Source organism: Heterocephalus glaber, unplaced genomic scaffold (assembly GCF_053883595.1).
Source record: "Heterocephalus glaber isolate CG9 unplaced genomic scaffold, H.glaber_assembly_v1.0 deba00001538, whole genome shotgun sequence".
In the NCBI taxonomy this organism is placed as follows: domain Eukaryota; kingdom Metazoa; phylum Chordata; class Mammalia; order Rodentia; family Bathyergidae; genus Heterocephalus; species Heterocephalus glaber.
This window is the reverse complement of record NW_028258333.1, coordinates 29117166-29364898: the sequence shown is the minus strand read 5'-3', so window position 1 is coordinate 29364898 and position 247733 is coordinate 29117166. Positions and strand designations below refer to the sequence as shown.

At 41.6% G+C, this 247733-nt stretch overlaps 6 protein-coding genes, 3 long non-coding RNA genes, 1 other non-coding gene and 2 pseudogenes across 24 annotated transcripts; 8 read left to right on the top strand and 4 right to left on the bottom strand.

The window, feature by feature from the left end:
- Positions 1-1616: 1616 nt before the first annotated feature.
- Positions 1617-4139, bottom strand: LOC147824542 (DCN1-like protein 1 pseudogene; annotated as a pseudogene).
- A 12927-nt stretch (positions 4140-17066) lies between these two features.
- On the top strand, positions 17067-37186 carry Hmgcs1 (3-hydroxy-3-methylglutaryl-CoA synthase 1). 6 transcript variants are annotated; one of them, XM_013073523.3, is made up of 12 exons: positions 17118-17249; positions 21785-21843; positions 21988-22017; positions 28906-29363; positions 29704-29829; positions 30322-30486; positions 31601-31766; positions 32741-32911; positions 33406-33512; positions 34092-34217; positions 34420-34583; positions 35454-37186. In XM_013073523.3, exons 4-12 carry the CDS (start codon positions 28916-28918, stop codon positions 35541-35543), a joined length of 1563 nt encoding a protein of 520 aa, XP_012928977.1. In that variant the 5' UTR covers positions 17118-17249; positions 21785-21843; positions 21988-22017; positions 28906-28915; the 3' UTR covers positions 35544-37186. The 6 variants fall into 6 exon arrangements, with proteins under 6 accessions (XP_004848619.1, XP_004848618.1, XP_012928977.1 ...); XM_087189354.1 differs by lacking the exon at positions 17118-17249 and adding an exon at positions 17309-17435; XM_004848561.3 differs by lacking the exon at positions 21988-22017 and having other exon boundaries at positions 17097-17249.
- A 7461-nt stretch (positions 37187-44647) lies between these two features.
- Nim1k (NIM1 serine/threonine protein kinase) lies at positions 44648-102930 on the bottom strand. Its single transcript, XM_004848563.4, has 5 exons — positions 102805-102930; positions 88028-88151; positions 65127-66131; positions 47272-47540; positions 44648-45514 (listed from the first exon to the last, which is right to left on the bottom strand). The coding sequence occupies exons 3-5, from the start codon at positions 65416-65418 to the stop codon at positions 44765-44767; spliced, it is 1311 nt and encodes a 436-aa protein (XP_004848620.1). The 5' UTR covers positions 65419-66131; positions 88028-88151; positions 102805-102930; the 3' UTR covers positions 44648-44764.
- Positions 63426-63542, top strand: LOC147824541 (U5 spliceosomal RNA). Its single transcript, XR_015442314.1, has one exon. It is a non-coding gene; the product is annotated as a U5 spliceosomal RNA (small nuclear RNA).
- A 94-nt stretch (positions 102931-103024) lies between the features above and the next one.
- Positions 103025-114573, top strand: LOC147824540 (uncharacterized). Its single transcript, XR_015442260.1, has 2 exons — positions 103025-103363; positions 113799-114573. It is a non-coding gene; the product is annotated as an uncharacterized LOC147824540 (long non-coding RNA).
- Zbtb35 (zinc finger and BTB domain containing 35) lies at positions 112611-156003 on the bottom strand. Of its 5 annotated transcripts, none has more exons than XM_087189348.1 (8): positions 155843-156003; positions 155193-155331; positions 153863-153964; positions 143271-143415; positions 123767-124127; positions 123442-123664; positions 115501-115631; positions 112611-114435 (listed from the first exon to the last, which is right to left on the bottom strand). In XM_087189348.1, the coding sequence occupies exons 1-8, from the start codon at positions 155942-155944 to the stop codon at positions 113749-113751; spliced, it is 1890 nt and encodes a 629-aa protein (XP_087045474.1). In that variant the 5' UTR covers positions 155945-156003; the 3' UTR covers positions 112611-113748. The 5 variants fall into 5 exon arrangements, with proteins under 5 accessions (XP_087045474.1, XP_087045477.1, XP_087045473.1 ...); XM_087189351.1 differs by lacking the exon at positions 155843-156003 and adding an exon at positions 155547-155796; XM_087189347.1 differs by having other exon boundaries at positions 123442-124127.
- Positions 155820-156611, top strand: LOC147824539 (uncharacterized). Of its 4 annotated transcripts, none has more exons than XR_015442261.1 (2): positions 155820-155994; positions 156323-156611. It is a non-coding gene; the product is annotated as an uncharacterized LOC147824539 (long non-coding RNA). The 4 variants fall into 4 exon arrangements; XR_015442263.1 differs by having other exon boundaries at positions 155957-156027; XR_015442262.1 differs by having other exon boundaries at positions 155968-156083.
- Positions 156612-191625: 35014 nt separating this feature from the next.
- On the top strand, positions 191626-193271 carry LOC147824538 (non-selective voltage-gated ion channel VDAC2-like; annotated as a pseudogene). Its single transcript, XR_015442259.1, has 2 exons — positions 191626-191978; positions 192729-193271. The product of XR_015442259.1 is annotated as a non-selective voltage-gated ion channel VDAC2-like (transcript).
- Positions 193272-215533: 22262 nt separating this feature from the next.
- On the top strand, positions 215534-219049 carry LOC147824537 (uncharacterized). Its single transcript, XM_087189221.1, has 2 exons — positions 215534-215639; positions 217647-219049. The coding sequence occupies exons 1-2, from the start codon at positions 215534-215536 to the stop codon at positions 218861-218863; spliced, it is 1323 nt and encodes a 440-aa protein (XP_087045347.1). The 3' UTR covers positions 218864-219049.
- Positions 219050-222426: 3377 nt separating this feature from the next.
- Positions 222427-230014, top strand: LOC147824536 (uncharacterized). 2 transcript variants are annotated; one of them, XM_087189346.1, is made up of 7 exons: positions 222427-222665; positions 225130-225261; positions 225817-226287; positions 226407-226505; positions 227439-227582; positions 227968-228078; positions 229031-230013. In XM_087189346.1, exons 4-7 carry the CDS (start codon positions 226478-226480, stop codon positions 229696-229698), a joined length of 951 nt encoding a protein of 316 aa, XP_087045472.1. In that variant the 5' UTR covers positions 222427-222665; positions 225130-225261; positions 225817-226287; positions 226407-226477; the 3' UTR covers positions 229699-230013. The 2 variants fall into 2 exon arrangements, 1 of the variants encoding a protein (XP_087045472.1); XR_015442258.1 differs by lacking the exon at positions 227968-228078 and having other exon boundaries at positions 226407-227582; positions 229031-230014.
- A 9914-nt stretch (positions 230015-239928) lies between these two features.
- On the bottom strand, positions 239929-241103 carry LOC110347633 (uncharacterized). The gene is made up of 2 exons (XR_002392373.2): positions 240931-241103; positions 239929-240423 (listed from the first exon to the last, which is right to left on the bottom strand). It is a non-coding gene; the product is annotated as an uncharacterized LOC110347633 (long non-coding RNA).
- An 814-nt stretch (positions 241104-241917) lies between these two features.
- Anxa2r (annexin A2 receptor) lies at positions 241918-244888 on the top strand. The gene is made up of 2 exons (XM_013069578.3): positions 241918-241988; positions 243225-244888. The coding sequence occupies exons 1-2, from the start codon at positions 241948-241950 to the stop codon at positions 244546-244548; spliced, it is 1365 nt and encodes a 454-aa protein (XP_012925032.3). The 5' UTR covers positions 241918-241947; the 3' UTR covers positions 244549-244888.
- Positions 244889-247733: the final 2845 nt, after the last annotated feature.

Here is a 247733-nt window from a genome sequence, read left to right as displayed (position 1 = left end):
AGATGCAGATTTTCCAGGAAATATTCAAGTATTGGTTTTTCAATTCTAAAGACACCCAAGCGATATCTGACAAGAAGAAAATCTCTTTTTTCAGCTATGTGAAAAGAAGAAACTTTCCCATTTTTTTTATGGGAACAACAGAGCATATAAAAATTTACTTTTGGTTCTGCTGCCTGCCTCGAAAGCGCAAGAACCCGAGTTCGATCCCCGGTACAAAAAAAAAAAAAAAAAAAAAAAATTACTTTCAATTCTCAGAAGCCTTTGGGTAAGCACAGATATTCACTACTTTAGGACTGAGTTACATGGAATTTTCAAGAGCAGTCGATGGTGTCAGAAAATACAACCAAAGCCACACAGGGTAGTGCACATCCATAATCCCAGCTATACAGGAGGCTGAGGCAGGAGGATCACAATTCCCAGGGCAGTCTGGGAAATTTAGGGAAACTCAAAAAATAAAAATAAAAGGACTGAGGATGTAGCTTCATGGTAGAATGCCTCTGGATTCAATTCCATGTATCTCAAAAAACAAAACAAATTTTAAAAACCAGTCAATTTGATATCAGCATGAAATACATTCAAGTAACATGTAAGTGTTGCCTGGATTCCAAATTCACTCTGAATTTTCCTGCTCTATGAAAATAGGTCTGGAACTATCACTAAACAGGGTCTCAGGAGTGTCCTGAAGCTGGGATAAGGAACCTAACTCACACTACTTGTAGAATAGGTTTACAGGTTCACTGACTTCCTTTGAAGTTAAAGAATTTTCAAGACTAGTCAGTGAGAGGCACAGGAAGGATTTTATTAGGCAGAAATTTTAAAAGTACACACTCAAAGATTTAGAGCACAGGCCCTCAAAAGAGGGAGGCACATTATTTCCTACAACAATGAACATTTATGCTGCTCTTGAGGAGGTGACCCTAGGAAAAACTGACCCACCTCCCAGAAGGCCCATACTGACAGATATAAGTCGTTTTTTTTTTCCAGTTCTCTTTTTGGCCCTAGTAATAGCTTTGTTTAATTCTAAGATGCCATCATAGTGAACAACCTTAACTTTTATGCTACATAATTATATTCAAAGCTTTATGTATTTTTGTATATAATTACACAGTAATTATAAATGTTTAGTACCAAACTGATGACAAGCGCTATTTTGTTGAAAAGGTTTTGCATTTAAAAGAAAAATCTGTAAGACCCAAGGCATTAGGCCATAACCAATATCAGAATTTTATGAAAACAATTTATAATGGGGAAAAAATGGGATCTCATTTCAAAACACAGCATACTTGAAATAATCTAAAAATAGTATTGTAACTCAAAATCTTCAAGACAGGAAATAAAAGTACATATATTTTTATATCTTTTAAAAATTTTTCATAATTGAAATTCCTCTTCATATGTACAAAAATGTAATCAGGAAACACTGAAAACAGCAGGATTCTTCTCCTTTTTTTTCTTTTAATAACTAATTCCAATAAACTGAATAGAAATTTTCAAATTTTTCTTTTGGTAAAATTACATTCTTGAATTAAAAGTTATGACTGGGATATTAATAAAATATATCATCAATTTCAAAATTATGTAAATAAAAAGCAATTTTAATAAGTTATTGTTTCTTGAAATCACTTCTGCATCAGCATAAAAAGTACTGCTATTGTGAAGTGCATTCCTTTTTGATATCAATACTAGGCCCTAAAGAGTACCTGGATACACCAGGCAAAATCTGTTCCTAGTAAAGACCATGGTGATCCAAAACTTGAAGTTCAGCATTTTTTAACTTGCCTTTCAGAAATGTTTAAAAAAGCAATTAACCCTTCTTCACATGACAGTAAGTAAACAAAAATGAGCAATTTAGGCAAGAAAGCTGTTTATGGGCCCCCTAACTAAAAAAATAAAACCAAAAGCCCAAAAACGGTAGGGAAGGAGTTCCATACAAGACAGCGTTCTGCTTTGATGTGAAAACGGCGCTAATGTGAGTAACCCAAAAACAGTGGAGACTAAATAATTTACAAAAATAGAAGGCAGATTGGTATTTTTTATCAAGTATATGCTTGTTTGAAAAATCTTTGCTCCTGAAGTAAATATTTGACAACCACAGTGGTTAACAGCTAAAGCAATTTCAACAAAATAAGAAGTCATCAAAAATGGACTACTTGTCTGAAAGAGCAGTACCTATATTACATAGATTGAACTTCAGAGCTCATCACAACCATTTCCAAAATTTAATTCATACTATCCTTTCATAAATTAAGAGAATTTCATTTGTGTTCCATAGCGCAATGACCAAAAAGGAAGAAAAAATAAATAAAAACAAAAATAAACCCTCATGCCTAAATTTAGGATATTGTATTGTATAGCAATTAAAAACATTCAAAACAAATTAAATAGTTTAACTTATTTGATAGACATATGAGCATTTCAAAAGCATAATGAAATCCAATTATGTAGTGCATAATATAGACAAGAGAAGAATCTAACATTATGCAGACATCTGCTAAATAAAAGCTCCCTGTAGGACCATTGGTGAGTGCAGACTATTTCTGTGGAACCTTTTTGAAACTGAGAGTCTAAAACACAAGACATTTTTCAAGTAGGCACCAAGTTATCCTAAAAAATTTTCATGATGGTTGTTTTGACATTTCTCTCATCAGATATTCTACTTACGTCAATAATATATGTGATTTGCCAGGAAAAAAAAAAATCCTTCCAAACCAAAACACCATTCCAGATCCCATACACTTAAATATATCACTCTCATTGGAACTGCTATCAGCATAGTCTTGGCAACTAGCCCAACGCATATATTTAAGAAGTTTTTATAAATTGTTTGTGATGTTCATTATGTTTAATTTTTATGCCAAACTTTTCTGATGAAGACAGCATTGTGTTTTATGCAAGAATGGAAGCCTCAAAATAATCACCATAAAGCTTCTAACACTTATGGGAGAATAAACTAGGATGGTACACAGATATGAAGATGAAATCCACAACGTTGGAATTATAAATGTTTAGAGGAGCCCAGACTAGAAGACAAGCCCAAACCATCATTTGAAGAATGACATATGATATGGTCCAAAATGTATCCTTAAAGTTTTGTCTCAACCCTTAGTCTGAATAGTGAGGATTGATCTTCAGTTCAGTCCAGCCAGCAGAAATTGACTGTGCAATTTTCCTGTGGATTTATTATACATACTATGTACATTCTAGAAGGTTCTTTTAGTGCTACACTGTTGTACTTTTTGTCCCAGCAATTTGAGGGTGTGCAAATTCCACAAGGTCATCAATGAGAACAGGCCATGCTCCTTCTTCATCATAATTAGACATGTCATCTGCAATCATTGTACTGAAGTCTATAAGGAGATTCCAAGTATCTTTTGGTATTGATTGTTTATGATGTTCCAACAAAAATTTATTCCATAAGTCTAAGAATTTAAATCTTCCATTAAGCACTAAGTTCCAGCAGGCAATGGCCATTTCTAGATCTAATCCTTTTTGTCCTGGATTCTTTGCAAAACTAAAAGTAAACTGGTAAAAATCCTTAAATTGTCCTGGTTCTTTCAATTCTTGTTCCATCTTGAGTATTTGAGCCTTTAGTTTTTCTATGCTGTCACATCCTAATTCTGTCATGCCATCAATGAACTCCCACTTGGAGAACTCACACTGTGTTGCTGCTCTGAATTTCCATGCAATGATCAAAGCACTAATGCTGGCTGGATCAAGTGCCAGGTCATCACAGGATTGCTATATACCATCTATTTCAATTTTATTTTCATCTTGAGGATCTTTGTATCTCTTGTATAGTTGTTCTAACTTCTTCCTGTCCAATGATCCTTTTACACTCTCTCATATATACAGTTCAGGATTTTGGAAAAAATTATCTGTTGCAACATCTAACTTTCAGTCATTTTGAGAAAGACAACTTACTGCAGTTTTTTCACTAGATTGTGTGACGATCATAAACTATTGAACTTTATCCTTCTGCGATGATTTCAACTTGTTCATGTTGGTGTCCTCCAGACCTCTCCCCTCCTCCGGCTCTGCAGCAAATTATAAGTCGTTTTTAAAAAGATGGATAATTTAAGCATTCTTTGAAGTTTCTCAACCTATTCCTTGATCTTAAGATCAGGTTCCTGTTCTTTACTTTGTTGATTAAGCCAATTTATGGACTTTCAGTATTTCTGAAGAATTTTGGGTACAATGAGTCTGGAAGGAAAAGAGCCTAAATTTAACCAAGGGAATGCTGATATGCACTGCCTTTGGTGACATCAACTGGTTATGGAAGTTGCAGGCTTCTTAAAGTATAGGGCTTTTGGGCCAGGGATTTAGCTCAGTGGTTACAGTGCCTGCCTTGCAAGTGCAAGGTCCCAAGTTTGATCCCTGGTACCAAGAAAAAAAAAAAAGTATAGGGTTTTTAAAGTTATGATTTTCTTATCCCCTCTCTACCTAGCCTTTATTTCTTTTACCCTACTTTAGAATCTTTAAAGAGTTTTCTTTGTGAGCTTTGTTAGTAGGGAGGTATTAGAGAGACATTGTGAGAGGAAAGACAAGGTTTTTGCTTACTGATTGTGCTTTCCTCTCAACAGCAGCTTAGTGCTGGAAGGCAGGAGTGGGGTGGTAGGACCCAAAAGTCAGCAGGTCTCCACCTCCCCCTACACAGCTCCCACCCTTAGCAGATTTGTAGCCCAGTGCACTAGCGAGTCCTAATTGCTTTCTCTGGTTTCCAGCAAATTCCAGAGCACATGCAATCACAGCAACTTCCATGCCTTTCCGTGGCCGTAGTGAAGCTTTCACCAACAAAGTCTGGACTCATCATGGAGGGGCTTTTCTGGATGTTCTATCTCATTGGTGGAATAGTGTCTCCTTATACCTGGTATTCCTACATTCTGCACAGTTTTCTTTTTAACTACTCAACCCTTTCCTGTACACCAAGCCCCTTATTTATTAATTCTTTTTTTTTTAGTTTTTTTTTCAATCTTTATTAGTACATGTTTGCAGTATGTAATAGTTACATTCCTCATGGGAAGTTAGTATGTGTACATAATACAATCTTAATTCTGTTTTTACTTCCTTCCCCCCTCCTCTACCTCCCACCTTCCTCTTTACCTCCCTTTCCCTTTTACAAAAGATCTATCTTCTATTTCCTATTATCTACTTTTATTTTGCTTTTTATTTATAATTTGGGTATAAGATATAAGAGGGACCATGTGATATTTAAGCTTGTGGGTTTTATTTATTTTGCTTAACATTTATGATCTAAAGGTGCATCTGTTTTTCTACAAATGACTCAAGTTTATCCTTCTTTATAGCAGAGTAGTATACCAGTGTATGTAAACACTACATTTTCTTAATCCATTTATCTGTTGATGACATATAGGCTATTTCCAAGATTTAGCTGTTATGAGTTGTACTGCTATAAACATGGGTGTGCATATATCATTGTGGTATGATGTCTTTAACTCTTTTGGGACAATACTTAGAAGGGGAAAAGCTAGGTCAAAAGGAATTTCTATTTTTAGTTTTTTGAGGAGTTTCCATACTGATTTCCATAGTGATTGTATTAGTTTACATTCCCACCAAGAATGCAGAAGTGTCCTTTTTGCCTCACAGCCTCTCCAGCATTTGTTATTGTATGATTTCAATGATACCTATTCCTTAGTAATTCTTTTTTTTTTTTTTGGTACTGGGGATTGAACTCAGGACCTTGCGCTTGTGAGGCAGGTGGTGGAACCACTGAGCTAAATCCCCAGACCTCCTTAGTAATTCTTTATATTAAACTTTTTCTGCTTAAATTACTGTGTGTTTTTCTCCTCTGATTGGATCCAGGCTCAGATAAGAAAAAATTCCAGAAAAATAGATAAATATTAACTTTTTAGAATTTTACTCTGAAAGTACCTATAGAACAATTCATATAAATCTATCAGAGTTCAAGGTAGCGGGCTAAAGTAAAAAGCCAGTCTTCTCTGTCAACTTCTGAAACAGCTGAAGAGTTGTATTAAAAGTATTGCCTTTATTACTGCCAAGAGTCAAGGTAAAGGTCATTGTCTAGGTTACAGTGGTGGCAAAACTATGGCATGTGTGCCACAGAGGGCTGTTTGTTGTCACTGAAAGCTCTAAAAGTTTCACCATCACTGTTCTAGGAGAATGAATAGTAACAGTGGGCTTCTGACAATGTTGCTATCTGGCTGTGAGGCTAGGACCTGATTTGTTCCAGACACTCAGGGTGCCTCCTGCTGGTTGGAACCTGGCTCCCTGTTGGATGGAACTTAGCTCCTTGACCTCTTACCATCTTAACTCAGCAGCCTCTCCCTGATATTGGCAGTTGCTAGATGGAGCCAGCCTGCAGCTGCTCTGAGCTGTGAGCTCAGTTGGCCCCTCTCCAAGATGGCTACCAGCCAACTGCCCTTTCCTGGGAGACATCTGAACCTGAATAACTCACCAGCCACTGCAGCCTGCTGCATCCACTGCTCCATGCCACTGGAGCATTTCTCCATGGAGATCCTCTGGGGTCACCAGCAGCCACAGTTTATCTGTAAGTCTGAGCCATCCCTCCCTCGTAGTGAGTCAGGGATCAGTGGTGAAGTACTGCTTGCCACCTCCTTCTTCATTGCAGTCTCTCTCTTTCCTATCCCTATGGGCTTCAATCCTCACTTCAAATCCTTCCTGGGTCCTAGGGACCCATGCCTTTCCTTTTTCTCTTCCTCACATTGCTATATTCCAGTATCTGAACACCAAATCTTGGACAGGCTCTTTCTCTGTTGTTCACCACTCTGTCCTGGACATAGCCTTTTCTGTGTTCATTGATCAGGTTCTAGAGAAAGATAAGAGAAGGAATGAAGAAAAAAGACAAGTCAAAATTATAGCTGTCACAACTGGCGATACTTTAAACACACCCAAGTCATTTAAAGGATGACCCAAAGACAATCATAAAAAAGGTTTCTTGTTTAAATGCAAGAAGACTGGACACTGGGCACACAACTATACCAAACCGTCACCTAGGCCCTGCTCCAAGTGTCGGGCAGCTGATGTGCCTCACTCGTGCCACTAGAGGATTGACTGTTCCTGCTCGAAGAGAAGTGCTAGGCTGGCCAAAACCCTCATCTCCTCCTCTGATAAAGAGGACTACCTTTATCACAGTCAACCCTCAATGCCCTATTCACAGACATCTAGGAACCCCCGTGACCCTGGACATCATGGACAAACAAATTCAATTGCTTTAATTTCCTTCTCTAGAACATTTTCCTCTGGATCTATAGCCATAATTGGGGCCAAAGGGAACCCTAGACAAAGCTCCTTTACACCTGTTCTGACATTGCAATTCAAAGGTCAAATTTCTAAATATTCCTTTTTGGTGCTATATGCCCACACAACAATCTGAAAAAAAGAAAGAGGGGATTTCTTTTCTTTTCATTTTTCTTTCTTTCATTTAATTTTTAAATTTTTTTTGTACTAGGAATGAAACTCGGGACCCTGTGCTTGCCAGGCAGGGAGTAGGGAGCTTTCCAACCACAACTCCTAGAGGTAGTCTATCCTCCCAGGCAGGTCACGGTCATTCATTCCAAGGGACACCGAAGGGACATGTCTACAGTTTCTTTGGGAAATCAAAAGGCTGACATGGAGGCAAGAAGAGGAGCTTTGCAGCTCTTCAAATGTCAGTCTTTTTTCCAGTTCCTGAGGAACCATTCTAGTCCTTCCTCAAGGGATGCAAGGATGCAGGGACAGGCTATAAAAGCCCTACATAGGAAATGATCGCCCAAATTTTCACAGGATTAAGACTATAGTGTGAACCTCTGGAAGATCTGAGGCTCTTCTTCAGAAAGCAAGACTCCAGTTCTGCTTCGAGGACAGATAAGTAGAGGCACTATACATAGACACTGGTAGCCTAATATCCCTCTTTGCTTCTATAGGCTCCTGACAGGTTCATCAAGCTCTCTTCCATTAACATGTTCATGATGGGGCCATAATTCATATATCTTGCTCCTGGGTGGCTTGAACTACCAGTGGTACAAGCATGACTGTCCCATCAGGACAGTAAGAGGCTGTAAAACATTACTGGTTACTACACTAGTAATAGTGTCTTCCTATGTAGCCCAGGCTGGCCTTGAACTCACAGCAATCTTCCTGCCTCAGCCTCCCAAGAGCTGGGATTACTATGCTATTGAGCCTGGTCCTGATTTTTTTTTTTTACTAAATTCTTTTATTGGTACATTGTAGGTATACAACACAGTTACATTTCTCACTGGGAATTGTACCTTTACATGATGCATCTTGGTTCTTATTTTTTCCCCATTCCTAGCCCTCCCTTCATGCCCTCCACCCTTCCCTATTTACAAAGACTTTATTTCCATTTTTTCCATTTCTCAGCATTTTTTCCTTTCCCTTCCTTCCTTTCCCCTGCCCCTCCCACTACCCCTACCCCTTTGGACCTTTTCTTCCTATTTTACATTATCGATTATTCATTCTAATCCTTGGTACATTTTAGGTATACAATATAATGACATTCATCATTGGAAATTTGCATCTTTACATAGTCTCTCTTGGTTCTTATTTTTCACCCTTGCCCAGCCCTCCCTTCAACCCCTCCAGTCCTCCCTATTTACAAAGATTTTGTTCCTGTTTTCCCATTTTCTCATATTAATCCCATTCCCTTCTATCCTTTCCCCTAGCCCTCCCACTTCCTTCCCCTTTGCCCCTTTTCTTCCTATTTCACATTACCTATTATACATTTAGTCCTTATTTACACTTTCAGTTTCTCACAGCAGAGAAACTATTCGATATTTACACATGTGTGTCCTATTTATTTCACTTAAGAGTATTGCCTCGATGTGCATCCACTTAGCTATAAATGTCTCTAATTTCTCATTTTTTATGGCTGAGTAGTACTCCATTTTATAAAAAAACCACATTTTCTTTATCCAGTCTCCAGTTGATGGGCATTTGGGCTGTTTCCAAGTTTTAGCTATTACAAACTGCGCTGCTATGAACATGGGTGCACATATATCACTGTGGTATGATTCTTTTAATTCTTTGGGGAAGATCCCGAGCAGTGGAATAGCGGGGTCAAATGGGACTTCCAGTCCTAGTTCTTTGAGGTATCTCCATACTGATTTCCACAGTGCTTATGTGAGACCAAAGCGACTCCATTTTGCTAAAATCCACCATTCCCCTAGCCTCTCAAATTAATGGTTAAAATGTGTTTGCTCTGGGACAAAAGATACAATCTGTAACAAACCAAAGTTCCTAAGTTAATTACTCAGCCATCTGTTTGCCCAGGAAATAAACGTTCTGGGCCCCCTATTTGTAAAACAATCTGTCAATGTGCCGACCATCAGTACATAGTGGTCGTGACCATTAGCCATTGTGTCTACTGACTGCCAGTACTTGACAGTCAGCCACTAACCTTTGTCCCTCTTTTCCCTCGTAAAACCTATACGTAATCACCCCTCAACCCCCAATGGGCCTAGCCAATCAGAAGTATACACTTCATGCTTGCTAAATGCCAACCAATCATGTGATTGCTAAATGGAAAATCCCCAAACCTTGCTGTAACTTTAGTAAAAACCCCGCTAATTTGAAATGCGGGGCTCTCAATTCTGATCCGCTGCGTCGGTGATGGTTGGGAGCCCCTCCTCAAGCTTGAATAAATAACCCTCATGTGCTTGCATCAGAAACGGCTTCCTGGTGGTCTTTGGGGACTTCCCAATCTGGGCACAACACTTGCACCAGTCTACACTCCCACCAGCAGTGGAGCAAGTTTCCTCTTTCCCCACAGCCCCACCAGCATTTGTTATTGGTTGATTTCATGATAGCAGCCATTCTTTCTGGAGTGAAGTGGAATCTCAGCATTGTTTTCATTTGCATCTCTTGAATGACCAGTGATGTTGAACATTTTTTCATGTATTTATTTGCTATTTCTACTTCTTTGTCTGAGAAATGTCTGTTCATTTCAGATGCCCATTTTTGGACTGGGTCTTTAAATTTGGGAGGTCTGATCTTTTTAAGTTCTTTATAGATTCGAGATAGTAGACATTTGTCTGAGGAAGAGCAGGTGAAGATTTTTTCCCACATTGTGGGTTGTCTCTTCACACTGCTGGTGGTTTCTCTTGCTGTGCAGAAGCTTTTTAATAAGAAGAGATCCCACTTGTTGATTGTTGTGCTAGTTAATGGGCAACTGAGGTTTTGTTCATAAAATCTTTTCCTACACCGATGTCTTCAAGGGTTCTACCTAACCTCTGTTCCAACTGGTTCAGAGTTTCTATTTTAATATATCGATCTTTAATCCATTTTGATTGTAGTTTAGTGCGCGGTGAGAGATATAGGTCTAGTTTTAATCACTGGCAAGTTGAAGCCCAATTTTTCCAGCACCATTTATTAAAGAGGCTATCTTTCCTCCAGTGAGGGTGTTTGGCTCCTTTATCGAAGATGAGATGGCTGAGTGTGTCTGGCGTTGTTTCTGCATCTTCTAATCTATTCCACTGGTCCTCAAGTCTGTTTCTTTGCCAGTACCATGCTGTTTTTATCACAGTAGCTTTGTAGTAGAGTTGCAGGTTGGGGATTGTGATACCCTCTGCCATGTCTCTGTTACCTAGAATTGCTTTTGCTATTCTGGGTCTCTTCTTGCTCCAAATGAATTTTTGGATTGTTTTCTCGAGGTCTATGAAGTATGCTGCTGGGATCTCAATTGGAATTGCATTAAATCTATATAGCAGTTTTGGAAGTATGGCCATTTTCACTATATTAATCCTTCCTACCCAGGAGCAGGGGATGTCTGTCCATTTTCTGATATCATCTTCAATCTCTCTTTTCAGAGTGCCATAGTTTTCAGAGAAGAGATCTTTGATTTCTTTCGTTAGGATGATTCCTAGGTATTTCAGTTTTTTGGATGCTATTGTGAAAGGAATTATTTGCCCTATTTTTCTCTCAGTGAGTCTGTCATTGGTGTAGAGGAAAGCTATTGATTTTTGTGTGTTGACCTTGTAACCAGCTACTTGACTGAATTTGGTTATTAAGTCTAGAAGACTTTGGTGGAGTTCTTGGGGTCTTCTATATAGAGTATCATGTCATCCTCAAATAATGACAATTTGACTTCTTCATTTCCTATCTTTATTCCTTTTATTTCTTTCTCTTGTCTAATTGCCGTGGCTAATGTTTCCAGAACTATATTGAACAAGAGTGGTGATAATGGACATCCTTGTCTTGTTCCTGATTTTAGTGTGAAGGATTTCAGTTTTTGACCATTTAGTGTGGTATTGGCTGTTGGTTTTTCATAGATGGCTTCTATCAGTTTGAGGTAGAGACCATCTATTCCATTTTTTTGTAGGGTTTTTATCATAAATGCATGTTGGATTTTGTCAAATGCTTTTTCTGCATCTATGGAGATAATCATATGGTTTTTGTCCTTAGAGCCTGGTCCTGATTTTAATGTTGTTTTTTGAGGTACTGTCTTGCTTTATAATTCAGGCTTGTCTTGAACTTACTATGTAGCCCAGGCTGGCCTCCATCTAGTGGTGATCCTCCTGCTTTAGGCTCCCGAGTGCTGAGATTATAGGTATTAGCCACCATGCTCAGCTTGATGCATGCAGTTTAAAAAAAAAAAAATCTCAAACTGATAGCTTGAAAGAAGTACTTTTCTAATTCTCTTTCCAATTCCATATTTATCAATGTTTTGAACATGACTTGGCTTCCTTGTAGGTTAATCTAGAAAGTGACTCATGTAGGCTTTGGGGGTTGTGGTCCTTTTTGTACTCTAAATAGTAAATTGGCATTCTATTTTATGTACCATAAACATGACTGATACAGGCTCCTCAGAGATCAACTTGTTTTTAGCAAGCTGGTAAAAGAAGTTTCTGAGCCCATGAGCTGAGCAGCAGCCTTTTGTGTGGTAAGATTCTTCAGAGTGACACTTTGGACCTCTGAGCCTCTGAGGAGGTTTCCTACCTCCCCTCATTCAGCATCTACTGTCCCCCAATGGTCTGCCGTATCTTTGAGCAAAACAGTGTTTTTGTACATAGAATACTGCAAGATAGGGCCAGGGATTTAGCTCAGTGGCATGCCGTGCCTGCCTTGCAAGCGCAAGGTCCTGAGTTCGACCCCTGGTACCTGGGCAGGGGGGAGAGAATAGTGCAAGGTACATGAGATTTGACAATAGGAGACCTGAATTTGAACCCTAGCTTTGCACCTTAGTAAATGAGTAACTTGGAACAAGTAACCTAACTTCTCTGTGTCTCAGTTTCCTCCTTTACAAATTGATGTTTACTCACTGGGGCTGATAGGTGGGCTAATAGACGTAAAATGCCACAATCCCTGGGAAATAGTAGATGCTCAGGAACACTCATTACTAATGTTGACAAGTAAAAGTAGATTGCTCTCGTGACCGCAGTGTGGGGAGTGCACTCATTGAACTCACTCCTTTTCTTCTCAGTGGTACAGAGAAATATTGGATCCTACTCCATCAATATTCTTTCTCTCTGAAAAACCAGTAAAGGGAGGATTCACTCTTACTACACATTTGACTTCATTACTCTAGATTTACATTTCAGTTCCTACATTGTGTAGTTTATTGGTCCCTTTCCTTGCAGTGACTCCTCATCCCCTCCTCATCTCCCTGTCACCAAACTTCATTACATAGAAAACTCCTGTTGGTACTTCAAAACTCAGTTCAGACACATGGGCCTTTGATTCCTGTTCCTTACACTCCTCAAGCCTGTTCCTGTCTCCGGACCTTTGACCTTGCCCATCCCTCCCCTTGCCTCATTCTGCCACCAGAGCTTCATAGGTTGGCTGCTTCTCATCCTTGAAGACACAGGTTAAGAGTCACTAGTTCAGGATCTTGCTGAATCTTGCCAAGCATTTCCCCATCCCTGTCATTTCCTATCTCATTGCTCGGCGTTATTTTCTTCATAGTAACGTCACTACCTGAAGAAACCTCAGCTCATTTATTCTTTTTCTTACATAATGTTCTGCCTTCCTTCAGTAAGATGGATTAGGTCCAAAATTATATCTTATTTACCACATAGAACACCTGCACTTGGTACACAATAGTGCTCAATAGAGATTTATGAATGTGATAAATGAATGACTATCACCTGCCCTGGGAACTGGATTAGATGCTTTTCCTTTGAATTTCCACTATCCTTTTGGCATGCTTCTTTGTTGGGCTAATTGTACCACTTGAAAAATGCTTTTCATGGGCTGGGGATTTAGCTCAGTGGCACCGCACCTGCCTCGCAAGCTCAAGGTCCTGAGTTCGATCCCTGATACCACAAAAATAAATAAAATAAAACAAAATGCTTTTCATGCATACTGCCATGCAAGGATTTCCAGGGCAAAGTGGGAAGGAAGAAGGGCAAGTCGTAAATTCCTAGACAGTAGTAGTGTTGGAAACAATATTGGGTGTGGGCATGCTCAGTCTGTAGGGTTTTCAAACCACTTCCCACTTAAGAATTTTCCAGGCATCTAGAGAGAAGTTACTTCCCTAGGAGCCACAAGCCTGCTTTGGGGTTTAGCAATAGGGAAAAAATATTGAGTTCCAGGTACTAAGTGGGCCTGGAGCCTCCCTTAGCTCTGGAGTTATGTGGAAGGACTACAGAAGCTCCCCATGTCATTTGGAGGAAAAAAGTTAGATGGAATTCTGGTTGGTGGCATTGAGAGGGTTTGTTGCAAAAGGAGCAAAAGGAGCTATAGCTGTGAACTGTTGTAGGGCTGCAGAGGTTGGATTATGGATAAAGAATCAAGTGAAAGCTATGGTCAAACTTAACATTCTGTAGCACTAGAGAGAGGCAAAGCAGTGTCCTGGTCAGCAAAGGGACAGTAGTATGAGAACCACACGTAGGGCTGAGCCTCCTCTCCTGCTATCATGTCAACCAGTAAACTCCGTAAAACCCACATGACAGCTTACCAAGTAGAGGAGTGGTGGAGAAATAGACCTGACAGGGGATTAAACTTTAAACTGACTAAATATTTAAGTAAATAAATCTATTTAAACTGGAAGAGATGGAGATTCCTTTAATTGGCAAGTTTAAAAGTTCTTCCCACCTTGCCCTTCCCACTCACTGTCCAATGAGATACAGGCTATAAAGTTTAGATTTCTTACCAAAAAATCCCACAATGACTAGTGGCTCTTTACCTTTTGCTTTTGAGTTACAGTATGAAACCTAGCCCCTTGCTATATTCATTTTTCTCTTTTTTCTGCTCTCCTACTCTTTAGACTATGCAGTATTTGACCACAGAGTCTGTATTTTCCAACTATGTACTCCTACTGCCCAGAACACATGGGAACCACAAATGAAAGCTGTATAGCTGTATATGCAATTTTACATTTTCTAGTAGCTATATTAAAAACTAAAAAGAAACAGGTAAATTAATTTTAATAATATATTTTCTTTAATCCAACATAAATAAAATATTATCATTGTAATACGTAAATTTATATTATCAATGAGCTATTTACATTGTGTGTGTGTGTGTGTGTGTGTACTAGGTCTTTTAAATCTGGTGTGAATTTTACATTTACAATACATGTCACTTTGGAATAGGTACCTTTTAAATCCTCAATAGCTGTGTGTAACAAGTGCCTGCCTTACTGGACAACATAGGTCTAATGCAATTCCTGCCACAGAACAGGGAAAAGGTAAATATTTGCTCAATAGATGGATTTATAATACTAAATGTTATAATTATAATATCTTCCTGCTTCTTAAGAAAAATTTTCCCCTTTAAAGTAGTATAGTACAGCAAATTATACTCTACCATTGGTTTATGATATCTATAGTGTTGGGCCTATAATATTTAGCATTAACTTTTTAAACAACATAATGAAACGTGATATTTTAACATGCTTAGGTGCACATTTAAGTATGACACTGGCTTCCTTGTGCTTGGGTCAAAGTCAGGGCTTAATTTGCAATTACTTGCATTATGAATATATATATACATATATATAGACTTTGCCCTCTGTAGCATGGCCATAGCAGGTATTTGTGAAGGCTGATATATAATCTACTATAATATTTCATGGATTTGAGTCTGTTTTTAATTCAATTAAGATGCTCTATATCTAATTATTAACCCATTTTTAAAAATTTTTATTTTATTGGTACATTTTAAGTATACAATATCATGACATTATCATTGGAAATTTGCACCTTTACATAATCTATCTTGGTTCTTCAATTATTAACCCATTTTGTTGTCCATTACTCAGCTTCCCAGTAATTAACAGCCATGCTCACTTTGCTTGATTGAAGATTAATTTAATCAAAAAAGACAGTCTTTTGTGGGAATTTCTGGTTACACACGATGATCATCCTCATGGCTATCTCTCTAATCATTTTGTATTGTACACTGCTCGAGTTGGAATTGTTATCCCTAAGGACAAAACTTTATCGTTTTTCTTGCATTTATCCTCACAGCCTTTCTCTTTCTCTTTTAATATGACAAGAATTTTAATCCGCTATGGAACCCCAAAGTACTATCAGAACCAGGCAATGTCTCTCTCTATTTATTTTCTAGTAGTAACTTCATATAGCTATGGAATGACATTGACTCTAGAATAGAATGAATGTCATAGGCAATGTTGTGGAGTGATAAACATTACTGAATAGTCCTAAGTAACTTATGCCACTGCTTCACAGTGATTCTATTTCTAATGCATTTTGTCACTTTGCTGCTAAGAATGTCTTTTAGTAGGTAAGCATCTATAGTGCATAATAAACTTCACATAACAGCAATTGTAAATTATCAGCAGTTGTGTATTCACAGAATTATCAATTACCCCTTATTAACAACACTTCTCATTGGTAATGAAAATGAGAAGGGAAGAAATGCAAACAATTTGGAACCTCGCTCACAGGTCCCCCACTAAGGCTAAGTATTACAGTTTCCCTATCTGACTGACTAGGAGGAGTCCAGGCAAAGACAGAGTCTATTGTTTTTTGTTTGTTTGTTTGTTTTTTGGCACCGGGATCAAACTCGGGACCTTGTGCTTGCAAGGCAGGTGCCAGAACCACAGAGGTAAATCCCCAGCCCCAGACAGAGTCTATTGTGAGGCCATACTTGTTTTCCATTGGATTTCCCCCAATAGTATTTCTAGTGATTTCCTCCAGCTTGAATTGCTCCTCTGTTTCATGGGTGACTAAGGCAGTCCTTATCCTACTGATTCGCTGTGAAAAGAATTATAGGGCCTCTTCTCTCTTTGAACAACTTTTCCTACTCTTTTTTTTTGGCGGGGGGGGGGGGGGGTTACCGGGGATGGAACTCGGGTCCTTGAGCTTGCAAGGCAGGCGGTGGAACCACTGGGCTAAATCCCCGGCACTGAACAATTTTTTGTTTAGCACCTACTACATGTTAAATTTAGAAGACACAGCGAGGATGGCCCAGGCCTGGCAAAAATATTTGAACTTCGGGTCAACTTCCTTTTTCAGGTAAAACTTGCATCCTTCTCACTGATCCCAAACCCCTAAAACTTGTTGTTTTTGGTTTAGTTATGAAGATTCCTCCAAGTTGCAGGGTTTTTTTTTTTTAAAGTCAAGGTAGTTTTAACTAGAGGTGGCAATATTAGATATTTACAAATCAGAAATTTAGAATATTTACAAATTCTAGGTGAGGTATTTTGCACCAATTTGTAATCGTGACGCATTTTGCTGCTCTGGAAATTAGAAAACGTAAAGATTGAATTCAAATCAAATATTTCACAAATCTTACAGGTGAAGCCTAGCTCTGGTTGCTAGGCAACTTGACAGACTCCCAAGCAAGGACCATCTCACCTCCCACACTTGACGATCTCTCCAGTGGTGGGACGCGGAGTTCCCATTGGCCCCCATCTCCTCTCACTGAGTTCCAATTGGCCGAAGAACCTCTCACTCCGCTCCCGTTGGCTCTCGCCTTCTCTCGCCGTTCTGTCATTGGTAAGTGGGCTCTCGGGCCACCTTACGTCACTGTCTCACCCCACTTCCTCGGCCTCCAGACTTTGTTCCCGCCCTTCACCACGCCCTTCCAGCCACGAGGGAAAACCCTAGCGAGTCACCGACTCTAGTTTCCTTACGATTGGTAGAAATCGGACTAGGGGGCGGGCGTTGGTGGGCTACACTGCCGGCTTCGATTGGCTGCTGGAGCCACTGTCCCGCCTTCCACCGGCTCCCGGCGGCGCCGGAGTCGGGTCGGCCGGCGGCTATAAAGCTGGCCTGGGAGGGAAGGCGCCGCGTCCTGTCCTTTTGAGGCTTGCTCTTTTTCCCTGGTCACTTCCCGGTAACGTCTGGGTGAGTGTCCCCCTTGGGGGAGGAGAGCTGGGCTGCTGAGGCGCCAGCGGATGTGGGCCGAGAGGAGGCGGTGTCCTTGACTAGGCCCGAAGGAGCTCGGGTTCGGGCTCCGGGTCAGGCCTGAGGCACGGATCTTGCCTGGCCCTGGAGGATGCGGGGTTTTGGTGTCGACGGAGGCGAGTCTGGGTAGGAGTCGGGGACTCTGCTGTTGGCCAGCGATTCGCCGAGGGGAGAAGGAGAAAGGGCGTTGAGGCCAGGAGTTCTAATGATTTCGGATTGGAGGGGCCAGAATGGTGTCTGTGACAGCCGTGAGCAGGGGATTGGGGGATGTTACGAAGGGAAGAGGGAAGCTGGGCTGCCTGGGAATCCCCGGAGCATTGGATTAGGGTAGAGATGCCCTTTTGATGGGGGACGGTCAGGTTGGAGGCTTGCAGGTTGGCAGGGGGTGTGTCTTCCTGCTGTCACAGAACTGATGGAAGAAAGGGGAGAGGGCAGCATTATTTTTCTTCCCCAGCTCAAGTGCAAGAAATCACAACTTTTATTTAGACCCTAAGAGGTACCGGTGCCCTGGATACTTTCAGTGTGTGCCTGCTTGGAATCTAACAAGATTCCTGCGCGCTCTGTCTCTGTCTCTCTGTCTGTCTGTCTGTCTGTCTGTCTGTCTGTCTGTCTCTCTCTCTCTCTCTCTCTCTCTCTCTCTCTCTCTCTCTCTCTCTCTCTAATATAATGTCCACCTTCATCAAAAACAGATTTCCTCGCTATTCTGAAATCTCACATCTCTGTCCTGTTAATAGCTTCAGGAGCAGCCTTAGGTGATAGAGTGATGTAGAGAGCAGGCACCCACAGAATCTGCACGCAAACGGATTTTAGGTTGTATCAAGGACATTCCCTTTGAAAGCTATGGAGTTGTGAAAACAGTTTGCGTTTTAGGTGTTAATCACGAAGAGAATGCAGGGTTTTGCTTTGACCAGATAGAAAAAGAATTCCTCTAACCTACTTGAAGGAGGGATTTGGGGAACAGGTATTGTGAAGTTGTTCCTCTGACATAGTTGCCTTACTGTCTTGGCCTTAGGACCTCTTTGGCTTCTTTCTCGCCCATTGGTGCTATAGCAATGCCCTCTCCCCCAGCCTGACCAACCTGCTGCTTAGTAGGATGATGTATTCTGGTTGCTGCTAACATATACTGTGTTTTAGGGATGAATCATGAAAAATACTAGCAAGGTAAACAACAAAATCCAGATCAATGGAAGTACTCCTAGATTTTTATTAGAGATTTAGATCTAGGTTTACATTTTTTTTTTTTTTTTTTTGGGTACTGGGGATCGAACTCAGGACCTTGGGCTTGCAAGGCAGGTGGGGTACCACTGAGCTAAATCTCCCACCCAAGTTTAGATTTTTATTGCACAGATTCTGTTCGATGAGAAGCAGATTGAAAGGCCTTGACATGTATCTGTGCAAGTGGTTCTTTGCAGCTTGAGACATCTAAGCAGTTTATTTTCTTTAATCAAAAATTTAAATGTCAGGTTTTGCCGCCTGCTGCGCAAGCACAAGGACCTGAGTTCGATCTCCGGTATCAAAAAAAAAAAAAAATTTAAATGTCAGTTGTTTTTGTGTGGAGATGCAGGGCAGGGATAGCATCTTTGGAAAAGGGGGAAAGGTTGTCTTTTGTGTCTAACCTATGTAGGTATTTTTCACCTAAGTTGGTAAGTCTGGTGTTTTAGTTCAGTTCAGTTGTAGTGTAGTAATGTCAGCCCCCACAATGCTGGGAAGAGGGATTGTCAAACAGCATAGTATGAAAAAAAAAAAGGCATAGTATGTGTGAAGCCATAGAAGACCATATCATCTGTGCCTTACTTTTAATTTTTCTTTTCCTAAACATTCCTCCTGATTGCTTTTATGTCTTTTAATTATGGGATTGAGTGTCAATTTTTGACTTAGATTTTAGATAGATTTTTCTCAGAAGAAAGGCAAAATGCGAGATGTAACATGGGTTTCCTGTGTCTTCTAGAATAATTTAAAACCTTGTCCGATCTTCCACAATCTGGTGGAACTGGATGTGAGATGTGATTGGAGGAGCTTGATGGGCTGTATATTAGAATCTATAATTAGTTTCTCTTACATTTGATCTTAGCAAAAAGGTAGAGAAGCAATAATAAGTTTCAGGTAGAAAGGAATATAGTCTTAAAATTTAATGTTGAGTTACTACAAAACCAAATATCCTGGAAAGGTGTGTTACTTTGACCTTTCTCAAGAAGGTAGTACAGATTTAAAAGGCTGAGAAACATTTTGCCTAATCTAATAGGAACATGCCGGCACTAGATTCTTAAATCTGTTCTTCCTAATGCTTGGCCCATGTTGATGTTCACTTAACTGAATTAGAGTAGTAGAACGGAAACTGATCTTTCAAAGCTCACAGTCTTCTCTTTGGTGGTTTTGTGGTTGAGTGTGGGTGTGTTTGTAACAAATATTCTTCTGATTTTGTTTGGACTCTGCATTTTTTTCACATTAGGACCTGGGAACAAGTGAAATTTATCCTTTGCATTGAACAGTAGTGGTAGAGAGCAAATTTTCTTAAACTTCTGAACATTTTTTGGTTGTATATCTCATCTCAAAATGGTAGCAAAAAGAACTTACTAGTAAGGATTTTTATGAGTATTTGAATCTGTTTAGACAATTTGCCCTTTAAATTTGGCCACTCAAAAAATGGAAATTGAATGCCTTTTACTCCAAGATCTCAAAGGGAGATTTCAAAAGAATCAAAAGACAATGTATCTCCCAACAGGAGTCTAGGAATCTGATATGGATAAGAAGACTCCCCATAAAGTAGTTTTCAGTTAGAGAATAGGGGAAGACGAGTTATGAAGACTTGAGTGAATCATATACCTTATTTAGGGGTTGGGTTCCTGATTAGAAAGCTCACATTGTGTGTGATTTATCAGAAGCCTTCCAAGAAGAGGTCACTTAGAATAGGACTTGAAATATGAATAGAATGTCGGATAGGTCAATAATTAGAGGGGGGGGGGTCGTGTTCCTTTACTTTGAGGACTACGCCAGAGTGTACAAGTGAAGGCAAGAGTTCCTTAAGTACTTTTGTTTGCATCATCCTAAAGAAGAAAGATTTCCAATTCTTTCTCAATTTTCTGAATCTCTCTAGTAATAGAGAACAAGATCAGTAGGTAACTGCTTTAAAGTTTATCATGTACCGAAATGTGTGCTAGATTAATTTATCTGACCACTTCTTTGAGTGAAGACTAAGTAGGGAAAACAGAAGGGGAAATTTTCTTAGTGCACATTGTCTCAAATGCATTCACATACATGGGTTCAAGTTGTCTCAACATGGAGAGGGGATTGGGTTTTTCTCTCATTACTGAGCACTGGTGACTTTGATCCCCTTAATTAATAGAAGACAAAAGCATAATTGAGACAAAGAATTAGAGATAGTCATTTACTCAGAATGTGTGTATTTACACAGTACTGTAACTAAAGAGACATTTTTGGGGAATGTAGTAATCTGTCTTTAGCTATAAAATTCAAGATTTATTTCGTTTTTTGTCTGTGGAGGGTGGTAAACTTTATGGAGTAAAGGAACTAAAGCTGTGAAGAGCTCTTAAATTATTTAAGATAATTTAGATGTAAAATTTTACCAAATATCACAAGGGAGAAAATCATTTTCTCAAAGGATGGGGAGGGTGAAGGTGGCAGTATTAAAATAGTGTGAGATTAAATAAATGAAAATGATTAGGCCTCATTAGAAACTTTTATTTTCTTTAAAAAAAAAAACAGGATAATTGGGCCGGGCATTTAGCTCAGTGGTGCTGACTCCTGCCTTGCAAGCACAAGATCCTGAGTTCAATCCCCGGTATAAAGAAAAAAAAAAACAGGATAATTGTAAAGCACTGGTACTTTTTCACAAACAAAGTATTTTTCAAATATTTCCTCTTCTCCATGGTCCCTCACAGTGAGCTGGGGAGGGTACATTAGCTTTATTTTATAGATAAGGAAATTGAGGATTGAAGATACACAAATTGCTGCTGAAGTCACAAGCTCCCATGTGCAGAATGACCTCTTGAATGTATAGATTTCTTAACTGCAAAAACTTACTGGTCAGTGCAACTTATTTATATTCCTTTCTCCTTAATTTTTTTTTGTTTGTTTGTTTTGCTACTGGGATCGAACTTAGAACCTTGTGCTTGCAAGGCAGGCGCGATGCCACTGAGCTAAATCCCCAGCCCTCTCCTTAATTTTTGATAGCCCAAATTAAGTAAAGAAAAGTAGAACTCTCTTAGTACCACAGTTGATTTAAAGCCTGAATTGATGATATGATCTTTATTATCAGGATTGAACCTACCATTATAAGGGACAATAAGGGGAAGGTTTTATAAGCCTTAAGAACCATTTTTCCCCCAAAACACATGTCAAATTATTTTCTACGTAATGTAATTGGATAAGGAACTACTTATTTTAACTTTGACTTTAAGTCATATTACTTGAGTTGGTGTAGTGATTTAAAAGAAGTTCTTATTTGAAATTCCTAGTGCCGGAAGGAGGAAGCAGTGACGGACCTGGAGACTGCATTTCCCTGTCCTTCCTACAGGTATGGCATCATGTCATGCTGCTCACAAAGAGTTCTTCGTTAATGAAAAATGGGCATTTAACTTATCTTGGAGCAAATAACTATTTGTGTGTGCATATATATATATATATATATATATATATTTTTTTTTTTTTTTTGGTACAGGAATTGAACTCAGGACCTTGCGCTTGCAAGGTAGGTGGCGGCACCACTGAGCTAAGTCCCCAGCCCTGTGCTATATATTCTTAAAACCCTTTTTAGGGTTATTTATACTTTTAAAAAATAATGCTATAATGCTTTAGGAGACTGTCTGATTCTATGTTTATTAGACTAATGTTTAAAATCTAGAAACCAATTTAAAAAATTTGTGTTCAGTCATAAAAAATATAGTTAATAAGATGAAACCACATAAACTACTCAATCAGAAACAGCGCCAGACATGATAGCACACACCTGTGATCCCAGCATTCGGGAGGCTGATAGTGATTGTAAATGTGTTTGAACCAATGATATTTGCAGCTATTTTCACATTACCATTGACTATCTCTCTTATGGTTCTTCTTTTTCTTGTATTTCAGTGTTATAATTTCCTATGGTTGTTAATAGATTAGAAAGCTAATAGGATTTCATTTATTCAACATTCAGCATCTATCATATGCTGGCCAGTGAGCTGGGTTCCAGGGACACAAACATGAACAAGGCACAGTTCCTGTTCTCCAGAAGCTCCTTTCCTAGTGTGAAGTGACTGAGGCCAAGCAATAAAAGAAACTCGGAAGAGTTTGAAATAGCATCTCAATCATCAGGCATGCAATTTTAAGAGACAGCTTGGCCTAGGACAAGGAACAGAGTAGAGGCAGAGAGCTGTTGGGAGGGTAGCATAGTAGCCCAGGGGCGGATGCTTGAAGTCCCTCCCTTGCTTACCAGAGAGGAGGTGGATGGGGACCACCCTTGCACCAATGACCTCAGCTGCCCGCCCCCCTTTATGTTTCACTTACATATTTATTCTCGGGTTTAGTGGTCCTTTTCCTGCCCTTGGCAGGAAGCCCTTACAGTACAAATTGCAGTAAGTTTTCTTACCATGGTTCGTTGACTCTAAAAATAGATTGTGAAGCTCCTTTTGTCCACCAGAGGGGGTGAGCAGTCCCTTTAAGGAGAAAAGACTTCTGTCTTCTCTCGTTACTTTACTGTTGGAAGATTTAGGTTTACAGAGTTGTGTGGGAAACATGTACCTTTTCAATCCTTTTAAAAGGATAGAAATTGGAAATTGGAAAATAAAATTTGTGTATTTTATTTTAAATAATACTCTATTATGCTGCTTAGATTTTTCATTGCAAATATAACACTGAAAAATAATAAAGTATTTTACTGGTAAAAAAATGTCTTTAATAAAAAGTGTCATTCTCAAAATTGTATTCCATTTAGAAAAATTTATTGTGTTCATTTGTTTTATTTTTTAAGAATAGTGAATTAACCATAATTTCCATTCTCTGATAGGACAAAGTTGAGATACAATGTTAACATCTCAAACCTTTAGCTAGGGGTTCTCCTGCCCACCCATCCCCCCCCCCCCCCCCGCGCTCCCCCGTTTTATCTCTGGCCTACTTTAGAGCCTTTGAGAGGACAACATAGAGTAAATGCTTAATAGGCTATTTTGTTTTGTCTTGTTTTGTTTGTTTGTTTAAGTTTTTTGAGACAGGGTCTCACTATGTAATTCAGGCTGGTCTTGACCTCACTATGTAACCCAGGCTGGCCTTGAATTCATGATGATCCTCCTGCCTCAGCCTCTCCAGTGCTGGGATTACAGGCGTGCACCACCATGCCCGCTTTAATAGGATATTTAAAAGCAGTATTTTAGACCAGAAATTTTATCAATTTTATGTTCTTGTAAGTGGCATGGATGTAATTAACTTTCCTGTATTACTTTTCCTCTTCACTTAATCACACTGTCCCTCAATTTCAACCAAAAACTGTATTTTAAATTGGAGAGCTGTTTACCAAAACCATAATGAAAACACATTGACTATCCTCAAAGAATAAGTAATACTGACCAAGTTAGGAATGTAAAAAATTTTTTTCCACATCAAAATCATAGCAATGATTCAATTTGATGTCTGTGAATTATTTTAGCTAACTTACATTTTTTGTTTTGAAATGAAACAAGTCAAGGTGCATGGTCAATTTCTGTTGTGGGCTTCTTTCCTGAATGACAGATGGCTGCCTTCTCACTGTCCTCACGTGGCAGAGAGAAAGAGTAGTGACACAAGAGGATTTGAGCAAACTCCTGATGTCTCTTTATAAGAGGACTAATTCTGTAATGAGGGACTCATTTCATGACCTCATCTAAACCCAGTCACCTCCTAAAGGCCTTACCTCCAAAACCTTCACGTTGAGGGTTAGGTCTACAACGTGTGAACTTTGGGAAGACACATTTAGTCTGTGGGCTGAATATTTATTACACCGATAGATACAGTGGACCCTTACAAACTCAATTGATTCCCAAAGGCTGATTGTAACTAAGTCAATACAGCTGAGATCTGGATGTTTACATGGGTACACACTATAGATAACAAGAGGCATGAATCTTCCATTAACCCAATTAACCAAAGTTTTTTGTATGTCAGGCTGGTCATAACTTGAGGGTCCATTGTATTTGAAAGTAAAATAGTAGAAACTATTAATAAATTTAGAATACTTAAGTGCCAATTAAGATATAATGCTTTTTTGAATACTTATTTGTACTTTTTAGATTTAGACCGTAGGTTTTTGTCACGTTTCACTTTGCACATTTAATGAAAATGAAAATACAAATGATAACACACTGAGGAATTGGTGGAATTTGCTATAGTCTGCCATTTCTGAATTATTCTTTGATTCAGAGTTATCAAAATCCAGCCAGGGATTTAGCTCAGTGGTTCTGCTGCCTGCCTCAAAAGCGCAAGGACACGAGTTGGATCCTCGGTACCAAAAAAACCCCCCCCAAAAGTTATCAAAATCTATAGATTTTCATATAACATCTAATGCCACTAAGAGTATTTGTAATACCACATTCTTTTGATGATTTCATAAATGAACAAAAAGGTTTTAGTGCTGTCCTTTGACTTCTTACTTTTGTCTCCTGCTTAGGTATTCACCCCCTTTCCCAGGCCATTTGTTTCCTAGAGGTGAAAAGAATATTTTGGTATTGTTTCTGGGACTTTCTTTCAGGCTGTTGACTGTCAAAATGTGACTCTTAATTGATGAAATGTGATAGTATAGAAGGATAGGCATGAAATGCCAGAGATAATTAGCAGTTGTCTGGGGAGTGGTGTAATGAATTTAGGAGGGAGTAAGAACACCAGGTTAATTAGATTAGAAAGATTTCATGGGTGAGATGTGATCTGCCTGATCTGGGTCTGTGATGGATTTGAATAAGCAGAAGTTGTTGAAGAAACCACTCACTGTTTTAGGATAATGGATAGATTAATTGGCGAATAAAGGGAGGATTATATAGGTAATTTGAATATAGAGAAAAATTGGATGATAGTCAGCATTTATCTCAATTACTGACTTTTCTACTGTAGATTGCATAAACCAAAGTTAAGAATCTTGCATAAAACCCTATGTAGGGTGAAAGTAGATGATGGCAAGGCTTAACTGGCGCAAATGTGTAGGTGTTGGTGAAATGAAAGAAGCAAAGGCAGGTAGTTTGAGTTTGTTCTCTTCACTTCCTCATTGGCAGTTCTGAATGCTGGTTTGGTTGAACATTACTTTACCAGGGGAAAGAACAGAAGGAAATAGAGCTTGCGTGAAAGAGGGGAGTGACAGAACAAGGTGGAAAGGTTCTTCCTATTCACTTAGAATATATGATAGTGACCCTGTCAGGTCAAAACAGTTGACTTTGAACATTCTTTTTTCTAATATCTTGTCAGTCACAATTCCTGCCAGTTTTTTTATTTTTATATTTTTGAAGTTGTTCCTTCTTAACCCCTCATGTAGCAATTGCTCTAGATCATGACTTATATTTTATCTGGACTGCTATATCAGCTCCCTAACTCAAATCCATTCTCTGCACAGTATCTGTGACTATAAGAGTGACTCAGACTTTTTGACTATGATCCCCCCCGAAGAATTACACTTTATATTGCAATGAAGTATATTTGTGAGTAATTGAAACATGTTCCATGGGGGAGGGGATATTCTTACATTTACTATACCATGCATCTGATATTTCCTATTTTTTTTATTCATTTTTAAAAAAATGTTTGCCATCCACTAACTGGATTCTAGGGTTGGGAAAACAATATGATCCTACTATTATCATTATTATTATTATTTTTTTTGGTGCCAGGGATCAAACTCAGGACCTTGCACTTGCGAGGCAGGCAGCGGAACCACTGAGCTAAATCCCCGGCCCTTGATCCTGTTATTTATTTATTTTCGCATTAAGTTTATTGGTACATTTTTGGTATAAAATACAGTTACATTCATCAATCCTATTATTTTTTAAAAATCTTTTCATGGTAAAGTTGAAGCTTCCAATATCAGCATATCAGAACCTTCATGACCTGACGCTTGTCTAATTCTTGTGACCCAGAATTTGTCTCATCTACTCACTGGGGCTCTGGTTTTATTCTAAATAGATTGGTAAACACTTTTTAGTTTCTTGTAGTGTGTCTTTATGTTGTCCATAAATAAAAGTGAAAACTTTTCCCCACCATGTGTTTCTGCAGTGCTTTACTGTTTTTTCCTACCTATTCTTTTGTTTTGTTTTTGTTTTGTTTTGTTTTTTGGTACCGGGAATCAAACTCTGGTCCTTGTCCTTGCAAGGCAGGCCGCAGAACCACTGAGCTAAATCCCCAGCCCCTCTCCTACCTATTCTTAAGACTGAAGTCAGGCATTTATAGCCAGGCAGCTTTTCTTCACACTCCATTCCCTGCCAGCAGGCCGAGTTAGATAATTCTCCATAATTTAATGTGACTGTATGTTGTTGCCTGTTTATTATTATGTATTTGTAATCTTACAAATAAATCTTACAAATAAATAAATCCACGAGACAGTGAATATTTGAGAGGACACAGATGTCTCCCACTAAACTTACTCCAAATGTTTCAATATGTGGTATGTTGGCATTCTTTAGATGAATCAAAAAAATGAATATAATTCTCATGTTTGGAAGGATAACTGGTGTTCCTTAAGATCTTTAGCTTAGATTTGTGATTATATTTATAGGCGCTTATTTTTTAGGGTTTTTTTTTTTTTTTTTGTACCAGGGATCGAACTCAGGTCCTTCTGCCTGCGAGGCAGGCAGCGGAACCATTGAGCTAAATCCCCAGCCCTTTTTTTAGGTTTTAATATGCTCATAATTTGATCACCTATGGGCTGTAAAAGGTAGGTTTTGTGATTTAAGGACACAGACTTTCTGCTTTAGGTTTTTTCTCAACATTTTATTAACTCACTATGGCAAAAGTTCATAATTTCACTATATCTTAAGATTGTGCCAGAATTTCCAGAATGCCAGAGAACAAGTGATTTAGGAATTGACTTTTCATTTTTAGGCACCAAATACTGAAGAAGGTTAGTGGATCAGTTTTTACCCTAGGTGAGTCATAAACCAAGATATCTAGATCAATGAAGAGCTAAAATTCTACCACCTAAATAGCATCATCCAGTTATGTCCTACATAAAAAGAAAATGGAGCTGCAGAATTTTAGATATGTCAATGGGTCTTTTTCTAAAACTGATGGACTGTACCACTCTTCAAAGCCTAATTACATTTCCCTGACACCTATTCCAGCTGAGTTTGGGTTAGAAGGCCAATAGAAGATCTCAAGTGAAATTAGAAGGTTGAAAGAAGACAGCTACCTTGTTCTTGTCAGTGGCAGCAGCAGCAGTGGGAGTGTGGGTCTTGGGGTTCCTTCTTAGTAGCAGAGGTGCCTAGTACTGGTAGCTTCAGCAGTTTCAATATTAAGTGTGGGCTTGTGAAATCTGAAGAGCTACCATTCCCCTTTTGTTCCTCTAGCTCAGCCAACAAATTTGTAACCATTTCTCTGGATTAATCTCTTCTGTTGATATTAAATATCCTTCTAGAGCAATTTCTGATTTCTTGACTAATACAACCTTTTTAAAAGACACTTAAGGCTTTGGTTAGTTATTGTGCCTGGGCACGTAGGAGTGGTCTTGAGGGTTAGCAATTTTGATAAGTTACTTTTGATAATTAAATCTAGATAATACTGAAAATCTTCAGTGTGGCAACAGTCCAGATTTTTAGTCCCTTTTTTAAAAAAATGCATGGTTTTTAGAAGCTAAGAATTAGTTGCCTCACAGGTGCAATATACATCATCAGTTTTCAAATTATTAGTTTCTTTCCACCTCAGCCTACAGATTTAGAAGGTAAGTGATCTAGCAATTTTGTGCTCATTGATTACCTGTACATTAGCATAGAAATAGAATATTGGCATTTAACTTTGATGGGTCCTGGAATGTGTCTTTGCACAATGTGAATTTAGCTTCTTTGGTGGGGATAAAATAATAGCAGGGGCCTTGTACAGATTGGCTTGGTAGACTTCCATATTGCTGCTTTTCTTCTTGCTGAGATTGTTATCAATCAATAAGCAATAGTGTTTGATCTAATAATTTTTAAAGTTCTACAGAGTGAATAGCTATGTATAATCAATACTATATCTATGATTGGTCTATTTAAACTATTTTAGGTGGTCAGGAATATGTCAGACAATTGAATTATGATTTGTTTGCCATATTTTTAAATTACCATTACGTTTTATGTCATAGTTCTTTATCATATAGGAGAATCTTACTTGAATGTTGCTTACCTGTAACACTCATGTTTCAAGGGTAAAGATGCCCAATTTTGAATAAAGTAGAAGCCTTTCTAAAAGGCTATAACTTTACAGAATAGCATTCTACTTGTACAGTAATTATTACTTTTTCACATATTTATATTTGAATTCCCTAAATAAAATGTTTAAGCTTGAAAAACTAAACTAACCCTTTAGGTCATTGTTGAACTCGTAACATCTATTTCTCAGTGTTGATCTTGAAATTCAGCAATTTATAACCTAAAACAATGTTTGTTTCTTTCTAAAGCTCTTTCACCATGCCTGGGTCACTTCCTTTGAATGCAGAAGCTTGTTGGCCAAAAGATGTGGGAATTGTTGCCCTTGAGATCTATTTTCCTTCTCAATATGTTGATCAAACGCAGTTGGAAAAATATGATGGTGTTGATGCTGGCAAGTATACCATTGGCTTGGGCCAGGCAAAGATGGGCTTCTGCACAGATCGAGAGGACATCAACTCTCTTTGCCTGACTGTGGTTCAGAATCTGATGGAAAGACATAGTCTTTCCTATGACTGCATTGGGCGGCTCGAGGTTGGAACAGAGACAATCATCGACAAATCAAAGTCTGTGAAGAGTAATTTGATGCAGCTGTTTGAGGAGTCTGGGAATACAGACATAGAAGGAATAGATACGACTAACGCATGCTATGGAGGCACGGCTGCTGTCTTCAATGCTGTTAACTGGATTGAGTCTAGCTCTTGGGATGGTATGTTACATGCCTATTCTAAAAAACCAAAAACTATGAAAGTACTCCTTGGATGAATAGACCAAGTGACCTTTTAATTAATACTGTGTGCACACTTTTACTAGTTATAGTTGATTAAATATATTCAGAGAGATAGCTGTGCCTTTCAGCTTATCTAAATTGTGAATTGGTTATCTTTCTGTAGGACAAATGATTTATTCAAAATTAAATTAAAATGTTTTTCTTCTTTATTAAAGATGGAGAAAGCTTATTCTGAGAAAAATATAAGACCTGAATGTAAATGTATGATATATATAGTGCTAACCAACTTGTGAAATGACAAAAAAACCATGTTTTTCAGGACGGTATGCTCTGGTAGTTGCAGGAGATATTGCTATATATGCCACAGGAAATGCCAGACCTACTGGTGGAGCTGGAGCTGTGGCTCTGCTAATTGGACCAAATGCTCCTTTAATTTTTGACCGAGGTGAGTGGGAAAGCAGTTATTTACTTCTTATTCATTTAATTGACATGGTCGGTCCTGGAAAATTTGAAAGTAGAAAGAGGCTACCATGTGCTGAGTGCTTATTAAATGTACTTGCTAACTTATTTCATCTTCTTGGCACTTTTATGAGGTAGGTGGTATCATTCTCTCTTTACAGAGGATTGAAATAGGTTAAAGTAAGGGTTAGGCAACGATATAAAAGGAGTAACTTGCCCATGATCACTGGCAAATTTCATTTGTATTCAAGATAGCACTGTGATCTTCCTGGTGCTTTTATGAAACTTGTATGAAGGGAATCTTAGGACTGTCCATGGTTACTTTTGTGTTTCCTTTTAATTATATTGGCTTTATCTTGTGTTATCTATAGTGGTAAGAATTAATTTTTTGAGGAAGATCCTTAGATAATGCAGTATACTCACTAATATGTAGACATCAAGAAGCAGAAATAGACACCTTTCTTTTTGGCTCTAATAGGGCTTCGTGGAACACATATGCAGCATGCCTATGACTTTTACAAGCCTGATATGCTCTCTGAATATCCTATAGTAGATGGAAAACTCTCTATACAGTGCTACCTCAGTGCATTAGATCGCTGCTATTCTGTCTACCGTAAAAAGATCCGTGCCCAGTGGCAGAAAGGTGAGGTTTACCCTTTTACACTTTTTCCTATGATTTAGTATCTGTTGATGGTGGTATAATGTACTGGGTGTCTTTAGTGAGAAACTACTTTATGAAGACCCTTCAGCAGTATTTTACTATTTCTTCCTCATCTACCCAATAGCATTTTCTCATAGTTTTTAGGAATGTGTAATTTAGCTAAAGTGGTAAGTTTTGGAAATCCAATATATGTCTGCAAAAATACTTAGATTGATTAACCCTTGATTAAAAAGGAAAATGAGACAAATTTTGTTCATCTTTTGAGAGTTATTTTTAAAAAGTTTTAGTTTTCAACTATGTTTCAGAGAAAACTGTAAGGATAACGAATTATTTAAGAGATCCCTTTGCTTAATAATCTGGCCCTTAACCCATGAATTTGTATTTTAAGTGTCATCATTAATTTCTGTCTTTAACCTTGAAAAAGTTTTTTGTTTTTTGGGACTAGGAATTAAACTCAGGGCCTCTCGCTTGCCAGGCAGGCACTGTGCTACTGAGCTACTACGTCCCTGGCAAGCCTTGAAAAAGTTCTTAAAGCACTGAAAGGGGGTGGTACTTGAATTATTACTATTATAATACATAGTATTGTAGAAAGTATGCTTTCTCTATAGTACAACTTTGTACTTTAGAGGTGGTGAGACAGGATTAAATTTCATTTCCATCTCCGTAATTGTATGCATGAGTGTGTATTTAACAGGACAATGATATTCTTACTTTTCTATCAGGACCCACAGTAAGACTTTACACTGTACATTGTATACATGTCCTCCTCGTACCAAAAAAAAAGCATTGTATGCATGTCTAGTTTGCTATGTTTCTATTTTATTTATTTTTTTAAAGCTGACCCTGACCTATTAAATTGATAACCTTCTTGTAATTTATGACTTAAATTTGGAAATCAGTGATGTGGTACTGTATATTATTCCATGTCTCAATGTCTTTTTTTAATACACCTTTTATACTATAAAGAGATCTCAATATACAGGGCATTTTGGTTATTACCTAAGGATAGAAAAACATCCTGACCTTGTTCTAAAGTCAAGCTATGAAATTTCTTGGATTATGTGAATGTCACAGATTCTTTGGACTTCTCTTTCAGAGGGAAATGATAAAGATTTTACCTTGAATGATTTTGGCTTCATGATCTTTCACTCACCATATTGTAAACTGGTTCAGAAATCTCTAGCTCGGATGATGCTGAATGATTTCCTTAATGACCAGAACAGAGATAAAAATACTATCTATAGTGGACTGGAAGCCTTTGGGTAAGAGGAACTATTATGCTTTTTTTCTTACATATTAAGAACATTTTGTTTTTTTGTTTTTGTTATTTTTTTTTGTTTTGTTGGGTTGGTTTTTTTTTTAACTCATTATGTAGCCCAGGCTGTCCTTAAACTTGAAGTAATCCTCCTGTCTCAGCTTCTCAGTGCTGAGATTATAGGCCTGTGCCACTTACTGTACTTGGACCTAAGAACATTTTTTAAAATTTGTACAGATGTGAAAATTTTAGTCGAAAGGATGTTAGAAATCCTCTAGTCTAATCTCAATCTCAGCAGTGTCCCAGAAAGGTGGTAGCTTACTTACACAAATTATTTAGTCATATATTTCTACCTAAGATTTTCTGATTTCTTCCCTGTTAGCTGTTTTCATTGTCACTAAAATAACTGCTGAAGTGCCCATATTTACTATACCAGTCACTGAACTCTTCTCCCTGCCTCTCTCAAGTCCCTGTGCCCACATCCATTGTGCACACTGCCACCACTGAAGAATGGCATACTCCATCTTTTTCTCAATTTTTAAGTTCTCTAGCATGTTATTCATATTAAACTCATTGTATTTCTCCCTACCTGTGTCCCTTCTCCATCTAATAAAATTCAACTTAACTTTTAAGGCTTAAGTGCTCTAAGATAATTTTTCTAACTAAATAAACATGACTGAACTTTGAAATAGTATTACATTATGTTTGGTGATAACAAAGTTTTAGTAGTCAATGAACTCATTAGTATCAAGTTATATTTACTTAGTTAAAAACCTTGAGAAAAAGAACCATATTATATATATATAAAACTTTACCTCTTTTATAGCAATTAGCATGTTGCTACTTGAGTTTTTAAAAATAGAGAGATAATCATGTAAATTTAAATATTTGACTATTATTTAGGCCCACTATCATTTTATATAATAAAAATTAGAATCTTTGAACACTGTAAAATTTTACCTTTTTAAATGAATCTTTCAGGGATGTTAAATTAGAAGATACTTACTTTGACAGAGATGTAGAAAAGGCATTTATGAAGGCCAGTTCTGAACTCTTTAATCAGAAAACAAAGGCTTCTTTGCTTGTATCAAATCAAAATGGAAATATGTATACATCTTCAGTATATGGTTCCCTTGCTTCTGTTTTAGCACAGTAAGTATAAATTTCAGCTATTTAACTTCCCTTTTCTGGTGGTGTTAGATTTCTAAGACCAAATCCAATGTCAGGCATGTTGATTTATTTTATCTTCTGTTGTACTATTGTCCGTTAACATAAAGGACATATAGGTTACAGTTCCTCCAGAAGTGTTGCATTTCATAGATTCCTGGCCTCTGTTTTCATGCTTTTATTATTTTTGATGTGCAGTTGAATACAAATCCTTGGTTGACACAAAGTAACTTGTCTTGTGGTATAACTTCTCTAAGCCTCACCATTTCCCCAAAAATGAAAACATCCTTTTAGTCTGCTCACTGTAATACTAAAACTTTAAGTTACATTTCCTACTGTATATTAAAACACTTAAGCTAGATCCTTAAGAATAGGAATAGTGCATACTTTGACCTATTGTACAATTTTTATTCCTTCTTATATGGCTTCCCACACATTATAGGTATGGATCAGTTAAAACATTTTTTTACCTTACACAGGTACTCACCTCAGCAATTGGCAGGAAAGAGGATTGGAGTATTCTCTTATGGTTCTGGTTTGGCTGCCACCCTGTATTCTCTTAGAGTCACGCAAGATGCCACACCAGGTCAGTCCTGAGTCAACAAGAATGTACTGTATGGAGAACCCACTGTGTCATCAGGCTTCTCAGATGAGCACCTGAATCTGTCTTGGAAATTTCAGCATAACTAGGTTGTTAGTCTCTGCCTTACCTAGGTAAAGGGTACACTAATTTTTACAGGCTTATGATCTTGGCTATATTTAAAGAAACTTTTGTGACTTCCCTGAGCAGGAGGAACAAAAACTTGGCATTATTTAAAAGTATATCATGGAGGCCCAGGGGCTCAGTGGTTCTGGCGCCTGCCTCACAAGCACAAGCTCCTGAGTTCGATCCCTGGTACAAAAAAAAAAAAAGTATATCATGGACTGACTTCAGAAAAGTTATTTATTTTCATTTTTTTCCTACCTTATCTACTAGCTGATACTGTGTAAATATCTAGTCAGGGCATAGGAAGCCGTGTTGAATACACACCGTCTTATTTTTTAACTAAACAGTAGCTAGTTGGTCTAAAAGAAATGAGATTATTTTCATTTGGCAACATTTTACTTAGGCTTCTTTGGCACATACTGTTTTTAGTCTTTAATGTTGAAATTATTTGCATTTTAGGGTCTGGTCTTGATAAAATAACAGCAGGTTTATGTGATCTTAAATCACGGCTTGACTCAAGAACTTGTGTAGCACCTGATGTCTTTGCTGAAAGCATGAAGCTCAGAGAGGACACTCATCACTTGGGTAAAATATTAAATTGTGCTTAAATAAAACCCATTGGAAGGCTATCGTAACATTGAACATGAAACTTAAGACTATCAAGGCTTTAATTAGTACTATTCTGATGTCAATGAAAATTGTACAGATACATGAAAATTCTTTAGTTTTATTACGAGATGAGTTGTATATCATAACTGATTTTTAATATCCTCTGCCTTCCCTTTAGCCAACTATATTCCCCAGAGTTCAGTAGATTCACTCTTTGAAGGGACATGGTACCTAGTTAGAGTGGATGAAAAGCACAGAAGAACTTATGCTCGACGCCCCTCTCCAAATGATGACACTTTGGATGAGGGAGTAGGACTTGTTCATTCAAACACAGCAACTGAGGTAAATAAAGCTCATTTTGCTAGTCCTGTTCCGTGACAAGCTTAGAAGTTTCCATCCTCCTATCTCAGGGTGTAGGGAATTCCATGACTGAGACTGAGCAATTTAAAGGAATGTCAGTAAAACAGTATTTCAGAGGATGGGCTCTGGTATTATATTCCAGCTGTGCTATTTCCTCTTGTATAAAGTACATACTAAAGGGTAGATTTTATTAACAATACTAGAACTTAAAGGAAGACTGATCTAAAGAAAAGGCTCATTTGTAGTATGTGTCTTTAGAGAGAGATGGAGTTAGGGATATGATGCTGAGCTGTATCTATTGCTCAGAACATTGTCAAAAAGTAACAATAATAGCCATGATTCAAATTCCTATTATTTGCTAGGCACTTAGATTTTATTTAATTTTTACAACAGCCTCCTTAAGGATTATTAGTGATGCTATCATTGTCTTGGCAATGAGGCTCCAAAAAGTTAAACTTACCTGCCCATAGTAAGTGGTGAAGCCTGTTTCAAACCAAGAACTTTATAACCTTGAAGTTATTTATTTTTCTGCTTAACACAGCTTTGATAAGTGCATAGCCTTGCTTTTATGCCAGTTAAGTAGCAAGTCAAGCTACCATTGTTTGAGTTAACAAATGTAAGATGTAATAAGAAATGTTTTCTTCTCTCTTGCCGTATGGGTGACTATATTGTAAGGTGAAGAGTGTATATTTAGTTTCCTCCATGGAAAGCTATATAGAATATGTATTTAGCACAGACCTCTCCAGAGTCATCCTTTATTAGTTTCTCTGTAGCTGCTGTTACCAGTGCCATGATTCCGGGGGTGGGAAGAGGGTGTCAGAAGAGCCAACAACTATTTTCTTTTCATTTTAGCATATCCCAAGCCCTGCTAAGAAAGTGCCAAGACTTCCCACAACAGGAACAGAACCTGAAGCAGCTGTCATTAGTAATGGGGAACATTAAAATACTTTGTGAGGTGCAAGACTTCACAGTGGGGTAGGGTTGGGGTTATTGGAAGTTTTGGAGGAATGGGATGTCTGAGGACAATTTTAAACGATTACATGTTGCTTAAATTTTATGTGACTGACAAAGAACCTGTGAAATTATTTCTTTTCTTGGAAAAGTCTTTGCTCAATTTGCTAACATGCTTCCTTTTGTGGTCTAGCCAGTGCTAAACTTTATACCTCTATGGCCATTTATATGCATGAAGTCTAGTTTTTAAACATGATGCAAATCATGTGCTTCTGTCAGAAGACAGCAGAGGTACTAGTCTCCAATTTAAATTTCTTTTTTAAAGATAAAAGAATTTTATACTTTGAACAAATGAGATTAATGAAAGTACATGTGGTTTTTGAAAAACTTTTCTAGGTTAGGAAATGGGGTCTTAAAATGTGATATGAACAAACCTTGTTTGAAAATGGTAAGACAAACATACGGTTTTTCTAATACTATACATCCGAAAGAGCAAAAATAGGACAGTAACAATGGTTCTGGACTGTGGAATATTGCTTAATGTCCAGGCTGGCAGTGACAAGTTACTGTAATGACCTCCAAACAGAGAGATGCTAGCATTGAGCAGGCTTCTGCATAGAAAACATGATTCGTTTGGGAACTGTGGATATAGCTCTAGGAATTGATTGCTCCTTATCAGTTCACGGTGGATTCCCATGCTCACAACCTTGATGTTATTAGAGGTATGTATGAAGAAGCTTGTTGTTGCAGTCTTTCTTTGCACCTTATTTTAAAAGATACTGAAAACATTTTTTGGTTTCCTTTTAAAAAATTTAAAAAGCAAGGATGGGGTAGGGCATTATTAGGTTACTTTTGCTTCAGTGTTAAATAATTTTTAGACTGACAAATTCATGGTGTAAGAGTTCTTTTGTTTATTGTGTTTTGTTTTTTGTTTGTATGTGTGTGTCCAATGAAACAAAGAACTACCCAAGTTTTTACATAATCTGACTAGCCAAAAAGAGTATTCTACTTCAAGGTCTGGAAGTAGGATTTATAAAGCTTTTCTTAGACTTTCAACCTTAAAAAACAAAAAATAAAACTCTGTCACATGGAATGAGTAAGAAGATTGGTTGGGAAGTTTTATAGATGTTTTTGGTGCTGAACTACGACACGAGCCTTATAGATTGTAAAATAGAGATAGTTGGAACTAATGTACAGAACTAAATTTTTTAAAACTTTATTTGAATTAAATTCTGTGAAGTTTCAGTTATCTCAGATAATCATTCACAAGTATGAAATGTAATGTTTCAGATTGCAAGTTTATATGTAATGTAGTGTTTGTAAGATACTTGTCTAATATTAACTGTAGTATTTTGATTTGTACAGTCATTTGTTAAAATGACTTCATTTTAACATCCACTGATGTAGATTAATGTAGGAAGAATGGTGGGAAAATGGTGCATGTAATACTTTTGCAAGTGTTGGGAGTTCAGTATATTTTGAAAAAAGTAATTTAACGTTTGGATGCCAAGAAATGGTTTTCTCAAAGTCCATTGCCGGCAATGGGCAAGCCTGGTAATACTGGCACAGAATATTAACTATACACCTTATCATCAGTGAGGTGAATAACTTTGAAATAAAGTTTTAGAGAAATATTTTGAGTATTTGAGTATTCTTTGTCCCTTCTGAACTAATATTTAGGTCAGAGATCAGTTTATATGTGATTTGAAACATGGACCTTTATTTTAGTTCATTCACTCATTCTCCACAAATATTTGAAAACCTTAAATAACCAGGGCACTCAGCATATATCAGGATTTTTAAAATGTACCAGATTTCTAGTCTTCTTTTTTAGGAGCTATTTGTCTAGTATGGAAGAATTTATTTTAATAATTTATTCTTAGTTCAAAGAAAGAAATTAATTTCCAAATTGGGTGGTAAACATGTATAAACCTTTACTATAAAAACTAAAGCCATGAGTTAACTGTGCTTTAAAAATTCACACACACACACAACCCTTAGTTTTCTAAGGGTTGGCAATTCAAGAAAAGCAAGTTTTATAGCCAATAGAGGACAGCCTACTATCAATGAAAGCCTCTATTCTAAAAGTCCCATGTTACTAGTGATCACCTGGGGGCTTTATGGAGAGAATTCTTGCATTGGCAGCTATATTGGATTATTCAGATTATTTTCTTAATATTAATGAGCTCACCGGGGATTTAGCTCAGTGGTTCCGGCGCCTGCCGCACAAACGCAAGGTCCCGAGTTCGTCCCCAGTACAAAAAAAAACCACCTCTCACCCTAATATTAATGAGCTCATCTTTATCATCATGTCCTGTCTGGATTTGATGCATAGTAATGATTTGTTTTATTTTTGGGGCCAATGTTCTCTATGGTCACTTCTGCAAATTCTTGTATCCTAATATAAGCCATAGGACTTTAAGAGTAATATTCTTCCCTGTCTTCATGAAATTTATATTCTTATTTATGTACTTGACATATATCTTTCTGGCTTTTTTATTTTTTGTATTGGGGGTTGAACCCAGGGCCTTCACACAGAGTTATATCCCCACTTCTTTTTTTTTGGTACCGGGGATCGAACTCGGGTCCTTGCGCTTGAGCAGCAGGTGGCAAAACCACTGAGCTGCCCAGCCCCCCAGTTCTTTTTAAAAAAATATTTTGAGAGGGTCCTGCTAAATTGCCCAGGATGGGCTTGAACTTGTAATCCTCCTGCTATAGCCTCCAAGAATGTAGGGTTATAGGTGTGTCCCACAACAGTGGGCTTTGGCTTTTTATATTTATCAACATTAGTGACTATGTTTGAGATCAACACAAGACATCAAACAGTTGCTTTGAATCCTCCTGTGACTTGGCTGGAACTTATCTCTTCTGCTACTTGGAGTCTCCTGAGGAAAAAAAAAAAACCTGAAGCGGAAGTCAACAGAACAAAAAATACAGCAGAATCTTTAATGTAAAATTATGTCATCTTGACATAAAAGCAAACCCTTACATTTCTAGGAATTGCCCTCAAGTTACAGGTTTCTCATTTTTCTTAATTGGTAATAGGAGAAAGTAGCTGACCTGTGGTTTTTCACTCACCAAAAAATTATTTCTGTAAAGGCAATAATGTAATCCTGAATATTAAATAGAAATCAGCAGATGGATTTTTAGAAGGGCATTAATGAAAATAATGCATTTCCTGGACTACTTTACTCAGATGTAAGCACTTCACCATATATCAAATTCCTTATTCAGACTTAGAGACTCCTGTGGCATCTGGTCCCTTCCTACTTCAAACTAGGTACCATATTCTCACCAGGGTTTAATGTGTTTTCTTCTATTCCACAAACATGCCAAGTTTCTTTGGGCTTTGGGAGTCTTTGATCTATGCATCAAATATCTTGGGCCCCACTTCAAATCCCCTCCGCTTTGCCTTTTACTCCAGCTACTGCTGTTAGCCATTAATTTCATGAAGTCTACTTAAGTTCTTGGAGAACATGATAGCACTTCCCTTTGGATTCTTCCTACATACCTTTTGCCTCATTGATATGGACTACCTGCAGAACTTGGTACCCAAATTTCACATCATAGAAGTACAGGGGAGCTAGGTACCCGCGGTGGGGAGCACCCTTGACCAATAGAGGAAAGTTGCCGGTAGACCACTGCTTCCTCCTTTCAGCCCCAAGGCAGACAGTTCTGAAACACATTTCATAAGGTTCTTTAAAAGATCCTGTGGAATCAATTACCAGTTAACCTTGGCTAAATTGGTAACACATCATTATACTGGGTTTCCTCTTTGGTTTTACTCCTGTGGATCTCTTCTGCATCCTAGAATCTTTTCAGATGACTTTTAGGCAAAGATTTGTGTCGGGCGCTTGGAGAATCCGGACTAAGATTGTTTCTAAAATGGCTCTGTCTCAACACAGGAGGTTGGAGCAGGTTCACTCAAATGGCACAAACTCCCATTTGTAGCAGGCAGAATGATGTCCCCACCCCCTAAAGATAACCTTCTCTAGAATCTGAATGTTTCCTTACGTGACAAAATGTGGTTAAGGTTAAAGACCTTGAGATGGGGAGGTGATCCTGGATGGTCAGGGTAGGCCCAGCTTAATCATGTGTGTTTGTATCTTTAAAAATGACCTTACGTGGCTGTAGTCAAAGGAAGGTGTGACTACGGAAGATTGATGATGGAGGAAGGGGACCATGAATTAAGGAATGCACAGAACAAAACAAGGAAGTAGGTTTTCTCTTAGAACCTCCAGAAAAGAACAGTCCTGAAAACTCCTTGATGTTAACCCATTGAGACCCATGTCAGGCTTCTGTCTCACAGGATTATAAGATAAATATGTGTTGTGGTAATTTGTCACAACATTCTCAGAACACCAGTGCAGCATTAGTAAGCAGGGTGGTAGTAATGCATGGCGAGCAGGAGCAGTGCAGTGACTACTGGGACTCAGCAGTAGGTATAGTGGAATGTGAAGCATTGAGTCCTGGGGCACCTGGGGCACTTGAGCAATATGGAGGCAGTGGTAAGGGTTGGATTTGGCCAGCTTTTATTAACTGCTTAAGCCTGGAAAACAAAATGACAGGGTCAAGTAAGCAAACAATTCAATTTCAATGAAAGCCAGAGTGTCTTTAAGATAAGGTTTAATTGAGCTTTATCTCCTGCCACAGAAAGAAACCAGAAGAAGCCCAGATAGGCTTTGAAGACCTGAGACCTAAGCATGGTGGATGAGCCAGGAAATACTACAAAACAGGATTCCCCTAATGTGGGGCTTGCAGGGGCAGCTCATTCTTCCTTGCCTAGATACCTTGCCAAGGCTTCTAGTGAGACTGATGCTGGCAAGATGATGCTTGGTCTCCTCCAGAACCTTTTCTGTTGCTTTCATTGTTCTTCAAAGCAAGACCCAAAGTGAGATCACAGCCCAAATGGAAAAATACAGCCCCTGTCTGTGTGGAAATGGCATAGACACTGAAGGAATTGAAGAACCTGGCTAATACATACTATCAGTGGATCTTTAGAAGGTGTTGGGTTAGAGGTGGAGGTTGAGGGAAGAATATATGGCAGAATAAAGAACAGTTTATTATGAGAACGCTCACCTATGGCTTGGAGTGGAGAACATCTGAAGTGGGTCCTAGTATACTGTTGGATGGCTGTTAAGGCTTGGGCATGGTTATGGCAAACAGTAAATGAGGTGGAGATGGTAGAACTGCTTTGGTATAGCACTGAGGAAAAGGTTCAGTGATTCCAGGAGAAATTAATATTAGAATGGATTCCTTATATGAGGCTGAGCAACCACCTAAAGGTGTTCTCTTGGTGGACATTTCCTTTACTAAGGTAACCCAGAATGCACCAGCACCCGTGAAAAGCTCAATGGCAGTTGGCCATTGTGAATAGGGGTTGACAGTAGGAGATGCTGCTCTGAAGCTGAGCCTGCTATTATAAGGGAAATGATGGGATTCTAGAATGGCACAGGAAAGGTGAACCCAATATAATGGATAATAAGATTGGAGTAGTACTCAGAGTGCCTTGATCTGCCAGCCTTATTGACAATGGCTAATAATGGTATTTTGAGAGACAACTGACTATTGTGTTATGTAACTTACATAACCACGAAAGGGATGGAGAGAATAAAAGGTGGTGAGCAGAGGGCAGAGGTAATCTGTCATAATGGGAAAGTCATGGTCCCTTATCTAACTTGTAGATTTAAATCTATTTATAGATCTAGTGCACAGTGAAGACAGGACTGGTCTTGAGAAAAAGCTGGTATTACACATGAATATACATGTCTAGAATGTTAAAGGACTCTTGGGCACCATTGTGGCTGTATGTGTAAATGGGAGCTTTTGTGAACCAGGTGAAGAAGGGAGTTCTGGCCAAAGTCTATTTCATAATGGGTCCTACTTTAGGATCATTTCCCCAGTCTTCAAGTATATATTTAGATAAATATACATAGACCCATGTTTTGTGGAGGAGTCATGGGATGAGCCAAATAGAAATGTCTTCCTGGACATGTTAACAAATCATGAACAATCACATGAAAGAATGCAGCCATCAGTGTCACCATCTAAAATTGTAAGGGATGCAAGGATAATGAGCTCCATCTTAGCCATCAGATAGATGCCTGAAACCAAGCAGGTGGATGAAGGATGATGGTGCACCACTGTGGTTTACATGTGGTATCTTCACTGACATTTGATGTGTGGCTATTGATACGGCAAGTGCATTTTTCTCAGTTTCCATCAGAGAGGAAGACCAAGAGTGGTTCACATTCCTCTAGGGCACACAGTGATTATAATTTATTGCTCCAAAAGATGTTAAAACTTCTGTGTCACAATATAGTCTAAGGACCTTGACCATTTTAACATTCTGCACAACACCATGCTGGTCCACTATATGGTGATGTCATTTGGGATGACTAGCTACCAGTAAGTGGCCAGTACTTCAGATGCCCTACTCAGACTTGCATGTTTCAGGATGTGAGTGATAAACTCCATGAACAACCAGGGGTGTGTCAGATTGGTGAAGTATTTAGAGAATCATTGTATCTAGATATTCCTTCTACAGTAAAGAACACTTTAAAAAAAAAAATCCCCAATCCTTAGCACTAATATAGCAATATAAGATTTAGTGGGTTTCTCTGGGTTTTGGAAGTAGTTATTTATTGAGGATGCTATTTTCAAGTGGATTTCAGAAAAGAAAGATCACTGCAGTTGTGAGTTTTAGTACAAATTGAGGTGCCACTGAGGCCACGTGCATGGCAGCTAATACTCTATGGAGTCCTTGGTGAACCCCAATAGAAGGTTCCAGCATAGTCCTGTGAGATCCTAGAGTAAGACCATGCCTTCAATAATAGAGAACTACTTGGGCACATGGTGTGCTACTGACCCAACAGACTGAGCACCTGCTTATGGGATACCCAGGGACTAAAAAACAGAACTGTTTACTTATGATCAGGGCATTATCAGACCCACAGAGTCATAAAATCCCAATGAGCACAGCAACGGTTCATCTTCATTGGAACTGACAACTAAACAGCTTATGGGTTTACCTTTCCTGCCTGCAAAGTGTGCTCTGTTCCAGTCATACTAGAGAATGCTTGATTCTTTGTCATGGTGTCTCCCATAACCTTGTCCCAAAGGACCACTTCTTTGATAAAAGAGGTGGGGCAATGGGCAGAAGACCACAGGGTCCTCACGTCTTCCCATAAATCTCAACACCAGAAGTAACCAGTATAATAGAATGATGGAATGGTTCAGCTAAGGCACCAGATATAAGGCAGTAACCTGCAGGGTTGAGTGGTTTCCTCCAGGATTCAGAATACATGCTTTACCTATGGCTCATGTATGTCCCATACTGTTAAAATACACAGGTCTGGAAACCAATGGGTTGAAGTAGGATTGACTATATCTTCCTCATAATCAGTGGCTCATTTAAAAGTTTTGTATTCTTCTTTCCTACAACCTACACTAGAGGTTTGGATTCCTAGGGAGCAGAAGGATGCTTTCACCAGGAGACCCAGTAAAGGCTCTAGTGAATTGGACCTTATGACTTCTATATGGTTACTTTGAGCTCTCCATGCTAGTGGATGAACAGGCAAAAAAAAAACCAAAAAAACAAAGCATTATACTGGTTGAGATTATTGACCCTAATAACATAGGAGCTAGAGAGGAATATGTCTGGAACCCAGGAGTTTCATTGTGTCGCTTTTGAGACGCATGACGATGAATAGGCAATGACAGCAATTACAGCTGGACAAGGACAAGGCATCTAAGGACTCAGATCCTTTGATGGTGAAACTAAATCACACTACCCAATCTACACCAGGTGAAATGTTGGCCAAAATGGAAGGAAATTTAGAATGGGTGATGAAGGAATGAGATAGATGTCCAAGTGTAGCCTCAGGATAAGCTGCAGTAATGACTGAAGCTCAGTGAGTTTCAAAGCCTGGCCTCCAACCAGCAGCATTGGTATTACCTAGGAACTTATTAGAAATACAAATTCTTGCCTACGTCCCAGAGGCACTGAATAAAAACTTTAGTCTGTGATTTAACAAGCTCTGTAGATAATTCTGTGCTCTAGAGCATTCTGGGCCCCTGTGCCTTCCCCTAACCTACTGCATTGAGTCCTTCCAGGCCCTACCCCCTCAAAGAGCGCACTTAACGGGGTGATCTGAGTGGAGCATGGGTGGGGCAAGGGTGTCCTGTGTCAGATAGCTGTGTGTTACTTCAGGTCCTTCCACCATGCTTCCTCTAGACACTGATGCAGTGACTGTTTCTATGCGAGTTTAGACAGCTTCATGCAGGTCCTGTTTGGCCATACTTTGTCTCAAGCCAGTACTGTGTACTTTTTTCTTCCTGTTCCAAGGCTTCTCTGACCCAAAAGTAGAAGCAGCACAGGAAACTCACTTGGCTTTCACACAGCATAACCTTGGGATGTAGTTCAGGTGGCACCATCAGTTAACCTTGGCTAATAGACAGAAGCTGATGGCTAAATGCTTTTCCCTTTCATACTCTAGGAAGACAACTGAGGTCTATTTCATAAGGCTTCTCAGAGGACCATGCAGGACTGAACAGCAGTCCCTGTACCAGTAGCTATCTTGGTAATACACAATTTCCCCTGTTCCTCACACCTGTGCTCTGGCTTCACTTCCCTAATAAACTACTATACATGAAACCCTTCGCCTTAGGCTGTGATTTGGGGGAACTCTGTCTCAAACCTCTAGCTGACTAGAAGGCTTGTGGCATTTTTCAAAAGTCACTCTGCTTCTCCTTCAGGTCTTACACTCTCACTTACACAAGTGGCCTTCCGTAAAGATCTGATCCAAAGTAGCAAGCTTCTAATATCAGATTATTATATTGAATTAATATAATGCACATCCTATACTAGGATCATGTGTTGAAAGAGACAGTTGTTAGTGCCTTTGTCCTGTACTAGAACATGCCAGCTTGTTTTATTCTTTGCTATTTCCTCAGGACCTTAAGGAGTACCTGGCACATAGTGGGTACTGAATAAATTATTTCTTGATTAAATAAATGGATGCTGGAGTTTGAGAATAAGACAAGAACCCAAAGCAAGCCAAAATGTGGACTAATAGACTTTTTGGAGAAAAATGCATATCTCAAATTTAAATTTATTTAAAATTACGAAAATGTTTCCACTCAGGTTGTCCATGAAAAAATTTAAAAGCAGCAGTAATGATCTTGGTTAACTACTGGGAGTCCGACATAATTTATAAAATTGAACAAAATTTAGATGTGTGTCTTATGCCTTTGTAGAGTCGGGACCCTTTCTTTAGGTCTCTTTCTTTAGGGTCTGGTAATATCATTATTGGGACACTTTCCAAGGCCTTTTTCCTTTGCACTCTATGTAAAATGATTCTGTAGACCCCTGTAATTGAACTTCGAGCATCTCTCCCTTGGTTATTTCTAATATGCTCTTCTGTAATACCTAAATGTTCTAAAGTGCTTTTCACCTCATTTTCTTCTTCTTTGAGGGTGCTGGTTTCTGACAAATGTTTGGGATCCAACTGGAAAGGTTCCAAGGGGGTGGGATATGGCACCCCTTGCATCCATTCATTGTTCATGATGTAGCTGATCCCATACCTCTCCGTGGGTATGGGCTGGAGAACTCCTCGGATGAGCCGGTGGCAGGGCTCTGACACATGTGGGGGCACATTGTAGGTGCCCTCGAGGATGCTCTTCTTTAGTTTGGCCACAGTCTCTGCCCGAAATGGCATCATGCCAGTCACCATGAAGTACAAAAGCACCCCCAATGCCCAGATGTCCACATAAACGCCAACATAGTGCTCGTCTCGGAAAAGCTCAGGTGCAGCATAGGGAGGAGACCCACAGAAGGTGTTTAGCATTTCACCTTTCTTACTCACTGTGCTGAATCCAAAATCACCCACTTTCACACAAGTACTACTGGTATAGAATACATTTTCTGCTTTCAGATCCCTGTGAATAATTTGGTTTTCGTGCTGTGGAAGAAGACGGGGAAAATCAGTTTCAAAGTAAAATGCCAAACATAAAATGTATCAATTGCTCTGAAACACTGAATAGATAGTGGTGAAACAGAAATTCAATAGAGGGCCGGGGATTTAGCTCAGTGGTTCCGCTGCCATCCTCGCAAGCACAAGGACCTGAGTTCGATCCCCGGTACCAAAAAAAAAAAAAAAGAAATTCAATAGAGACCAATTTAAATCAGAAAACCTTGTAATAACCTTTTAGCACAATGTAATGCCGCCCCCCCCAAAAAAACAAAACCCAAAAGGTTTGATTCTTCTGTGGGGTGAGTTTTGGAGTCAGTTCCACATGTTCAGTGGCCAGGAATAGTGCCAGAAGTAAGTCTTAGGTCTTAAAAAACTACACACTGCGAATCACAATCAAACAATAATCCTTAGAGATCACTCAGGTATTTAGGATTACCTGAGTGATCTCTTGACTGGGATTGAGAACAGGAAGATTTGGAGTCCTCCTCCAGCCTCCCAGCCATTCTCCTTTGGGTGGATTCCTTCATCTTTATACAACTCAGTGGAAGGGAGGGGGCAAGTTTCTAGCAAGAGGTCCCACTGTGGGGTGTGAGCACATGACCCCTCCCACCCTTACACTTGATCTAGACCGTCTTCTCAAAACCCTAGACCTGTTAAGTCCCAAGGGCTCTTGGGAAACAGTTTAATGTTACTTTTCCTAAAGGATCTATTGGGGTAAGAATTCAGAATGTGGAATCTGACAGCTTGGTCAATTTTAGGTTCAACTATACCAGCTGTGATAATGTATGAATGTCAGTCTCCTTTGTAAAATGGGATCCTGATAACCACTGCAAAGGCTGCTGTAAGAACTGGACATAATTTTGAATCAGTAGTGCTCACATGGTCCTGGTACATAAATAAAACAAACACAATTTGGATCTATGTCTATGACTAACCTTTGCTCTTTTTGGAGACCAGATTACTGGGAGAAATGCCAAGGTTTAGGGCTTCTGAGGACTTAAATTTGTATTGTCTACTGCTGCATTCTCTTCCACCCTCCCACCAAGTTACCAGTAGTAGGAGCAAGTCAAATCCCCCTCCGTGCCACCAATGGGGCTGATAATAGAGACGGCACAAAAAGACTAGCTTGTGGATAAACTAGGTGGTATGCCTTAGGAATCCAGATTGATCTAAGGAAATGATCAGAGAACTACAATAGGAATGACATAATCTAGTGCTAACGTGCAGGGCACAGAGGCAGTAAGAATTAAGAGACCTCACTGAAGGGAAGAAAGTTCAGTGTGAGCTAACACAAGACTGAAATAAGTTTCAGAGAGAGACAGACACAGACAGACAGACAGACACACAGACAACTGAGCTGGTCGTGAAGTATGAGTAGAATTTGAAATAAGACATGTTATGAGGGGAAAGAGCATCCTATATAGAGTTAGGATGGCAAGGCTAAGAAACAGTGAGGAGCCAACTACTTGAAGGGTAGAACACAGTGAGTAGATGGTGTTCACCTGGCTGCTCTGGGTGACCTCTGGCAACTTCTAGACAACCCAAGAGGCTCCCGTGTAACTGGAGATTCCTGGATGTTGCTTCAGGGGTAAAGAACATCATCTCAGCCAGACTTCTGAGCAATGGACTACTATGTGCCCACACAAAACCAAAGCCCTGTGAGGTTCTTATGTGATGGTAAACAAAGCCTCATGTTCCCAATGTGGATGGAATGGCAGTAAGACTCATTCCTCACCCCTGCTCACCATGTGCTTCACAGCCGACACAATCTGGGAGAAGATGAGCTTGCTTTCTGGTTCAGAGAGCTTCCCTTCAGTGTTAATTTTCCCGAAGAGCTCCCCACCCCCTGCATACTCCATCACCAAGTGGAGCTTGGATAGGGTCTCTACAACTTCGTAAAGGCGGATAATGTTGGGATGGTGCAGTTTTTCCATGCTGGAGATTTCGCGGGATAGTAGCCTTTGGGTTTTCTGGTCTAACTTGGTCTTGTCCAGGATCTTAATGGCAACTTTTTCTGGAAAAAAAAAAAAAGTCAAAGAATGTGCCAGAGTTTATATGTTTTTAGCACTAGGAGAGGATTCAGGCTTTGGAGCCTGACAGCTTGGTCAATTTTAGGTTCAACTATACTAGCTGTGATATATAAATGTCAGACTCCTTTGTAAAATGGGATCCTGATAACCACCACATACAGCTGTTGTGAAAACTGCACACAGTATTGAAGCTCCTTTGTTTTCCTAGACAAAGAGGTTGAGTGGTGGTTCCCAAATCCACAGAGCCCATCAATGGGAGTGGTAAAGCAATTCTCAAGATGAATTTCAGTGGTCTTCTCTTGGAGGAGTGTGGGTCTTGGTGCTAACTCCTGCCTCCCAAAGGAGTGTTCAGTTGTTATCTTTATCTGGTTTTCCAAATAAAGTCAAAGTTTCTTTCTTTCTTTTTTTCTTTTGGTACCATGGATTGAACTCAGTACCTTGTGCTTTTGAGGCAGGAAGCAGAACCACTGAGCTAAATCCCCAGCCCCAAAGTTTCTTTTTTTAGTTCAGAGATCAGACCTGACCTATCTCTTCCCACGTATCCTTTAGTCCAACTATTAGGGAACTGTTTGTTGTTTCTGAAACAACAGACACTCATACCTGGGGCCTTTTCTTTATCTGTATCATTCTATCACTCCTCTTCTGTCTTTTATTCAGTTAATTCCAGATGGATGCCTCAAGTTTAGACTCAAAATTAGCCTATTCCAGGAAGTCTTCCATGACACCAGTTCTAGGACGATCGTGGTGTCCATATTCTGAGTATTTTGATCTCCAATATACTATAATCTTTACACACTGGCCTATAAATATTGACTCCCCATCTTCCCCCTCTTCCTGAATGGACTATGTTACATTTAACTTTGTCAGTGCCTGGTATGCACAGTAGTTGGCAGAGCAGTATTCCACATTTCAGAATGCTGGTGAAGGCATGAGGAAATCAGCCCAGAACTGTGCTAGTAGTTCTGGACTGTACTTTGGTGTTATGTATTAAAACGCTTAAAGATGACGACACACTTTAAGGCAGCCATTTATTTCACCTTAGCAATTAATCTAAAGAAGCAATATGACACATAAAAGATGCATATGTTGGAAGACTTCTGTGATAATGGGAATGGGTTAAGTAGCCAAAAAAGGTGGTCGAAGTACAGTTCATTGATATAATGGCACACCAAAAATAATGATGTTAATCTTTATTCATTGGTATGAAAAGATGGCAAATATACAAGTGAGAAAAAAACCAAATATACATGTGCATAGGAAAAACCTCACAGGATATTCATAAGCATGTTTACAAGAGTTATTCTCTAATTGGGGAACCATAAATGGCTTTCCTTTAAATTTTGTTTTGCTAATTGGTACTTTTTCATTTTTCTATAATAAATATGATTGATTGTGTAATGAAAGTAGTTACTGTTAGAAAATGAATGAATCCTGATTCTATAAGAAAACATCACACATGTTTTGGCTCAAACCGGGCAAGACTTCTATTAGAAAAGAAAAATAAAGTTGTTAGGCAAGTAAACAGAGCAGGATTACTGAGTGCCCATTTGACCTACTTGCAAAACAACTGCCTTCAGAACAACATTGGCACGGTGGTTATTGGCATGAAAATACATGCCAGTAGTTCAAAACAGAAGTGTTATTGGCATATTAAAGAAAGCCAGATGGAGGATGTGGCCCAGTGGTATAGTGCTGGTTTAGCATGCACAAGGCCCTGGGTTCAGTTCCCAGCAGAGGGAGAGGGAGAGGGACGGGGCGGGTGTCCCAGGCTTCTGGAGTTAGGAGCATGGATAATCTCAGCTGGCAGTCAGCACCAGCAAATAGACCTCTAGTGTCAATCTTTGGGACATTCTTTCTCACTGATTTAACTTTTCAGTCTTTAGGATTAAGATTTTCTTCAGCTGTTTATCGAATGGAAGCTCCTGGTTTTGTTTAGCCTGTTAGGTGAGCTGTTATTATGAGGACTAAAGTAAAGAATTCCACCCTTCAATCTTGAATATTCCCACAGAAGAGCCTTCTTAGTTCCCCTGTCATGGACTCAGATTTCTATTCTAGAACCTATCACACAGTTTGCTGCCCCTTACCTCCCTGCAGCAACTATACACAGTTCCATACATCGTGAGTATTCAAGAATCAGGCTGCTGTCACAAAACTCCCTTTACCACAATCCCAATATTCCCTCCCCTCCCCTCCCCTCCCCCTCCCATCCTTCTCATTTGGATGACTCTTAGCAAAGGATTCCCTTCCAGCACAAGGAAATTCCCTTCTAGCAAAAGGAAAGAGAGTTGTAAGAATAAGTGCCTCTTCCAGTTCAGTGCTCTGCATTTGTTCATTACCTTGCTTGTGTGAAATCACATTACAGCCATGCCTTAAATATACACGTATAATTACAGAAGACATTCCATGTCTATAATTATAGAAGGCATGCCAAATTGTTGCTCAGTAGTAGAACTGCTACTCTGTAAAGAACTCGGTTTCCATGGGCCAGGGATTTAGCTCAGTGGTTTCGCTGCCTGCTGTGCAAGCACAAGGACCCGAGTTTGATCCCCGGTACCAAAAAAAAAAAAAAAAATAGAAAGAATAGGCTGGCTTCAGTAAGGGAGGTCCATGGAAGAGCAGCCAACTGTAGTGTCAGCAGTGGATCCCAATCCAGATAGGACTTCTTGGTGGTGGTAAGGGAGAGAGGTAGAAGTAGGCAGATTGGAGAGGTTGACCTTCCTTCTCCCCATCAGATGAAGAGCCAGACACAGGTCTCACCTTTGGTAACATATTCTTTAAGCCAGGACTTGCAGACTCAAATGTCCTTCGGGCCAAATGGTAATAGCAGTAGGGAGTGTTGTCAGGATTGTGGAGTCTTGAGGTGTACCTACCCTGATATGAAAGGGAAGCTGCTACTCAACTACAAACAGTGGTAACTATGGAGGAATGTGGGCCTAAGGTCAATTTTTTGGATTTTTAATTATTTATTTATTTGGGTACCTAGTCATTTAACCACATTCCTAACCCTTTTTATTTATTATTATTACCCTAATATATGAGTATAATTGTCTATAAGCTTTTTGGATTGGCTTCTTTTATCAATAAAACATTTTTGAGTACTATTTTAATACACACATATTTAAAATTACATGCATTTATTATCAATATATACATTTTAAGTATGTATAATAATAGAAAATTTAAAATATCATGACAAATGAATACAAAAGGAAGTTCCAATATTTTTTTCCTCTTCCCACCGAATCATCTTGGAAACTCCCTGGGTATGTGCACCCTACTCTGGAGGGGAATCAAAGAAGAGAGTAGGGTTGGCACATGGGGAATGAAAGAAAATATAAGCCAAGATGAGGTTGGAGAACTACCCAAGCCAGGGTCTTTTGAGTCATATTTGGGAGTCACATTAAGAACAATGAGAAATCATTGGAAGATTGTAAGTGGGGCTAAATGGTCAGCCTTATATTTTCTAAAAGTTCACTTTTGACTGTAGTGAGAGGAATCATAAAAGAGTGGAGAAGGAGAAAATTACAATATAATCCAACTGAAAAAAAGTGAGATATTTAGGAGGCAAAGTCAATAGGACTTGGGATTTGGCTGTCAAGGAGTGAAGACCAGGCGAAGGTTTTTGGGATGAGCAATCAGGTGGATGGCTTCATCTCCTGGAGGAAGGTCTGTATTGCTGTCATCACAGTTTTGTGTACTCTCTCAATTCTGCTAATCCTGTCTCACATTGTTGGGCTTCCTCAGTTAAACCCAAACCCTGGTCAAATCCAGCTCTAAATACTTGCTTCCCGTACCTATGCAGCTGAATATGATGGCTTGTCTCACTTTGCATGTGTGATCATGAGCCTCAGGTAGGCCTTCAATGTTCCTGGTAGACATACTCTATTTCTAGATGAACAACCATCTTACATGTGTATTCTTTAGATTTTAATTAGTATATATTTGTAGTACATAATGATTCATTCATTGTAGGGAATTGGTACATAGACACAACACATCTTAATTCTTTTGGAGGGGGGGTACCGGGGATTGAACTTGGCACCTTGTGCTTGCGAGGCGGGCGGCAGAACCACTGAGCTAAATCCCCAGCCCTCATCTCAATTCTTTTTACTTTGACCTTCCATGGGTTCTTCTCTCTTATCAACAACCTTCTCCCTCTCCTCACTCATAGCTGAGAACCTTGTTTCCTATTTTGAATAAAGAAAGCATTAGACAAAAATTTCTTCACCAGGTGTGGTGGTGCACATCTGTAGTCCCAGCAGGAGGATAACCATGAGTTCAAAGCCAGCCTGGGCTACATAGTGACCCCAAGGCCAGCCTGAACTACATAGTGAAACTCTTGTTTCAAAAAACCAAAAAAAAAAAAAAAAAAATTCTTCAATGTCTTCCCACTGTGTCTTCCAATCTACCTCAGTCTGTGCCCAGAAATTTCTTCCTTTCTGTTTCTTTGGATAAAAGGTTCCTGCTCCTATCACACTCTTTTACATACTGAATGGATTCCATATACTCATATATTCAAGGACAATCCTCCAAAACGTTTTCCTTCTCTTTGTGTTATCAATTTTTCCCTTTCTACTGGGTTATTTCCATCCCCACACCCATGCTATTTACCTGTTTTAAAAATTTTTCCCAACAGAAATGCATACATACATTTACCACAAGACTTGTGCTAAAATATTCACATCAGCTACTATGGTCCAAATGTGTCCTCCAAAATCCATGTGTTGGAAACTTAATTCCAATGCAACAATATTGGAAGGTGGGGCTTTTGGGGGAGGTGTTTAGATCACATGGGCTCTGCCCTTGTGAATGGATTAATGCCACTATAAAAGGGTTTGGACAAGTGGGTTTGCTTTCCCTTGCCCCTTTCTACTTTCCATCATGGATGCAGCAAGAAGGCACTCCCCAGATGTCAGTACCTCAATCTTAGGCTTTCCTATCTGTAGAATTGTGAAAAAGAAATTTCTGTTCTTTATAAATTATTCTGTCTCAAGTATTCTGTTATAGCAGCATGAAACAGAGGAAGGCAACAGCATTATTCACAGTTGCTTAGCTCCAAACTCGAAACTATCCACATCAGCAGCAGTAGAGTGGGTAAATAAATTGTGGTGTATATATACACACAGTATATCAGTGAACACTGACATTTAAACTTCATAAAATAATACTAATTTTTTTCCAAAACGTAATATTGAGCAAATGAGAAGACCAAAGAATGTGTACTATATGTGCTGGCAGACATACTCCACTTCTAGTCCAATGACCCTCCTACACTTTTAGATGGCACTCTTTAAAACAAGCCAAAGCAATCCGTGATGCTGGAAGTCAGGATGGCGGTTATACTTCCATCCCTACCTCAGGATCTGTTCCTGCCAGAATCAAAGCCGAAACAACATCCAAGTGGAAAGGTCACCGTGGTAGGTGTATTTATATACCTGGAACCTCCCAAACAGTGATTGAGGGGAAAAGGCCCCCAAATCAAGCTATGTATAGAAGGAATTGGAAGGGAGAGCTCTGAGGCTCTGGTGGTATCTTTTCTTGGCCTTAGTGGTGGTTACATGGGTCTTTTCAGTGACCTGCATACTTATAGTTTTCATGCTTTTTTTTGACTTGATGTATGTTAAACATCAAAAACTGTAGGTCACGCGGAAGACGCCGAATCAGGCCACTGCAGACAGGCAGGTCTGTGCATGCCCTACCGAGGTCCTGAGTCACACGGAAGACACCGAATCAGCCCGCTGCAGACAGGCAGGTCTGTGCACGCCCTACCGAGGTCCTGAGTCACGCGGAAGACACCGAATCACCCCACTGCAGACGGGCAGGTCTGCCCACACCCTGCTGAGGTCCCCAGTTGTGCGGAACACACGCCGAATCAGCCCGCTGCAGACAGGCAGGTCTGTGCATGCCCTACGGAGGTCCTGAGTCACGCGGAAGACACCGAATCACCCCACTGCAGACAGGCAGCCACCTGATTCCGCATTACCAAGGCGCAGAGGACACCAGACCACCAGACCAAGGTACTGAGTCCCACTGTTCCCGGCCCAGAGGTAGGGGCTTCTGAGCCATCGTCCCACTGCTCCTGGTCCAGAGGAAGGGGCTCCCCAGTCACCATCCCTCCCGCTGCTCCCAGCCCAGAGGAAATGGCTTTTGGGCCACCTTCTGTCCCGCTGCTCCTGCCCCAGAGGAAGGGGCTTCCGGGCCACCATCCCTCCCACCGCTCCCGGCCCAGAGGGAGGGGCTTCTGAGCCACTATCCCACTGCTCCTGGTCCCGAAGAAGGGGTTTCCCGGCCACCATCCCTCCGGCGGCTCCCAGACCACAGGAAAGGGCTTCTGGGTCACCATCCCTACCGCTGCTCCCGGCCCCTGTCCCACTTCTCCCAGCTCAGAGGAGGTAATCCGGGCAGGCGCTAACAGTCCCCCCGCCCCAGTCGAAATGAGAAAACACATAAATAAGTCTCAAAACCAGACTTCCAGATCACCTACAGCAACCCCAAAGGGAAATGAGATGGAACACTCTGATACTCAACCACCTGGACCCACTGAACTGGCAACAAAAGGGGATCTGGAAAAAATGAAATCAGAAATAATTTCTCAGATAACAGGAGAAATTGTGCCCTTAGTGCAAGACATGATTAATAAATCTAGAGAGGAACTGAGGAACATGATGGAATCCCAACATAAGAACCAAATGGATTCCATAAAACAGATGCAAATAGATTTCCAGGACATGAAAAACTCCATTGAAAGTCTACACATCAGAATGAGCCAGTGTGAGGACAGAATTTCAGATATAGAAGATAAGATTGCAATTAGTGACCAGGAAAAGAAAAATTGCTTCAAAATTATAAGGGAACATGAGAAATCAATCCAGCAGCTGCTAGATGATGCAAAAAAGAATACCATAAGACTGATTGGGCTCAATGAAGAAACAGGAGAGAGTGCAGATGACATAAAAAATCTCTTCACAGAAATAATGGCAGAAAACTTCCCAAGCAGGGGAAAAGAACTTGACATACAGATAAGTGAGGCATATAGGACTCCAAATAGCCTTGATCAAAAAAAATCTACCCATAGGCATATAATTGTTAAGATTCCAGAAACACAACAGAAGAACAAAGTTCTCCAAGCAGTCAGAGAAAAGAAACAAATCACATACAAAGGAAGGCCCTTGAGAATCACAGCAGACTTCTCAACACAAACCATCAAGGCAAGAAGAGCTTGGAGTGACATATTCCAAGCCCTAAAAGAAAACAGCCTCCAACCCAGATTGATGTACCCTGCAAAACTATCTTTCAAAATTGATGGAGAAGTAAGATACTTTCATGACAAAGAGCACCTTAGGAACTTCATGAATACCAAACCAGCACTCCAAAGAATTTTACACAATATCCTAGGAACAGACATTGAGGATCACAACCCCAGGAAGCAAAGCAGAATGAACCCATCTGGCATGACAAGAAATTAAATGTAAAGGGGGAGAACCCAACAAAAAGAAAAAGTCAAGGCAATGACAAGTCAGTATGTTTCAGTTACAACCATCAATGTTAATGGTCTCAATTCACCAATCAAAAGAAATAGACTGGCAGAATGGGTCAAGAAGCAAAATCCAACAATATGCTGCATAGAAGAAACACACTTCATTCAAAAGGAAACTCATAGACTGAAAGTTAGAGGGTGGAAAACAATACTGCATGCAACAGGAACCCGAAAAAAAGCAGGAGTAGCTATCCTCTTGGCAGATCAAGTAGATTTCAAACCAACACTAATTAAGAGAAATGAAGAAGGACACTACATCCTTGTAAAGGGAAGAATCCAAGAGGAAGAGATGACAATCATAAATATCTATGCACCAAACACTAGTGCACCCAACTATATAAAACAAATACTAATGGACATGAAAAGCCATATATGCACTAATACAATTGTAGTGGGGGACCTCAACACCCCACTGTCACAAATAGATAGATCAACTGGACTAAAAATAAGTAATGAAATACTAGAACTCAATCGAACTCTTGAACAAATGAACTTAACAGATGTTTACAGAGTCTTCCACAACACAAAATCAGAATACACATTCTTCTCAGCTGCACATGGGTCATTCTCCAAAATTGACCCCATACTCACACATAGAACATGTTTAAGTAAGTGCAAAGGAACTGAAGTTATCCCCTGTATATTATCAGATCATAGTGTGATGAAATTGGAGATCCATAGCAGAAGAAACTCAAAAAAATTCATAAACACGTGGAAATTGAATAACACACTTCTGAATAACCAATGGGTCACAGAGGAAATTAAAAAAGAAATCAGACAGTTCCTTCAATTAAATGACAATGACAGTACAACATATTGGAATCTATGGGACACAATGAAAGCAGACTTATGAGGGAAATTCATAGCAGTGAATACACATATTAGGAAAACAGAACGAGCCCAATTAAACAACCTGATGCTGAACCTCAAGCTTCTAGAAAAAGAAGAACAGGACAACCCCAAAGCTCATACAAGGGAAGAAATTATAAAGATCAGAGGAGAAATCGATGCAATGGAGACTAAGAGAATGATACAAAAAATCAATGAAGCCAAGAGTTGGTTCTTTGAAAGAATCAACAAAATTGATAAACCTTTAGTCAACCTTGTCAGAAAAAGGAAAGAAAAGGCCCAAATCCATGCAATTAGGAATGAAAAGGGTGAAACTACAACAGACCCAGCAGAAATCCAGATGATCATCAATACCTACTTCCAGAATCTATATGCCAATAAGATGGACAACACAGAAGAAATGGACAGATTCCTAGATACATATGAATTACCAAAGTTGAATGAAGAAGACCTAAAAATTCTGAACAACCCAATATCAACCAATGAAATTGAAAATGTAATTAAAACCTTATCACCTAAGAAAAGCCCGGACCCTGATGGCTTCACTGCTGAATTCTACAAGACATTTTAGAGAGGAACTGCTGCTGCTACTGTTTAAACTCTTCAGTGAAATTGAAAGGGAAGCAATACTCCCAAATTCATTCCTGGAAGCAAGCATCACCTTGATCCCCAAAGCAGAGAAAGACCCAACTGAAAAAGAGAACTATAGGCCAATCTCACTAATGCACATAGATGCAAAAATCCTTAATAAGATACTGGCAAACAGAATGCAGAAGATCATCAAGAAGATCATACACCCTGATCAAGTGGGATTCATCCCAGGGATGCAGGGATGGTTCAATATACGAAAATCAATTAATGTAATACACTATATCAATACAGCCAAGGACAAAAACCATATGATTATCTCCATAGATGTAGAAAAAGCATTTGACAAAATCCAACATGCATTTATGATAAAAACCCTACAAAAAATTGGAATAGATGGTCTCTACCTCAAAGTGATAGAAGCCATCTATGAAAAACCAACAGCCAATATCATACTAAATGGTCAAAAACTGAAATCCTTCACACTCAAATCAGGAACAAGACAAGGATGTCCACTATCACCACTCTTGTTCAATATAGTTCTGGAAACATTAGCCACAGTAATTAGACAAGAGAAAGAAATAAAAGGAATAAAGATAGGAAATGAAGAAGTCAAATTGTCATTATTTGCAGATGACATGATACTCTATATAGAAGACCCCAAGAACTCCACCAAAAGTCTTCTAGACTTAATAGCCAAATTCAGTGAAGTAGCTGGTTACAAGGTCAACACACAAAAATCAATAGCTTTCCTCTACACCAATGACAGACTCACTGAGAGAGAAATAGGGCAAATAATTCCTTTCACAATAGCATCCAAAAAACTGAAATACCTAGGAATCAACCTGATCAAGGAAATCAAAGACCTCTTCTCTGAAAACTATGGCACTCTGAAAAGAAGGATTGAAGATGATATCAGAAAATGGACAGACATCCCCTGTTCCTGGGTAGGAAGGATTAATATAGTGAAAATGGCCATACTTCCAAAACTGCTATATAGATTTAATGCAATTCCAATTGAGATCCCAGCAGCATACTTCATGGACCTTGAGAAAACAATCCAAAAATTCATTTGGAACAAGAAGAGACCCAGAATAGCAAAAGCAATTCTAGATAACAGAGACATGGCAGGGGGTATCACAATCCCCAACCTGCAACTCTACTACAAAGCTACTGTGATAAAAACAGCATGGTACTGGCAAAGAAACAGACTTGAGGACCAGTGGAACAGATTAGAAGATGCAGAAACAATGCCAGACAGACTCAGCCATCTCATCTTCGAAAAAGGACCAAAACACCCTCAGTGGAGGAAAGATAGCCTCTTTAATAAATGGTGCTGGAAAAATTGGGCTTCAACTTGCCACAGATTAAAACTAGACCTATATCTCTCACCATGCACTAAACTAAAATCAAAATGGATTAAAGATCTAAATATTAAAATAGAAACTCTGAACCAGTTGGAACAGAGGTTAGGTAGAACCCTTGAAGACATTGGTGTAGGAAAAGATTTTATGAACAAAATCTCAGTTGCCCATGAACTAGCACAAACAATCAACAAGTGGGATCTCTTCTTATTAAAAAGCTTCTGCACAGCAAGAGAAACCACCAGCAGTGTGAAGAGACAATCCACAATGTGGGAAAAAATCTTCACCTGCTCTTCCTCAGACAAAGGTCTACATCTCGAATCTATAAAGAACTTAAAAAATCAGACCTCCCAAATTTAAAGACCCAATCCAAAAATGGGCATCTGAAATGAACAGACATTTCTCAGACAAAGAAGTAGAAATAGCAAATAAATACATGAAAAAATGTTCAACATCACTGGTCCTTGGAGAGATCCAAATGAAAACAACGCTGAGATTCCACTTCACTCCAGAAAGAATAGCTGCTATCATGAAATCAACCAATAACAAATGCTGGCGGGGCTGTGGGGAAAGAGGAACCCTGCTCCACCGCTGTGGGAGTGTAGACTGGTGCAAGCACTGTGGAAATCAGTGTGGAGATACCTCAAAGAACTAGGACTTGAAATCCCATTTGACCCCGCTATTCCACTGCTGGGGATCTTCCCCAAAGAATTAAAAGAATCATACCACAGTGATATATGTGCACCCATGTTCATAGCAGCACAGTTTCTAATAGCTAAAACTTGGAAACAGCCCAAATGCCCATCAACTGGTGACTGGATAAAGAAAATGTGGTTTTTTTAATAAAATGGAGTACTACTCAGCCATAAAAAATGAGAAATTAGAGACATTTAGAGGTAAGTGGATGCACATTGAGGCAATACTCTTAAAGTGAAATAAATAGGACACACATGTATAAATACCAAATAGTTTCTCTGGTGTGAGAAACTGAAAGTGTAAATAAGGACTAAATGTATAATAGGTCATGTGAAATAGGAAGAAAAGGGGCAAAGGGGAAGGAAGTGGGAGGGCTAGGGGAAAGGATAGAAGGGAATGGGATTAATATGAGAAAATGGAAAAATAGGAACAAAATTTTTGTAAATAGGGAGGGCTGGAGTGGTTGAAGGGAGGGCTGGGCAAGGGTGAAAAACAAGAACCAAGAGAGATTATGTAAAGGTGCAAATTTCCAATGATGAATGTCATTATATTGTATACCTAAAATGTACCAATGATTAGAATGAATAATCGATAATGTAAAATAGGAAGAAAAGGTGCAAAGGGATAGGGGTAGTGGGAGGGGCAGGGGCAGGGGGAAGGAAAGAAGGGAAAGGAAAAATGATGAGAAATGGAAATAAAGTCTTTGTAAATAGGGAAGGGTGGAGGGTGTGAAGGGAGGGCTAGGAATGGGGATAAAATAAGAACCAAGATGCATTATATAAAGGTATAATTCCCAATGAGAAATGTAATTGTGTTGTGTACCTACAATGTACCAATAAAAGAATTTAATACAAAAAAACCCCCAAAAAACTGTAATCACAAGAAAGCCTCACTAAACCCACTTTCCCTCCAGCATCAGACTTTCTCTCATTCCTCTATGGTAAAAATTGAAAGAGTTGCTTCTGCTTCACTATCTCCAATTCTCCCTTCATTATCTCTTGAACTTGAGAGATATTTTTACATTAACTCCTGCCAGTATTTGGTTGCTGGCTATTACTGGGGAATTTTTAATTCCCCTGTACTCCTGATCCATCATGTTTGTAAGTAGAACAGGCTCCAGCAGCTAGAGAAAGCCCAAGACACAAAGAGATGGACAGAGAGGTAGTTGAAGGTCAGGGCTGCATGCACTGAAATGGTAAGACCCAAGGAGACCTGGATGAGATGCCAGTGGCATCTCCTCTGTCATGTAACAAGTATGTAAAAGGCATGCCAAACATGACATGTTCAATAGCATGCTTTTGATTCCCTCCACCCAAACCTGTACCTATAAACCTTTACTGTTTCAATAAACAGAAACTCTTCTTGTAGTTGCCTGGGTCTTCAGGTATTGGCTTTTTTTACATTCCATGCTCAAGTTGTCAGTAAATCCTAGCAGCCTCTGACTTCTCAATATAGTTAGAATCCAACCACTTTCTCAGGATTCCACTGTTACCTTCCTGGTAACGCTAAGGTACCACTGGGTTTTGCCAAGATTATTTAAATCGATTCCCAACTGACCCACCACTCTTGGGCTTTCATGAAAAGTTAGTGTACTAACTTGATTCATCAAATGTTTGTCCAGTGTTTGTTATTTATAATGCATGTAGGGGAATTCTGAGTTTGATATGATATTCTTTCTGATGTCAGGTATTGTAACTAGTACTCTTCACTCTACCTTGGAATTTAAGTCCCACATTTTTACTTCTCAGTCATGACCTCCATATACTTCCAAGTCTGTGCTTCCAAATATTTATTCTCAGATTCATTTCGTCTTCTGAAATTTATTATTCACTGATAAATCATTAAACCTGAAAACATGGAAGTTATCATCTGCAAATCTTTCTTCTCTTTGGTTTTCCTGCTCTTGCCCATCCAATAGGTCACAAGGTTTTCCAATATCTTAAAACATTTTTCAAATGCATCCCCTTCTCTCCATCCTCACTGTCACTGCCTTAGTTGTGGTAGATAAAATCATTCATCTGGACCACTAAATTAATATTTTTTTCTGGCTTCCCTGATTCTCATCACTCCCCAACTCCAATTCACCTTCCTCACTGAAATCAAATCACATTAATCAGTTAAGTATTCATCACTTGACTAAAGCTTTTTATTTATTTATTTTACTTTATTTTTTGGTACCGGAGATCGAACTCGGGTCTTTGCACTTGTGCAGCAGGCGGCACAACCACTGAGCTAAATCCCCAGCCTGACTAAAGCTTTTTAAATGTCTCCCTAATACCTAAATGACAAAGTTCAAATATGCAAAATATTCTCTGTGATTAAGTGCTTGCTTCCATCACCTATGTTATTTCTACCATTCTGTGGGAGCTCCATACTCCAGCTCTGTGGAAATACTTTTTCATTTTTGTTTTGTGATACGAGGATTGAACCCAGGCCCTCACATATGCTTCGTAAATGCTCTACCATTGAGCTACATCCCTATCCCAAATTACTTTTAAATTTCCAAATACCCCCCACACTGACTCATACCTTCATTAACTTTCAATTCTCTCTTCCTAGAATTCTCTTTCCCCTGTGTCCTGTGAAATGTCTCCTCAAACTGCAAGATCTAGTGCAAGCCTTTTCTGCTCAACAGGTCCTTTCTGGATTCCTCTCCGCACAGGTGAATGAGCCTTGGTGGCTTACTCTTCAACTGCTCTTACCAACCATTTCCTCACTGTCTCCATTAAACTGCAAGTTCCTATCAGGCAAGAAGTACACCTAACTCATGTCCCTATCATCCAGAACAAAGCATGCACTCATGAGATGTTTATTACATATGGTTGTTTTTAAAAAGCAATAAATGAACACATGAATAAATAAACTGAAAGAGAAGAAAGGATTCTAGAAACATGAGACTAGTGTAAGAAGAGGTCAGAAAGGGCAGCAGCAGAGAAAAGCACAGGGGCTCGTTGCCTCTTTCATTGGCAACAACAGATGGGGTATAAAATATTCAGAAGGCGAGTGTACCATCCTTTTTGAGAAATTTCTAATTGCCCTAAAAGGGGGCTCATGATCGCTCTCAGCATGCCCTGTCAGCTTGCAGAGCCCAAGGGAATCTAAGCCATTAGCTACATAAATAAACTCTAGCCAGAAGAGGTCCATGTTGAAGCCTTCTTTCCAGAGATCAGAGCAGCTGGTGCCCTTTATTTTTGCTTATTTTACTACCATCCTGGGAACTGCCCTGACAATGAAATGCTCTGCATCCTGGGAATAGCCTCCCTTGTCTCATCTGGACTGTTCCTGTTTCCTAGAAATCCTGCTGGTGATACTGGACAAGTAGATTTTGTGTCGGGCCACATTTGTGGAAACCGCTATCACTTTCCTACCCTGTTTGTACATACTATCCCATGAGCAGGGGTGACACTGCACCTTTGACAACTGGGCTACTCAGTGACAAGTTTGGCCCAAGGAGAATACACACAAAGCACCCATCTAACAGCAGGGAAATGCCATGTGCTGTGAAATTCAGGAGGACTAGTATGAAGACAGTTTTATAATACAACACACAAGAAACTTTGGAACTCAAGTCACCATATAAATACGGTATCAGTGTTATTATTGTACCTTTTTCCCCCTGTTCTTCTTAAATAACAGCGTTTCTACAGAATGAACACGCTCTTTTTCGCATCTTGTAGAAATTTGACAGCTTAGCTGGTTATGCTGTCTGCAGTGGGCACACCCATCAATTTTCTGCCTTCTCCATACTCCTTTCTCATAGTCACTTCCCTAGTCCGAGGCCCTGCTGAGAGTAGCAGGTCTGTGACCTACAAGGCAATAGTCGCTTTGATGCAAAAAGAGACCATCATTGCTGATCAGTGATGAACACATTCTGTCTTCAAAATCTAAGCTAAAACACAATAAAACTAATGGAAAGGTGAGGGGCCATGTAGGCAGGAGACTGGCAACAACCACAATGTATTCTTGAATAAAACAAGTATATGAAGTCACTCTGCACAAAGAAGTAGAAAGGTGGAAAAGTTATCACAGGAAGAAGAAATCCAAAAACAGAAGCCCCAGAGACAGTAAATAAAGTAGAGAGCATAACATCTTCAGACCTGGCCCTACTTTCCTGCTGTGGGTCCACAGAGTTTCCTGGTGCTCAATGGACCCTTTTCACATGAGCTAATTGGAGTGAACTTCTGTTTCATGAACCAGATGATGCATGACTCAGGCCTGAAGAACCCAGACTTCTTTGAAAGGAGAGTACTTACTATGTTCTCTGTCCTAGGCACATGGCAGATATTCACTATTTCTATTTTTGTTTGCCCCTCTGAACAATTCTATGTAGTTGATATATTTAACTTATTTTATAATGTAAATATAATGTGTAAACTGAGGCATAAAATGGTGACATAACTTGTTTCTGTCAAAAAAGAACTGGAATTACACTTGGGTCTGTCTGACTCCACAGCTGATACCTTCCCTCAATATTGCACTGCCTCCACCAGGTAAAGACACAGTGGCAGGTCTTTCCTATTTTGACCAGGGAGGACAGGGAGGAAGTTGGCTGCAAGAATAGCTCGGGCTGCTTTTGTGAGTCCTGGTTACTGTTAGAGTTTGGATATGAAACATCCCCCAAATGTCCATCTATTAAAGGCTTGGTCCCTAGACTGTGGTATAATTGAAATGTAAAATCTTTAAGAGGTGGGCAGGGCGCACCTGTAATCCCAGCACTTGGGAGGCTAAGCAGGAGGATTGTTTTGAATTCAAGGCCAGTGTGGGCTACATAGTGAGTTCAAGGCCAGCCTTAACTACATAGTGAGACCCCGTCTTTAAAAAAAAAAAAAGTATAGATACTCTGGTTTCTCTTCAGATCGTATAAATCTTTCGCCTTTTACTAAAGATTTCCATGGAGAGGAACAATTCTGAGTCTTAACCCAATTTTTTGAGGCCTTGCTTTTAGCAGGGCTAATAAAGCTGTATAATGAAAGAAAAAAAAAGTATGTGCAATTTGCTTAGCCACTGTTCATTAGCTCTGTGTCTCTTAGAATCACCTGGAGAATTTCAACATCCAAACCTAGTCCTATCCCAGCCCAATTAAGGAAAAAGTTTAGCACCAATTTTCTGGGTAATTCTGATGGGCAGTCAGAAATGAAAAGCACAGGGGGTAGGGAATAACAGCTGAGTCAGTCTTGGTTTGCGTGCAGGAATGAACGTCTGTTGGTAAAGAGACTTCAATTGATCTTTTCTGTACAAAGGCAATGCAGGTTTAAGTAACTGCAAAATAATACCAAACAGCTAACATTTATCAAGCACTTACTCTTTAAAATCTTTCTGGTACCCTATGAGGTAAACATTTTTATTGGTTGCATTCTATGAATGATGAATCTGAGACTCAGAAGTACTGTAATTGACCCAGATAAGTAAATAAAGGAGTCAAGATACAGAGATGTGAACTGTTACTTGAGCTCCAGTGCAAGATGGAAGGAGACTTGGGCTGCTGTGACTTGTGAGTTTATGTGCTGGTGTGTGTGTTGGGGATGTGGGGTGCGTGTGTGCCTGTGTGCGTGTGTGCATGTGTGTGTGTGTAAACAAAAGACAACTGTAATACAAGAAAAGGGGGCCGTTGGGACATGGTATCAGTCTGGGTTCAAGGAAAAAAATGTCAGAGAACTCTTGGAAGAGGGCAGAGCTCATGGGCTTCTGACACTGGATGAATTATGCTGATTTGGATGGTTATTTTTTTCTGTCTTGTAACTCCCTTATAATACTTGGCAGGTTTCAGCTAAGTTAGGGGTCCCTTGGGGAAGAATCCTCATGGGGTTTGGACAGTAAAGGGGTGCTGGGCTGTCCATGCAGTCCCTCCCCGAGACCAGCATGGGGTGGGCTGTGCTGGTTCAGAATCCCAGAGAGACCAGTAGCCAAGCAAAGATGGAGTGAGGAAACCAGCAACATGAGAAGAACTACAGGGCCGAATGAGGCAGAAAGATTTCTGAGAATCCGTCCCTTTCCCCAGTTATAACAGAGGTAGCAGCCTCTGGTTAGAAGGCTATCCAGACAGTGACATCAGTACTGTGTTCTTGCGAGGCAGGCACGGTGCCACTGAGCTAAAAACCCTGGCCCTGCACCACTGTTCTTGAAACACATAAATGAAATGAAGCAAGGAATGTGGACTCAGGACATGAGCTGCCTCGGAACCAGGCCACACCCCACTCTGCTTTCCCAAGGCCTATCTGGAGAGGCCACTTCCCCTTCTGTGAGTGAGCAGTTTGCAGAGTGCACTGGGAATTGTTGGAGTGATAAACATCTAAGACTGAATGGCAGAAGCCATACTTTTATTTCTTTGGATCTCAATATCCCTGTCTGTAAAATGGAAATAAAAATACTGAGTTCAAAATGTTCCTGTGGACAGTAACTGAGATGCTGAGCAAGGCAGCTGGCACAAGGATTCTGCTAATGTCAATTTATTTGCTTCCTTGGCCAGGCTCCTAACCTGCCCCCAGTTAGGTCCCAATACCTCAGCAGCCAGTGGTTCTTGAAAAATGAGATCCTACCTTTGGTTAGGGAGTGAATCCCGAGCTTGACTTGGGAAAAGTTTCCACTTCCGATTTCCCCTCGAATTCGGTAGAACCCGATCCGTTTGCCCAGGGTGATCTCTCTCACCACCTTCTCATCCTGGGACATGTCCTGTGTCAGCTTCTCAAAGGGCGTCAGCTGGTGGGACTGCCCCTCCTCACCCTCTTTGCTGCATTCTGTCTGACAGTTGCTTTCCACGCTGTCGCGCCGATCCCACCTGGCATAGTGGGGGTTCACCAGGCCGCCTCCATTCACGCAAATGGCCGTCATTGTCCATGCAGGCTCACATCTCCATCTCAGCCAGAGTCACCGATTGGGGCTGATTGTAGAAGAGGCAGAGGACCAAGGATGACAGATGCGAGCTGAGGTGTGGCAGAGCCCAGTGTCTGCCGCAGAGGGTGCTACTGGCTGGGCAAAAACTCCCTGCTAGGCAGCCCCCTTCCCTGTCTTGATGAAAGATGGCAGAGGCTTCCCAGCCCAGCCTAAGGCTGCCAGTATCACTGAATGACCTTCCCACCTTCCTTCACCTTGAACTTCTAAACTCTGGCTGTGCTGTTAGACACACACCCAGTCACCATAGGACTCCCTGCCGGAACTCCAGGAACTTTCTGGCCCAATGCTCTGTGGCAGATGGCTGGTCCCAGGATAAAGGCCCCAGCTTGCTATTTCAGTTGGTGGCCAGGGAATCTTGCATGCTGATGTGTAAAGGCCCCTTGGAGGTCCCCAAGTCCCTGCAGCAGGTGCTATCTTGGACAGTCTTCATTTTGTGTTTCACTTGGTGTCAAGGCACAGGGCACAGGAACCAGGAGATGTAATAATCTGGAGCCCAGGAAAGAAAAATCTTTGTGACCAAATTGGCCTTTGGTCACATGGGCAGCCAGAGAAAGACCAAATCCCTGCAATGTCACTAGCTGGCCTTTATTTAGATGAGCCTTCCTCTAAGAACTGAGCTGTCTCAAAAATTTGATAGGTGCTGGATCCTCCTAAGAACAAAGAGTAAGAAAAGGATTAGTCCATGCTAATGCATTGTTCTCAGGATTTATGGTGACTGTGAAACTTTTTTGTAAACATGTATTAAGTGCATTCTATAAATTTATAACTCATCAGTAGTAGATGCTTGATTTTTTGGAAAGAACAAGAATGTATACACTCATGTGGAGGGATGTGTACACTCATCCCTCAATCTACATTTTAAGAAAGCCCTTAGGTCTATAAATCTTTCCAGTGAAACAGTTTTCTGTTTCCTGAAGTATAGGAAAATATGTAAATCATGTTGGGTTGGTTCAAAACTAGATTTTTAAAAAATATATAGCAATGATAGCAATAAAGGTTCTCTATCAGTTTTCAAAAATTTTTATATTTATGCCAATAGTAGTTACATCTCCTTTAATGCCTTAATGTTCTTGTACAAGTTTTCCTACACTAACTGCTTCCTTTCTTTCTTTGTTATTGTATGAGAAAGGCTAATTTTTCACTTGGGCTGATCAAGATATCTGATCAGGTGTCAACCTCCAGGCCCAGTGCTTTAGTTTGAGGATGGGGAAATGGAGGGCAAACAGGACTACAGCATCATCAGTTATAAGAAATACTGCCCAGCTAGAAAGTCTCCCCTGCACTGTCTAGTAGAAATAATCTGTTTCTCTGCACATCCTACTCCCCAGCACTTTTTGCATTTCCTTAAATGTCTCATATCCGTGAAGGTGGGAACTAGGGTTAATCCATCTGAACATCAGGCTCCCCTTCTCTCTCCTTCAGCATGGACTGTGATGTCCCGCACATATAAAGTTTTCACTAAATGTGAGTTGAACTTGGTGTTTGGGCTGGAGCATTTTTAAGCCCAAAATGGTTGAAAAATTTAGAAATTATCTTGGAAATGTGGATTTCCAACTCTCCTTGATGATATCACATCATTAGAGTTAAGAATAGGTTTGCCTATATTATTATCATGGTTAAGTATGGAATTGCCAAATAAACATAACCAAGTAAAGTTAAGAGGAGGCTAATACCCAGGATGGTTTCTATTTCTGGATACAGGAAGAAGCTGGAAAGAAAGATGGGCTAAATAAGGGCCAGGGAGTAGTAACTGAACACATCTCTACTGAGATCAGTCTGCTTAGGATGTTTAAAATATTGTTTTAAAAAGATCCTTAATTGGATTGAAGAAATCTGAGTCACTAACTAATACTTGCTCTGGAGTCACAGAGTCCAAGGATATTCTAACATAACCTACAATCTTATCCCTGGGAAAGAGCACAGCTATATAACTGGAATCCAGTTTTAAAGGGTTCACAGACACTCTGAAACCAATCTCAGGCTAAGAATCTCTGCGAGGGTCGAGTGACACTAGATGATCTCAGATTTCTGGCAGAAAGGGACAGTGCACTTATGAGAGACTGGAATGAGAAGCATTAATGGTAATTCTGAAAGAAACTTTAACCTATGCAAAAGAGAGCAAGGACTGTAGATGGATTCAGTGCTCAGTCACCTCACGACCCACCAGACCATGAAGAACTTCTTGGCTCTGTGTCCCTTCAGAGTTCCTCACACTATGCTGTCCTTGTCACTTACTTGTACCCCAATCACACAAACAATGGTGGGCAGGAACCCGTGCTTTCATTCGTCTGTCTCTCAGAGTATGGCACAATGCCTGGTACTTCTTAGATAAAAGTTTACTAGAGGAAAGAACCAACTTACCAGTTTATCCACTGTTACTTGTAGGTATGATTTAGTAGAGGTAAATATCTTTCTCTGTAAACTAATAACATTATCCCAACACTGAATTATCTCAGAAAATTCATTTCAACTCACATGTTCAAGCCTAGCGACCCTTTACTAGCTGTTATAATCCCTGGCCCGACTTTCATGTGTAGGTGAAAACTTAATCCAAATTCCACCGTCTGACTGAGATTATATGTGCTTGGCCTCAGCAATTCTACACCTAGATTTTATCTTGCACACACATATGGCAGATATATGTATTTCTGACATAAAGATAGATATATACTGCCACATTTCTTTAACTAGAAAGTTTAAATGACTATCAGTAAGGAACTAGATAAATATCACACACACACACACACACACACACACACACACACATGCACGGTGTGCTCATGCTAAAGAATGTATTACAATACCCAAGATATTTTCTTAAGAGGTCAGGTGAGTATGTATAATGAGATATCAGAGGTGTAAGAAGGAAGAGGATGTATCTAAGAAACTGATGTATGTATTACCTTTGGAGAGGGTAAGTATTGGTAGGGAATGAAACAAGAGAAAGGTGTACTTTTCACTATGTACTCTTTTATATGATTTACATCCTCCCTACAAGCATGTACCTGAAAAAAGAGAAGAATTAAAAATAGGTAGTGTGTCCCACCCTTACATATTTGCTGTGCAATAAAGTTGCTTTACTTTGGCTATACAGGGAAATTAACACACTTGAGTCTAACCAGTTACTTTTCAAATCAAAAGATAATTAGGAACTTCTGGTTAAATGAACAGAATTTAATATTGTCATTACAGCTACTTCCTTCCATTGGGAAAAAAGGAATAGGACAGGAGGAGAAAAGGTATAAATGGACAAAAACAGAGAATAAGAGAGAAGATGGCAGCAGATGTGAGATGTTAACACGTTTGGGGAGATGGAAAGAAAATTGAGAAGTGCTGAATAACTTAGCAAAGACAGCAAAGGAAATTGTAAGACCATGCCAATGAGATTCAACTTGCTAAGTGCTCAAACTCCAAGAAATTGATTATCTCAAAGGTTGGAGGAAGGTAGTGGGACCAAAAGCCTGGGAGCTGTCTGCGTGTGAATTAGGGAGAGCCCCAGGCCTTTCCCTCCCCAAGCCAGTTGGTTACTTTCTCTCCTCACTTCCCATCCCACAGCCCTGCTCTCCACAGGAGGCACTGGAGAGGGATCACTGGTTATGGAATCCCTGGCTCCCTTCTCTCTGCACTCCAAGCCTCCAGAATGGAGGGAGTCAAGCATAAAGACCTCCACATGGGATTTCTAGTTCAGAAAACCAGACCCCCTAAAACTTACACGTAGGGGTTCTCTAGCACAAAGTCACCCAACTACCTACTGCATGATCAGCAGCATGCTGAGCCACACACACAGAAGAGGCTCCCATCAGATCTGAGTGCCTCCTTCATAGGATGAAAGTCCAGGCAAGAAGGTGCCAGATACCAGACAAAGGTTCCAAACTGAAACTAAGAAACTGTGTCCAACCCAAACCACTACCACTACAACCAGGAAGAACTTAAAGGAAGCAAAAGATAAAGCACCCATAAAACTAGGACAGAATGCTAAAAAAACAAGAGAAAAGCAAAACCACAAGTAAAAAACAAATCAGACAAGAAAGAGCTCTCTTGAAAATTAAAGTATTTACTTGAAGAACTGTTTTAAAAAAATCTAGAAGCAATGAACATTTTAGAAAAGATAAGAAAACCAGATAATCAATTCAGAAAGCTCAACATCGAATTATTAGAATTCCCAGACATACAATTACAGTCCCAATAACAGAATCATATGGTTTCTATTGTACTCCAATTGCCAACAAATCTTAGAAATTTCAAAACCAGCAATGAATGAGAAAAAACTCTGGATTTCCACACATTCTAAAAGAATTTAAAAATTAAAGAAAAAGGACTAGGAGGGTAGCTTGGTGGTAAAATGTTCACCTAGCACATGTGAGGCCCTGGGTTCAATCCCTAGCACCGGAAAAAAAAAGCTTTTTGAGAAAAAACTCTTAAAAGGAAAGAAATCCTGTACAGATATGTATGTCTATGGGTGTATACACACTCATTTTGCAAAATACTTTTTTTCTATAGACTTTTTTTTAGATGCCTGGAAATAGAAGTCCTAATTACAGGTTGTGGGATTACTAAAAATAGTGTATTTTTATTATTTTTTAGTAGTACCCTCAAAATATTATGCTATATCATGTTAAAACATAAGCAGATAATGGAAGTTACAACATACCCAATTGCAGATGAAATCTACTCTTTCTCAGATGCAACTGGGGTTTTCGTTGTTGTTGTTGTACCTTTTACCCTGCTGACTTTGACCAATTTTTATGGGCATTAATGAGCATTTAGAAACCCAACAAGACAAAAATATGGAGTCATGTCATTATAGATCAAAGTCTCTGGAGGAGGCAGAATGGTCCTTAATTACTAGCTTACTGTTGCTGCATAGCAATGCATTAAATAAGATTAAAGCAAACAGAGCTTACTTGGTAATTTATTTTCTTGACTTGCAACCCACTGTGAAAATAATATTAAAGGAAACCATCTTGCCTTTGTTCTCTTTGTCTGAGTTTAAATTGCAAAACTTCTGGGTAAGGCTTTCAGACAACCTCCTCACTGGCTGCCAAGGCCAGGCATTGGCTTGCTTAGAGAAAAATCCGGGCTGTTTCCATGTGTAGCAAAGGAGACTCAATGACAGCCAAACCTGGCTGCAATCCTCCTCAAACACGGTGCATTCTCAGGGGGAATCTTTAACAAACACACTTCATTTGGAAGAGTTTATTCAAGCATTCAGACATCATTTGCATTATCTATCTAGCTTTTGGCCTTAATTCATTCTTTCTCAACACACACGTCAGAAGCCTCACAGGGAACAGCGGGAGAATTCTGAAGCAGTGGAAAGTCAGTGCCTGCTAGCAGGGGTACTCTTTAACGCGACCTCTCCCCGCACTGGTTATCACAGGCTGCTTTCCCCAGCCACCTGGCCCACGTCTTCCTGAATCCACTCACCCTCACCATCCTCGGCTAGTCTGCCCATCTGACCAGATTACATCAGTTTTTCCCAAGTCAAGCTCTACCACACTAGAGGATCTTTGATCATCAAGGTCACAGACTCAAATGCCTAGAAGTTGTGCAGGTGCTCTGCATGGATGGCCCAGGAGAGCATCCAATCCCAGCATGGTGAGGCTGCCCTTGCACAGCCCAGGCCAAAGTAGCCATGCTGGAACACAGGCTTACTCATGTCAGACTTGGCATTTCTTGAAAAGAAACTAGCATTCAAGAATTTTTTGGTAGGCTGGGTGTGGTGGTGCATGCCTGTAATCCCAGCATTTGTGTGGCTGAGGCAGGAGGATCGCTGTGAACTCAAGGTCACCCTGGGCTAGTTCAAGGCCGGCCTTAACTACATAGGGAGATGTCAGGGATTTAGCTCAGTGGTTCTGCCCGCCTGCCTCGAAAGCGCAAGATCCTGAGTTTGATCCCTAGTAAAAAAAAAAAAAAAATTCCTAAAACTACATAGGGACAGCCTGTCTCAAAAAGCCAAAAAGCAAAAAAAAAAAAAAAAAAAAAATATATATATATATATATATAGTATATATATTGAGAGTATTGAGAGTTGAACCCAGGAAGTGCTGATGTACATCTTTACCCCTTTTATTTATGTATGTATGTATGTATGTTGGTACTGGAGATCGAACTTGGGTCCTTGCACTTTTGAGGCAGGCGACGGAACCACTGAGCTAAATCTCCAGCCCACCTTTTATTTTGAGACAGGGTCTCACTAAATTGCCAAGGATGTCCTCCAACTTGCCATCCTCCTGGCTCAGCCTCCTGAGTAGCTGGGATTATAGGCATATGCTACCATCTCCAGAAACTGTTCCAATCTTTATGAAGTAATTAAATATTTTTAAAACACTGTGTGACCAAGTGAAACTAAATTGTCAAGCTGATTTGGCCTTCAGGTTGCCGATTTACAGACTAGATTTTATAGGAGCATCATTCAAAAAGGGGTGGGGGGGCAAACCATAGGTTAGTAGTTAAATACATCCAGGGATGCTGTGTATTCTGTCCCTCTCCGATGTTTGCATTGGTACCCTGCAGTCTTGTGGTATTTAAGACACATAAACAAATACACAAATGTCTATTTAATTCAGTGTTCTATGAGTTTATTTGGCCATTTCATTCATTCTTACAGAATAACTTTTGTCACTGGCATTTTTCTTACAACTTTGACCTCAGAGTTTGACAAAACTACAAAATATTAAACTAATCATCAATTAGATTTAAGAATTTGGACCCTGACAGGAAGATGATGAAAAAAATTCAGTATGGAATAAAATAGAAAACAGATAAGCTGAATTTAATTTAATCTACAAATACAGCAGACTGGGTGGCAGCTGCTTACATCTGTGGGTCTGGGATGATGCAGCAGTTCTTAGTGATTAGGTATCTTTTAAACTTGGGAGGATTTATGTTAGAAATGTTTAAAAGACTCAAGCTCCACAATTATTCATATTTTTGTTTTGATAAGCTTGTGCAAAACCGGTATTTTCATATACTTGTTATGTGAAGAGGATTTCACCTAATAAAATAACAAAATATCTTTGTGATTCTGGTTTGAAATGAGGAATTGAGCAGAGGCTTCTCAACACAGCAGCAGCTCAAAATGGAGAACTGGTATTGGTTTGCAGTTTAAACTGTAATATTGTAAAGTAACCCTAAAGTGTATTGAAGAGAGTTTAAAATTTACACTGTTTATGTGTTTAGTCATGTTTATAACAAATACATATATTTTTGTTAGTCAAAATTCTTTAAAAGGAAATGAGATAAAAATGCAGTTTAACATGCTTAAAGGTGTTTATTAGGTTTTGAACAGGATCAAACATTAGTCTTTAAAAAATGACTGTCAGATGAAATGATGTACCTGGAATTTGCTTCAAAATAACCAGGAGTGGAGGGAGTGGTGGGAATTTAAATGAAACAAAACTAAAAGGGAACTGATAATTTTTAAAGCTGGATAAACCCAGAGGCTTATTATAATATTGTTAGCATCATTTCATAGATATTTAAATTTGGTAATACACTGTTTAAATGATTGTTTAAATTTGCTTCATCAAAATATAATATTTGTCATTTTTAAATGCTAGGCTTTCTGTAACTGGCAACAGTGGCTGTAGGATGCACACATGCCTGACTAAAGTAATATATGATATGACAGTCCTGTAAAGAGAGACAATGTCATTCCCTTTTCACAGATGAAAACAAACAAAAAAAGTCCAAGGACAAATGAAGTTAAGAAGGTTGCTCTCGCTCTTTTGACTATTAGCTCCTGGTTGAAGAGTGTGTGTTTTGGTAACCTCAGGACGCATGAAACAGAATTTCAAACACACAAGGAAGAGAATGGAGCCAAATTCCCTTAGAGATATTGCAGGAACTCAAATCCATCCTCACAAATATTTCAATCTCATTTATAATTCATTTCCAAAGCATAAATATTCCCATCTTCTATGAGGGGCTAAGTTTGCCTTCTAACAAGCAAGCATTAAAGATACTGAATGGAGTCATCCATTGAATCACAAGCAGGTAGCCCTGAGCAGAAAAACAAAATTTAGGAAGCAGTGTGGGGATACTCATGCCTATTTGAAACTCATGATCTATTTTTTGAGAATTAAAAATATTTGCAAGTCAAAGCAAAATGCACTTTTGCTGCCTTGTAACTTTCTTCAGCTCTAATGTAGTGTGCTCACAAAGAAGCAGAGAGTGACATGTGAGTGATGGCCTTAGTGATGTCAGAAAAAGCTCTTCTATTTGAGCAAAATTCAGGAAAGTGTATAATATAGATGGGCTTCAAGGCAACCATCATGGGTGAGGAAAGAAGGCTGCAGAACAAAATCTCTTAACTTTTATCACTGTAAAAAGGTGTATTTTTAAAAAACTTTTACGATTAGGAAGAAAAGGGGCAAAGGGGAAGGGGAAGTGGGAGGGGTAGGAAAAAGGAAAGAAGGGAATGGAATTAATATGAGAAAATGAAAAAATGGAAACAAAGTCTTTGTAAATAGGGAGGGATGGCGGGGTTGAAGGGAGGGCAGGGGAATGGGGAAAAATAAGAACCAAGAGAGAGTATGTAAAGGTGCAAATTTCCAATGATGAATGTCATTATATTGTATACCTAAAATGTACCAATAAAAAAGAAAAAACTTTTACCAGGAACCTCCCATGCCCCATAAATGGTCCTGGCACACAGAACAGGCAACATGTGAGATGTCCTTCCTTGTACTAGGCATGGAACCCAGGGCCTCATGTGTGCTAGGCAAGTATTGTACTCCTGAGCATAGCCTTTCCCCTTATTTGTTCTTAATTTTCCCAAACCATTCTGATGTGTAGTCATTTTTGAAAACCACTATTTTATAACATTAGGAGGGCACGTTACTTCCTGACTGAAGACTGTATTTCTCAGTTTCCATATAGTTAGGTTTAGCTGTGTGTCTAAGTTGTGGTCATGGGCTGAGAGCAGAAGTGATTGAGGCAATTTCCAGACTGGTGCCTTAAAAGAAAACAGGCCCCCCAAAAAAGGAAACAGGTTTACCCTATTCTCTTTCTTCCCATATTCATCCTGGTTGGAACGTGTATACAGTGGTAGAAATAACCATTTTAGGTCAAGACACAAGCCATACATTGACAATGGTGCCATACACTGACAATGGCAGAACCACAGAGAGCAGGAGCTTGGGCCCATTGTTGTCCTATCACTGAATCAGTCCTGCCTGTTTCCTTGTAGATTATGATGTGAGAGAAATAAGATTCTGTTGTGGTTTAAATCTTAAATGCCTTCCACAGACCCATGTGTGAATGGCTTAGTTGCCAGCCTGTGGCTCTCTCTACTGGTGGAACCTTCAGGAGGAAGGGCCTAGTGGAAGAAAGGAAGGTTGTTGGGAGCACAACCTGAGGGGGAAGTGGGACTTTAGCCCCTTCCTCTCTTTTTTGCTTCCCAGCCACCATGATGCGAGCAGCCTTCTTTAGTATGCATTACTGCCATGATGTGCCACAGGCCAAAAGCAATATGGCCAAGTGGCCTCTGAAACTATGAGCCACAACACACTTTTCCTCCTTTTACGTGGTTTATCTCAGGTATTTAGTCACAGAGACAAAAAGCTGACTAGTACAGATTCTGTCTCCTTTAAGCAACCTAGTGTTTATATAAGTTTGCATTTCTTCAGATGTTTCTATATTGTTTGAATGGTTTACAAAATCTACACGTAGATATCCATATCTATAGATAAATAGATACGGGCATAACACACAATGGGGCAAAGATAGAATACCAGTTACAGAGAGTTTAGATTTTAGTTTTCTGATACTTTAAAATTAGTACCTTCATGGGAGTCAATGTACAAATCCTTATTGAGGACTGGTCATGTTAAAAAAAAACTAATATGATACAAATAAGTATGCTATTGTTTTAATAAGTACAACATTCACTTATGAATAATGAATTAATTTCAAGAAAATAATACCATCCATACTTTTCAGTTAATACTATTAACCTAAATTTCATTGGCTTGAAGTTTAATTTGTACTTGGTAAATGTGTTTTGCTTTATAATTCTATACAAGTTTTAAGGAAAAGGAATTTGAATGGAGTTCTATATATTTTTCAGTATCTCTACTATAAAATTTATATTTATTTATAATAAAATAATTTCAGTCCCAAGCAGAACATTTTATTCCTTTAAAAATTATCAGTTGGGCTGGGGATTTAGCTCAGTGGTTTCACTGCCCGCGGCGCAAGTACAAGGACCCAAGTTCGATCACCGGTACCAGGAAAAAAAAAAATTTATCAGTAGATGACACAAGTTTGAGAGGCTCTGTCTTTGAGGGAGATTCTCCCAAATCAAACAATTAAATGGAGTTATTTCAGTAAGTACTAAGTCAGCATCAGAATCAGGTTAGGGGCTTGGCTTTCCCACTAAATGTTTGTATGACCTTGAGCAAGTCCCTTTGCCTCTCTGAACATCAGTGCTTTTACTGGCATGTGGGAATACTGAACTCCATGATGCTTTCAGACCTTCTGGGAATCTGAAATTAACAATATAGGGTAAATTCCAAAACATTTTTGAGGAAAAAAACCCTGAAGTTCAAGAGTCACATTGCCCCCTTCTGGACTATTGTTGTACCCACATGGGAGAGATCATTAAAAAGTCATAAACCTAATTGGACAGGCTGAGATATTATCACCCAATTCTCTTTTCCCATCACAAACAATTTAGAGCCAGATGCCGAATGTTCAAATAGAAATGTTAGAACAACTGTCAACACAGAAGGTGGGGTTCTGGAGAATTTTATACACAATTTTACCTTCATCTATTCCCCAATATAAGAAATACTATCCATTCTTCTTTATCACAGTTACTTCTCAGGAACCTTCCTCCACCCATCATAAACTGTGTGGAGTTCTCTTTTATACTTGCAACATCTGTGGATAGCTGTGTGATTTTTCTCCACCACTTTGCAAAATTAAGGCTTACATTTTAGGCTGTCTCATCAGATTGTAAGCTTCTTAAGGGCAGTGATCATGTTGGGACTTATTTAAACTATGTTCCCAGGAGCCACAGAAAGCAAGACAGCATTTAACGATCAACAAATAGATCAATGATCAGAACAGAGTCCAGAAATTGACCTGCACATGTATAGTCAAATCATTTTGAACTAAGATACTAAGCTAATTGGATAGTAAAAGGAAGTATTTTTTAACAAATGATGGTGAATCAACTGGATATCTTTGTGAATAAAAACTGAACCTCAATGTTTATCAAAAGATAAATTTGGGGTAGATTACAGACTTAAACACAAAACCTAAGTAAAGTTTTTAGAAGTATACAAAAGAATATCTCCAAGATCTTGAAGTAGGTCAAAGTTTTTAGACTAAATACAACAAGGACAAACCTAAAAGGAAAAAAAAACAATGAATTTGACCTTATCAGAATTAAAAATTTCTGTGCAGCAAAAGACATTAAGCTGGACATAATGGTAATGTCTGTAATCCCAGCTACTGAGGAGGCTGAGGGAGGAGGATCTCAAGTTCAAGGCCTGCTTAGACAAATTAGAGAATCTATGTCTCAAAAAAAGAAAATAAAAAGGCCTGGGGATGCAGCTCAATGGTAGAGCACTTGCCCCACATGCAAGGGGCCCAGGATTTAATCCCCAGCACTGCAAAAGTAAAATAAAATTTTAGAAAGACACCATTAAGAAAACCAGTAGGTAAATTATAGAATAGACTACCAAAGCCTCTAAATAATATCTAACACACAATAAATGCTCAGTTAATATCTGTTGAACAACTGTAAAAAAACCTGGGTCTTTTCTATCACAACAGCCACCTATTCTACTGCAAACAGCCATAAACAGTGCTAGTCAGATGAGAAATAAGTTAGATTGGAGGAAGGAAAGAAGCAAGTTTCATGAGACAAAATAAAATGTGTAAAACCAGTCAATTCTACAGAATGTGAGCAGATCACCAGGAGCCCTAAAAATCAGACTAAGCAGGAAGTGGGTAGCTGTAAAATATCCACTAGACTTGAGGTTACTATAAGCCCTGAGCTTGAAGAAAGGCTCTTTGCTCTTTATATTTTCTGTTCTGGGAGCAGCATCTGCCACTGATAAATTAATGACTAATAAGCTCCAATCAGACATTAATCAATGAATTCCCAGAGGCTGCCAATAAGACGTGGACAGAAATATGGAAGAGTATAAGAAGGTTCAGTGAGTTGTGATTTTGGAGGGGAGGTGATATTCAGTGTGAAAAGTAAGAAAAGAATCTGTTCCTGTAGCTCCTTGAAGACAGACAGGGACTATGTCTTTTGCATCTTATGCTCAGCACAATGCTTGGCATGTAGTAGCTGCTCAATAGATGCTCAATGAATGAGTGAAGGATCCATCCTGTGGTTGGTGCAAATTTTAAAGGACAAAGCAAGAGAATTTCAGCCTTAGAAGTCCCAGTGTATTATGGCTTGTATTTCGATGTCCCCTCAAAGTCTCATGCAGTCATAGGTGGGGCTTTTCAGAGGTGCCTGGATCTAGGATGAGCAATGCTTGGATCAAGGATGTGATGCTTGGATTGATTCATAGTGTGATGCTAGGATTAAGATTGCCCCACCCTGGGTGTGAGTGCTACTTGCCCTAAGGGTGTGTAGCATGGATAGAATATAAGGGACAGAAAGAAGATTGCCACTTATTTTCTTGCTCCTTTGCTGCCTCTGCCCGCCACGAACTGTTTCTCCTCTGAGCTGCCCCTCTGCCATGCCACCCTACCTTGGAGACAGCTGATTATGAACTGAAACTTCTACAAATTGTGAGCTACAATAAACCTTTCCTCCCCCTTGAATGTCAGGTATTTTGTCACAGCAACAAGAAAAGCAAGACACCGTGCTCCCAACAAGCACTCTTCTCTGCCTCTTCTCAGAGTCTATGACTTTACACTAACTTAGAATCAGCTATGAGCAAACACAGAATAAACTCTCAGTTTCCAAATAGGATGGTCCTGTTAGTTCACCTTGCAGAGAACCAGCCATGGCAGTGCACACTTGTAATCCTGGCAGTTGGGGGGCTGAGACAAGAGGATTGCTGCAAGTTCGAGGACAGCCTGGGCTACATAGCAAAACCCTGTCTCAAAAAAAAAGAAAAAGAGAAGAAAAAAAGCCTATTTTGTGCATATAAAACATAACATCTTTACATTTTAAAATGGTACTCAGGAAACAAAATGAAAACAAAGGATATTTACATTTCCTCATAGTACTATTCCTATGGGTATTGTAGGATCAAAAAAAAGTATGTAGGGCCGGGGATTTAGCTCAGTGGTTTCGCTGCCTGTTGTGCAAGCACAAGGACCCAAGTTCGATCCCCGGTACCAAAAAAAAAAAAAAAAAAGTATGTGGTTTTTTAGAAATAAAAAAATTCATTTGATGGAAACCAGAAAAGCCTCTGGAGAGGTAGAAAATTCATAAATCATGCAAGTACAAGTAACCATTCTGGACTGTACATGAAGAAAGACATGTCATCCCCAAATGTGCCTTATATTTGAAGGGAGCCTTATAAATAATGATATACATTCATTAAAGAATGTGAATCATAGAGTCAGAGATCACACAGGTCTATCTGGCTGGAAAAACAAAATAAACTGCCCTTTAAAAGGAGAGAAGGAAAAAGAAAAAAAAAGGAGAGGAAGAAGCAGGGCAAGGTGGCAGATACCTGTAATCCCAGCACTCAGCCAGGCTGAGGCATGAGGATTACAACTTCAAGCCCAGCCTGGGCAACTAAGCAATTTAGGGATACTCTGTCTCAAAATTAAAAATGTTTAAAGAAAGAACAAGGGCTGGAGATGTAGGTCAGTGTGAAGGTCCTGAGTCCAATCCGCAGTACTACAAGGTAAACAGGAATGAATGAATGAATGAATGAATGAATGAATGCAGTGGAAGGGGCTTCTCCTGTCTGGCTGTACTTTTGCTGCTCCAACAGCTGCTGGGTACAGGTGGCTGAACAGAGGACCTTGGTGACAGATAAAGAGAAAGGGAAATATAATTAGAGACATTTTCTTCCCCAGAGCGGGAACTGATTTGGGGCTGATTGAAGAGGTGATTACACACTGTCAGAGAGGCAGTTTAAGTGATGCCCACCAGGGAGCCAGCAGGCTTTCTGAGCCAGTTTTGAGAATTACACACTGCTCCATGGTGCTTGCTAATTGACCCAGTATTTCTGGCTGAAAAATTTTCCCCGGAGAGACAAGTAAAAGTAGATAATGAGCATCTCTCATCTCACAGGACAGCTCTTGAAGCAAAGCTTAAGCCCTACAGACTAGATGTTATTTAAATGTAGAAAACTGCAAAAAGATCATAGACTGAATATGAAGAGATTCAGAAGTATGCATCGAGGGTTTTGCTGTGATTCTCACCCCTCACTGACTTCCCTCCCTGCAGTCCATAACTACATTAGCTTGAATTTGACGAATTACTTACAACTGTGAACATAATGAGTGTGCAGTGCAAACAACTATTGGGTACACGGAATAGGCTTCATAATAGTAGTCATTATTCACTTAAGTGGTGTGATATTTAGATCTAAAATGTCCCCCCAAATCCTCATGATTGCAGAAGGTGACTGGATCTTAGTGGCGCTATACTCATCAGAAGATTCATCCATTGATGAGTTCAGTAGCTAAATGTTCTGTTAGCAAAGAGGGTCTCATTGGAGGTGGCTCACTGGGAGCATGACCTAGAAGGGTGTAGTCTTGTCCTTGGCTTCTCTCTTTGCACTCTGCTTTCTGGCTGTCATGGATTGAGCATCTTTTCCTCCACCATGCCCTCCCACCATGTCATTTCTCCCTTGGAACCAGCTGACCATGGACTGAAACTGTGAACCAAAATAAAGCTCTTCTTTTTTAAATTGTGGGTGTGGGATATTTTGTCCCAGCAACAAGGAAGTAACTGAGACAAGTGGAGATCTGGTGTTACATATATGCTAAAGATACTGTATCTGCAAGTTCAGGAAAAGTTCTACATGTGTGAATTCTCAACTCTTGTCAGGGTGGAGGGAAGCAAAATTAAAGTGGTGGTGGAGAAATCAAGATGTTCCACATTTTACCATGCATACTTCTGCATATGGATTTGTTATTGTTGTTGTTTTGCCTATCATTATAACTGAGATTTTCTTGGCTTAAGGGCTAAGGATATATATTAATCTCTCCTGATATCTGCGAGTGTGCCTGTCTCTGATATAAAAGTGTCTCTTCCCTGATACAATAAGCTGGCCCCACCTGCCTTGAACAATTTTGTCCAACACTCAAAACTGAGATTTTCCAAAGTTTTGAATCCAGATATAGGATGACTGGGAAAGAAATACTATTAGGCACCAAGTCAGTGGCATAGTTATCATGACTATAGAATACAGCCCCCAGCAGAGGTGGTTGGTCAAATACTGGGGGAGGAACACCTGAAATAGCATGTAGGGGTGCCTGCACCCTCTATGGGGCCTGGGGAGAGAGAGGGGGGAGATTAAGCTATAATCAGGAATATTTGGGGTAGGCTCTCTACATTTGTTTTTGTTTCTCTTGAAGTTAGACCTTTGAGAAACCTGGAAGAAGCATAATGCACACTCCCCAGTGGAGTCTTTGATGTTCCAGAAGCTTCAGGAACAACCCCCAGAAACCTGTTTAGCTGCTACCTGAGTCTTGTTCCAAGATGGATGGATTTTCAGTCTGGAGGTGGGTCAGTTATGCCTGACAATGGGATAAATCTCTATCAGGCTGCATCCTCTTCTTTTGTCATTGAGCCATTGTCCCAGAGTTACCAAGGAGACTAGGGACCCTGCTGAGCCTCTTATCTTAAATCAAGTTTGAGTCACAACAGAGCTATGCAGGAGCCATGTCACAGACTTAATCTTATCCTAGGATTTATGGATATGGAGGGATTTATTTAGGGCCCTCCAATGAGGGTGGTTAAAAATGCCCCTTGGAGACTGGCTGGCCAAGTGCAAAGGATGGAGGAAAGGCGGGCCTGCCACCTTCAGTGATAGAAACCCAGGTGGGAAGGAAGCTCCCCCGCTGCCATCCCAAGCTCCTAGGGCAGAGAAGGTGAGCCACGTGGGCGCCAGAAGCACCCCCTCCTGTGGAAATGAGAGGACACATACACAAACCTCAAAAACAGACTTCTGGATCACCTACAGCAACCCCAAAGGGAAACAAGATGGAACAATCTGATACTCAACTACCTGGACTCTCTGAACTGGCAACAAAAGAGGATCTGGGAAAAATGAAAACAGAAATAATTACACAGATAACAGCAAAGATTTTGCTCATGGTGCAAGACATGATTAATAAATCTAGAGAGGACACAGATAAAAAAATAGAGGATCTGAGGAATATGATGGAATCCCAATACAGGAAACAAATGGAATCCATAAAACAGATACAAACAGATTTCCAAGAGATTAAAAACTCCATCGAAAGTCTGCGCAGCAGAATGAATTGATGTGAGGATAGAATTTCACATATAGAAGATAAGATTGCAATTAGTGAGGAGGAAAAGAAAAATTGCTTTAAAATTGTAAGGGAACATGAGAAATCAATCCAGCAGCTGCTAGACGATGCAAAGAAGAATAACATAAGACTGATTGGACTCAATGAAGAAAAAGGAGAGAGTGCAGATGACATAAAAAAACAGTTCACAGAAGTGATGGCAAAAAACTCCCCAAGGAGGGGAAAAGAACTTGACATACAGATAAGTGAGGCATATAGGACTCCAGCTAGCCTTAATAAAAAAAAATCTACACATAGGCATATAATAGTTAGGATTCCAGAAATCTAACAGAAGAATAAAATTCTACAAGCAGCGAGAGAAAAGAAACAAATCACAAAGGAAAGCCCATCAGAATCACAGCAGACTTCTCAATGCAAACCCTCAAGGCAAGAAGAGCTTGGAGTGATGTATTTCAAGCCCTAAAGGAAAACAGCCTCCAACCCAGATTGATGTACCCTGCAAAACTATCTTTCAAAATTGATGGAGAAATAAGATACTTTCATGATAAAGAGCACCTCAGGAACTTCATGAATATCAAACCGGCACTCCAAAAACTTTTAGACAATACCCTAGGAAAAGACAATGAGGATCACAACCCCAAGAAACCCAGCAGAATGAATCCATTGGGTGTGACAAATTAAACCCAAAGGGGGAGAATCCAACAAAAAGAAAAAGTCATGACAAGGCTTTTAAAACTTTTGATTTCATCTCCCTAATGAGTGTATACTTCAATCTTATTATTGTACTGATTAGTATTTTTCTGATTCTAGAGTTGCACACCATTCCTTGTGCTATACTGGCTATTTATCATCTTCTTATGTCTACATTTTAATTGGGTTGTCTATTAATGAGCTGTAAGAATTCTTTATATATTCTGGTCATAGGTTATATGCATTGTAAATATGGTCTGTTTAAGGACTATTTTTCATTTTAATGATGTCATTTAAAGTTCTAAATTTTGATGGAATCTCATTTACCAATTTTTTTCTTTTATACATCATGTCTTTTGTATCCTAGGTAGTTCTTGCCTACCCTGAATTCATAAATATTTTCCCTTATAATTTCTTCTTAAAGTTTTATACTTTTAGGCTTTCTTATTTAGGTTCATAGATCCCTTCAAGTTATTTTCATGTATGGAAAAAAAGGGTTGAGGTTAATTTTTTATATATGGATACCAGGTGTTCTAGTGCCATTTGCTGAAGACACTATCTCTTCCTCAGCTCTTGAATCGAGTTTATATTCTATAAAATGCTAATGTTAAATAATCTTTCAAAACTCAGTGGACCATATATGTGTGGTTCTAGTTCTAGATTCTCTGTTTTATTCCAATGATCTATATGTCTTTCCTTACACCAACACTGCCTTGATTACTGTAGCTTTAGAAGAAGTCTTAAAGTTGGGTGCTAAACGTCTTTCAACACTGTTTTTGTTTTTATTTTTGTTTTTGGCTTTTCTGGGTCCTTTCTACTCCTACATAACTTTTAAATTTCAATATCTAGTTCTTCATTTATAGCAAATATACACAGACCTGAATTTTTATATATACCTTGTGTTTTCTAATCCTGCTAAATTCAAGTACAAGTTTTAGGGGCTCCTAGAGATTTCTTAGTATTTTCTCTGTAGATGATCATTTCATCTACATATAAAGATTTTGCTTCTGCTGTGCCAATCCTATCCTAGTTGTGTCATTTTATTGCCAGACTATTTTGATGGGGACTAGGTTTCGAAGTTTAATGGACAGATAAAGAGTAAGCATATCTGCTCTTGTTCCCCACCTTAAGGAGAAAGCATTGTATCTTCTCCATTCATACAAGGCGTTCTCGCTGGAAGTATGGAGTACATGTCTTTAATTTGTTGAGAAGTTTCTGTTCTACTTCTAGTGTCCTGATAGCTTTTACCATGAACAGCTGTAGAATTTGGTCCAATACTTTTCCTCCAACTAGTGACAGGATTATATGGCTTTTTCCTTTCCTCTGTTAAAAGGATGACTTTTGGGGGTGGATCTTCCAATGCTGAACCAACACTGCCATCCCTATAACAAAACCACTTTCTACATCCTGCCAGATCTGACTTCTAATAGTTTGTTTTGTTAAACAAATTTCTATCTATGTTCATACTTTTTTCTTCTATTATCTTCATCCAGTTTTAGGATTAGCACAATGTTGATTTCCTAAAATGAGGGGAGAAGTGGTCCTTCTTTTTTCTGCTTTAATTGTTTGATATAATTTGTCAGTTAAAATGTTTATGAGCCTGCTGTTGTCATATAGGTAGGTTTTCAAGCTAGGAATATACTTTCTTTAATAGGTGCTATTCAAATTTTATATTTCCTCCAGAGTTAGTTTCATTAATTTGTCTTCCAAGGTACTTCTTAGAAGTTGTCAAATTTATTTCAAAAAAGATTTTTGTAATATGCTTTCTACATCCTTTAAAATTCTGTAAAATCTGTGGTAATGTCTCCTAGATCTTAATATTGTAATTTTAAAAATGTATAATTGATGTTGCATAACAGGAAGAAAAGGTCTAAAAGAGCAGGGGAATTGGGAGGGGTAGGGGAAGGGAAAAAAGGGAAAGGAAAAAATATGAGACGAGGAAAAAAATGGAAACAATGTCTTTTTGTTTGTAAAGGGTGGAGGGGGTGAAGGGAGGGCAAGGGAAGGGGAAAAAAATGAGAAACAAGAGACTCATGTAATGGTACAAGATCCCAATGATGAATGTAACTGTATTTTATACCTAAAATGTACCAATAAACTTAATGGGGGGGGGAGAACCCCAGGAAGTCCAGGTGCCATTGGAAGCTTCTCTTTTCCTTTCACCCAATCTTGTCAATTCTTCTACTTCAATACCAATCCTGTTACATAATCATGTCACAGCTGTTCTCCACTGGGCAGGACTGGATCCCACAACAAGTAGAGATGCACTTGCTTTAGGGAACCAGAAATCCAGGGGGCAATAAAAGTCTTAAGATATTTTGATAATTGATGAATGTTTTTCAATGCATCAAAATTATCATTGTAAGAAAAAGTGTAGTTTGGGTTTACTAGACTTATTTTATGGTTAGTATGTAAGTATCCCCAATGGTGCATGTTGTAAAGGCTGACTTTCCAGGGAGGTGCTTTGGGGGTGTGGTAGAAAGTTTAAGAGACAGGGCTTAATGGGAACTCCCCTGGTCTCTGGGTAAATGCCCTTGAAGGGGACAGTGGGCCCCTGTTCCCTTCCTTCTTCCTGTGACCATGAGGCATGTTGTTTCGGTCCACCATGTGCACCCAGCTATCATGTGCTGCCTCACTACAGGCAACATAGATCATGGATTTGAATCTCCAAAACTATGAGCCAAAATAAGCCTTTTTTTTTTAATAAGTTGAACCTCTTGTATTTGTTACAATAATGGAAAGCTGATTAGCACAGTTATCTTTGATTGGATTTTGGATTATATGTGAAGCATGATAAAGGGTATGGCCTCTAACAGTTTGGAGTTTTTTTGTTTGTTTGTTTGTTTGTTTGTTTCAATGCTGAAGATGAATCCAAGACCTCGTCTATACTACATACACACTCCACCTCTGAGCTACATCCTCAGTCAGGCTTCTAACAGTCTTAATCCCCATCTGTATCTAGTTGGTTGAAATAGACATCTTACAGTCCTCCCATTTTCCCACCTTTTCCAGCTCAACTTTATTCTCAAGGAAACCACCTGTGTGATATTCCAAAATGTGAGATTTTACCATATGACTGCTTAAAATCCTCCATTAAAATGACTAGAGGATAAAATTTCATTTCCAATGCATGCTTGTTTCAATCACTTTCCTTGTTGCTGGGACACTAAACTCGACACCTACCACTTGAAAGAGAAGTTTACTTTGGCTTATAGTTTGTAAAAGTTTCAGTCTACACTCCACTGGCTCTAAGCCGGAAAGGATGTGGGGGAGGGTCTTCAAAGGAAAGCCGCTCACATCATGGTGGCCAAGAAGCATAAGGCAAAGAGAGGAACAGAGGAGGGAAATACACCCTGCCAAGTTGGCCCCCAGTAACCCACCTCTTCCAACCAGGCCCCACCTCTTCAAATCACGTTTAGCTATAGGGTCCCATAATTCAATCATCCTTCAAAAACCCTGGCTATGAGCATATGAGGGTTAGGGTGGGGGGAGCATCCAGATATAAACCATTACAATAATCTAGAAAGCCATTCAGATGTGATTCTTCATTTTACTTCTAGGCTCATCTTTCATCTCCTCTGCTCCCACCTGTACCCCTTATACTTGAAGTCCTTAAACATTCCATAAAGTTTCATGAGTCTATTTCTTGGTACATGGCATTTTCTATACCTTGACTGTTCTCAACCCATTCCCTTTTGAGCATTTCAATCCTGTATCCCACTGTAACTTTTCCTTCAACTCCCTTAAGTCTATGATGATCTCAGAGTATTTTGTGCACCCCTCTGTTGAAAATTATCTGTGGCATATTTTTTCATATGCATATGTTGTTTACTTGGCACGACAATGAGGACAGTGAAGGCAGAGATGATGTTTTATTTATCTCTATCTCTAAATAGTGGCTAACACATCATGGGTACTTAGTACATGTTTGTGGAATTGATGAATGAATGAATGAATACAAGTTTTACTTTGTTGCTAAGCACAAATAATAGTCTAAATTATTGCTTTACAAGAGATTAATTTTGGGCTGGGGATGTAGCTCAGTGGTGCAGCGCCTGCCTGGCAAGCTCGAGGCCCAGTTGATTCCCAGTGCCAAACAAACAAACAAACAAACACCAAGAGATTAATTTCATTCTTTTTCTTAGTTTGACCATCTAATAGTTGAAATTTTATTATTAAAATCCAGCCCAAATACTGTCTCCTCTTCTCTCCTCCCTTGCCCTCTGACACTCTTGTGTTTTTTTCTAGCACCTTCCAACCCTGTCTGGTGTTTGAGTTTTGTGAGTACATGCTTGTCCTGCCTCCTCTACTGTGGGTTTCTATGGAACAACTCTTCAGTCTTATTTATTTCTAAATTCAGTAGCCAAAAAGAATCCATAAACCTTGGCTGAATTGACTTGAATTGTACAGTTATTTTTAAAGGTGGCATGAATCCCAGAAGACACAAAAATAGATATTTCTCTCAAAAATATCTTTTTTTTAATCTGAAAAAAAAACTACAAATAGCAGTGAAATTATGAAAAAGAAAAGACAAAAATTTAAAAACAATCAAACTAAAAACAAACCCTTTTCAAGGGCTCCCTCCTGAAACAAGGGCAGGCTTGTAACAAGTACCCCTGTCCAGAGCACCTTGGGCTGGAAATTTTCTGAAACATTGTGGTTTTGATGCCCCGTTGCTTTTGTAGGACATTCTAGGGTCCCCCGTGAAGTACACTGCAAAGGTGGGGAGACATTCCTAAGAAGGCTATTTGAGTTGGGAGCATCGGAATGCTTACAGACCAGCATTTGCTCCAGGCCACAGACAATAAAAACAACGTGATTATGGTTTCCCCTTGGAAGGCTGCTGAGCCTAAAATGTAAGAGAAAAAAGCTTCCATTTTTTGGTCCAGTTTTATTATTTTGGGTGTGATATGTTAGTAGCCTCCAGTGGAATTTACTTTCTTTTAAAGCGCAAAAAACAACCCCTGCTCTATTTTCAAGACTGTCTCTGTACTTCTCCAAACAGCTCTGCAAATACACACACCCATGCACTATCCCTGGCCCTTCTCCCTACTACTCCTTACCTTCTCTACACTTTCCAAGGGAGTCAAAGTGATCAGGAGGTAGCAGTGAATTAATTTCCACCTCTAAGACACTAGAGGATCAGTATTTACTCAGGATTTCAAGGCATCTCTGGTCCTTTCCTTCAAAGTCCAAGGAGTTTTGGTTAAATATTCAGCTCTAAAGGAAAGTTCTGAGATCTGCTTTCATTATTCATACAGTTTACTTCTAAAGTTTGACTTCCCTACCTTAAAATGTCTTTTAATGCCAAGCAGCTTTATATATCCAGTTTCCCTTCTTGGAATACACTTACTCTTTTCTTATTCAGCCTTCAAGCCCCTCATGAAATATCACTTTTTTTGTTCTCTTTACTCACCCATAGTTAATTGCTTCTTCCTCAGTACTCCCAATGACTTCTGCTCACTCTTGGATGATATGAATTATGTTTGGCTTCTCTGAAATTTCTCTCTTCTGCTTCATAACCTCAATTTTCCCGGTATCTAAGGCAAACAAGGATATGGTAGATGCCAAATAAATATTAGCAGAACAAACAAACAAACAAAAAAAGATATAAAATGATGTGTAAAAGGTGCTACAATGTAAATCACAAATGAATAGCACCTGTGGAAAGATAGTTGGAGGAAGCCATTCTTTTAGTTGGTATTCAGAGTGGTACGGCTAGCATTTTATTCACTATATTGGCGAAATAAACTAAAAACTTTAGTAAGTGCTTATTCTACATTAGACATCTATGCTATTGATTTAATCATTATAACAGAATCTGTAATATAGATATTAAAATTCCCACTGTGCTAATAAAATACTACATTTTAGGATGATTGAGGAAAATGTCCAAACCCACAGAGTTAGTGAGTGACAGGGCCAGCATGGGATCCATGGGTTCCCAAAGACTGGATTCACTGGCTGTCTTAGTGCTCCAAGAAACCGGCCAGCACCAGATTCAGCTTGGGCATGGTAGAAACCAGAAATAGTAGCAAAGGTAGGCAAGAGAATTAGAAAAGATTCTCTAAAGTGGCTTTTTAAAAATAAACTGAGTGGGGCCAGGGATTTAGCTCAGTGGTTCTGCTGCCTGCCTTGCAAGCGCAAGGTCCTGAGTTTGATGCCCGGTACAAAAAAACAAACAAATAAATAAACTGAGTGATGAACATCAATGATAGTAATATACAAGTTAAATTATCCTTTATTCCTGACTTTATAATGAACTTGTTATCTTGGTTATTGTTATCCAAACTGACTCAATGAAACTCTAGGTAACCTGGTATAAGTGGATGGTAGTTTACATAGCTCAAGTCCAAAATATTTCGTGATTATTATCACTATTATGAAACAAGGCTAAATATCTCAATAGAAGTTGCAAATAAGTAGAAATACATGACAATTCTTGGTTTACATTGTACATACCATATAGGAAACAAGCTATACCTAAAACTAGAACCACAAGTCCAGCCCTGTTGGAATAGAATATCTGTTGAAAGTTTAGTAGACTATACAAGAAAGTAAAGCTGATTTCACTCATGATATGGATGATGCCAAAATGTGAAACAAAATACCATTAAATGAAATCCAGGAGTATATCTATAAACCCATGCACTAGTAAACTTTCTCCTAAGAATGTAAGCATAGCTTAACAATAATAGGCGAGTAAGGTTGATTCAACACATGAATTGTCTGAAAGGAAATAACAAAAGATCATTTGGGCAGATGCAGAAAAAGCATTCAATAAAATTGAATAGTCTTATTTATAATATTTAATCAACATTATTACTATTACAAACTAGGCATAGTGGGGGAACTTGCTCAATCTAGTTAAACAAATATCTCTTTTTTTGGTACCTGGGTCCTTGCACTTGTGCAGCAGGCGGCAAAACCACTGAGCTAAATCCTCGGCCCAACAAACATCTTTTTAAATGATAAAACATTAGAAGCATTCTCTTTGAAGTCAAGAAGACGAATACGCCTGATAACACTTACTATTCAGTATTTTTGGAGCCTATAGCCAATGAAAGAAGTCAATAAATAAATATTATATTGAAAAGAAAGAAATAATGTTCTTATTTGCAGACAAAGACTTTGAACACAGAAAACCCTAGAGAGTCATAAAATATTAGAATAAATAAGTTCAACAAGTGCTGCTGGAAACAAGATTAATGTGCAAATTCTATAATATTTATATTCACCAATAATAATCCTGTAATAAGGAAATGTAGGAATAAAACATGTCCCAGCCATAAAAGTCACAATAAGATTCATATGAGGTACCTGAGAATAAATCTAGCAAGAGAGATGAGTGACACAGAGGCACTTAGGAAAGCTTACTGAAGAACATACAAAATCTAATAAACCAAAAATATTGTATATTTAATAAGAGAATATTCAATATCATAAAAATGTACATTTTTCCCCAAAGTAACTTTTGTACATTTTATCCAAAATCTCAACTGTTTTTTGTTTTTGTGTATGGATATGCTTAAAATGGTATATTTAATTTTGTGTCCCATAATACATACAAGCAAACAGATCTGCTTTGATTTTAAACTCTCGATTGGTATACCTGCTCTCATCTCCAACATTCAGAACTGCCAACATCTTCCTGCTTTCTAAAAGGCATCTGAGCAAAACTGTCACACGAGTCATTGAGAACAGCCATAGGAGGCTAGAGTTTAAAGCAACTTTCCACATGGCAATGGGTTGCTCTGGGCATGGAACTGAGAGGACTCTTACTTGCCATTTCCAACTGCTAGCTGAAGTAGTAAGTGTTTAGCAGATGATTCTGTCTTCTAACAAGAGAAAGTTGAGGAAATCAAATTCCATCTGAAGATTTCATAAAAAATATGTGAGTTGTTAGGAATGAGGAGGGTAACGTATCAGAGGACATACAGAGGAGGGGTTACAGGAAAGAAAACATTCTCTAAAAACTCTAAACCACATTTACAGTGGTCAGGAATGGGATCCTGGGGTAGGAGCCTAAATAAGATTCTCTGGTACCCTGAAGATATTAATCCAGCATCACCATTTTACAGGCAGTTTAAACATCAGTATCCACGTCCCAGATAGTCCTTAGGCAGTGCATCACTAGAATGCTAACATCTTCCCCTATTTGATAACACTGTTTCCCAAGGGAAAAATCTAAACAAAACCCAGTTAGATTGATTTAACATGAAATTTATCTAGATTCTAAATCTTTCATTGCAAAAATAAAAGTAACAGGGAAATAAGTGCAAAACATTGGGGGTCTGTTTTAGAAAGGAGATGTTTTTATGGAGAGTTTAGACTACCTCTGGTAATGTCACCATAGTTCACTGAAGAAACATGAAACCTTAACATGCTGTATTACTGCAGATGTAGTAATACATGTATGCAGCAGCATAAATTTAATCCTGGAGCACCAAGAACTGCTTTCCTTAGGAACTGATGGGAGGCTAGAAAGCAGACTTTCTTTTGCAGGTACTAAATTGTGAAGGGGCTACAGAGGAGTGGGCAGTTGGGAGCAAAACCGAAAGCCACTAGTAACATTTCAGTAAATAGCAAAGTGGGGATGGATGGTCTAGGGATGTAACAAGTGATACAAAGCTTGGTTAGTGTGCATAAGGCCCTGGGTTTGCTTTTCAGCACTGGGGGAAGGGGAAGGGGACAAGGCTGAAGAACACTCAGCAATACACCCTCAAACTGATCCAACCTCTGAGGTGCCACTAGAAAATCTTAGGAACAGGGCTGGGGATTTAGCTCAGTGGCACCATGCCTGCCTTGCAAGCTCAAGGTCCTGAGTTTGATCCCTAGTCCCCCCAAAAAGAGAAAATCTTAGGAACAAACCCAGATAGGTGAGCTACACCTGGTACTTGGTTTTCTGGACACTGCTGCTCTGTTCTTTGGACCAGGTGTATTGTTAGGTCACTGAATGCTGCAAAATAGCTCAGGACCTGGAATAATATGAGCTTTTTCCCTTGCCCAGGCTGGCCCCAAACTTGTGGGCCCAAGTGATCCTCCTGTTTAAGACCCCCATGTGGCTGGGATCACAGGTATGTGCTACCATGCCAGCTAAAACAAGTCTTTTCCTTCTTTTTCAGCATTCCTCCAGCCTCGCTAGCACACCTTTCACACTGGCCTTCTTTCCCCACTGCTGAGGAAATGTCTTCTCTCAGCCAATAACAAATGGCAGGTTGCTTAGCTGGACTTCAGCCATGTTGTGCTCTCCTGTGTTCTCAGCAGTTTTACTTCTTAATTTCCGTAAGCCAAACTAAGCAGTGTGTCCTGTGATTGTCCAAGTGTACCCCTGGACTTTTAGAAATCCTAAGTGGAGGGGCCTGCAGGATGACTTCATCTCTTATTTTATATCCAAGGAAACAGAGCCAGACAGATAAACTCACCAAATTTCTTTACTTTGTCTCTTTCCACTATGTCAACTCACCAACCTACCCAACAGGATTTAAAAGCCAAGCCAAGGAGCCAGGGATTTAGCTCAGTGGCGCTGTGACTACCTGGCAAGCACAAGGTCCTGAATTCGATCCCCAGTACAAGAAAAAAATTAAAAAAGCCAAGCTAAGGGATAAAATAAATAGCTATAAATATTTTAATTTAAAATTCACTCCAGATGGGGGCCAGGGATTTAGCTCAGTGGTTCCGCCACCTGCCCTGCAAGTGCAAGGACCCGAGTTTGATCCCTGGTACCAAAAAAGAAAAAATTTACTCCAAAGAAAATCTGGAAGATCCAAATATTTTCTCTAGCTCAAGGTCACATTTTACATGTTTTGCAAGAGAATAATTTAGAAAATTTTTTCCTTCTCATGAAATTTTTGTGATAAATTTTGTAACATTTTTTTTTCATATCAGGTATTGAACTCAGGACCTTACACTTGCAAGGCATGCTTGGTGCCACTGAGCTAAATCCCCCGCCTGTGATAACTTTTGTGATGTCCAAAAAAATCCACTTTGCTTAATAAATATGAATGGCTGTTTTATTTAGTGCCATGAGTCCCCAGAATGCTCTTATCAAATCAAATCTTAGCACTGTATCTTATATTAGTGTTCATCACAAAGCCATCATGAAAACTTGTGTGATCTTTCCAAAGAAAAGTCTCTGGCATATAAAGTTCATACCTTTCCATTTTTCAGAGTGGCCAGATATTGCTCACACCTTGCCATTATACCTTCCCTTATACGTCCTTCCCAACCAGCTCAGCCCAACTCTTTTGTCTTTCCATGTTTGTTTCTGTTCCCTGTAAACTCAGCACACCTACCACCTGTGCCGCACAACTTGGCTTGCTATTTGCTTATGGTGGTGATCTATTTTATTAATAAGTGCTATTTAGTGAAAGCCTACAATAAAAAGTGGGTCCTTGATAAATAGGGTAAATTAAAAATTTACCATTCAAACCAAACATTTTTGAAAGCAGGATGGGGTATTATTTAGCAATCACACTGGGACACCAGGCATAAACAAGGGCTACCCCGACAATCTGGGACACTTGGGTATGCTGTTAATCTGATAGTCTACCAGCATTAGTGTAGGCTGGTTCATTTGATGTCTTTACAAACTCTCTTCCTCCTCCCCCCCCCTCCTCCTCCTTCTTCTGCCCTTTTCTGATGCAGAGGCTCGAAAGCCCAGTCTCTCTCTTTCCCTCACAAATAAGTGTGGCCAGGAGACATGGTTTTGGCCAATAAGTCTTTCGTGAAGGTTTTCTGAGAATATGTGCATCCCTGTTAAAAGGGCACAGTTGCAGCTAGCATTGCTTCCTTGTCCTTCGTTGTTGTTGTCGGAAGGTGCAGTGCCAGTGAAAGATAACAACATGATATGTGTGACAGCAAAAGGAAGGCTAGCAGAACAGGAAGACAGGAGGAATAAATTAGGACTCGGATGACCCCTAAAACAAAGCTCTCAGTGGCCTGTCCTGACCCCTTCCGAAAGAAAGAGAAAGAAACTTCTGGCTAAGTAAGTAGAAAATTTCTGTTACTTGTAACCAACAGCATTCTTAGAATAATTATTATTATATTCCAACTTACATATACAATATAGTCTTTAATCCTTAGAACAGCCCTAAAAGATACTTCTCGTCATCCTCATTGTGTAGGTGAAGAAACTAAACGTCAGGACTGTTAGTTGTCTGAAGTTGTACAGGCAATGAGCAGCCAAGTTGGATTTCAAGCCCAGGCCTGTCTGACCCGAGTCCATGCCTCCCAGACGCACAGATGCTTCCCCTGATCTTCTGAGGCAGAACTGTGTGTGTCACAGTCAATCCCACTGAGCAAGAACTGCTAGAGAGGAGGAGGATGAAAATAGGTCATTTCTCTGCTGTATCCTTGCCTTCCCCCCAACCCTATGCAATGTGCTCTCTGATTATTCCACTGAAGTCAAGATGAAATGACCAATTTTGAAAGCACCTTCCACTTTACACTTGGTCTAGAAACAGTGTAGATAAGACTAAATCTGTGGCTCCTGGGCTAGGGAGATACATAACCAGATAATTTAAATGTGACAAACAAAAGCTAGAGATAGACACAGAAAGTGTGAGCGCCCCAAAGAGGGAACCTGGAGAGATGAGGCCTGAAGAAATCTACAGGTGTGGTTAAGCAAGGGAAAGATAAGGAACTGGGGAGCAGGGAAATAAAAAGTAAATTATTTTGCATGTTTCTTTCTTTTTTTTTTGGTACCGGGGATCGAACTCAGGTTCTTGCCCTTGCACAGCAGGCGGTGAAACCACTGAGCTAAATCCCCGGCCCAAAAGTAAATTTTTTTGAACCACTGAATTTGACAAAATAGAAAAGGTAAGAAAATCCGTATCTCTGTTCTACAAGAGCTGGTGCTGTTAATTATGTGTGAGGGGTACTTTTGGCTAACCTGGAAGCTCAGAAATGTCTAAAATCATGTAATTTATTAGTCAGAAATGAAATAATCTTCTGTATTTAAATATTAGTATCTGTTCTGATGGGTAATTTTTATCACATAATCTGAAACTGAAGAAAGAGGTGTAAGGCACCCATTTACAACACTTGGTGAATATTCAAGCAGTGAGACAAACAGGCGAAGGCTGCAGTGTAGTGCCTGAGCTCTGCTACAGTGCAACCTTTAACACTTTTGAAGCTTTTTATTCTGTAGATATTACCCGACTCTACTGTTTTAGAGCTTTGGCAAGTCTTTCCTCTTCTTGACAGATGGTGGTCACCATGCTACATACATGGTTTTCTCAAGGCTGCACTGTGCTGTACAGAGAGGAGGACTCTTCAGGAAATCTGAGTGCAGCCCACACAGAACTGTCTCTACACTTTCTGAGTCCATCAATCTAAAACTGCCTACCTAACCCAACTCATCCAAGAGCTTCTCTGGGAAAGGGCTCCCCTGTCTCATGGGGAGATGGTCAATTCTATAGCGTATGTGACAGTGACAGACATAAACCCCAAACTGTGTTCACGTTGCCCATAGTTCTTTTATGAAACACACATCTTCCCTGAGCTGCTCAAAGGCTTGACATTTAAGGCCTGAAAACATTGCTAAGTGTCTGTTTCTGGCCACGCATGACCTGTGTGAATGAAGCAGTTATGACAGTCATGTACTGCAGAAGAGTCAATAGGTCAGATCTCCCAAGAGGAACTGGTGAGATCAAAGTAGTGGGAGACACCTGCACATGGATGCCCTCTCTCTGACTTCCCAGCCTCACCTAATCCCTACCAAAGCATCAGACCCACTTTCCATTTGGCCTCTCCTGTCTGGATAGGGATACTAACAAACTTGATTGTCCCACTGAGTCACACCCTACTTTTTCAATTCTTGTTTGTTTAGTTCTGGATATTGAACCCAGAGTCCTTACACTGAGCTACATCTTCAGCAATTTTTTTTTTTTTTTTGAGACAAGGTCTCACTAAATTGCCCTGGCTGGGCTCGAACTTGCTGTCCTCCTGCCTCAGCCTCTCAGAATGCTGGATTTAAACCATGAACCACCATGGCTGGTCTTGGATTCTAGTTCTTGCCCACTCCTTTCCCATGTTCCTCCACTGATTGTTCACATGATTACTTGTTCATTTTATTGTAGCCCACACTTTTCTGGTGCCATCTCCAGCATGCATTTATTGTTTAGAGAAAGATAGGCTCTGTTGACCTGGGATGGTGGCATGTGCCTGTAATCCTAGCACTCAGGAGGCTGAGGCAAGAGGATCACTTCAAGTGTGAGGCCAGGTAGTGCTGCACAGTGAATTCAAGGCCATTCTGAACTACACATCGAGGCCCTGTCTCAAAAAGGTTTTTTTTAATTAAAAAAAAAAGGCTCTGTCTTAGCTATTCAAGAGTCTCTCACTTTCATGAAGCAAAGCATCCAGAAGGAAGAGTTGACTTCCTAGTCAAGTCACTGTTGGGAGCAATGGTACATAATTTTAGGGAAAAATCATTTGATTAGGCCTAGTTCTCCTGCCTACAGGCCAGCAATGGCATTTTGAGATATGATTCCATTTCGGCCACCAGTCACAACTGAGACCTCAGGAATCCCCTGATGCTGTGATGCTCCAGGGCAAGACCACACCTGTGGGAGACATCCTGGGAGGAACCAAATCTTTATCTGCATAGTTCCTCATTGATCTAGGAATTCCGCCACTCCCATTATCTGGTACATTTGTTTCTCCTTATGTACTGAATAAAAGGTGCAGCAAGCTGGGGGGGGCGGGGGGGGGGGTTGCCTTTGCCTCCCAGAGCAGCACTGATCAGGCCCAAAGCTCAGCTTCTTCTGGAAGTCTCATTTTTTCTACCTTTCCTGTATAGTAAGTTAATTCACCTTGTGCTGCTGTGGCTCACAGGAGACTAGGACTTACTGTAGACGTTCTAGTAACGTCCCCTTTCCCTGTTCCCTACAAGTCACTACTATTTACTGAGAAGCTAATTCATAAACTGTGTTAAGATTGATAAAGAAAATAAATATAGAATATCAAAGTCAATAACATGAAAAACAGGCTCAATATATGAAGTTAAATGGAAAAAGCAACACATAAAACTGTATGTACAATATTCCCTTCCTTTTGGTTTGTTTTTACCAAAAAAAAAAAGCAACCATTTGAAATGTTAACCATGGTAATCTAACTGGAATTATCAATGAGATTAGAGGTAGAATTACAGGTGACTCCTACGGGTTATTATTTACTTCTGTATTTTTGACAATAATACTGTTAACAATAACATTTATTGGGTTAGAGCTTTGTATGAATTAATTTATTTGATTCTCACAACAACCCAGAAGGTAGATCCTACTTTATGCCCAAGAAAGTTGAGGCATGATGAGGTTAAAAAATTTGCCCAAGATTACTGCTATAGTTTAGACCTACAATGCTCATTAAAGGCTCAAATGTTAAAGGCTTATTTCTCAGAGAGATGCATTTGGGAGGTGGTAGAGAACTTTAAGAGATGAGAGCTACTAGGAGGTCTTCCAGTAATTTAGGGATATTAGGACACGAGCTCCTTCTTTCTCCTTTTCACTTTCTGGTCATGCAGAGAGCAATCTTCCTCCACCATTTGTTGCTGCCTCATCACAGGACCACAGCAATGGAACCAACTAAACCTCTGCTGAAACCACCAAAACTGCATGTCAAAATAAACCTTTACTCTTTATAACTTGATTATCCTAGGTATTTTGTTACAGTAATATAAAGCTAACAATCACATAGTAGGCAGATCATGGCCAGAATCAAACCCAGCAAGCTGGTTCCAGAATTAAGGACAATTTCACTGACTACTACTTGCTGCCTCTCAAATACATATGTGGGATCATAACTCTGTAATCATAAAACTCCCCTACCCCCAACTGTGATTGAATGTGAGTAAATAGATGAAGAAGCTTGTTAGTCCCGGACACTAGATAAGATCTGTATCAGCCATAAGGTCCCAAAGTAAATTACTCAACTCTTTGTTCGAAACTGATGTTCCGGACACCGCTAAATATAGAACAATCTACAAACATCTGCTGACCATCAGTACGTGTCAGCTGACCACTAACCTTTGTTCCTCTTCTGTAAATTTTGCTTGTTAAATTCTCCTGCAACCCCCTATAAAAAGAGCCTCGGACTCTGAGCTAGTCGTCTCTCTAAGCTACTTTGCTTTGGGAGTGCTGTCTGGCCAGACTAAGGTCTCTTTTACTTTCCAACTTGTCCAGTGTGTTCCTTCCCGGGTGTTCTTCGCTGCAGTCAGCTCCTCGGAGTGTTTGGTACACATATGTTTATATGTGTTATATAAACCATGTTAATAATAGTTTAAAATAAAGTATAATATTTATTTATTTAGAAAGAAAAAAAGAATTTAGAAAAAGAGAGATGTAAGCCAAGATAACCAAGGAGAGAGAGGAGGCAAGGAGAAAGAAAAAATGTTTCAGAAGGAGTTAGGGAGGGCTGGAGGTGTAGCTCAGTGAAAGAACACTTGGTTAGCATGCCAGAGGCCCTGGGTTTGATCCTCAGCACCTAAAAATAAAGTCAGGGGAGATGTTGTGTTCCTTCTCAGCAGCTGTGTGACCTATACTTTATAGCTCTAGATTTGTTTTCTCTGCTCTAAAATGAAAGGTTCTACAGAAATATTTACTACAGAATGCTAACAGTTGGTATAAAAGCTCACATAATATGCATGATCATTTCTGGCTTGGCTATTATGTAATTAATCAACAGTAAATTTGTTGCCCTCATGCTTTGATTTATGTTTTACAACCAGTATGTTTCATAAAGCAAATTCTCATGATTCTTATATGAAAGAGAGTAGAGATAATTTTCTTTAAAGTCAAAAAAGTGATGAAAAACGGAGTCAGAATTCCAAATGGTTTGGAAGCATGCCTGATTCCAAAGGTCAGCAACCAAGTCATTCAAACTTAAAAGTCCTCAGTTGATGCAATCAGTAATAATCAACTCATGGGATGGACAAGTAACCAATAAAATGGATCAATTTTCCAAATATGTCTTTCTGGGCAGGCATATACCCATAATTCCAGCACTTAGGAGGCTGAGGCAGGAGAATGGTTGAGTTCAAGGCCAGCCTGAACTGCATAGCGAGATCCTGTCTCAAAAAACCAAAACTAAACCAATCAAACCAACCAAACAAAATATGTCTATCTATGAGTCCCCAGAAGTTAAGCTCATGAATTTTTAGGTTGAAAAGCCCCACTAGGCAAATGAACATGATCATAAACATGACCCCCTCCTTTGGTGAAATTTCAGAAAGCAGTAAGAGAACCCTACAAAGTTCTAGAGACAAAAAAATTGATTTCCTGCTGGGGATTTAGCTTAGTGGTTGTGTTGCCTGCCTTGCAAGGCAGTTCGATCCCGAGTTCGATTCCCGGTACCCCCCCCCCCAAAAAAATAGATTTCTTACAGTTAAAAATCAGAATTGTCACTGAACTTTTCATTGACACTAGAAGTTAGAAAACAATAAGTTAATGACTTCAGGAATTTGCAGGAATTAATTTCCAGCTAGAATCCTATACCCAGGTAAAGCATCAAGTGAGTATGAGAATAAAATAAAGATATTTTTAGAGCTGAGCATGCTGGTGCCCTCACAGGAGGCTGAGGCAGAAGATCACTGTGAGTTCGAAGCCAGTTGGGCCACATAGTGAGTTCAAAGCCAGCCTGCATTACAGAGCAGAACTGTCTCAAAAAAAATCCCCCCAAAAACCCAAAGATATTTTCAGGCATATGGAATACCAAAAATTTACTTCCAACAATCCTTTCTCAAGAAGCAAGTTTGAGGTTAGCCTGAGCTACACAGTGAGTTCAAGGTCAGCCTAAATAACAAAGTGAGACACTGTCTCAAAAGAAGTCCCCCTCAAAAAAAGTTGTAATTATACAATCAAATGTATCTATAAATTATCTCAACTAAATGATCCCAAGAAATAGAGATGTAGAAAATTCAATGGTGGCCTCAGAAAAGGTTTGGGAACAGCTAGCTCTGTTGACCTGGAGACAGATGGGGGAGCTGCTGTCTCTCAGGCAGGTTCTCAGAGAACCTAGGGGTTCTCTAATGAGTCACCGGACTTTGCTTAGCAGGGTACCTAGAGCTTGCTGGAAAAGTGTGAATATTCTCCTGGAGGATGAAGATGAAGAGTGATACTCTTTTTAGATTCCTGTTCTGCAACTTGGTTTTCTTTTTTTTTTTTTTTAATTTATTTTTATTTATTTTATTTTTTTTAAGTGGGAAGATATTTATTGATAGGAAAGCTCCTGAAGGCCGGGAGGGGTCCCAAGTGGGTAGCCCTTGATTTTTCTTCTGTGTACCTCTGTACTTAACATTTTCCTTTTTACTGTCTTTATTCTGTTTTCTATTCACTTGAGATTCTTTTTCCCTACAGTTTTCTTTTTCTATTTTATTTATTTATTTATTTATTTATTTATTTATTTATTTATTTTTGGTACCAGGGATCGAACTCAGGACCTTGCGCTTTTGAGGCAGACATGGTTCTTTTTCTATTTTAATTCTTTCCACCAGCCCCAGCCTATCTCTCTTCTCACCTTGATTTTCTCGAAGTCTTGGTTGATACTCATGTTTATAGACCTGGAAGGTACTTTTGATTTTTGTCTCTTACTTGTCCAAGTGGTTAGTTGAAATCATTTGTCTTTTGAATAAAATGTGCCCATCAGTAAGACTGGATATTTCTCAGGATGCTATATAATAAGTGGCTGAGCTAACCTTGAAGTTGTTGAAAGTAATTGAAGAATTATGATGTGCTTAATTCATGTTGTTGACTATTATCTTCATAAATAAATCGAACCTTTTCTTCTCTTGAAATTTATAACTTCAATTCCAGATAATTATTTTTATAATAACAATAAGAAATGACAAGACATAGATTCAATGTCTTTTCAACAACTGAAAATCAGCCAGTTAAAGCTCTTTAATTCTAGAGAAATACAGTGATTAGATTCACAGAATGAAATTGGATTTAAAGATATATTTGGATTTTAGATTTCTCAAAATGGAACTATGCATGTGGGTGAAAACATGAACTTACTATCATAAAATATTTGCTTTTCTTCTTTTAAGACTCTAAGTTTGGGGGCTTTTAAATTTTCCAATCATGTTATCAATGTGTAAAAATGGTTTATAGGATTCAAAACTCAGGAACTGTGGATGTATAAATAATTACAATTCTTTAAAGGGACCAACATTTGCTGATGAAAGTGTTTGAAATAGTATTACTGTTTATCCCAAATTAAGCATTATTGACTAAAAAGCTGAGACTAAACAAGAATATAAAGGGCTATCTGTAGTTAATACTGAGAAATTTAGATTTCATACAAACCTACTTTATTTTAAATGCAGTTTGGTTACTAGAGAAAAATCACATACCACAAACCAAATATCCAAACCACATTTTTTCTTAACACAGAAGGAGGTCTCTCTGAAGGTTTTTCCAGGCTTACCACTTAACAGTGGGCAAGCCAAAAATAAACTCATGAGGGCTTTCCTGAGCAAATTCAACAGCACACCAAACACCAGCCCAAGGAGCAGGGGCTCAGCTTTCCCTGCAGTGTGCTCTCCTAGGACCTCCCATCCACACTCCCCCATCTCCTAATTAGAAAGCTCATTAGGATTCCAAATGTAAATGCTAAATGGAGAAGGAGATCTGGTTCCAGGCCAGGATTATTTGAACATGAAACACTGTCCAAATTAGTGCACTGTGTGTAGAAAAAGAGCTGGGGTTCCATGACTGTTTGGGCCATTTGACTTGCTGGAGGGCAGGGTTTCCTCTCATTTGTCAGAGAGAAGAGATCTGTTGTACAAATTGCAAACTTCGAAGACAAAATAATTTTTAAAAAATCATGCCTCGAGGTTCGAATACAAGTATCTTTTTACAAATTCAATTATCACTATGGTGACATGAGGAGAAGCAAGAAGTTCTTCACAAGAACAGTTGCTGGTCCCAGCTAGGCAGCCTCAATTGTGCAGGGCGACTTCTGCAGTTACCATGGCAACCAAAATTGGAAGGGCTTTTGCAACACTAACAGAAACCGTCTTTTGAAGCGCTTCTATGAATCATATTGAATACTGATGATGCAAGCTTATGTGATACATATTTTTTGAAAACCAAATTACCATAAACAAGTATTTGTTTAGGATTCCCATCTGAAATCTTAACTCGGAACACAATCCCCCCCACCCCCCATCTCCCGTTTATGTTTCTCTTTTAGATTCGTGCGGCCTGGAGTGCAAATGCGGTTTAATTTCCAAACGTGTCTGAATTACACGGGTGAGAGCTCAGAGTGTGATTCATTCGCTCTTATTTTGAAACGGGATGAGGAGCGAGGTGGGGGAGGGTGGTCTAACAGAGAGCCCTCTTGTCTACGAAACTGGACGAAGAAAACAGGAGTGGGGAGTAGAGGAGGAGAAAGAAGGAGGGAAGGAAAAAAGGAGGAAGAGTGCAGAAGGCTGCACCTAGGCTGCCCCGCTGAGGGGGAAGAGCTCCTTCATCTACCGCCGTGACCTGTCCATCTGCCCCATGTGTCCAGCGCGGATGCTGGTCGAAACCGGCGTTTTAAAGATTCTATTGAGATCCTTCCCTGGGTGGCATCGCGAGTCGTCCAGCTCCTAACACTGCTGGGAAGGGTGTTCGGGAAGAGACGCGGCTTTTCTGTACTTTGCGCAGAGGAAGCATCTTTATCGGGGGAGCGTCGCGGTGTGGGGTACGGTGGGAGGTGTCCCTGGCCAGGCCCACAGGCGGGAGCTGTGCTTTCCCGCATCGCCGGCCCGGCCAGCGCCGTGGGAGGTCACCGGGTCCTCAGCCCTCCTCACCAACTCACACCTTTGAGCTGGCTCCCTGGGCTTCTTTCCAGCGCCCCGGCGTGCACACTGCAGGGCTGGGCTGCACCCTGGGCTCACGCGTGGGCGCGCACACGCCCGGCTGTCCGCCCCACGCAGGGTGACACACGCACACAGGCCCGGGCCGGGCGCAGGACGGGGCACACGCGCGGGAGCCTCGTCTGGCGCGGATCGGGCCGCGGGCCGCCCCGAGGAACGCCTAACCTTTTCCCGACGCCGCTTCGCTGACACCCCGGACAGAACTGTCTCCCTTTCGTCCTGGGGCCCCGCGAGGAGGACACCCCTCCCCAGCCACCCGGGTCTGAAGGTTGGCGGAGCGAGGCGGACGGGCCAGGGGCGCCGGGCGGCGAGCCCTGCACCCCTGCGCTTACCTCGGGCTGCGCGGCGGGCAGGCGGCGGGCTGGCGCGGGGTCCCGGGGCGCCGGCGTCAGGTCGCGCCCCAAGCTCGCGGAGCTGTCAGGGGCGGCCGGCCCCACCTACGCTGCGCGGGCAGACCCCGCCCGCTGGCCTCGGCCCTCTGCCGCTGGAAACCTGGCTCCCCGTAGCGTTTCCCGAAAGACCAATCCGGAGCAGGGGGCTGGCCTGGGGGAGGGGGAGAGGAGGCCCGGGGGCGCCGGGACCGGGGTCCGGACCTGGAAGGCCGGTTGCTATGGCAGCCAGGAGGAAAGGGCGGAGGAGGGAGTGCGGCGCGGGGACACCCACTGCGGAGTCTCGGGGAGGGGATTCGGGCCTTCGGAGAGAGGATCCCTCCTAGGGCGTGGATGGGAAGCAGCGACACAGCCGAAAGAGGGTTGACACAGCTCAGATCAGCCTTGCGCTGAGCCACTCAGCTCTTGAACGACGCTTTCTGTGTCTTCGGAGACCGAGACCCGTCAGCAATTCTCCCAACAGAACGGGGATTTTCAGCAGAGCACCGTGACAGCTCCTCGGGTGAGTCTGGCAGGGTTTCGGCTCTGCAGAAAGAAGTGCTAATGTCACCCTCTGCCTGGATCCCTCCCTTGCACGCATCAGGCCGGGTTCTCATGACTCCCTAATCTGTCTCCTCATAGTTTTGACAGACTAAGGGTAGATGCCAAATATTATTTTGCCAGTTTACTGATAAGGAAGCCAAGTCAGTGGATTGAAATGTAGAGCTGGGAATGGAATTCACAGAACACAAAAGTTTAAGCCCTTCATTTTCCAGAAGAGGAAGCTGAGTGCAAAGAGGTCAGTTAACTTAGCAAGAGTCACACAGCTGGAGGCAGAGCCAGGACAAAACACCTTACATGGCTGTTCTGTGATCACTCTTTCCACCTCATGCAATCCTGTTTTCATGATTGCCAGGGCAATATTTACAGGAACAAAAGTGCTGATGAGAAAACCCAAGTCTAAAATCCTTTTATGGTAGAAATTAAGGAACCCAAAGATCCTTCTTTTGCTGTCTGCCAGGCACTGTAATAAATATTTTTATGAAGAGTATCTGCCCAAATTCTCACAATAACCTATGAATGGGCTCCTATTTTGGTCGATGAAGAAACTGAGACCCGAGTGGGTACATGACTTGCTAAATGTTACATAGCTGTAGATGTTGGTGCTGAGACTCAGACTCAGACAGTGTGACTCACTTTCTTCACATCTCTGCAGCGTTTTTATGTGATGATTGAAGAGGTTAGGAACAGGCAGAGCAAGAAACAAAACCTTGGACAGCTCCATGCAATGGCGTTTGGCAGGAGGAAAAGAACCTGAAATGATGGCTTCCTTGGCTTATGAGAGTGGTCATTTATTTGTGTAGGCTAGGAGTACTATATGAGAAACAATTGTCTATGAAGGGAAAGAAAAGAGGATGTTCATTTAAAAAGAATAGTCTTAGCCAAGTGTAGTGGCGTGCATTGTAATCCCAGCACTTGGAATATTGCTGAGAGTTCAAGGCCGGCCTAGGCTACAAAGTGAGGTCAAGACCAGTCTGGAATACATAGCAAGATCCCATCTCAACAAATAAACAAACAAAAAAGAATAATTTTAGCTGGCCATGGCGGCACATTCTTGTAATCCCAGCACTTCGGGAGGCTGTGGCAGGAGGATCACAAGTTGTAGCCCAGCCTGTACAAGTTAGCGAGAACCTGTATCAAAATAAAAACTGAAAAAAAAAGAAATAAAAACTGAAAAAAGGGCTGGGGATGGCATTCAGTATGAAAGTCCTAGGCTCAATCCCCAATACCAGTAAATAAATAAATATCTTTAAAATAGCATATGCCATCAGTCTATGTTTAAGGCAATAACAGGGCAAAACGTTGCCTATTATTTAAAAATATGAAGGATTCCTTGAATCCCACCACATGACAATACACTGGATAAAACTTTGTAAGAAAATGCCTAGTAACCAAATGCAACTCCCAACCGGGACCAAGTCTGTGTGCACAGGCTCTCACATTGTGCCCCCACAGAGAAAGGACAATTTCAAACTGCATTAGAAGTCACTTCTGCATTTGCCAGATTTCACTCCAGGAACCCTCGGAACTCCCATTTCTCTGTATCCATGATGCCAGAGCCAGCTTCTTTCAAGTCAGAACCTTTCCTTCATGCCTGCTCTGCCCTGGAGCCCTGGGACTCCCTAGCACAGAAGACTGTACCAAATCCTGTTCACTGGGGAAAGTGCTAATTTTCTCCTACAAGGGGCTTTGTCAATAGGCTAATTGGAATGTAACAATATAGAAGTTAAAAATTCTTGCTTTCTTTCAGGTGTGGTAGTGCACACCTGTAATCCCAGCTACTCTAGAGACAGAGACAGGAGGATCAAAAGTTTGAAGGCAGCTTGGGCTACATAGCAAGACCCTGTCTCAAAAAACAAAAAGTTTCAGGCCGGGATTACTTGGGTTTAATGTCAGAAAAATATCTCGCAAAAGAATTTATGACACTGTAGACCTATAAGACAGTGTAGATAAGTCCATGACTATTGGAAAGCTCATTAACATGCATTTTTCTAAACCTTACACCTCCATATACATACTTAAATACCAGATGACTTTATACAGAAGGTACTTGGTCTTGCTTTGAAAAATAGCAACAAGGACCAGTGATGTAGCTCAGTGGTGCTGCCACCTGCTTTGCAAGCACAAGGTCCTGAGTTTGATCCCTAGCACCAAAAAAAAAAAAAAAAAAAAAAAAAAAGGTACAGAATTTAAAAATAGCAACAACAAAAAAGAAAAAACAAAAAAAACAGTGACAGTGGTTAAAAGTTTAGACTTTTGAGTCTACATCTTGATTTCTAGCTCTGCTATTTATTACCTGTATGACATTCTTGATGTCAAGCATCTTTTAGGTTCAGTTTTCTTATCTGTAATCTGGGAGTTGTTATGTGAATTAATGATATGAAGCTTCTGGTAAATGGTAAAGAAATTTTCCTAACCTGGACTCAATAATTTTGGGATGGCTCGCTCCTTAGAAGGATTCCCTGCTGAAAATGTGTTAAAATATGCTCTTTTCATCACAAATGTCTAATTATTTGGGACCCAGACATGATCAAAATGTTCTCTGCCAAGTTTATACACTTAGTGCTAGTCAAGGGAACAAACAGACAGAAATTGTACTTATTTTCTGGTCATTAAGTCACCTGGTACACTTCCTGCCTACTGAATGTGAACCTGGACCATTCATGAGGAGTCAGTCCCCAACCCCCAGTATTCCTTCCTCTTTTCTCACGTAGGGATATTTGACAAATCTTAGAAGAGGATGCAGACCAAACTTTTCTAAAGACTACATTGGTATACAGTTGAGTCTACAACTCAAAATGGCATAACCTATCCCAGGATATTTTGATTTCTTTGTCTTGTTTAGGATCTGAGTGCTATCTAAATCTGAGAACTCATGTCTTTCAACAATTCAGAAATATTTTCAGACAATTTTTTTTTTTTTTGGTACCAGGGATCGAACTTGGGTCCTTGCACTTGTGCAGCAGGCGGCGAAACCACTGAGCTAAATCCCGGCTCTCAGACAATGTCTTTGAGAAGGACCTTGTGTTAGATTGTGCTGCTGTAACAAATTTTCATAGCCTGGGAGTTGCAAAAAACAAATATTTACTTACCATAGTTCTGCAGCTGGAAGTCTGAAATGAGGGTGCCAATATGGTCAGAGCCTCTTAACGGTTTGCAGACTGCAAACTTTTCTTTGTATCTTCATATGGCAGAGGGCAGAGCAAAAGAACTTGCTGGAATCTCTTATAATGGCATTAAGTCTATTCATTAGATTAGATGTACTCATGTACTATCACCCAAAGGCCTTACCTCCTGATATGATCAATCGCATTGGGAATTAGGATTTTAACATATAAATGGGGGGGGTTTAACATTTAGTGCATAACAGACCTCTCAAGTTTTACCTTTTAGTAACTCCTGTTGGACATCACGTGTGTCCAATCTTCTCATCTTACCATGTGTTATCTCATGTTTTATAGATTCTTACCTTCTGTGCCACATTCTAGGCAACTGCTTCAGATCTATCTTCCATTTTGTGAATTCCCTCAGCAGGGGGCCAACTGATAGTTTAAAATGGAATCATTTATTTGCAACTGATATTTATCAAAATCCCATTTTCCTTAACTTTATAGGAACCTTTTAAGAATACTTCTGATGTTGAAGAAACATTTATTTGAGCCAAGAGGCAGATGTATCACAAGTTTGAGCCCAGCCTGGGTAACTTAGGGAGACTCTGTCTCAAAACAAAACAAAAAGGGTTGGGGATGTAGCTTAGTGTGAAGGCCTTGGGTTTGATCCCCAGTGCAACACACATACACACACACACACACACACACACACACACACACACACGAAGGTAGAAAGAAAAGAAGGGAGAGAGGAAGGGAGGGAAGAAGGAAAAAAGCCACAGTAATTTTCATTTTAAGGTTTTAAATTGCTGAAATTTTCACTGTAGTAGGAACTATACTCCAAACTTTAATTGATCAGGAAGCCAAGTATAGCAATTAGTGTGATACTTTCTTACACATGGCACTCATGTACTATTAACAATTAGACAATGAATAGCTGAAGGCTCTGAGTCCACTGATACTTAGCAAAATTACCTATTATGAAGTTCTTAAAAAACAGATTTGAATAGAATTACCTTTGATTTTAGTCTTTAATAAGCATTATTTCATTTGACTAGGGTCCTGGACCCATATTGTTCTCCTTAGTATTTCTTAGCTGTATCAAAAATTACAGGGCTTAGATAACTACTGTCACACAAGACACAAGTACTGTTCTAATACAGCTAGCCTACCAGGACCCAAACCAGTTAATTATCAACTATTCTCCTACATGAATATATACATTGATACTTGCTTCTCAGCAGTTATTAGTTAGCGTGTTGTGTCTAAGTATATTTGAGTTATCAGAGGGAGTAAAACTATTCCTAGTCAATTATTCTGATTATTTGGTTCTTTAAATGTCTTCTTTTTCTCTTAACATTTGTCTTTGTGACATTTTTATCTCAAAAACATAGTTACCTACTGAAGATCAGAATGTTCTTGATATTAAAAACCCAGAATTTATCTTAGTCCATTTATCACAATGTAAGGCCAATGTTGACAACTGGTGACAAAGAAGATACATCTGTAGTAGCACCTATAAAAAAAAAAGAGAAGAGGCCCTCCAAAAGGGCTAGAAATGTAGCTCATTTGGTAAAGCACTTACCTACTATGCATGAGGTCCTGCGTCCAATCACCACACAGGCTTCTTTGAAGTAGGTGGTCAGTTATTCTCAGGACTAATAGCATCAGTATTACCCGAGAACTTATTCGGAGTGCAATTTCCTGGGCCCTAACCCAGAACAACTAAATCAGACAGTCTGGGTGTGGAGTTCAGCAAGGTGCTTTAACAAGATTGTGATGCCTGCAAAGTTTGAGAACCACTGCTTACATGGTCTAAGTCCATCTGTTTGCTGCTCAAAAGCCAATACTCCCAAGACAGAACAAAATCAGATTTATACAAGGGCTGGAAGAAGGGGGCAACTATTGTCTCCACAAAAAGAGACCATTTTGGAGAATTCAGGTACACAAAGGGTTTAGGGAGGGAAAGAAGGTACAGTGAACAAGAGGCCCGAAGACCTGTACTGGGGTACCAGGCATGAATTTTTTTTCTTTGGCTGAACATTGCAATCAGCTTTGACTTCCTGTTCTTTAGGCAAACATTACTTTTGTAAAGTTAAACATCATCTTATACACTCTCTTTTAATCTGAAGGTCAGATGTTCTTGGTTCTGAAATCTAAAGATTGTAAAATATAATGAATATTTAAAATTTAAAAACCCTTATTACAGTAAAGACACATTGCCAAGAATGAAAGGTGTGTTTGAAGTGAGGGAGAAGTATTTTGAGTGGAACTAAAGGCAATATCTTTTACTGTAATAAATATAAACATTCACCATATTTTTAAATTGTAATCATTCAGGTGTAGCTTTTCTTTAGAATTTAGAATGCCAGGCAAATAAATGGAGGGGAAGCCTGAAAAAGACAACTCTCAGAAGAACAGCACTATTACACAATGTGCTGCAGCCTCAGGGAAAGATAAAAGGTGATTTGCTGCAGATCTTGCCAGCTTTTTGGACCTTATTTCTTCCATTCCCAATACCATCAAGTGCTGGTATAATTCCAAAAAGAAAATTAGTGTCTATCTTACGCTTTGTGCAATCCAATGTTGTCAACTACAAAGAGATCTTATAGAGAGGCAATCCTATTTTAGTGGTCAGGAGTGGGTCTGTGTTCAAATGTTGGTTCAATTCATAAAAGAATCATACCACAGTGATATATGCGCACCCATGTTTATAATGGCAGTTTCTAATAGCTAAAACTTGGAAACAGCCCAATTTGCCCATCAACTGGAGACTGGATAAAGCTGGGGTTTTTTAATAAAATAAAGTACTACTCAGCCATAAAGAATGAGAAACTAGAGACATCTGGAGCTAAGTGGATGCACATTGAGGCCATACTCTTAAGTGAAATAAATAGGACACACATGTGTAAATACTGAAGTTTCTCTGGTGTAAAAAACTAAAAGTGCAAATAAGAATCAAAATGTATAACTGATATCATGAAATAGGAAGAAAACGTCTAAAGGAGCAGGGAAAGTGGGAGGGGTAGGGGACAGGAAAGAAGGGAAAAGAAAAAATATGAGAAAAGGAAAACATGGAAACAAAGTCTTTGTAAATAGGGAAGGGTGGAGGGGGTGAAGGGAGGGCAGGGGAATGGGGAAAAAATAAGAACCAAGATACTCATGTAATGGTACAAGTTCCCCATGATGAATGTAACTATATTGCATACCTAAAATGTACCAATAAACTTAATGGAAAAAAAAAAAGTTGGTTCATCAGTTGTTCCTCATCATTTGTCCTCCATTTATGAAAGCTAATATACTAACTTCTTGAGTAAACTGAGATAAGTGCGCAGTATGAAGGTGATTCATGAATGATAACCATTATGTTTGAAATTTTTTCCAGGCTACAGTTTGGTAGAAATATCAAGGTAGCGATTGCTTCAGCTGAATAATTATGTCATGTTAGGTTATAGGAAAGACAAAGAGAAAAAGATCAAATTTACAAGCTGCCTTCCTACTTACCAAGTAGAAAGGAATGATGAAATAAAATATAGGACACAGAGTAGGATTTAAGATACCCTGCTCAGACTATATGATGACGACCAGTTCTGTATTTATGGTTCTAAAGCAATACATTTCCAGGGCTCCAACTACAAAGGGTCTTTTTTTTGGTACCAGGGATCGTACTTGGGTCCTTGCGCTTGCGCATCAGGCGGCTAAATCCACTGAGCTAAATCCCCAGCCCTATAAAGGGTCATTTTAATTGGTGGTGGTGGTGAGGGTCTGAGAGTGAAATTACTTGTTTCTCATTTGATTCCTTTATGACAAATATTAAGAGCTCCAGGATTTAGCGTACATCTTCCTCTTCAGATGCAATTAATGGAAAGGTTAGTGTTAAAATGTCAAAGCTATTAATTTTTTCCAACAAAGGCAGGGTAAACTTTCCAAGTCAAGCATTTACTTAACATTTTGGATGTCAGTTATAAAACAGTATTTTCGTGCAAACACCTTTAATGCCCATTTAAAATAATCAACCCACATTAAAGTGGAGATTTCGACTAAAATCCACTTAAATGTTGAAGATTTTTACATTTAGCTCTTACTGTCCTAAGTTTGTTGACTTAAGTCCTAAAATCTAATTCCTACTTGTAGTGGGAGCAGCAGCATTCAAATTTCCAAGAAAATATTCTTACATTCAATAGTATCTATTCTGTTTAATATTTTTCTGCCTTTGAAATTTACTGATATTAGGGTTTATTTTCCTTTGCATGAGTGATAGTATGGTATAATAAAAATACATAATTGGTTTATTGTCACTGATTCCTAGCAGAGCTCCTAAAACCTTTGGAATTTCCTGATAGTAATGTCTTATTATTCTTAACAAGCTCCTTTTGGCCTTACTGACAGGAGGCCCCTAGATAGCTTTAAGACAAGGTTGTATTATCACAGGAACCAACCAAGATGCCTGCAACTATGAGGCCCATTCTAAGACCTCTGGCGGAGAGCAGAGGGGCGGTAAATTGAGTTCAGTTACTAAAACAGACTGCTATATTATTAAACTTCCACTAAGAAAGTTTACAAGCTGGTCAATAGCATGCTGGGAGAGCCAGGTGCGGTGGCGCACACCTGTAATCCCAGCACTTGGGAGGTTGAGGCAGGAGGATTGCCCTGAGTTTAAGAGGCCAGCCTAAACTAATATGAGACCCTGTCTCAAAACAACAAAAAACATTCTGGGAGGGCAGTGAACCAGGAAAAGAATATAGAAGCACTGACCTACTTACTCTACACCCTCACCTTACTTATGCATCTTTTCCATTTGATTATTCTTAAATTATACTCTCTTTAATAAAACTGCAATTGTTAAGAATTATGCTTTCTTGAGTTATTCTGGGACATTACCAAACTTGGGGATTATGGGAACCCCAAATTTGTAGTTGGCTGAACGTTAGTGTTGATAGCCATCTGTGGCTGTGCCTGAAGTGTGAAGAGTTTGGCAGTCCTGTGCACTTAACCTCTGAGGGTCTACCAATTCTGGGGAGCATTAGAATTGAATTGTTGAATACCCAACTTATAAGACTTAATACCTTAAAACCTAAGTAGGAATAAAGTTAGAAAATAGTATGGGAACAAATAACCCATAAATATCTCATTTAGCAGTTGGAGCAGACAGATATACATCAGTTTTAAAAATGTTTATGATAATAATATATATACAAAATTTTGCAAACCACAGTGTTTTTCAAACCAGTGGCTTATAAGTAGGTCAATTTCTCCTCCTTTTCCAATCAAATTCACTGGCATTCTGAGCATACTGATAGTCTTATAGTACCTTTTGGGAAAAGGAAAATAAGCTCCATCTACTCCTTAAAACTGCCTTAACTTTGCCAAACATAAAAGCTCAAATGGTAATTTTAATACTCTGATGTGCCTTTGCTCCTGATCCTCATAGTCAGACATCTTCAAAGAGGATTATGTTTAAAAATAAACCTTGTCTCATACCTTGGCTTAAGGGAAGACATGAGCTATTTTCAGCATTAAAAATTCACTGTATACTAGCTGTCAATTTACATGTTTGAGATCACTGTCTGCTAAGGGCTGTTTAAAAACAAAAAGCTGTAACAGGCACAGACATCCTAAGGCAAATAAAATTCAATGTGATTTAATTTTATTAGTATTTTCTAACTTTAAAGAAAAAATAGAAATGAGTTTTGCAGTAGGTGCTTAACTGCCAAATAACAGTGTTCATACTCTACTTTGTTTGTAAAATAAAAGCACATCTTATTCCTGACTACTGTGACTGCTCCAATTATGTAAATCCATTTCAGTGTATTTCATAAATGTGCTACCATTCGACATCAAGATTACCAAAGGGGGTTAGCTGAACTGATCTTTTAACACACAAATAAGTGAAGCAAATATTCACTGAAGTAAACTGCCTCAACTGCACCCACCATCTGAAAATTAAAACACTAAGTTCTTGTTTTGAGCTGAATTTGGGGGTTGGAGGTGTGTATTAAGAATTTTATGCCTCAAAAGATGCAAATGTTAACATTATGCAAAAAAAGTAAGAACTCTCTTGTAACAACTTCCACACTAATTAAAAAAGAGCCATGAACACATAATTTTAAGGTTTACTTTAAAAATGTAAACATCTCCCAATATTTAATAGGTAAAGAAAATAGCATATTAATTTTATGTGGTTGTTATATTTTATTTTCCAAATAATACTGATTAAAAATATTTACACACCTACTTTTAAGTCCACAGTTTAGCACTCGTATTTGTATGGCTTTAAGAGTTATAGCACAAGATCTTTACATTAAGGATTGGGGGAAAAATTCAAAACAAAGCCTGATATATACACATCTTTCTCTGTACTTTATTTTAAATACATTAATTTTTAAATGATGGTCATCTTTTTTTCATCTGGTGGTAAAATATTAGTGCAACTTTTCTTCAAAATAAAGTTTACCACAGATGTAAATGAAATTTTCCCAATTGAAAATGGTCCTTCAGCTGTCGTTAAATAAAATTTTTCAACCTAACTTAAATGGAAAAGAACTGGTGGTTATCATTATAAGCAAAAATATGAAGTACTTACACCATCATCTACATTGCTTCCTCCAACACACTAGGAAGAACCAGAGATGCTTTATAGAAGTTTAGTTGCTTTTGAAAAGGCACATGGGTGTGAATTTTTTTTTTAACATTCTAGACATTGTGTCACCACCACTCTGTTTCTGTGCAGAGATGGCATCTGTGACTAACTGGGGTAGACATAATGTTGTTCAAGCTAAAGAAAGTCAGAGCCAAAATTGAACTGCACAGTAACAATGCACTCTTCTTCATGCAGGCTTGAGTTTCCTATATATTCAATTCTCATGCATTAGAATACATAAAGTAGGCTGTATTCTAATGATTTTACAATATGGAAAAAATTTAAAGAAGGACATCACCTGGGGAACAGAAGAGGGAGAACCTTTACCACAATGAAAATAGATACATTCGTACCCAACAATATAAGAAGAATATAATCCATTTAAGTTTCTAGAAATATACTTCCCTTCATGAGAAAGACCCCTCCTCTGTGATATTATCTGGGGGGAGGGTCATCAGTTTGTTTCCATAGAAAATAGTTCAGCACAACAGGAAATAGTTTGACTTTGGTCCACGTGTCTGTTAGCTTAAGGACAGTCACACTGCCCTTAGTTCAAAACCCAACATGTAAATTTAAAAATAACATTCATCTGTTATTTCATTCTAAAACTGGCATAACTGTTCTGTCCTCATTCTCTGTCTTTTCAGCTTGGGAATCCACTGTCAGTTTGCTGTTTAAACCTTCAGCACCTTCATGATCTTCCCTGGCAACCTCAGCACCATCTGCTTGGCTAGGTTCTCTTTCCTCTTGGCTCATGATTTCAGGGGCCACGTGATCCAAGTCTGCTTCTAGAAGCTCAGTTTGTACTTCCACTGGCATTTGATTTACCCGTTCAACATGCAGCTCCTCCACATGTACTTCAGTGCCTTCTTCAGTCTGAATTCGACCCACTTCTAGATAGCTCACTTGGACCTGCTCTGGAAGCGCACTAATATGTGAATCATGTGCTTGGCCATCCTGGAGCAGATCTGGATGGACCTGTTCCACAGTCACTTGTGCTGAATCCACCTGAACCTGAAGCAATGGTAACATATGCACCTTCCCAACCTGTTCTATAATAGTCATTGATGTCACTGGTTCAGTTTGCACACGTGTTTCTACTGAAAGGACTTCTTCAGTTACTAGACGCTCTGAAATATTGTGAGATTCATCCAGATGCCTCCTGAATTCATTTCCTTGCATAAACCACAAATCACACAGAGTGCAATGGTTGGGTTTATCTCCGGTGTGTATTACCAAGTGATCTTTGAATTGGTCCCAGCTATTAAACACACTGTTACAGACCTGAAATAACCAAATGTATGTTATCAATACTAAAATTCAAACTGAAGAAAATATGAATACATTTGTTCTCTGTAATATACTGATACTAAACTGAAGACCATTCTGAAATTGTATTACAGTATAATCTAGTCCAAACCATTTCGTATTTCTTTGGTTCATTTGCTCTTTTAGCTGATATACCAAACTTGATCTTTTTTTTTTTTGTGGAACCGGGGATTGAACTCAAGACCTTGTGCTTGCGAGGCAGCCATAGCGCCACTGAGCTAAATCCCCAGCCTCCTTCATAAACCAAACTTAAAAACACTCTGGGAAACACTTCAATATTGCCCTCATAATTTAAGTATCATATAAATTCTTAAACTATAAAGTAACTATACTGTAATTTCTCCCATAATTTCAACATTTAGAACCATTACATTACAGTATTTGGTATAAAAACAGCAATCGTAGAAGCTAGTCTGCCTCCCTGTGCTCCCAAATTTCAATGATTGCTCTATGGTTAAGAATAGTCACAGTTCAGAATACCTAGTATTTAGGACATAATTTTTATTGACATTGGTGCCATCTAGGGTTGAAGACAAACTACTCTCCCTTGTAAAATTAACATAATGGCTTTACTATCAATTCTTTCCAAATGATCAGCTCCTTACTTGGTCTTTAGATTTGTAGGTGTTTCTTGACTTAAAATGGAGTTGTATCTTGGTATAATTAGTTTGAAACATCATAGGTCAAAACTGTACCTAATAAACCTAACCTACCAGACAGCAAAACAGTATACTAAACAGTATAAGCTGTTGTTTACCCTTGAGACAGCATGGCTGACTGGGAGCTGTGGCTCACTGATACTGCCCACATTCACAAGACAGCATCTGCTACATGTCACTTGGTCAGCAAAAGTTCAAAATTCAAAATTTTGAAATCGTTTCTACTGAACGTTTATTACTTTCACATCATTGTAAAGGTGAAATATCCTAAGTTGAACCATGCTAAGTCAGGGACCCTACCTTTCACTTTTAATGACTATAAACACAGATTCTTTTGTTGAGAGAATATAGCCACACATACCTGACATTCGTAAAGCTTCTTCCTCCCTTTTTTTGCTCCCACTCCAGTTTGGCATGCAGTGAGGTGACATTTGAGAGTGCTATTTCTAGCAAATCGTTCATGACAATTTGGACATTCAAAAGGTTTTTCACCTATTGTAAGATAAGATATTGGACAAATTAAGAAACACAGCAAAAGCAAATTTTAGTTTAGTTTGTTCTTTTTGGTTAATGTAGTAACCCCCTTTTGTTGCAGTACTGGAGATTGCAGAACTCTGTGCACGCTAGGCAAGTGTTTTTAATAATATTTTTAGGAGGAGAAATATCAATTTATAATTCAGCTACTCTCATCACATCCAAGACTTCTCTAAAGATGGCAGCAAGGTTTACTGGTTAATTGTAAATGAACTATGGTGAAGATAAGAACATTTAGATCATAGCCAGGTGTGGTGGTGCACACCTGCAATCCCAGCACTTGGGAAGTTGAGGAAGGAGCATCACCATGAGTTTGAGGCCAGCATGGGCTACATAGTGAGTTCAAGGCTAGCCTGAACTACACAGCCAGACCCTGCCTCAAAAACAAAACGAAACATAAAAACCTCCAAAAAGGTCAAAAAACTAAAGAATGTTTAAGATCTGTTAGTTCTGTTCCATATCTTTGCATTTCCCTTAAATAATCTAGGGAAATGTATCATTACGAGTTTCACAGGCGTTTTTCGTACACTTACAATGTACCAGAGCACGGATAATACCCTCTGTTTCAAAAACTTCTTATCAAAGGCAAGGGGGAGCCAGGCATGGTGGAGCCTACCAGTAATGTAAGCACTAAGGAGGCTGAGGCAGGAGAATTGTTAGTTTGAGGAGAGCCTAGGCTACACTGTAAATTCAAGGCTAGCCTAAGCTACATAGGGAGACCATCTCAAAAAACCAACCAACCAACCTGAAACAACAACAACAAAAACAAAGGCCAGGGTATGGAAATGAAATACATAAAAATCAACTCAATACACTAGAGTCCTGTTGCAGAAAACACCCACAGAAAAGAATGTTCTGTAGCAACACAAAAGAGAAGAGGAATTCTGGCTCGTATGGAATTAGATAAGGAAAGGGAAAAAGGAGGTTTACTCTAGGCAGAGGCACAGAAATATAAAACAGCACAGTGGATGAGGAGTAAGGAGGGAGAAATCAATTCACTCCTGTATCTCTGCCTTAAAATGTCAAGCAGGATAAAGAACCCAGGACGCAGGAGTCCAAGCAGGTTTGGAGTAGGTATGGTATGCTGGGAAAGATTACCAATTCAGTTTTGTTTACTGAATTCAAGGTATTTAGAACATTGTGGTATCTGGTACAGACCCGCAGACAATTCTGAAGCCAAATCTGATATTCAGATTTAGGGTTTTCAGTGTAATAAATAATTCAGCCATGGATAAAATTGGAGTATTGCTATAACAAAGCCAGGACTAGAACCTCATGAAACACCAAGTTAAAAGGTAGATGAACTAGCAGTGGAAATAGAAATGGAACTTGCAAGAAGTAGAAGAAAACAAAAATAAACAGTTGTAAGTGGCAAAGTGGGATCAGCAGCCAGACTCATCTGGAAAGAGGGTATTAGAGGCACATCAATTGAATGGAAATTCTTTCAAGGTCTTGAAAAGTAGAGTACAGGTGGCCTGGAGAGCAAGTCAGTATGAAAGTTCTTCAATTATTCACTGATTTGCTATGAGAAAAGGAGGCTGCAGAGAAGGAAAGGAAGAGTGTGAATGACAGATAGGGTATGGTCTTGGAGAGACATCAAGGCTTAGGATGAGGACTGGCCTTGAAGTGGGTAATCTGTTCCTCTGGAATAAAAGAAAAAAAGACAGATGCTGCTATGGTTAAGTTGTGGGTAGGATGATAGGCACATCACCTGCTAAAGGTGGGACATAGGCAGGAGTCTCAAGTATGTATTACAGTGAAGATCTCGAAGAGCAATTAGGAAATTAGACACCAAACACCTAATGTCTGAGATAAGTATCTCTAGCAGTGTTCAGCAATAATGGAGGGGTAAATAGCTGCAATAATTCCTGATGAAGCGCTTCAAAGAGCAGTTGGGATCTGTCAAAGCAAGAAAACGTGCACAGATTACAAGAAAAGGCACACAGTATGAGGTCCAGAAAAGACAAGAGAAGTCAGGAATAGGGTAACAAACTAGGAAAAAAAGGATATGGAAGAGCTGGAAGACTCAATGAGACAGAGGACAAGAAGAGTTAGAAGAAAAGGGCATTCAGGGACAGGGTGCTGTAAAGAACATTAAGTTTTCAGAGGTGGAGGTCCCAGATGTGACCCTCATAGTTAAACAGAATGACAGTTAAGTAACTATGTATTTTTTCCCTAACATAGTTTTTGTAGTAATTTCCACGCGATGAAAAAATTAATTTGAGGCAGACTATCTGGAATTAGTGCTGGTAAGAAACTCCTTTTCAGCTGGGTGTCATGGTGAATGTCTATCATTCTCAGCACTCTGGAGGCTAAGGAGAATATTTACAAGCTCAAGGCTAGCCTGGGCTACACAGAGTTCAAGGCCAGATTAAGCTATATACAGTGAGACCCTGTCACAAGGTATTTAAAAACCTTCTGTTCAATCTCAAAATTGTTGGGTTATAGTGCTAACTTGCTAAGTAAAACGGTTAGATTTTGGAGCTTTATTAGTGTACAATTTAAATATTATTTTTATTATCAATGTAGTCTACATGGATAAATTGGCCTAGCTTCCTTAAAGAGCAATTTGACAGTATTTGCCAGGATTTACAATACACATATTCTTTGACCTAGCAATTCTGTTTTAAAAAATTAAATTACTTGAACATGTCCACAAAGATAGATGTACGAAGATGTTTACTACAGCAGTTTGTAATACTAAAAGTCTAGCAAAATCTACAGGTTTATTAAGAGTACTTAACTATGGTATACCCAATACCACTAAAATATTGTGCAGCAATAGAAAAAAAAAAAAGACTCCAAGACAAACTAAATGGCATAAAACTGTACTACTCTACGCTCCTGGTTGTATTCCCAAAACCATGCATGCATGTTTGTCCATGGCTACTTAAAAATGCAAGGAATACACATAGAAAGATAAGAAAACAACAGCAGTAACTGCTTTTTTTTTTGGTGGTGGTGGTACAGGAGACTGAACCCAGGGCCTTTGCACTGAGCTACATCCCTATGCCTTTGTAAAAATTTTTTTTTTGGTACCGCGGATTGAACTTGAGTCCTCATGCTTGCGCAACAGGCGGCAAAACCCCTGAGCTAAATCCCTGGCCCATCTTTTTAAAATTTTGAGATAGGGTGTCACTAAGTTTGCTAAGTTAACCAGGATGTACTTGGACTTACAATCCTACTGATTTAGGCTTACAGAGTGCTGGGATTACAGGTTATGTCACCATGCTCAGCACCTTTTTTTATTGTGGTTCTAGAGATTGAACCCAAGGTCTGGTGCAGCCCTAAATATGCATTCTACCACTGAGCCACACTCCCAGCCAGTAGAATCTTCTGAAGAGATATACTTAGGAAAGAGACTTTTCATTGAATACCGCTTGAGCTATTTCTATATTTAAAAAAAATTAGTTTAACAAGCCCAGTAAAATCTAGAAGTAGGAACAAATTTTATTTTAGATGTGTAGAGTTACAATTTTCAAAGTGTTGGGCTGGGGATTTAGCTCAGTGGTTTCGCTGCCTGTCTCGCAAGTGCAAGGACCAGAGTTGGATCCCTGGTACCAAAAAAAAAAATTTTCAAAGTGTTTTCACCATTTTATCATTTGTCAGAAACCCTTAAAGTAGGTATCATAATCTTTATTAAGGAAAGCCGATAAATAAAGTGACCAGTTAGTTATATGCTGGCAAATGTCAGAACTGGAGCTAGAACTGAAATGATTTCTGGATCAACCTTTTTGTTGTTTTTCTTTCTCTCGCTCTTTTTTTTTTTGTGTGGTACAGACACTTCAAGCCAGGGCCCTGCATATGGCAAGGCAAAGTGCTCTACCATCGAGCTATACTCCCAGGCCTTTTTATTTTTTACTTTGAGATGTTATTTTATTAAATTGCCTATGGGCCGGGGATTTAGCTCAGTGGTTTCAGTGACAGCTGTGCAAGCGCAAGGACCTGAGCTCGATCCCCAGTACCAAAAAAAAAAGCAAAAACAAATAAATTGCCTAGGCTGGCCTCAAACTTGTAACTCTCCTGCATTGGCTTCTTTGAGCGGCTGGGATTACAGGCATGTGTCATCGAGCCCAGGTTAGAGCTACATTTAATTCTACACTTCCTCTCTTGGAAACCAGGGAGCAAATACAATACTTGAAAACATAGTTAAAAGTCACTTCTAGGTTGTTTTCCACACTAGGTATCACTCAGGTATAGGTGCCAATGGGTCTGTACTTTTCTTCATACCTGAACCCTCATCCTTTTATATATTTTTTAAGCTAATCATCTCCAACCAGGTAGTTATCCAAATGAGAAAACTACAAGCCACCTTCTGTATTACCCTGGTCTTCAGTGATCACCAAATCCTGTGGATTGTCTACTTAACATTACTCAAATCTCCATCTGTTTTCCACTATTGCTGCCTTTACCCAAATTCCTATTTTGGTTTAGTTTACTTGAACAGATTCCTCACTGGAGCTAGTAGGATTCACCTTACTCTAATCTATTTTGCCAGTCATTTAAAATAGAAATCTGATTAGACTTCTTCCTGATTTAAACTCCTTTAAAATGATCTAGAAGGGCCGAGAATTTAGCACGGTGGTTCTGCCAATTACCTTGCAAGTGGAAGGTCCCGAGTTTGATCCCTGGTATCAAAAAAAAAAAAAAAAAAAAAAAAAATACTAGGAGTATATAGTTTTTGGGGCAGGGATTTAGCTCAGTGGTTCTGCTGCCTGCCTCGTAAGCGCAAGGCCCTGAGTTCGATCCCTGGTACCAAAAAAAAAATGATCTAGAATCTTCCAAGACAAAACCTAAACTCATTTATCACATGAAAAGAGCTTTAAGATCTTAGCCTTGTCTCTCATCACTTCCCTTCTCTTGTCCTTAAAACACCTGCAGATTCCCATTTGATGACTAAGTCACTCCTTCCAATTTCTTCAGCCACATCTCCTGTTATTACTTTTACTTCAGGGGTGGTGAACTTGAGGCATGTGTGACACAGCAGGCTGTTATCATTGAAAGTACTAAAAGGTTCACCATCACTGCTCTACTTGGGCCCAAGTCTTCAGCCATATGAACTACTACCAGTGCTCCAAACAACTCATTTCTCTGGGCCTTTGCATGTTTCATTTCCTTTGTTCAGCATGCCTGGAAAAGTGATAGAGTAAATCCTTTAGGAAGCTATTTGTCTCTTCCATCACAAACAAGCAGCCCAGGTATTCATGTAAGAGTCTGCTTGCCTCTCTACTAGCACCTAGCTCGTCATACTGAATGTTCCTGCATGCCTCTCTCCAACACAACTGAGTTCCTTGAAGCAAGGACTCTAAAACTGCTTTATATCCTTAGCCTCTGCGGACAGCATTATCATTACTATTCAACACATGAAAACAAAATAAATTCAGAGGTAGTATGTACAACTTTGCAAATCGAGTCACAGATTAGACTTGAAGAAAATGTAAGAAACCAAACCATTAATCTATTAAAAATAGCGAGGGTTTAGCTCAGTGGCACCGTGTCTGCCTCACAAGTGTATGGTCCTGAGTTTGATTTCCAGTACCCAAAAACAAAAACAAAACTATTAAAAATACGCAAAATATGAAAATGAGTAGGATGTATTATGTGTTTTACAGGTAGGGACAGGATTGTTTCTTCACATTGTATTAGGACTGTTTTCTATCTTCACATTATAAAAGAAAAATAATCCATCCTTTATTAACTTAAACACAAATTTAAAACCACTGATTTATGTTCTTCTGAATTCACGATGGCACTGATCACATATCTGCAGTTATCCTGTCACTAATTACTAGTACAGAAACTGATTAAGTGACAAAGTTCAGTTTGTTTTATGTGTTAAACTGATATTCCAGTGGACATACAGTTCTATAATCTTTGTTTTTTTTCAGCACCAGGGATCAAACACAGGACCTTGAGCTTGCCAGGCAGGTGCAGTGCCACTGAGCTACATCCCCAGCCCTATAGTTCTATCTTTAACACCTACTCAAAATAACTTATTTCACCATTATTTTGAAAAAAAGACATACAACGTAAGGTACAGTAGCCTTATATTCCATTGTCCAATTCAAAATAAAAAGTACAATTTAGCTCAGTGGTGCCGCCGCCTGCCTCCCCCAAGTGCAAGGTCCCAAGTTCGATCCCGGGTACCCAAAAGAAAAAAAAAAAAAGCACACAGGACTTCAAAAAAATGTTTTAAATTTCCAAAATGATGTGTTGTCCTGTTATAAATAAAGAAAAGTCACTAGGGCTGTTTTGGATAAAAGATAAAAGCTGCTACTTTCACATTCCTAGGAAGTGGTATAAAAGCCAACTGATCATCTGTTGGGTACTAGAAACTCCTAGAAAAGTTCCCTGGTTACCCACTGACCTTTGTTTACTGTGCTGGTGATATAGCAATTCTTCTGCAAAACTAACCCACTATTCACAAAAAATATTCACCAAGGGACCAATAAAATATTGTTTAAGGACCAAAAATACAGTTTCCAAATATAAAACATATTATGCATGTTTGAAATACAAATTCTGCAAGAAATTTAATGCCTATTAGTTGCCCAAACTAGTACCTTAAAGTCTTTTAAATTATTACCGAGTCTTTTAAGCATATATAACATTTCCTTGGTATTTAGTTCCCAAGAACTGACAGTAAGATTTTGGTGGTTTTTTTTGTTTTTTTTTTGGTACCAGGGATCAAACTCGGGTCCTTGCACTTGCGAGGCGGAGGCAGGCGGCGGAACCACTGAGCTAAATTTGACAGCAAGATTTTGGATGGCAAGAGCTATCATTATCTGAATCTACCTGGTTCCTCAATTTCAACTAGTATACAGCAAGTGACATAAAATAAACTCTAGCATCTATGAGAAAGGTTCTGAATAGTGTAGGATACCTATGTTGAATTTACCATACCAAGAGTCTAAACAGCCTTAATTACTATGTGTAACAAGAATCTGGGAACAAGTGTCTAAAAGTCTTAAAACTTTGCACCCGGTAGTAACTGCTCTCTCTACATCCTTGTTATTGTAATGGGTTTAGAGCCTACCCGAGATTCAAATCATTGGTGGTAGATCCCAGGGTTGGTCCAGGAGAACCTAGAAAAGAATGCTTAGCAAGTGGGAGCAAGGGCAATCAGAGAGAAAAGGAATATGCACCGGGGACCCACAACTGTGAGAGCCAGAGGCCCTACAGTAGTTTCTGGGACCGACCTTTTCAGGGACGGCATGGCTCCTAGAAGGAACAGCTACATTCTACCTTTTAAAGAGGTAAAGGGAGACAGATGCATAATGCCTAGCTAGTGAGCCAGAACAGATGGTTAAACAGTCTAAACATGTCAAGAGACTGTGTGTAAATGTACTTATCTATGTAACATACTAACATGAGAAAGGTACAAACAGGAGTAGTAAAGTCCCACTATAATTAGGATTTCATAATTTATGATCCTTAACTTACAAACTATTTTTTTAAATTGGCAAGGGATAAAAATGACAATCACTTTCAAAATTGATACTGATTTAGGGGGTGGAGATTTAGCTCAGTGGTTCCGCTCCTGCCTCGAAAGCAGGACCCAAGTTCGATTCCCGGTACCAAACAAAACAAAACAAAATTAATACTGATTTGTATTCAAAACATCAATATATCAACAAAGTAATACAATAAAAGCAACATATACCTAGCTATACATTAGAAAGCACAGGCTATCATTTTCTGTGGTACTATTTTAAGAAAAGGTTTACATATTTAGACTTACTTTTAACATAAAGTACTTCCTAATTACCTGTATGTTTTCGAAGATGCTCTTTAAAATGTCCAAAGTGATCAAACTGTTTCTCACAATACTGACATATGTGAATTTTTTTCCCAGTTCTTTGCTTCTTACTGACCCCACCTTCTTCAAGGTGGTAACAATTTAGGTGTTGTTTCCATGCACTCTCCCGAAGATACCTTTTATTGCATATTTCACACTTGAAACTCTCAGTGGAGTGTGATTTCATGTGTTCCTTAAAATGGTAAAACAATTTAAATGAACGGTTACATTTCTCACAATGGAACAAGTCCTTCACATGTGACAGCTGAAGTTCCACAATTTCAATATCTTCTACCTGTTTGCTTATGGGGTCAGATGCACAGCCATCGTCTTCTTTAATTTGCCCTTTTCTATCACCTTGACGGTATTTGCTGGTAATATCTGCCAACAATGCTAGAGCAGAATCATCAGAGGAACCTGTGCTCTGAATGTACTTTATGGTCTGCTTGGCAGATGCTACTTCCTCTAATGTTTCAATGCCTTCATCTTCCACTTCAATTGTACCTTCAGCAATCTCCACCTCAATTTCAACAGGTTCTGATTCTGCAGATGGCAATGTCTCAGTGATAACATTAGAAGTTTCTGCAATCTTTCTTTTTTTTGCCTCATTTTTTCCTGTTGTATTTTCCTCTAAAGGAGCAGAATTTTCTTTGTTTCTGAAATACATAATGCATAGATTAAAAACTTGTAAGATCAAAAATCTTTTTTGAAGAAACTGATAAAAATGATAAAATGTACATGAAAAGGCAGAAAACAAAACTGAAAGGCTTACAGTGATTTTCAGACTTTTAAGCACAAGGACCCGAGTTCAATCCCAGGTACCAAAAAAAAGTTGCTATAGCAACTAAAATGATATTAGTGAAAGCATAGATATGGAGAATAGAACTGAGAAAGTTCAGAAACAGGCCCACACTTTTCAAAGGTTCCAAAGTAATTAAACGAAAATAAAGATAATCTTTTAAGTCATGTTACAAAATTTGGTACCTGTATGGGAAAAATAAACCTCAACCCTTATAGCACACCATAAACAAAATATTAATTCAAAATGGCTCAGACTTAAATGTAAGAACTAAAACTCAAATTTCTACAAGGGGAGAAAATCTCAGTGCTGACCTCCCCACCCCCAACTTTTATATGAAAACTAGACAAAAGCTTAAGAGAGGATATCATAACAGCAGGGCAACAAATATTCAGGATAAAATTGTACTCTTTAAAAAAGTAACCACTATGCAAGTCTAACCCGACTCAAGCTAAAGGTACAGACTTTGAAGCCCCAGCAGGAAAGCAATATAGAAGAGATAGCTAAATCAGGGAGTCCCCAAAGCTGAAAAAAATGGTGTCAGTAGTGAAAACTCTGGCGTTGACTAGTGGGCTGAAAACAATGGACATTTACTTGGTGGAGCCACTTGTGGGGTTTGTGTTCCTTACTGCACAGAATCACTTCCTCCACATTTCCTTCTCTAACCTCCCCTCTTCCCCAACTCTAGCTGCTTTAAGGAGAAAGAAAGGGGTGGAGCTAAAGTTCTCCGGTTTGCACAAGGTACTAAAGGCAATTCATACTCAATAAGTGTACTGGGGGAAAACTCAGGAACGTGAAGGACTGAAACTTCCATGCTTCTGTTAAGATTCTGATGTTCAACCTCATCATCCTAACTTGTTCCCTGGAGAAGGAGGCACTTATAATATTCAACTGATGGAGTGTAGACATGGGTTTGGAGGACAGGGAGGCCATCCTGACCTCAAGGATGGGGCCAATTCCACACGTTGTTGATCTGTTGTCTGAACATCAGTAGGAAATGTGTGCATACTTCCCTATCCTATAAGAACCAGAGGGGATCACCCAAAATGGGAACAGCTGCATGTAGATAAGAGCCGGAACAGTGACTTCCTGACATTTGCTGATAGTGGCAAGGTCAGGATTTAGGGCAGAGTGTCTCTATGCTCTAAAGTTTCTTATACTGATGATGTCTTATTTCACAAGCCAGAAGCATTGATCTACAGCTTTCTCCTCAGCAGAGGCTGCTGATAAACCCCAAGAAAATTTTGGGACCTACTTAACATGTAAAGATTTTTCTGGATCTACGTAGACAGAGTTACAATGTTCAATCCTTTCAACAGTCCAGAAAAAACTGTTTCTTTACTTCTCCTCTCACTAAAAATTAGGGCCAGCACCCTATGGGACATTTTGGGTACTAAAGGCAGTATGTACCTTACCTGGGTGTTCTGCTTTCTCCTTTACTTAAGCAAATCTGCAAGACAGCATTCTTTTTTTTTTGGTACTGGAGATCGAACTCAGGACCTTGCGCTTGCAAGGCAGGCAGCAGCACCACTGAGCTAAACCCCCTGCCCATAAACCAGCATTCTTAAGTGGGGCTCCAACCAACAGACTATGCTGCAAATTATCCACCAGTCTCTGAGACTGATGCTTTGCAAGTAGAGCTTCTGTCTACTAGCCTAAGACAAGAAGCAAGGGAGGCAGCTTCCAACCAAAAGTTATTCTTTGGGCTTTGGACTGATCTCAAACACAGCTTCAAAGTACACTCCTCTGGACATAAAAGCAATCTGCTAGCTGTTGAACACTTGTTGAAACTGATGTTCAACCCATGGAGGCCTTGAGGTTTTCTAGCCTGATATTCAAAATGTTCTACAATATCAGTGTTAGTGGGTGGTAGAGAACATGAAAGAAAGGTCATGCTCAGCTCAGACCTCATGACTAATAAAGGTGAAAGTCACACTGACGATGTCCTGTTGTGTCATCTGTCAAACAGGAATGGTATATGTAAGAAAGCAGTCAGCCTCTTAGGTTTGTATGAAAAAGTGGTGGCTCCCTTACTCTGCTGCCCAAAGCAAAGTCACCAGATTAATGGGGTCCGTGATTCACTGACTGTTAGGCTAAGCTGAAACAGAATGGTGTTCACTGGGCTGCTGCAGGTATTCAGCCTCAACATCATGAAAAACAAAGTGGACACACTGGCTCTACTCAGTGGGCAGAAGTCAAGGCTGTCCTCGTATAGCTGTAGCCAACATTTCTTATGCTTAATCTTCCTATATATTTATTGACTCATGGGCTATTGCCGATGGTCTAGTGGTCTGTTCTGGCAACTCAGAAGATTTGGTATCTTAAAGACACCCATGTCCAGGGCTCTAACTCTGGAAAAAACCAAACAGCTGTTACTGGCAATGGCTCAGTCACTCATTTAGATGTTCATATAAAGGGCTGTTTCCTAATGAAACAAATCAAGCTGCCACCAAGACTGCATTGCTGATTGTCCCATGAATACCTAAATCCAACCTAACTGTAGATGCGATAACACACATCACAGACCAAAAGACTGTTTTGGATGTACAAATGTGCCACTGTATGCCACACTTCCAACACCTACTAAAAGCTAGCATGTTTGTCTCACAATGAAAAAGTCGCACCATGCAGGGTGCTGCCTCTTACTCACAGACTAATTACATGAGACCTCTGACCTCATTCCAGGGGTCATTAGTGCTTCACCTCTGCTGATACTTTTTCAGGTTATACTGTTGCTACTCCAGTCTGATTAGCTAGTTCAAGCTACAAAATTGCAGCCTTTGAAACTAATCTCTGTGGTATGTTTAGCTCAACCATTTGTAGTCTAAGAAAGGTGTGCTTTTTATCATAAATGCTACTCAACAATGGGCTAATAACTAGTAGTCAAGGTTTTGACAGACCTTTCATGCTCTTTACTACAAGCTAATATTGATACTGTACTACCCACTGCAAAACGGCCTTCTCAGACACCGACTCAAAGTTTTCTGACTACTTCCCTCTCCTTCTTGTCCAAAAAAGTAAGGCAGTTTGGTTATCAAATTTAGCTGTCACCAAAACAGACAGCTAGACCACTGGCAACAGCCCATGAAAGAAATCTTCTTTTTTCAGCTGCTTCCTGGGTAGTGAAGACAAAATGGGTGGGAAACTTATACAAACCTAACTGCAAAATTTTGAACATGATTCCTTCTTTCCCTCAACAGCAACCCTGGGACAATCTGGTTGGTACCTCTTCCATGTGATAGCAGGGTCAAAAATGGGCTGAAAAGATTCAAACTTAATTCTTATTTAGCCACCTGGATTCTCTTGTTGAACAGACATCATCTTACATCATAAGAATATTGACCACTTGGTTAATGCCAGGCTTGGAAATACATGTATAATGGCCCATATGACCCAAAGTGGGAAACATAACAGATCTCAAAGTTTTATAAAAATGCCCTTCACCATTCCAAGAGAGAGGCTTGAGTAAGAAGAGGGGATGACTAAAAAAAAAGAAGAGGGGATGACTGAAAAAGAGGTGACATTACACCTAAAACGGGACATAATTTTGTGGAGGTGGGGGAGGGCAACAACCCCAGTACCTAGGGGGAGAACATTTTAGATGCTAGGAGATATGGACGAAGAACATTAATGATCTGTTTTCCAGAACCATCTCTACAGCCTTCCCAACAAAAGAAAATGCTTTGATGCAGCTCTCCCAACTGCTCCAAGTATCTTTAATTTGACTGCTGATTCTACCAGATGGTACCAAAATCTGATCCCTAATCCCCTTTTTACCAAGTCCTTTAAAAACAGTAGGGAAGCTGCGTGTGTTAACACACGCCAGTAATCCCATCACTGGGGAGGCTGTGGCAGGAGGATCACCAAGAGTTCGAGGCCAGCCTGAATTATACAGCGAGACCTTGTCTCAAAAACAAAACAAAACAAAAACTAACTAACAACAACAACAAAACCCCAAACAGCTGGGGATAGCCAAGCTACTGCTATCCTTTCCAGGCAAAACATTCAGTGTTTGTCTCACCATTTTATTCTCAAAGCTGAGAAGCATCCAGGAAGTAAGACAACTACCACTAAGGTGGCATTCAGGTGCTTATGATAAACAAGAAAGACTAAACACACTGCCCCTAGACAGTCCCTACCAAATACAACTACAGTAGATGCAGTCATTTTAACTGAACCAGGAAAGGGGGAGATCATACTAGAGGTAATGTTAATCTTGCTTCACACTTTAAGTGTGCAAGGAATTATAAATAACTATTTCTATGACTCCTGTGTGGCCCTAGAACTATACTTCTTATGCAGATGCCAGGTGCTAACTTCCTTCCCTCCCCAACATAAATGACTTACACCTCAGAAGTGACTATAAGGGACCATCCAATATTTACAGATCAAGCAGCCCTCAGATGACTGTGGAAATCTCTCCAAAACTAGGCTAGTGTTGATAAGAAGTTCTCAAGGAGAAGCTTCCTGGAGATATAACTGACTTATTTATGTATACCTGTGTTCCTTTCAACAGGAGTTCAATTAAAAAGGGGGCACAAAACCGGTACCAGACTTAGACTGATGTTTCTAATAACAACACTTGGGCTCTGGAAGATGTTCATGTCAGCCTCAAGTCACTGGCAAGGGTTATTATAAATGATAATCATGCCTCAGACTTCCTCCCAGGGGGCCAATGCAGTGTGTGTAATGGCTAAAATATCTCCCTATACTAAGATTAATGCTTAGGGCTAAGTGAAAAAGTCAATATGGAAACTGAAGGAGAAAACCATCTTTTTTTCTAGAGATCTGCTCAGCTGATTGAGTCCATCACAGAACTGAGGTAAGTCAGCACAGCAAGGGGTCCACATCCTGCTGGCTGAAATTGTTAATATTAGCCTTTTAAAAAAAAAACAAGAAAGAAAAAAACTAGTGAAACACAAAAAAGAAAAAAATAGTAGCCTTAAATTAACCCAGTATGAGAAAAGATGAATGGATTAGGTCCCAGTCCTTACTGGTAGGTTAATCAGAACACCAATGAAGTGGTATACTCAGGGTACATTCACCAGAAGCCAACACAGAAGTGAGAATACTGTTAAGATACAATTTTCCATGTATCCTTGTTTTTTATTATCTTGTAAATAAAGGTACTGACAGCACTTAATTTTGGACCATCTTTTCATGGTTGTTTACATAGCTTTAAAAAGATAAAGCCTGGGGCGGGAATTTAGCTCAGTGGTTCTGCCACCTGTCTCACAAGCACAAGGTCCTGAGTTCAATCCTGGTACAAAAAAAAAAAGATAAAGCCTGACTTCTAGAGTGGAAAGTAAAGATGTTCCCTCTAAGATAAAGGATAGGTAGGTTTGCTTGAAGCTAATTACAATGTAAAAGTTGGGTCTCCTAAAGCTCAGAGTACCTCAACTATGACACAAACCACTGTGAGTACAGCACATACCAAAGCCACTGTGTTATCCTTGTGGAACTTGGAGGGGTTCGATATAAATATGTTGCTGATGGTGCTTCTTATGCTATAATTAACCAAGCCCTTTCTCTCTGATTCAAGAGTCTCAGGCATTCTGTTAGCATTCAGGAAACTGGCTAGCTAACCTATTAGCTTGCAAACAAGATAAAATCCCACACCCTTCACAGCTGACAAAAACACAATTTTAAAAATGAGTAAAAGAGGGCTGGGGATTTAGCCCAGTGGTTCCGTCGCCTGCCTCGCAAGCGCAAGGAGCCGAGTTCAATTCCCGGTACCATTAAAAAAAAAAAAAAAAAAAAGAGTAAAAGAGAAACCAAAACTATAATTTAAAACATTAAACATCTACCCAGCTCTTATATTCCCAGGTATTTACCAAGAGAAATGAAAGCATGTATGTGAAGGATTGTACACAAATATTTGCGGCCACATTATTTGCAATAGCCAAAACACTGAAAACAACTTAAATGACCACCAATAGGTGAACTGGTAAGCAAATAGTGGTATATTCATACAACAAGAGTATCACTCAGCATTAAAAATGACTTAACTACTGATACAACAATATGGATGAATTTGAAAAATTTATACTGATAGAAATTAGATAAATATATACTGTATGATTATATGTATATGAAACTCTAAAAATGTGAAATAACCTGTAATTACAGCATGGGGATGAAGACAGTGATAGGAGAAAATAGATTAAAAAATGAAATGCTGGAGGGTGATTACCTTGAGAATGAAAATGGTTTCTTAGATGTGTATAGGTATATTAAGACTAACTGCATAATCTCAACATGTATGTGACACTTACTGTACACACTAAACTTTACAATAGACTTATATATACACCAATTAAAATGCCTAAAGCAGAAAGCAATAAACTCTGGCCTAGTGCTTTCCATTTCATATAAATAAAATTTTATTAAAACACAGCTAAAGCATTCACTTACATACTATGCACAGCTGTCTTCATGCTACAATAGCAGAGCTAAGTAATCTTAACAGAGACCGTATGGTATCCAAGTCTAAGATATGTCCCCTTAAGAAAATGTCAAATTTTTCTTTTGGTACCGGGATCGAATTCGGGTCCTTGCGCTTGTGAGGCAGGCAGCAGAACCACTGAGCTAAATCCTGGGCCCGAAAATGTTCATTTTAAAGGTTTTTTTTTCTTGGTTAAGATTTTAAAAGTAAACTTTGACAGTACCATGCCTTGGTGAAGATGTGACAAAACTGGAACTCCCTTTTGTACCAGGTGGGAATATAAATGGTAGAACCACTTTTTACAAAGATTCTACTGTTTTCCCAAAATTAAATGTAAATCACAACTCAGATCTATCCTAGAAATGTTTACTAAGAGAAATGAAATTATATGCTCAAAGACATATATATAACAGCTTTGTTTTAGTGGTCAAAAACTGAAAACCCAAATATCATCAGAGAAACAATATACCCATAGTATGGAATACTACTCAGTAATAAAAAGGAACAAAATAATACAACATCATTAAATTTTTGAAACAAAATGCTAAGTGAAAAAAAGTAAAATGTGAAAGCCTACATAGTGGAAGTTCATTTTTTTTTCCCTAGCCCTCCCTTCATCCCCTCCACCCTTCCCTATTTACAAAGACTTTATTTCCATTTCTCATCATTTTTCCTTTCCCTTCTTTCCTTTCCCCTGCCCCTGCCCCTGCCCCTCCCACTACCCCTACCCCTTTGGACCTTTTCTTCCTATTTTGCGTTATCGATTATTCATTCTAATCACCGGTACATTTTAGGTATACAATATAATGACATTCATCATTGGAAATTTGCACCTTTACATAATCTCTCTTGGTTCTTATTTTTCACCCTTGCCCAGCCCTCCCTTCAACCCCTCCATTCCTCCCTATTTACAAAGATTTTGTTCCTATTTTTCCATTTTCTCATATTAATCCCATTCCCTTCTATCCTTTCCCCTAGCCCTCCCACTTCCTTCCCCTTTGCCCCTTTTCTTCCTATTTCACATTACCTATTATACATTTTAGTCCTTATTTACATTTTCAGTTTCTCACACCAGAGAAACTAGTTGGTATTTATACATGTGTGTCCTATTTATTTCACTTAAGAGTATTGCTTCAATGTCATCCACTTAGCTCTAAATGTCTCTAATTTCTCATTTTTTATGGCTGAGTAGTACTCCATTTTATAAAAAAACCCACATTTTCGTTATCGAGTTTCCAGTCGATGGGCATTTGAGCTGTTTCCAAGTTTTAGCTATCACAAACTGTGCTGCTATGAACATGGATGTGTGCATATATCACAGTGGTATGATTCTTTTAATTCTTTGGGGAAGATCCCTAGCAGTGGAATAGTGGGGTCAAATGGGACTGTGGAAGTTCATTTATATGACATTCTACATAAGGTAAAACTACAGTGACTAAAAATTAAGTTAAGGTGAAGGTGGTGGCACACACCTGTATATCCCAGCACTTGGTAGGCTGAGGCAGGAGGACTAATGAGTTTGAGGCCAGCCTGGGCTACATACCAAGACGCTGTCTCAAAAAACAAAACCAAAAGTCTCAGCTGGTCCCAGCACCCTGAAGGAAGCTCCCCCACTGCCATCCCAGGCTCCTAGGGCAGAGGTGGTGAGCCGGTCCCAGACCCTGGAAGCTCCCCCACCGCCATCCCAAGCTCCTAGGGCAGAGAAGCTGAGCTGGTCCCAGAACCTGGAAGGAAGCTCCCCTGCTGCCATCCCAAGCTCCTAGGGCAGAGAAGGTGAGCCACGTTGGCGCCAGAAGCACCCCCTCCTGTGGAAATGAGAAGGCATGTAAACAAGCCTCAAAAACAGACTTGCAGATCACCTACAGCAACCCCAAAGGGAAACAAGATGGAACTATCTGATACTCAACCACCTGGACTCTCTGAACTGGCAACAAAAGAGGATCTGGGAAAAATGAAATCAGAAATAATTACTCAGATAACAGCAAAGATTTTGCTCATGGTGCAAGACGTGACTAATAAATCTAGAGAGGACACAGACAAAAAAATAGAGGATCTGAAGAACATGATGGAATCCCAACATAGGAAACAAATGGAATCCATAAAACAGATTTCCAAGAGATTAAAAACTCCATTGAAAGTCTGCGCAGCAGAATGAACCAATGTGAGGATAGAATTTCACATATAGAAGATAAGATTGCAATTAGTGAGGAGGAAAAGAAAAATTGCTTTAAAATTGTAAAGGAACACAAGAAATCATCTAGCAGTTGCTAGATGATGCAAAGAAGAATAACATAAGACTGATTGGAGTCAATGAAGAAAGAGGAGAGAGTGCAGATGACATAAAAAAACTGTTCACAGAAGTGATGGCAGAAAACTTCCCAAGGAGGGGAAAAGAACCTGACATACAGGTAAGTGAGGCATATAGGACTCCAGCTAGCCTTAATCAACAAAAATCTACACATGGGCATATAATAGTTAGGATTCCAGAAATCCAACAGAAGAACAAAATTCTACAAACAGTGAGAGAAAAGAAACAAATCACATATAAAGGAAAGCCCATCAGAATCACAGCAGACTTCTCAATGCAAACCCTCAAGGCAAGAAGAGCTTGGAGTGATGTATTTCAAGCTCTAAAGGAAAACAGCCTCCAACCCAGACTGATGTACCCTGCAAAACTGTCTTTCAAAATTGATGGAGAAATAAGATACTTTGATGATAAAGAGCACCTCAGGAACTTCATGAATACCAAACCAGCACTCCAAAAACTTTTAGACAATACCCTAGGAAAAGACAATGAGGATCACAACCCCAAGAAACCCAGCAGAATGAATCCATTGGGTGTGACAAATTAAACGCAAAGGGGGAGAATCCAACAAAAAGAAAATGTCATGACAAGGCTTTTAAAACTTTTAACTTCATCTCCCTAATGAGTGTATAATTCAATCTTATTATTGTACTGATTAGTATTTTTCTGATTCTAGAGTTGCACACCATTCCTTGTGCTATACTGGCTATTTATCATCTTATGTCTACATTTTAATTGGGTTGTCTATTAATGAGCTTTAAGAATTCTTTATAAATTCTAGTCATAGGTTATATGCATTGTAAATATGGTCAGTTTAAGGACTACTTTTCATTTTAATGATGTCATTTAAAGTTCTAAATTTTGATAGAATCTCATTTATCAATTTTTTTCTTTTATACATCATGTTTTTTGTATCCTAGATCTTGCCTACCCTGAATTCATAAATATTTTCCCTTATAATTTCTTCTTAAAGTTTTATACTTTTAGGCTTTCTTATTTAGGTTCATAGATCCCTTCAAGTTATTTTCATGTATGGAAAAAAAGGGTTGAGGTTAATTTTTTATATATGGATACCAGGTGTTCTAGTGCCGTTTGCTGAAGACACTATCTCTTCCTCAGCTCTTGAATCGAGTTTATATTCTATAAAATGCTAATGTTAAATAATCTTTCAAAACTCAGTGGACCATATATGTGTGGTTCTAGTTCTAGATTCTCTGTTTTATTCCAATGATCTATATGTCTTTCCTTACACCAACACTGCCTTGATTACTGTAGCTTTAGAAGAAGTCTTAAAGTTGGGTGCTAAACGTCTTCCAACACTGTTTTTGTTTTTATTTTTGTTTTTGGCTTTTCTGGGTCCTTTCTACTCCTACATAACTTTTAAATTTCAATATCTAGTTCTTCATTTATAGCAAGTATACACAGACTTGAAGTTTTATATATACCTTGTGTTTTCTAATCCTGCTAAATTAAAGTACACGTTCTAGGGGCTCCTAGAGATTTCTTAGTATTTTCTCTGTAGATGATCCCTTCATCTACATATAAAGATTTTGCTGGGCCGGGGATTTAGCTCAGTGGTTTCGCCGCCTGCTGCGCAAGCACAAGGACCAGAGTTCGATCCCCGGTACCAAAAAAAAAAAAAAAACTTTGCTTCTGCCATGCCAATCCTATCCTAATTGTGTCATTTTATTGCTAGACTATTTTGGTGGGGACTAGGTTTCAAAGTTTAATGGACAGATAAAGAGTAAGCATATCTGCCCTTGTTCCCCACCTTAAGGAGAAAGCATTGTATCTTCTCCATTCATATAAGGCGTTCTCGCTGGAAGTATGGAGTACATGTCTTTAATCTGTTGAGAAGTTTCTGTTCTACTTCTAGTCTCCTGATAGCTTTTACCATGAACAGCTGTAGAATTTAGTCCAATACTTTTTCTCCAACTAGTGACAAGAGCATATGGCTTTTTCCTTTCCTGTTTAAATGATGACTTTTGGGGGTGGATCTTCCAATGCTGAACCAACACTGCCATCCCTATAACAAAACCACTTTCTACATCCTGCCAGATCTGACTTTCAAAGGTTTGTGTTGTTAAACAAATTTCTATCTATGTTAACACTTTTTTCTTCTATTATCTTTATCCAGTTTTAGGATTAGCGCAATGTTGATTTCCTAAAATGAGGCAAGAAGTGTTCTTTCTTCTGCTTTAAATGTTTGATATAATTTATCAGTTAAAATGTTTATGAGCCTGCTGTTATTATATAGGCAGGTTTTCAAGCTAGGAATATACTTTCTTTAATAGGTGCTATTCAAATTTTATATTTCCTCCAGAGTTAGTTTCATTAATTTGTCTTCCAAGGTACTTCTTAGAAGTTGTCAAATTTATTTCAAAACAGATTTTTGAAATATGCTTTCTATACCCTTTAAAATTCTGTAAAATCTGTGGTAATGTCTCCTAGATCTTAATATTGTAATTTAAAAAATGTATAACTGACATTGTGTAACAGGAGGAAAAGTTCTATAAAAGCAGGGGAATTGGGAGGGGTAGGGGAAGGGAAAAAATATGAGAAGAGGAAAAAAAATGGAAACAAGATACTCATGTAAAGGTACAAGATCCCAATGATGAATGTAACTGTATTTTATACCTAAAATGTATCAATAAAGTTAATGGGGGTAAAAAAAAAAAAAACCCAACAAAAAGAGACTTCCAGGAAGATAGTAGTGTGGTGAACAGCAGATAAACAGCCTCAGATTTGGTGTCCAGATGCTAGAATATAGCAACATGAAGAAGCCAAGAAAGAGGGAAGTGGGACCCAGCAAGTATCTGAAGTGAGAACTGAAGCCCACAAGGAGCGCAAAGAGAGAGACCTCAATGCAAAAGGAGGTGGTGGCAAATGGCACTTTCTCCCTGAGGCCTTACTGTGTGGAAGCAGCAGCTCAAACCTGCAGACGCCTGGTGACTACTGATGACCCCAGAGACCTCCATTGGAGAAATGAACCAGTGGAATGTAGCAGTGGATACAGCCGACTACAGTGGCTGGTGAGTTATTCAGATTCAGATATCACCCAGAAGAGGCCAACTAGAGGGCAGCCATCTTGGAGAGAGGTCAACTGAGCTCAGAACTCAGAGCATCTAGACCATCTAGTGGCTTCCAGTGTAGGGGTGAGGCAGAACTGAGTTAAAGGAGGTCAAGGAACTGAGTTCAAGCCAGCAGAAGGCATATGGAATATTGCAGGCTGAACAAATCTGGTTACAGGCAGAAAATAGCCCAAATTTCAGTGGAACTAAAGGTGCAGGCTTGCTGGGATTATCCACTACCCTGCAGTAAATCAATACAGATCTGGGTTCAGTCTGTTCACTTTGTCTACCAGTGAAAAGCAGAGACACACTCTGAAGTGGACTTTTTTCCTTTTTCTTTTTTTTTCTTTTTTCTTGATTATTCTTGCTTTTATGAATGTGAATATTGTTTCTAGGTTTTTTTTGTTGTTGTTCTTTTTATTTCTTCCTTCTGTTTCCTTCCTGTCTTCTTCACTAGTTCCCCCAAATTTGCGGAATCTTCCTTTGTCCTCTAGCCTTGCTTCTAATCTCTTTTCTTCAATTTTTCCATTTTTTCTCACCTAAACCCTTTAAAATTTTCTCCCAATGGTAAAATTGCCAGTTTTAGATTTTGTTATATACCCATAAATCTAGTTCATATGGTTAAGGGTGGAAAATTAATAGTTACTACAGTTTGTCATTTTCTAGGCTGTATTTGATAGCTACTGCTGACTGCACTACTTTAGCCAAGGTGACATATTATTCTAATCAGTTGTTCTAATCAGTTGTTCTTCCTCGTATGCCAAGAATGAGGCTGTCTAAGGATCATAAAAAATAACACAGACCAGGGCCAAAGAACCAAGGGTTAGGCCAAACAGGCAGCAACTTCTCATCCCCAACAAACTGAAGAGACAGAATCTTGCAACAGACTCAAAACCCAAAAGACAGCTACACCCAAGAGATATTTCTGAGAAGCAGTCATTTCCTAAGGGTTCTAAATACTAGCAAAAAGCTATCTGCCATAAGCAATTTGTAAGCATCAACCCAAGAATTAAACTAAAAAGAAAAGAAAATGACAAGACAGTTAATCAAGATGCTACCCAGACTTCCAGCACTAAAGGCAAACGTTGGGGGCAATGAGGTGGAACAACTTGAAACCTACCCACATGGACTTTCTGACGTGGTAACAGTGGAAATAACAAAGCAGATAAATGAGGCTCCAAGAAAAAAAACCAAATCAGAAATGGTTTCTCAGGTAACTACAGAGATGGTGACCACAATGAAAGATAATGGTTAGTGACTCTAGAGCAGATACAGATTTAAAAAGAAAAAAAAATAGAGGAGCTTAGGAAAATGATGGAAGCCATGAATGCCCAACATAGGAAAGAAACAGGATCTATAAAACAGATTCAAACAAATAACCAGGAGATTAAAAATTCCACTGAAAGTATATGCAGCAGAATAAGCTAATGTGAGGCCAGAATATCAGACATAGAAGACAGGATTTCAGCTGGGGATCATGAAAGGAAAAGATTTCTTAAAAATTGCAAGAGACCACAAAATCAATCCAGCAGCTGCTAGATGATGCAAAGAAGAATAACAAGACTGATCAGAGTCAGTGAAAAAGCAGGAGATAGGGCAAATGGCATTAAAAAAAATTTGTTCACAGAAGTAATGGCCGAAAACTTCCCTAACAGGGAAAAGGAACTTGACATACAGATAAATGAGACATATAGAACTTCAATTAGTCATGATCAAAAAGAAAATCTACACCAAGGAATATAATAGTCTAGATTCCAGAAATTCAACACAAGAACAGAATAATAAAAGCTGTTAGAGAAAAGAAACAAATCACCTTTAAAGGAAAGACCATCAGAATCACAGCAGACTTCTCAAGTCAAGAAGAGCCTGGAGCGAAGTATTTTAAGCTCTAAAAGAACACAACCTCCAACCCAGACTGATGTATCCTGCAAAATTATCTTTCAAACTTGATGGAGAAATAAGATACTTCCATGACAAACACCTGAAGAAACTCATGACCACAAAACCAGCACTCCAAAATGTTTGGAAAGACATTCTAGAAAGAGATAACAAGGACAACTCCATGAACCCCAACAGAATCAATCCACCAGGTAAGGCAAGTAATTAGAAGGGGGGAGGAGGGGGTGGCCAACAACAGGAAAATAACATGACAAGGGTAAGTCAATATATATCAATAATAACCATCAATGTAAATGGTCTCAATTCACCAATCAAAAGAAACAGACTGGCAGAATGGATCAAGAAGCAAGATCCAACAATATGCTATATACAAGGAACACATTTAATTCAAAAAGAAATTCAAAGGATGGAAAACAATACTCCATGCAACAGGAAGCCTGAAAAAAGCAGGGGTAGCTATTCTATTTGCAGACAAAACGGATTTCAAGCCAAGATTGATTGAGAGAGAGAAATAAGACCACTACTTCCCTGTAAAGAGAAAAATCCAAGAGGAAGAGATAATAATCATAAGTATATATGTACCAAATACCAGTGGCCCCAACTATATAAAACAAGTATTAATGGACATGAAAAATCAAATAAGCATTCATAACAATTGTAATGGGGGACCTCAATAGCCCACTGTCACAAAAAGATCATCTAGACAAAAAAATCAACAAAGAAATATCAGAACTGAATGAAACTTTTGAACAAATGAACTTAGTAGATATCTACAGAAGTGTTCCACCCCACACATTCTTCTCAGCTGCACAGGGGACGTTCTCCACAATGGATCACACACTAGCTCACAGAACATGCTCAAGTAAATGCAAAGGAACTGAAATTATCTCATGCATATTATCAGACCATAGTGTAATGAAACTGGAAATCAATGGCACAAAATCTTCATGAACATGTGAAAATAACACCCTCATGAACAACCAATGGATCACAGATGAAATTAACGAAGAAATTAGTTTCTACAATAAAACAATAATGCAAATACAACATACAGTAATTTATGGGATGCAATGAAAGTAGTCCTATGAGAAAAATTTATAGTGGTGAACTCCCATATGAGAAAAACAGAGCAAGCTCAAATAAACAACCTAATATTGAAACTCAAACTTCTAGAAAAAGAGCTGGTCAAGCCTGAAGCTTGTACAAAGAAGCAAATGATAAAGAACAGAACAGAAATTAATGCAATGGAGACTAAGAAACCAATACAAAGAATCAATGAATCAAAGAGCTGGTTCTTTGAAAGATTAAATAAAATGGAGAAACCTTTATCTAGCTTTATCAAAAAAAAAGGAAAGACTCAAATCCATGCAATTAGGAATGAAAAGGTGAAATTACAACAGATCCTGCATAAATCCAGAAGATCATCAGTAGTACCTATTTCAAGAACCTGTATTCTAATAAAATGGAAAATACAGAAGAAATGGACAGATTCCTAGATACATATGAATTATCAAAGCTGAATCAAGAAGATACAAAAATTCTAAATAAACCAGTATCTGTCAATGACATTTAAAAAGATGCAATTAAAAACCTACCAACAAAGAAAAGCCCAGGCCGATGATTCGCTGCTGAATTCTATAAATTTAGAGAAGACTCAATGCTGCCACTTCTCAAATTCTTTAATGAAATTGAAAAGGAAGCAATATTCCCAAATTCATTTCTGAAAGTAAGCATTACCCTGAATACCAAAACCAGAGAAAGATCCAGCCAAAAAAGAACTACAGGGCAATCTCCTGAAGGAACATAGATGCAATAGTCCTCAATACAATACTGACAAACAGAATGCAGCACATCCTCAAGAAGATTATGCACTATGACCAAGTAGGATTCATCAGAGATGCAGGGATGGTTCAATCAATAAATGTAATATACCACATTAACAGAGAGGAAAGAACAGAAACTGTATGAGCGTCTCAATAGATGCAAAAAAAGCATTTGACAAGGTCCAGCATCCATTCGTGATAAAAACCTTCAAGAAAATTGGAATAGATGGTCTTTATCTCGATCTGATAACAGCCATCTGTGACAAACCAACAGCTGACATCATACTAAATGGACGAAAACCGAAAGCTTTCACTCTAAAATCAGGAACAAGACAAGGATGTGCAATGTCACCACTCTAATTCAATGTAGTTCTAAAACATTAGCCAGAGAAATTAGACAACAGAAAGAAATAAAAGAAATGGGTGTCAGGATGGCCAAGTAGTCTAAGGGGCCAGACTCAAGAAATGAAAGGAGTAAGGATAGGAAAGGAAGAAGTTAAATTATCATTATTTGAAGATGACATGATACACTACATAGAATACCCCAAAAACTCCACCAAAAGACTTGTACATTTACCAACCAAATTCAGTAGTGTAGCTGGATACAACAAAGAACTTTCAAAAATCAATAGCATTCTTGTACACAAATAAACTCACTGAGAGAGAAATTAGGGAAACAATACCTTTAACAACATCCAAAAAAATGAAATATCTAGGAATCAATCTAACAAAGGAAGTTTACAGTATTCTGAAAAAGATTGAAGAGGGTATCAGAAAATGGATAGCTATCCCTTGTTCTTGGGTAAGAAGAAGAACCAATATAGTAAAAATGGCCATACTTTCAAAATTGTTAAACAGATTTAATAGAATCCTGATCAAAATTCCAGCAGCTAATATTTCACAGAATTAGAGAAAACAATCCTAAAATTCATTTGGAACCAGAAGAGACCTAGAAAAGCAATTCTGGGCAACAAAGGCAAGGCAGGGGGCATCATAAGCCCTGACTTAAAATTATACTATAAAGCTACTATGATATAAATAGCAAGTTACTGGCAAAAAAAAAGACTTAAGGATCAATGGAACAGATTAGAAAAGGTAGAAACAACACCAAACACACTCAGCCACCTTATCTTTGACAAAAGAGCCAAACATTTTCACTGGAAAAAAGACTGCCTCTTTAATAAACGGTGCTGGGAAAACTGGCTTTCCACATGCCTAAGATTAAAACTAGACCTGTATCATCCATATCTTGCACTAAACTAAAATTGAAATGGTTCAAAGATCTAAATATGAAAATAAACACTAGATTGGCTGGAAGATAGAATAGGCAGAACTCTTGAAGACATTGGTGACTTTATGAACAAAACCCCAATCACACAGGAAAGATCACAAAGAATCTTATCTTATTAAAAAGCTTTTGCTTAGCAAGAGAAACCACCAGCAGAAGGAAGAAACAACCCACACTGTAGGAAAAGTTTTTTTCAGAAGGTTCTCACCCAAGATTTAACCACAAATCTGGTATTATTCCTTCTGTATACATCTACCTCTGCCCATCTCCATTTTGAGAATGGACAGCCTAATGTCCTTCAACACATACCTGTATTTTGGTAAATTCAGCACACTCTGCAGGAGAGTAACAGACTGGTTTTGACTGGCACATCTGCATCCATCTTATCACAAATGCTTACTAAATACCTGTTTGCCAGGTACTAAGCATCAGAGAAAATAAAGACATTAAGCTTTTTTCCTCAAGTTTGATCTTGAGCTGTCAAACTAATTAAAAGAAATGATAGGGCCAGGGATTTAGCTCAGTGGTTTCGCCGCCTTCTGCACAAGCGCAAGGACCCAAGTTTGATCCCCGGTACCAAAAAAAACACAAAAAACAATCATTTTGGCCAGGGATTTAGCTCAGTGGTTCTACCGCCTGCCTCGAAAGCGCAAGGACCCCTATTTGATCCCGGTACCAAAATAAATAAATAAATAAATAAAAGAAATGATATTTATGGACAATTACAGTTTAATGATTTCTTAGAGATAGTCAACATTTTTTTTTGTTGTTGTACTAGGGATTGTGCATGCAAGGCAGGCAGTGGCACCACTGAGCTAAATCCCTGGCAAAAAGGAACCACTGAGCTAAATCCCCGGGCCTCTAAATTTTCTTTTGACTTAACCATACTAATAAGTTGGATTAAATCAATCTGTTCCCCCACGAAACAGACTTCACCTAACTGTGGTTTGGTTTTACGCCAATGACCTACACTGAAGGTCATCATTAAAAAAACCCAAAAAAACCAGGAGGTAATGCTAATAGTTCATATATTTAGAGCACTATATGCCACCACACTAGGTATGTCACATGCGTTAATTCATTTAACCTCACAAATAATTCTGAATAGAAAGTACCATTATTACCTCCCATTTGACAAATAAGACCATTAACCAGACAGGAGGTTGAGTAACTTAAGGCCATACAGTGATAGAGCTAAGATATTAAACCAGGGAGAATGGCTTCAGAGCTCTTGATCTTGGTCACCCACTGCATAATCTTATATTGCAACTATTCACTATGTGAAGATATTCAGGTTTTTGTTAATTATATCCTTCCATGCTTTCTTTATACCAGCTAGAAGAACTTTTATGATTTAATACTAAGAATGCTAGCAGCTGACTTGTTCTCATCCTACAACAATGAATAATGTAACTGAGTACTTTTTCTCTTTCAATGTTCTAGGTGCTTCAAAATTCAGAGCTAGATGTAGCCCAATAAGCAAGTATATAGTGGAATGTATTTGTATTCTAATATTTCTAATTTGACTCATCTCCTTACACCCACTTGGCCTGTTTATCTTCCCTGGTTTCCTTAAACCATACTATCTTAGCCTTTGTAAGCTAAACCCTTTGTAGAATGAGACTTGGTACAAATAATTCACAATTTAAATTCAATACCAAAGATGCTATTTTAATCTTAGCATGAATTTTACACAAGGCCAAGAAGCCAAATGCAAATGAAAGAACAATCAGTATCTGGAAGAATTTTAAAGATGCTTAAATATTCTTAATTTCAAAATGTACTTCTGGGGCCGGGGAAATAACTCAGTGGCACCGTGCCTCCCTTGCAAGCACAAGGTCCTGAGTTCGATCCCTGGTACTGCAAAAAAAAAAAGTATTTCTCTAAAGGCATGGCATATTATAGTTGCCTTTTCTTTTCTTTCCTGGTATTGGTGATTGAACCCAGGCCTTCACACTGAGCTACAAACCTATCCCTTTCTATTTTAAGACAAAGTCTAAGTTGGTAAATTGCTCAGGCTGGGGTCACACTTGTAATCCTCCTGTCTCAGCCTCCCAGAGTGCTGGATTACAGGTATGGGATGTATCCACATGCCCAGGTTTCTTAGTTTTTGACTAACTGGCAAATGTCTGAAATGACTATCTATAACTGTACTAAAGAAATAATTACCTGACTTCAAGGGCTTTGATAGCTTCTAGCATTTGTAGAAACTCTGCTGCTTTCCATACATCGTTGGCTTCTTCTTCTCCTTGTATCATTAATTTTGCTGTATATGTGAACTCAATTAAATGACGAAAGGCCATTTTACTAACACCTGTAAAGAAGATGTGCATTAGCATGTACTCACATTAATTCAAACCTTATAATATATAGTAAAGAAGTGCTTAAAATTTGATTGCTATTTGTCATTTTTGAAATTTTGTGGGAGAATTTTCATTAATAACAAAGTTAATATTATAATCACATTCTACCATGAGCTAGAACTAAGACCTTTCCCAAAGATTTTTTTCTTCCGTTTTATTAGTATATGTTTGCATTAATGATTATACATTTCTTATGCAGAGTTGGTACATGTACATAACACATCTTAATTCTTTTTTTCATTCTCCCCATCTCGATTCCCTATCTCAATTAAATCTACCTATTCACTTTCTATTATCTTTTTTGCCCTCATTTTTACTGGTACATTTTAGATATAACAACATTCATCATAGTGAATATGTACCTGTACATGATATATCTTATTTTTTTCCCATTCCCCTCCCCTCCCTTCAACCTCCCTTCCCCTCCTTAACCTCTTATCTTTTCTTTTATTTTGCTCTTTATTTACATTTTGAGTTTCTCATTTAAGAGAAACCATGATGCACACAGGTTTTTGTGTCTGATTTATTTCAGTTAGCATTATGGTCTCAGGGTGCATCCATCTTCCCTGCAAATGACTCAAGAAGGCGCTTACAGAACAGTAAGATCTATTACTCAATAACATGAACTAGTTAGTAACACATCAGACATTCTACCTTTCTTGCCAGATGACAGCTGTGTCAACTCAGCTCCAGTATCTCTAATGGCTTTCCACAGCTTAGCGAGTAAAGTTCAGTATTTCTCTGCCTTTATTTCAAGATCTCTCATATTATTTTTCTTTTTTTGGGGTACTGGGGATAGAATTTGGGACCTCACGCTTGCGAAGCAACTGCCGGAACCACTGAGCTAAATCCCCGGGCCCTCATATTATTTTTCTATACTTACCTTTCCAAATTTTAAACCACAAGCACCACAAACTTATACTATTTTTCAAACTAACCCCGTGCTTTCTAATATCTTCTTTGCCTTTATTAGCATTTATCATTTCCTACTCCCTTGCAGTACTGGGACTGAACCCAGGGAGTTAGTACTGAACTACATCCCCGGCCCTTTTCATTTTTCAGACAGGGCTCACCAAACTGCTCCAACTTTCAGTCCTCCTAAGCTCAGTCTCCTAAGCAGCTGAGATTACAGACATGTACCATCATGCCTGGGTACTCTCTTGTTTGGATGCTTAATCAGTTTATCTCTGCTTAGATAAATGCTACCACCTTTGCAAGCCCAACTCTGATGCTATGCCTTCAATAAAATTTCTGTATTACCGCAGCAAAAAAAAAAAAAAGTTTTTGAGATCTACTCCAAAATATTAAGCATACATTACTGAAACAAAGTTGTACAGCAGATTTCTAGTGTTTATCTTGCATGACTGAAACATTATCCCTCGCTTTTGAACTGCCCATTTCCTTCTCCCGGTAACCTGTTAATCCCTAATTCTACATCCTAATTCTAGTTGACTATTTTAAATACCACATAAAAGTAGAAATTTGTATTATTTTTCTTTCTGTGACTGGCTTAGTATAATATCCTCAAGGATTATCCATATTGTAAAATACAGCAAAAATTTTAAAGGCAAATAGCATTCTTTGTGTGTACACATACATTTTCTTTATCCAGTCATCTTGGCTATCATGAACAGTGCTCCAAAGAACACTGGAATGCTAGTATTTAAGCTTTTGATTTGTTATTTTGGATAAATGCCCAGAAATGGGATTGCTGGATCATACCATATATCTCTTTCAATTTTTTGAGAAACTTCTATAGTTTTTCATAGTGATCATATCCATTTTTACCAACTATGACAAGAGTTCCAATTTATTTATACCTTCACAAACATTCACTGTCTTTTGCTTTGTTCATAACCACCACCCAATAGGTATGAGGTTATTATCTCACAGTAGTTTTGGTTTGCCTTTCCCTGACAACTGATGACATGGACCATTTTTTCATACAACTTTTGGCCAATGCATGTCTTTTCTGGAGTAAACTCAAGTTCTCAATCCATTTTTTAAATTGGGTAGTTTTTATTATTATGAGCTGTAGAAGTTCCTTACATGACTTAGTATTAACCCCTCACGTAACAGTATTAGACAATGATTTGCAAAATTTTTTCCATTCAGTAGACTGTCTTCACACTGTTGATTGCTTTTGCTGTACAAAAGGTTTTTGATTTGATGTAGTCCCCCTTGTATATTTTTCTACTTGTGCTTTTGATGCCATTTTATGAAGTGCTGAATTTCCCTCAAAGCTTGTTCAATTGATATATTTGTGTGATTTTTATCCTTTATCAATGTGGTGTATCATTTTTGTGTTAAACCATCCTTACATCCCAGGAATAAATCTCAGTCCTGGTGTATGGGGCCAGGGATTTAGCTCAGTGGTTCCGCTGCCTGACTCAAAAGCATAAGGTCCTGAGTTCGATCCCTGGTTACCAAAAAAAAAAAACCCCACAAAACACACTGTTGAATTTAACAGTATTTTGTTGAAGATATTTGATTTCAATCATGAATACCGGCATAGCTTTTTTGTGGTATCTTTTTTTTTTTTTTTGGTACCAGGGATCGAACCCGGGTTCTTGTGCTTGTGCAGCAGGTGGCGAAACCACTGAGCTAAATCCCCGCTCCCTGTGATATCTTTCTTGCCATCAGAGTACCATCTTGCTTTGGTATCAGGGTAATTCTGGTTTCAGAAATGACTTTAGAATTTTTCTTTCCTTTTCAAGTTTTGCGAACAGTTTGAGAAGGACTGGCATCAATTCTTATTTAAATGGCTGAATTCACAAATGAAACCATCTGATCTTGACTTCTTTGTTGAGAGGCTTTTGATAACTGATTAACTCTCTATGGTAGGTCTGCTCACTTTCTTCATTGGAACAAATTTTTTTTTCTAGTACTGGGGATCGAACTCAGGACCTTACGCTTGTGAGGCAGGTGCAGTGCCACTGAACCCCTGGCCCTAACTTTCTTCATGATTTAATATCAAAACTATGTTTAATACTTCCTCCACACTCAACTCTATAAATGTTCTGATAAATACAATTCATGGACTCCTCTTTACTATAACCCACCTGAGGGAAATGATTTTTGATCTATATACTCACCTCATAGTACCTAACAGTGCTCCCTAATATGCAGGCACACAGAGCAAAAATAAATGGTATATATAATTACTTTCAAAATTAAGCCCTTATGATTCCACTTTTCTTTATGTTTAAAATTTAGTTCCAAAGTGATACTCTATTTATGTCCCTTAACTCTATATATTATTTAGTTTGCTAAATCAAGGCTACAAGCAGCTATTAAAAAGAACAAAACACTTTTTTTTTTTTTTTTTGGTACCGGAGATCAAACTTGGGACCTTGCGCTTGCAAAGCAACTGCCGGAATCACTGAGCTAAATCCCCAGCACTAAAGAACTACTTTTAACACAGGTTTTTAACTACAACATCCAAGTCCAAAGCGCACTCAATAAATACAACTGCAAACATTACCAAGAATTTCCAACTACTTTATATACTTAAATGTGGCCTTAGGAAAAACAGTAAGAATACTGGTGGAATAGCCATTTAAATGCTCAAAGCAGTATCCTCCATGTAAAGATAGTATTTAGGGAGTCAGAATTTTCACATTTTGCCACAAACTGTGATTCCAGGCAAGACAGAACCTTTGAGTCCCAGCAGACTCATCTTGTGCTAAACATTTTTTTTTTTGTACCAGGGGCTGAACTTGGGACCCTGTGTTTGTGAGGCAAGTGGCAGAACCACTGAGCTAAATCCCCAGCCCTCAGCAGACTCATCTTTAAAATGCTTCAAAGCAATTTGAATGTTGAGAAACACAGTAAAATATATTACTGAGATACCAGGTGAGTAAACTAAAAATAACTGGATTCATAAAAGGCTGATTTTATTTGGTCCTCTAAATCATTTTTCTTCTTGTTGCTGTTTTTTTCATAACTTCTTTTATCACATGAGAATAACCTGAGGAAAAAACAATTGTTTTGCTGTCTTTTAGGAGTCTGACCAAAAATTTCAAAGCACAACAGACCATTCTAAAAATAATGTTTAAAATGTTTCCTCAAGCAGAATTTTTATTTTTAATCAAACACATTTATAATGCTTACTAGGTATCAAGTATGGTTCCAAATAACTCCACAAATATTAAATGAATTCTCATAGCAACTCGGCTGTTTTTTTCCTGGTACCGAGGATCGAACTCAGGGCCTTGCGCTTGGGAGGCAGGCACGAGAACCACTGAGCTAAATCCCCGGCCCCCTCACAGCAACTTTAAATAATTAAGTGGTAAAATTAGGATCAAACTCCAGAGTCTAACTCCTAAGTCCATGAAGAAAATTTCAGATAGGATAATGATGAGATAAAAGACTTTAAACTTTTCCTTTCTGCTTGGAAAAGTCTGAATATGTGTTACGGTTTACATCTAGATGTTCCTCCAAAGCCTCTTGTGCTCATAGGTTGGGCTTTGGGGAGGTGACTTGATTATGGGGTGTGATACTCATCAGTGTGGATCAGTCCACTGATGAGTCTATAGCTAAATGTGATGATGGGAGGTGAAGCCTGGTGGGAGAAGATGGGCCACTGGGGACATGGCATGAAAGGATCTACCTCTCTCCCTCCTACCTTGATCCCTGTTTCCATGCCATAAGCTTTGTCTTCTCTGCCATGCCATCTACTTTGAAGCCAGCTGACTATGGACTTAAACTTCTACAAACTGTGAGCCAAAATAAACCTTTCTTCCTTTAAATTGTGGATGTCGGGTTATTTTCCAGCAACGAGAAAGTAACTAAGACAATATAGTGTGTGGTCTCATTTACTACAGGTCTACAATCTTTTATTCACAATTCTAAAGCCCCCCAAATCTATTTTCCCTCCCATATACACACCTTCCACATTATTTTCCAGGAAGGGAGAATGGATAAAATGGCTTATTTTCCCAATCTATGTCTTGCCTTTTTTGGGTAGGTGGGTGGGGTGGTGGTATTAGGAATAGAAGCCAGGGCCTCGTACTTGGAAAGCAAGTACTTTACCAATGAGTTACACTGCAACCCACATCTTGACTTTTGTGAAGATTTTTATCAGAGAGGTTCTGGGATCACAGGTATGTGCCCCCAAATCTCACTCATCAGTAATGATTTTTAATTTATTTGGGCAGCAGACTTGAGTGACATGACACTACTAATGCTTAATTAATTTCACATAGCCTCAATACATTTAATACCTAAAGAATATTGCTTAGTACTTTGCAATAAAAGAAAGGGCAGATGCATATGCTCATTCCTGCTTAAGCAGTATCTCCAGTCCTTTTCTCCCTCTGGTGCTCCAGATCTTTACTGATGATTTCAACTTGGCCACTGCACGGAGACCGCACACTCAGTAAATAGTGGAGCTAGTCACCTGAAATCTGTCCTTACTCTTGTATTTTCCATCTCACTAAATAAACTTTTCCCTCTCCCTCATCACTACACTGAATCAAGGATAAACTTTTTTATTCGGTCTCATTATTATCTCTCAAGTACAGTCAGTTACCCCTTTTGCCTCTACTTTCCCAAATCTTCTTTTGAGACAGGATCTCACTACACAGCCCAGGCTGGCCTTGAACTCTTGATCCTTATGCCTTAGCCTTCCAACTGCTGGGGACTACAGGCATAAACCACAGTACCCAGCTTCTCAAATCTCTTAAAATCATACCCCAGAAGTTTGACAGTAAAATTTGGTCAGGACTAAAGCTATATTTAGTCTTTATCCCACTTAAGAGTAAATATTAACAAAATTTGCCTCAAAAATATTAATACTGATCGCTGCCTGCTGTGCAAGCGCAAGGACCCGAGTTCAATCCCCAGTAACCCCCCACCAAAAAAAATTAATACTGAGTTACAGGATGTAATGCCAAACCTCACTGGAAATATTATGAACATGAACTATATTACCATAGAAAAATTTTGAAGTCTGGAATATTGGGAAATGAATCTGGCCTCTAAGGATTTGAATAAAAAATTATGGACTGTGTTTCTGGTTTTGATCAGAATCACCCGCGGGCTTAGTAAAGGTATTGGTTCCTGATCTTTGCTATCAAACCTGGGATGAATTTTTTGTAAGCAACTTTCAGATGGTTCTTATGTGACCGGACCCACCCCATCTTAGGAACAAACCACCGACTTAACTAATGAGCTAAAAATATGAACCAAACTCTTTAACACCCGCCTTGTAAGTAAGGAGGTAGATGATAGTTTTAAAAAAATATTTTCTCTATCAGGACTAGTTGATAACTTGTAAATCTCAGGACTAAAGGATTTTCTTATCAATCTCTTATTCCTGTTATAATGAAAGTATGCAGGAAAATAAATGTTTCTAAGCATTTAAAATGTTGACGCAAACATTTTAATGTGTCTTCTTGACAGCGATGCTTAGAAAAAAAGCAAAAAGTAGCGGTATTCAGACATTTCTCTAGTATTACAGAATTCTAACTGGTGGAAAACTACACAAAACATTATCTGAATATGCAGCTGGATGTTTTGTCCTTGATAATAGGAGCTAAAATTTCTGGACATGATGGGAGAGCTGCCATTAAAGAGAAATCAGACTATGGATCTGTGGTTTCAAAAAAAGCAGAAAAAGCATGAATTTAGAACACTGAAATCTTAGTTCTGAACCAGGGAATGCATGTTGAAGATTGTATGTGGTGTCAATTTAAGCCACAAAGCTGGGCTGGGATGCGACTAACTTCAAGAGCTAAGATTTTGAAGCTGAGGCAAGAGGATCATTAGTTTAGGCCAAGTCTGGAAAACATAGGGAGACCTTGTCTCAAAACAAAAAATCAAAAGGGCTGGAGATAAAGCTCAGTGGTGAAGGGTTCCTGGGTTCAAACCCCAGTACACACAAAAAAAGACCAACAATTTTAATTTGAAGTCAAAGGTTTCTAATCAAAGGTTAGAAAGAAAGGTTACTTTGCCAGGAAACCAGAAAACAAGGATAGCTAAGCTTGCTTCCACTGAGTTTATATTCTCAAAGCACATTACAATTTAAAGTTTTTTTTTTTAACCTACAGACTATCTGCTTTTACAAAATTCTACAAGGTGGTGGTACTCAACACTGACTAGAGATTGGAGTCATTCTAGGGCTGTGAGACTCAAACTTTACTGTGCACAGGAATCATATGGGAATCCTGTGAGTCTGCAGGTCTGAGATACAACCTGAGTCTAAGACACTCCCAGGTGATCCTCACAATCATCAGTCCTCAGAAAACACACTAGCAAGAAGCCAGAGAACTTTTAAATACAGATGCCTAGATCCAATCCTTGGAAGTTCTATTTAACTGATCATATAGCCTAGGTGTTGGTACTTGTAAGTTTCCCTAGTGTTTCTTATATACAGCTAATGTGCACTGCTACAAATCATTACTCATATCTTAGAGATGCGGGTTCCAGTTCTAGATAAGAGAATGCACAAGCACCTGCACCTTATCTTGTCCACTGATTACAACTAAAAATCCTGGAAATACATAAAGCAAATACAAGGACTCTGAAAATCAAGGCAAGAAGACCGGGAAGAGAACTCAAAACTCAAAGAGCAGTGAGTGTTGTCTAGTTTTAATTTTTTCCTCTCACATATGCCAGATTAGACTTAAAAGCCCCATCCTGTAACTGAACAGTAGGTAGAGACAAAAAAAAAAAAAAAAGCTCCAAGAGAAACTCTTCCTGGCTAGACTATCAGGAAAGATGATGAAGGGGGAGGAAAAGGGTATTTCTGGTAATTTTTCTTTTCAGCTCTGAATCAAAATAAGCCATAGTTGAGGCTGCACATGTATGACTGGTGGCTACCACCTAAGCTCTTGAAACTTTTTTATCAAAGGCACTAGGAAAAAGACTGATCTCAAGAGTATGGAGGTAATTCATGTTTTTTTTCCTCTGTCTTTAACACCACTTCATTCAGGAATGGACTCACCTTTGGGAACTATATGACAGCACAGAAAAAGTAAAAAGCATTTTTTAGCAAGAGAACCACAAAAAGAAACTCCTGAGAGCTTGAGTGCAGAGGAATAAGAGGGAGCTGCACTGACTCAAGGCTGCATATCAAAGGCTTTAAGAACTACATCATGGCATGGATGACCACTCAAGTCCCAGGAAGTACACCAGTGACCTGGACAGCACTACAAAGGTTTTGAAAGCTAAAGTGGAACTGTATCCATAACCCAGAGAGCTTGAACCTATCCTGGTTGATTGCCCCTCAACAAAATAAAAACATTTCCCAAAGGCTTTTAACAGCACCTAGCCTTGGGCAGGGGATTTAGCTCAGTGGTGCTGCTAAAAAAAAATAGCACCTAGCCTTGTAACTTAATATTGAAGATTTTAAAAGAAAGAAGAAAAAAACCCTCTCGTAATACTGAAGATGTCCATGATGTCCAAATTTATTTGACAGTTTATAGATTAAAAAGAAAAAAAAAGCAGCAGCCAAGATGTCAAAGGTACAAATGACACACAGTTAAGGCTAAGACTAAAACTCAGATTTTCTAATTATGCGTCCAGGGCTTTCTTTACAGCTAGGTGACCTTGCTAGACAGGAAAGCAATCTCAGAGGTATAGGTGTTAAGATACTAGCCAAATTCATTCTTTGAACTTGAATCTGGCCAAGTAACAAAATGTGTTTTCCATTTTACTTCATTTGTCTATGTTTAAATATTTTTTTTTTGGTACCAGGGATTGAACTTAGGACCTTGCTAGGCAAGCACGGTTCCACTAAGCTAAATCCCTGGCTCTACATTTAAATATTGAAGGCTTATCTGTGCAATACTGTAACAGACATGGCAGGTCAGAGGTAGAGTTATATGAGAATATTCCAAGGTGATTAGTCTTTAGAAAAAGATCCCACTACTCCCAATGCAGTTCTTTCCACCAGCAATGAATATTCCAGGGTGGGCCACTTATTTAAGACTTTTTAAATTACTGCAGAAGTGAACTCTTCTTTGAAATCATTCCTATGTAAAATAGACTACACCTTTTCTCTCCTCTCAGTAATATCATTCCACAGTAAGTCTCTAACACCTTTTGTATTCTTTCTTTACCTGTTGGTATTACATTTTCAAGTTCTTTAAGGCATGTCTTATTTTTATTTTCTTTATGGGGTTTTCATTTTTCATTGGGGATGTCATATTCATCAATTCTTCAGCTCCTTGGTCTAACACAATACATAATATACATACAATAAGTATTCAATGTGATAAATAATTACCATTTCAAACACAAGGCCAGACACTCTACACATATATCAACTAGTCATTATAAGGCTATTAACCTACTTTTCGGATGTGGAGACCAATATGCAACTGAGGTACAGTAACTTGCCTGACGTAAGACATACAACAAGCCTCAGGTGAATGAAATGGTGGAGTCTTTGCTTTGTAGTAAAATCAATAAAATCTAAGCAGCTAGATTCTCTTTAGTAAGCTGTGTGAAATTCTAATTATGCCTGTGCTCTGACCCTCATAGTCAAAAAAGTTTATCTGTGAATTTATCAACTGGAATACACCAAAATAAAAGGATATTCTTAACTCTGTTTTCTTTACTCCCCTAGGCATCAAATTTTTCCAAAGGAATACTGTTTCTAGGCAACCTATTCATAACAAAGAATATGTATGCAGTGAGTGATACGAAACCAAAACCCAAAAGCCCTGTCAGAGGTGAAGAGTCTATATTTATGTAGACAAATTGATTTATTTCCTATAATTTTGGATTTTGATGGGAGATGGGGTGGGGAAAGAGTACTCTTAACAGCAAAAGATAAAAGAATGGCAAATAAATACAAACTGAATCTATTTCTAGCTGGGCAATCTTTTGGAATTTGTTCCCTGATGTGTAAATTGGAAAATGGAAATAATATCCATAAATGAATGTGAGCCACAGATAATACACAAACTACACTGAGTAACGCTTGGCACTTGGTAGGCTATTAGAAAAAACTCAAGTACAAAAAGCACTTTTGTTTCAAGGGAATATCTAACTAATGATCCTTTGCACCCTAAGACATTCTACAGCCAGGAGAATTCCTCTGAATGCTACTTTAGTTCAACTTTCCTAGCCTTTTCTATATTTTGGCAGCCTGTTTCATCCTGTGTATATTATTTGCCCCTGTTAGTACATCACTACTTCTCCTACTAGAGTAACTTAGCATTCCTACCCATCTGAAACATAAGCCCACTAGGAGATGGTAGTTTACCAGTAGATGAATGGTATCAGCAACAGAAAAGACTCCTTTTAGACCCTAAAATCTACCATCTAAGTTTTTGTTGGCAGACTGTTCTACTAGGCATTTTACAGAAAATTCTTGTGCCTCAAAAAAACAATCTGGTCCACTAACAAACCAATTATGCTTGTTAACCATTCAAAACAAACACTTACCTTCTATCTCCACCAAGGGTTCCTGAGTAAACTCTTGAAAGAATTTGTAGAAGAATTTACTGCAAGCAGCCAAAACAGCCTTATGAGCCTTAAAATGGTGCCCTAAATAAAAAAAAAAGGGGGGGTGGTGGTTAAAAAAGGGTTGGGGGATTATACAATGCAAAAAATTTAAAAACTAAAACAAAATTGTCTGAAGTAAAATAGATCCTTCTTCACAATATAGTTACCTATCTATAGAAATTACTAATCTGAAGTCAAAATATTCTTAACTATCTTGGCAAATTTTAATCCTCTATCTGAAGTCAAAGATTTTATTAAGTCAGTTCTTTTTTTGATACGGGGGATTGAACTCAGGACCTTGTGCTTGCGAGGCAGGAGCCAGAACCACTGAGCTAAATCCCCAGCTCTTAAATTAGTTTTACAAAGGCCAGTTTACAACACAAGGAACCTCCTAGAACAGTGGTGGTGAATCTATGGCATGTGTGCGGCAGCAGGCTGTTATTGAAAGCTCTAAAAGGTTTGGCATCATTGTCCTAGAACTTTCCATTACCTTCAATTAAGTAACAAGAATCATATCCTACCCAGTTGATAGTGCTAAATAAAGACAATCCAAAACATCATACATCATTTGGACAGATAAAAAAAAAAAAAGAAAAGAAAATCATAGAGTAAGCACAAAACTAGATGTAACTGCTAGGGGAAATATCTAGTAGTTGGAAGTTCAATCTATGGTAGACCTATAACAAGAATAGCTTGCCCTTAAAAAGCCAATTTTCACTAATTAGCAAAGATAGCCAAGCTGGGTTTGCCTCCAATGTAACAGCTACTAAGACTGGTAAAGATCTCAATTTATTTTGGGGGCTCTGAAATGGCATATACGTGCAGCCAAGTAATCTCTCATATTCTTTCCCCGAGACCATCTGGAAAGCTGGAAAGGAATCAACACTTCCCAAATGACTGGTGAGGAACTCCTCAAAACAGCTTACCAACAGAAGATTAATAATCAAGAATTTTGAGACATCCTCCCCATGTACTAGCCAAACATTTTGAAGTATCTTCTCTATCATATTATTCAAGTGTGCAATGAGAAAAACTTCAATAGGCTGTAAGAACTGAAAACACAATGGACATCAGTTTATGTTGCAAGCAGGGCTAGCCAACCAGCTTTCGGCAGCATGGTCTGTGTCAGCGGACACTGTCAAAGGCCCTCCACTCCCAGTTCAGACTTTGGTAGAGAGACCATAAAGGGTGGGTTTAAAAAAAAAAAAAAAGGCGGGTGATGGAAGGGGAGAGAACTGAAAGCACAAATTCGCTCCTCTGTTCTACCCACCGTCCACAATCAGGGTGATGTCGGTAAAGCGGTCCTGCTCTCGCTGTTCATTCAATCGATCCAGGATCATTTTATGATGTTCAGGAAACTCCTGAAGGCATTCCATCGTCTCTTCAGCCTCCATAGCCGTCGGGTTGCTCTACAAAAGAGGCGCATGATAATGTACACCTATGAGCTCAGGCCGCGAAACAAAACCTCCAAAGCATAAAACAACAACAACGAAAAACCCCAGGAACGTGAAAAGAGGAGGGGAAGGTGAGGCAAAAGAAGAAGACGAAGGAAGAAAGAAAGGCAAGCTGAGTGGCCGCTGAGCGTTGCGGGCCGGAGCCACGGCCGCGGGACTCTGAGCCTGACCTAATTGGAGTCGGGAGACTCGAGCTGGAGCGGGGTGGGCACAGCGCCGGAGGCTCCGGGCGCCCGGGCGCGCAAGTCCGGCAAGGGAGGGACCGGCAGCCCTGGCGGCTCTCTAACGGCCTGCCAAGCCCTTCCGCCCGGCCCGGGCTCCCGCTGCCCGGGACCCAGTCCGGCACACGGCCCAAACGACTCCTGGGGCGCCTCTACCTCCCCTGCCTTCCCTCTTCTCCCCCGCCCCGACCGGGCCGGCACTCACTCAGGGAAGGAGGAGCAGCCCGGGCCTACGCGTCACTTACGTCGACGTACTGCGTCACTGCGTTGGGCTCCGGCGGACGCTGACGCTTTCCGAGCGCTAACCACTGAAGATGAGCCACGCCCCCAACAGGGGGCGGGGCCATCTGAGACGTATTTGGTGCTCCAGGGGAAAAACAGGCTACGGTGGCGCTAGGTCTGTGTAAGGCTCAACTAGATAGAGGGCGAGGTACTTAAACCACCGCCTTTCCACTCCTCCCAGTCCTCCCTTACTTGACTCCAGACGTGAGTGTTTCGTCCTGAATTCAGAATACACTCGCTAACAAGTCCCTGAACGCTTATATTCCGCGCCTCCCCGGCCACGCCCCACCCCGCCCACTCCCCGGGCCCTGGGCCGGCCTTTCTCACCTAGCTCGCGGTCAGTCCTCTGCACTTCCTTTCCGGGTTCTCCCCTCCCCGGGCACGGTTCGCCTCGCACCTGTCTCTGCTCCTAAACTGCGGCCCGCTCCCCATTTTCCCTGCAGGAGCCAGCGTGCCACTCCACTCGGCCCAGCACGTGTGCTCGCCGGGACGCTCAGCTGTGTGGCGCGGGCACGAGTACGTTGGGGCGCCGGGATCTCCGTGGGACGCGCCGTCGCCGAGCCGGCCGCGCACGTATTTGCTGTCCTCTGAAAGTGGATCGGCTGGGAATTACGTACACGTGATGCTCTCCCGGGCCCCCACCTCCGCCCTGTTAAAGAGGCCATTGATCCTCAAGCAACCTCTTGAGGATCCCAAGAATTATTTTGAGAATAAAGTAGTTGTTGAATTTTACTTAGTCTTTTCTCCTAAAGAGTTTGAGATTGAGGGGAAAAAGTTGTGTGCAAGTGTGAATGTAATCGTGATTTCAACAGACTTGTTTTGAGAGTCAACAACAGTGCAAGACATTGTTTAAGGAACTTGGCCATGTTGGCGCAAGCCTGTAATCCCAGCACTTGAGAGGCTGAGGCAGGAGGATCACCACGAGTTCGAGGCCAGCATGAAATACATAGTGAGTTCAAGGACAGCCTGAGGTACATAGAGACACTCTTTCCAAAAAAACCAAACCCAAAAAAGGAACTCGGAAACCCAGCGGTGAGCAAGGTACACTAAGAAAGTGGTTTCTACATTCTTAGTCTGGTAGAGCAGATAAAACGTTGAACAGTAATTGCCTAGATGCTGATTACTGAGTGTTAAGACGTGAAGAAGGGCTGGGGATTTAGCTCAGTGGTTCTGCCGCCTGCTTCACAAGCATAAGGTTGGATCTCGGGTACCAAAAACAAACAAGACGTGAAGAATAAGGTAATGGGGGGAGGGGGTGTCGAGGAAAGCCAGTGACGTGTAAGAGATATTTTGTGTGTGATTTTAGCCAAGGCATATGCAGAGGTGCCAGAATTACAGTATTCCTGGAACTGAAGGAATGTTGCAGGACAGATCCACAAGCTACAGTACTTGTAAGCAATGTTAAAGGTGTTAGACCTTCTTACTGCTGGGGGCAGGGAGCATTACAGTTTGAGCTGAGAGAGGGGCGTGTGCCCGTAATCCCAGCGCTCTGGGAGGGTGAGGCAGGATTGCCGTGAGTTGGAGGCCAGGCTGAACTACGTAGCCAGATCCTGACACACGCAAAAAAAGATTAAGCCGGGAGAGAAGATGGAGATGAGAGGAATAATTTCAAGGAGACACCTAAGTAGAGATGATAGATGTCAAATAGAGAATTTGGATATATGGATCTGTGTATAGCTTGGAAGAAAGAGCTAACCTTACAGAGAGATTTGGAAGTTTTTCAGCATGACAAGAATATTGAAAACATGACAATGAATGAGATTGGTTAAGGAGAATCTGCAGCATGGGAGCGTAGGGCCTTGTAGGTGGTCTACCGTTTTTTAAAAAAATTGCCATTCACACAAATATATAAGACAAATTGCACATAAAAATAAGACTTGAAAATTTCAGTAGATAGGTACAATTAGGTTGAACCAGAGAATACCTCTTTTTATGGGATCTGAGCTCTGCAGTTCATCACAGGCCTGCCACTTTCTAATGTCTTAGACTCAGCTCGTCCTGTCCATTTTGTTGCTTTCCTAGCCCCTAAGGAATTTGAGTTTTGAGCTCGTGGTCTCACAGGGTCCAAATGGAGGGCTTAGGACTTTGTCCCTAGGAAGTAGTATCAACTTTATGGATTGAGTGAAAATAGAAGAGCCTGAAAGGACTGAGTACTGCAGCTAATAGAAAGTGGAAAACTAGAAGAATATGACATCAAGAAGGCCATGATAGGGGCTGGGGATTTAGCTCAGTGGTTCTGGCGCCCGCCTTGAAAGCATAAGGTCCTGAGTTCAATTCCCTGGTACCAAAAAAAAAAAAAAAAGGCCATGAGATAAGAGTGTCCCAAAAGGGAGTACCAAATGGTATGAATGCTCAAGTATCTTAGACATCTTTAGTAGAAGACCTGAGAAAGAACAAATTTAGTGGAGTTCTTGGTAGGGGTTGGGATACTGAAAAGTCTATATCCAAGTAGGTTAAGGAATACTTAGGAAAAGAAAAGAAATTGTGATTACAGTTGTAAAATTTTCATTAAATAATGAAGGAGGAGAAGACGTACTTATAGAGGATGATGAGTCAAGGCAGTTTTAGGGTTCTTTTGTGTGTTTATTTTTGGATGGGGAAGAATTTAAATGCGGATGGGGAAGGATCTGGAAGGGGGAGAAGATGATTTTTTTAAAAAAAGGATTAATTGTGCAAGAGAGGGATTGATGGATCAGATGTTCTTAAGACTAGATTTGCTTTCAAGAAGTTGAGGGAAAAAAAGTTGAGGAAATTCCTATATAACTAAAGACATTTTTCACATAGGTGGTCATGTCATCTACTAAAAGTTAAGATTAGGAAAAAGGTCCTAGTGTGTGTGTGTTGGGGATGGAGGAAGAGGAGGATTTTGAAATTGGAAGATGTATTAATTTAGTTATCTAAGGCTGTGCAGTGAATTACCCCTCAAAGCATAGTGTCTTAAAACAATATTATTTCATCGTCTGAATCAGAAATCTGGGTGTCACAAACTTGGGTTCTCAGGATCTTTCAAAAGGCTTCAGCCACGGTATTAGCTAGGACTGTTGTCATCTCAAGGTTTTTGACTAGGAGAAGATCTGATTCTGTGGTCACTGTTGTGGGTTGGGTCTGATATATTTCCCGTAAGCTCACATATTAAAAGCTTGGTGCATTGTGATTTCCTCTGGCATTATCTAATAGTCAGGTACATGCAAACATAGTACACATAGGATGAAGTCAGAAGTCTCTTTTTTTTTTCGTTCCGGGGATCAAACTCGGGACCATGCGCTTGCGAGGCAGGTGGCAGCACCACTGAGCTAAATCCCCAGCCCTAAATTTAGATGTGTTTTTGAAGGGGCAACCGATATTTTACATAAGCCACAAATAAACTGACAAAATAATTGGGGCTATTTCCTTTTCTTCCTTTAGTCGCCCTGCTGGACTCAGAAAGATAGTATGTTCAATAATGCACCACATGATGACAAGTAGTCTCATAAGATTACATTATCTACGGCCTGGGATTTAGCTCAGTGGTTCCATCGCTTGCCTTGCAAGGGCAAGGACCTGAGTTCGATCCCTGGTACCAAAAAAAAAAAAAAAAAAAAGAAGAAGATTACATTATCTAGTAACACTGTGGCCCTTTTAGTGTGTATATTGATGTTCACACAATGAAATCACATAAGAATGTATTTTTCAGACTATGTCTTTAAGTAACTTATGACTCTTCTTAAGGATAGTTACTTAGTTGCTTCCCAGATTATAGATGTTGCACTTTACTTATAAACTAGTCAAACTCTAAACACTGCCTTGGAAATTCCAAAATAGGATAGTTACTTGATCATTCCTATAGAACAGGACAGATGCCAGACAGCAAGAATCACAGACGTGCAACCCCCCACCCACACACCTATGCCTTGCTCTTGCCCTCCAAGGCCACTCCTGCTCTCTGCCCCTCCTTCCTGTGGGGCTTCCGGGATCATGGCCCATCTTTCACCAGATGGGAGATCAAGACCAGCATGGTGAGACAAGTGGTCAAAGAAAAAGTGAAGTATTAAAAAGAAGCAAAACAAGAAAAAGATTGAAAACATGCAGACAAGATGGTACTAAAAGCAGGGAAAGCTGGGCTTGGTGGCACACATCTGTCTGTAAGCTCAGCTGCTGGGAGCCTGAGGCTGGAAGATTGCCATGAGTTCGAGGCCACCTGGGCTACATAGTGAGTTCAAAGCCAGCCTGCACTACAAAGTGAGTGACTCTGTCTCAAAAAATAATGAAAATATGGGTATTTAGCTCAGTGGCATCGTGCCTGCCTCATAATTGCAAGGTCCTGAGTTTAATCCCTGGTACTGCAAAAAATAAATAAATAAATAAATAAAAATAATAAAATCAGGGAGAGATACTCCAAGAGTCCTTGATGATGATCCCAGATTGCTAGCACAGGTTAGAGGCTGCATATACTGATCTTTAGCAGATATTTCAGAGTAAAAAGGAATTGGAGAAGCTGAGGAATATAAAGAAGCACTTTGAGTGTTGGATTCCATGAAGTTAGAAGCCAGAAAGTTTTCTGTACAGAGTGGGGTTTTTTGGATTAAATCCTGGGGTCCATTCTACAATTCATTATTTTTTACCTCTGCTAGGTATTCAAATTGAATTGATACAGGGCGTATGATGTAGGACCTCCAAATGATCTAAATGGAAATAATCCAAATAAAGGAAATATTATAACTCCCAACCTGCTAGATATCTAAAACTTCAAGTTCATATTCTCTAAATTCATAGAATGAATTCTGGGAACAACAGAGGCTAAAAGTAGGAAATATTTATTGAGGGAAAGACAGCTCCTGCCTGAGAAGGACAGGAGGGGACACCCAGAAAGTGTGTTGCCTGTCCATCACACTTCTCAAAGGTGTTTTATTGAACAAAGCCACGAGGTGAGGTGGTACAAGGTTGGACAAAACTATAGGCAACTAATAAGATTACAAGTACAGTCCCTTAGGTAATATTGATCCAATGGGAAATCACAAGGTGGGACAAAACTATGATAAACCAATAAGATTGTAACATGTGTAATCACTTAGGTAATATTGATTAAATGGGGGTCAAATAGGGAAAAAGTCACATATCAAGCATACATGGACCGAACAGGGATTTCCTGTTGAACTAGGGAGGTTTTGGTCCCCACCCCAGGTGATCCATGCCTGTCTAGAATATGAATCATTGCTGTCCATCCCTAGAGGAAGTATGTGGATGTAGTTGTTCTTCTTTTTCTTAAAGCCTGGCTTTCAGTGAATGAGCCTCAGGCCACAGGTGTCTTCTGTGCTCAGGGCCTGGCCTTCCCTAACGATATTTTCTAACTAGCTTACCTGTCTACAGTAGGGGGATGTAATTCTTTTTATATGGTTATATGTTTTTTCTTTGCATAATTTAATGTGCCAAACAGACAAGTTCATGTAATAAAATTGTTTAATACCTTTAAAAAAATCATAGAAGATAGGGGCCGGGGATTTAGCTCAGTGGTTTCGCCGCCTGCTGCACAAGCGCAAGGACCCAAGTTTGATCCCCGGTACCAAAAAAATAAAATAAAAAAAAAATAATAATAAAAATCATAGAAGATAGCAAGTTAAGCAGGAGATAACACTCACATCCTGGAGTTTTCTTCTCAGCAGTATTGCAGTTGGTAGTTGCTACAGTCTGTATCCAAGTTCAGCTTTCATTCCATCTTGGTGTAACAATATGGAATGTAATAATATCCAGGCATGGAAATGCCCAGAAATTGGAGACCCCCAGGATGTTGTTACTGTGTTTTGTTTTGAGTGGTGGTGGTGGTGGGTGGACTTAGGACCTTGCCCTTGCAAGGCAGGTGTGGTGCCACTGAGCTAAATCCCCAGCCCTGTTGTTATTGTTAAAGGGTCCATTAAGGGCTGGGAACAGGGCTGGGGATTTAGCTCAGTGGCACTGCACTGGCCTCAAAGGCACAAGGCCCTGAGTTCGATCCCTGGTACCAAAAAAAAAAAGTCACCACTAAGATTCAAGTGATACTGCTTTTACTTCATTTTATCACAATCATGGAACACATTGCACCCTGCTCCTTGGTCTCTGTGGATCATCTTCTTTTCTTGATCTCTTAACGTTGGAGTGCCCCAGTTTATTGCTTTTAATGTCATTCTAATATATTTGGACCAAGTCTACTATTGCTAGCCTTTGCTATTCTATTTGTCTTGCACTTCTATATTACTTTTGACTCTGTTCTTATTTTGGATTACCTATTTTTTAGTATTCTAGTTTTTCTATTACCTCGGTAGTTACAGATTGTTTTAGTGGTTAACCTAGAGTTTACATCACAAATTATTGCTTTAAAGCATCGAAATTACTTGTTACTTTACTCTCTTTCCCAAGAAAGGAAAATCATTGTGGCATTTTAGTTCTCTTTACTCACCTCCTTCTTCGAGCCTGTTGTTTTTTGAACCATATATTTTAAGTCCCACAGGGCATGGTTTTATTGTTTTATGTAGTTGACATCCATTTGTATTGTTTTTGCAGTTTCACATTTTGCTCATAGTCTACTCTTTGTGTTACTTTTCATTCAGTTTCCATCTCTACTTCAAATTAGCATCACTGTCCTTCTACTTGCAACTTTTTTCTATTATTTCCTTTAGGATAGGTCTACCGATAGCATATTCTCACAGCTTTTGTCTGAAATCATCACTATTTTACTTTCTAAGATAGGCAGCCTCTAATACGACTTCTAAACAGGGCCAAGACTAGAGTCGGGGGTGAACCACTTGCCTAGGTTGCCAAAAATTCAAAAGTCAGGATAAGTAATGTTCTAATACAGTGTTTTGGGTTTTTTTTTGGTACTGGGGATCGAACTCAGGTCCTTGCACTTGCCGGGCAGGCATCGGAACCACTGAGCTAAATCCCCGGCCCTAGTATAGTGTTTTTTAAAAAGCAAAATGAATGTAAGACTCCCAGTTTGGGAAAGATATGCATGGATTATCCCTTATTTCTCCCACTAAATACAACTACAAACCCTGAATATTTTATAAGAAACAAACATAAAACTGAATGGTAGAGAGAAAAAGCTCCTAGGGACTTAGGGACCTTAGAACCTGACAAACAATGCAGCAATAGGTTCCATGATTTTTTGTTTTGTTTTGCTTTTCTGTTACATATTCTAGACTTTGAGCTAAAGAAATGAGTAAGTCAGAAATTCCAAGGAGCACAGGGGAAAAAAAAGAAAAAGAAAAACCTAACAAAAGCCTGCCCGCTCTGGCCAAAAGAACAAGAAAAACAACACATGTCAATACAGAAAACTTTTAGACAAGACAAAAACCGTGCTAATAAGACAAAACATCCAGAAAAGAAATGTGCCCCTGCCTCCACCCATGTCACAAAGCCCAAGTGAGGAATAAATGTCTCCCCACTCTGGGCTGTGATAAGACAACACTTCCACTTCTGCCTCAGTGTGATGTCAGGGAAGGCCAAGTGGGAGCCCAGACTTTCAGCCACACCCAGCAACAACAAGGTTCTCATCTCCGCTGAGATGATGTTAGTGGAGGCCTAATGGTGAGAGTCAGGACCACTACTACTATCCATCAGTAAAAAGGCCAGCTTCATGTGGTGTCACAGTGGCCACTGCACTCACTCCTACCCAGTAATAATAAGGAGCAGCTGGACATTGGCGCACACCTGTAATCCCAGCACTTGGGAGGATGAGGCAGGAGGATTGCCATGAGTAATATGGTGGTCTCCCATCCTTTTTCCTTATTGGAGCAGAGGAAAAGCCAGTTAAAACATAAGGTTTAGGGCTGAGGATTTAGTTCAGTGGTTCTACTGCCTGCCTTGCAAGAGCAAGGTCCCGAGTTCAATCCCTGATACCAAAAAACCCCATAATTTAAAAATAAAACCCAGAGTTGCATAACTTGTGAAAATGTCGAGGTTTTGATGAAAAAAAAAATTTATCCTGCCAAGCAAGAACCAGGAATTTCTCAAATATAAAAGAAAATAAATAGCTACCAACACTAAGATGATAGAGATGTTAGAATTTTTAGACAAAAATTTTCAGCCATAATAAAAATACTTCAGGGATAAATTATGAACATGCTTTAAAAAAAAGCAAAGTAATAGGAGATAGAAAAAAGAACCAATGGGAAATTTTAGAACTGAAAAACTCAGTGAAGGGGCTCAACAGAAGAATGGAAGTTACAGTGGAAAGAATCAGTAAACTGGAAGTAGAAGAATAAAATAACCCAAACTGAATGGAGAGGAACTAGACTTTAAAATATAAAACCAGAACAGAACTTTGGAAATATGTGGGACTGTAACAAGAGGTTCAACATTTATGTCTTCCGAGACCCTGAAGGACAGTCAGACTTTAAAAAGTGCTTGAAAAAATAATGACTGCTGCTGGGGATTTAGCTCAGTGGTTCCGGTGCCTGCCTCGAAAGCGCAAGGTCCCGAGTTCAATCCCTGGTACCAAAAAAAAAATATATAGTAATGACTGAAAGCATCACAAATTTGGTAGATGGCCCAGATTCAAGATGCTGAGCAAATCCCAGAGTATAAACCAAAATAAATCAACACCAAGATACATCATAATTGAAATTATGAAGACTAAAGACAAAAAAATGTTTAAAGCACCCAGAAAAAATTGGTTCCTTACCTATATGGAAAAACAATTCAAATGACAACATATTTCTGATCAGAAACCATAGAGGACAAAAGGAAGCAACACAATATTTATCATATTCCTTCTCTATTCTTTATTTCCTTTTGAGATTCCTAATATCTACATACTAAGCTTTCTTGTATTCTCTATTGTTTTCTCATTTCTTCTGTGCTTTTCATATCTCATCTTTTCTCCTTGCTATCTCATGGTTGTTATAATCTTTCTTGCAGTTCACTAATTGTCTTCAGCTATGTCTAATCTTGTTAAGCTCTCTGATTGAGTTAACTTGGATGCTAGGTATTTTTGTTCTTTTCACGTCATTATTTCTAATTCTCTGCCAAGTTTCTCAATCATGTGTTTCACTCACTTGTCCATATTGAGTCTATGTTACTGTAATATGTCCATGTTACAGTCTATGTTTCATTATCTAAAGACTCAGTTTCTTTTTCATTTTTATTGGTCTTCATGTTGTTTTGCCTCCTTACTTGCTTAATTATTTTTTTACTGAGTATTGGATATTATGTGTGAAAATGTTTAGAAATAACATGTGACCTCAGTTAATTTTATTTTCCTCCGAAGAGGATTTATTTTTGCTTTTTTCCCTCCTCAAACTCAGGATCTTGCACTTGCGAGGCAGGCATAGTGCCACTGAGCTAAATCCCCAGCCCTTGTTTTTGCTTTTGTCTGGGAGCTGGGGCATTGGCAGGTGGGATAACCTGAATCTCATTTCAGAAATAGAGGTGATTCAGATTTATTTCCTCTTGAGGACTAGTCTGCTTTTGCTTCTTTATTCCTAGGGTGTAGCCACTTATGTTCTTAATACATATCCAAGCCTGTCTCTTTGTTAAGATTGTTTGGATTTATTCTCACTGTTCATTTCTGGTGCATTATCAACAGTCTCCTTTAAATGTTCCATCATTGTCAAAGTTGGTAATCAATGTTTTTTCCTTACTTGAACCAGAGCTAACAGGGCAGCAATGTACATGCCAGGCTCAGTTGATGGCAATGGTTATCGTCTTAGTCACTTTCTCACTGCGGAGACAAAATACCAAACACCGGCAACTTAAAGGAAGAGGATTATTTTGGCTCATGATTTTTAGAGGTTTCAGTTCATAGTTAACTGGCTTCAAAGCAGAAATGGGATGGCAGAGGGGAATAGTGGAAGAAAGTTGCTCTTGTCTTGATAGCCAGAAAGAAGAGGGAGAAAAGGGAGGAGCCAGGGATGGGAATGCATCCAGGTCACGCTCCCAGTGACCTACCACCAACCAGGCCCCACCTCCTAACAGCAAGTCAGCTATAGCTTCATAATGATCCAATCACCTCCTAAAAGCCCTGCCTCTGATCCCTGCCCATGAGTTTTGGGGAGTATTATAGATCTAAACCATAATGATCCACCTCATCCCCAAAAGACTCATGTGTATCACTTTATCCAAAATGCATTTACTCCATCTCTAAGAGTTGCTGAAGTTTTAACACTTTCAGCCTTGCTTAAAAAGTCCAAGTCTAAAGCCTCTTCAAGACTCAAGGCAAACTCTTAACTATGAACCCCTATAAAAATGAAAAACAAGTTAAACACTTTCAGTATACAATGGTACAGGGTAAATATTCCTATTCCAAAAGGGAGACATAGGGCGAGAGATAGAAATCAGACCAAAGCAAAATAGAATCCCAGCAGAGCAAATACAAAATCCTATAGCTCCACCTCCAGCACACAGGGCAAGTTGTGGCAGATGTGAATCCAAGGGGATGGGGCAGTCCTGCCCCTACAGCATTGCCAATTGCAGCTCTCAAGGACTCTACTGTTCATTGGCTGAGTTTTTCTTCAGCAGATGATCCATGTTCCTGGCATTTCCAACTTCCTAGGCTCCCTCTGCACTTTTGGCTTCACTCTCCCAGCTTCACATATTACCCTTTCAGGGGCACACTGCCTGGCCTCCTAGGCTTTCCTCTGAAATCGTGGTGGAAGCTGCCCTGATTCCACTACTCATGCATTTTGCATTTGTAAAACCACTATCATGTGATGGATGCTAAGGTCTGCTGCCAGCTCAGGCAGTAGCCAGGCCCCTTGGATCATGGCTGCAGAGGCTTCTGAGTCCTGGATGGCTGAGCATTGTGAACCAAAAGTCCAGGGTGGCCTTCAACTCACTATGGAGCCCAAGTTGGCCTCTAACTCATGGCAGTCCTCCTTCCTCAGGCTCCTGAGTGCTGGGATCACAGGCATGCATCACCACACCTGGCCTAGGCAGCCCTTCGAGAGCAGGGTGCCCTGGGGCTGTCTTCTTAAAGTCTTCCAAAGGAATTTACTTTGACTCTTTATACTTTTTTTTTTGGTACCAGGATTGAACTTGGGACCTTGTGCTTGCAAGGCAGGTGCTGGAACCACTGAGATAAATCCCTGGCCCTGACCCTTTATACTTTGGAGCCAGTGAAGGGTGGGGTCTTGCTGATTTCTGAGATGCCCTTAAGGCCTTTTTCATATTGTCCTGATGCAAAATACTTGGGTTCTTTCTAATGATAATCTTTTTAGCAATCATGCTTTCCTTTGCTTTCACTTTTGCAGGCACTTCATTTCAGGGAAAATGGAAAAATTTTCAAATGGGCTTTTTATTCCTTATTCTCACTGTAAATCTGATTAATAAAAGCTACTCATGCCATAGCCTACTTTGAAATTTTCTCTGCTAGACTGATTAGTCTGCTGCCTTAACATTCCACCTTCACAACAGGACCATAATTCATATGTCTTGCTGCTGGGTGTCTTGAACCACTGGTGGTACATGCATGACTGTCCAATTGGGTAGCTTTTTATTAATTTTATTAGTAAAAAGACTGATAAAAATGGGTAGGCCTGGGCTAGGGATTTAGCTCAGTGGTTCTGCTGCCTGCCTTACAAGTGCATGGTCCCAAGTTTGATCCCTGGTACTAAAAAAAAAAAAGTGGTTAGACCTGTAGTACCCACCAGTTGCACCAGTGGTACAAGCTGCCCAATGGTACAGTGATGCATGTACCACCAGAGGTTCAAGCCAGCAGGAACATATTAATCCTACTCTCCAGCAAAGTCTCACAACATGGGCAAAATGTAGGCAAATTTTCTGTCAGAGTGTAACACACTTGGGCTCTGGCCCAACTGTTAATGGTTTATTATAAAGCAGCATGCTATGTTATGCCAGCAGCAGCCTCATATTTCTCATGTTTACTTCATTTCTGGAACTCACAAACACACACACACAGCCTAGGTGTATAAGAGTATGCCATCTAGGTTTGTGTAAGTATATTCTACTTTTGCAGAATCACCAAATCTCCTTACATATCCTGTCACTGACACATGACTGCATTACCAAGTCTTGTTGATATTGAATTTTAAATAACTATAAAACCATTCACTAAGAATGTCTGTAAAACTCCTCAGTTTTAAAGAGAATCTGACAGTTTCACCTTCTTGCATATATCATATAGCATATCAAACAAGCATACAAAAAATTCCAAATTTGTAAACTTAATAGATGTCTAACCACAGGCATAGCAGAAAGTGAATAAAAAGTACATCAAAATATTAACACTAGCTGTCTTTTGGTTGCTGAATACTAGAATGTTTTCTTTTTCTCCCTTACAAGGTTTATATTTTCTAAATGTTCTACATGAAGCATGTGCTATTATTATTATTATTTTTTTTTGGTACTGGGGATCGAACTCAGGACCTTGTGTTTTCGAGGCAGGCGGAGGAACCACTGAGGTAAATCCCCAGCCCTAATGTGCTATTATTAAATGTGGATCTATGAAGACAAAACTTTTTCTTTTGTCCACTTATGAATTGGAATTGTCCAGAACAGTGCCTTACAATATTAGGTGCTCAGTAAATATTTGCTGAATCAATGAATTGTTATAATGTACAAATAGCATGAAAAAGGAATTAATTAAAATTCATTTTCCTCCCTCTTTCTGGATTGATTTTTACTTTGATACAATCTTCCTTTGCATCACCTCTTAGTTACGATGATCAGTGGAAGCCACATCACTGGCTATTGATCTTTTTCTGCCTGAACATTTCAAAAGTTTGTCCTCTGATCTTTTCTTTCACATTCCCCAGCAGACATTGGTGGGCATGTCAATTCCAAATGAATTTTCCCTTCTTACTTTTGTTGTGGAAAGCGCACTGCCTCTTGCGGCTGAATTTATTTACAATAAGACTGATGAATTCCCTCACGCGTTCATGTGCCTGTGTTGATTGCAAACCAGAAAGTGCCCTGGAGCCCAGAGTGATGTTGCCCTCTACTGGTCAATCAGCCGGTACAGGACCCACTGCTTTTCTCCCAACACCAGGGGGCTGCAAAAATTTCAACTGAGAGCTCATCAAACATGGAAATTGGCTTGGGCTGCTGAAACCAGAGAAGCTCAGGGTCCTTCTTCAGGGACCTCAAGAATGTTGTCTGGCAGGAGAAATCGACAGGCTTCGCACTGAGAGGGCAGGCTATGATTGTGGTTGTGCACCCGAAGTCCTGGATTCAAGTGCTAATCTTCTGTGCTGTTCTGCTCTAGTGCACCAGCAAAAGGAAGGCAATGCAGAGGCTGGGCAGATGATAGAGACCCAGGACCGAACTGTCATTTTCTTTCTTGCAAATGCATTGCATTGTCGAAAGTGGTGATGTCTCTAGTGAACAAAAGATGGTATGTCCATCGCAGTTTGGGGTCAACCTTCAATTCTCCAGAGTTTTTCTTTGCTCTTTGTTGTTTATGCTGGGAATTGAACCCAGAGCCACTAAGCACCAGCCCTACCACTGCACTACACTCTCAGGGCTTTTTGTTTTGCTTCCCTATCAGGGTTTCCTCCCTCTCTCACTTTCTCTTTCTCCTATTTATTTTCCTGTCTGGGTTCATCTGCTCTGCTAGTGTAGCCTGTGTACCATCACATCTCTTCCAAGCTGAACAGAGACTCTTGCAGTCTTCAAGGGTGTGAGATAAATGCAGATGGTGTAGAAGGCCAGCTCTTTGTGATCCTCCTCATTGGCTCTCTCCTTCCCACAGATACCCTTGAGTCCATTGTCAAGAAGAGAAGAGATTCCGTGATATACATAGCTTATCAAGACAGACCCACAAACCAATGGATCACATATTCAGCCTAAAAAGAACTTTGTACAGTATCTAAGCTACAGTATCTTATAGAATATAAACACTATCATTTGTAAGACCTACCCTGATTCTAAGGAAGAAAAAAGCCGGGTGTGGTGGTGCACACCTATAATCCCAGCATTCAGGAGGCTGAGGCAATAGAATCACCACTAGTTTGAGAACAGCCTGAGCTAACTAGTGAGTTCAAGGCCAGCCTGAACCACAAAGTGGGAACTTGTCTCAAAAAACAAAAACAAACAAGCGAAAAGAATTTTTTTTTTTTTTGGTACCAGGGATCAAATTCTGGACCTTGTGCTTTCGAGGCAGGAGGTGGCACCACTGAGCTAAATCCCTGCCCAAACAAGCAAAAAGAAATAAAATAAAATAATTAAGAGAAAAAAGTCTTAGAATCCTGTATATACGACCAGTCTCTAGTCATCTATGCCATATGTGGTTCCCCCAACCCCTGGGCTTCTTCTGTAGGTGGATGTTCTTTCCACACTGTGTGGAGGTGGTGACAGGGTGCAGGATACTGTTTTAAAATATGACACCTTAGCATTTATTTGAGAAAACAGCAGAAGCAGGAAGGTCCCTCTTCCCTTTTCTTGCTCTTCTCTCCTGGAGCAGGATTTCTCTCCCTATACCTGGAGGAAAAGAGTGAAAAAAAATGCCAAGAATGTGAGCAAATAGGTCTTGCTAAATTTCTCCCAGTTTATCATTAGCTCATGCCTTTTTGTGCTCTGATCAGACTCTTAGTGATCCTCCTGCCTCAGCCTCCTGACTGCTGGGATTACAGGCGTGTGCTACCACATTCAGCTCTTAAACTTTTATTTTGAGACAGGGCTGCACTAAATTGCCAAGGCTGGCCTCAAGCTGGAAGTTCTTCAGCCTTTACCTCTAGAGTAGCTGGGATCACAGGCATGCATCACCATGCCCATATCCCTGCCTTTTTAATACTATTAACATAAAACCTTAAGGAGCAGCTTTCTGCATGAGGTGGGGGTGGGGCGGGTAACCTTATTCAAACCACAGCAGAGGGGTGGTTTTTTTCTCCTAACATGTAGAACTGACTACCGGCCAGGAGGTGCCCTCCTCTGAAAGACACAGGTCCCCACTTCACAGTCCTCCTGTGAGTTCAGAGAAGCACCAGTCCCACACTGCCCCACCCAGCTCTAATCTGGGTCAGTGAGCAACATCTCTTCCAGAACCAGGTAGATGTATCCAGTCTCTTGCTTGGTTCCCCAATTGCTTCCTGCAGCTGCTATCTCTGTAATATCCCAGACTTCTCTTTTTACCCTTCCATTTATCTATTAGACAACTTTCTAGTTTCCTACTGTATTTTTAAATTCTATCTAGCCAGGCGTGGTGGCACACGCCTGTAATCCCAGCACTTGGAAGGGTGAGGCAGGAGGATCTCTGCATGTTGCAGGCCAGTGTGGGCTCCATAGTGAGTTCAAGGCCAGCCTGAACTGCACAACAAGACCTTGTCTCAAAATGTAAGAGTGAGGGCCTTACCAAATGCTCCTCGGAGCTGACTGCAGTGAAGAACACCTGGGAAGGAACACACCAGACAAGTTGGAAAGTAAAAGAGACCTTAATCTGGCCAGACAGCACTCCCAAAGCAAAGTAGCTTAGAGAGGCGACTAGCCCAGAGTTCGAGGCTCTTTTTATAGGGGGTTGCAGGGGAAGTTAACAGGTGAAATTTACAGAAGAGGAACAAAGGTTAGTGGTCAGCTGACACGTACTGATGGTCAGCAGATGTTTGTAGATTGTTCTATAGATAGCGGTGTCCAGAACATCAGTTTTGAACAAAGAGTTGAGTAATTTACTTTGGGACCTTATGGCTGATACAGATCTTATCTAGTGTCCAGACTAACAAGCATCTTTATCTATTTACTCACATTCAATCACAGTTGGGGCTAGGGGAGTTTTAGGATTACAGAGTTATGTAGTCCCACAAAAATAATTTCTATCTGCTTAGATCAGAGCCAGGCATGGTGGCACACACCTGTAATCCCAGCACTTGGGAGACTTGAGGCAGGAGGATCTCTGCGTGTTGCCCGCCAGCATAGGCTCCATAGTGAGTTCAAGTCCTGACTAAACTACATAGTAGGAGCCTGTCTCAAAAAACAAAAAAAATGAACGAATAAATAAATTCTATCTGCTTAATTAGTTGATTTGATTTCAATTGTTTGATTGGATTCTAAAAGTAACATATTTGTTATACTTCTTTTAATTTCCTTGCCTGAAGTTATGATATTTTCTTTTTCTTTTTAAAGAAAATGCACAGGAAATACTATATACATAAAGAGGTAGCATAGTGTTTGTAATGGGTTGAATGATGCTACCCAGGCAGGATATGTTCACATCTAATCCCCAGAACCTAAAAAGGTGATCTTATTTTATTTATTTATTTTTATTTTTTTGGTACCGGGGATTGAACTTGGGTCCTTGTGCTTGCGAGGCAGGAGGCAGAACCACTGAGCTAAATCCCCGGCCCAAACATTTTTTAGATGGGTGATCTTATTTTAAAAAGAAGTCTTTGCAGATATAATCAAATTAAGGATTTTGACCTCCAAAATAATATAGGAGGAAGAGATGTAACTCCCAAACTTACTAGATATCCAAAACGTGAGTTTGTATTTTCTAAAATCAAAGAATAAATTCCAGGAACAAAGGAGGTTAAGAGTAGGAAAAATTTATTGGGAAAAAGAAAGCTTCTGCCTAAGAGAGACAGAAGGAGCACCAGAAAGTGAGTTGCTTGCCCACCCCATTTTTCAAAGATGTTTTATACAGCAAAGCCATGAGGTGAGGTGAGTACAAAGTGGGACAAAACTGTCAGACCCAATGGAAATTTACAAGGTGGGCATGAGGTGGGACAAAACCATGACCAACCAATAAGATTACAAGTATAGTCACCCAGGTAATATTGATTAAATGGGGGTCAAATGGGCGAGCAAGTGGGGCCGGGGATTTAGCTCAGTGGTTCCAGCACCTGCCTCAAAAGCCCAAGGACCCGAGTTCAATCCCCGGTACCCAAAAAAAAAATGGGGGAGCAAGTCATGCAGCAAGCTTATAAGGGTGGGAGGTCAGGGATATTTCCTGGAGAGGCTGGCTGGGTTAAAACCTTGACTCCCCATCCAGGTGATTGATACATATTTAGAATATCAATCACTGCTATTTATCCCCAGGGGAAGCACAGGGTGTGTAGTTTCTCTCCTTTTACAATTCTGGCCTTCAGTGAATGTGTCTGGATTGTCCTCCATATTGGCTCCTTGACTGTCCTCCATGTTGACTCCTCCTGGGATGGCCTTGTCTAACTGTCTACGAGATAGCTAATTAAGTTACCTATCTGCAATAAAATGAAGAAATTGTCCTGGATTATATGGGTAGGCTCAAAATCCAGTGAAAAGTCTCCTCATAAGAGTGAAGCAGAGTAGGGCCAGGGATTTAGCTCAGTGGTTCTGCCGCCTGCCTTGCAAGCAGAGTGAAGCAGAGGAGATTTGATGTAGACAATGTGATCATAGGTCATCATAAGTGAGAGTGATGTATCTATGCTCAGCAGAACCAGCTACCATCAGAAATGAGAACGGGCAAAGGATTTCTCCCCTAGAACCATCAGAGGGAGTGGAGCTCTGATAAGATCTTGATTTCATATTTCTGGTCTCTAATAGAATATGATAGAATAAATGTCTGTCATTTTAAGTCATTCAGTTAGTGGGAATTCCTTACAGCACCCATAGGGAACTAATAGTGCTATACATACAGACCATTCCTAAATGGGTAATTTCATGTGCTGTGATATTTGTCCTTTCAAATAATGTGTTCCACCAGGCATGGTGCTGCATGTCTGTAATCCTAGCACTTCGGAGGCCGAGGTAGGAGGATCACAGCAAGCTCGAAGCCAGCCTGGATTACATAGTGAGTCCAAGGCCACCCTGAACTACATAGCAAGATCTTGTTTCAAAAAAATAAAAAATGTGTTCCATTGGACTTCTAAGAGCTCCAGAATATTTTTTCGTGTGCACATGTGCCATCATCTCTTTTTATAGTTGCTTATTGTAGATCAGTTAACCTGCTCAGAATCATGTTCTTATCATCGGTCCAATCTTGCCCTATTTTCATAAATATATGAGACTACATTTATTCATTTATACATATTTATTATATAAATATATTTATATCATATACAGAATAAATTCCATATACTTTCCAGTCCAGGTAGAGGATTTTGAGATGATCTAATTATTAGTGGTAAAGAAGCACATAGTGCCCAGCCACTGCTGCCCAGAAACTTTCGTTTCTATTTCCTTCATAGCCTCCTTTTTCTCCACCACTCTTCTCCTCATGTGATTTTCTCCTTGTCTGTCATATTCTTAATCTTTGTATTTCTAGATCCACTCCTTTTAATTTACTTCCCTGGGTTGAGGGAGGCAGTAATTGAGGAGTGGGAAGGAAAGGAAGAGTAGAGATTGGGAGGAAAGAAATTGGAGGAGAGAGGATTGAGATACAATTATGGAAAATACATATGGGGCAAGTAACTTTACGTTTTAGGATGCTGTCATACCTATTTAATTGATACAGTTGTTCTTTGAACTGATTTCCTTGGGTTAAAATTGACTACACATTCATTTTGTGCAGAAGTATTTTTCTTTCTTTTAGAAGTGCACATTGAATTTTTCCAGATTCCCACAGGTCAAACTTACAAAGCAGAATAAAACAAACATGTAACATTGCCACACAAGCTTGTTATTATTATTGCTAGTATTGTGCAACTACCATATATCATAAAATCTCAGAAGCCCATGATTAAAAAGTTCATTCTTATTTTGTGAATGACTAGAAATGAAAAAAAATTTAAAAAGCCCTGCTAACTAAACAGTTTCATGCCAAAAGATGGATCTCCTGAAAGTGCAGCCTCACTCAAGCAGTAAGATACAGACAGTTCATTTAGGAGATGGTTCCAGGAAACAAATGAAGAACAAGTCAATGAAGTGTGTGTCAGTGAGCCAGTGCCAGAGCATCATCTGGACTTCAATGTCACAGGAATGCTGAGAAAATCCTACAACAAGCCTCAGAATTGTACCAGGAGAAATTCGGATGGATCACTTCTCAATCATATTGAGAGAGTGAAGATGGCCACCGAGGGAGTGACAGAAAGGGTGAGTGACTCTGAATTGGTACTGGAGAAAAGCAGGTGGGAATGAAAGATAAATTCTGATACAGCAGGATAAATGCAGAGAGAATCTGGCTGGGCCAAAGTCCAGTGGCTGGCGGTGTGAGGGGAAACCAGATCACTCTTGGATCACGGCACCCGTCCGTCACTCCAGAGCTGGCATACATGCTGCAGACTGAGGAACAGAGCTGGCCCTTCAGGGATGGGCTGGCTGATGGAAGCCTCAGTCCCTCTAACATCCCTACCAGACACAGCAAGTGAGACACACGTGAGCCAGGTGCTCAGAGACGCCAAGAGCAGAACACAGTGGGACCACATTAGGGTCTTGAAAATAGTGCTACAGCACCAGCAAGTGGCAGGACTACCAGAAGAAAGAAGGCTTGCCAACACAGAAGAAAATAAGTTGTTCATTCTCAGCCCCATATAATGGGAGCGCTGTGCTTGTGGGGCATTCAGCACAGAGCAGCACCTTCTAGATGGGGACTGCAAAGAGGAGGGAGATCTGAGACTGTAACATGCACCCAGAGTAGAGAGTGGAGTGGGGGAAATCTACAAGAGCAGAGACAGGTAGTGGCACCCAGGTCAGAGGACAAAGCAGTGGCGCCAGAACACAGTGGGTGTTCTATTTCCCCAAACACTGGAAAGGCCTGAGATGGCACCATGTCCTGCCTAACACCCTGTGCTGGCAAAGTGGGCCCACTGCTGAGCCTGAGGGCAGGCCTAGATTATGCAAATTGGTCTGAGACAGATGGATGTCTGTGGGCAGGAGGCGATGAATGGCATGTGGCCTAGAAGTTTTTGGCCATATACAGTAAATCCCCAACTTATGAACACCTGAGTTGCAAGCTTTCACAGATACGAATGGACCTCACATTTTGAACATTTGTACATGTGAACAAATCACGGAAGTAGCTCATGTGGGTGCTGAACATTGTCACAGTTGTGCTGCTGTGTGCTTACTGTAGAGTGTGTGTGTTTATGCTTCACATTGTATATTTGTCTCAAAGGTGTATAACACTCACTTTGACCTACCTAGGAACAAGTCTGACTTACAGAATGGAGCTCATTCCTAACTTGGGACTTACTGCACTATGCAAGGAAAGCCTGTGGAAGGGAGACAGAGAGTCAAAAGGCAGGCAGTGAAGGAAGTGAGAGAGTTTGAGATCCTTGGTGGAAGCATCAGAGAACTGAAGAACTGGGAGTTGGCCAAACTGCTCATTCGCTTCCCCCTAAATCTACTGCAACAATTAGATCTTGAGATGACTGCAGAGAACTGCAGCTGGTAATGTCTGTAGCACAGCTCCATTTCTAGAAATGATAAGAAAGCAAGGAAAATTCACCCAATGGCAATTAGATGATGCTAAGAACACTAACCTAAGACTAATTTGAGTTAGAGAGGAATTAGAAGACAGCACATACAGAATGAAAAATCTGTTTACAGAAATCATAGCAGACAACTTTCCAAGCATGGGAAAAGAACTCAACATACACACAGTAAGAGAGGTTTACAGAACACCAAATAACTACAATGAGAAAAAAGAAGCTCCCCATGACACATCATAGTGAAAAATTCCAGAAGCCCAACATAAAGTAGAATCTTACAAGCTGTCAGAGAAAGGCAAAAAAATCACTTGTAGGGCCGGGGATTTAGCTCAGTGGTTTTGCCGCCTGCTGCACAAGCTCAATGACCTGAGTTCGATCCCCGGTACCAAAAAAAAAAAAAAAAAAAAATCACTTGTAAAGGTAAACTTCATTAGGATTATACTAGACTTTTCAACATAAACTTTAAAGGTCAAGAGAGCTTTCAGTAAAGTGTTTCTAGCCCTAAAAGAAAACATACAAGGGTAGACGAGGCAGTGCATGCCTATAATCCCAGCACTTGGGAGGCGGAGGCATGACGATCACTGTGACTTTAAGGCTAGCCTGGGCTACACAGTGAATTCAAGGCCAGCCTGGACTACATAGAAAGACTCTGTCTCAAAAAAATAAAAAAAAAAAAAATTTTTAAAGAAAGAAAAGAAAACAACCCAGACTAATATATTCTGCAAAAACTATCTTTCAAAATTGATGGAGAAATAAGAACATTCCATGACATTTCCTTAAGAAATTCATGAACACTAAACCAGTACTCCAAAAAATACTCAAGAATATCCTAGATAGAGACAATGAAACCAATTAAACCAAAAAGTTGGATGGGATGAATACATCAAGCAAGGTCAGTAGTTAAATAAAAAGGGAAAAATAAAGGCATCAGTAATAGAAAAAGAACACAATGACAGGAGTAAGTCAATACTTTTCAGTAGTAACTCTTAACATAAATTACCTCAACTTCTGGATCAAAAGACATAGATTGGGGCAGGGATGTAGCTCAGTGGTGCCTTGCCTGCCTTGCAAGCACAAGGTCCTGAGTTTGATCCCTAATATCCCCACCTCCCCTGCCAAAAAAAAGGGACACAGATCAGCAGACTGGATCAAAAAACAACTCAACAGTCTGTTGCATTCAATAGACTCATCTAATCCTCAAAGAAATTCATAGACTAAAAATCAAAGGATGGGAAACAATATCCCATATACAGTGATACCTCAGTTGTAGATGGCTCCAAGCTTGAACTTTCCACTACTTGACCAGCAAAGTAAAACAAAAAAAACAAAACACAAAACTGCTGGGCTTGTAACTTTGCTTGATAGTCAAACTGAAAATCCAACTTGAAAACACTTGTATGGGCTGAGAGTGAGAACGTGTCACATCTCCTTTGAGGACACAAAGGGATGATGCTTCAGTCTAAGAGCCACCCTTGCCCAGACAACATATAGTGTTAGTGTGTTAAAGCAGTCATTGTTGTGTGCTTTGTTTTGTGCTTTATTTGTGTAAAATATCATAACCAATGGCTCCAAAAATTTAGTTGATAGCAGCAGTAAAGCAAAAAGGAAAACTGTGAAAATGACGATAGAGTTAAAGAAAGAAATCATTGTGAAATTTGTTAAGGTCCTGGAAAAATGAATTTGTAAGTGTGATTTTTGGCCCTCAGAGTCAATTATTTGGCTTTCCATTAATATGGGAAAAATATGTTCAGTTCTTGAAGTTTTTAGTGTTTGACATGAATTTATAGAACAAATTGAGTTCGACAACCAAGGTATCACTGTACCATGACCCTAAAAGCAAGCAAGAGTAGCAATTTTATTCTCAAAGTAAACCTCAATCTAAAAATGATCAGAAGAGGCAAAGAAGGTCACTATGATTTTGTTAAGGGAACAATTCAACATGAAGAGATAATAATACACCAAATATCAGTGCACCCTACTTTATAAAACAAACACTACTGAACATAATAGATCAAATAAAACCCAACACCAAGCAGGAATTTCAAAACCCTACTTTCAAAAATAGGTCAACTAGCTGGGAATGTAGCTCAGTGGGAGAGCATTTGCCTAACATGCACAGGGCCTTGGGTTCAAACTTCAGCACCACAACAAAACAAAACAAAACAAAACCCCCCCAAAGGGCTGGGGATTTAGCTCAGTGGTTAAACCGCCTGCTTCGCAAGAGCAAGGACCCAGGTTAAATCCCCAGTACCAAATAAATAAATAAATAAATAACCCCAAGAAAACCAATGATAATAAAGAAATAGATCAATTGAACAAAAAATTAACAAAGAAATATTAGAGCTGAACCACACCTTCAAGCAAAAGAACTTAAAAGATATCTACAGAGTATTCTACCCTACTACAACAAAATACACATTCTTCTCAGAAGCACATGGTACTTTCTCTAAAATAGGTCACATACTATTTCATATAGGCTACTTAAAAAAATACAAAATATTTTAAATCCTCCAGTATAGAGTATACTATTGGATCATTGTAAAATAAAACTAGAAATCACAAAAGAAACTGTTACCAGGTTTTGGGGTGCTGGAGTCTCCTTCTGGAGGTGACTTCTACGTTCTTTCTGTCCTTTCCTGAGTAAAGAATTGGTCAATACAAGCGCAAACAGTAGCAAAGTTTTATTAAATGTAGGAAAAGAAACAAGTTCAGGAGAGCAAGTTTGGGGCAAGTAAAAGTAGGAAAAGAAGTATATCTTACAGTGTGAGGGCAGGCACCATGCCAGAGCAAGTGGCAAAAATTCAATGTGAACTGTGATTTTTGTAACATCCACTTCTCAGTCTGATGTCAGGTCTAGGCCATCCTATCAAAAACCTGCTGGCCTTCTCTGAGAAGTCCATGTGGAGGGCCTTGGGAACTGTTTTGCACTTGTGTCCTGGGATTTTGTAATTAAAGGTCAGCCATCTTTGCCATGCCCTATTCTCCTGTCTCAAGAACAGAAATTTTGTAAACACCTGGACAGTAAATAACACACTCCTGAACATACAGTGAGTCACAGATGAAATCAAAGAAGAAATTAAATAATTTCTAGAGTCAAATGATAAGGCCAGTACAACATACCAGAACCTATGGGACATGATTAAAGCAGTCTTAAGAGGGACGTTTATCACTGTGAAAGCTCATATTAGAAAAATAGAATGAGGGCCAGAGGTTTAGCTCAGTGGCACCACACCTGCCTTGCAAGTGTGAGGTCCTGAGTTTGATACCCAGTACTGGAAAAAAAAAAAAAAAAAAGAAAAAAACAGAATGAGCACACATAAATAACCTAATGATGCACTTTAGGACACTAGAAAAACAAGAACAGTCTCAAACCAAATCAAGCACAAGGAAGGAAGTCATAAAGATCAGTGTGAAAATTAATAAAATTGAGACAAAAAATACAGTACAAAGAATCAATGAATTGAAGAGCTGTTTTTCTAGCTGGGCATGGTGGCATATACCTGTAATCCTAGCACTTGGAAGGCTGAGGCAGGAGGATCACTGTGAGTTCAAGGCCAGCCTGCACTACATAGCAAGACCCTGTCTCAAGAAAACAAAAAACAAAAAGCAAAACAAAAAAATAAACAAAAAAGAATGCTAGTTCTTTGAAAGACTAAATAAAATATACAAACCCTTAGCCAAATTTACCAAAAGAAGAAAAGAAAAAGTCCATGTCAATGCAATTTGAAACAAAGAAGGTAAAATCTCAACAGACACTACTGAGACCTGGAAGACTGTCAGAAATTACTTTGAAAATCTGTACTTTGATAAATTGGAGAATTCAGAAGAAATGGATAGATTTTTAGACACACATGAATTACTAAAACTGAACTAAGATTTTAAAACTCTGAATAATCCAAAAACAGGCAATGCAATTGACACAGTAATAAAAAAATTCTACCAACTAAGAAAAGCCCAGAACCTGATGGACTCATGGACTGCTAAATTCTATGAGACCTTCAGGGAGGATATAATACCAATACTCCTCAAGCTCTTTAATGAAATTGAAAGAGAAGGAGTACTTCCACACTCATTCCTCTAATTTAGCATTATCTTGACTCCAAAAGCAGCAAGGACCAACTACAAAAGAGAAGGACAAGCCAATCTCTTTATAAACATAGATGCAAAAATCTTCAACAAGTAACTGGCAAACAGAATGCAATCAGAATGCAAATCATCAAAAGATCATACATAATGACCAAGTAGGCGTCATCCCAGAGGTAAGATGGTTTAACATACACAAATCAATAATTGTAATATACCACATAAACAGAAGGACAAAAAATCACATGATCATCTCAATAGATGTAAAAAAAAACCCTTGGACAAAATCCAACATCCATTCATGATAAAGACCCTGAAGAAAATAGGTATAGTAGGACCTTATCTCAATCTGATGATGCCATTTAGGACAAATCTACTGCCAACCTCATATTAAATGGTGAAAAGCTGAAAGTTTTCCCTTTAAAATCAGGAGCAAGGAAAGGATGTCCACTGTCATCACTCCTGTTCAATATAGTACTTGAAACATTAGCCAGAGCGATCAGATAAGACAAAGAGATAAAAGGGATGCTCATAGGAAAGGAAGAAGTCAAATTATCATTGTTCGAAGATGACATGATCCTTTGCATAGAAAACCCAAAAGCTCTACCAAAAGACTCCTAGAATTAATAACCAAATTCAGTAATGTAGCAGGACACAAAAATCAATAATGTTCCTTTACACCAACAATAAACTCACCAAGAAAGAAATTAGGAAAACACACCATTCACAATAGCACCAAAAAAGATTAAACACTTAGGAATTAACCTAACCAAGGAAGTGAAAGATGTCTATTATGAAAGACTCTTACCAGGTTCTTAGGTTCTTGGGTCTCCTTCCAGAGGTGGTTTCTAGGTTCTTCTTGTCTTGAACAAAGAATTGGACAAAATAAGCACAAAAGGTAGTGAGGTTTTATGTTTATTAAAGGTAGGAAAAGAAACATGCTCTGCAGAGCAAGTTTGGACAAAGTAAAAGTAGGAAAAAAGTTCACTCTCCAGCATGAGAGCAAAGTACCATGAAAGAGAGAACACAGTAGTTTCAAGCCCAGTGGTGGCTGTCGTTTTGTATCTCCCACTCCTCAGGCTGATGTCAGGTCTAGGGCGGCCTATGGAAAACTTGTCCAAGCTCTTGCAGGAAGAATTGGAAATGGCACTCCCTGATTGGCTCCACAGGCAAAGTTTTGGGAACTGTTCTGTGCATGTGTCCTGAAACTTTGTAATTAACAGATCACACCGACCTCCCTAGCCAGTTTGCCATGCCCTCATCTACTGTTTCAAAACTAAGGAAAATGGAAGCACATCTGTTCCTGGGCAGGCAGAACAAATACTGTCAAAATGGCCATACTTTCAAAACTGACATATAGATTTAATGCCACTCTAATCAAAATACCAACCACCTTCCTCACAGTCCTGGAGAAAACAATCCTAAAATTCATATGGAACCAGAAGAGACCCAGAATAGTAAAAGCAATGGCAGGTAACAAAAGAAAAGGAGAAGGCATCACAATCACAGATTTCAAGTTATAGCACAAAGCTACAGTGATAAAAACAGGATGTTATTGGCACAAAAACAGACATGTGGGTCAGTGGAACAGAACAGAGGATGCAGAAAAACCCCAGGCACAGTCAACCATCTAAAGGGGCCCAAAACATGCTAGAGGAAAGACAGCCTTTTTAACAAATAGTGCTGGGAATACTGGCTTTCCATAGGGAGAAGATGAAATCTAGACCCATATCGTTCAACATGCTCTAAACCAAAAACCAAAATGGATCAAAGAGCTAAAAATGTCAACAGAAACACTGAACCTAGTGGAAGATAATATAGGTAAGGCTCTTGAAATCACAATAGGCAAAGACTTTCTGAACAGAAACCCAATTGCCTAAAAAATAATATCAAGCAGGTGGGGCAGAGGGACAGGAGGCTGAAGAGAGAGCGCTGCAGCCCAGTGAATGGAGAATGGAGCTGGGCTGGGCATGTAGAGTCAAGGCAGGGTGCAGGGAGCTAAGGGTGGGTGGAGGGAGGCAAAACAAACAAAACAAAACAAAACAGCTCCTGCACAGCAAAGGGAACAATCCACGAGGTGAAAAGACAACATGGAAAATTTTTTGCCAGCTCTACCTCAGACAGAGGACTAATATTGATTGATTGATTGATTGACTGGGTCTCGATGTATAGTTCAGGTTGGCCTGGAACTCACTATGTGGCCCAGGCCGGCCTTGAACTCATGGTGATCTTCCTGCCTCAGCCCACTGAGTGCTGAGATTGCAGGCATGTACCACCATTCCCAGCCTGATGACTGGTATGTTTTATTTTTCAGTTTTTTAGATTGTTTTGTTTTGTTTTATCACTTACGTAGTCTCACTTATGTAGTCCAGGCTGGCCTCGAACTTGCAGCAATCCTGCTGCTTCAGCCTCTGGAGTGCTGGGATCACGGGCATGCACCACTATGCCCAGCTCTTGAGGGCTGATATTTAGAATATACAAAGAACTCCAAAATATTAGACCTGCTCCCAAATTAAAGACCTAATAAAAGTGGGCAAATGCATAGACAGTTCTCAGAAAAATTACAAATGACCGATAAATACATGAAAAAATGTTTAACATCTCTGGCCATTAGAGAAATGCAAATTAAAATAACACTGAGATTCCATCTTACTCAAGAAAGAATACCTATTATGAAGAAATCAAATCATAACAAATGCTGGAGATGCTCTGGGGAAAAAAATGAACACTTCTACATTGTTGGTGGGAATGTAACCTGGTACTACTACTATGAAATCAGTATGGTAATTCCTCAAAAATCTGCAGCTAGAAATTCCTTTTTTTTTTCAGAGACAGGGTTTCACTGTGTAGTTTAGGTTGGTCTTGAACCCACTATGTAGCCCTGACTGGCCTCAAACTTACAGTGATCCTCCTGCCTCAGCCTCCTAGGTTCTGGGATTACAGGCAAGCACCACCATGCCTGGTTAGAAATTCCATTTCACCCAGCTCTTCCTCTTCTGGATTTCTTCTCCAAAGAGTTAAAGACATATTATAGTGGTACACACACACTCATGTTTATAGCAGCACAATTCATAATAATTAAATCCTGGTGTTCTTTGCTCTCCTGATTAACACCAAAACTAATAAATTCATGAAATGACTTTGCTGTTTTTAAAATGGGAATGAAATGTCATTGAGAAATATCTCTCTCACAATTCATAAAACCAGCAAAAAATTTGCAAAACTTTTTAAACATCTGGAAAAGGCAAAGCACAGGAAGAAAACAGCCCGCCACAGCATACAGTACCTGTTTCACTCTCACCAGGGGAAGGTGCGTGCCTGCACCAGTGCTGGGTCAGAGAAGTTGGTTTCACAGATCCAGAGGCAGGAGCAGGGCGGGGACACCTCCAGGGTGCATGGGGAGCTGAGGTTTCTCTTTTCCTTTCATCCCCCCCCCCCCCCGCCAGTGGTAGTGGGGATTGAACCCAGGGCCTTCACTTGATAACCTGGGGTGTCACTTGGTAAGGGATTTGAACTGCATCTGTGTTTGTTTGCTTTGGTACTGGGAAACGAATACAAGGCCTTCACATTGAGCCATATTCCCAGCCTACTTTTTAATTTTTAGTGAGGAGGAACTGACTTTTCTTATTAGCCAGAGCCAATGCTCTTTATCAGAAACAACATTTGGACAACTTGTCTGATCAGGTGAGGTAGGAATTGGGATCTTGAAGGTCAGCTCAAGACTCAGGACTGCCAGCCAAGGTTTGAGCTGAGTCAAGAGGGGCGGAGAGGCCTGGAGCTCAGACTCCGCAAAGACCAGGGCTGGAGAGGCAGGGTGAGAGACAGCCACATCTGTCTCGCCCTCCACTGAGGCATGCTGAGCAGTCAGGATCGCTCCTCTCCCTGCGGCCCCGCCTTCTGCTCTGTTCTCCAGGGAGCACTGCGGGGCGTTAGAGCACCAGGTGTTTTGCTAGGTGTTGGCAATGAGACTGTGAGGAAGGGTGTCCTTGCCCTTTAGTTCAGGGAGGCAGGTGTGAGTGAACACTGAGGGTGATAAAGGGCACCTGAGCTGTGAGCTGTGAGTGAGCCTCCAATGCTGCCACCAAGAGCCCATCCGCTTTCCTCAGCCTCTGTGCTCAAGTTCTTTGGGAGAGGCAGCTAACAAGCAGCCCAGAGGGTACACCTCATATCAAGTAGCAAAAATGGTGCGGGATAATTCCATTTCTGTACGAAGAAAATTATTTGAAAATGATGACATCATGTCCAATATAAATGCAAACCAGAGATAAATTTAAAAACTAAATATGAAAGTTTAAATTTTGGAGCTACCGCAAAATACAGAATATGTTTTGGGGAAGCTGGGGATGAAATGCAGGACACCGCACACGTGGGCCAAGCACTGTACCACGGGGCTACATACGTCCCAGCCCTTACAATATCAGTGACACCGACGACACACTTTCTCAGACAAAATACAGGAGGCAGAATCGTGAAGTAGGTGTCAGTGAAAAATCTTGATACATTTTTTTTTGTGCTGGGGAATCAAACTCGGGATCTTGCACTGGCGAGGAAATTCTTGATAAATTTGGCGACACTGAATGTGAAGTACACCTGTTAAAATAGGAGAAATAAGGTAAACTGGCATCACTCCAGTTCATTCGCTTCCCTTCGCTGTGGTGACCTCCACTGTGACAAACTAGAGAATATTCACAACTAGAAAGCCACTGTAAACCTCCAAGAGATAAAACAATTTTCTCTGAAGTTAAAAAAAAATTGACACCACATTTGGAGAACGTATATTACGTATGTGTATAACAAAGGACAAACACACAGGAAATATGATTAATATATATTTAAAGTTCTTAAATTTAAGAGAAAAAAATCTCAACTCTGTCAAGTTTTATTTATTAAAAGTTTCTTTAAAGTGCAAGGACCCGAGTTTAATTTCCGGTACCAAAAAAAAAAAGTTTCTTTAATAAACATTTCGAACACACATTGAAAGCCAAGAAAAATAGAAACAATAGCTGAACAAGTTTTTGTTTCGTTTTGTTTTCTTCTTGGTAGGTACTGCCTCAGCCTGCCAGAGTGGTGGGATTACACTTGTGCGCCACCACTCCCGGCTATAAACCAGAAATTTTCAAAGAAAACTTTTTGACAAACATTTCATACTGTATGACAACTATTGTTTAATTCCCAGAGAATATGTTAATTCATCCCAAGATTAAATACAACTAGAAAAATACAATCAAGGGGTAGGGATACTGCTCACTGGTGTGACTGCCTAGCAAGCACAAGGGCCTGGGTCCTGCGGGAAGGGAGGCAGGCTGGCAAGAAGGAGGGAATGGGAAAAGGGAGGGAGGGAGGGAGGGAAGCAGGGAGGGAGGAAGGGGGAAAATGAAAAGAAGCTGAGGCTGTGGTCCATGCCTGTCATCCCAGCAGTCCGGAAAGCTAAGGCAGGAGATTAAAATTCAGAGCCCAGCCTGGGCAATTTAGTGATTGGGGAGAGATTCTGTCTCAAAATGTAAAGAAAAAGAAATGTAAAGCTGGGGATTAACTCAGTGCAAAGTCTTTGGTATGTATATGTGTGTTCATAGATATACACGACTCCTGTATCAATACTCCTGATTCAGCGCGGTCGAAAGAACTTCAAGGAGCGCTGCCCTTCAGCTGTCACCCTCATCACCGGCCTCACAGCTGTGGCCGCCGGGAAAAACCTCTGGGAACGGAGCGCTCTCCGGTGGGCGACCTGGGTGGGCAGAGCATGACCAGCAGGGCGGTCCCGCCCCAGGAAGACAGAGAAAGCAGCAGGAGGCCCAGGGCGGCTTCGCAGGAGGGGCTGAGCTGTTTCAGCCCCAAGCCATCCTTCCCCTCACTTTCACCCCATCAGGACTTCCCTCCTCTCCCCGCCCCTTCCCAGACAGTTTCAGGACACACTGCTTAAATCCCGTGCATTTCTGACGCTCGCCGCCAGCGGGGCGCGCCCACGTTTTGTGAGGCCGGAGGCTAGTATAACGGGGGAGGGACTCTATTAAGGTCCTAAAACCTTCATTACGCAAAGCGCGAGAGCACGTGGTTAGCGCCCTTCCGGGGGCCTGGAAGGTTAGGCGCGTCAGCTCCGAGGAGAACCTTCCTTTGACTCCAGCTCTCTGATGAACGTTCGCTTCGCTCGCAGAGCCAGGGCGCCCTTGCGGGGATCTCGGTCTGCTGTGGAGTTGGAGCGCGCGGGGAGCATGTTCTTAGCTCAGGCCTGGGGTGCAGAAAACGCCAAGGACGGCGATCCGAGAAACACGATGGCTTAAAAGGAATGAAGGAGATGGTGCAGAAGAGACGACTTCAAGCTCCTGTACATCTTCATCTCGGCTGCAGCTGCCTTCAGAGGAGAGAGGCAGACCGCACCTCGGGAACCCCTGTCCCGCAGGCCTTTCCCGGGTCGCCCTCTCTCGGCTCCCCGCGCTCGGGTGCTCGTTGCCCGCTAGGTGGCGTCTGGCGGCCGCAAACCCCGAGCTGCACAGGCAAAGGGCGGCGAGGAGCGCACTCACCGCGCCCACAGGCGAGAAACTCTTCCCTCCCCTGGGCTGCTTAGGCGCGGCTCTGCGGAGGCTTCTGTGGGCCTCTGTGGGAGACAAACTCGGCTGCACCCCGCATCAGGGTGGGTGGCGGTAAGCGGAGGCAAGAAGAGCTGAAGGGGCAAAGCAGGTTCCGCTGCTCAAGCCTCTCGGTTCCGGCTTCCAGGTCCGGAGCTTGGTCTGGCCCCTCCTGGGGTGGCCCAGTCAGATCAGCCCCTTCCAGCTGCTCTTGGCTGAGCCCCTTATAGAGCTCTGGGCGCCACAGGCTTCCTGCTCTGGTGCCCGGACCTCCCACCTTTCGCCTGCCCAGGGCGCCTCCAGCCCTGCCCACCCACAGCAACCAGGGATAGGGCTTGAAATGCTCCAGAGGTTCCCAGATGCCAATCCGGGCTCCTCTGTTGTACACACACACACACACTTATGGAGTCTGTGGAAGGAAGGCACCCTTGCATCCCAAGACAGCCTGGAGACATTGTCACCTGAACCACACAGGTGACCGCGTAAAGGGGACAGAGGAGTCCCGCGCTCAGCCCCGCCAGGAAGGCGCAGGCAGGAGGCCCAGTGCTGGCTTCTCTCCACTGTCTGCGGCTGAGCACGGGGCTGGCGGAGCTCATCACTGGTGTCATGAGCCACTGTCAACCTATAGATCACACAGCCTATAGTACACGTGGGACTCATAGATTATTGAGCTAGAGGCAGAAAGGCAGAATCCTAACTGAACGTGGAAGTTCTTCCATGTGCTTAGATCTCATCTTCGTTGGGAAGAAACCTATCACCCCGGTGCATAAAATGAGAAAATGTTCAGAGATGATCCATAGCACTAATGTCCCCAGCATATGACAGCTGATGAAAAGTAAAACTGAAATTTACAGGTCCATTTCAAAAAAATTTTTCATTTTTGTGTACTGGATATTAATCGTTGTGGTAATCCTTTTTTAGGGTTACAAAATACTATGCACTCTTTGTGGAAAATATAGCGTCCCTGTTCATCCTTGCATTCTCCCAGCATATATATATTGAAATATAATTAGTCCACTTTTTAAAACAAAACAAACTCACTTGGAGCTGGGCCTCTAGCTCAGTGGTAAACATTTTCCTAGCACACCTGGAGGCCCTCGGACCCATCAAAAGCAAAGGGACAGTGACACATTCAAAGCATCACCACCTCCTTTGGGCCTCTACTGTCGATGAAGCAGATTATCACAGGAATTCTCTGCTTACTTCCAGGGCTCCAGAATTCCCTTATGGTCCTGCTTCACTCAGATCAATGCTTAACTTTTCCCCTACAGGATTTCCACACTGATCCTCATACACTGTTGCTGCCCGAGTCTGACCATTTCTCAGTTCCAGCAGGGACTGGAGACACCAGAGGACTGAATCCCGCTGGCTGTGGTCCTGAGGGCCCAGACCCCCACCTGATCTGTTACTAACTAGCAGCAGTAAAACAAGCTTTCTTGAATCCTGTCTTTGACAGAGCGGTACAATTCTGCTTATGATTTATGGGAATCTTTGCAGCATCCGGAATGGTGTCCGCCAGCAGCCAGGAGGTGTGAGCGGGGTGCTCTGGGGCACAGATTCTGGGCCAGAGAAGTCAAGAGGGAGGGACAGGTCTAAGGGGACATTACTGATGGGACTGTGACTCTCCTATATTCTGCACAGCCCTGCTCCATTTATATGCGTTGAACAAACTGTCCTTCACAGCTTCACATGTGATTTAATTCAAGCAGCTGTACTTGTCAAGCAGGGCAAGCACTGCTGTGGGTGTTTCGGCTAAAGTGCTAAGACAAGCCTCCTCCTGCAAAGCATGGACGTATAATGGGCTGCAGTGAGGGTCAGTAGAGCACGGTTAGGTGATGTGAAGTCAACTACAAATACAGCAACGTGGGCGGGAGGAGTGGGAAACTTCAGTGACTGTTTAGTAAGACCTCGCTGAAGAATTAATGTTTAAACCAGGCATGGTGGCACACACCTGTAAGTATAGCACTGGTGAGGCTGAGGCAGGAGGATTGAGAGTTCAAGGTCAGCCTAGGCGAAATAACAATGCCCTACCTCAAAAATACCCCAAACTGTAACCACAACAAAAAGAATTAATATTTAAAATTAAGAAGCTGGGTGTGGTGGCACATGCCTATAATCCCAGCACTTGGGAGGCTGAGACAGAAGGACTATGAGTTTGAGGTCACCCTACCCTAAATAATGACTTCAGAGCCAGCCTGAACTACAAAGTGAGACTCTATTCTAACTAACTACCCAACCAACTAGCTAAAATAAAACCAAGGACCGGGGATTTAGCTCAGTGGTTTCGCTGCCTGCTGCTCAAGCTCAAGGACCCGAGTTTGATCCCCGGTACAAAAAAAATAAATAAATAAAAATAAAAATAAGGTAGGCAGGCAATTCAGTTATGAGACTGCAGATGTCACTATGAACATAATCACAGATTATATGACATGGCTAAATGTCAGCAGCTACTGTTGCACCCAGTGAGAGAGGGCCAACCGGAGACCGATATTAAATCCACAGAGGAGTTTATTACCGGCCGGGACCCAAGCCCAGCATCGGACTCAAGCCTCGACTGGGGGTTGACAAACATGTTTTATACACCTTTGAGGCCAACAGTTCCTAGGCCCCCCTATGGGCTAGAACTAGTAAAGCAAGCAAAAGGTACAGAAGTGGAACGTCTTGCTGTTAGAACATTTGTGAAACAATAGTTGATTAATTGGTATTTCTAAAGAGACTTTCTAAGGGGAGGAGGTTTCTAAGCTTCCTCCTTCTGAGTTCATCTAAAGGGCAGGCAGGTGGGTCAAGCAGCAATATGGAGTCTGTCTTGCTAACTAGGGTCTTTCAGCTACTACTCCAGAAATAACAAAATATAAGCTAAACCATAAGCTAAAAACAAGTTAATCTTAGTAATTATTTAAAGATAATTAATATATCATTGAGATATTTGAAGAGAAAATTTAATGAGAACTAGTGTTTTGAATGTCCAATTTTCTTACCAGAAAGATAATGAATGCATTAGGAAAATTTATTTGCGATGAAATTAAAGTTATTACTCTAGGCATGGTGGTATACTCCCGTAATCCCAGCACGTTGGAAAGCTGAGGCAGACTCATTGCCAAGGTTCAACCCAATTTAGCACATTTAGCCAGATCCTGTATCAAAATTTAAAATTAGAAAATGGGAAGGGGGTGTGGCTCAGTACTGGATTCCATCTCCAGTACAAAGAAGAGAAGAAAGAGAGACAGAGAGCGAAGCTGGGCATGTTGGTATGCCTGTAATCCCAGCACTTGGGAGGCTGAGGCAGGAAGATACCTTCAAGTTTCAAACCAGCCTGGGCTACATAATGAAGAAAAAAGAAATTGCAATAATATGTGACGGTATGTGATGGTGCCGTTTGATTTCTGTTGTTTTTAGAGAGAGAAACTGAACTAACCTCATATACTTTGAGCACAAAGGAATTTCTTATGTAATAGAGATAATTTAAACTGGGCTTGGTAGCTCACATCTGTAATTTTATCACCCTGAGAGGCTGAGGCAAGAGGGTCACATGTTCTATCCCAGCCTGGGTGACTTAGTGACTTAGCAAAACCCTAGGGGAAAAAAGGGGAGGGGCTGGGGATGTAGCTCAATGTAAAAAATACCTCATTCATTTCTCATTACCCCCCCACAACAAAGGTAACTGAAAATCTGATCAAGAAGCAATGACAAACCCCAGTATACTCCCCACCTGAAAAAAAGAATAAAACTTTTTTTAAAAAGCTATGACAGATGTTTAGACTGAAGATCAGAAATTGACACTGCAAACTGGCTCCGGAAGAAAAACAATTTCTAAACATTGGGCCCGGCAGCTGCCACTGTAGCCACACACTCAGAGCCACACAGCCCCTGAGAATGTTTGAGTACTGGATCATTGGAAGTGTTTATGCGAGGAGTGTGCACAGAGCACTCCACATCTGCTATCCTTGGGAAGTAAAAGCTGCATCCATCCTAAAGAACAAACTGTGAGCAGTAAAATTAGGCGGGTACCTAATTTCAATTAATTTCAATGGGACAATTTCTGCTCAAGGACACAGGTCCCAGAGAAGGTTTATCCTAGGTCCATGGAGACTCTGATATGCAGCAGTGAGACTACCTGCAATATGAGTGTTCTCTGTAGCATAAATTACACAGTGATGGAATTTGTCTGCGGAGGTGCAGCAGAGGATCCCTAGGGTTAGTAAGAGATGGAAGCCGCTGATGAAATGGACATAGAAACATCGTAGAAAATTGCAAATCAGTAGAAAAATGCTGAACAAAATAAGATATGTAACCGAACTTTTTCTACATGAATTGAAAACATGGACACGAGGGATAAATTACATCAGTGATTGATATAAAAACGTAGTTACAATACCAAAAAAACTAAGGGTTGGAATTTCAATGAAGGTAGGAGGGACGGAGATAGATAGGAATCCCCAACCCCCTCCCAGGCAAGCACCAGCAAGTGCCCTCCGCTGTTCCCGCCCCTTCCCTCTGGGGCTGCCCTGGTCGCTGCCTGACCCGAGAGGCCGGTGGTGGGCTGGGGGTGGGGTGTTTGTGCTCTCCCGACCGCTGCCGACTCACAGAGACGGCCCACCTCAGGGGAGAAGGTGCCCTCGGTCCATGTGGGCTCTCTGGAGCAGGGTGGAGTGGGCAGTGGGCGGCCTTCCAAGGACAGGCGCGGTGGGCAGCCCTGGAAGGCAGCAGCGGGGTCCTGCCTGGGGGAATACGGGGTTGCAGAGGTCGAAACAGTGTCTCCTTCACTTCACCCTCCAGGAGCTGCAGCCGAAGCCTGACCCTGAGTGAAGTGAGCTGCGGCAGCGGCAGCGGTGCCCCTCAGGAGACCACCAGACCACCTCTAGCGACCTCGCCATGGTGACCCACGGACAGACTTGCGTGGTGCCCATGTGTATTCCTCTGTCATATGCAGACTTTGGCAAAGCTGCCAGAGATATTTTCAACAAAGGATTTGGCTTTGGGTTGGTGAAACTGGATGTGAAAATGAAGTCATACAGTGGGGTGGAATTCTCAACATCTGGTTCATCCAGTACAGACACTGGGAAAGTTACTGGGACCTTGGAGACCAAATATAAGTGGTGCGAGTATGGTCTGACTTTCACTGAGAAGTGGAACACTGATAACACTCTAGGAACGGAAATTGCAATTGAAGATCAGATTTGTCAAGGATTGAAACTGACATTTGATACTACCTTTGTTCCAGAAATCCTGGAAAGAAATACATGGAGACACAGAATTCAGGTAAAATAATAAAAGTTTACTTGCAAGCAAGCAGGACCACCAGAAACTGGTCTGGACAGTGGCCCCCGCCTTGTTCAGCATTTCCTTTTTATATCCTTTTTAGCCATTATCTCATCCCTAGTGGTCTTTGCTGAGCAAACAGAATTCCAGTTTCTGTTTAATGGTTAGACACAGGTGGTTTCTATCACTGATTACAGGCACAAACACATGACAGTTAAAGCACAGATATCACAAATTTTCCCAAGCATTGCAACTTTGTTTTTAAGATGTTATCTGTAGGAGGGCTACAGGTCGAAAGAGTCATGTATCACTTTAAACAACCAGAGCAACGGGCTGAGGCAAATTTTAAAGGGATACACTACCTATTTTGTTTCTACAACTACCTTAACAGTCTACTAAGCTACTTAAAACTTTTCTCTATCAATGTGATTTACAGAAAACTCAGGGTCTACGTGTACTTTTGCTCACAAGGCATGGCGATTGTGATCTTAGTTTGGAATCCTGCCTCGTTTGGGTGGGGGTTGTGGTTAGGCAATGTTGCAGACATTTGCTTATCTAAAATGTCTTGAGCTAGTGCTACATGCCTACAAACTTATGGTTGATGGCGAAACATCTGGTATTGGTATTCCGAGATGCGAAGCAAGTGAAGCAAGTCACAGAAGCAAACGAAGGAAGCAGTTATCCTACATTTTCCTTAATACCTTCTCACCAAACACAGGAAAGAAAAGTGGTAAACTCGAGTCCTTTTACAAGAGGGAGTGTATAAACCTTGGTTGTGATGTTGACTTTAATTTTTCTGGGCCCACAGTCCATGGATCTGCTGTCTTTGGTCATGAGGGCTGGCTTGCTGGGTACCAGATGACCTTTGACAGTGCCAAATCAAAGCTGACAAGGGATAACTTTGCAGGGGCTACAGGACTGGGGACTTCCAGCTACACACTAATGTCGATGGAACAGAATTTGGAGTATCAATATATCAGAAAGCATGTGAAGATCTTGACACTTCAGTAAACCTTGCTTGGACATCAGGTACCAACAGCACTTGCTTTGGCATTGCAGCTAAATATCGGTTGGATCCTACTGCTTCTATTTCTGCAAAGGTCAGCAACTCTAGTTTAAGTGGAGAGGGTTACACTCAGACGCTGAGGCCTGGTGTGAAGCTTACACTGTCTGCCCTAGTAGATAGGAAGAGCCTTAAAGCTGGAGGCCACAAGCTTGGGCTTGCCCTCGAGTTGGAGGCTTAATCCAGCTGAAAGAAACCTCTGGCAGTGGATGTCAGATTTGGCCTTAATATAGTTCCATTTTGACCGGAAGGCTTTTATTTCCCCCAAGAAGGTGATTGAACAAAGGATGATCTAAACAAGAGCTATATTTTAAATATTTAAAAAAAGAGAGAGAGAGATGGGAATAACTAACAAAAGAATTATGTAAGCACATTTATGTGGCATGGATCCTGCAAAAACACTATATGTAAAGTAGTATCAAATCAACAATTTGTCCTTTGTATACAAAAAGTACAGGAAGTTTGAATATTCCTTTGGTGCAGTTGATCTACATTCAGATTAGAAAAATTAAAATTCCAAGGAGGTAAAGAACTCTCCTTTTCTCACCTCATACTAATGATTCCTTTACTCATTTCCCCACTTGGGTATGTATGCTAAAAAAGGTAAGTTCACCCAACATGGTGTTGCACCTTGGTAATCTCTGCATACCTAAAGCTGAAGCAGGAGAATTGTCCACAGTTCTGGGATAGCTGGAAATACATAGCAAGAACATGTCACACAAGAAAACAATGAATGAAAGAAGAAAGAGAGAACCTACATTCTTCTGCAGGATGTGGTAGAGAACCGCTATAATCCAAGCAATCGGGAACTCAGGCTGGACACCATAGTGACAAGTGTCTCAAGAAAAAAGGAAAAGAAAAGCTAACTTCTCAGTCTAGCTCTACCATGAAGTGCCTTGCAATCTTAGGCCAGGATCCAGCCTCATTGAGGGTCATGTCTGAAAGCAGAGAAAGTCTTTCAGTCATGGGAGAAAATTGAGATGTAATGATGTAATGGGTCTAGGCGAATCTACAAGAGGAAGACTTTTTGTGGGGAAAGAAAGGTGCCACTGAAGTGGATCCTTGTTCCTAAGTCACCTCACCCTTCCCTTGCATGAATCCGTGAGGTTCAAAGGTGTATCCTGGGTAATCCAGTTTTTGCCTCAGGGTCCTGAGTCCCTGAACTAATCAACAACAACAACAACAAAAAGCATGAATCCCCACCCCCTTGGGTGTGGGCTGAAGCCTCAAGGATATAAGAAGGCATAGTCAGCAGACTCCGGTGCCTTTCTTCCTTGGCCCACTGAGGAAGCTAAAGCTATGGCACTGTGTGGATCAGCCTGGGAAGAGCCGAGCCTGGGGTGGGTGCATCCAGAGCCCCACATGCCACCGGGCCTGAGCCCAGAAGGGGCTTGGGCCTCAGTGCTGGATATTTTCAAGGCACTGTGCCACCATCCCTGCCAGAGCCATGGAGAGGTCCACTCCCATGAAAGCAAGCCACTGCCCTGGGTTTCCATTGAAGAAGGAGCTACTCCTGGAGTAGTCAGGGAACAAAAAAGCCGTTGATACCCACTTGTCAAAGAACCGACAGCCCACACCATGAAGGAGCTGCAGTCAGCTCAAGGCAATACACATGCTAAGGTCAGTATCCAGAGATCTTTAGAGCCCCAATGAAAGGCAGCTGGGAAATGAAAGATACAGAAACAATCTTCAGTGTAAGATAGGGGACTGGGAGGAATCTGTCTCTGGTGAATGGGCTTCCAGGAGAACCCCAGGGTGGGCCTGGGTTTCTTTAGTCAACAGGGAGCCCAGGGAGAGTGTAATGGACTCTCCCAGGAACAGGGAGCATAGGAAGGTTAGGAGAGTGACATAGGGACCCAGGTTAGTCTCTTCCAAGCAGAAGTTGAGGTCCTTCCCCACTTCGGGGTGCCTGCAAGTTCTATTGCCCTCAGAAGGAGTTATCTGGTGTGGGGAGCGCTGTGAGCAGGGCTTGCCCACACAGCTGGGAGGGCAGGGCTTCTGCAGACACCTCTGCTCCAGAGACAAGTAAAGGCGGAAGCTTGAGACCGAAGGACTTGTAGCCTGGCCCCTCACCCATCTCCTATCTCATATCGTGTCTGGTCCTTCCCGATAGGTCGGCAAGGCCCAGCTGACCCCGACCCAGCCAGGAGATGTGGGTGTGGGTGGTGGAGGTGAACAAATCCAGGCCCAGAGCATGTGCTGCAGCCCAGCTTGGCCCAGGAAGCTGCTCAAGACCCAGGCGCACTGCAGCCAGGAAGCCCAAGAGAAAAGGAATCCCAGCCTTTGGGAAGCCTCTCTGCATGATGCCCTTCCACTGAGGTCCTGGGAGGAGTCCTGCAAGCTGCAGTGGGGACCTTTCCACTGTCCCTGTGTACTCCTGAGCTCTGACTGCACCCTGTACCCCTACCACCCTTGAGGTCTCTGCTCTGGGGTACCCACCTCACTGTGCCTTTCCTGAGCCACCTTTGCCATGTTTGTGGAGGAGAAAGGAAGGACTCCCCACATGGGGTTGGTAGTATGCTCAAGACCTCTTTGAGCTGGGTAGATTTGTCACGAGATTTGTCTCCTTTGAATTGTGCATGATGAATAAAGTCTTTCCCTTATTCACCGTCTATGGAATTGTGTTTGAGTGGGTGAAAGCAGGGTTTGAAGGATTGTGGTGGGAATGGAGCCAGAAAGGACTGCAACCCAGGTCCCAGGTGTGGGGCTAAATTCCAGGTGTGTTTGAGGAGCTGTGCCGAGTGACAGAATGGAAAGGAACGACTGGGTGGGCCTCTCCCCAGGTTTTTTCAAAACTTAGTGTGCACTTCTACAGTAAGAAGAGAAGCAGGCAGATTAAAAGGTCAGTGGAAGATGTATAATCATGGAGCTGTGGTGGTGGGGAGACACATGCCTGTATTCCCATCACTGGGGAAGCTGAGGCAGGAAGAGGGAAGGGAGTTTGATGCCAGCATGGGCTACCTAATGAGTTCAAGGTCAGCCTGAATGACAGAGCAAGTATCTGTCTCCAAAAACCAATACAACCATAACAAGCACAACAAAAACTAAGGAACCAGGGCCGGGGATTTAGCTCAGTGGTGCTGCCGACTGCCTCGCAAGCTCGAGGACCTGAGTTCAATCCCTGGTACCAAAAAAAGCAAAAGCAAAACAAAACAAAACAAAATCACCAAAAAGAAAAAAACAAAAACTAAAGAACTCCAAGAACCAAAATAACATAAGCTGGGCTGGGCTAAGCCAGAGATGAAAATGCATGTAGTACCAAAGACACTTGATTTGTAACTTTCCTGTTTCTTCCAGTGTTAAAAAGCAAATCCTGAAAACTTTAGATTTAAAGCATTGAGTCGAGGAGAGCCTAAGTGTCACATCTTCTAGAAAAGTGGGACCAAAGGCTTATTATCTGTGCTTTTCATTAGATTAATTATACGTCAAATAGAAAAGAATGGTAGTCAATAGGCAGAAAGAGGCACACACCTGTAATCCCAGCATAAGTGAGGCCGAGGCAGATTGAGTGCTACGACTTTGAGGCCGGCCTGGGCAACACAGTGAGTTCCAGGCCCACCTGAACTACATAGTGTGATCTTGTCTCAAAAAAATAAAAAAAGAAAAATGAAAGAAACAAAAAAATTGCAATTCAAGGGAGGCCCAGGACTCTCCTTTGCTGAGCTCAAACAATTTCCTCCCATGGTTATTTTCTTACTTTCCTCTTGTTGTTGAGACAAAATACCTGGCACCCACAATTAATGGGGGAAAGATTTAGTTAGCTGACAGTTTCTAAAGTTTTCAGTCCATAATCTGCTGGCCCCAAGGCAAGGTAGCTTGGCAGAGGGGCAACAGTTTATGGTGGACAGAAGCCAGCAACAGGTAACCTTAGCTGCGACTTTCTTCCCCTTTAACTTATACAGAGTACTTAGGGCAGGTAGCACTCACCCCAAAACCCACTGCCCTTGAGCCTAGCGTTGCACCAGGAATCACTTCCAGCATCACACACTCTAGATTTAGGCACTGCTCAAATCCTGCCTATGAACACATGAGGCTTTGGGGGGAACTAGACACAAATAATAACGTTCTGCACCTGGCCCCCCAAGGGCTCATGGACATTCCTTTACACAAAAGACATTTAGTCCATCTCTGAGAATTTCCAAAATCCTAACACTTTCAGCATTGCTGAAAAGTCCAAGTCCCAAGTCTGTTCTGAGATTTAAGGCAAACGAGCTGCAAGCCCCTGTACAAAGGAAAAGAAACTTAAACACTTCCAACATTTAATGGCACAGGATAGACATTTCCATTCAAAAAATTGCAAAAAAAAAAAAAAATTACAAACAGGGATAGTGAGGAACGGGAGCAAAGCAAGACCAAAATCAGCAGGGCAGACATTAAGTTGTACAAGGGAGGGCAGGGGAAGGGGAAAAAAATAAGAATCAAGGTACTCATGTAATGGTACAAGATCCCAATGATGAATGTAACTGTATTTTATACCGAAAATGTACCAATAAACTTAATGGGGAAAACCCCCCATGAAGTTGTACACTCCCACTTCCAGCACCATGGCAGTCTAGCTAGTTGTAAACTCTAAAGGGCTTGGGTGGCTCTGCCCAGATGGCACTGCTGCTGATTGTAGCTCCCCAGCCTTTTCTCTGGGGGCTGGCTCTTTTCCCTCCTTGCAGCTTTCCTCAGGTGATCCACATTCCTGGCTTCTTCAAACTTGCTAGGTCTCCACTGCACCTTCAGCTTCACACTCACAGCTTCACATCCTGGAGCAGTAGCCAGGCTTCCTTCTCTCTTGGCTGTAGGGATCCAGGGCCTATGAACCAAATTCCAAGGAACAACTTCCCTTGGCTGGTGCCATTCTGGAATGTTGTCCTCTGGGACTCTCTTCTCCAAGCAAAGTCTTTAGGCTTTGCAGTTCTGAGGTTGCAAAGGGTGGAGTCCTGCTGCTTCTTGTAATGCCCTCAGGCCATCTTTTCTAGTCTCCTGCTCCTTCTCAGCAAACAAGATCCTATCTGCTCTGTCTTTGCAGTCCACTGATTTACCGGAGCTTCCTTTCTGGCCAAAATCAAAACATTTAAATCATTCTGCTGGCCTCTTTGGTCTTCATTCTCAACATACAGCTGGCTAAATGCCTCCAACAGAAGCCATGCCAGCACCTTAACATTAGACTGCCTTGAAATTTCTTCTATAAGCTTAGTTAGGCTGCTATTCTTAATCTTCTTCTCAGGCAAAGGCTCTGGACATGAGCAAAATGCAGACCAATGTTCTGCCCAAGGTATAATGCACATTCTCTGAAGTCTAACAGCTAATGCTGTTCTTCACAGCACAAACCTGGCCGGCCTGGTATTTACTGGCAGGATTTCTCAGCCTTCTGGTCCTCTGAGCTCTGACCAGAATCTCCTGTCAAGTATAGCCTAAGGCACTCCAGCACTACAGTTTAAGCTGGCATGACAAACTTCCCAAAAGCCAATCCCAAAGGCTCCCTAACCAGAAGGTTGGGTATAGTCACAGCAATGACCCGACTTCTGTGGTACCAAATTCCATCTTGGTTACTTTTCTCTCATTTGCTGAGACAAAATTCCTGACACCCTAAGTTAAAGGGGGAAAGGTTTATTTAGTTCACAGTTTGTAAAGGTTTCAGTGTATGATCCTCTGGCTCCAAGGCAGGGAGGCTTGGCAGGGGGGCAATGGCTCATGGTGGGCAGAAGGTAGCAAAGCAACAAGGAACCTTAATGGCATCTTTCTTTCCTTTAATTTATACAGACTACTTAGGGCAGGTAGCAGTCAGACTCCGAAACCTATGCCATTGAGCCTAGCATTGCACCAGGAATCAATTCTAGCACCACACACTCTGGATCCAGCCACTGCTGAGAAAGCTCCCCCAATACCGCATGAGGCTTTTTGGAGAAACTAGATACAAGTCATAACAATTATGCAATTATGCTTAACAAGTATGCTTAAAAACCAGGGTACACCAGGTGTGATGGCATATGGCTTTAATCCCAGCATGCCTGAGGCTGTGGCAGAAACATTTCTGTGAGTTCAACCCAAGCCTGAATACACCGCAAGACTCTGGTAAACAAACAAACAAACAAAGAAACCTAGATTCTCAAGTAGGGTGTGGTAGGGAATCCCTGTAATCCAAGCACTCAGGAGGCCAGCCTGGACTCCATAGTGAGAAGTGTCTCAGGAGAAAAAGAAAAGACAGGCTAGCTTCTCAGTCTGGGTCCACCATGAACTAAGTTGTCATCTGAGACCATAGTCCAGCCTCACTTGAATCAGAACTTTAAGAAAATCAGTTTTCCTTTCAGAAGGGAGTCCCCTAGTTTCTTGCAGCTCTCTACCCCTTGCCCATGAAATTGTTGACTTCTGCTACAAAATATGTGAACTCTGAGATTCTTGCTAACAGAGTTCTGTGATGACCTGACTTCTCAGGAATCTGCCTTCCTTCAAGGCTGTCCTCCCCTGGTACTTATAGGGAAAACATTCATATGTCTGTAAATGAAGTCTTGTAACCTTTAAAGAACTATATGCTCTCAAAAGATACAGATTGGATTGGAAACTGTGTCCCATAAACAAAGTTCATGATGCCCTTTTCTCACAAGATTCACAATGCACAAAACTGTCATTGTGTGACATGTGACTTACTTGTTCTTTGTTTGCTTCTGTATCCTCATTTCCCACCCCACCCCACCTTCGCCCTGGTTTCACATCTTGCGAAAGATCACACCCCTTAAGAAAATGTACAAAAACCAAAAACATTTCCTTGTCCAGTGCTCAGTCCTTTAGGACGGGAGTCCAACTACATCACAATGCACCAATAAGTCTTCCTGTACCCCAGTGGTCTCCCCTGCCCCCCACCCGCCAGTACCGGGGATCAAACTCAGTTGCTTGTGCTTTTGAGGCCGGTGTGGCACCACTGAGCTAAAATCCTGGCTCTCCTGCCTGTCTCTCTCTCTCTTTTTTTTTGGTACTGGGGATCAAACTCAGGTCCTTGGGCTTATGCAGCAGGCAGTGAAACGACTGAGGTAAATCCCCGGCCCTCCTGTCTCTTTTATCCCACAAGATTTTTGGCTACCATGAGGAGACTGGAGATGACAAAGTTGCGGTCTCCTTTGTCTGTAGGCTGGAGAAGGTCCCTAGCTGGGGATTCTGAGACCTCTGGTGCCACCAGGACTGACCTCATCTTGTCGGGGGAATCAGTCCTCCATCAGCCTGGAGAACACTTCCCAGTCAGCACAAAAGGAACCTTTGGGTATCCTGGATGATTCTGGAACAAGAGCATGCTACAGGACCGAGAAGATTTTGAGGGCCAAGGGGAGCCTTTCCTATTGGAATGGAGGAGAAGCTGGATCATCTCATGTGGGTGATTTGACATGGTTTGAAGTAGAGGAAACCTAGAATCCCAAGTGAAATACAGGGGTGGCCCATGGTGGGTATTGCTCTCTAAAAACTAGTGGGACAGGCCCCTGATGAGAGTGACTCCTGAAAGGGTGTGGCAGGTAGTCAGATTCAGAGGGAGTCAGTCAGACTAAACTCAAACCTAGGTGTACTGAGTAGCTGGACTCAGAGAGAGTTAGGTGTAACCTATATCCAGGCTGGAAAAGTAGGAGAGGGGAAGTATGTGATTGTGTGTGAAAGAAAGGAGTGAAATGTGTGGGGCCACAGGTCTCTTAGTGCAGACTGTATGCTCCAAGCAAGTGTGGGGCCAACCATGATCCATATGAGGCTTATGGAGGTATCTGATAAATGCTAGGCACGTTTTAGGGTCCATGTTTGGGACTATGAACCCTCTGATGGCTAAGTCGCACCTGAAAACTACTTGGAGGAATGCAATCTAATCAGCCTGAAGTGAAAGCATTTGAGTGAATTGTGTAGTAACAGGGTGGGAATGGGAGGACAAGTGTCAAACCCCACCCCATTAGAATGTATATTGAATAAATTTGAAAGAGGCTATGTGGAGGACTATGGAGTAAAGTTGACACCCCCCCCCCCCCGAGGTTGAGAACTCTTTGTGAGATTGATTGCCTCTCCTTTGATGTGGACTGGACAGCTGAAGGAACCATTGACAGGGTGAGAGTTGGGTGTGTATATAGGATGATAATTGGAGATGGAGGAGGCTAGTTAGGACATCAGGATCAGTTTCCTTGCATTGACTCCTGGCTAAATATAATGAAGACCTGAAAACTTGGCTGTAGCCATGACTGGAGGCATATTGTAAAATACTCATAGCCCAAGCCAGGCCTCCAACAGAAGGGAGGAAGGAATCAGCCTTACTAGGAATCTCAGCAATAAAAGAAAGAAGCAAAAAGACAAAGAGAGCTGCTTCTGCAAGAGCCACCAAGAGAAACAGAGATCCCTCTCCCTTATGCTCCCATTTACCTCGTGTTGCCAAGGCCAACCAGTGAAGAGGCCAGATCAGAAGACAGTGAGCCCCAACCCTGCCTGAGGAGGAAGAGCCAAGGTCGGTGCCCCAGAGTGAAAGTGAGGAAGGCCTAAGCAATCAAGCAAGACATTTTCCATCAGGTCAACATTGGGGGCTGCAGATGCCCCTCCGAGAGACTAGGGATATGGGGGGGGTGCACATTTGAGGGGGACAACAGACTTAGTCAATCAGCCTTGTCAAATTCTGGTCTACTCAATTGGAAACAATATACTCCCTCTTATATGGAAAAGCCCCCATCCATCACTGAGGTGATGCAATCAGTTTTCCAGACACACAATCCAACATGGGCAGATTGCACAGAACTTCCCCTGATTCTATTTAACACTGAGAAGTACTGGAAACCTCTGCAGTGGGTTCCAATCCCCTGCTTGATACTATGATGCATGGTGAGAAGAAAGACTTAGAGACAGTTAAAGAGACAGAGATGTGAGGAGCCAGGAGGAGCAATGCTTGTGTAAGCAAGGCTGAATAAGAAAAGGCCCTGAACACCCAGAGCTGTCAATATTTTGTTTTTCCAGGTAAAACAGTTTTTATAAAGGAAAACATATAATTATGTCCCCAAAAGACAATAAAGAATTTATTACAAAACCATATGTGGAAAATAAATTACATCCTGAATACAACTGATCAAACAAAAGAATTTATTTTTTGATATGTATTTTTTAAAACATGCAATGTGTCACAGAGAAGCTGTGTAATAGCTTTTTATTATCAGCCATAGTAATAATTTAAAGATTAGAATGAAGTTGTGATTTAAGCATTTATATCTTAACATAGTTAACATACACACATCTTACTGTGTCCGGTGTTTTAGTAATCTGGACAGAGGTGTTGGGTGAGGTATTAAACATGATGGTCTTCTCTTACTTAAAGTGTTAATTTCAGGAAATTCACTCTCATTTAAGGTTTTCATAGCAATCCATAACATTATGAGGAAAATATCTGGATGTAGATGCATTTTACAGATCATTTACTGCTTTTTTACGAGGCATCCGGTTTCCTCTTTTCTGTTACCCTTCCTAACAATGATGCTGAGGCTTGAGTGTCACCGATGAGTGGCTGCAACACATGTCGTTTGGGAAGAAGCAGATCAGACCCCTCGAAGTGGCCACGATTGGCAGGAGCAGTGTCGCCCATTTTCCCCAGAAAGCAATATAGATGCCAATCGTTCGTGGTTCAACGTGAGTTACTGGGATATAAACTGTGGTCAGAAAAAAGACATTATCCCTGGAAATAAACTTGCTTATACAATCCATGGTCTCATTTTTTAAAGAATGTAGTGAAGAGAAAATCATTCTTGCTATAGTAACACAAGAGGGCACAGTTCAAGAATGGTAAGATCTGGTTGTGTCCATACAGCTATTAATTATCCTTGTTTCTTCTTGTGTTAGAAATTTAATCACCTTGATAAAGTCAAAAATTTTATTTCTAAAGTGCAGTTCAATGATTTCACAATCCATTAGGAAAAGTATCACTAAACCTCTAAAGAATGAAGAAAATTGAGTTTAACTATGTTTTGCTTAGATATTCATTGAATATTTCATATCATAGTAGAAAAAGCAATTTTTACGCAAGGAGTCAAAAGACCCATATTATAGTTCAAACTCTTTAAGCAGTCTCTCACAGACAAATGTCTAAGAATCACTCAGGCAGCCCTTCATTGGCCAGCAAACAATGTCCCAGGGGCATGCTAAATGTCCAAAACATATAAACTATAGAGATTCCAAGAGGCTGAACCAAACTGGGATCCAAACAATGCAGAGCAATTAGAAAATTTACAGAAATACTGGGAAGCCCTTGGAGAAGTCTAAAGGAGAGAGGAAAGAAAGCAATTAGTATGGGAAAGATCTCAGAAATACTCCAGGGAACCAATGAAAGTCCCAACCAGTTTGACAAGAGACTTTGTGAAGCATTCTGACTCCATACTCCATTTAGCCCCAGGCTAGTGAGAATCAGTATATGGTAAATGCAGCCTTTTTGGGGCAAGCTCAGGGAGACATCAGATGGAACCTGGAGAAACTAGAGAGTTTTTCTGGCATGAATGTGTCCCAGCTGTTAGAGGTAGCTGCCAAAGTGTATGTAAATCAGGACCAAGAAGCTAAATGAGAGGCTGATAGGAGGCTCAAAAAGAAAGCAGAGCCCAGCATGGTGGTGCATGTCTGTAATCCCAGCACTTGGGAGGCTGAGGCAGGAGGGTTGCCATGAGTTCTAGGCCCACGTGAGCTATATAGGAAGTTCGACACCAGACTGAACTACATAGTGAAACCCTGTCCCCCCACAAAAAAAAGAAAGGAAGGAAGGAAGAAGGAAGCAGACATGCTGGCACCAGTGCTTATGGAGAAAACAACAGATGTCACCAAAGGGCAAGATCATGGACAGAGGCAGGACAGAAACAAAGCTGGGCCAGGATCTGGCAAACCAACTAAGCTAGATTGGGATCAATGCTCAAGATGTAAAAAGTACAGACATCGGAAAGATGAGTGCCCAGAAAATGATGAAAGAGATGATGATGAAAATTCCAAAGCTAAGAGACCACCTGCTAAAGATTATGGACCCTGGGAGGAACCAGAGGCTGGCCTTATTGGGCTGGGAGGAACTAAGGGTTATGAGGATTAGACCAGACTGGGCTACATCACATCAGGCCCCAAGAGCCACATGGTCATAACGAATGTTGGGAGCCAATTGATGGACTTTATGGTAGACTTTATGGGCTTTATGGAGTAGAGCACTCAGTGGTAACCCAACCTATTGGGCCTTATCCAAGAAAAATGTGACAATCCTATGAGCCACTGACTGGGGCTGGGGATGTAGCTCAGCAGCATGCCACCTCCCTGGCAAGCATGAGTTCATGAGCTCTATTCCCAGTAATCTGCATAGGAGCCACTGAGGTTCCAGAAAAGAGATCATTTAGCCAGCCTAAAAGATGTATTATGGGGGGAAAAAAGTCCAGCATGAGTTTCTGTATCTGCCAAGGTGCTCTGTTTCATTGTTAAGGAGAGATTTGCTCCAAAAGCTGCAGGCTCAAATTACTTTTGAACCACAGAGAAACATGACTCTAAGCCTGACCCAACCAAGGGCCCTGGTGTCTACCCTTACTGTATGCAGGGAGAGGAATGGAAATTGTATTTGGATAAGTCACAAAATCCAGGGACTGATGTGCTCCATGGACTGACACATGAGATTCCTTGGGCATAGGGTGAAGGCAACCCACCAGGGATAATAGAATTAAAGCTGTGATAATAGAATTGAAGTTGTGAGCAACTCCATTTCAAGTCTGCTAATACCCCATCTCCAGGGAAGGCATACAAAGCATTCAAGGGCATTTAAAGTGGCTTTTAGAACATGAAATCTTGGCTAGGTGTCAGTCCTCCTGCAACACCCTGCTCCTGTCGATGCATAGTCAGGGACAAATGATTACAGACCAGTACCGAACTTGTCTGCCATGAATCAAGTTACTGAGACTATACCACTGATGGGACCAAACCCATACACAGTGATGGGACTTATTCCACTGAGTGCTGCCTGGTTTACCTGCTTACACTTAAAAGATGCTTTTTTTTTCTTTTTTGCACCTCTTGCTGCTCAGCCCATCTTTGCATTTGAATAGGACAATTCTGTTATGGATTCTGTTACGGGCACAAAGGAACAATTTACCTCAACTAGACTTCCCCAAGGGTTCAGAAACTCTCCTACAATCTTTAGGGAGGCATTAGCTACTGACCTCAAAGGTTCCACAACACCAGGGGACAATTGCACCCTGCTGCAGTATGTAGATGGCTTCCTTCTGCCAGCCCAAACTCAAGAGGACTGTTACCAGGACACCAAGCACCTCCTTCATTTGCTTTGGAAGGCTGGATATAAGATATCCAAGAAAAAGGTACAAGTTTGCTGATAGGAGGTCAACTGGGCTGGGGATTTAGCTCAGTGGTTCCGGCGCCTGCCTCGAAAGTGCAAGGTCCCAAGTTCGATCCCCGGTACCCCACCCCCCCAAAAAGAAGAGATAAGAGGTCAATTCCCTAAGTTTCAATAGTGACTCAGGAAGAATGGCTATTAGGCACCGAGAGAAAGCAGGCTGTATGTGCCCTTCCAACTCCAACCACCCGCTCCCAATAGGAGAGTTTCTAGTGGCAGCAGGATTCTGTCATATCTTGATCGCGAATTTCTCACTTAAGGCTAAGCCCCTATATAAAGCCACAAGGAGACCGAAAAGGAGACCTACCTTTGGGAAGGTGACCAGGAAAGACCATGTAAACAGATCAAAGAAGTCTTGACCCAGGCCCCAGAGTTTCTCTCAGGTATAACCAAGCCTTTCTTCCTATATGGAACAGAATGGACCTAGGAGTATTACTTCAAGTCTTCGGATCCTGGCATCACCTGACGGCATATTTCTTTTTTTAAAAATTTCTATATTAATTGGTACATTTTAGGTATACAATACATGTACATTTATCATTGGGTGTTTGTACCTGAACATGATGTATCTTAGTTGTTATTTTTTTCCCATTACCTATGCACCCTTCACCCCCACCACCCTTCCCTATTTACATAGACTTTGTTTCCACTTTTTTTTCTTTCTCATAATTTTTCATTTCCTTTCTTCCCTTTCACCTTCCCCTCCCGCCACCCCTCCACCTTTGGACCTTTTCCTATTTCAAATTATCAATTATTTGTTTTAATCATTTTCATCCTTATTTACACTTTCAGTTTCTCACATTAGAGATACTATTCGGTATATACACATGGGTGCCCTATTTATTTCACTTAAGAGTATGGCCTCAATATGCATCCATTTAGCTATAAATGACTAGTTTCTCGTTCTTTATGGCTGAGTAGTACTCCATTTTACAAAAAGAAGACATCTTCTTTATCCAGGTTCCAGTTGATGGGCACTTGGGCTGTTTCCAAACCTTAGCTATTACAAATTGTGCCGCTATAAACATAGGTGCACATATATCACTATGGTATGATGCTTTTAATTCTTTGGGGAAGATACCCAGTAGGGGAATAGCTGGGTCAAACGGGACCTGTAGTCCTAGTTCTTTGAGGTATCTCCATATGGATTTCCACAGTGCACCAGTCTGCACTCCCACCAACAATGCAGAAGAGTTCCTTTCTCTCCACACCCCCACCAGCATTTGTTATTGGTTGATTTCTTGATAGGAGCCACTCTTTCTGGGGTGAGGTAGAATTTCAGTGTTGTTTTCATCTGCATCTCTCAAATGACCAGTGATCTTGAACATTTTTTCATATGTTTATTTGCTGCTTTTACTTCTTTGTCTACGAAATGTCTGTTCATTTCAGATGCCCATTTTTGCATTGGGTCTTTGAATTTGGGGGTCTGATTTTTTTCAGTTCTTTATATATTCTAGATATTCTATATATTCTAGCCCTTTGTCTGAGTTACAGCTGCTAAAAATTTTTTCCCATGTTGTAAGTTGTCTGTTAGCTCTGTTGGTGGTTTCTCTTGCAGTGCAGAAGTTTTTTTAATAAGATGAAATCCCAGTTGTTGATTCTTTCTGCTAGTTCCCGTGCTACTGAGGTTTTGTTCATAAAGTCTTTTCCCATGCTAGTATCTTCAACAGTTCTACCTAACTTATCTTCCAGCAAGTTTAGTGTTTCTGTCTTAATATTTAGATCTTTAATCCACTTAGATCTTAGTTTAGTGCATGGTGATAGATATGGGTCTAGTTTTAGTCTCTGACAGGTTGAAATCCAGTTTGTCCAACACCACTTATTGAATAGGCTATCTTTCCTCCAATGAGGGTGGTTGCCTCCTTTATCAAAGATGAGGTGGCTGAGTATATCTGGAAGTTGTTTCTGCATCTTCTAATCTATTCCACTGATCCTCGGGTCTGTTTCTTTGCCAGTACCATGCTGTTTTTCTCACAGTAGCTTTGTAGTATAGCTTCAAGTTGGGGATTGTGATAACCCCAGCCATGTCTCTGTTGCCCAGAATTGCTTTTGCTATTCTAGGTCTCTTCTGGTTCCAAATGAATTTTTGGATTGTTTTCTCTAGCTCTGTGAAGTATATTGTTGGAATTTCAATTGGAAAGATGATGAATGGCCCCCTGAGAGGATTATCCGATGTTATGGCCCAGCCACCCAGTTAGAGGATGGTAGGTGGGGCTACTGCATCCCGTTTATGAGTGAAATCGTATCATTAGGTTACAGGCAAAGCTACAGCTCATTTGCGTGACACAGCAAGACCCTTAAAGCTGCTTGCTATGCAAGCCTCTCTGATGAGAAATGCCATCTATCAGAATATAGGCTGGCCTCAGGCTACCTCATAGCCCAGGAAGCAGGAGTACAAGGAAAATTCAATCTGACCAAATGGTACCTAGAGATTGATGATAATGGAAAGGTCACTGAAGACATAACTGCCACAATCCAAAAGGTAGCACATAGCCAAGTAGAAAGTTGAAAAGGGTAGTCACTTGGACTCCTACGACACTTGATGTCTCTGCTCTGGGGAGCCCACCTCACTGGGCCCTTCTTCTCCTGAGGAACATTTGCCAGGTTTGTCCACAAGAAAGGAATCCCCACATGGAGTTCCTAGCATGCTCAAGACCTCTTCCAGGTGTGTAGATTTGTCATGATTGTTGTCTCATTTAAATTGCATGTGACTAATAAAGTCTTTTTTTATTCACCTGTGCAATATTGTGTTTGAGTGGGTGAAGTCAGGGTGGGAAGGGTGGGGGTGGGTCTGGAGGCAGAAAGAACTAGAACTCAGGCCAGAGGTGTGAGGCTGAATTCCAGGGTGTGTTTGAGGAGAGGTTCAGAGTGACGGATTGGAAAGTAACACCTGGGGGCCTCTCCCTCCCTTTTTCCAAAACTGAGTGTGCACTTCTAGAGAGGCAAGCAGAGAATAAACATCAAGACGTACCCTAAAAGTGCTCCTCAGGGTTCATTAGCAGCAAAACGAGGCAGATTCAAGGGCCAGACCCAGATATGTTCTCTTGGAGCCGGGAAGGGGGAAACATGCATGTATTCCTGGCACCCGGGAGGCTGAGGTACGTGGAGCTTGAGGCCAGCATGGGGTACATAGGGAGTTGCAGGCCAACCCAAACTACATACTGACCCAGTTTCAACAAAATGAAAACAAGAAAGAAGGAGGGGGTGGGGGGTAGAGAGAGAAAGAAAGAAGAAAGACAGAAAAACTGAAAAAAGAAAAGAAAGACAAAAAGAAATAAGGAAAGATTGAAAGAAAAAAAGAGAAACAGAAAGAAAGGATAAGACAGAAAGCGAGGGAGAGAAGGGGAGAAAGAAAGAAAAGGAAAAATGTATAGAAAGAGAGAGACACACAGAGAGAGAGAGAGAGAGAGAGAGAGAGAGAGAGAGAGAGAGAGAGAGAGAAATACAATTCTCAGGCAGGCGGCAGAACCACTGAGCTAAATCCCCAGCCCAATTCTATAATTCTCAGGAAGCCCAAGACTCAGCTTTGCTCAAATCAAACTAATGATTACTTCTTCATTTCCCCTTGTCATTGTCTTTCTTATTGCTTCTTCTTGGTGAGACAAAATACCTGGCTCCCAGAGTTCAAGGGGCAAAGGTTTATTTAACTGAGAGTCTGTAAAAGTTTCAGTCCACGATCCACTGGCTCCAAGGCAAGTTGGCTTGGGAGAGGGGCGAGAGTTCACGGTGGGCAGAAGCCAGCACCAAGTAACCTTAACAGTGACTTTTTTCCCTTTGATTTATACAGAGTACTTAGGGTGGGGAGTACTCACCCCAAAACCCACTGCTCTTGAGCCTAGCATTGCACCAGGAATCAATTCCAGCATCACACACTCTGGATCCAGCCACTGCTGGGAAAGCTCTCCCTATGACCACATGAGGCTTTAGGGGAAAATAGACACAAATCATAACAATTTTGTATGCTTAGAAACCTGCATTTGTCTCTCGTGGTGGTGCATACTTGTAATCCCAGCACGCCCCAGGATGAGGCAGGAGGATTGCTGAGAGTTCAATGCAATCCTGAAATACATAGCCAAACTCTGTTTCAAAAGACAACAAAAAACTAAAAGGAACTCTAGTGTTCTGCTTTGTGATTAGATGTCCCCCCAAAGTCTCATTCCGAAGAGGTGGGACTTCCTTTTTCAGAGGTAGTTTAATCTGGAATTTGTGATGCTGGGGTTAGGGGCGTGGGATTACTAAACCACTCCCTGTGAGCGATTAGTTTGGCACCGCTCTACTCCTGATAGTCTGAATAAGATAAAAGGGGCAGAGAGGTGCTGGTAACTCTCTCTTCTTACCTTTGCTTCCTCTTGTGTACCATGTTGTTTCTGCTCTGCCTTGCCTGTTTGTCATCCCTGCCTTGGAGTCTGCTGATTATGGAGTAAAACTTCTTCAAATTGTAAGCCAAACAAATTCCTTCCCTTTTAACCTTGAGGGTCTGGTATTTTGTCTTCGTAACTAGAGAAAAGAAACTAATACACATAGGGATTCTCAAGTAGGATGTGATAGGCAATCCCTGTACTCCAAGCACTAAGGAGGCCAGCCTGGACTCGGTAGTGAGAACTGTCTGAAGCGAGAGAAGAGAAGAGAAGAAGAAAGGAAGGAAAAGGTGGCCTAGATTGCCAATCTACTCTACGATGGAGTAACTTGTGATCTTGGACCTGGATCCGGCATCACTGAGGGTCATGTCTGAAGCCAGAGAATGTCTCTAAGACATGGGGTGGGGAATGAGATGTTATGTAATGGGTCTAGGCCACTCTACAAAGGGAGGCCTTTCTGTTGGGAAGGCAAGGTGCCACTAAAGTGGACAGTTGTTCCTAAGCCACCCTGCCCTTCCTTTGCATGAATCTATAACAACCCAAGCAGCTTCAAAGTGTATCCTGAGGAATGGAGCTTTTTCCTCAGTGCCCTGAGTCCCTGAGCCAATCAGTGGCAAAAAGGAGCAAGAGTCCCCACGCCCGAGGGTGTGGGCTGAAGCCTGAGGGATATAAGGCACAGTCAGCAGCACACTCAGGTGCCCTTCTTCCTTGGCCTGCTGAGGAAGTTGAAACTATGGCTCTGTGTGGGTCAGCCTGGGAAGAGCTGAGCCCGGGATAGGTGCATCCAGAGCCCTACATGCCACCAGGCCTGAGCCCAGAACAGGGGTGGCCTGGATGCTCGTTAATTTCTAGGCACTGTGCTACCATTCCTGCCAGAGATGTGGAGAGGTCCACTCCCACGAATGCCAGTCGCTGCCCTGGGTTTCCAGTGACGAGATAGTCAGTCCTGCAATACTCAGGAGACAAAAATGCCATCAACACCCACATGTGCAGGACCAGATTGCTGAAACAATGAAAGAGCTGCAGTCAGCTCAAGGCGATGGACAAGCTAAGGTCAGTATCATTGGGAGATCTTTAGACCCCCAGTATCTGTTGGGATGAATGATGGCTGGGAAGAAAAGAAACAGACAGAAAGAATCCTCAGTGCCCAATAAGGACCAACCAGGAGGAATCTATTTCTGCTGGATGGGCTTCCAGGAGAACTGCAGGGTGGGCCTGGGTTTCTTTAGTCAACAGGGAGCCTGGGGAGAGAGTAGTGTACTCTCCCAGGAACAGGGAGCATAGGAAGGTTAGGAGAGGGAGACAGGGACCCAGTTTAACCTCTCCCAGGCAGAAGTTGAGGCCCTTCCCCACTTCGGGGTGCCTGCAATTTCTGTTGCCCTCAGAAGGAGTTATCTGGTGTGGGGAGCGCTGTGAGCAGGGCTTGCCCACACAGCCGGGAGGGCAGGGCTTTTGCAGACACCTCTGCTCCAGAGACAAGTTCAGGCGGATGCTTGAGACTGCTTGGCCTACAAACTGTCCCCTCACCCATCTCCTCCATCTCGTGTGGTGTCTGGTCCCCAACAGGTCAGCACGGCCCAAGCGACCCTGACACAGCCAGGAGATGTGGGTGTGGGTGGAGGAGGTGGACAGATCCAGGCCCAGAACATGTGCTGCAGGCCAGCTCAGCCCAGGAAGCTGCTCAAGACCCAGGTGCACCGAAGCCAGAAAGCCCAGGAGGAAAGGAAGCCCAGCTTTTGGGAAGCCTCACTGCACGATGCCCTTCCACTGAGGCCCTGGGAGGAGCCCTGCAAGCTGCAGTGGGGACCTTCCCGCTGTCCTGTGGACTCCTGAGCTCCACCTGTGCGCTGCACCCCTACTGCCCTTGAGGTCTCTGCTCCACGGAGCCCCCCTCACTGTGCCCTTCCTCTCCTGAACTACCTTTGCCACCTTTGTGCAGGAGAAAGGAAGGACTCCCCACATGGAGTTGTCACCAGGGTTGTCTCTTTGGAATTGTATGTGATAAATAAAGTCTTTCCCTCATTCACGGCCTGTGCACTTGTGTTTGAGTGGGTGAAGTCAGGGTGGGGAGAGTGGGGGAGGGTCTGGAGCCCCAAAGGCCTGGAACCCAGGTCTGAGGTGTGAGGCTGAACTCCACGGCAAAATTGAAGAGCTGTGTAGAGTGACAGAGTAGAAAAGAACAAGTCACTGGGCCTCTGCCTTGGTTTTCTAAAAACTCACGGTGCACTTCTAGAGAGGGGAGCAGAGACTAAACATCAGGATGTATCCTGAAAATAGTCCTTGGGATTCATTAGCAGGAGAAGGAGGCAAATTTAAGGGCCAGGTGCAATGAGTACCCTTGGAGCTGAACAGAAGGCACCTGTTTGTTTTCCCAGCATTTCTTGGCTGAGGCAGGTGGAGTTCAAGGCCATGTAGTGAGTTCCAAGCAAATCTGAACTACATAGTGACCTCGTTTTTAAAAAATGAAAAAAAAAAGAATGAAAGATGAGACAGAGAGAGAAAAGGAGAGAGAGAGTGAGAAACAGAAAGAAAGAAATGGAGGGAAACAGGGAAAGAGACAGAAAGATGGAGAGAGAAGGAGAGAAAGAAGAGAGAGAGAGAGAGAGGAAAAATTTCAATTCCAAGGAAGCCCAGGACTCTCCTTTGCTCAACTAAACTTACTCATTTCCCTGTTGGTTATTTTCTTTGCTACTTTGCTCTCCTTGGTGAGACAAAATATCTGACAACCAGAGTGAGAGGTGGGTGTTTAATTAGGTGTCAGTTTGTAAAGGTTTGAGTCCTTGATTCTCTGGATCCAAGGCAGGGTGGCTTGGAATGGGGCAACAGATTATGGTAGGCAGAAGCCAGCGACAAGGAGCCTTAACAGCGTCCTTCTTTCCTTTAATTTAAACAGGCTACTTAGGGCCGATAGCATCACACAAAAACTCACTGGGCTGAGAGGAGCATTGCAGCAGGAATCACTTCCAGCATCACACACTCTAGATCCACCCACTGCTGAAAGTGTGCTAAGACAACATGAGTTTTAGGAAACACTAAATACAAAGAACAACACTTCTATAGGCTTAAAAACTGACTTTCCCCAGGCAGGGTGGCCCACACTTGGAATCCTAGCACATCCCAGGCCGAGGCAAAAGAATTGCCAACAGTTCAAAGTAAGTCTGCAATACTTAGGTAGACTTTGTTTCAAGAAACAACTAAAAAGAAAAGCCCTACTCACTCTGATGTGAAACCCAGGCACACTGGCCTTACTGCAGGTAATCACCCTGGAAGAACAAACGCCCGCCTGGACCCTTGTCCACCTTTCTGTGGCATACTTAATAAAACTGGAGGGAAATGTCAGCTCTCGCTCACTCTTGTGTCTGCTTGGGTCTTGGCCAGGAGGGGACGGAGGGCGGGGCCACCTGGCCTGTGAGTGTGTGTGTGTGTGTGTGTGTGTGTGTGTGTGTGGGAACTCGGACCCCTGAGGATCCCACTGCAAGCACCAGGCTAGAATGCAGGGCTGGGGGTGGGTGGAAGTGGACGGACTGGGGAGGGAGAAGAGACGGGAGGGGGGAGGTTGTAAGGGTCGGGGGAGGGGCGAGTGTGTCATCCCAAAGGGGACTAGGACACAGCAGGCCCACAACTAAGGGTCCTCTCAGCGCCCCAACCTCCGCTCCAGGGCCTTGCGCACTGCAGGCCCAGGACCAGTGGCCAGGGTCCCCACTTCATCCCCCAGGGCTCCTGCTCTGCCCTCCCGCTGGCTGCTTTGCTCCTGTGGGCTTTGGCTCCAGCACTGGGGCGGGCACCCCCCTGCCTCTTGCGTGGCGCTCCCCTGCTCCTGCTCTGCGCAGGCCTCCCTCACGTGTGCCCTCCTCCTAGGTGGAAAGCTGGTGGACACCTTCAAGAGTGCTCATTCCGAGCCAGAGCCTTCCTACAACCCCTCCCCTCTGCTTTCTCTGGGATAACAAACATTCAGGAGCTCCTGCCAGAGCTGCCTCAAACTCTGAGCTCCCGCCCCTTCCCCGATTGCCCTTACTCTATTGCACGCAAAGGGTTTTCACACTTTTCAGACACCACTGCCTGCTATGTTACTCCTGATTTAAAAGGTGGGGTTTTTTCCATTAAGTGTATTGGTACATTTTAGGTATGCAATACAGTTACACTCATCATTGGGGTCGTGTACCTTTGCATGATGTATCTTGGTTCTTATTTTTTCCCCCTTCCCCTGCCCTCCCTTCACCCCCTCCACCCTTCCCTATGTACAAAGGCTTTGTTTCTATTTTTTCCTTTTCTCCTATTTTTCTTTTCCCTTCTTTCCTTTACCCTACCCCTCCCACTCCCCCTACCTACTCCTTTAGAACTTTTCCTCCTATTTCACATGATCAAGTACACACTTTGATCATTACTTACACTTTTAGTTTTTCACACCAGAGAAACTATTCGGTATTTATGTGAGACCAAGATGAACCTGAGAAATGCCATCTTGGCCTGAAGATGAACTCCCCTCATACCCCTCCTCTTACAGAGTGCATTTTTGTAACTGTTCTGCTTCTGTAAACTTGCTTCATCGCTTCTCGGAAAGGGATGGTGCCTGGTGCCTCCCTTTACTGTGAATTGCCCTAACCTGACAAGGCAGCAAGATAGCTGAGTGGTGAAAAATGTTTTGCAACTGAGTAAGAAAACATGTAGACCCCCCCCCTTGAGCTTCTTTAAATAACCATCTATAAAAGCTGTGCTGTTATAATAACCTATAAAAGCTGTGCTATTCCCGAACTCGGTGCTTCACTCTACTAGAGGGTGGAGACCATGCGTGTGAATAAACTCCTTTCAGTTTAACTTTGTCGTTGGTCCCAGTGTTTGCTGATTTATTGGCTCGCTTGGCACAACAATTTACACGTGTCTGTCCTATTTATTTCACTTAAGAGTATGGCCTCAATGTGGATCTGTTTAGCAATCAATATCTGTAGTTTCTTGTTCTTTACGGCTGAGTAGTATTCCGTTGTATTAAAAAAAAAAGGCACATGTTCTTTATCCAGTCTCCAGTTGATAGGCAATTGGGCTGTTTCCAAGTTTTAGCTATTAGAAACTGTGCCACCATAAACATGGGTGAGCATACATCGCTGTGGTGTGATTCTTTTAATTCTTTTGGGAAGGTACCCAGCAGAGGAAGAGCTGGGTCAAATGGGACCTGTAATCCTAGTTTTCTGAGGTATCTCCATATTGCTTTCCACAGTGGTTGTACCAGTCTGCACTCCCACCAACAATGGAGAAGGGTTCCTTTGTCCCCACAACCCTGCCAGCAAGCATTTGTTATTGGTTGATTTCTTTCTTTCTTTCCTTTTTTTTTTTTCCTTTTCCTTTTTGGACCAGGGATGGAACTCGGGACTTTGGGCTTGAGAGGCAGGAGGCGGAACCACTGAGCTAAATCCACAGCCCTATTGGTTGATTTCTTGATAGCAGCCATTCTTTCTGGGGTGAGGTGGAATCTCAGTGTTGTTTTCATCTGCATCTCTCCAATGACCAGTGATGTTGAACATTTTTTCATATGTTTATTTGCTGCTTCAAAATGTGTTTTTATTGCTGTTTTTGTCTTTTTTGTTTCCTTTTCTCTCTTTGCTTTTCTTCCTTTGGTTCCTTTTCATTTCTGTTTTCTTTCCTTTTTTTTTGGTCATTTCCCCGTTTTTCATTTTGTTTTGCTTTTGTTTTTATTTCCACTAAAGTCCAAGCCCGGGCATCCTAAAGTGCATCCCCAGAACAACGATGACTGGGATGTTTGTTAGTGATACTCTTACACCTTCATGCATCTACTTCACTCTCTGCTTTTCGTTGAGTTCTTCAGGAGTTGATCAGGAGATGCCGAGCTCCAGTGAGTGCAGTGGCACAGGCCTCTAATCCCAGCACCCAAAGAGCAGGAAGCAGGATCAATTTAAGTAGGAGACGCCCTTGGCAGCGTAGCCAGAGAGCCTACCTCCAAGTGAAATGAAAACAACATAGAAACGGCCTGTATGAAATTCTTTGGAGCTCCAGGAGACACTGGACAGACAGGAAGCCTAAACTTTCATGTGATTGTAGTGGGAGAGGGGAGGGTTGAGCGTCACCGGAGGAGGTGACAGAGCAGTCTGAAGATGGTAGGGTGGGAAGGCCCTCCCCAGAGGAAAAATTCCATCTCTGTGTTTTTCTTGTCCCCTTTCTCCCCTCCTTGTGTCCTGTTCCTCCAATCTGTGAATGGAATCACACCGAGGAAGCTTTGACAATTGACTGCCCTCTACCTAGGAATCATCATGCTTCAGAGAAAGCAGGTCTTAGGAAAATCAAACGCTTGAAGTGAGTATATGAGTATTGCCTACACATCTCATGATGGGAGAGAACTTGAATCTGCTAGTGGATCCCGAGATCTTGGCCCCACCCTGGCATCCCAGTTAACCAGAAAACAGAGTTGTTTCTTTTTGGGATGGACGTGTGGCACAGGAAGCAAACCAAGAAATGTCCCAGTAAAGATGAGAGAAGTTTTTGATCAGACCCAGTGTGATCCCCCCTGCATCTTTCATTTTATTCACAGGCATGCGCAAGTGTGTGCACATGCACAAACACACACACACACACACACACACATGCACTCGTGAGTCCCACCTCTGGGGATTTCCAGCAGGTGAATGATGTGATCCGTGGAGATCCTCAAACTCCCACTGCAGTTGCTGGGGCGCCTTCTGTGAAATCCAGTGGTGCATTGCAGGCAGGGGTGCAGTGTAAATGAATGCACAATGCCATAGTGAGCTCTGGTGTCAACTTGAGAAAGACACGCCTAGCCCGGGGGCTTAGTGTAGGTGCCTGGAGCTAGGCCGGGAGACTGGCACTCAGGCTGTGTGGTAGTCAATCAGCTGACTGACTGGCAGGAGCTTAGTTCTGAGTCGCACCACCCTAAGGGCGGGAGCCTGGATGGAATATAAAGGGGTGGGCAACAGGTAGTGTTGCTGCTGCTGCTGCTATTTCTTGCAGCCAGCCCCTTTGCTTCCTGCTGCTGGCCGCTTGCTTCTTGCTGCCCCTGCCTTCTGCTGGCCAAGCCACGCAGGGACGGACTACTGCTCCTCTGCTGTGCCACCCTGCCTTGGAGCCAGCTCCATAGGAATTGAAACCCCCACAGACAAATCGTGAGTGACCACACACCTTTCGTCCTTTGGCTTTGGGGGTCGGGATCGGTCGGCTTTTTCCTTTCAGCCAGGAGCAACCAATGTAAGTGAGACACAGGCCCTAGATATTCTCTCTCTCTCTCTCTCTCTCTCTCTCTCTCTCTCTCTCTCTCTCTCTCTCTCTCTGTCTCATTCCTTTCTCTTTCTCCAGACTCCCCTGTCTCAGTTTCTTCCTCCCTTTTGGCCTTCCTGGCTTGCTTGCTTCCTTTCCTTTTGCTCACTTTTTTGGTGCCACACATGCTAGCTTGAGAAACCTTCAGCCCACCGCCTGTGCCATCGTGTAGTTGAACTTTGAGTCATCTGGTCCAAAACCATTGTCTCCTCTCTTCCAGGCCAGAGATCCTCCTTGGGCAAGACTGTGTGCGAAGGAAGAGAGCCAGCCCCGTCTTTGCACCCCAGGACAACGGAAATTCACCAAGGAAGAGACCCCCGGCGCCTCTGCTTCTCCTCTCCGCAACTGGAGCCATGGAGCAGCCTCTTGCGCTGTGTGTGAGGGCGGCCTGGGATTCCGCCCAAGAGACTCGGAAGCCCGGGGCGCTGCCAGCCTGGAGCACAGAGGCTGGCGGGCCCTGGGCGCTCCCTTTGTACCCCAAGCTGGGCGACCTCTCCTGCCAGGGCGTGGTCTTGGGCCAGGAGCTGTGTTCCGTGCCCTGCGGGTTTCTGAGAGAGGCCTGTCCGGTCCACAGAGCCCCAGAGCCCGGCTCCCAGGAAAGGGGCACGAGGCCCCAGGCAGGGAGCCCGCCGCCGCCACCCAGAGGGCCGCAGGAGCACGCAGGAGCCGCCCACGCCCCCGGGCAGTTTGGCCCAGACCCGCAGCACAGCCGCCTGTGCCTCCTGGATCCCGAAGATTGCCAAGGCCAAGGCGGAGGCCACTCTGGCCGCCCTGGCCGCCCGCTTCTCCCCGGGTCGCCCTTCCCCGCCGCCACCGCCACCGCCCCCGCCGCCACCGCCACCTCCACTGCCGCCACCGGAGCTGCACAGCGCAGCCCGAGGGTCCCGGCCCGGCTCAGCCTGGCTGGCGACTCGGCCTCGGAGACGGAGTCGGAGTCGGAGTCGGAATCGGAGTCGGAGTCGGACTCGGACTCGGACTCGGACTCGGACTCGGACTCGGACTCCGACTGCGACTGCGACTCCGACTCCGACTCCGACGTCCACTCTGACTGTGACTCTGACCTGGACTCCGACTCCTACTCTGACTCCTACCAGGACCTCCACCCCGACCCCGACCCCGACCCCGACCCCGACCCCGACCCCGAGCGCGACCACGACTCAGACCAGGACCGCAACTCGGACGCTGACTGCGACCAGGACTGCGACCAGGACTGCGACGCCGCCGACTTCCGCTCCGATCCAGATAGCCGTCCCCACACCGATCCTGACCTTGACTCCGCTCTGGATCGCAAACACGACTCCAAACAGGACTCCGAACGCGACCGCGACTCTGATCCGGATCCCAGTCCAGATGCCGACCGCGACCCCGACCCCGACCTCGACTCTGATCCCGACCACAACCAGGACTCCGACCGCGACCGCGACTGCGACTCGGACTCCTACCGCGATGGAGACCGAGACTCGGATCCCGACCCGGACCCCGACCAGGACTCTGACCACGACCTCGACTCGGATGCCCACTTCCACTCTCACCGCGACCACAAATCTGACCCCGATCCCGATCCCGACTCGGATCCCGACGGAGACCAGGACTCCAACAGCAACCGCGACTCGGACGCCCACTCAGACCAGCACTGAGTCTCCTACTGCCTCCGCCACCGCAACCTCCACCGCGACCGCGACCTGGACCAGACTCAGATCCCGACCCCGACCCCGACCCGGACCCCGACCAGGACTCCGACCTCCACTCAGAGGCCCACTCGGACTGCTTCTGCGACGCGACTCGGACTGACTGCACCCCGCGGGACCCAGGGCGCCGCCTGGTGGCCCCTAAGCGCTGGGAACGCGCTCCTCTTTCTGCCCTGGACCCGAGCCACACCCGCCGACCTCCGTGCACTCACCCGGGAAGAGCAAAGGCCCGCCTGGACCCTTGTCCACCTTTCTGTGGCATACTTAATAAAACTGGAGGGAAATGTCAGCTCTCCCTCACTCTTGTGTCTGCTTGGGGTCTTGGCCAGGAGGGGACGGAGGGCGGGGCCGCCTGGCCTGTGCGTGTGTGCGTGCGTGTGTGTGGAGGGGGGCGACTCGGGAACCCTGAGGATCCCAGTGCAGGCACGGGGCTAGGCTGCCGCAGGGCTGGGGGTGGGGGTGGGAGAAGAGGGACTGGGGAGGGGAAGAGACGCGGGTGGGGGCGGGGTAAGGGTCGGTGGGGGCAGGTGTCTCCTCCCAAAGGGCGCTAGGACACAGGGGGCGCCACAACTAAGGGTCCTCTCAGCGCCCCAACCTCCGCTCCAGGGCCTTGCGCACTGCAGGCCCAGGACCAGTAGCCAGGGTCCCCACTTCATCCCCCAGACTCCTGCTCTGCCCTCCCGCTGGCTCCTCTGCTCCTGTGGGCCTTGGCTCCAGCACTGGGGCGACTCACAGAAGTGTCTCATGAGCATGGCGGTAGCGTGCAGATTAATACGACCTCCCCATTAAGGGCCACAGCTGAGGCCAGAGCAATGGCCTATGGTTCTGTGGGGCTAATATGAGATAACATCCATAGCTGAGGTCAGAATGATCACACCCAGGTTCCATTCCCACAATTAGTGCCTTCATAGCTGAAAGGACAATGCTCTAACTGCAACAATATATTTTGTCTATCTTGCTTATAATTTGGAAAACCTTTGGCTTCTCTTCAAAGCCTCGCCTGCATTCGTTTTCATGATAATTTCACATATTGCACATCCATACATGCACCTCTACCCTGATTGATGGATAATAAAATTAGGTGGAAGAGATGGGCCAGTGCCTTTTGCCAAAGGAGCATTGGCCATCCCAGTTCACACTTTCCCTTTAACTCTGTTAAGATTTTCTTCAACCTTGCATCACACACTGGGCAGATAGGGACTAAAGACTTACTTCAGGGGTCTCTGGCATTAATACACTGTTGAATAATCAATCAAGGAACAAGTTTGAAGTTTCAAGTTTCCTAGAATCAAATTATAGTGGCACTACAATACACCAAAACCTATGCGGCACAACAAAAACTCTTCTAAGAGCAAAGTTTAAGCTGTGAATGCCCACATTAGAAAAAGAGCGGTGCATAATAAATAACATAAAGGTGCATCTGAAAGTCCTAAAAAATGAACAGTAACCCAAATCCAAACTTGGAGAAGGAAATATATTATAAAGATCAGAGCAGGAATTGATGAAATTGAGACATACAAAAGGAAAAACAATAAAAGGACCAATGAATCACAGCTGATTCTCTGAAATGGTAAACACAATTGGTAAATACTTAGCCTAACTTACCAAAAGTGGAAAAAAAATATTCACATCAATGGAATTAAAAATGAAAAAGTTAAAATTACCATAGTCGTTGCAGAAATCCAGAGGATCATAAGAAACTTTTCGAAATCCAATATTCCAATATATTGGAGAATCTAGAATTGGATAAATTAATGCACACATAAGAATTACAAAAAATTAACCAAGAAGATAGAAAAATCCTGAACAAACAATTAAAAGGTGGTAAAATCAAGGCAGTAATAAAATCCGTCCCAATTAACAAAAACCTAGCATTTTATCTTGACTGCCAGGAAGATCTACTGCCAATATTCAAACTTTTCCATGAGATTGAAAGGAAGAGAACATTGCCAATATCATTTCTTAATCTAACATTTCTATGACACCAAAACAGACAAAATTACAGGCTAATATCATTAATGAATGTAGTTGTGAAAATCATCACAAAGATACTTGTAGCTACAATTTTTTTTTTTTGGTACCAAGGATCGAACTCCGGACCTTGCACTTGGGAGGCAGGCACAGTGCCACTGAGCTAAATCCTCAGCCTCACAAAGATACCTATAAACAAAATACAACAAATCATTAAAAAGATCACTCAACATATGTAAATCAACAAATGTAAAATACCATGTAAACAGAAGGGCAAAAGTCACATAATCACTTCAATCGGTGCAGAGAAGGTCTCTGACAAAATCCAAACACCCCGTTGTGATAAAAAAAAAAAAAAACCTTGATGAAAATATGTACACAAAGATCTTTACCTCAAACTGATAGAAGCCATTTATGACAAACCTACTGTCGATATTTTAGCACTTTAGTTTTCAGAGCTCTGAAGTTTTCATATTTATTTCTTTACATTGCCTTATCATCCCTGTCTTGGAATTCTTGTTTACTGACTGTAACTGCCAAAGATTTATTTACCTTTTGTCTTCTTGGTTTTTTGAGACAGGGTCACATTTTGTAGTTCAGGCTGTCAATGTACTGACCGTTGTCTAGGCTGGCCTCAAACTCTCAACCATCGTCCTGCCTCGGCCTCCTGAGTCTTGGGGTTACAGGCATGAACCACCACGCCCAGCTGTTGTCAAGGTTTTATAGCACTAAACAGTCTTGTGTAATTGGGCTCTCTGGGTGACAGACTGGAGATGTGACAGTATAAGCAGAGGTTAGAGTGATGCTCCTTGAAGAAAGGGAAGAATAGATGAGGACTGCATGCAGCTGCTGAAACCTAGAAACCTCTGCCCCTGGAAAATGATAACCACAGAGAGAAGTGATAGGGCAAAGGAGGCTGCAGGAGGATAAGCCACTGCCTGGGACTCATGGTAATTACTAGAGAGGAAACAGTTTGACCTTAAAAGATGCGGTATGTTCTACACACAATGGAAGGTAAAACAACGCTGTCTCAGAGTTCAGACTCTACAGGACACAGATGTTCCAAAAGACAGACTGGGGGCTGGCACCGAATCATGGAGAATGAGACTGTCAGCCACAAGAACAGAATTCCTGATGAAGTCCAGGTTTGGTGTAGTCAAAACTGAGTCTCTCCCAGCTATCAGGGAAGTGAAGAAGAAGAGTGGCAAAGGAGACAGGTTGGATTGGGAAGACACTTGAGAATGTACACAGTAGCAGGAGAAATTTAATAAGTGCTGGAACTGTTTGGATTTATGAGGTGCTCTCAGATATGCACCTCTATTATAATATGTATCTGACGTGTATTTCCAAATAACTTCAATAGTAATACTATGATGTAATATTTACTAATTTCCATGATAGAAGCATGGTTCTGAGCCTAATCCTCTCTGGTCCTGCCATATCCTTGGGGTTGGGAAGATTCATAAGTACCGTATCCCTAGACACATCAAAGGATTTCCTTTGTTTACTCAATATCATCTATTACACTTTGGGTATGAAAGTTCAAGTCAGTGACAGATGAACGTAGGCAATAGATTAAGCAATCCTGCAGTGCTGTGAATACTGGTGGGGTCCTGGAACACCGTGGATGTCATCAACAGGTCATAGATCCCTGCTGAGGCCTTAGTGATAACTGGTATCATACCAACCAGGGTATCCTACTGAGTGTTAGGAAGGACAGTGATCTGGTGAACAGATAGTGTCTTATTTGCCTTATTTTGGGTGTATACATTTAATTTCTTATCTTTACTAATAGTTCTCTGAGAACAGTCTCAGACTCTTACTTGATATCAGCAATTCTGCAAAGAGTTGAACCATGAAACATAAGGAGAAGAAAAAACACAAGAAGAAGAAACTCTTAAAATGACCTGTGAAAAAGTCAAGGGGTACAAGAGGTATGTATTAGCCTATTCTCAGGGATAGGGAACCAGGAATTGCCTTCTAAAAACAGGGGAAAGAGTGGACTTCTAGTTTGTGGTGGAGGAGCGGAGGAGAGAAAGATGAAGAAAAGAAGTGACTGAAACAGGGAAGGCGAGAGATATGTATGCCTTCACAAAGGCTCATGTAGTCTGAGAGTAAAGAGAAGGTTCAGATGATCCAGGTCTTGTCACTGTGCCTTAGGCTTGGGGCTGCCAATTCAATCCCTCTGGGTCACTCTCATCCTTCATCCAGACTATTTTTTTTCTTTAAAAAATGTGGTTTCTGCCATTTGACTTCTTCCTAAGGGCACTGGGAAAGTAAATGAAATTTAAGTTTTCATAGTACTTTTTCCCTTTTGATGAAGAAACTGGTTCATAGAACTGAGGAAAAATTTTTAAAAATAAGTAGAAATGGTGTACAAAAATGACTATAAAGTCACGAATAATTATGTACTCAGAGTAAAAAGCTAGTTTTGTTTCAGACTATGAAGATATGTCTCCAGAACTTTAAAATTAATTTTATTGGTACAGTGTAGGTATACATAATGATCATATTCATCATAGGAAATTAGTACCTGTACATAATATATCTTGATTTTTTTCCCATTCCCCTCCCCTGCCTTCAACCCTCCTTCCCCTCCTTACTTACAAAGCTTTCTTACCATTTTATCTTTCTTTTCTCTTATTTTTTCTTTTCCCTTCCTTCCTTTCCTCCTTCCACCTCACTAGTTCCTCTTTTGTACAATTTCTTCCTATTTCACAATATTTATAATACATTTTCATCCTTATTTACACTTTCAGTTTCTCACACTAGAGAGACAATGTGATATTTATACCTTTGTGTCCATTTCACTTAAGAGTACGCTCTCAAGGTGCATCCATTTACCTAGAAATGTTTTGAGTTTAACCTGCTTTATGGCTGAGTAGTATCCCATTATATAAAAACACCACATCTTTTTTATTCATTCATCAGGTGGTGGGCATTTTGGTTGTTTCCAAATTTTAGGTATTACAAACTATAGCGCCACAAACATAGGTGCGCATATATATGGCTGTGGTATGATGCTTTTAGTTCTTTTGCAAAGATACCCAGAAAGGGAATAGCTGGGTCAAATGAGACCTCTAATCCTAGTTTTGTTTCGTTTTGTTTTGTTTTGTTTTTCTAATCCTAGTTTTTTGAGGAATCTCCACACCGATTTCCACAGTGGTTGCCAGTCTACATGCCCACTAACAGAGGAAAAGGGTTCCTTTCTCCCCACAGCCCTACCAACATTTGTTGTTGGTTCATTCCTTAATAATAGCCATTCTCTCCAGGACTTCTTTGTGAGATGTAAGAAATACACATGCACACACATAAACAAACATGCAGGTACCATTTAACCATGAATTATGAAATAAGAGATAGTATTTGGCTATTTATGGAAAAATTAGAAACTAACAGTTGTGTTACCTTGGAGAGTAACAGTAAACAAATAGCTATTAAGAGGGAGGACCCTCATTCAGTGGTGGGAGGGGACAGATTGGAGCCACACCCAACATTCCAAAGAGTGGCTCACATTTTTGAGAACAGTCTGATACTTCAATAGATTTTCAGATTTCTTTATTTTCTGTTGGTCCTTTGTACAGAGGGGCCGGAAGAGTGTTCTTGTCTTTATTTCACTTTCAGTTACATCAGTATATATTCAAACATGTCAAGTGTAAGCCATGAAATATGCAAAGCACATACCTATACTTACTCATACACACACAAAATACAAAAATAAACCAAAGCATGATAAATACTATCATCTAACATAATTGTCCACTTACTGTATAGCAAGTCTGATTATTTGCCTCTCAAAAACACCTTACAACCTGACTTCACTAGAAGATTCCCAGCTCTAATAACTACTACACATAGAATCAACTGCTAGCATGTTGATGAGCAGGTCAACAGGACAATTGCCCTCAATGAACTAATTCATGGGCTGAGAAAAACACTGTCATCATTAACACATCTTTCACAGAGACCCAGGGCTATCAACATCCTAGTCGACTGGAAAAGCAGAGTACATGGAGAGAGACAGAGGCTTCTATGGCCACAGAAGAGGCATTTGCCACTTTTCATTTTCTTTGGTAGGAAATACAGTCACAAGATCAAAGCTAACTACAAGGTACCTCAGTAACTAGAATACAGTGGTCTGTCCAATTTGAAAGGTGGAAGCAAGCAGTTTCTGCACCAATGAAACTTTGTGCAAATGTAATGATCTGTAACAAGTACTGACAAAATAAATACTGCTCTACATTTAAAATTTTACTAATAGGAGCCATACTGTTTACCCTTGAGGATGGAGGTAAAGTGTATTCAGTGAACATGTAAATAGTAGACTCATTATAAGTTTTACAATAGGTACACATAAACACCAAAACAGAACTGTATCTTTTTTATTTCATTTCTCAGGAAAGTTGGATTTACAAGATGTTCTGCAGGGTAGAGCCAAGGACCTGGCCCATACTCAAGGCCACAAAGTGGCGGATAGTTCTTCCTCAACCTCAGGGGACTTCTCCTATGAAGACAAATTCTTGGATGCAGGTATGGAAGGGGAGTACAGAAGGGGAGCTAGGGTCTAGGAATATCTCAGAATTGAGTTGAATAGTTCTGAACATCAGTTGATACAAGGGTACTCAGCCAGAAAGAAACTGAAAATAATCAGCAGTGGAAGCAATAAATGTCAAAGGGAAAACACATGAGAGGCCTTCAGGAAGGCCAGGATCATTGGAGAACTGGGCTCTGCTCAGGAAATAGTAGGAGAGTGCCCGGGAGGATAAGAGCATGATCAGCATCACATAGGAACAGTATGTCAGTAGGAACTAGGGAAAAGCATGGGAGACTGTCAGGAAAGAAGAAGCCCAGAATAATAGGATCCTCAAAAGATCTTACTTAAAACACATTAAAAAGATAGCCAGTCCAAGAACACAGCACATCCACTTATTGCCCTAGCCAATGTTCACACGTGTTCCTACACAAACCCATCTGCATTGCTACTTATTTTTCTCATTTTCTTATAATCTTTCACATGCACATGAATTCAATACTTTCACTTTTTGACCCCACCATGCAAATAGTAATAATTACTCTGACTTCTAGATGACCTTGGAAGCCAGGAGCCAGTCAGGAGATAAATTTGTGTAAGTAGAAGTGCAAAATATATACTTTTTGTCTGGATCATTTTTGCTCATCCTTGTATTTATGAATGTTATCCATGTGGCATATGATTACAGTGTATATTGTCATTACTCCCTGTATTCCATTGCATGGAGAAAAAATTTATTCATTGATTATACTTTGCTGGGCATTATGGACAGGCACAGGGACATAAGATCATGAATATTTAATTTCTTCAAACACAAAAATTTACCAAATCTTTTGTTTGAGATTAAGAATCTCTAGGAAGTAAGATGTAGACAAAGTATGAAATACGTAGAAGGCGGCAAGCAATATGAAACAGTACCAAGTTCGAGGGGCGTAAGGCACCTTGAGGGCAGGATCCCTGTAGAAACACAGAGGACTGAAGTGCAGCAGCTCCTGGCCAAGTGAGACATCACTGTTCAAGACACAGTAAGTATTCCTGGGAGAGGACGCTGGACGAGATGGCTTTGGAGAATAGCAGAGGGTGAGCAGAATGGAATCAGCTATTTCAGGTATAATCTCTTGATTACTCTGCTCCCATTTTACAGACAAGTTCATTCTCAAAGGCCTGAGGTGGAACAGAGGTGGAGCAGACCCTGTTGGTTCAACAACTGAATAAATGACCACTTTTCTCCAAAACTGCCCAGGTTCTGTTTCCAAAACTCACCATGTTCATTTTTCTATCTCCCAAAAGTTTATTTGAAAAATGAAGGGTGAGGGGGTAAGAGGAAAACCAGCTCTGTAGAGCAAACGTGAGCCAAAAAAAGAAAAGATAAAAAGAGCAAAAATTAAAAATACACCCTGGGTTTGGGAAACCCAGGGTGGGCTACTGTGAAGAGTAAAGATAGCGAGCTCCTCCCGGTTTCTGGTCTTCCTCACCACATCCATATCTTGTGGAGCTCATAGGAAGTTCTACATATGGGGTCCAGAGAATCATCTGGCACTGCCCTGGAGTCTTGTAATTTACAGGTCCCTCCCACTTCTCTAGTCAGTTTGCCACGTTCTACCTCCTATATCACATTTCTGAAAGATGAACTGGGATCAAGTCTGTAAAGTCTTCATTTGAATGCTTAGCTGTGCCATGCCCAGTTCCTAGAGAACCATCTAACAATTTGTATCTTTGCATGCAGGTCCATCTTTTATTCATATTCACATCAACCCTTCCATGTATATGACTCTACATTCACCAAAATAAATGGGTCAACATTCACAATTCCTCATGAAACTTGAACTCCACAGCCTTCACTGGCACAATTTATTACCAGGAAATTGAGCCAATAAAAATAGCAATAGTAATAATATCTAACCACTAGTGAATGTATATCATATTTTAAACATATTTGAGTTCCCAATAGTCTGTATACATCTCTAAAAATATATAGAAGATACCCAATCCCAGTGATACCCACCCCCACCACATACATAATTTTAATAAGTTCTTTAATTTTGTGTGAGGAATTACCATGGGTGGTAACAATGGCAGAAACAAAATATCTACTCGATATATGTTTCAAAATGACCCAGACCCAGACTATGCTATGTATCGGTATTTTTGTTGCTGCTGTTTTCTTCCACTTCAGAACTGCACAACTCTCCAGAGGACACCGCTGAGACACATGAGATGGTCCCAAGTTCAAATCTGAATGCAGGAGAGAATTTCTCAGTCTCAGAACATTTGCCGTGCATCTCTTCTTCAAGCAAGTGCATTCCTATGGACGAGGGTGGTAAGGCAGATGCAAAGGTGACCTGAGCCTGGACAAGAGGTGCAGCTGAGCAGCCTCCCAACCCCATTCACTTCCTTTACATACACGAAAGGTCTTCAGGCAAGAGGGATGAACACTGACTCCTCTGGGGAGGGGCAGATAGGAAACCTGCCTTCTAGAGGAGGACGGAGTTCCTCAGCACACATTTTCATGTGAACACTGGGGCCACTGTGGGTGAGGCAGTGGCCTATGTGATGTGCAGGAGGTGGGATCAGAGTCTTCCCCCTCAGATCAGTGTATAAACTCAGCTCACACTCGCATGTCACACTCCTTTGTACTAAGTACAGACCGTTTCTCCTCCGTTTTATCTTTCTCATAAATATCTCTTCTCTCCCTATTTTCCCAGTATCAGCATTACATAGGTACAGCCTTATGCCCACATTCCAGAAGCCATTCTCAGGCTCAACCACCATTTTACACCTTAATCCTGTAAAGAACTTCATATCACCTCACACAGGTAAACTATTACCTCACATGGATAACCTGTTTTAACTTCATAATGCTACTCGTCGCCAAAATACTAGAAAACTCTTGTGCCCTTCCAATATGTATATGTTCTCACACAAAAGTCATTTCTTCCACCACGCCTTCAGCCCTTCACAGAGCTGCATGTGCTGAGGTCATAAACACTTCCTCCAACATGTAAGACCATTGTCACACCATCTACCAATATTCACAATGAAATCACATGTGCTATCTCATACAGTATCACACACACACACACACACACACACACACACACACAGACACATCACTATCTGCTTTTGCCAGTACCAGTCAGTCACCAAAGGTATACCAGAATATATGTACGTATGCATACATATACAGATTCTGCCCCCAAAATGTATACACACTTCAGGAAAAGAAAAACTTGTATAAATATTTTAATACTGCATTTATTGAGATATGAGATTAATGCAAGTTATCTTTGGGCACTGCAATTACAAGAGGTGCTCAAAGTTGAGCCCATTAGCAGTGAACTGCTGCTTGGGTGACCTTGGTCATTGTGATTGCTACATATTTGTTTTCAATTTCTTCCCTAAGAGCTGACAATGTAGTGGATTTCCTGCAATCTACAACGTCCTCTATGGTGCCCCATATTTGGGTAATTGAAAAACATACTATTTTTCTTTTCCTGAAGTGTGTATACATTTTTTGGCAGACTCTGTATACGTACGTATACACACATACATGTACGTGCCTATATACGTGTGTGCATACATATATAATTTATAGTAGTTGCCTTACACAACTCATTTTCCACATAGGATTACAAAGCATGTACATTACATGACACAAACCACACACAAAATATGACCCCACCCCAGGACATTTTCATGGCCATCTTATCTCATTATTTTTGAAGCTTTCTTTTCCAAATACCAACATACTACCTCAATATGTTCCAGGTCCTGGATCCTCCAAGAGGCTTTTAAATCAAGATTTGATGGAGAAGGAGAATTTCTCCTTCATGGCACATTCTCATTTACCTTCCTCCTTGGCCAGTAACCCCTTAGAGTCTGCAACATCTACTAAAAAGAAAAGAGTCCTGAATGTTTACTATCAGCCTGTCCCAATGAAAAGGGGTACGGCTTCCTTGGGGGATACAGAAGATGATTTGGAGCCCCCCGCAAAGATGACAAGAATAGCAAAAATTGCCTTTCCTGAGACGATCCCTTCAAAAGCCAGCCTCTCTTCTGTGTGCCTAAGAGATGTCCTAACTGACGGTGAAAATGGCTTGCACGGGGAAGGCCAAGAGGAAAGGGAAGAGGCTGAGAATCTGGCCCAGGATTCGGTGCTGGAGGACCTGTATAGTGGCTTTAGGTGCATGGGCTGCGACCAGGTCTTCCCCAATATGCGGATGCTTAAGAAACACCTGGAGGATGGGGTTGAGGGTGGTGCTTCATGCCTTAGTCTTGCATTTGCCAAACTAAGGAACAAAACGAAGCAAAGCAAGAGAATCACAGAGGGGGAGAATGGGAATATGACAACATCTGGAGGTGATATGGAGACACTTTTGACATTCTTGTTACTTTTGGCTTTTTGTAGCTTTATGTTTTACTATTATAATAAGTAGAAATTAAATCATATGTTTCTGGAAGTAATAAATTAGAGACAATAACTCAAGAGACTTTTCCATCCACAAAATAGCAGAAAAAATAAGCATCTTCACAACCTAAGCCTTTGGTTAGTTTTTTTTCTTTCCATCTCTGTTCTCTCACCCACCTCAGCCTGCTGTTTCCAAAATGGGTCTCAAGGTTTGTATTTACCTTTGGTTTGTTACTTATTTTTATTAGTACATGTTGGTAGTACATAAAGTTTACATACCTGGGGAGCAATTGGTACAGGTACGTAACACATCTTACACTTCCTTTTTATCATCCCCTTTCCCTCTCCTCCCACCCCCACCCTCTCCACCTTTTGATCTTTTCCCTGTTTAGAAAGATTTATCCCTCTTCTTCCTATCATCTATCTTTATTTTGCTCTTTATTTATACTTTGGGTTTCTCATACAAAAAAAATCCATGTGATATTTAAGCTTATGTGTCTGATTTATTTCACCAAACACTATGGTCTCAAGATGCTTGAATTTTTTTACAAATGACTCAAGTTTATCATTCCTTATGGTAGAGTAGTACTCAACTGTGTTTAAAAACCACATTTAATTTATCTATTCTTCTGTTGATGGACATATGGGCTGCTTCCAATGTTTAGCTATTATGGCTTGTGTTGCTGTATACATGGGTCTGCAAGGATCATTGTAATGTCTTTAACTCTCTTGTGAAGACATCTAGAAGGGGAATAGCTGGATCAAGTAGAATTTCTAGTTTCAGTTTTGTGAGGAATCTCCATACTAGTTTTCAGCCCACTTGTCTCTGCCGGATATAGGCCACAGGCCAGGGGTTCGTGTAGACTGTTAGATTTAATGTCCTTTGGCATAGAATCTGGCGGTTCCCTTCTCTCTCTGGTGTTGTGCTGTCCAGGATCAGATTGGTTGGTTGTTCCTTGCCTCCTGATTCCTTGTGACATGCTCCCCCAGGGAGGGGTGCTGCTTGACCAATGCACGTCTGCTTGCTCCCCTGCTGGTGAGAGCCACTCCTCTGGAGCAGGTGTGTTTGCTCATGTAGGGCCAGACACTGCTGCTCTGGCAAAGAAACAGACCTGAGGACCAGTGCAACAGATTAGAAGATGCAGAAACAACGCCAGACACACTCAGCCATCTCATCTTCGATAAAGGAGCCTAACACCCTTGCTGGAGGAAAGATAGCCTCTTTAATAAATGGTGCTGGAAAAATTGGGTTTCAACTTGCCAAAGATTAAAATTAGACCTATATCTCTCTCCATGCAATAAACAAAAATCGAAATGGAATAAAGATCTAAATATTAAAATAGAAACAATGAATTGGCTGGAACAGAGGTTAGGTAGAACTCTTGAAGACATCAGTGTGGGAAAAGATTTTATGAACAAAACCTCAGTTGCCCGTGAACTAGTGCAAACAATCAACAAGTGGGATCTCTTCTTACTAAAAAGCTTCCGCACAGCAAGAGAAACCACCAGCAGTGTGAAGAGACAACCCACAATGTGGGAAAAAACTTCACCTGCTGTTCCTCAGACAAAGGTCTACTACCTTGAATCTATAAAGAACTTAAAAAAGATCAGACCTCCTATATTTAGTGACCCAATCCAAAAATGGGCATCTGAAATGAACAGACATTTTGCAGACAAAGAAGTAGAAATAGCAAATAAACATATGAAAAAAATGTTCAACATCTGGGCTGGGGATTTAGCTCAGTGGTTCCGCCGCCTGCCTCGAAAGCGCAAGGTCCCGAGTTTGATCCCCGGTACCAAATAAAAAAAAAATTAAAAAAAAAATGTTCAACATCGCTGGTCATTCAAGAGATGCAAATGAAAACACCTCACTCCAGAAAGAGTAGCTGCTATCAAGAAATCAACCAATAACAAATGCTGGCGGGGCTGTGGGCAGAGAGGAACCCTTCTCCATTGTTGGTGGGAGTGCAGACTGGTGCAACCACTGTGGAAATCAGTATGGAGATACCTCAAAGAACTAGGACTGGAAGTCCCATTTCACCCAGCTATTTTCCTGCTGGGGATCTTCCCCAAAGATTTAAAAGAATCATACCGCCGTGATATATGTGCACCCATGTTCATAGCGGCACAATTTGTAATAGCTCAAACACGGAAGCAGCCCAAATGCCCATCAACTGGAAACTGGACAAAGAAATTGTGGCTTGTTTATTTCCTCCAGGTATCTTTCCAAAGTACTTCTTAAAAGTTGTCAAATTTATTTCAAAAAAAGATTTTTGTGATATGCTTTCTATATCCTTTTAAATTCTGTAAAATCTGTGGTAATGTCTTCTAGATCTTGATATTGTAATTTTAAAAATGTATAATTGATATTGTGCAATAGGAAGAAAAGGTCTAAAGGAGGAGGGGAAGTGGGAGGGGTAGGGGAAAGGAAAGATGGGAAAAGAAAAAATAAGAGAAAAGAAAACAATGGAAACAAAGTCTTTGCACATACGGAGGGGTGGAGGGGGTGAAGGGAGAGCAGGGGAAGTGGAAAAATTAAGAACCAAGATACATCATGTAAACGTACAAGAGCCTAATGATGAATGTAACTGTATTTTATACCTAAAATATACCCATAAACTTAATGGGGAAAAAAAAAAAGAAAATGTGGCTTTTTAATAAAATGGAGTACTACTCAGCCATAAAAAATGAGAAATTAGAGATATTTGTAGCTAAATGGATGCACATTGAGACAATACTCTTAAGTGAAATAAATAGGACACACATATGTAAATACCGAATAGTTTCTCTAGTGTGACAAACTGAAAGTGGAAATAAGGACTAAAACGTATAATAGATAATGTGAAATAGGAAGAAAAGGGGCAAAGGGGAAGGGGAAGTGGGAGGGGTAGGGGAAAGGAAAGAAGGGAATGGAATTAATATGAGAGAATGAAAAAATGGAAACAAAGTCTTTGTAAGGGATGGAGGGGGTGAAGGGAGGGGAGGGGAAGGGGAAAAAAATAAGAACCAAGAGAGATTATGTAAAGATGAAAATTTCCGTTGATGAATGTCAATTATAATGTGTACCTAAAATGTACCAATAAAATAATATTTTTAAAAGGACTTTTTCATAAAGAAAAGGAAAATTATACAAATATTAATGTATTCTGTGTTAACATTCAGTAATTATTTAAGCTTATACAACTTAAATATTTTTATAATCCTAAAAATACATATATATTAACAAGTGCATTTATGTATAGGTATTACAATGGAAACAGGGGTCAACTACGGAATCACATATTTTTTAAAAACTATGTATGTGTCATGGGACCAAATCACTAGCTAAACATATCTTTTTCAGGGAAAGGACATTTACATTAAAGGAAGATTTACATAGAAACACGAGAATAAAAACACTCTAGAAACATCTGAATAGAAATAATAGACTTTCCTTTCTTGATTTATACACAGTCGAAGTATTGCCTGTGAAAAGTCATCTTTTAAAGTGAGAAAATCCTTCAACTCTGTAACTGATAAAGTGCTCAGCTTTCTGCACAGTAACAGATTTTAAACTTCAAGTCTTCTATGCATTTTTGTATTCTGTGATGTGTTTAATATTTATTTTAGCAGCACATTTATAAAGTTGACATTATAATTATCCCCACTTTCTAAAGAAATCATGGTGCCGGCATGCTACATGGCAGTGATTTTTAAAAATTTACTTATTTGGCCTAAATATATGTTAAGTTATTATTGTTTGATAATTTCATCTGAAATGCTGATGTGTATCTTAATGCCAGCGCGTCCTGTTAAATGAAGCAAATTTCCCTTAGGAAATTTCTTGTGCCATCATCTAGTATTCATTTTTTTACTTGAGACAACCTAAGACCAGAAGAGCGTGAGCAGGCATGTGCTGGAGACCGTAGAATCTCATATTCTCTATGTCATACAATCTGAGACCCACTGATGAAGCCGCACCATGGAATGCAGTAGGCCAGGGAGTCTGCCTTGGGAGATTGCATGCACATGTGTGTATGTTTGCATGTTGTAGAGCAAATGCAGGATCTTGTGCATGCTATGGGAGCTCTATCCCTGAGCTACGTTCCCAGGCCCACACGGGTTTATTTCAAAGATTGTAAAAGTCAGATGTCAAACAAAGTATCTTCTCTCTACACAGTGTTATGAACATACAGATCAGAACAGACGGCAAAGTAGAAAAGCCAGAAAGCTATGGAAATTAAACCATATCCTTCTTAACAACTCTGCCAGGTATCTTCCCTAAAGAATTAAAAGAATCAGGCCACAGCGATATGTGTGCACCCATGTTTATAGCGGCACAGTTTGTAATAGCTAAACCTGGGAAACAGCCCAGTTGCTCATCACCTGGAGACTGGACAAAGAACGTATGCTTTTTTTCCCCCTTTAATACAACGGAGTACTACTCAGCCATAAAGAAAAAGAAACTACAGATATCGATTGCTAAATGGATGCACCTTGAGGCCATACTCTTAAGTGAAATAAATAGGACACATGTGTAAATACTGAATAGTTTTCTCTGGTGTGAAAAACTAAAAGTGTAAGTAAGGATCAAAATGTGTACTTGATAATGTGAAATAGGAAGAAAAGTTCCAAAGGAGTAGGACGAGTGGGAGGGGTTGGGGAAAGGAAAGAAGGGAAAAGAAAAATAGGAGAAAAGGAAAAAATGGACACAAACTCTTTGTAAATAGGGAAGGGTGGAGGGGATGAAGGGAGGGCGGGCGAATGGGGAAAAATAAGAAGCAAGATACATCACGCACGAGCCTGGGATTTAGCTTAGCGGTTTCGCCGCCTGCTGTGCAAGCGCAAAGACTGGAGTTCCATCCCCACTACCAAAACAAAAACAAACAAACAAACAAACAAAAAAGAGACATCATGCAAACGTACCCGATCCCAATGATGAATGTAACGGCATTGCATACCTACGATGTACCAATAAACCTAATGAATCAAAAACACGCTTTGAATCAGAAGGAGTAAAATAGCAGTCAGCGGTGTCTGAAGAGTGTGAAAACCCTTTGCGTGCAACAGAGTAAGGGCAATGGGGGAAGGGGCGGGAGCTCAGAGTTTGAGGCAGCTCTGGCGGGAGCCTCTGAATGTTTGTGATCCCAGAGAAAGCAGAGGGGAGGGGTTGTAGGAAGGCGGAGGCTCAGAACGAGCACTCTTTGAAGGTGTCCACCAGCTTTCCACCTAGGAGGAGGGCACACGTGAGGGAGGCCTGCGCAGAGCAGGAGCAGGGGAGCGCCACGCAAGAGGCAGGGGGGTGCCCGCCCCAGAGCTGGAGCCAGAGTCCCCTGGAGCAAAGGAGCCAGCGGGAGGGCAGAGCAGGAGCCTGGGGGATGAAGTGGGGACCCTGGCTACTGGTCCTGGGCCTGCAGTGCGCAAGGCCCTGGAGCGGAGGTTGTGGCGCCCCCTGTGTCCTAGCGCCCTTTGGGAGGAGACACCTGCCCCCACCGACCCTTACCCCGCCCCCACCCGCGTCTCTTCCCCTCCCCAGTCCCTCTTCTCCCACCCCCACCCCCAGCCCTGCGGCAGCCTAGCCCCGTGCCTGCACTGGGATCCTCAGGGTTCCCGAGTCGCCCCCCTCCACACACACGCACGCACACACGCACAGGCCAGGCGGCCCCGCCCTCCGTCCCCTCCTGGCCAAGACCCCAAGCAGACACAAGAGTGAGGGAGAGCTGACATTTCCCTCCAGTTTTATTAAGTATGCCACAGAAAGGTGGACAAGGGTCCAGGCGGGCCTTTGCTCTTCCCGGGTGAGTGCACGGAGGTCGGCGGGTGTGGCTCGGGTCCAGGGCAGAGAGAGGAGCGCGTTCCCCGCGCTTAGGGGCCACCAGGCGGCGCCCTGGGTCCCGCGGGGTGCAGTCAGTCCGAGTCGCGTCGCAGAAGCAGTCCGAGTGGGCCTCTGAGTGGAGGTCGGAGTCCTGGTCGGGGTCCGGGTCGGGGTCGGGGTCGGGATCTGAGTCTGGTCCAGGTCGCGGTCGCGGTGGAGGTTGCGGTGGCGGAGGCAGTAGGAGACTCAGTGCTGGTCTGAGTGGGCGTCCGAGTCGCGGTTGCTGTTGGAGTCCTGGTCTCCGTCGGGATCCGAGTCGGGATCGGGATCGGGGTCAGATTTGTGGTCGCGGTGAGAGTGGAAGTGGGCATCCGAGTCGAGGTCGTGGTCAGAGTCCTGGTCGGGGTCCGGGTCGGGATCCGAGTCTCGGTCTCCATCGCGGTAGGAGTCCGAGTCGCAGTCGCGGTCGCGGTCGGAGTCCTGGTTGTGGTCGGGATCAGAGTCGAGGTCGGGGTCGGGGTCGCGGTCGGCATCTGGACTGGGATCCGGATCAGAGTCGCGGTCGCGTTCGGAGTCCTGTTTGGAGTCGTGTTTGCGATCCAGAGCGGAGTCAAGGTCAGGGTCGGTGTGGGGACGGCTATCTGGATCGGAGCGGAAGTCGGCGGCGTCGCAGTCCTGGTCGCAGTCAGCGTCCGAGTTGCGGTCCTGGTCTGAGTCGTGGTCGCGCTCGGGGTCGCGCTCGGGGTCGGGGTCGGGGTCGGGGTGGAGGTCCTGGTAGGAGTCAGAGTAGGAGTCGGAGTCCAGGTCAGAGTCACAGTCAGAGTGGACGTCGGAGTCGGAGTCGGAGTCGCAGTCGGAGTCCGAGTCCGAGTCCGAGTCCGAGTCCGAGTCCGAGTCCGACTCCGACTCCGACTCCGTCTCCGAGGCCGAGTCCCAGTCCCAGTCCGAGTCCGAGTCCGACTCCGACGACTCCGACTCCGACTCCGTCTCCGAGGCCGAGTCGCCAGCCAGGCTGAGCCGGGCCGGGACCCTCGGGCTGCGCTGTGCAGCTCCGGTGGCGGCAGTGGCGGTGGCGGTGGCGGTGGCGGCGGGGAAGGGCGACCCGGGGAGAAGCGGGCGGCCAGGGCGGCCAGAGTGGCCTCCGCCTTGGCCTTGGCAATCTTCGGGATCCAGGAGGCACAGGCGGCTGTGCTGCGGGTCTGGGCCAAACTGCCCGGGGGCGTGGGCGGCTCCTGCGTGCTCCTGCGGCCCTCTGGGTGGCGGCGGCGGGCTCCCTGCCTGGGGCCTCGTGCCCCTTTCCTGGGAGCCGGGCTCTGGGGCTCTGTGGACCGGACAGGCCTCTCTCAGAAACCCGCAGGGCACGGAACACAGCTCCTGGCCCAAGACCACGCCCTGGCAGGAGAGGTCGCCCAGCTTGGGGTACAAAGGGAGCGCCCAGGGCCCGCCAGCCTCTGTGCTCCAGGCTGGCAGCGCCCCGGGCTTCCGAGTCTCTTGGGCGGAATCCCAGGCCGCCCTCACACACAGCGCAAGAGGCTGCTCCATGGCTCCAGTTGCGGAGAGGAGAAGCAGAGGCGCCGGGGGTCTCTTCCTTGGTGAATTTCCGTTGTCCTGGGGTGCAAAGACGGGGCTGGCTCTCTTCCTTCGCACACAGTCTTGCCCAAGGAGGATCTCTGGCCTGGAAGAGACGAGACAATGGTTTTGGACCAGATGACTCAAAGTTCAACTACACGATGGCACAGGCGGTGGGCTGAAGGTTTCTCAAGCTAGCATGTGTGGCACCAAAAAAGTGAGCAAAAGGAAAGGAAGCAAGCAAGCCAGGAAGGCCAAAAGGGAGGAAGAAACTGAGACAGGGGAGTCTGGAGAAAGAGAAAGGAATGAGACAGACAGAGAGAGAGAGAGAGAGAGAGAGAGAGAGAGAGAGAGAGAGAGAGAGAGAATATCTAGGGCCTGTGTCTCACTTACATTGGTTGCTCCTGGCTGAAAGGAAAAAGCCGACCGATCCCGACCCCCAAAGCCAAAGGACGAAAGGTGTGTGGTCACTCACGATTTGTCTGTGGGGGTTTCAATTCCTATGGAGCTGGCTCCAAGGCAGGGTGGCACAGCAGAGGAGCAGTAGTCCGTCCCTGCGTGGCTTGGCCAGCAGAAGGCAGTGGCAGCAAGAAGCAAGCGGCCAGCAGCAGGAAGCAAAGGGGCTGGCTGCAAGAAATAGCAGCAGCAGCAGCAACACTGCCTGTTGCCCACCCCTTTATATTCCATCCAGGCTCCCGCCCTTAGGGTGGTGCGACTCAGAACTAAGCTCCTGCCAGTCAGTCAGCTGATTGACTACCACACAGCCTGAGTGCCAGTCTCCCGGCCTAGCTCCAGGCACCTACACTAAGCCCCCGGGCTAGGCGTGTCTTTCTCAAGTTGACACCAGAGCTCACTATGGCATTGGGCATTCATTTACACTGCACTCCTGCCTGCAATGCACCACTGGATTTCACAGAAGGCGCCCCAGCAACTGCAGTGGGAGTTTGAGGATCTCCACGGATCACATCATTCACCTGCTGGAAATCCCCAGAGGTGGGACTCACGAGTGTATGTGTGTGTGTGTGTGTGTGTGTGTGTGTGTGTGTGCATGTGCACACACTTGCGCATGCCTGTGAATAAAATGAAAGGTGCAGGTGGGATCACTCTGGGTCTGATGGCACACTTCTCTCATCTTCACTGGGACATTGCTTGGTTTGCTTCCTGTGCCACATGTCCATCCCGAAAAGAAACAACTCTGTTTTCTGGTTAACTGGGATGCTAGGGAGGGGCCAAGATCTCGGGATCTGCTAGTGCTAGCAGGTTTGAGTTCTCTCCCATCACGAGATGCATAGGCAATACTGGTATACTCACTTCAAGCATTTGACTTTCCTACTACCTGCTTTCTCTAAAGCAGGATGATTCCCAGGAAGAGGGCAGTCAATTGCCAAAGCCTCCTCGGTGTGAATTCATTCCCAGGTTGTCGGACCTGGACCCAAGGAGGGGAGAAAAGGGGAGAAGAAAAATGCGGAGATGGACTTTTTTCCTCTGGGGAGGGTGTTCCCACCCTACCATCTTCAGACTGCTCTGTCACCTGCTCCGGTTATGCCTGACCCTCCCCTCTCCCACTACAATCACATGAAAGGTTAGGCTTCTGGTCTGCCCAGTGTCTCCTGGAGCTCCAGGCAGGTGGTGGAACCACTGAGCTAAATCCCTGGCCTTATCCTGGAGCTCCAAAGAATTTCACACAGGCCGTTTCTATGTTGTTTACATTTCACTTGGAGGTAGGCTCTCTGGCTACACTGCCAAGGCCGTTTCTATGTTGTTTACATTTCACTTGGAGGTAGGCTCTCTGGCTACACTGCCAAGGGCGTCTCCTGCTTAAGTTGATCCTGCTTCCCGCTCTTTGGGTGCTGGGAGTAGAGGCATGTGCCACTGCACTCACTGGAGCTCAGCATCTTCTGATCAACTCTTGAAGAACTCAAGGAAAAGCAAAGAGTGAAGTAGATGCATGAAGGTGTAAGAGTATCACTAACAAACATCCCAGTCATCGTTGTTCCGGGGATGCACTTTGGGATACCTGGGCTTGGCCTTTAGTGGAAACAAGACCAAAACCAAAACAAAATGAAAGGCAGGGGGGAAATGACAAAACAAGAAAACAAAAATGAAAAGAAACCAAAGGAAGAAAAGCAGAGAGAACGATAGGAAACAAAAAAGATAAAAATGGCAATAAAAGCACCTTTTGAGGCAGCAAGTAAACATATGAAAAAAATGTTCAACATCACTGGTCATTGGAGAGATGCAGATGAAAACAACACTGAGATTCCACCTCGCCCCAGAAAGAATGGCTGCTGTCAAGAAATCAACCAATAGGGCTGGGATGTAGCTCCGTGGTTCTGGTGCCTGCCTTCTCAAGCACAATTTCCCGAGTTCCATCCGTGGTCCAAAAAGAAAAACAAAAAGAAAGAAAGAAAGGAAGAAAGAAAGAGAGAGACAGAGAGAGGGAGTAATCAACCAATGACAGACGCTGGCTGACGGAGTTGTGGGGACAAAGGAACCCTCACCATTGTGGGTGGGAGCGCAGACTGGTGCAACCACTGTGGAAATCAATATGGAGATACCTCAGAAAACTGGGATTAGAGGTCCCATTTGACCCAGCTATTCCTCTGCTGGGTATCTTGCCAAAAGAATTAAGAGAGTCATACCACAAGAATATATGCACACCCACGTTTATAGCGGCACAGTTTCTAATAGCTAAAACTTGGAAGTAGCCCAATTGTCCATCAACTGGGGACTGGACAAAGAACATGTGGGGTTTTGTTTTGTTTTGTTTTGTTCACTTTTGCTGTGGATTTCAGCCTCGTACCTCAGACCTGGTTTGCAGGCCTTTGGGGCTCCAGATCGTTCCCCAGTGTTCTGACCCTGCCTTCACCCACTCAAACACAATTGCACATGTGGTGAATGAGGGAAAGATTTATTCATCACGTAATTTGAGCGAGACAACAATAGTGACAAATCTGCCCAGCTTGAAGAGGTCTTGAGCATACTACTAACTCCCTGTGGGGAGTCCTTCCTTTCTCCTGCACAAAGTTGGCAAAGGTGGTTCAGGAGGGGAAGAGCACAGTGAGGGGGGCTCTGCGGAGCAGAGACCTCAAGGGCGGTAGGGGTACAGGGAGCACGTGGAGCTCAGGAGTCCACAGGACAGTGGGAAGGTCCCCACTGCAGCTTGCAGGGCTCCTCCCAGGGCCTCAATGGAAGGGCATCGTGCGGTGAGGCTTCCCGAAGGCTGGGCTTGCTCTCCTCTTGGGCTTCCTGGCTGTGGTGTGCCTGGGTCTTGAGCAGCTTCCTGGGCTGAGCTGGACTGCAGCAGTCGCTCTGGGCCTGGATCTGTCCACCTCCGCCACTGATGCCCACATCTCCTGGCTAGGTCAGGGTTGGTTGTGCCCAGCTGACCTGTTGGAGACCGGACACCGCATGAGATCAAGGAGATGGGTGAGGGGCCAGTTTCTACACCCTGCGGTCTCAAGCTCCCACCTGAACTTGTCTCTTCAGCACAGGTGTCTGCAAAAGCCCTGCCCTCCCATCTGTGTGGGCAAGCCCTGCTCACAGCGCTCCCCACACCAGATAACTCCTTCTGAGGGCAACAGAAATTGCAGCACCCCAAAGTGAGGAAGGACCTCAACTTCAGCCTTTGAGAAGCTAAACTGGGTCTCTATCTCACTATCCTAATATTCCTGTGCTCCCTGTTCCTGGGAGAGTACACCACATTCTCTCTGGGCTCCCTGTTGACTACAGAAACCCAGGCCCACCCCGCAGGTCTCCTGGAAGCCCATCCACCAGAGATAGATTCCTCCTGGTCCTCATCTGGCATTGAGGATTCTTTTGTCTGTTTCTTTTCTTTCCAGCCACCATTCATCCCAACAGCTATTGGGGGTCTGAAGATCTCCCAATGATACTGACCTTAGCTTGTGCATCCCCTTGAGCTGACTGCACCTCCATTGTGGTGTTGGCAGTCTGGTCTTGCACATGTGGTTGTCCATGGCATTTTTGTCTCCTGAGTATTGCAGGAGTAGCTCCCTCTTTGGTGGAAACCCAGGGCAGCGGCTGGCTTTCGTGGGAGTGAACCTCTCCACGTCTCTGGCCAGAATGGTGGCACAGTGCCTTGAAATTAATGAGCATCCAGGCCCAAGCCTGTTCTGGCCTCAGGCCTGGTGGCATGTGGGGATCTGGATACACCAACCCTGGGCTTGGCTCTTCAAAGTCTGACCCCACAGGGCCATAGCTGCAGCTTCCTCAGTGGGCCAAGGAAGAACGGCACCTGAGTGTGCTACTGACTGTGCCTTATATCCCTTAGACTTCAGCCCAAACCCTAGGTCGTGGTGACTCTTGATCCTTTTTGCCACTTATTGGCTCAGGGACTCAGGGCATTGAGGAAAAAGCTGCATTCCTCAGGATACACCTTTGAAGCTGCTTGGGTTGTTATAGATTCACGCAAGGGAAGGGCTGGGTGGCTTAGGAACAACTGTCCACTTCCATGGCACCTTGCCTTCCCAACAGAAAGGCTTCCCTTTGTACATTGGCCTAGGCCCATTACATAACATCTCATTCCCCACTCCATGTCTTAGAGACATTCTCTGGCTTCAGACAAGACCCTCAGTGATGCCGGATCCAGGTCCAAGATCACAAGTTACTCCATCGTAGAGTAGATTGACAATCTAGGCCACCTTTTCCTTCCTTTCTTCTTCTCTTCTTCTCTCTCTTCTGACAGTTCTCACTACAGAGTCCAGGCTGGCCTTCTGAGGGTTTGCCTACTACACCCTACTTGAGTATCCCTATGTGTATTAGTTACTTTTCTCTAGTTACTAAGACAAGATACCAGACCCTCAAAGAAAAAAGGGAAGGAATTTGTTTGGGTTACAATTCAAAAAAGTTTTACTCAATAATCAGCAGACTCCAAAGCAGGGATGACAAACAGGCATGGCAGAGCGGAAACAACATGGTGCACAGAGGCAGCAAAGGTAAGAAGAGAGAGTTACCAGCACCTCTCTGCCTCTTTTTTTTTTTTTTTTTTCTGTTTGTTTGTTTTTGGTACCAGGGATTGAACTCAGGACCTTCCACTTGTGATGCCTGAGCCGGAACCACTGAGCTAAATCCCCGGACCCTACCCCTTTTATCTTATTCAGACTATCAGGAGTACAACGGTGCCAAACTAATCGCTCACAGGGAGTGGTTTAGTAATCCCACGCCCTTAATCCCAGCATCACAAATTCCAGATTAAAATACCTCTGAAAAGAAAGTCCCACCTCATCGGAATGAGACTTTCTGGAGACATCTAATCACAAACCAGAACACTAGAGTTCCTTTTTGTTTTTTGTTGTCTTTTGAAACAGAGTTTGGCTATGTATTTCAGGATTGCATTGAACTCTCAGGAATCCTCCTGCCTCATCCTGGGGTGTTCTGGGATTACAAGTATACACCACCATGCCAGGCAAATGCAGCTTTTTAAGCAAATGAAACTGTTATGGTTGCCGTCTAGTTTCCCCTAAAGCCTTATGTGAGAAATGCACGCCTAGCCCATGGGCTTAGTGTAGGTGCCTGGAGCTAGGCCGGGAGACTGGCACTCAGGCTGTGTGGTAGTCAATCAGCTGACTGACTGGCAGGAGCTTAGTTCTGAGTCGCACCACCCTAAGGGTGGGAGCCTGGATGGAATATAAAGGGGTGGGCAACGGGTAGTGTTGCTGCTGCTGCTGCTATTTCTTGCAGCCAGCCCCTTTGCTTCCTGCTGCTGGCCGCTTGCTTCTTGCTGCCACTGCCTTCTGCTGGCCAAGCCACGCAGGGACGGACTACTGCTCCTCTGCTGTGCCACCCTGCCTTGGAGCCAGCTCCATAGGAATTGAAACCCCCACAGACAAATCGTGAGTGACCACACACCTTTCGTCCTTTGGCTTTGGGGGTCGGGATCGGTCGGCTTTTTCCTTTCAGCCAGGAGCAACCAATGTAAGTGAGACACAGGCCCTAGATATTCTCTCTCTCTCTCTCTCTCTGTCTGTCTCATTCCTTTCTCTTTCTCCAGACTCCCCTGTCTCAGTTTCTTCCTCCCTTTTGGCCTTCCTGGCTTGCTTGCTTCCTTTCCTTTTGCTCACTTTTTTGGTGCCACACATGCTAGCTTGAGAAACCTTCAGCCCACCGCCTGTGCCATCGTGTAGTTGAACTTTGAGTCATCTGGTCCAAAACCATTGTCTCGTCTCTTCCAGGCCAGAGATCCTCCTTGGGCAAGACTGTGTGCGAAGGAAGAGAGCCAGCCCCGTCTTTGCACCCCAGGACAACGGAAATTCACCAAGGAAGAGACCCCCGGCGCCTCTGCTTCTCCTCTCCGCAACTGGAGTCATGGAGCAGCCTCTTGCGCTCTGTGTGAGGGCGGCCTGGGATTCCGCCCAAGAGACTCGGAAGCCCGGGGCGCTGCCAGCCTGGAGCACAGAGGCTGGCGGGCCCTGGGCGCTCCCTTTGTACCCCAAGCTGGGCGACCTCTCCTGCCAGGGCGTGGTCTTGGGCCAGGAGCTGTGTTCCGTGCCCTGCGGGTTTCTGAGAGAGGCCTGTCCGGTCCACAGAGCCCCAGAGCCCGGCTCCCAGGAAAGGGGCACGAGGCCCCAGGCAGGGAGCCCGCCGCCGCCACCCAGAGGGCCGCAGGAGCACGCAGGAGCCGCCCACGCCCCCGGGCAGTTTGGCCCAGACCCGCAGCACAGCCGCCTGTGCCTCCTGGATCCCGAAGATTGCCAAGGCCAAGGCGGAGGCCACTCTGGCCGCCCTGGCCGCCCGCTTCTCCCCGGGTCGCCCTTCCCCGCCGCCACCGCCACCGCCACCGCCACCGCCACCGCCACTGCCGCCACCGGAGCTGCACAGCGCAGCCCGAGGGTCCCGGCCCGGCTCAGCCTGACTGGCGACTCGGCCTCGGAGTCGGAGTCGGAGTCGGAGTCGGACGTCCACTCGGACTGTGACTCTGACCTGGACTCCGACTCCGACTCTGACTCCTACCAGGACCTCCACTCCGACCCCGACCCCGACCCCGACCCCGACCCTGACCCAGAGCGCGACCACGACTCAGACCAGGACCGCAACTCGGACGCTGACTGCGACCAGGACTGCGACCAGGACTGCGACGCCGCCGACTTCCGCTCCGATCCAGATAGCCGTCCCCACACCGACCCTGACCTTGACTCCGCTCTGGATCGCAAACACGACTCCAAACAGGACTCCGAACGCGACCGCGACTCTGATCCGGATCCCAGTCCAGATGCCGACCGCGACCCCGACCCCGACCTCGACTCTGATCCCGACCACAACCAGGACTCCGACCGCGACCGCGACTGCGACTCGGACTCCTACCGCGATGGAGACCGAGACTCGGATCCCGACCCGGACCCCGACCAGGACTCTGACCACGACCTCGACTCGGATGCCCACTTCCACTCTCACCGCGACCACAAATCTGACCCCGATCCCGATCCCGACTCGGATCCCGACGGAGACCAGGACTCCAACAGCAACCGCGACTCGGACGCCCACTCAGACCAGCACTGAGTCTCCTACTGCCTCCGCCACCGCAACCTCCACCGCGACCGCGACCTGGACCAGACTCAGATCCCGACCCCGACCCCGACCCGGACCCCGACCAGGACTCCGACCTCCACTCAGAGGCCCACTCGGACTGCTTCTGCGACGCGACTCGGACTGACTGCACCCCGCGGGACCCAGGGCGCCGCCTGGTGGCCCCTAAGCGCCGGGAACGCGCTCCTCTCTCTGCCCTGGACCCGAGCCACACCCGCCGACCTCCGTGCACTCACCCGGGAAGAGCAAAGGCCCGCCTGGACCCTTGTCCACCTTTCTGTGGCATACTTAATAAAACTGGAGGGAAATGTCAGCTCTCCCTCACTCTTGTGTCTGCTTGGGGTCTTGGCCAGGAGGGGACGGAGGGCGGGGCCGCCTGGCCTGTGCGTGTGTGCGTGCGTGTGTGTGGAGGGGGGCGACTCGGGAACCCTGAGGATCCCAGTGCAGGCACGGGGCTAGGCTGCCGCAGGGCTGGGGGTGGGGGTGGGAGAAGAGGGACTGGGGAGGGGAAGAGACGCGGGTGGGGGCGGGGTAAGGGTCGGTGGGGGCAGGTGTCTCCTCCCAAAGGGCGCTAGGACACAGGGGGCGCCACAACTAAGGGTCCTCTCAGCGCCCCAACCTCCGCTCCAGGGCCTTGCGCACTGCAGGCCCAGGACCAGTAGCCAGGGTCCCCACTTCATCCCCCAGACTCCTGCTCTGCCCTCCCGCTGGCTCCTTTGCTCCAGGGGACTCTGGCTCCAGCACTGGGGCGGGCACCCCCCTGCCTCTTGCGTGGCGCTCCCCTGCTCCTGCTCTGCGCAGGCCTCCCTCACGTGTGCCCTCCTCCTAGGTGGAAAGCTGGTGGACACCTTCAAAGAGTGCTCGTTCTGAGCCTCCGCCTTCCTACAACCCCTCCCCTCTGCTTTCTCTGGGATCACAAACATTCAGAGGCTCCCGCCAGAGCTGCCTCAAACTCTGAGCTCCCGCCCCTTCCCCCATTGCCCTTACTCTGTTGCACGCAAAGGGTTTTCACACTTTTCAGACACCGCTGACTGCTATTTTACTCCTTCTGATTCAAAGCGTGTTTTTGATTCATTAGGTTTATTGGTACATCGTAGGTATGCAATGCCGTTACATTCATCATTGGGATCGTGTACGTTTGCATGATGTCTCTTTTTTGTTTGTTTGTTTGTTTGTTTGTTTGTTTTTGTTTTGGTAGTGGGGATGGAACTCCAGTCTTTGCGCTTGCACAGCAGGCGGCGAAACCACTAAGCTAAATCCCAGGCTCGTGCGTGATGTATCTTGCTTCTTATTTTTCCCCATTCGCCCGCCCTCCCTTCATCCCCTCCACCCTTCCCTATTTACAAAGAGTTTGTGTCCATTTTTTCCTTTTCTCCTATTTTTCTTTTCCCTTCTTTCCTTTCCCCAACCCCTCCCACTCGTCCTACTCCTTTGGAACTTTTCTTCCTATTTCACATTATCAAGTACACATTTTGATCCTTACTTACACTTTTAGTTTTTCACACCAGAGAAAACTATTCAGTATTTACACATGTGTCCTATTTATTTCACTTAAGAGTATGGCCTCAAGGTGCATCCATTTAGCAATCGATATCTGTAGTTTCTTTTTCTTTATGGCTGAGTAGTACTCCGTTGTATTAAAGGGGGAAAAAAAGCATACGTTCTTTGTCCAGTCTCCAGGTGATGAGCAACTGGGCTGTTTCCCAGGTTTAGCTATTACAAACTGTGCCGCTATAAACATGGGTGCACACATATCGCTGTGGCCTGATTCTTTTAATTCTTTAGGGAAGATACCTGGCAGAGTTGTTAAGAAGGATATGGTTTAATTTCCATAGCTTTCTGGCTTTTCTACTTTGCCGTCTGTTCTGATCTGTATGTTCATAACACTGTGTAGAGAGAAGATACTTTGTTTGACATCTGACTTTTACAATCTTTGAAATAAACCCGTGTGGGCCTGGGAACGTAGCTCAGGGATAGAGCTCCCATAGCATGCACAAGATCCTGCATTTGCTCTACAACATGCAAACATACACACATGTGCATGCAATCTCCCAAGGCAGACTCCCTGGCCTACTGCATTCCATGGTGCGGCTTCATCAGTGGGTCTCAGATTGTATGACATAGAGAATATGAGATTCTACGGTCTCCAGCACATGCCTGCTCACGCTCTTCTGGTCTTAGGTTGTCTCAAGTAAAAAAATGAATACTAGATGATGGCACAAGAAATTTCCTAAGGGAAATTTGCTTCATTTAACAGGACGCGCTGGCATTAAGATACACATCAGCATTTCAGATGAAATTATCAAACAATAATAACTTAACATATATTTAGGCCAAATAAGTAAATTTTTAAAAATCACTGCCATGTAGCATGCCGGCACCATGATTTCTTTAGAAAGTGGGGATAATTATAATGTCAACTTTATAAATGTGCTGCTAAAATAAATATTAAACACATCACAGAATACAAAAATGCATAGAAGACTTGAAGTTTAAAATCTGTTACTGTGCAGAAAGCTGAGCACTTTATCAGTTACAGAGTTGAAGGATTTTCTCACTTTAAAAGATGACTTTTCACAGGCAATACTTCGACTGTGTATAAATCAAGAAAGGAAAGTCTATTATTTCTATTCAGATGTTTCTAGAGTGTTTTTATTCTCGTGTTTCTATGTAAATCTTCCTTTAATGTAAATGTCCTTTCCCTGAAAAAGATATGTTTAGCTAGTGATTTGGTCCCATGACACATACATAGTTTTTAAAAAATATGTGATTCCGTAGTTGACCCCTGTTTCCATTGTAATACCTATACATAAATGCACTTGTTAATATATATGTATTTTTAGGATTATAAAAATATTTAAGTTGTATAAGCTTAAATAATTACTGAATGTTAACACAGAATACATTAATATTTGTATAATTTTCCTTTTCTTTATGAAAAAGTCCTTTTAAAAATATTATTTTATTGGTACATTTTAGGTACACATTATAATTGACATTCATCAACGGAAATTTTCATCTTTACATAATCTCTCTTGGTTCTTATTTTTTTCCCCTTCCCCTCCCCTCCCTTCACCCCCTCCATCCCTTACAAAGACTTTGTTTCCATTTTTTCATTCTCTCATATTAATTCCATTCCCTTCTTTCCTTTCCCCTAC

What these genes read in the sequence shown, in the direction of transcription:
- LOC147824537 (XM_087189221.1), top strand. Translation starts at nt 215,534, where the DNA reads ATGACTGGGATGTTTGTTAGTGATACTCTTACACCTTCATGCATCTAC. An exon ending in TCAGGAGATGCCGAGCTCCA is followed by an intron (nt 215,640 to 217,646) that starts GTGAGTGCAGTG and finishes TCCGGTCCACAG; the next exon opens with AGCCCCAGAGCCCGGCTCCC.
- Zbtb35 (XM_087189347.1), bottom strand. Translation starts at nt 155,944, where the DNA reads ATGGCCCCGCCCCCTGTTGGGGGCGTGGCTCATCTTCAGTGGTTAGCG. An exon ending in CATCACCCTGATTGTGGACG is followed by an intron (nt 153,965 to 155,192) that starts GTGGGTAGAACA and finishes TTTTTTATTTAG; the next exon opens with GGCACCATTTTAAGGCTCAT. An exon ending in AGAAGCTTTACGAATGTCAG is followed by an intron (nt 114,436 to 115,500) that starts GTATGTGTGGCT and finishes TGGTTATTTCAG; the next exon opens with GTCTGTAACAGTGTGTTTAA.
- Nim1k (XM_004848563.4), bottom strand. Translation starts at nt 65,418, where the DNA reads ATGACGGCCATTTGCGTGAATGGAGGCGGCCTGGTGAACCCCCACTAT. An exon ending in GATTCACTCCCTAACCAAAG is followed by an intron (nt 47,541 to 65,126) that starts GTAGGATCTCAT and finishes TTTTTTTTCCAG; the next exon opens with AAAAAGTTGCCATTAAGATC. An exon ending in TGTCGGCTGTGAAGCACATG is followed by an intron (nt 45,515 to 47,271) that starts GTGAGCAGGGGT and finishes CTTCTTCCACAG; the next exon opens with CACGAAAACCAAATTATTCA.
- Anxa2r (XM_013069578.3), top strand. Translation starts at nt 241,948, where the DNA reads ATGGCAGAGCGGAAACAACATGGTGCACAGAGGCAGCAAAG. An exon ending in GGTGCACAGAGGCAGCAAAG is followed by an intron (nt 241,989 to 243,224) that starts GTAAGAAGAGAG and finishes CGTCTCTTCCAG; the next exon opens with GCCAGAGATCCTCCTTGGGC.
- LOC147824536 (XM_087189346.1), top strand. Translation starts at nt 226,478, where the DNA reads ATGACCACTTTTCTCCAAAACTGCCCAG. An exon ending in CATTCCTATGGACGAGGGTG is followed by an intron (nt 227,583 to 227,967) that starts GTAAGGCAGATG and finishes CTATTTTCCCAG; the next exon opens with TATCAGCATTACATAGGTAC. An exon ending in CTTCATATCACCTCACACAG is followed by an intron (nt 228,079 to 229,030) that starts GTAAACTATTAC and finishes AATATGTTCCAG; the next exon opens with GTCCTGGATCCTCCAAGAGG.
- Hmgcs1 (XM_087189353.1), top strand. Translation starts at nt 21,320, where the DNA reads ATGTATAGATTTCTTAACTGCAAAAACTTACTG. An exon ending in CCGTGCCCAGTGGCAGAAAG is followed by an intron (nt 30,487 to 31,600) that starts GTGAGGTTTACC and finishes CTTCTCTTTCAG; the next exon opens with AGGGAAATGATAAAGATTTT. An exon ending in CTTGCTTCTGTTTTAGCACA is followed by an intron (nt 32,912 to 33,405) that starts GTAAGTATAAAT and finishes TACCTTACACAG; the next exon opens with GTACTCACCTCAGCAATTGG.